The 256022-nt window shown below is 42.0% G+C and overlaps 14 protein-coding genes across 22 annotated transcripts in view; 5 read left to right on the top strand and 9 right to left on the bottom strand.

The window, feature by feature from the left end:
- adamtsl4 (ADAMTS-like 4) overlaps positions 1-16952 on the bottom strand; it is a 41088-nt gene extending 24136 nt beyond the window's left edge. Inside the window, exons 1-4 of the mRNA XM_080038953.1 lie at positions 16685-16952; positions 15004-15067; positions 11742-12313; positions 6835-7534 (exon numbers count right to left, since the gene is read on the bottom strand). Coding sequence (XP_079895079.1) covers positions 6835-7534; positions 11742-12313; positions 15004-15067; positions 16685-16707 — 1359 coding nt within the window. The 5' untranslated portion in view covers positions 16708-16952. The remainder of the gene's footprint in view (positions 1-6834; positions 7535-11741; positions 12314-15003; positions 15068-16684) is intronic.
- A 12059-nt stretch (positions 16953-29011) lies between these two features.
- On the bottom strand, positions 29012-70566 carry LOC307259437 (threonine--tRNA ligase 1, cytoplasmic-like; the record flags this gene model as incomplete). 3 transcript variants are annotated; one of them, XM_080039276.1, is made up of 18 exons in its annotated part: positions 29012-29266; positions 29412-29526; positions 29637-29709; positions 29803-29904; positions 30551-30651; positions 31682-31759; positions 32352-32489; positions 33037-33199; positions 33296-33465; positions 34765-34863; positions 35406-35552; positions 37502-37580; positions 37780-37844; positions 39741-39849; positions 40368-40489; positions 40868-40982; positions 41076-41248; positions 42134-42303. In XM_080039276.1, the coding sequence occupies 18 exons, from the start codon at positions 42215-42217 to the stop codon at positions 29124-29126; spliced, it is 2076 nt and encodes a 691-aa protein (XP_079895402.1). In that variant the 3' UTR covers positions 29012-29123. The 3 variants fall into 3 exon arrangements, 2 of the variants coding, with proteins under 2 accessions (XP_079895402.1, XP_079895401.1); XR_013845159.1 differs by lacking the exons at positions 29012-29266; positions 29412-29526; positions 29637-29709; ... (12 more) ...; positions 40868-40982; positions 42134-42303 and adding exons at positions 46889-48944; positions 49034-49198; positions 50249-50515; ... (5 more) ...; positions 55416-55545; positions 70371-70566 and having other exon boundaries at positions 41111-41248; XM_080039275.1 differs by lacking the exons at positions 29012-29266; positions 29412-29526; positions 29637-29709; ... (13 more) ...; positions 41076-41248; positions 42134-42303 and adding exons at positions 45861-48944; positions 49034-49198; positions 50249-50515; ... (5 more) ...; positions 55416-55545; positions 70371-70566.
- A 220-nt stretch (positions 70567-70786) lies between these two features.
- Positions 70787-81692, bottom strand: prpf3 (PRP3 pre-mRNA processing factor 3 homolog (yeast)). 2 transcript variants are annotated; one of them, XM_080040213.1, is made up of 17 exons: positions 81554-81692; positions 80955-81108; positions 80225-80355; positions 78904-79071; positions 75965-76054; positions 75568-75848; positions 75343-75461; positions 75065-75252; positions 74761-74927; positions 74488-74570; positions 74160-74303; positions 73966-74065; positions 73764-73877; positions 73553-73671; positions 71723-71800; positions 71573-71628; positions 70787-71458 (listed from the first exon to the last, which is right to left on the bottom strand). In XM_080040213.1, the coding sequence occupies exons 2-17, from the start codon at positions 81097-81099 to the stop codon at positions 71309-71311; spliced, it is 2133 nt and encodes a 710-aa protein (XP_079896339.1). In that variant the 5' UTR covers positions 81100-81108; positions 81554-81692; the 3' UTR covers positions 70787-71308. The 2 variants fall into 2 exon arrangements, with proteins under 2 accessions (XP_079896339.1, XP_079896340.1); XM_080040214.1 differs by lacking the exon at positions 81554-81692 and adding an exon at positions 81362-81450.
- A 9360-nt stretch (positions 81693-91052) lies between these two features.
- Positions 91053-95728, bottom strand: LOC307259643 (uncharacterized protein; the record flags this gene model as incomplete). Its single annotated transcript, XM_080039585.1, has 6 exons — positions 95591-95728; positions 93551-93888; positions 92837-92912; positions 92389-92467; positions 91798-91972; positions 91053-91679 (listed from the first exon to the last, which is right to left on the bottom strand). Exons 2-6 carry the CDS (start codon positions 93884-93886, stop codon positions 91053-91055), a joined length of 1293 nt encoding a protein of 430 aa, XP_079895711.1. The 5' UTR covers positions 93887-93888; positions 95591-95728.
- An 8322-nt stretch (positions 95729-104050) lies between these two features.
- Positions 104051-118846, top strand: ca14 (carbonic anhydrase XIV; the record flags this gene model as incomplete). The annotated part of the gene is made up of 13 exons (XM_080040105.1): positions 104051-104147; positions 104539-104562; positions 108007-108186; positions 108466-108611; positions 112741-112836; positions 112968-113034; positions 113160-113317; positions 114115-114241; positions 115096-115119; positions 115261-115345; positions 115860-115901; positions 118188-118241; positions 118735-118846. The coding sequence occupies exons 1-13, from the start codon at positions 104078-104080 to the stop codon at positions 118844-118846; spliced, it is 1185 nt and encodes a 394-aa protein (XP_079896231.1). The 5' UTR covers positions 104051-104077.
- Positions 118847-129111: 10265 nt separating this feature from the next.
- On the top strand, positions 129112-137269 carry crabp2a (cellular retinoic acid binding protein 2, a). The gene is made up of 4 exons (XM_080040003.1): positions 129112-129450; positions 132960-133138; positions 133692-133808; positions 136465-137269. Exons 1-4 carry the CDS (start codon positions 129369-129371, stop codon positions 136513-136515), a joined length of 429 nt encoding a protein of 142 aa, XP_079896129.1. The 5' UTR covers positions 129112-129368; the 3' UTR covers positions 136516-137269.
- A 19033-nt stretch (positions 137270-156302) lies between these two features.
- Positions 156303-182809, top strand: itga10 (integrin, alpha 10). The gene is made up of 30 exons (XM_080040092.1): positions 156303-157071; positions 165460-165571; positions 165664-165773; positions 165870-165955; positions 168015-168129; positions 168222-168349; positions 168924-169072; positions 173629-173779; positions 175689-175854; positions 176440-176513; positions 176601-176745; positions 177989-178137; positions 178287-178430; positions 178615-178821; positions 178928-179058; positions 179266-179432; positions 179598-179740; positions 179842-179952; positions 180047-180132; positions 180245-180386; positions 180524-180616; positions 180738-180814; positions 180937-181026; positions 181134-181218; positions 181369-181482; positions 181560-181667; positions 181774-181887; positions 181986-182081; positions 182174-182287; positions 182379-182809. The coding sequence occupies exons 1-30, from the start codon at positions 157020-157022 to the stop codon at positions 182436-182438; spliced, it is 3519 nt and encodes a 1172-aa protein (XP_079896218.1). The 5' UTR covers positions 156303-157019; the 3' UTR covers positions 182439-182809.
- A 72-nt stretch (positions 182810-182881) lies between these two features.
- polr3c (polymerase (RNA) III (DNA directed) polypeptide C) lies at positions 182882-189006 on the bottom strand. Its single transcript, XM_080040093.1, has 13 exons — positions 188859-189006; positions 187747-187893; positions 187005-187269; positions 186543-186844; positions 186281-186385; positions 184976-185149; positions 184834-184885; positions 184678-184738; positions 184432-184582; positions 183658-183759; positions 183504-183553; positions 183191-183340; positions 182882-183087 (listed from the first exon to the last, which is right to left on the bottom strand). The coding sequence occupies exons 2-13, from the start codon at positions 187891-187893 to the stop codon at positions 183003-183005; spliced, it is 1644 nt and encodes a 547-aa protein (XP_079896219.1). The 5' UTR covers positions 188859-189006; the 3' UTR covers positions 182882-183002.
- Positions 189007-189066: 60 nt separating this feature from the next.
- On the top strand, positions 189067-195021 carry rnf115a (ring finger protein 115a). The gene is made up of 9 exons (XM_080040347.1): positions 189067-189192; positions 191434-191492; positions 191725-191779; positions 191970-192253; positions 192420-192488; positions 192845-192917; positions 193012-193105; positions 194269-194384; positions 194832-195021. The coding sequence occupies exons 1-9, from the start codon at positions 189115-189117 to the stop codon at positions 194949-194951; spliced, it is 948 nt and encodes a 315-aa protein (XP_079896473.1). The 5' UTR covers positions 189067-189114; the 3' UTR covers positions 194952-195021.
- A 152-nt stretch (positions 195022-195173) lies between these two features.
- gba1 (glucosylceramidase beta 1) lies at positions 195174-201606 on the bottom strand. The gene is made up of 12 exons (XM_080040346.1): positions 201464-201606; positions 201193-201270; positions 200916-201107; positions 200669-200818; positions 200011-200144; positions 199339-199511; positions 199144-199233; positions 198901-199048; positions 197837-198061; positions 196881-197044; positions 196654-196770; positions 195174-196575 (listed from the first exon to the last, which is right to left on the bottom strand). Exons 2-12 carry the CDS (start codon positions 201263-201265, stop codon positions 196470-196472), a joined length of 1572 nt encoding a protein of 523 aa, XP_079896472.1. The 5' UTR covers positions 201266-201270; positions 201464-201606; the 3' UTR covers positions 195174-196469.
- Positions 201607-202226: 620 nt separating this feature from the next.
- dap3 (death associated protein 3) lies at positions 202227-208715 on the bottom strand. The gene is made up of 13 exons (XM_080039809.1): positions 208573-208715; positions 208356-208397; positions 207043-207156; positions 206833-206934; positions 206586-206694; positions 206390-206482; positions 206180-206310; positions 205543-205623; positions 204670-204834; positions 204516-204575; positions 203230-203319; positions 202527-202644; positions 202227-202437 (listed from the first exon to the last, which is right to left on the bottom strand). The coding sequence occupies exons 2-13, from the start codon at positions 208392-208394 to the stop codon at positions 202352-202354; spliced, it is 1188 nt and encodes a 395-aa protein (XP_079895935.1). The 5' UTR covers positions 208395-208397; positions 208573-208715; the 3' UTR covers positions 202227-202351.
- Positions 208716-210953: 2238 nt separating this feature from the next.
- LOC307259915 (uncharacterized protein) lies at positions 210954-226266 on the top strand. Of its 6 annotated transcripts, none has more exons than XM_080039993.1 (14): positions 210954-211332; positions 214023-214913; positions 215854-219997; positions 221560-221908; positions 222115-222291; positions 222386-222480; positions 222564-222637; positions 222746-222791; positions 222900-222940; positions 223053-223123; positions 223240-223415; positions 224847-224938; positions 225034-225176; positions 225265-226266. In XM_080039993.1, exons 2-13 carry the CDS (start codon positions 214242-214244, stop codon positions 225157-225159), a joined length of 6063 nt encoding a protein of 2020 aa, XP_079896119.1. In that variant the 5' UTR covers positions 210954-211332; positions 214023-214241; the 3' UTR covers positions 225160-225176; positions 225265-226266. The 6 variants fall into 6 exon arrangements, 4 of the variants coding, with proteins under 4 accessions (XP_079896119.1, XP_079896121.1, XP_079896122.1 ...); XM_080039994.1 differs by lacking the exon at positions 210954-211332 and adding an exon at positions 213663-213733; XR_013845169.1 differs by lacking the exon at positions 225265-226266 and having other exon boundaries at positions 223240-223428; positions 225034-225064.
- Positions 226267-227925: 1659 nt separating this feature from the next.
- rusc1 (RUN and SH3 domain containing 1) lies at positions 227926-238161 on the bottom strand. The gene is made up of 11 exons (XM_080039846.1): positions 238125-238161; positions 235126-235248; positions 234945-235021; positions 234726-234743; positions 234255-234429; positions 233719-233824; positions 233493-233539; positions 232908-233410; positions 232598-232818; positions 231970-232137; positions 227926-230584 (listed from the first exon to the last, which is right to left on the bottom strand). Exons 2-11 carry the CDS (start codon positions 235193-235195, stop codon positions 230419-230421), a joined length of 1551 nt encoding a protein of 516 aa, XP_079895972.1. The 5' UTR covers positions 235196-235248; positions 238125-238161; the 3' UTR covers positions 227926-230418.
- Positions 238162-245565: 7404 nt separating this feature from the next.
- fdps (farnesyl diphosphate synthase (farnesyl pyrophosphate synthetase, dimethylallyltranstransferase, geranyltranstransferase)) lies at positions 245566-254281 on the bottom strand. Its single transcript, XM_080039808.1, has 10 exons — positions 254160-254281; positions 253561-253713; positions 253341-253481; positions 249559-249639; positions 249311-249433; positions 249132-249220; positions 248965-249037; positions 248733-248810; positions 248505-248639; positions 245566-246518 (listed from the first exon to the last, which is right to left on the bottom strand). Exons 1-10 carry the CDS (start codon positions 254160-254162, stop codon positions 246318-246320), a joined length of 1077 nt encoding a protein of 358 aa, XP_079895934.1. The 5' UTR covers positions 254163-254281; the 3' UTR covers positions 245566-246317.
- Positions 254282-256022: the final 1741 nt, after the last annotated feature.

Below are 256022 nucleotides of genomic sequence, written 5' to 3'. Positions count from 1 at the left end.
TTCTCAGTTGCCGCTCCTAAATTGTGGAACGAGCTCCCCCTCCATATTAGACAGGCCCCCTCACTGCCCATTTTTAAAACACGTCTTAAAACCCATTTTTACTCCTTGGCTTTCAACCCAGCATGAGACCTTAATTTTGTTTTAGTGTCCTATGGTGTATTTTATTCATTGTGCTTATTAGTTTTATTTGTTTAAATAGTTTTTTCTGAATTTTAAATTGTTGTTTTGTTTTTAAATTGTTTTATCTGCATTATGTACAGCACTTTGTTTCGGCTGTGGTTGTTTTAAAGGGCTTTATAAATAAAGTTGAGTTGAGTTGAGTTGAGAATAAAATGCAAGGACCTGAGAGAAAAGGATAACAAGTGTGAACAGCTATACACTCTTCGTTCCCACGGCTCACTTTTCATAACAGTTCCCAAAGTCTGCACTGAACTACGTGAAAGAGCTTTACTGATAGAGTTCAACACCTGTCAGCTAGCAACTTTAGTCTGGTAGTATACTCTGGTGCTCTGGAGTCTTGTTGTCACCATTTTAAGACTTTGGTTCCAGTAGGGAGGAAACAAAACAAGATATTACGTATCTAGAAGTGAGCTTTGGATGAAACAAGCTATTTCTCCAAGTGCTGTGGTGGCAGATATTGAATGTTGGAATGCCTATTAAAGCTCCCATATTATACACTTTTCGGTACTATTATACACCATATTATATGGTCATAGTGGTCCCTAATACTTTTTTCTTTAATTGTTTGCTGTAAAAAACTTTCAGATAATGTATTGTACTATGCTGAAGTTCAGCTAATCTCACAATGGCCTATTTTTCAAAAAGAGCTGCAGCTCCCCTCGTAAATATACAATCTTTGAGCTGCCCCCGCCCCCTGTCCGGAAGCGAAGCCAGATACGCCTCGCCCTCTGTCTGTCAGGGCCGTGGACCAATAAGAAATAGGGGTGTGGGCTGCACAGTGGAAGCTTCTGGCTTTCCAGTTTGTGAGGTCAGAAAAGGGGAAAATTCTGACTGGAGTATATTGGGGGGGAGGGGTGGGGGTTTCAGAAAGGGGGAGAGTGAGAACAGGAGAGATTGTTATTTTTTAAAATATTTTGGCAGTCTCTAGGCACACCGTGGACCCATGGATATGTTAGAACACATTTAAAAAGTGCATTTAGCATAATATGTGACCTTTAATGTAATAGGAAACATTGTATTTATCTTGTATTACTCCTGTATGTCTAAAGGTTAAAATCCTCAAAAGTGTATTACAGAGTACTCTCAGACTGTACCTCTCCAACCCCCCTCCCTTGGATACCCCCCCTGCAACAGTAAACAGTCTGTCACTGAGCTCTCCCCCACCCCCTCCCCCTCACCTGACTGCCAATTGAAACACACAACACTATTCTTGATGCTGATCTGACTTGTATTTAAGATGTGACTTGCCATCTGATCGGGGCCATTCTGCTCAGAAAGTCATCGCGGGGCTTGCTGGGTCGAATGGACCTCCATGTTCAGAACATGAAGCCTCTGTTGTTTGATTGAATACTCCTTGCTTGATTATTAAATACACTTTGTTTGATTATTACAGTCTTAAGATCTCACTTTTCTCACTACAGTGCTCTTTCAGTTCTAACCTAACCAAACCAGCAACTGACTGTAGCGTCATACTCAACCACAAAGACATGAGATTGGGATTAATTCTTTCATCTCACTCAAGAGAGCAAAGCATAAGAATATTTCCCCCCAAAAATGGCGAGCTATTCCTTTAACTAAAGATTACATTTACAAAAACAAAGTGTAAAAAAATTACAGAAGGGGATGGAAAGTGACTGTGAGGAAAGCCAGAAAGTGAAGAAAGGAACATGAAAGAATGAGGTTAGGGAAACTCAGAGCGCACAGGAGCTGATATGAACATACTTTAACAAGCAGAGGTACCTGTTCTTTGTAGAAGCTGATTGGGAAATGTACAGAAGCAAAGACAGATCAGTCTGAACGGGTCAATGCGGTTGCGTGTTTGCATGTGTGTGTGTGTGTGTGTGTGTGTGTGTGTGTGTGTGTGTGTGTGTGTGTGTTTGTGCTTGAGTCCCATAAACCAACACATCTGCGCCTGTTTGCCACTTGATGAGAACAGCAGTGAAGTGGCAGGGTCTGCACCATGGTTTGCACTCAGTCATTAGAGTGGAGCAGAGTGGCTCGTGTTTTGATATTCCCCTAATAATACACTGTATTTACTTTGTAATGACAGATTGATCAGACCTTCTGACTCTCGCTACAGGGCACGGTGAAGTCAGATGATATGTCAATGCTATGTTGCATTTATACATGTTAAAGTCAATGTGGAAAATAACAAATTACCCTTACCCAAAGTCCTTTTTCCGGCCCTGAGTAGTTTTTCCAAGGAAAAATAGTGAATAAAATTATAATTTTCTGGTTACATTCTTTCCAATATATGGATGTTCTGCTATATGGATGTTTCATGAATTGTCGAGAATTCATGAAAATTGATTGATGTAGGAAAAAACGGGACATTTAGAGAGGTCACCAAAATGAAATAAAAACATCTGAATATGAAAATAAATCTTTTGTTGCAGCCTTAAACTGTATGTTTCCTGTGAATCCACAGCAAAAAAGTCAGCCAAGTACAGCTTAATGCTGTCTATGATAATCGAAGGTGATTCACATGACTACATATCAACTTCTTTTTTCCAAACTCATAGCTTTTTCTTTTATATGTTTGGCAGCTAGACAGTTTGAAAATGGCTTTCGAAAGGACGGACAGATCTATGAAGAGAGACAGTATTGGAGTAACGTCACTTTGTAAGTCTGATTATCAGGTCTGGAGCAATAAACAATGTTTCAATCATGCCATAAGGTTTTACCAATTTCCTCTACTTGTGGTGCACAGGCCGGTATATTAAACTGAGACTATAAAAATTGGACCCAGGGTAGAAATGCCTTTGATTGTTGGCTGTGTGTGGACTACTACCTACATGCTTCTCACCTCACTTGCTGTTGCAGAGGCATCCTGTGTAAGTGCCTCCTGGTAAATATTTACTTTGTAGAGGATATAAAGGAGCCAAGGGCGAGAGAGAGGATGGTCGAAATTAGGGGTAAGGGACTAGAGAAAGTAAAGGGCAGGAAGGAAAGAGTGCCTCAGTGTGTCTTCCTGTGCAATGTCTGTTTCTAGCTGGTGTGTCTCTTCGTTTTCTTTTCTTCTCCAATTGCACCTTTTGCTAAAACCCCCTCTCCCTCCGAAAGAATAACTTCTCCTCTTGTTACACTCTGCGCTCTCTCTGTCTCTCTTTCACACAGACACACACACACGCACGCACGCACGCACGCACGCACGCACGCACGCACGCACGCACGCACGCACACACACACACACACACACACACACACACACACACACACACACACACACACACACACACACACACACACACACACACTTTTCCATGAAATCTCTCTCTCTCTTCCTCTGACACAAACTTCCTCTCGTCTTTTCAGAAGAATCTTCTTTCCTCATCCCATTCTCTGATGCAGCAGACCGCCACAAACAGGCAAGTCCACGTCCATCCACACATAAAGCTCACTCTCCACAGCCTTCATCTCCATTTCTTCCTCATCTCACTCCCTCCCCACCTTTTTCTCCCCCCTTGCCCTTTAGCTCACCCTCCCACCACTGTGTGCAGGTCTTTCTAAAAACAGTACTCTCTTTCACTACTACTTAACTGCGTCACTTCCTTTACCACCCTCCCTTTATGCCCACACCTAACGTGCACATACACACTTCCCCTTTTGCCCCCTTCTCGTTTCCTCTGTCGCCCCTCTTGCTTCTACGCAACAGTGAAAACACACACGTACACACAGCCAATCACACTTGTGGTGGGCCTCAGTCTCGGTGTGTTATTATGACAAACACACCTAATAGATAATAGGATGTGTCACACTCAGTCTGGCTCACCCCCTCAATCACACACGCACACGCACACGCGCACACACACACACACACACACACACACACACACACACACACACACACACACACACACACACACACACACACACACACACACACACACACACACAGTACAAGCCTGGGCAAAGTTCTGCATTCACCAGCACTTAAACCTTTTTTCAAGCAATGAAAAGACTGAATGTGTAAACAAAAATGTGGACCGATACTTCCACTGCAGCAGAACATTGGGTAAATATGTAACCCAATGAGTCAGGCTCAGCCATCACAGGACTGCTATTAGCGCTGCTGCTGGCACGCACAGGCAACGTACTGTGCCAGCTACTAAATCTGTTTTAACATGGGGACTATCACACTCAGCTGGGCAGAAGCAGAAAGAAAGACAGAGAGGGGGTGAAAGAGCAAAGTCAAGTGCCCAAGATTGCCAACATGGGCCTGAATTCAAGTGTCTTCCACTTCCACTTGACGCGAGCGGCCGGGCAATAACGCGTGACAATGGAAATGCATAAGTGTGTGTGTGTGTGTGTGTGTGTGTGTGTGTGTGTGTGTGTGTGTGTGTGTGTGTGTGTGTGTGTGTGTGAGTGAGTGTGAGTGTGTGTGTGTGTGTGTGTGTGGTAGTTGTTACCCTTAATCTTATCATCTCGCCCTACGCACTCACTTGAGATGGACTTGCTACAAGTGGTCTGCTGGCATAAATAACCCTGGTCACATGTCGCTCCGGGTATTTTTGTCCCCATGATCAAATCTTATAGATCAGATTCCTTCTGTTTATTTCATTGGTCCATGCATCCAACCAATCCAGTGCGATTTCTCACACACGGTTGATGGATTTCTGTGGAACACGAACAGGAATGAAACTTTCTCATTAGACTTTTTTTTCTTTCTTTATAGCACTCTGATAAGCACAAGCGACTTGTTACTTCATGACAACTTGAAATAAGAAAGTAAGAAAAAATCAAATCAAAGAGTAAATTAACAGGGCAAGGAATTTTTTGAACATCCAGAACAGGACAGTTTTTTATACTTTGTGCTACACACACATTTCAGAGACTAACAAAAGAGTACTTAAGTGCAATTCTCAGCCCTGTAGTAATCAGGCATAAAATCCACAAATCAGTAATGTACTTTTGTTTTCAAAAAACCTCACTGTCATATGCTAAACTTCACCCTTATCGACGCCACCACAGCAGGTGTTAACAGTTGTGTGCCGGGGATTGAAAACTGTAAAACATTCAAGCTGAAATCTGTGACTCAAAACATTCTCAATCAAAAAGTTGATTGCCCGTAGCGGCCAAAAAAGTGCCAAGAACACACCGAGCCGACTATTGACTTTCCGTACGCTCTGTGCTTGCGCGGGACGTAATGTCTCCATAACAGCAGGCGGCGCTAATCTGTATTGTGGCCCAAAAAAATACGGAAACCGGAAATAATGAGACAGCTGTCTAGTCCATAAAAATAGATATAAATACGTATAAGAGCACCATTTTTAGCAGAGAGTGTCGAGCATGGTGTCGAGCAGTCAAGAAGGGTTGATGCATGTGAGTACTCGCTGAACGAAACAAACAAACACATTAAAACAATGGCTAGCAATGCGATACTGTTGTCAGCCGTTTGTGCTACCCGCCTCACTTCCGGGCTTCACTGATTCGCTGGCCCTCCACCAATCAAATTGCTCCGACTGAAAGACTGCCAGACGCCGATTGAACATGTTCAATCGGCTGAAAAGAAGCCCGACGACATCTACGACGGCCGACGTCACCGAACACACCAAACAGATTTGTGTCCCCGCCCCCTCTAGACTCTCCGACCATGTCCGATGGCCGATTATCGGGCCGGTGTGTCCTGGCCTTAAAACAGCCATTGCAATAGGTGGAAAATGTTGCAGGCTAACCATGTGTAATAGAGCCCGGCTGGTGCAGCTGATTTTGTTTAACATTTGTGAAAATATGCCACACGTGTTTGCCAAGACAGGTGCAGCCTAAAGATGTATACTTTTTTCAAGATAACAAGATATACAGAATATGTATCAATTTCAATATATAAATTTAAATAAATTGGGGATATGATCTAATCACTAAATACTCCCTATGTAGTTGTAAAACTCCTTACTATAAACCTCAATCTCACATTCATTTGAGTGAAAACAAGCATGGCATTCCTGCCTCACTGAAACCTCAGTTACTGCGAGGTAGACCTCAGCTTTTCACCTATGTGTCCAGGGAGAGTCGGCCCAATTGGACACGGCTGTCCCGTCTAAGTCTCCGGCTACTCTTCTTGGCAGCAGCACGTACTCACACTTTGCTAGAAATAATGCTCGCAGTGAGCTCTACTGAGAGGTACTAAGCAGGTCGCAACCCCAATCACCACTGCAGGCCCCGAGCAAGACATTACATCAATTCACATTGTACTACTGACACACACACACACACACACACACACACACACACACACACACACAATTCCCACAATAATTCACAATAGATATTGAATGCATGCACAAGCATAGAGGAACGTGTATGGCTTCACAGTGGAGGTGTGCATTGTGTTTGTATCCAACGTTTTGGAGTAGTGGAGGCACCATCCGTCATTTTCCATCAGATTACCCGTAGACAACCAACTAGAGTTATGGGGAATGATTTACCCACCAAATACACTTTTCTGACCTTCAGCTCCACAGTTTAAAGCCGACTAACTGCCCCCTTTCAACACATGGCATGCATATAAATCAAGCATGACTGCGGGCTATATACAGATACGGGCTAAATAAAGCAGGGGGGCACACTGAGGAGCTGGTATGAAATGATATGACCCGATAATTAAAAAGGCGTGATGCCAGTGATTCAAGTGGAATTTTTATTTTGTTTTCTTACCTGTGAGAAGCACCTGCGGTACTCCTTCTCTGGCCCAGAGCACCGGTAGACCTGCGGAACTTCTCTTCCTCCTCCATCGCTGCCTGATTCCACAGCGAGGTGCGGGTTGTGGGGGTGCTGCAGTGGGTAGATGTTGTCTGATGATGGGACCTGTGGGCTGTAGCCTTGGTGCAGCTGCTCCCTGTCTCTGTGCACAGGGCTGCTGGGACGGTGGAGAGGAGAGGAAAACAGTGAAGCGTCAGCGGGGGAGTTTGGCCGGGATAGAGGCGAGATGGGAGGAGGCGGCGCGGTGACGGACTGCCAGTCGAACCGGTGGCGTCCGGATTGAAAAGGTGGCGAATAGGAGCGCGAGAAGGGGTGAGAGGGTGGGACTCGCTCTCTGGCCCTCCCATGCTGTGTGTTGGTTTGCGAGGGCCGTTCAACGTGACGGTGCATGTTGACAGTGGAGCTGGTTGCTGTGGGAACGTCCTCGACAGCAGGTGTATCTGTGATCTCCTCATCATCATCATCATCTTCACTCCGCCCTGCCTGCCTGTTCTCTCTGTTACTCCTGCCGTCTTCTTCCACAGCTAGTCCAGGTGCTGGGGTATCAGAGTCAGTACCGTTAACAGTGTGGCGAGCCTGCCGGTTGGGACGATGTAAAGGGAGGGAGAACGGCACCCTGCCGTAACCAAACTGACCTGGACGGATGTTTGAGGACCTGTGAGACAAAGAGAAACCGACAAAAAAATAAACAGTTTATATAAGAAAATAAGTAGAAACAGGATAATTGCAGGAGAAAGATTCACAGATGGACAGAAGGAGCCAGGGGCAGAGAAAGAGCTGAAGAAAACATACTGTAGGTTTCAGATGTAACCAACATGGAGCCAGCAGGCTGCAGTGAGCTGCCAGGCAGAGTAATGAGGTTTGTATGTTTGATTTTTGTGTGGCCTGTTTATATGACAAAAAACAGAATGAATTACACTCAACAAAAATATAAACGCAACACTTTTGTTTTTGCTCCCATTTTTCATGAGATGGACTTAAAGATCAAAAATTCATTCCAGATACACAATATTACCATTTCTCTCAAACATTGTTCACAAATCTGTCTAAATGTGTGATAGTGAGCACTTCTGCTTTGCTGAGATAATCCATCCCACCTCACAGGTGTGCCACAAGATGCTGATCTGACATTATGATTAGTGCACAGGTGTGCCTTAGACTGTCCACAATAAAAGGCCACTCTGAAATGTGCATTTTTTTGCTTTATTGGGGGTCTGGGGACTCAGAACCAGTCAGTATCTGGTGTGACCACCATTTGCCTCATGCAGTGCAACACATCTTCTTCGCATAGAGTTTATCAGATTGTCAATTGTGGCCTGTGGAATGTTGGTCCACTCCTCTTCAATGGCTGTGCGAAGTTGCTGGATATTAGTGGGAAGTGGTGCACGCTGTCGTATACGCCGGTCAAGCACATCCCAAACATGCTCAATGGGTGACATGTCCGGTGAGTATGCTGGCCATGCAAGAACTGGGACATTTTCAGCTTCCAAGAATTGTGTACAGATCCTTGCAACATGGGGCCGTGCATTATCTTGCTGAAACGTGAGGTGATGTTCATGGATGTATGGCACAACAATGGGCCTCAGGATCTCATCACGGTATCTCTGTGCATTCAAAATGCCATCAATAAAATGCACCTGTGTTCTTCGTCCATAACAGATGCCTGCCCATACCATAACCCCACCACCACCATGGGCCACTCGATCCACAACATTGACATCAGCAAAGCGCTCACCCACACGACGCCACACACGCTGTCTGCCATCTGCCCTGAACAATGTAAACCGAGATTCATCCGTGAAGAGAACACCTCTCCAACGTGCCAGACGCCATCGAATGTGAGCATTTGCCCACTCAAGTCTGTTACGGCGACGAGCTGGAGTCAGGTCAAGACCCCGATGAGGACGACGAGCATGCAGTTGAGCTTCCCTGAGACGGTTTCTGACAGTTTGTGCAGAAATTGTTTGGTTATGCAAACCAATTGTTTCAGCAGCTGTCTCAGTGGCTGGTCTCAGACGATCTTGGAGGTGAACCTGCTGGATGTGGAGGTCCTGGGCTGGTGTGGTTACACGTGGTCTGCGGTTGTGAGGCCGGTTGGATGTACTGCCATATTCTCTGAAACGCCTTTGGAGACGGCTTATGGTGGAGAAATGAACATTCAATGCACGAGCAACAGATCTGGTTGACATTCCTGCTGTCAGCAAACCAATTGCACGCTCCCTCAATGCTTGTGGCATCTGTGGCATTTTGCTGTGAGACAAAACTGCACATTTCAGGGTGGCCTTTTAGGGCCCACTCACACTAGTGCCGTTGGCCTGTTCCGTGCTGCAGGAAGATTCAGCACGATTCCCCCCTCCTCACTCCCCCCTGCAGGCCCGTGCTCACACTGCTTGTGGCCTGGGCACGATTGCACCTTGCCAACGTCACCGTGCGCGTTTAGGATTTGGAGCATAGTCTACTTGTAGGCTATACGACTGTTTGTGAATATTTTCATCCGGCCAAATTTGCATCATATATTCCACTTCCACATTAGAGCAACGAGAATCCTTAAGCTATTGTTTTTTTTTTAAAATGTAGCCTTGACGTAATAGGTCGCGGTGGACAGTCTCATATTTGTGCAGCACGCAGTTTATTATTAATATAACGACCCGTCATCAGACCATACGTACCGGATGGTTTTATACACATCGATCGCTCCATCAAATCCAAGTCAGAACTTTTTGTATGGGCAGAGATCGTTTTTTTAATTGTCTTTATAAAGTTTCTTGTTAAACCTTAGTGTAGGCTACTGTTTCCTTATCACCGGGCCGCAGAGTCCCGTTGTGTGTTGTTTTGTGTTCGTCTCCACCGCCATGCGTAAAGGCAGTATTATGACAGCTGACGGGAGGAAAAAGAAAAAAATCATCTGACGAACGTGAGTAAACACGAAAACCTTTTTGCTTTGCTTTCTGCGCTCACCTATTTAGCTCTCTCCCTCTTTTATTAGCCCACACCTAAAGCCCCTATCTCACTGGGCTGCGACTGTTTGCGACAAGTTGGAGACTGCAGTCGCGAGGGAGTCTCTAAACTGTCTCCAAACGTTCGCGGAGGTCTCAATTTCCTCGCATGAGTCGCAGAGCCGCGCAGTCCTGTCACATGAATTTTGAACATGTTCAAAAAAGTGTGCGACAAATCTAGTCTCAAAATAGTCTCAGAGTGGTCGCATGTGTCTCAAACGCGTCGCAAACCCTTCTCAATTTAGTCTCCGCGAGTCAGAAAGTGCGAGCAATGTCAGACAACTTTGCGAGGGTTTGGCGATATATGAAACTAAATTGTGACTGATTTGAAACAAAAATGAGACTGACATTCCGTTCGTGCGACACTCGCCAGACGTTCGCGAGACATAAATGCGACCTCCTGGCAAGTGTTGGCCAGGACATTCGCAAACGTGTCGTGAGGAACCAACTCAGTGAGACTGCAAGTGAAAATTGTCGCTAATTCGCATATTTTGTCGCAATTTTGTGTCTCCAACTTGTCACACACTGTCGCAGCCCAGTGAGATAGGGGCTTAAGCCTACACACACGTTAATTCTCACACATTTTATGTAGCTATAAGTCCAAGTGGTGGGCAATTCTGGTGCCGACTAGTAAGGCAGCGGGCGTTAAAGGACTATGCGCATCCTTAATAAATTCACGTCAGGAACTCCGCCTGTGCGCTTGCTTGTGCGCTTGCTTGTGCGCGTGTCATCTCATTAGCATCTGTACTTTGGCCACGGCACACCTCTCCCAGGTGTGCCGTGGCCAAGGAGCTGTTCCGTGCTGGAATACGGATGGCGTGGTCACACTAGCCAAACGTTCTAGACTTTAGTATGCTAATGAGCTTTGGCACGGGGCCGCGGCCCTAGTGTGAGTGGCCCCTTATTGTGGACAGTCTAAGGCACACCTGTGCACTAATCATGATGTCAGATCAGCATCTTGATGTGGCACACCTGTGAGGTGGGATGGATTATCTCAGCAAAGCAGAAGTGCTCACTATCACACATTTAGACAGATTTGTGAACAATGTTTGAGAGAAATGGTAATATTGTGTATCTGGAATGAATTTTAGATCTTTAAGTCCATCTCATGAAAAATGGGAGCAAAAACAAAAGTGTTGCGTTTATATTTTTGTTGAGTGTGTGTAATAACACAGCAGATACCACAGGCACAGGTGGGCACCACTCCAACTTTCAATACTCAAAACACGAACCCTCTCTAATGCCAAAACAATGTCAACACTTTAACTAATGGCACCAGAATGAATCCCAAGCACGCATGTCAAATGGTCCTGTGAAGTATCACCTTGAACATTGTGATGATTACAACTCTTTTCTCTGTCTACTCGGATGTGGTGCCGTTTTCTGCTCATCCTAACAACTGAGTTCTTCTATTTATTCCAAACAAGCCACTGTTGCTACTGACAGCAACGCAAATCTCATTTCCTGTTTGCTGGAGTCATATTCCTGGAAAACACCAACTCGAGATGCTTAGCAAAGCACATGAAAAGGCTTTGATTTGAGTGTTTCTGTATTAACTGACTTCAAACAAATTCCCTACATGAGAAAATGTGGACAATTATTGCTTTTGGAGCACTACTGAACATGGAAATTCTCAACCATGTTCGTTTAAAAGTTTTAAAAGTGGCTGGGGAAAAAATGGGAATTTGCACATCTATATTTTCTGTGACAACTAGTTAACTTTATCTGCTTTGGAAGATTGTGTGATATGATTGAAAGCTGCTTCATTGACATTTCTGTATCGAAATTCCTTGTTATTTTTCATATTAATACATCTGTGATACTAGATAATTGGTCAGTTTTCTTCCAACGTCCAATCTCACTCACCTCCTCGCCGGCAAACCCTCCCGATTGGGGGCAATCGACCTTCTGCTCCCGCCTCCTCCAGCCCTCGTTGCCCCCGGATTGGTCGGCTTCCTGACGACGCGCGCTGGCTGGTAGCCGTGAGAGGGAGCGTGGTAGGGTGATCGGTAAACAGATACGCGGTCTTGATTGGTTGGGGAGAATTCTGGCTGGTAAAAAGAAGGGGACGGATTGGCTTGTCCCGGCACAGGCTCTCCTCCTCCCCCGTCGCCGTTAGTATTCCGATACAGCGACAATCCAGGGTTGTGATTGGTGGGGATCGAGGGGGAGTGATAAGGTTGGTGTTGCCCGGGGTAACGAGGGGGATAGTACGGGTGCACAGGACCCCCGATGCCCCCTGGGAAATATCCTGCCCAGTTGGGAGAGTGGGAAAGGGCCGGGTTCTGGGGAGGTGGAGGAGGCAGACACTTTCTGATCCTCTCTGAGACACCCACGCCACAGGTCTGAGTGCATCCAGACCACTCCCCCCAGTCAGACCACACCCCCTGCACAGGCTCCGCTTCAAACACCTGTCTGGACCGTCTGCCTGCCACCACCTAACACAAACAAAACCCAAAGATATTCAGTTTACGATGATACACAACAATAAGCAGCAAAAGAAGTTAAAACTAGACTTGTTCATATTATTTATAATATTTCTTCACGATGTTTGCTTGAAATATGACTGAAGTGATTAAAATATTATCAAAATAGTTTCATTTAAGATTATTTTCATTCTCTAAGCTCTACTTATGATTATTTTCATGTACAACAGTTTGTGTACAAACTGTCACAAGTTCCCAGAGCCTATGGTGACGTCTTAAAATGACTTGTTTTGTCCAGCACAAAGATATTCCGTTTACGAGCATATACAACTAAGAAAACCAGAGGATATTCACACTTGAGAAACTGGAACCAGTGTTTTTTTTTGCTTAAGAATGCTTTTAATGGCCTTAATTAAATAATCAACCATAAGCTTTAAAATGCTAAACTAAAACAGCTGGGAGTCCTTGGTTCAATGCAGCAGCTGTATCAGCTTTCGTTCTACTTCTGAATGGAAAAAGGAAAAAAGTTGCTGATTTTGTTTAGCGTTTTGTGAAAATTTCACAAAACAAATTTAGCTTGTTAAGAAAGAACTTTAACTTTAATGTCCAAGTGCACTATAACTGACCTCAACCTAAACTCAAAAAAAAAAAATGTTAAAAACTGCGACTCTTGGCAATATTTCAAAGAAGTAACTTAACTAAGCAAAAATGTTGCCATTGCAAAATCGAAAATCTCTGGAAGGACTTATTTCTTCACAGTTCATTGATGAGCCGCCGTCCTGTGAGTTTCCTTCCTCTAAGGCCAACATTTAAATCCTGAACTCTTCATAGTTCACACAGGCTTAGAAGTCACCTGGTCACCTGCCAACAGCTAATGAGCAGATAAATAAATTCACTGGGGTTGTTGTCAAATACATGTGTCATTAAGCTTTTAATGTGTGTTTGTAAATCAGAGCCAGGTTGATGTCTTCCTCTTGTGGCTGCAGATAAATGTTTCTCCTCCTCATCACATCACCGCAGCACTGTGCAGGTTGGCACAACAGCAAAACAGCAAAACACGAGAGCTGAACAAAAGTTTCCATTCAGAAAGAACCACAACATAAATCTGCGCCCAACTTCTTTCCCCTCTCTCTCTCTCTCTCTCTCTCTCTCTCTCTCTCTCTCTCTCTCTCTCTCTCTCTCTCTCTCTCTCTCTCTCTCTCTCTCTCTCTCTCTCTCTCTTTGAGTGTGTAAATGTGTGTGTGCACGGGCAGAAATGTGAAAGTTATCCCTTCGGACGATAACACAAAGTAATATGTATGAATATGCAATGAGAAAATTATGTATTGTGTGTAATTGTCTGGAAGAATAATAATAAATAAATAAATACTGTACATGCTGTTTTTGGGTTAAGGGAGAGAGAGGACAGGTGGATGCAGCATTCCTGTGCATTTCTATGCTCTGGTACTAAATATAGATAATAATATAGATTTAAAGTGTTCCAGAGTTTCTAAAGGGGAAAATGGCAGGAGGGTAAGAGAAAGGGAAAGAAGGGGAGTGAGAATGTGGGGGAGGGGCGGGCAATGACTGTGTGTGTGTGTGTGTGTGTGTGTGTGTGTGTGTGTGTGTGTGTGTGTGTGTGTGAGTGAGGTGTGGTCTGGTCTGGTCTGTCGTAATTAGTGACATCAAATACACAGCTGCCACATAACTGGGACCATTAATGAGCTCCGTGCAGTGACCCTGCAGCCGCCACCACTGACCTCTGAAGCTACTGGATAAACTCCTGCAACACTGTACTACCAGACCCTGACAGGGGGGCAGCTGTGAATTCTGCTTTCACTGTGATTAGCTTCTGTTTAAACAGATTATCATACTGTTCATAATGTGGGCCCCTTTCCAGCCATTTAAAGGATAGGTTCACATTTTCTAAATTATCTTAAAACAATACTGATTTCCTCATGTATATACATTATACAACTCATTTTGATACGTTTACTGTATTGACAGTTTGTGCATGTACAAAAAAGTCAAACCCAAAGGTTGACCGACAAGCAACACTGAATGATTGACAGAAGTATAGAAACTATAGAAAGTATAGAACAGTGTCCCGAAAAAAACAATACAAGAGCGGCTTGAGTGAACCAAAACAGGAAAAGTTGCGACCTGGTCATCTAAAGATGAGTTGAGAATCACTTCAAATATCAGTGACGCTGAGGTAAGCTGACTCCTTCCAAATTGTCACATTGTTTTCAATGCGACAATTGCTAATCTGATGTATTGTATTATAAAAGTATACATTTTAGAGGATTTATGATAAATAAACCATTGTAAAACTGAAAGGATTATCAGAAAAATGCAAAAAAAATCTCTGTTTTTGTTAATAGTAGCTCATAAAAAGATGGTGCATCTATAGCAAAAGAAGCTTTCCAAAAGTGCAGCTGGAGTATGAGGTTTGGGCTGTGTCAGAAATCAAGTGGCTGTGTTTCAAATGAACAGTCTTTTTGGTGTGAAATTCCCTTGTTGTGTTTTCTTAGAACAGTCTTTCTTAAACAATGTGAACAAGAAAAACATTTGCAGTGTCCAATAACTCCTTCAGTCTAAACATGGGCCTGTCGGAAATGTTTTAGGACACTCTTGAAAAATGTTAATTGTCATCACCTTCAACCCCTCTATAGTGATGCTGTTGTCTGTGGAGCCCCCTTTACAATGAGCTAATGACTCACCTTCCTCTTGGCTGCCTTGGTCACGGAGGTCGTGAGCACGACAAAGCCCCACAGCACATAGAGCCTGAGGGATGAAGAGCAGGAGGTGAAAGATGTGGCAAATGTGCAGCATTTTAAACATCAGCAGGTTGAAAAAGGTATGTTATAAGAATATAGTTGTCCCATGACCTAAACATTAAACTGGTATATCCTCTGCACACTCAGAGACTTCCATTATTTATTTATTTTCCAATGTGCATCAAATCTCTCGAGCCTTTGCCCTTTAAATGTGCATTATGTCCACAAAGTGATGTTGAGTGAACACCCTATCAAATGTTCCAGTGACCTAACTGTGCTTAAGCAACCACTTATGCCACTTTGTTCCCCACTACAGGTGGCGTGCGGTCTCAGGCTGGGAGGTGAACACAAGTTTCTTTTTCCCTTCAGGCAAACATCTCAATCAATCTGGGCAAACCTGGCAGACACTAACAAACTAATGGGTTTAGTTGGTAAAGTATGTTTTCCCTCCACATTCCTCTATGTGGGACTAAACACACCCTGAGAATGTGGTTTTCCCTTTCTCACACACACACACACACACACACACACACACAAAGGAAGCAATCAGTCACAACATCCAAAATCACCACATACAGTGAGGTACTTTTTATTTGATGGTCTGATGTCTAAAGGACATGGTTTATGGTGTGTGATGGTGTAGAATGCCACCTTTAATTTGGGGGTGGTTTCCCTAAATTTGACATAGACTCCATCAGGAGGCATGATCCAGAGAAGCAGAGGGTGCAGTGCAGAATATGTCCATCTGAAAAAGTAATCAAACCTAGAACTGAGCCTTTATGGTCTTATTTTCCTCCTTTAAGATGAAAAGTAGCCTAAGAATGCACTTGTTTTAAAGCCAATCATAATTGTCTTGAATAGGTTGTTAAATTAGTGATTCAACACAAGAATCTCCATGAAACTGCCGAGACAAGTGTATTTGAAACAAGTGGAGAATACCCTCACTACATCTGCCAAGAAAATAGCTCCAACATAATACTAAAACGACTTGCTAAAATGGACATTTCAGCGCTCACCACTAGAACCAAACCATCACCACAATCACCATCCCGCAGGCCACATTTAGTCAGTGTAATCGGTCTCTTCTTCCCACTGTGGTGCACCGCCGTGGTCTCTCTGGAAGCTTCCCCACACCAGACTGCATAACTACCCCGAAAAACACAGACAAAGGTCCCGCACAGACCGACACAACAGAGCCGCTCAGGCTGAAGTAACGACCCCCTACCCGGGTCCACGTTTCCCTGGCCGCTACAGTGGCACATTGTAGAATAAACTCAGAGGCTCGGGGACATGGGGATAGAGAGGGAGATATTCAACAGAAGGTGGGAAACACACAACAAAAATCCGCCCTGAGGTAGGTGGAAGAGGGAATGACCTAAACCCAGATGCAGCGCCCAGTGCGCAACAAGAAAGCGTTATGCGTAAAAGCCCAAAATGTTCGCCACAAAACTGAACAACTTTTTCAAAACTCTTTTCAAAGTCAGACTTTTTCCAAATCTCTTCCACAGTCAAAGTAACCACCGTGCAGTCTTAAGAGGAGGATGCAAAGACCCGCACATGTGCTGTTGTGTACAAGCAGACTGAGAGGCAGCAGGTTGCCGCTGTATATAGTCAAAATGTTTACCTGAATAGTAAAGTGAGCCGCATGCTCTCCCCCAAAGGTCTTCCAAAGCAGATCTCACTCCTCTGTTAATCACCGGTATTGATCACCACCAGTCCACCTAGGTGATTAGTTAGTGGTACGTGCGGTTCCGTGCACTCCTGAAATAATTGTGATGAAGTCCTGCGAAGGCTTCTCCAGCTCCCTCTCTTTCTCTTTCTCTCTCTCTCCCTGTCCCCTTCCTCCTGTCACAGTCACTCCCCGTGATTTTTGGAGGGTGGGAAGGGTTCCGTTTTTTTTCTCCGCTCTCTCAATTCGTTCACTCGAACACTTTTTTTTGGGTCCTTATTATAAACTGGTGTGACGCCCGGCAGCCAGGGGGCCAGGGGGAGAGAGAGAGAGAGAGAAAGACAGAGAGAAAGAGAGGGGGAGGCATGAGACAGAAAATGGACAGATTACACAACTGTCGCTATTTTTTCTCACACACACATTCACACGCACGCAGAACTATGGGCCCTGACTAAGCTATAATAACTCTCTCAGAGCCTCTTTTCTTAGTTGCACAATCCAACATGAGAATGCGCCATTGTACTAGGTCACACTGATCAGTAGTAATGATCTACTCGTTTTCGGAAACAGTCGTGAGCTGGCAGCAGCATCTGCAGGGGAGACACTTTGTTAGGGAAGTACAAAGCTCTCTGGAATGGCTCACTATTGTACCAATATAAACAATAATTGTTCCGTAACAAAGTGGAAAATTGTAACTTTTTATTTTGAACGGATCAACTCTGGCTGCTGACTTAGGCTATACTGGCATGGAATGCAGTTGCTTTGAAAGAAGATTTGTTTGGAATGACATAAACATGGCTGTCTTTTCTCAGAACCGTTGCAGACATGCTCCACTGATTTGGGGCTCAGCTAAGTACACCCAAGATAGGCTACCTCTGAGCAGTCACTCTGTGGTTGTGGATTTGTTTAGGTGTATGGGCGCTGTCAACTCCTCTGGGTCGTGGTCTGAAGCAGATGCCAACTTGTTTACACAATAGTTATTTGGTTGTATCCATTAACCCAATCAAACAGAGCATTACCACCAGGCGTATCCCACCAGGGACAGTGGGGTTTAAGGAGTGACACAGAGAGGAAAAACTGAGATCTATATGTGATGAAGAGCTTTAATTAAATTTTAAAGATGCTTACATGTTGTGTATCTACTGGAAAGACTTTTGGCATACAGTTAAGAAAGCTTTGAAGAAGAATGGTTTAAAATATTAACCAAAAAAAAACAGACGTCTGAGATGTTTATTGAAGACACGCTTGTGGGTGAAGAAAGAGGGAACAGACAGGAAAGCAATGCATTAGAGTGAAAGAGTTGGATGCAATATGGATCGATGAGTGGAACGAGGGAAAAGAGAGCGAAAGTTATACTAGTGTGGTACTATAAAAACATTGTGTACTACTGATCCTGATGGTGGAAATGTGAGAGATATACATGGGTGGGAGGGATGGTGGGTATGCATTTAGTGTTGGTCCATCACATATTAACACACCAAGGGCTTTTAAGGTGTCCCACAACCAGACTGCTGCTTTTCTTGGAAGGGAATGCTACAACATGGACGCAGCGATGGTGACAGAGATTAGTGACTTCAAAGACCGCTGGCAGCCAACAACTGAAGGCTTAAACCACATTACAGAGTGGGACTAAGATATGATCTATCAAAATAGGAGAAGTTAATGTTAGAGGCGTACCAAGAATGACGCGGGTAGATTCCAGTTTAGTGCAAATGCATAAACATAAATGCAGAAGCTTTGAGTGTGGGGTTCTTTTGTGTTTGATTAGCAACATGGATATCTCTGTAGTTCCAAGCAGCATGTCTATCAGTAACTACAATTAGCCAGAGGTCATTGCCATGGCCACCAGTAGTCCGTAACCACTTTTAGCCCTCTGCGCCCCTCATACCTCCCTCTATCTAATTTTCTTCTCCCTTATTCCTTATCTCTCTTTCTCTGGATCCCCAAGAGCAAAAAGTTACACTTTGGCACCACACAACCCTGATAAGTAAAATGTCTGTATCCAAGAGTCACCACAACACACAATGTGGCGGTGGTCGAAGGGGTTCCGCAAGGAGCAGCAGATCTGTTATTTTGTCTCGGATGGCAGATCTGAGTAATGGCACTGCAGATCAGAGTAGCCGGGGCCATGTGGGAGTGATAGATCACTGGAAAAACTTCTTGCATGTACACACACCCTGCCTCCAGAAAACACACACACACACCCCAGCCCCGGGCCCAGTCACAGTAGGACAGCAACCCTTTTACTGTAAAAGTTAATGGGGCCTCAAGGCTTCTTCAGAACAGTAGAGGGTCAGTGATCAGGGGGGATTTGCTCCTCTACAGGCTGCCTTTCTGATGGTTATCAGGAACTATTTTCAGACCACAGGACCCAGTAATCACTGTTAATGTAACACTGTTCCATTAAAGGCAACAAATAGCTCACTTCAAACTCATAGTCTGAAAGAGGCGTCCGGGCTCGAACATGCTTGAACAAAGATGCATGTAATTGTCTTTTTGCAGAAGGAAGGAGAAGGTGTTGCCATCTACGTAGTTCTGCCAGACAGTTTGTCTATCTGTCAGTCCAACACTGTGGTCCAGACTGAAATATCTCAACAACTCTAGGATGACTCTCAATGAAATTAAAACATTTATGTTCTCCAGAGGATGACGCTGACTACTATGGTGATCCCAGGCTGTTTTCTCTAGCTCAACCAACAGGGTCGACATAAGAATTTATTAGTGAATAGTCTTGACATTAGTTTTTTAGTCTTATTGTGAATTTTGGCACGTGTTCATGGTAACAAGAAGATAGATCTTTGGTAATTCCATGAATTTTCCTCTTGTGCTACCAGCAGGTCAAAGTTTAGAGTCAAGTAAAATATCTCAGTATCTGCTGAATGGATTTGCGAAAACTTTGGACACATTTGTGGTTCCAAGAGGACAAAGCCATAATAACTTTGGAGACTCCTGGCTTTTTATCTAGAGCCATCACCTGGTCAACATTTTTATTTGTCCAATAATTAGGACACTTTTGAACAGTTTGGTTGGCCCCCTTCTCTCCGGGCTGCATGGAGGCCAACAAGAACAGGGTTCAGCCGGAGACATTCACATTGATGTTAATTTTATAACAGTGATTGAAACTACAACATAAGTTGTTTTTTTTCCTCTGCTTTGAACCTTGGATTAACCATTGAGCTTGCTTGATGCCAAAGTCTGCACAACGCATTGTTGGGATTTGGCAGGACTGTGCGTCAAAACCTCTATGAGCCTCTTCAATCTGTAGTTATAAAATTACCCATAACACCATTCTCTGCGTAGGTGTAAAGAAACATTTCCGTCCATCGTTGCAGAAGCTTAACTCCAGTTAAATTCTTAATATGAAACCAAAGCTCACATCAGAGCAAACCTGTTTAATCTCAACTATGCACAGTCCATATCTGTGGTCCGTTGCATCAACCATAAAAAGTGAATGTACAATAAAGGATAATTTCTACATTTCAGTTTCCATTTCCAGATTGTCTTTTCTGCTTGTGTGCAGTCTACTTTTGTAAATGTGGCACCTGGCTGCAGAACATATGAATGTTATATATCAAAGTATGTTAGCCCATAACTTCGTGAATGTGTTCACACTTTGCCTGCGCATGTTTAAAGACTCACAGATGCAAAGGTGTGTTCCAGGCGCAAGGCAGTAGCATGTAGTTCAACATACAGCACATGAAGGTGACAGTTTAATCTCGACAATGTCCGATCCAAACTAGCTTCACATTAAAAAAGAGAAAGCCAAGGATTGATCCCTTTGAAGGCACCGTACTCAACTGAGGAGAGTCCTGACCCGACAGGACAGACAGCCTGAGAAGCCTAGAGTCGATAAGAAGAGAAGGAGAGTGACAGACGGGAGCACAAAGGGGGCGAAAAGAAAGGCAGCAGCAGAAAGGGGATGAAAGAGAATGTGAAAGAAAGAGGTAATGGCAGATTAGACGGGAACTGAGCAAGTGCAAAAGAGAGGCAAAGAGAAAGAAAGCAGGAAGGGGGAGCGATTTGTCTGGCTCAGATGGAGTCAATATTTGCTCCATTCCCCCAATCTTGTGCCAGGGTCCAGATCAAAGCAGCGTGTATTTGTGTTCTGAGAGAGCCAGAGGAGAAAACCGCAGACATCTTTACAGTCTGCTGTGGATGTTGGTGGATGAGGGATACTTTTTCAAAGCATTCTAGTTTGAAGTTAACGTCTGCAAAAATGTAAGAAGAAGTTTTTGATGAAACTCAGGTGGGAAAATCATTATGGAGGAGAATAAAAAGAAAGAGTAAGCCTTGGGCTAAAAAAGTTTGTAAAAGAGGGAGATAAGAGGCCGATGGGTGGAGCGCTCTAATGAGGAGTTACAGTCGTCACTGGCGAGACGAGGACTTGACGGGGAGCGAGAGAGGTCGGAGCTCAGTTGGACCCTAATTGGCTGACGAAACTGCTGAAATAACCTTGTTCCAATTATTCACACAAAGAGCAATTGTTGCCCATTCAGAGAAGCCACTGGGCCACATATGTACAACAACAACAAACTACAGCATTTATGTCAGTGTGAACAGGCATGTATGGTATGGTATGGCTTGGCATAGCTATGTTTGGCACAGGAGATAGAGCGGAACGACACAGCTGGGTTAGAAGTGCATCAGTATGTTGATGGTTGATCGCCTAATGGCTACTGTGTTGTGTCACAGCCTTTGTCTCAATTCACTGCTGATGAGGAATTCCTGTCCCATTCATTCATGGAGATATTGGTCAGTGACGAAAGATTTGACAGCCATCACTAATGTATTTATTACTGTTAGATTGCTGTGTTAGATTTGAGGCATAAAATCCCTACAAAACTATGGTGTGTACAGCCATTCTGTCGGCTCTGTGAGGCTGCGTTTCTTACTGTTAAGAAAAACAACCTGGTAGTTCCTGGTATTGGAATTATGTACGTAATAATTATTAGTATTATGAAATCAATGGAGGGCCCCAGTAACAAGTGCCTTTATTCCGTCTTTATAATCATTAGTTAACAGTCAACGACAAACCTAAAGTAAATATATAGCTCCTTTATATCCATTTAGCTCTGCAAATAAAAAACCTTGCAGGATAAGTCCTCTGCGGAAAAATACCACAAGCCCTTACCAACTGTTGTGTGAAGGGGCCCAAAGTGACGCAAGGCTGGATAATAATGCAGGGCTCTGAGAGAGGCCCCTATCGCTGCAGTTTATACAGTGTCTGAATGGTGCATATTCCCACACAAATTTGCATTTAATCAAATTACTGAATAACAAATGAAACAAGGTAAATCCTGGGAGTAAAGGGGCCCTGGGTATTTGGGGCCCTGTGGCTGTGGACTGTCTTGCTTGAATTGTAATACAACCTCAAAAGGAACAATTCACCCTAAAAATAAGTTGAGGTCTGATCACTATGTAAAACCTATTAAACTCTCTGGAGCAATAAGAAAAAATATCCCAGGGAATCTACTTTGAGTGCGCGTACAGGAAAAAATTTTTTTTTAAAGGATTAATTAAACATTTTGGGAAAAACGCCTCTTTGCTTTCTCGACAGTAGTTAGATGGGAGGTTTGATACCACTCTCACTTTTAACCCACATAACTCACAGTGAAACCACAAATAGTTTTTTGGAAGGATTCATCAAATGAGAAACGTCTTAATAACGAAGGTACAGAGGACAGAGCCAGGCTAGCGGTTTCCCTCTGTTCCCAGTCTTTATGATAACCATCCGCTGGCTGTAGGCTTCTATTCAAATGACAGATATGAAAGTCTATCCTCGGATCTAGTCTCAGCCAAAAAGTTAATGAGAAATCAAATTTCCTGAAATGTTGAACTATTCCTTTAGATAAGAAGCCATTGTATTTAGTTGTATTACATTAAATGAAAATAAGAAATCTTGGTGTTTTTTCTTTTTCTTTTATCTCTCTGCCTGATGAATGAGGTATTCTGTTGAGAATTATTCTCCATGCAAGGGTTATGCAAACTCCAAATGAACTTTCTGCCACTTTTTTTTTAAGTCAAAGATATCCCCCCAAAAATGATACATCATGCATATACACACAGAGAAATAAATATGAAATAGCTAGTGTTTTGTTATAATCCCCCTGCAGCATTTCAATCCACGTCACCACCTCCCCTTCTTGAGCCACGTACAAACTGACTGGTCGGCCTCTCTCCTTCCCTCGGCCAGGTTCAAGTTACAGTTCTCTCCAAAAGCAGGAATCCTGAAAACAACCTGGGGTCAAAGTCTGAGGTCAGGATCTCCTCCTCTTACTCCCCCAAAGGCTTCATTAGTTTCTGCCCACCATAAGAAAAAGGAGGTTTACAAAGTGGCTTTAATTACAGCTAAAACATAGCCAGAACATAAAGCTTCTTTATTACTTATGAACAACTTAAAATTACATTTCTACAATAAATATTAACTTTTATTGTATCAGGTTTGCAAATAATGCCATATTTATTCCATGATTGTGCAGAGATAGATGGTCATACCTTCCACTTTCTTTCTTAGTTGGCACTTGTTAACAGTTAACTTGGATCTTGGTAGTGTTTAAGTCTGAAAGCATGTCCCACCCTCAGGTTCTCTGTCAGATTTTTACATAACTACCCCTTGATTCGCTGCAGTCTGCCTTGTTTTTCTCCATCCTGAAAGATTTAAACAACCAAGGCAGCAGTATGGGATATCAGAGCATGGGCGTAGTCCACATGGGTTGGCACAACTCACGCAAGCAAATTCAAAACTGATGCTTGCCTGCCGAGCCTTCCTTTCTTCACTCTTCATAAAAATAAACACTAAGAATTTACAGTGAGTTGCAGTGTGAGGAAAATGGCACAAGCAAATATTTGTAAATTTACAAAGGGGCTGATTTATTGTCCTCCTTGACTAAACTGGCCTGAGGGTCAACATGACCTCTGACTTTTCCCTGAACTCATAAAGTCCTGCCTGAGAGCGATTCAACAAGTTGGCTAGAACAATAAACCGAAAGCCAAACCGAATGTCACACTGAGGCCCTTGATTGGAGAAAACGCTCTCTCTGGCCTATGTCTGCTCTCTCCTCTCTTTAGGTATCCCGCTCTGATGAGAGCAGGATAGGAAATCAGGTCAGCAGAGTGTTGAGCATAGCAGACATACTTGGGACCAGACTGAGGCCAGGCAGAGACTGTACACTACTGTGCTCCAGTTTGGAGTTATCTGTATGTCTTTGTGAGTGTGACTTCCCCATGCATGGCGCAGCCACCTGCTCAGTGTGAGTGTGCGCATGCTGGAGCATCCAATACTTTTGAATTCATCTGGAGCCAAGTGAGAGCACACGTCCAAATCAAGGGTGTTAAAGTGCACACCGGTGGATTAAAAGTGGAGACGGTCTGGCGGGTTGAGAGAGCAGCCAGATCAAACAAGGAGCAGCATACCCCAAAAGAACTCTTTGCATAAACTGAGACTAGTGTGGCTGAGCTGAGCAGAATTACTGGACTCAGAAGAGTGAGGTAAAAAGGGAAGGAGAGACGGAGAGGGAGTTGGCGAGAGGGCCAGGCAGTGCGGGTGGGCTGGGGTTTTGGGGTTCGAAGAAGAAAGCTTTCAGACAACTTTATTCCGCAGTTAGACATTAACAAGTTTTTTGTTTGATTGTTGCCTGGCTGTAAACAAGCAAATGAGGCCCCCCCCTCCCAAACCCCCAGCTGCATAGACCCGTGCTATGTGTTCTTATGTGTGCGTTATTGCTGCCCTGCTGTCATATATTTGCATGAAAAACATTTACCCCCGGCACACCTGCTGAACAGAGTAAACAGTTCAAATGATCCAGTGATATTCCCCCAGGTGGTAATTAACAAGCCCCCGAGAAAACATTACAGTCTTAAACACACAAAGGCATGGGCGCACACACAGAGGAGTTGGAATCATTTAGCCTGAATAGTGCCTGAGAGAGAGCGAAAGAGTCCAAATCAGTGTGTGTGTGTGTTCAGAGGTCAGCAGAGGGTCTTGACCACTGGGACGCTGTCACCGTTTGGCTCTGAGCTGCACAGACCTCCTGTTATTGTTTTCAGTGGCTTCACTTTCTAAGGGCGCCTTGGCAGTGATCACATTTCTGTCTCTCTCCCTGCTCACACACTGTCTTTGGTTCTTGCCCCTACTCTTAATCACACACACACCACTATGCATGAACAGAAGGGCAAACACACACAAGGGGTTATTTATAACAGGGTGGAAGGGACAGGCAGCCCGGCCTCACAGTGCCTATTTTGGGAGGTTCGGCCTTCAATCAGTCAGGCTGACAGTTGATACCGGGAGAACAATGCAGAGCAGCCTGTTTATCTTCCTCCGGCCACCAGGAAGGCTCTGCCCCCCTGCCTGGGTCACCGTCACCCTGCCTCCCTCCAGGGAAATCTTGACTTCCAGGACAACCATTATCTCACAATCTGTCACTTTTGCGACCGCTGTAGAGTTCCCAGAATGCTTTACTTTCTAGGAAATACTTTCAAGCAAAAATACCAGTTCGATTTGAATTTGATGCTCTTCTTTGTCCTAAACTATATTAAACTGAACATGATTAGATTTTGGACTATTGATTCTTTCAAAATGTGGCTGCGTAAAGCATAAAGGGCATTTCTGACATTGTACAGGTAAAAATATGTCTCAAGAAAATAAATTTATTAAGAAAATATTTTTTTCTTGCAGCCCAGACAGAAAGCGACCAATGTGGCATCGCCTTTTCCAAAATACATAAAAACCATGAGAAGACCAAAGAGAAAAAAAAGGAAATACAGACATTTTCAAATATAATGAACAATAACCAGAACTGTTGCAGGAAACCGGTTGCCTGTGAACCCCATCAATCACAAGAAGCAGCTTGAGAAGATATATTTTCAGGGTCTTCAACTTTTAAATGATGGACAGTTCTTTATGGTTTTCCCATGAGAACTCCTCACTAAGATATCCATCTGTAATAAATTCTCTTTACTGTCTCACTAAATACACTGTAATAAACTGCCCCCAACAGCAGCCTTTTTCTTTTTCGGTAAACCCCTTTAGCTAAAAATAATTTCCTATGAACTCTGTGCGACTCCACCAGTCGAATGAAGGATGGCTTTGTCTGTGTGTGTTGATGTAAGCTAAAGAAAAGATATTAGAGGTACAGGGTGGGAGCAGTGGTGAAGTGAAGAGGGCATGGCCAGCTAGATATCGTTATCTATTATGTAAAGATTTCAGTATTTACTGGAGCTAATGGTCTATGTCATCACTACGTAACTACTGTGCAATGCTGGCTGGTCGCTGTGCTGTCTGGGCCTTATGTTATCATCTCACAAGGCAGAGAGAAAGAGCGCACTAGGCTCACAACGAGGAGTCCTCTCTTTTCTCAAGGAAGAGTGTGGTCCAAAAACGTTTTGTTTTTTTCTTCCAATTGTAGCCACGCAGTCAGATACAGTAGGTTTGGATTTGCCTGCATGTGCTTCTTTTTACAGTCAAGGTGAGCAGAATTTTGTTTGAGGAGGTCATATACAGGTGAAACTCGAAAAATTAGAATATCGTGCAAAAGTTCATTTATTTCAGTAATTCTACTTCATAGGTGAAAATAATATCTTATACAGACTCATTACATGCAAAGTGAGATATGTGAAGCCTTTATTTTTTATAATTGTGATTATTATGGCTTACAGTTTATAAAAACCCCAAATTCAAAATCTCAGAAAATTAGAATATTACATAAAATCAATAAAAAAAGGATTTTAAATACAGAAATGTCGGCCCTCTAGAAAGTATAATCATGCATATGTACTAAGTACTTGGTTTGGGCCCCTTTTGCATGAATTATTGCCTAAATGCGGCGTGGCATGGATGCTATCAGCCTGTGGCACTGCTGAGGTGTTATGGAAGCCCAGGTTGCTTTGATGTGGCCTTCAGCTCCTCTGTATTGTTAGGTCTGGTGTGTATCATCTTCCTCTTGACAATAGTCCATAGTTTCTCTATGGAGTTCAGGTCAGGGGAGTTGTCTGGCCATTCATGCAGAGTAATACCATGGTCAGTCAACCAGTTACCAGTGGTTTATGGTACCGTGGGCAGGTGCCAAGTCTAGCTGGAAATGGAAATTGTCATCTCCATAAAGCTTGTCAACAGACAGAAGCATGTAGTGCTCTAAAATCTTCTGGTAGATGGCTGTGGTGACTTTGGACTTGATAACACAGTGGACCAACAGCAGCAGATGACATGATACCTCAAATCATCACTGATCCAAATTAAATGTTGCGTTCATTTGGAAATCAAGGTTCCACAGTCTAGAGGAAGAGTGGAGGGGCACAAAATCCAAGGGGCTTGAAGACCACTGTCAAGTTTCAACAGTCAGTGATGATTTGAGGCACCATGTCATCTGATGGTGTTGGTCCACTGTGTTATCAAGTCCAAAGTCACCACAGCTGTCTACCAGGAGATTTTAGAGCACTTCATGCTCCTGTCTGTTGACAAGCTTTATGGAGATGCTGAATTACTTTTTCCAGCAAGACTTGACACCTGTCCACAGTGCCAAAACCACAAGTAACTGGTTGACTGACCATGGTATTACTGTGTTGATTGGCCAGACAACTCTCCTGACCTGAACCCAATAGAGAAACTATGGACTATTGTCAAGAGGAAGATGATACACACCAGACCCAACAATACAGACGAGCTGAAGGCCACTATCAAAGCAACCTGGGCTTCCATAACACCTCAGCAGTGCCACAGACTGATAGCATCCATGCCACACCGCATTTAGGCAATCATTTGTGCAAAAGGGGCCAAAACCAAGTACTTAGTACATATGCATGATTATACTTTCTAGAGGGCCGACATTTATGTATTTAAAATCCTTTTTTTATTGATTTTATGTAATATTCTAATTTTCTGAGATTTTGAATTTGGGGTTTTCATGAGCTGTAAGCCATAATAATCAAAATTATAACAAATAAAGGCTTGAAATATCTCACTTTGAATGTAATGAGTCTATATAATATATTAGTTTCACCATTTAGGTTTAATTACTGAAATAAATGAACTTTTGCACAATATTCTAATTTTTCGAGTTTCACCTGTACATTTGATAATTACATTTAGAAGATTAAAACTGTAACATCCTTTTTCCAATTCTCTGGTAACATTACTCTGGGAATTGCAAATGTATCATTTTGAACAGTATCATTAACCAAGCTAAACATAGATGAAATGACATTCAAATGACGTGTGTAAAAACATCGGACAACAATCTAAGATATCTGCATTCCTGAATAAGCAACAATAAAGGAATGTATCAAATTGTTGCAAACTGACCCTTTAGCAACAGAGACAAATACTATTCCTATGTTTTATTATTTTGTTTCTTTTTGCTGGGAGTTTTTCCTCAGTCGAGCTTAGGGTCTGAGGGCAGAGGTTTTCTGATTGTGTACGGACCGTGAGGCCCACTGAGGCAACTGGCTATTTGTGATTTTGGGCTATAATAATAATAACTACGTGCAGCTACATCCCGTAAAGAAATAGAGGATTCAGTGGCATTTCTTTATAAACCAACAGCACCCCTCTTGGGAGGACCAACATGTGTTAACTATTACATCTGTGGGTTTGAAACATGGACGTCACTGACTGTGTTAAAGACAATTTAGAGCTTGATCAACACGTTTTCTTTCACTCTGTGCTTAGAGCAGACTTCATAGTGAACCCTCTTCACCTTTCCTCTAAGGACACACTCAAGGCGCTCCAGAAGAACTAAACACACAATCCACTCCACCTGTTTCACAACCAGCTTTGTTGCTTTTGTCCAGTTGACTCGGTTTACTCCCCGAGAGCTGAAATCTCTCTCACTCTCTCCATTTGCCCTCTCCGTCACTGTTTTGACTCATATTTTCCATACTCCTGCCCTCTCTCAATTAAAAAGGAAAAACTTCCAATCCTTTTGACCTGTACCTTGACTTCGATGTTTCCCCTAAACACACATGAAAACACACAGCCCTGACAGTGAGGCTCCCTCTCCTATTTTAGTCAAATCCCCCCTCTGTGTCCTCCCTTTCTTCCAGTCTTTTAAAGGTATGTCTGGTTATTCTATTCTGATATCATGACAGAGGCTTACGTAAGGGGGGAGGTTCACATATTTAATGGCTTTTAGTGAACAAACTACAACTATGGCTGAGTAATGCTGATATAACTCCGGCAGTGGTCTAAAAATACCCTGGAAACACATTCTCTGTGCTTTTTAGGACAAAGCCTTATCAGCAAAATGCCATTGATGAACAAATTAACAAAGAAAGGACATTTTTTAAATAAAGTTTATTACAAAGATTAGCATCCACCTCTTTAGACAAAGACAAGGTTTGAACATGTAAAATAAACATTTATAACATGAGTGACTCATTATTTCTGTGATTTTTTTCGTTAAAACTCATCTAGGTTGCTCCTGGTGTCTCGTAGATTTGTGAGGGATGTCAGCACCTCCTCAGTGGGCCTCCTGCCCAGCTGTTTACCCCCTCTGCTCCTCACATTCACTGTTCCACTCTCACTCTCCTTGTCCCCCACCACTGTACAAAGACACAAAAACAAGATGTTCAATAGTCGGATTCAGTTATATTGATAGCAATGGAGTCTGAACTTGCATGGTAAACTTTAAAAAGAGGCTCAAGTATATGGGGTATCCACAGATTTCATCCAATTATCCATCTTTACCAAATGTGTAGTTGTACTGGGCCAGCTGAGCAGAGCGAATCTTCTTATTTAAGGTTGCTCCCTGATCGTCATTCAAATCAGCCATGAAGCCAGCTTCACAGAACTGCTGGACCACCTTCACAGAAAAGAGGCACTTCCTTTAAGATTATATCTGGACTGAGCCTCTCACATTAAAGGGAAAGTTAATAACGTCAGAAAGAAAGTAAATCTGCATCACAGACTGACCTGTTTGCCATATGTCTCAGTGTTGCCCCCTACAGGGATGACCATCACCTGCGCTGGAGACAACCACAGTGGCCTAGAGCGGGTCAAGAGAGAATTGATGGGTTAAGGTTATGCAACTGTATCGTCAGCTTTAAAATCTGCAGTCAAATCCTCGCAATTATCTCACCATTTCCCGCCAAAGTTTTCGGCCAATATAGCGATCATTCTCTCCAGAGATCCCAACACCGCTCTATGAATCATCACCGGCCTGTGCAACTGTCCGTCTCGACTGAGAAAGGTAACAATAGAGCGAGGGGTTATGACAATATATAATATAAGAATTTGTATTATCTGAATCCCATCTGAGTTTTTTTCCACAATAATTATATCTTTGCAGCTTTCCTGTCTTTTTTTATGATTTTCACATCAATGTTATCAAGGACTTGTGCCCTGGTGTTGCTGAGATCAACTAACAGACGACATTACCGTTTGATTATTTAATGCATGAAAGTTTTCTAGGAAATGTCCTATATCATCATGACAAATATTCATGTTGCAATATAAAATGACATACATTACGATATAAATGGTAAACGTTTATTTGCTTGTCATTCATTCTTAAATCGAAAAGCACTTTGATAACATGAGACCGTAGGGGAAGTAGGGCAGACTAATGAGAGCCAAAAACAGGTTTAAGGCAGAAACACAGAGCATGCTCGCCTGAACTTATAAATTCAATAAAGGACTAATTGTTTGTGATCAAATTGGGTCCTAATGAAGTTAGACTTTCCTGCCGTTTTGCAATTCAAGGACAACATATACTTGACTGCGAGGGTTTAACAGACAACAATATGCTAGAAAAGTCCCAATGTGCCGATTTAAATCACTACAGATGTAGGAATGTTTAAGACAATGGAGAGAAATTTACGACTCACCCGACATACTGAAGGTCAAATCTGATTGGCAGCTGGAAATCCAACTGGATTGTTGCACACTGGTGTTGCCTGCCAATGGCATCTTTGATCTGGATGTCAATCTGAAAGATGAAGGAGTGCATTAGCATAGGGCCTCACTTCTCTATTCCAGCCAATATCTCAAAATCTGACTTTAGAGCTGTTAACCACACAGAAGCTGCTGGGGGAAAAAAAATCATTTTTGGTAACAAATGGGTTTCGAAGAGAAGCCAATCTAGCCAATTGTGGCTTACACGCCGTAGCTAGATAGCTAGGAGGAATGTTTGTTTGTTTGATGGAGCGTGGTGTGTTTGTAACCCCACCCTGACTTGACCTACCTCCACTCTCTGTGCCTCCACATGAGCTTGATCATGTAACGTCTGCCCTGCAGCTGACTTCCACTTGATGCTTCCTGACTTCTTGCGCGAGTGAAAGTGAAAATGAATTTGCCCTCAAAGAAAACTAAGGTCATCCTCAAGTTAAGCCACTTTGTAGTGGTACAAAAACCACCATTTTTATTGCTGTTCGCGTGGTGTAGGTCAGTGTGCACTGAACCAAAAGTGATCTCTGCAGACTCACAAGGAAAACAAAGACGTCTGTATCACACCCTAATCTGTGACGAACCGCCAATAAACTGGTCCTACAAGAGCTTGTGAATCCTTAAATGTACACACTATTTTTGATAGTTGCACAAATTGGGTAATACTCTTATTTGCTTTCTTCAGGAGTGTAAGATGAGAGGATTGAAACCACCTTTTATGTCTGTCCATTATATATGAAGCTATAGCCAGCAGCAATTAGCTTAGCATTGAGACTGGAAATGGGGGGGGGAAAACTAGCATTGACATGTCCAAAGACAACAAAATCAACACACAGACTTGAGAGTGGTATTGATCTGTTATCCAACTCCAGCCCATGAAGTGAGTAAGTGCATTTCCCAAAATGTGGATCTATTCATCTAAAGTGGCTTTTAGAATAAATGACAGTGCTAAAAAAAAGTGAATGAAGTGAGTTGAGCAAATGTTTTGGCTGCTGTTAGCCGATACTATGATGGACAATATTGACACGTGTGGATATCAGTTTCGATCACTGCATGTTGCCCTTCACACTGACCTTTGGTCCATAGAAGGCTCCATCTCCTGGGTTCAATTCCCAACGTTCACCAAATTTCTGCAGACCCCTCTCCAACTGCTGTTCTCACACACACACACACACACACACACACACACACACACACACACACACACACACACACACACACACACACACACACACACACACACACACACACACACACACACACACACACACACACACACACACACACACACACACACACACACACACACACACACACACACACACACACAGTCAGTAAGTGGGCGTAGTAAATAATCTAAGTGCACATTATGACCCTCATGTTAGACTTTCTGTGTGTTTAAGGGAACTGCGGAAGATTGGAACCTAATTGTTCAATTACACTTATTCGAATCAACTTAAAATGCCACTGTGCCTTCTTAAAAAGGCATCTACGGGGATTTAGAGATATACATCTCCCCAGCAGCCCGAAACGGAGCATATCTCCATTGGAAAGTACCCTTCGTAACCGGCTGGTTAAGTAGATATCATTACACCATGTCATGTTGTCTAGAAGATTTATTTTTTAATAGAGCGTGATTAACTTGGTCCAGTTGGTACTTGAACAGCTGGGCCCGGCTGTCCAGGACTACGTCTGAGTTTGGCATACCACAATATGATAAAGTGTGTGTGAATGTGTGTTTACCTGCTCAGCATTATCCCACTGTTCAGGCTCGCCTAGGCATGGTGTAGGGCGTGTAGACAGGAGACAGTGGAAGGAAAACCCAAACACTTGATACACACTCCTCACAAAGTCCAAACATGCTACAATCTCTTCTTCCAGCTGGAAAGAAAGAATGAAACAAAGTTGGCAACGAGGGCAACAAGAGGACAGATTAATGTAAATAATTGAGAGTAAAACAAGGGCGTTTAAATTCCAACCGGGTGGGAAAAGAAAGAGATATCTGCCAATGGATTGACTGAAAGCCCCAGAAACCTCCAGAGATTGAATTGGTATTCCAGAAGCTAACATACTGATGATTATAATATGTCTATCATTTCTGTATTAACAGGATATCAACAGAAGATCTTGATGAGTGCAATCAGAATCGTGGGAAGGTTCCAAGGGCACTATGTACAAGATCTGGATTACACAGCCCCAGAGATGCACATATGGAAGTGTAATGTTTGAACAGGACAAAGACCTTCATTCATCCAGGCTGAGGCCTCCAGGAATGTCTCAGGAGTTATTTGCACAGCCCATTTCATCACTGTAATAAGCTTCCACGTGTGTCCCATTCTGTTTCTACCCCGCTTACAGCAACTTCAGAAGTATGCAGGGGTCTAGAAAAGGAAATTCTGACTAAACGTGTTCAATGCGTTTTGTGTACCTGATCAGGTGTGCAGAAGATGTGAGCATCGTCCTGGCAGAACCTTCGGACACGAGTGAGACCTCCGAGCGCTCCAGAGAGCTCATTGCGATGCAGCGCCCCGAAGTCAGCCCATCGCAAAGGAAGCTCCCTCCACGAGCGGACACGCTGCTCAAACATTAGACTAAACACCAGAGAGAAAGAGTTAGGTGATTCTTGGTCACTCACTATACGGACACGAGTACAAGGAATGTGTGTGTGTGTGTGTGTGTGTGTTCACCAGTGCGCAGGACAGTTCATGGGTTTGAGTGCGTAGGTCTGAGCGCCCTCTGATGTCACAGTGAACATGTTCTCGCTGTAGTGCTCCCAGTGGCCAGAGCGCTCCCATAATGCAGTGCTGTACAGAGTTGGGGTCACAACCTCGCTGAAGCCCCTCTTTCTGTATTCATTCTACAAGACGTCAGGAAGGAAGGATGTGTGTGGCAATGAGTGCAGGACAAGGTCAGACTGTCACAGCAAGTGTAATAATTAAGAGCTAGCGAGCAATATCCTGATGGCTGATATGGACATGTATTCCCCCGGGGTACTATCAACCCAGCACATACATTTTATATTAATGTATGTACGTGTGGGGGTAACATGTCAACATTGACAAAATTACATTTTAAACCCTTTGAAGGAAACAAAGTTTTTTCTGATTACATAAACTTAGGGTATAGTCGTAGCTTGGATAATCAAATTAATTAGTTCATCTAGTTGCATAATCAGTGCTGAATAGGGTTCAAAGTTACAGCTCATTTCAAGCTATTTTATGAAAATCTATCACAGTGGAATTTGAGTCTGAAATCCATTTAAACTAAAGCTAATCAATTGGAGACAGTGTTACACTCAAGTTAGGAGGAGAGGCAGATGACACATGTTGAACCATTGACACTGGCAGCATGTGCACTGGGCCCATTACAATACTTCCATTTTTAGGTTCCAAGTGTTTTGTATATCTTTATCAAGCCCCAACCACAGCGAGTTCTACCAGAATCCAATGCGAAGTGACAAAAAATGTTATTCACTGAGTGGCCACTAAGAGGCGGTACCAAAACACAGAATTTCTAATTGGCTCCTGTGTTAAATAGCCTGTTTTCACAGCATTATTATTCCTATTTACGGCCTGGTCCAAAAAAACATTCTAGTCTGTATGTTTAAGTCATATCTCCATGAAAACACTGAGGGGGGTGAATTTTTTGGGATTACGCTAGTTTTTAAACTATTGGAGGTTAAAATTTACGAATAATGAGGGGCGCGGTCCCTTGAGTGACAGCTAGCCGGCCGCTGGCCCTCACTTAGCCTCGGAGGTATACGTCAGCTAGATGGGCCCATCTCCCTCCCCCCAAAGTCATATCAATGCCATTTTACTGTAAGAGTAAATGAAGCGGAGTCAAACTCTGACAAGATGGCGACGTGCATAGGCCAGGACGATTGGATGCAGATGGAATAACTGAGGTCAGCCCGGATGCTACATCCATTTTATTTACTATCTATGATCCTAATCCATTCTGTATAACAAAGAAATTAACAACAAAAAGAAACGTGTGCACCTATCTTTTTTTTCTCTGCAAAAATGCACACATTTGCAGAACGTCACAAGTTTACCACTTTGATAACATTTTCCTAAATAGAAAAAGGTCTACAGTGAGATTATTGCAGGCAAATCACAAGTAGCAGTCAGTGGCTGTGCAAAGAGTATATGTTCACCTTAATAAAGTCAGTGAGGGTGTTGTAGATGTAGGCTCCTTTGGGCAGGAAAAAGCAACTGCCTGGACTCACATCGTTAAAGAAGAACAGCTCCTGGTCCTATGAAAATATGTACAGGAGGCATTTATGAAAAGAAACACTCCCTTAACCATAGGGCTCAACAGTGACCGGACTCTTTTTTGGCGGCATTTTAACAATTACTTATATCAAACTATTAACCATGGAACCAAGCCCACCAGCTCTAGCCCCAAATAAGCATTAGCACGCTTATTTCAAAATGTACACAGACCTTCATTCTAAATTTATCATTTATGATCTGTTGTTTCTCTAACAAAAACAATACAACCTCTAACTACAGTTTTAGCCGATGATAGCCATTTCTCGCCATCGGTACCAGAAGTCGCTTGGACACTATAGCATCATGGGTAGTGTTTTTATTCTCCCCAAGATCGCTAATAAACTAGGTTGATGTCATGCAAACTTGTATCAATTACAGGAGTATATACCATCGTTTTACACTCGGTAGCTTGCAGTAAGTCTTCCTTCCAGAACCGCACTGTTGAGCCCTTTTTGCTTTTAATCTTTTGTTTCTTTCGTTGATCTAATGTGTTTGTTCTCCACTCATTTATATTCTGTCTTACCGTCCCGATGCGTCTGTGGTCCCTCCTCCTCGCCTCCTCCTGCTCCCTCTGCCACTCCTCCTTATCCTTCTCTCCTGGAAAGGCCACAGCTAGAAGACGCATCAATCCTGAGGACTCCGTCTGATTGGCCAGGGTCACAGGCGACAGCTGTGATGTTACAGATGGTGTGAGGAGAGGTTGGGAAGAAGAAAATATAAAGTGAAACAAACAGGTGGCAACAGAGAAAGGGAGAGTTAGAGTCAGCTAGTAGGAGGAAGGGGTAACAACACATCTAATGGATGGCACTGTGTTTAAAAGGGCCAAAAAACAGGAAACTGGCCTCTGACAAACACAACATCCTGCTGCTGATATTTCCAGCCTGGCTGCCATGGAATCCCAATCTGCCCAGTATGGAAACTCCTCCCTCTCCCTGGATCAATAAAGATGAGGGAAATTCCATTCACCCGGCATGTGTCCAACAGTGCAGAGGTGCAAAAAAATTAAATAAAATCAAGTGGATACTCGTTGATTGTGGATTATTTTCTCATTATTGTCATAGCAGCAAAAAAAAGGCATGTGGCTATGACAGATGAAACTGTGTTTGGCTTCAAGGGACTGGCCGTCAATGTATAAGCTGAAATTGGATACAAGTTGTCTAATAAAAAGTTTAAAAAAAACAAGATGGAAGACGGAACAGAAATGGTACATGATTGCAAAAAGAGGCAAGAAGAGGGCATGACAAATAAACAAAAGCCCCTTTTACACAGCCAGTGAAAGCCGGGAATATGCCGGCCTTTCGGCCCTCCGCCCTGCTGTATAAATGCGACAGTTGCGGAACGAGGGAAGAAAGGTGCGAGTGATCGTTCCGGGAATTTTACTACCTCGGGGGGTAGTAAGATTCCCGACACAATCAGTTCCGCCTCTCTGTTTAAATGCTCGAGCTTGTTGTTGCGGAACAGGGGGGCGTTTGACGTTCCATAGTCTACGTTCTAAACATGCGACCATGTTAGCAGTTGAAGGACGTGTGTTTAACATTAGCCACGGCGGCCTGATGTCCCGTAAAAATCACCAAATAAAAGGAACGGTGTATAATCTAGCTGATCATAAGGTCCGTTGCTCAATCCAAACCCCCGCGCTTCATTTTGCAGAGTGTATGAGTCTATTTCTGCCCAGGAGAAGTTGTACAATGGGAAAGCTAGGCTAGGCTAAGTAAGGGATAAAGTATAGCGAACGGGTCACTTGCTAGAAATAAAGACCGACAAGCTGAAGCAGGAGCCCGACGCGCAGCGGAGGGCTCTTGTTCAGCTTGAAGGTCGACCTAGTAACGGGGGAATAGTCTGCTCGCCCCGCTAGACTGTCTGCTTCAGCTGACTGAAGGCTCCGGCTCAGCTGTTAGCCAGAGTTAACACTGTTTTGCTAACACATTCCGCCGCCGCTATTATTATCCTAAGTCTGAGCGTATATCCACACTTTATTTCTGTCTACAGTAACGTGACTTCACACACTGTGACTGTGTGTATGTGTATGTTTATGTCTGATTGGCAGATCGCTGCCCTCACAAAGAGACTCGCTTACAACCAACCTGTCACACACACACACACACACACACACACACACACACACACACACACACACACACACACACACACACACACACACACACACACACACACACACACACACACACACACACACACACACACACACACACACACACACACACAGGTGAAGCGGTCGGATTGATTTAGTCAGTTTGGTTAACTGTCCCAGTGATGTTGGACTCAGCGCGTAGCGAGATCAACTGGCACATCGTGTGGACAGTAAAATACGGCCCTCTTACTGCAAGCTCCAGCACTTTTGCTCTCAATTCACCGGCCAGTGTTGTTGTAAAGCAGCTGACCGGCGCGGCGCTAAATGTTTACGTCACACCTGACGCTGTTTACATGCACCTCTTTCATTCCGGAGTGCTGTGTAAAAGGAGCTACTGATGCGCCAGCAGGCCGGCGTTGCTTGGTTCTGTGTAAATAACACAGAAGCAAGCAAAGCCGGCATATTGGAGTGATGTTGTTCCGTCAATATGCCGCAATCTCTGTGTAAAAGGGGCTAAACACACGTACCTGGAGCATCTTGAAGACCTTGAGGAGGCCGGTGTGTGGGAGGAGGGGGCCATTGCAGACCCCTATTGTGTCCCCACACCTGTGTCACACATTGAAGATAAAAGAGGTTTTAACTTTTGGTTCAAGAATAGAAAACACTGGTGTGTGTGTGTGTGTGTGTGTGTGTGTGTGTGTGTGTGTGTGTGTGTGTGTGTGTGTGTGTGTGTGTGTGTGTGTGTGTGTGTGTGTGTGTGTGTGTGTGTGTGTGTGTGTGTGTTTGTGTGTGTATAAATACATGCCTGTACACTGTAGCAGTGGGGCCATTTAACTGCTCCTCAACAAGCTGCAGTCTCAGCTTACTGTTCTATAACAAGAACACCCACAAAACACACCCATGAAAATTCATGTATATGTCAGAGTTAAATAAGGACAGCAGAACAAAGGAGCCTGACTTCAGTCAGTAAAACACACCATAAACAAAAGCCACTCCTACACAGTGAGTTTTATCACTGCTACTTTATCAAAGGAAACATATATTGTGTCGTGCGAAAGTTTGTGAACCCCTTGAGCCTTTTGGAATTTTATTTATTTGAACCATTATTAATAAAAAAAAATTCAATACCAGTATTTTTTATATGAAATAACAGATGTTTGTTTATCAATTCAACATTTTTCTTTTCCAGAAATCAATTGTTAAAATAGATAAAAAATTATTTGACAAATGTTGTATGTGCAAAAGTTTGTGAACCCTAAGCTGCATTGCTTAAATCGAGCAAGGTAAACACAATCAGGTGGGCCAAACTGATTGATGAAATAGACCAATGTAGTGAGAGATCTTTAGGGAAGAAATTGGGCGCCACTAGATAAAACAAAGATAAAACCAGGTCAGTTTAGGCTCACCAAACTGAACCCATACAGGTCAGACATGCTCAAAGGGGAAACAATCTCAGAGGATCTCAGGAATAGAGTTTTGATGTTGCACATTTGTCTGGGGACAGCTATACATTCGTATAAAAAAGTTTGAGCTCCATCGGCCCACCGTGAGGCAAATCATCTACAAATGGAGAGCTTTAAGAGTGACTTAACATCTGCCTAGAAGTGGACTTCCTTCAAAAATATCTTCAAGCACCACAAGAAAAGGGATTTTTCAGGTAAAAGCCAACCCACACATTACATCTGGGGATTTGCAGACCATTTGCCATCACCATTCTTCACTTGGGAGAAGGTTCTGTTGGTGGTAGGCAGAGTTGCGTTTTTGCCCAAACATGGCGGTTTTGGTTATGACCAAACAGATCAATTTTGGACTAATCTGTCCACAGAATAAGACTTCAGGTATCTCCAGGTGCTCTCTGGCAAAGCTGTGACAAGCAGTTTTGTTCTTTTTTGAGAGCAGAGGCTTCTTCAGCAACCCTCCCCTGAAAGCCATGTTGACTGAGTTTTCTTCTTATTGTGGAACCATGCACATCTGTCCCAGATGTTGCAAGAGAGGTCTGCAAATCACTAGATGTAATGTGTGGGTTGGCTTTTAACTAAAAAAATACTTTTCTTGTGGCGCTTGAAGATATTTTTGAAGGAAGTCCACTTCTAGGCAGATGTTCAGTCACTCTTAAAGCTCTCCATTTGTAGATGATTTGCCTCACGGTGGACCGATGGAGCTCAAACTTTTTTTGAATTAATTTATAGCTGTCCCCAGACAAATGTGCAGCATCACAACTCTATTCCTGAGATCTTCTGAGATTTTTTTCCCTTTTAGCATGTCTGACCTGTATGGGTTCAGTTTGGTGGGCCTAAACTGACCTGGTTTTATCCGTGTTTTATCTAGTGGCGCCCAATTTCTTCCCTAAAGATCTCTCATTACATTGGTCTATTTCATCAATCAATTTGGCCCACCTGATTGTGTTTACCTTGCTCGATTTAAGCAATGCAGCTTAGGGTTCACAAACTTTTGCACATACAACATTTGTCAAATAATTTGTTTTATCTATTTTAACAATTGATTTCTGGAAAAGAAAAATGTTGAATTGATAAATAAACATCTGTTATTTCATATAAAAAATACTGGTATTGAAAAAAATTAATTAATAATAGGTTAACATAAATAAAATTCCAAAAGGCTCAAGGGGTTCACAAACTTTCGCACGACACTGTATGAACACTCAGTTACACATGCTGCTACAGTGCAGATTCAACAGTGCAGTGCTTCTCCTGCTATGACAAGTCCTGGTGTTTTTGTTATCACAGAGACGTTGGTATTACTGACCTGGAACAGTTCCCGGACCTCTTCTGTATTCAGCTCCAGTCTGGACAGAGGAAGTTTGAGGGCTGCAGCCTTTTTACATCTGTCCTCCACATCGCTCAGAGACAGGGCACTGTGTTGGAAGGACAGATTCAGCTAAAACATTAAAAAAGCTGAAAAAAGAACATGGCCAAAAGGGTTTAAGATGATTAAAGGAAGGAAAAGAGGTCAAGGATTGTTTGAATAATTCCTGTAAGGGAAAATGGGTCATTATATCATCACTGAACAATCTAGTGAGAATAATGTAAAATAAAACTGCTGATTAGACATGTGTATAAGGTTAAAAAAAGAAATGTTCTAATGATACCTGGGTGGAATAGAAAGAATAATAAAATAAATTCAAGATAGGAAGGAATGCATAGCAAAAAAAACAAAGATGAATTCAATACGTCTTCAAATACTGTACAAGTGCTAGTAGTCAAAAGAAAAACAGATGAACTTTTTTTTTTTTTTTTTTTTTTTTTTTTTTTTTAACAGATTTTGCATTCTACATTGTTGTGGCTAAAAAAAATCCAAGACACTCCTGAATTTGTTCCCAGAACAGATTGCACATGGAGTGCTGTAACAGAATCAGTCACATGAATATCTCACCCGTTATCAAGCAGGTGGTCACAGTAAAGCCCAAGCTCCGATACTCCTTCTCTGCACACCTCGGCACCAAATGCTGTCTCCAACACGTCGCCCAGGACACACGCTCCTGTCCTCCATGCGGCCTGGGAAAGGGAGGATGATACTGAGGTGAATGGGTGCAGAGATCTAGGCTGTGTTTGGATCAGGAAGGTCTCTACATGGACTGACTGCCCTGGAGACATCTCAGAACAGAAACTGAAATTGTCTAAAACGTAGGAAAAGCTCCTCAGTGCCTCGTAACTCTGTTATGTCGCTTTGTAAGTTTATTTGTAATGTATTGAAGCACATTTTTTGTCTTTTACCGACTTATGTTTCAGTCATTAAACCGCTTCCTTTCTTGGCTTCAGGATGTTTTCTGCTTAAGTCAAGAACCGGTGAGTGGCAGCACAAAATAATGACTAATTGAAAGTATTTAACTATTCCTTAAAGGTATTGTGAGAAGGTAAAAAGGGTGTGATTACCTGTCTTCCCTCAACTGAGTCAAACCCTAGAAGTTGTAGTTCACAGTCTGCCTCTAGGGGACGTCCAAGCTCCCACAACTCTCCATTCACCGTACTGACCAGTGCTCCTTTCACACTGCAAGCACAGATGCAATTGACCCAGTTACATCCCTTGAGTAAGATGAAAACACAAGTAGAGAATACATTTCTGTATGCATTGTAAACTTACCGGATACTCTGGGCAACAAAGAGCGGCGTGGTGACACCTGCTGTTGCCTTTACTGTCCGGCCATCAGGCAGTCGAATACTAAGGGTTCCTGTGGCTTCTACTCTCTTCTTAGTGGAATGTTTCTCCCTGAGGGATTCAAAGAGCTGCAGTTGCACGGATAAAGCCGGGCACACCTGGAGAAGGATGAAGATAAGGTTTAAAATGGGTGAAAAGATGAGGGTCACCACACACACAAAGTTAAATCAAAATGCCTCTCTGAACAAGTTTCAACAAAACTGAGCATAATGTCCTTAATGAAAGGAGTTACCGCTGAGCTGTTATATTAAACTGCACTAGTTTTGAAAAAGGTGGTCCTAATAAACTCGTAATTGAGTGAATATTGATATGCCAATACCAATATTGTGATAAAAGAACGTGATAAAGTTTCTGTGTTTTATTTTCCTCAGCTTAATGGTGGCTCTATGATACCACATTTCTAAGTTAATTTACTCTTATACTCAAATACAAGTAAACAGTACTAGTGAATAAATAAATGTCCCAACATTAGATTGATGAATTTCTTCTCACTGATTGTATTACTCTCCTAAAGTTGTATATGAAATAATGAAAGTGTGAGCCTAGGTTATAAAAATGCTTAAGCTGCTGTACTTTATTTTTTGTACCCACACATAACCAAATGAGTATGAGAGTGTTCGTGTGTGTGTATGTGAGTGAGTGAGTGAGTGTGTGTGTGTGTGTGAGAGAGAGAGGGGGGGGCGTCATTTATGTAAAACACTGCACTATGTTCACTGAATAGCAAAAATATACTGCTGTCTGTTTAAAAAACAAGTGAAATACGTATTGTGCCATTTAACTAAACATGAGAGACACTAAAACTAGAAAGAGATCAGGTTTAACTGGACGGGAAGGTATCACATTACAAAAATAATTTAAAAATAGATTCCCACATGTGACAAGCAACAAGAACAGCTGCAGCTCTAAACACTCATAGAGCTCACAGCACTGCAGGCTAACGCTAGCTGTAGCTACTGTACTTGACAAATAACACGCCTGCGCACCTTGCTGTACCTCCTGTGCAACCGAAGTGTCGCACGAGCTGCCGACCGACAGACAACCAGCCGAAACAGCTGCGTCACCGCCATCCTCAACACATCTGCCTAATTACACAGGGTAATTTCCAAATAGCCCACATTAATTTCAACCCTTTTGACTGCGAGCGGCCATTACAACCGGAAGCACAGATTAGGACAGAAGCCTTGACGGAGTGACGCTGGCATTAAGCACAGTGCGTGCGCGCGCCCGGACATCTGCTACACATGAGGACGTCTGCAGTTGTTAGAGAACTGATGAGTAATATCCCGACGTAAACACTTTAAGCCATGCACAGTCAAGTTAGTTACTTATCGAGACAGGATATATAAATATATAGATATATGTATTTAAAAAAAGATGGGTTTAAAAAGGGGAACAGTTCATACTTTGGGAGTTGACAAGTGAACACAAGGAGAACCGCTACACTGTGATCCACTTGTGTGCAACCCCTAAATATTTTTAACACACCGACTTACAACAAACTAGGCTACAGCCAACAAGGCTGAGCAGCAGAGTCGATGTCCTGCTTACTTAAATTTAAATTAAACAGCATCAATACCGAAGCATTAGTGCCTTTTCAGAATTGAGAAAAAGATTATAGTTAAAATATTTCAAATTAAACCGTCAACAAAACCATCTTCATTGTTCCTACTGTTCGATTGTAGGTTAAAAGTTCTGAAATACTAAACTTTAAATGCAATGATCACTGAATAATAGCATATCCTGCTTTTTTTATAGGCCTATTGCTTTTCACATGGACTGTGAAGCTAATGAAAAACTCAGAATTTTTACAATGGTCGTGATTACATTTCGTATTTCACAATTTTCATTAGAAGTAGTTAAAAATAAAACTGTTGTGATAGTAATACATAATGGAGACTTGAATGTGTTCGAGCTCAGGTCTGAAGTACCACTGAACTGCCGCCTGAGGGAGCTACTGCACCTTAGGAAAGAATATGGTCCTTCTACAGGCCTCCTAGGAATAACATCCATTTTCAAAACATTTTAAGCATTGTGTGCATTGTGTGAATATTGCTCACGCAGATAGCTTTAAAGACGTTTTTGTGTCACTAATTGATTATCACTGAATACATCTGGACTATTTCAACTACAATTGGACACAATTCTTGATTAAACCTCACTGTGTGGATTTTAAAATATGGAACAACCTTCAGTGTCCACAATGATGCAAATTGATGGAAAGTACACACATCCTAGAAGCTGTGTACAAAAAAACTACATGTTTACAAGCAAGATTTCTTGATGGCCTTTTAAAGATAACGGTCGAACTTGAAGAGGTACTAGTTTTGCCTGGCAGTGCAGAATCAGTTTTTGACATCAAGAACCTGACATTCACTGTACAATGACTCAATAAAACAACTTCAGAATAATATGGCAGAAGCTGAATGACAAATTTCCTTTTGAATTTCCAGCCGACATTTAGTCCATTCATCTGTACATTGTTTGAACTAAATACAACTATGTAAGAAACGGGTTATTATATATTGAACAGTACAGCTAATACTTGTGTTATTCTGTTAGTGTTGTGACTGAAGTTATGGTTGTTCCAACAGTCTATCTCAAAATATATAAAGTCTATCTCAAATCTCAAAATATATTAAATTAACTCTGCAAGTGCTGTCCATGTAATGCTCAATACATAAGTGTAAAGCAAAAGTACAACACATTTTTCAAATTGCATTTCATAGATGTGTCTTTCCAACAACAGTGTGCATTGTAGTGTGATTATGTTCAGCAATAAAAAAATAAGCAGTCCTTTCAAGGAAGTAATGGGAGAAGAGTTTTTGCAAGAGGAATATACTAATGGATATCAGCAAAATCCCCTCCCTTATTAAAATGAGACAGAGCACCGACTGCTTACAGTGAATGGTGCAACCACAAACTGACAACCGTAATAAATATGAAGAAAATGGATGAGCCACTGCATGAACGCAATGGAAAAAAGGTCTTCTGCATGAATCTGCTAAATACTAAATCTCTAAACAAGTAAATAATTAAAAAAATATTATGTATTGACCTTTCAAAGTATGCATCTGTTGTGGGCTAGTCAGTGACAGTCAGAGTATGTGTGCATGTTCATCACACCAGAAAGGATTGGACACTCAAAGACCAGTGATATAGCATCATTGATGAGAACAGCAGTGAGAGCATTTAACTTGAAAATACACACAGAGCATCAGCTTCGTCACAAGTTCAATTTTCAAACTCAATTTTCCAAAGTAGAGGTAAAAACACGGGGAGAGGTTATTTACAGCAACAATTAAAATAGTGAACTTGGTAGGTGCTTCGTTAGCAAGAAGTTTATAGCAATGAATCTAGCTTTCTCTCTGTGCAATGTGAACACACCAAACTGATATTTAGCGTTTTTCTTTTGTTGCAGATATGAAAAACAGTTTACAGAGGATGGTAACAGACTTATAATATTCAGTAAAACATCAGAACTATGATGATGTACTAACACTGTTGTGGCTAATATGCTCTCTGGTTACATTTTTACAATGTATCTATTTATTAACTTAATGCAGTAACGTTTGCAGGTGCTTTGTATATCTATGTTAACTCATAGATGGGCGCAAGAAACAACACACACTTCATGATCAAACACAGGAGGCTTTGAGCAGCAACACAGGACATGCACCTCTCACTGTGTGGGTCAAACAGAGGGAAGCATCGTGGCAATAATCCCTGCAGGAAGCACATCACTGCCATTGTACTGACCCTTTTTACCCTCAGAAGTGTTAAGAAGTGCAAAAGTGTTTCTGGACAAAGCCATGTGAGCACAAGGTAAGCATGGGGTGGGGGCCCAAGCATGAAATTAGCAAAGAAACAAAAACAGGGGAAGGGGCCAAAACAGCTGGAGTATTGAAATAAACCACTTTTAAACAATCCTAAATTGGCTCGAATGTTTTCGCCCTCTTGATACCATCTGCCAGTGCCGCTGAAATGGAAAGATGCCAATTCTATAAAGTAGGAAAAAACATCACAAAAAAAAGAAAAAAAAATTGAAAAAGGAGTTAATATGAAATATGGAAATGGAAACAGCTGTGTAAATATGAAAATGTATCTGAAAAAAAAAACTGAACAGCGCAAAAAGAAAAATTAAAACAGCGCAATTCAAGTGATAAATAGTGACCAAATAAAATACCTCCCCCCCAGTTGATTGAAACTCTGGATTTTATTCAAGTCAGTACATGTTTAAGCCTAGCAAAAGCTGTTATACCTCCCCCCACCCGCCATCCACTACCAAGCTTCTTCATGACTCAGTCTAACTCAACTTGAAGTGCGTAGAGGTCAACATGAATGTTGGAAATTAAAACATAATTATCTTCACCCTCCTCTTCTGCGTGGTGGCTTTCAAAAAGTAGGACAGAAAGGTGCAACAGACACTGCAGAGAAATTCTTCCGGAGCTAAAGCTTATCCAAGGCCTCAATCACAGTAAAGACGGGGTGTGTGAGTGACGATCATTGTCCTCATTAACAGAAATAAGAGCTTGAAGAGAAAAAGCTGCATCATCTATTTTTTATATATATTTACAAGCTTTACAGTGGGAGAGAAGAAAGGGTGAAAAAAGGTTGAGCTACAGAAGAATATTATTTACAGCAGGTACTTCCGGAAATGGTAACAAATGTTAACCTCAGATGCAAAATAAATCTCCTCACTGCCAATGAGAAATGCACACACACACACACACACACACACACACACACACACACACACACACACACACACACACACACACACACACACACACACACACACACACACACACACACACACACACACACACACACACACACACACACACACACACACACACACACACACACACACACACACACGAGCCTTCTTTCATCACCTCAATCAAACACTTTTAAATGAATAGTTTTGTTTTATAGGAAGTACAATTATTGGATTTCTGTCAAATTAGATGGCATATCTCTCTGTTAAATAGAGTAAGGCTAATCCTAACCCTCAAGATGGGGACAGGATACTGTAAGATTAGCTTAGTTTAGCATCAAGACTGGAAACGGGCATTGAGCTAGCCTGGTTCTGTCTAAAAGGTAAAAAATAAATAAAATATTTCTTGTGACGGAGCATTGACACACCAGTTTTTTATGTATTAAACAAACAAGATCAAATGTTTTATTTATTGAGTTCGAGAGGTGGTAATAGGGGGAATTCTTAATAGTTTACCTTCTGACAATTTCCAGTCATGTTAAGCTAAGCTAATCAGTACTAACTGTAGCTTCATATTTAACAGCGTGAAAGCACTATTGATATTCTCATCGAACTATTACTGAGAGAGCAAGTATTTTTTTCTAAAATTAATGTTTTAAGTTATTTTTCTTATGTATCACATGAGACCCATGTCTGTCTCCTTCACACCTGCTCGCTCTTAGGGTAAATAATCCAAATGATCACACAGGTAGGCAAACCCTAAAAAATAAAATGTAAAAAAAATAGTTGTGACCTAACGCAACTTTTATCTAATGTGTAGTTATGGAAAAAGGATGTTTGAGGGTTGTTACACAATACTGCACTATGTCACTGATAACCTCATAGCTGTACTGTACAGTGTAAGATGACTGGCTGGCTACCTAGTTCTCAAGCATAAAGAGATTAAATCAGCTATTTACACACAACTTAAGGTACTTTTAATTCAAGCTAATTAACAGAGTAAAGATATCTGGGCTCATACCAGCAGGGCTAACACACACTCTGCACTTCAGCGCAGCGTGCTTGCACTTCTCGTTCAGCATGTCATGGACGACCACTTCAGTAGCGTGGGGGGAGGAAGGGTCTCTTCTGCGAATGGAAGGGACCACCTGTGAATGGAGGACCGGGACGCTTGCCCCCACGAAACCCCCTCATGTGGTGATCTTGGTGGTGGTGGTGGTGCTGCTGCTGATGATGAGAAGGGGCTCTGCCTCGCAGCAGAGGCCTCTGTGGGATGGGGACTGAGATGAACGGGGGTCGAGTATTGGGCAAGTCGAGGAGGGGAACAGGGTTAGAGGTCTGGTTGCGTGGCTGAGCTGGAGGACTGGCAGGAGGCTTGTGGACAAGCGGGGCAGCAGACTGCGCAGGGGAATTAGGTGTGGAGGGAGAGGTTGAAGAGGATGTGGGAGAGAGTGAAGGGGATGGAAGAGGTAGATGCAGAGGCTCCTTCACCCTGCCCAGTAAGGGCATAGGAACACCTGGGCGGAGGAGGGGGGGTACATGGCGGTGGACAAAAGATTCTTTAACTGTGCCAGGACGGGGCATCTTAGGGGGCTCACCTAGCAACGACTGCATGAGGGGCGGAGGGCCTATTTTGTTTCCTCTGGGCCCCAACCTGCCACGCTCTGCACCTTCAGGTCTGATTTGGTGAGGAAGAGAAAGAGGACGGTCAACAGGGACCAATACTCCTCCCACCATGACGGCGGAGGGCACAGTGGGGTGGGGAGATGCAGGGGAATGGCGCTGAGTCATGGGAGGCGGAGGGGGTCGAGGGATCGGCGGAGGAGCGCCGAAGAAGGGAGACGCAGGATGAAGATGCTGGTGGAGGAGTGACGGGGGAAGAGTCTGCATGTTGTCTGTGTGGTAGGGCATTTGGAAGTGAGGAGGATGTGAGTGAGGATGAGATGGCGGAGGGGGGAGATGTTGGAGGAGGAGATGTAGGGGAGGAGGAGGCATGGACGGTGCCTCTGTGCCACCCTGGCCTATGTTAAGAGGAGGGGGGACGGCATGGGGTGACGGAGGTGGAGCTTCCATGTATTCCTCCTCTTCGTACCACAACCCAGCTCCCGGCCGGCCACCGGCCCCTTCCCCTCGCCGTGAACCTTGGCCGATCACTCGAATGCTCTCTACCGTCTTGATGCGCTCTCCAGCCAGGGGACGGTTAGAGTAGCCTAGGGTTTGGATTGGTGCCCCTTCAGTGCAGGGCGACACTAGTGTCTCAATACGATGGTACTTGCCCTCCTTCCCACCCACACCCGGAGACTCTTCACCTTTCACTCTGTCATCTCTTTTCCCACTAAGACTGCCATCATCTGAGCCAGTGCTGGCCTTACGGGAGCCTGCAGAGAGTCTCCTCTCTCCCATCCCTCTGTTTCCTATCATCCTTGACTGGTTGTGCTGTCCATCTTTCTTGACCTTCATGTCATTACCAGGGGAAGAGAATGCCTGCTTCCTCACGTCATCTTCTTTTAATTTTGCGCAGCTCTTTTTCCCTGTTCCGTACTGGGAAGATGTAGGGGAGCCCAGGAAGTCTCCATTGCTGTTGCTTCCTGACGGGGTGATCACAGCATCCCAAGGTTCGCTGCGGTAGGCTGTGGGTGAGAGGTTATGGCCCCCAGATGACCCTAGAGATTCTGGCACACTGCCAGGTGTGTCCATGATCTCGTCCTGGGTGGGGGTGCCAGCAGTCTCATCTCTCACCGGGGTGCCATCCACCCCTTCGGGACTGACATCACCTAGAGCAAGACTAAAGCCTGGATTACCCTGCAAGAAACTGTTGATTTTTGATTCTAAGCTAGGGGGAGACACAGAGGGAGCTGAGGAACGAGGAGGGGGCGGAGGGGGAGGGGACAGCTGACTCCCTTTGTCCCAGTCTCGGCTTCTTCCAGGTGTGTCTCTTTTGAAGCTGTTGCCCAGACTGGGTTTTGTTTTTGAGGTGGTTGGGGAGAGTAGGGTTTTTACTGCAGAGGATTCCGGTGAGGTTCGGGTGGGAGGGGCAGAGCCGGCGTTGGTCACACTTTGCAGGAGAGAAGACAAACCTGCACCAAGACAGAAAGGCATAGTCAAATGTCAGAAGAAAAAAAAAGATTTAGACATAGGAACATTGTGTATCACATATGCATCCTACCTTGTGTGTTTGTTTTAGACAGAGCATTGAGGATGCCTTCAGGTGTGATGTCAACCCGTGACAGGATGCTGGCCAGGGCCGGGCTTGAAGGGGTCGCTTTGGAGGTTACTGATTGGCCAGAGGGAGTGGTGGGTGTTTTTGGTGATGGACGAGCAGGGCTAGCTGCTGAGAAAAAAAAATCCAAAGACGGATAAGGATGATTTTCAAGGGAGACAAAAAAAAACTTTTTTGGTGAATGCTTTAATATACAGTACAATGTAAATCCTCAAGTCTGTCAAATCTCTATTTGAAAGTCACATTTTTCATCTGATGATAAATGACCTGTAGGAGCAAACGAGAAGTGATCATCAGTGAAAACAATGCTATTTGTATATAGTTATTATTAATGCCTTTGCACAGGTCCAATCTCCCTGGAACTTAAACAAAACGATGTACAGCAGGTATATCGGAAATTCCTGTGTTTCAGAACAGTGCTAAATTAACGCTCAATTTGATTCACAATTGTCATATGGCCTTTATTAATCTTACATAGAAACATAGAATTAAATTATCTCATCACAATGCATCCTGCGGTCTCTTCTCGCTTTATAAACAAATACACATGCTGCCAGGCGGCACAAACTACTCAAGATATTTAAGATAGCAGGCGTAGGCGTCGTCAAAACAATATCGCTTTTATCCAAAATGGCGCTAGAATCAGCAAAAACTGAAAGTTCATCTAGCCACTTTATGGCTTACACTTTTCTTATTTATTAGACTGATCTAAAATATTATAGTGACTCTACCAAGATATAATCAATTAACAACTTAAATGACTTAGACCACTATTTTCCACAGAGGTCATAATTACCTTAAAAAACTTTAAAACTGACATTTATTGAAAATTAACCTAAAAAAGCCTAGAACTCCTTTAAGCTAAAAGAGAATCAAAGCTTATGAAACATATGCCTTAAGTGTGTCTTAAGTAATGAGTCATGCTAGTAGCCACAGTTACAATTTCATACATTATGATCAAAATTACAAACCTCTAAACACTACACTGGGAGAATGCTGGTAAACACAGCTGTCCTTTGTTACTCAAACAAAGTGAAAATATCATCATTGATCAATGATCATTTGTCAGAGAATGGCCATGTGTTAAATTTGTCTCACAATGATTTCTTATTCATTATTTTTCTGATCGACACTCATCTTCCCCCAAGCCACTGAACACACCTGTATTTTTCATGGCAGATGTGAGCGAGCTGAGAATGGAGCTGATCTTTCCCAGGTCCACCTTCTCTAGGTTGACCCCCAGAGGGGTTGCTGCCACACTTTGAGCAGTAGCAGAGGTGGGAGTCAATGGAGTGGCCGTGACAGCAGTAGCAGCAGCAGCAGCAGCATTGGTCTTAGGAGCTTTCATTGGTGTTGTGAGAAGCTTTGACGCTGCGTCTGACTTTGTAGTCTTGGCAACAGCAGTGGTTGCTTTGTCTTTCTTGTTATCTGTTAGTAAAATAATTCAAAGAGGTGAAGCATTTTCAAACCTGAATCACAACATTACAACTGAAACAGACATTTATCAAACCAATACAACACTCTAGCCACTAACCCCCTGTGGTGGCAGCGTCCGTCTCTTCGTCAGACATATCCATGTCCTCCATGTCTCTGACTTCACTGGGTATCTCTCCTTCATCCATGGCCTTGCCGTCCAGCTCTGGATCCAGCTGGGCTCTGCTATTGTTCAATCCCAGGAAGGGTGAGTCAGAGCCAGTGGGAGAGGGGGCGTCTTCAGACGGTGAGGGGATGGGAGAGTCCTCAGGTCCAGGTAGGGTCGACTTGAGGGAATCCAATTTTCTTTTAAGGCTGGCCACACGGTTGGCAAAGGCGTTGTATGCCTGAGCAGATTGGCAGAAAGAAACAATTAAATTAGAGATATGAGTTAGATAAAAACAGACTGTTCAGCTAACTTATATACATTTCTAAGAATCCACATAGCAACAAATGTCTTGGTCACCATTTTGTTCATGAATCTGGCATTGAATAGAGAAACCAATGAACAGACATGAACAAACAAATAATTCCAATTTCTCTCCACAAAAACAAAATCTAATGATCTTATGTCCACAAAGCAGCAGGTTAAACCATCACACTCACATTGGCCACAATCTTAACCTCCTTGTATTGCATCTCGTAGAAAATGTCTGCATTTCCCAAAGCTTCCAGCAGAGGAGGCCCTGTTTTCAACTCATCATCCAGGAAGCCAACAAACTCCTGCAGCTTAAGACTGCCATCCTCAAAGTCCGTAGCAAACTTGTTTCCCCCGGCTTTGTCTAGTAGACAACAATTGATAAACAAGCAAAAAATGTTATACAAAAGATTTTTCCAAGGTTCATGTGGTTGAATATAAGACATTGTTAATGGCTTTACTAATTATAGATTACATTGTATTAGCATTTTGTAAGTTAAATAAACAAATATATATACAAACATAATTTTCAATTGTTGCTAAAAAAAACCTTGTCAGAACTTTAACTGAACAGAGAAGAAAATTGTCTTTTTAATCTACTCATAAAATCACTCCCTTTCATTTCTGTAACTTCATATTGTCCATACTTCATTCTTTCCTGCAGATCATTCAGTAAAACGCCTATTTTGTCATTGGTCCCCTACAACCACTGATGTGTCTGAAAGGACATATACAGTCATACATAGTCACGTTATAACCACACATGTACATTTATTTCATTGGGATTTTATGTGATAGACCAACACAAGGTGGCGCATAGTTGTGAAGTAGAATGAAAATGAAACGTGTTTTTAAATTTTTTTTATAAATAAAAAACTGAAAAGTGTGGCGTGCAAAAGTATTCAGCCCCCTGAGTCAATGCTTTGTAGAACTACCCATCGCTGCAATTACAGCTGCAAATCTATTTGGATATGTCTCTACCAGCTTTGCCCATCTACAGACTGACATTTTTGCCCATTCTTCTTTAAAAAATAGCTTGAGCTTCAGATTTAGCATCAGATTGGATGTAGAGCATCTGTGAACAGCAATTTTCAAGTCTTTCCAGAGATTCTCAATTGTATTTAGGTCTGGACTTTGACTGGGCCACATGACTATGCTTTGATTTAAACCATTCCATAGTAGATCTGGCTGTATTTTTAGGCTAGTTGTCCCTCTGGAAGGTGAACCTCCACCCCAGTCTCAAGTCTTTTGCCGACTCTAACAGGTTTTCTGTCCTGTATTTGGCTCCATCCATCTTCCCATCAACTCTAACCAGCTTCCCTGTCCCTGCTGAAGAACAGGACCCCCAAAGCATGATGCTGCCACCACCAGTGTTGGGAAAGTTCTTTTTCTACGTGAACTAGTTCAAAGTTCAGTTCACACACTTTAAAATGAACTAGTTCAGTTCATAGTTCTTAATTCAAAATTCTGAACTAAGTTCACAGTTCAAAAATGAACTAGTTCATAGTGATTTTTTTTCAATATGTTGCTGCAGGCTATTATTTTTCTAAATAATTGCCACATACCATATAGAACCACAGACAGAAATTATTTCAATAACATTCAATCCACACTAGAAGCCAGCTGCAACTTTTAACCCTACAGTATATTCTCAAAAACATGAGGAAAAAGTTGCTGTTTGAATGGTCTTTTTAATGAGGAATTATTCAAACAAAAACGGTTAAGGTGCAAATGTTTTTCCATTTTTATAATTTTCCAAACCTGGAAACAATTCACATGAAATTTCATTCAAAGAAAGCAATACTGGAAAAATATAACTGGCAGGTTCTACAAACAAATTAGCCAACAACTTAAAATAGTAAAACCCTCAAGGAGACCATTCTAAACTGCAGTATACTGTTAACAACAAAGTCCAGAAGATGTGTTGACATAATTATTAACACAAACACAATTTGAGGTAGGAAACAATCATACGAAGAAGAGGTAGAGCCTAGGTCCATGGTCTGAGTAAGCGCTGCTGCATTCATTTGTTTTTGTTTTTTGCTGCGGTGTTTCGCATTTTGATGACGCAGCGGCGGTGTGACGCTGTGGTGGCAGTTGTTTTTCCGCTTCATATTAAGGGCTGTTTACTCTGTCTTTTAGCAAGGTTTTCTATGGAAATCTGGCACTCGATGAACGATTGAACGACTGTAAGAGCACGGTTCACAAACACCAGAATGAACGCGTTCGCAATAACGTTCATCAGGCAGAAATACATACGTTCAGTTCACGTTCGCACGAGTTCATGAACGATCGTTAATTGAACGCGTTCATGCACAACACTGGCCACCACCATGTTTCACGGTGAGGATGGTGTGTATAGGGTGATGTGCAGTGTTAGTTTCCACCACACATTGCATTTTGCATTCAAGCCAACAACTTCGAGTTTGGTCTAATTTGAATATGCTGTGTCCCCCGCATGGTTTGTGGAGGAAGGTGCAAAGTGCAATGTGTGGCGGAAAACTAACACTGCACATCACCCTGAACACACCATCCCTAACGTGAAACATGGTGGTGGCAGCATCATGCTGTGGGGGTTCTTTTCTTCAGCAGGGACAGGGAAGCTGGTTAGAGTTGATGGAAGAAGGATGGAGCCAAATACAGGGCAGAAAAACCTGTTAGAGTCTGTAAAAGACTTGAGACTGGGTGGAGGTTCACCTTCCAGAAGGTTAAATACCCTAAACATACAGCCAGATCTACTATGGAATGGTTCAAATCAAAGCATAGGCATGTGTTAGAATGGCCCAGTCAAAGTCCAGACCTCAAAACAATTGAGAATATCTGGAAAGACTTGAAAATTGCTGTTGACAGACACTCTCCATCCAATCTGAAGCTATTTTGCAAAGAAGAATCGGAAAAAATATCAGTATCTAGATGGGCAAAGCTGGCGGAGACATACCCCAATAGACTTGCAGCTGTTATTGCAGCGATAGGTGGTTCTACAAAGTAGTGACTCAGGGGGGCTGAATACTTATGCACGCCACGCTTTTCAGTTTTTTATATTTCTAAAAAAAAATTAAAACCATATTTCATTTTCATTCCACTTCACAATGATGCACCAATGTGTGTTGGTCTATCACATGAAATCCCAGTAAAATAAATGCACGTGTGTGGTTTTAATGTGACCAAATGTGGAAAATTCCAAGGGGTATGAATACTTTTGCAAGGCACTGTACTTGTAGGTTGTAATTCTGGTAAAGAGAATAATCAATGTTCCTTCTGTTTTAAATGTAAAGCAGAATATGTATTGAACATTTAAAAAGGGTCTGTACTAAGGTGCATTAATCAACAAAACCCAGCAGCAACATCTCAATTTGGATAATCCACAGACCTTACTGTGGCCATTCTGTTTCAGGACTACTGAAAGACATATTAGCAGAAATAGTTTGGCTACACCTCCAATAGCGGTGTTTAAACCTTTGTGTTTTGACATGGCATAAAGAGAACAAATATGTAGAATATGTTTGTGGCTTTAGACATAAAAGTACAAAGAACAATAGGTGTGTGACGATGCAGAAATAAGCTCAGTGACATCATACCTTTAAGTCTCTTAAGAGCCTCTGTGCTGCAGACGTCCACCCTTAGAGCGGCCAGCTGCTTCTCCCTGAACTCCTCTTCTGCGACTGCTCGCTTGTAGCTCGACAGCTGGTCAATGAGGGAGTGGGGCTGGGAAAGAAACAGAGTGCGAATTAGTTGATAATGTTATAGACACATTTTCCCACAAGACATATTAGACTAAGTAATGCAAGACAACATTATTACACAAGACTTACTGTGAACTCTGCAACAATCTTGGACTTAAGGGCAGCCTTGGTGTTGGTTGGTGCTGTAGAATAAAATGTAATTAACTTAATCAAAAACAATTGTAAATGATTGGAGAGAAGTTATTATGCAATTTAAACTTTGGGAAGATATTTTGTTTTTAAATGCAGTTGGCTACTTCAGGGTGCAGAGTGAAACATGCCAAACTGACCATTTGCTGCTGGAGTCTCCTTTTCTTTCTCCTTTTCCTTCTTCTTTTCTTTCTGTTTTTCTTTCTCCTCTTCCTTTTTTCTTTCCTTCTCTTTTTCTTTTTCCTTCTGCTTCTCCCGCTCCTTTTCCTTTTTGTTCAAGCCAGTCCTGAACTGAGTAATGACCTCCTCAGGATACACACTCCTTTCCTCCCAAATCACAAAAATCCTTTCCACTGACTTGCGGACCTTTGGATCTCTAAAAAAATTAATTAAAAATCATGCAAAATGGAGACACAACATGGTACACCTCAAGAATAGCAGAAAGGGAAGACAGGCATATAATTGCATACCTATAGACCAGACATTTACCAGTATTAACTATGTAGATTAAAAACATTGCACATATTAAATGTTAGTTAAATATTACAGCTGAATAAAAACTCACTTGATAAGCTGAGCAGCATTAGGGAGGACATCTGCGAATGAAGAGCGATAGACAATGGCATTCTTCCTTTTGCAGTTCTGTATCACGTCATTGGCAACGTAGAAAAGATTCAAGCGGTGATTGTTGTCAGCTGAAGAAAAGTAGACAATGAAATGATAATATTACAGAAGGTTAGAATTGGGTACACAGATGTGAGAAATGGTTATGCCTTAGGCATTTAGTCTCACTGCTAAAATTCTTACAGACTATTAAAAATATATAACCTGTATTGGCAATTTGGCATTGTGTATATTATTATTATTTTTATATTATTATAAGATATATTGGGAAAAAACATTTAAATAATTGACCTCCAACTTTAATGCATATTTGAGCAACAGTTTAAATAATACATATTTAATAATGAGAATATTTTATAGGTGCACAACAAATAAAGATTTTATGATTGGGTCCATTAGGTGCGCATAGGTAATGCATGGTTTTAGCTCCTCATAAATATTAGGGCCCGACCGATATTGATTTTTGAGTGCCGATGCCGATTATTTTCAGAGAAATTATGATTACGATTAAATCGGCCGATAAAAAAAATAAATAAATACCCAAAATATATATTGAAAAAAAATTACTTTTTTGAACCCTTAAATATATATATTTAAGGGTTCAAAAAAGTAATTTTTTGTACAGTAAAAGGTATATTATATACCTTTTACTGTTGAAAATATGTACAGGAACTTTTTCTTGTCTAAATTCAGACATTATGCATTTTATCTTACTGCACCCAACACTCTGGAACTCCCTCCCCCCAAACATCAGCATCTCAGACTCAATAAACTCATTCAAAAGTCACCTCTTTAAGGAAGCATAATGACACCTGACTCAAATTCAAACCTTATTTAAATCTTTTCTGTATTTTCTTTTCTTTTTCTACATGTATGATTCTCTATGATGTAAAGTGTCTTTGAATGACCTCCAAAAAAGCACCATATAAATTCTATCAATTATTATTATTAACTGTCAAGTGATGACCAATGCCTCTGCTATTGGTTGCAGGGGGAACTGTCAAGTGTAAATGAATCCAATGTATTACAACACACCTGCTGCTGCTGTAAATAGGCTATAGCATTAATGCTATTCATTTAGGCTACCTCCAGGGCAGCAAAACATTTCCAGGGTTTTTCCTGGCTCAGAATGGGCCTTTGGGGGGTCAGTACGCGACCGACTTATTTTGGGGTTGCGACAGTAAAGGCAAAGGCAAACGGTTTGTGTATTTTAAGAGGGGTGTTGGGTTGGGAGAGGGGAGTTTCTGTCCAGCTCAAGAGCATTTCAGTCAGCCTGTCAATCACTGCGTTACCATGGAGCTCACTGACGCTTATGAAATCACAATAAACAACCTGTAGATAATATGAAGTCAAAATACTAATAATGACTAGGCCTAACTGTTTAATACTTTAATTGTTTCTAATTTATCTAAACCATGGAAGAAGGTAGGGCTGCTCAATTATGAAAAAATCATAATCATGATTATTTTGAGTAATCACATTGTGTTATCACGATTATTAAAGACAGTTAATCATTGATTTAAGAACATTATGCGTCTATTTTACTTTTAACAAGGTTTTTTTCTAAAAACACCATGACTTTGGACTTTAAACAAAGGCCTAATTGAACTGAAAACAGGGAGAATAGAAATAGGCTAAATAAGTGAAACATATTTTTAATAATTTAATAAAAATATGTCAAAATAAAAATAACCAGTTGTAAATGGTGTTGATAGGGCACGTCTTTTGCTAGCATTAAATGTAAGGGCATGATTTATTTATGTCATGGAGCTGGCTGGATAGGCAGTTGCATTGTAGTGTTGACAGTTGTGGTGGCAGGAGTTAAGGAGCTTTAAACTTCCTGTGTTTTTATTCATTGATTGCTTGGTCATAGACCACTATGACTCGACTTAAAGTGAATAAACAAATTGGTCGGGATGTTTAAAGGTGCAGATCAGGTCGTATATCACTTTTCTTTCTCTCTCTCTCTGTCTCTCGGTCGCGTATGTCATGTTACTCGCGTGTCCGCGCGTGACAAATCTTGCACATTATTTTAGTTTGTTGTGAGTCTGAAGTGTTTTCAGACAACACAATTAGTTTTACCTTTATTCTCGTCATCTAGAAGTTTTTCAAAACACCCGGCAATGCGCAACATCTCCCTCGCTACTCTCTGGACTAGCCGTTAGCGAAACTATCAGGTGAGGGAGGGGCCGAGCGGAGCTCACGGCTGAAAGGGTTTGCTGCATTAATAAGCCTGCATGCCCCGGCGAGCGGAACAATGATAGTTTAATAACGATTATCCCCGACCTAATTTCTTATTTTACAACTGAGATTGCAAGTAATATGACTGGAATGGCGCGGAAATGGAAACACATTTGGAGCCGTTTTAAGTAGATTTTTATTTATTTATTTATATATATATATATAAAAAAAAACACTTTGGCGCTGAGGATTTTCCTTTGGCGGGCGCTAAAATTCCTTTGGCGGGCGCCAACATTTTTTGAATGCAGGAAAAACCCTGCATTTCACACATGATTGCCTGAAAAAAATAAAAACGGCCGATGCCGATAATTCCGAAATATGCGATAATCGGTCGGGCCCTAATAAATATATTGTTAATAGAGCTGCAACGATTAATCGACGAATCGATTATTAATCGATTATTAAAATAATCGCCAACTATTTTGATAATCGATTAATCGTTTCGAGTAATTTTTTAATAAAACATTTCCAAATTCTCTGATTTCAGCTTCTCAAATGTGAATATTTTCTGGTTTCTTTAATCCTATTATGACAGTAAACTGAAATATCTGTGTGTTTTGGACATAACAATACATTTGAGGAAGTCAACATGAGCTTTGGAAAATATATCAACATTTTTTTACCATTTTCTGACATTTTACGACCAAAACACTAAACGATTAATAATCGATTAATCGAGAAAATAATCGACAGATTAATCGATTATCAAAATAATCGTTAGTTGCAGCCCTAATTGTTAATAGCATATATTTGTTGGAGGTAACAAGACTTTGCAATACAGAAATGCAAAATACTGTTTGAGATCATTTCAGAAACAATGCCATCCCATTAACTGTAGAATGTTGTAGTCAGTAAATAACTCTTGTGTCATTGATTTATAACCCATTTTTACCGATAGTTCCCAAAACACGTTCTTTATTTCAGTAAATTGAAAAAATAAAAAGCTAAAATATTAACATTAATGTAATCCAGATAACACATCTGTCATTTAAGTTAATATTATCCAATAATAATCAGCGCTTCGATGTAAGCTTGGCTCCTTGCAAAAGCCTTTCAGGCATCCTGATCTATAAACTTACTGACAGTGAACAGATACAGCTTTGATTATAAAAACTGACAGGCTGCACACTGCGCCTGCTGGTATGATTAGTTCAGTCACAGGCCCGTAAATCTGTTTCCATCATCATCTAACTCGATTATTAGACATACATTTCTAAAAGAAATACAATATTGGCACGGACACAGTGATTCTACTGCTTCCTAGAACAGATTATTCAGTATCCGGTTTTCACCATGGAAGAATTCATTCACAGCAGCCAGTGAGCAGGATTTAAAGCTAATCTTCTATGACTGCCTTATAAATAAAACAGTCTAAATCTCTATGTCACATTTTGTTACATTTCAGCAGAAGTTTGTATCACTGTGTTTTTAGTTTACAAGACTCAGTCTAGACTAAAAAAAAAAAAATTGTTTGTTCAGTAAAAAGAAGAGCTAATATCATTATCTAAGGAAGTTCTGCATTATGCTAGTAGTATGCTTTGCGCCTTTGATTATTAGTAACAGCATTAAACTCAAAAAGGTCAGAATTTTTAAAAGCTTTAAAAACAAAATAAAAAAAACACTGTTTTAACCCACAATAATTGGGAAACAATGAGAGTTTTTATTTTCAACAAACTCACATAAATGCTACAAATAATGAGGGTGAAATTAGTAATGTACAACCCCTTTACTATATACAGGTGAAACTCGAAAAATTAGAATATCGTGCAAAAGTTAATTTATTTCAGTAATTTAACTTTAAAGGTGAAAATAATATCTTATACAGACTCATTACATGCAAAGTGAGATATGTGAAGCCTTTATTGGTTATAATTGTGATTTTTATGGCTTACAGTTTATAAAAACCCCAAATTCAAAATCTCAGAAAATTAGAATATTACATAAAATCAATAAAAAAAAAGGTTTTTAAATACAGAAATGTCGGCCCTCTAGAAAGTATAATCATGCATATGTACTAAGTACTTCGTTTGGGCCCCTTTTGCATGAATTCTTGCCTCAATGCGGCGTGGCACGGATGCTATCAGTCTGTGGCACTGCTGAGGTGTTATGGAAGCCCAGGTTGCTTTGATAGTGGTCTTCAGTTCGTCTGTATTGTTGGGTCTGGTGTGTCTCATCTGCCTCTTGACAATACTCCATAGTTTCTCTACGGAGTTCAGGTCAGGAGAGTTGTATGGCCATTCCAGCACAGTAATACCATGGTCAGTCAACCAGTTACCAGTGGTTTATGGTACTGTGGGCAGGTGCCAAGCCTAGCTGGAAATGGAAATTGTCATCACCATAAAGCTTGTCAACAGACAGAAGCATGAAGTGCTCCAAAATCTTCTGGTAGATGGCTGTGGTGACTTTGGACTTGATAACACAGTGGACTAACAGCAGCAGATGACATGATACCTCAAATCATCACTGATCCAAATTAAATGTTGCGTTTCATTTGGAAATCAAGGTCCCACAGTCTAGAGGAAGAGTGGAGGGGCACAAAATCCAAGGGGCTTGAAGACCATTGTCAGTGATGATTTGAGGCACCATGTCACCTGCTGGTGTTGGTCCACTGTGTTATCAGGTCCAAAGTCACCACAGCCATCTACCAGGAGATTTTAGAGCACTTCATGCTCCTGTCTGTTGACAAGCTTTATGGAGATGATGAATTACTTTTTCCAGCAAGACTTGACACCTGTCCACAGTGCCAAAACCACAAGTAACTGGTTGACTGACAATGGTATTACTGTGTTGATTGGCCAGACAACTCTCCTGACCTGAACCCAATAGAGAAACTATGGAGTATTGTCAAGAGGCAGATGAGACACACCAGACCCAACAATACAAACGAGCTGAAGGCCTCTATCAAAGCAACCTGGGCTTCCATAACACCTCAGCAGTGCCACAGGCTGATAGCATCCATGCTACGCCGCATTTAGGCAATAATTCGTGCAAAAGGGGCCCAAACCAAGTACATATGCATTAGGGTTGCCGCGGTAGTGGGTGTTACCGGTGTTACTCGGTGTTGAGGCCAACACCGATTACGTCACGTGCACACCGGCAACACCGAGTTTTTTCAGTTGCTGCACAGACGTTCATTAAATAATATAAATATAAGAAAGAAAATAAATGTGTGTAAAATAGGCCGCAGTTCTGTTCTGTGCAGAAGATCATAGACACAATGACCGAGCATTCGATTATGAGGAGGAGAGTTTGCAGCCGAGAGATTAAAGGCATGCTGCCATGGAACGTTATGCTGTCACCGAGCAATCCAAGGCGCACTGCCATGGAACGTTACCCCGTCACCGAGAATTGGCGCGCTGCCAGACGCTGTCATCGAGTGTTTTAATCGCGTGAGGAAGAGAGGACAGTTGATGGAGAATATGATGGCAGTTGATTTAGTTTCGAAGTTTAAGGCAAAGGCGCCTATTTGGAAGTATTTTGGATTCAAACCCAACGCAAATCGGGAACCGGAGAACACGAGCGAGGCAATATGCAGACTTTGCAACATGAAGGTGTCAGCAACTGGAGGTAACACTTCAAATTTACACACACACCTCAAGGTGCACCACAAGAGTGAGGCTGTGAAGATGGGGCCTGCAGCAGCGAAGCCTCTACCGGAGAGTTCACAGCGGCCGACACAGCCATCCATTTTTGGAGCGTTTGCGAAATGTACAAAGTACAAAAAGGACAGTGTTAGGTGGACTGCATGTACCGATGCAGTCACCAAATATCTATGCAAGGAGATGGTGTCCTTCAACACGGTGGAAAAAAAGTCCTTCATTGAGCTTTTGGCGACACTCGACCACCAGTATGACGTTCCAGGGCGGACATATTTCTCGTCCACTGCCATACCGCGCGCTTACACCAGTGTCAGGAGTGAGCTACAACGGACCCTCTTATTGGTAGAAGAGTTTTCCCTCACAACGGACTTGTGGTCGAGCGCAACGATGGCACCGTACATGTCACTGACAGTGCATTTTATTGACCAGGATTGGAAGCTGGTGTCAAAATGCCTCCAGACGACCTTCTTGCCTGAGGACCACACCGCCGTTAATTTGGCTGATGCGCTGCAGGAGGCTCTGCGGGAGTGGGCATTGAGCGCGGATAAAGTCTCCTGTCTCACCACCGACAGTGGAGCAAACATAAAAGCAGCTGTGCGGAACCTAGGATGGCCCTGGTTGAGCTGCTTCGGGCACAACCTGAACCTCGCTGTGTCAAACACTATAGAGAAGACGGAGAAAGTGCGCACAGACCGGGCCCTTGCAGTCTGTCGCACTATCAACGGCATGTTCTCTCACAGCTGGAGGAGGAGACGGGAGCTGCAGAAAGCCCAGGTCGAGCTTGGCCTCCCACAGCACTCGCTGGTGACGGTAAGTTAACTAAGCCTCATATTCTTTTTGGGAAAAAATTTAAAATATAAATAAAATTGAATAAGCCTATATTAAGCATTACTTTTTTTTTCACCCAGGATTGTGCAACACGCTGGGGGTCAAAGCAGAAGATGGTCAACAGAATGCTAGAGCAGAGGCTGGCCATAAACAGAGTGCTGTCAGAGGATCGTAAGAGCAACTTGAACCTCACTTGGTAAGATGAGGATGTGCTAATGGCAATGAACGAAGCGCTGAAGCCGGTGAGCGACTTCACTGACATTCTCTCCGGGGAGAATTACGTCACTGCCTCCTCTCTACTCCCCGTGCTGCAGTTGGTAAAAGAGGGAACGTTAGCCCCTTCTGCTGAAGACAGACGTTTAACTGCAGACCTGAAGGCTGGCATCATCAATGTCCTTTGCGAAAAATACAGAGCACTGCCGCAGGCAAGCCAGGAGCTAATGCGTAAGGCAACATTCCTGGACCCGCGGTACCGGGCTGAATACGACTCGAATGTAAACGAGCTCAAACAGATGGTGGAGGAAGAAGCAGTCATCCTCGGGCGAGCAGCGCAGCCAGTGAGAGCGGAAAATGAAGAGGAGGAGGGAGCCGCTGCCGAGCCCCAGCCAAAGAAAATAACTTTGGCAAGTTTGCTGAAGAGGAACAATTGCGCACCTGCCTCAGCCACATTAACGCTCCCCGAAAAGGCAGCCGCAGAGATTGCCAAGTATTGTCAAGAGGCCGGCATCGATGCTGATGAGGATCCTCTTGGCTGGTGGAAATCCAACCAGATGAGGCTTCCCCTTCTGGCAAAGGTCGCCAGAAAATTCCTCTGCGTGTGTGCTACTAGCTGCGCATCCGAGCGGGTGTTCAGCACGGCAGGGAACATCGTCACCCCCACAAGATCCCTTCTCAAACCGGCGAAGGTTAACATGTTGGTTTTCTTGGCAAAAAACATGTAGCCTATATATTGAGTACATTTTTTTACTGTTCGCTTAGCCCTATAAAACTGTTTTAATATTTAATATTGCGGGCGGCAGCACGGACAGGATAAGCCGGCCCGTCATCTGTCGGCTTGTTCGTTTATTTTACATATTTTATTTTTTATAAAAGTTTTTTGAGAGTTTGAAAATAAGTAGCTGAATATTGTTTCTTTGTTTTTTAGTAAACCAAGCAAAATAGTAATAATAAATGAGCCTGTTGCCTTTCAACGGTTTAACTGTAGCGATGTTTTTTGTTACTTTTTATTTTGTTCCATAGGCCTTGTGTTTTGCTTAGCCTATTTAATTGTAGCCCATTCGTTTATTAATTTGGTTAAATAGTGTTTGATTTTGTTATCTTGTTTTACCCTTTGTGTTTAAAAAAAAATGTAAATAGGCTAGTTGTGGCAATTGGGCTTGCAGCCTGCGGCCCGAGGCACAAGACGAGCATACAAGTCGCCGTCATAATTTGTTTAAAAAAAAGGTTCTGCAGTTTGTCTTTGCACTGTTTTATTGTTGATGTGTTTTTTCATAAAAAAAATATATACAAAACCTTCTAAGCATTCGTTTTGTTCAAAACGTAAGGCGGATCTACAGAAACAGAAAGAGGGAAAGCCGCACTACAGAGCCTACCCGTGTCTTTTCTTGAATGTGCGGTGTCGCCTTTTAGTTTTTTTTCCGTTGCAATTTAGCCTACAGTTGGTGTACTCGGTAATACCGGTGTTGACGCGAGTGTATTACTCGGTGTGAAAAGGTCCACACCGCGGCAACCCTAATATGCATGATTATACTTTCTAGAGGGCGGACATTTCTGTATTTAAAATGCTTTTTTTAATTGATTCTATGTAATATTCTAATTTTCTGAGATTTTGAATTTGGGGTTTTCATAAGCTTTAATAGCATAATAATCACAATTATAACAAATAAAGGCTTGACATATCTCACTTTGAATGTAATGAGTCTATATAATATATTAGTTTCACCATTTAGGTTGAATTACTGAAATAAATGAATGCACGATATTCTAATTTTTCGAGTTACACCTGTATGTAGACATTCAGAACGACAGATGCTAATTTTTTACTCACTCATGCCAAACACACAAAATTTGAAAAAAAGACATAAAGTTTATGAAACCCAAACAGAAAAGCTAAATGTATAATATCACAGTATCTTAGAAGATTTCTCTTAAATCAAAGTCCATTTCCCCATCCATGTATGTTAATATGAAACTATTATAAATTGGATTAGAATTATTAATACAACTCTCTAGGAGAGTTCTGACAACAAGAGACATCTTTGTATGACCAAAATTAAAGGTGAAGTAAGAGGTTTATTTATATTAATATAAGTGTTAAATCGCTTCTTATTCATACAGTAATCACTTACACGATGTGCGCGTTTCATAAAGCCAATTTCTTAGTCAGCTGCTCTGCATATAATAAGCAATCAAACTTTATGTAGTATCCCGAAATGTTATCCAATCACAAGAGAGAACGCTACAAACCGACACCCGTCCGCACCCGTCTCACTCATGGTCTCACTGCCGGTGCACGCCAGAGCGACACATGGGTTTAGGCGCCTACAATGGCAGAGCAGGTAAAAATCCTTCCCAATGTCTGTTTTGATGGTTTTTAATCATGTTTTATCACACATATGGATCTGAGATGATGCTAGGTAACTTGCTGCTCGAAGACTGCAGTGCATTAATGTGGTGACGTAGAGACGAGCGAGGGGACTGCTAACTGCAGTAACTGACAGGAAGTTAGCTAAAAGAACCATTCCGCTTACAGCACCTTTAACATTACAACTTTTTACATCCACTGACTGAACTAACACGTGATGAAAACAAAATAGCTCATTTTTATTTTATGGAGAAAACCTGTCCTCCATGCCAAAGCAGGGAAAAAGTAAGGAGGGCCATTTACTTCATAAAAACTACAACAACACAGTACTCTGAGATTATATCAGCATTTTTCAGTCAGCTCCATTAAAAAGGAACAAAGATTTCACCCAAAGCTGTCAAAGCACAAATCAATACATTATTTATTTAGTTAAGTTTAATATATATTCAAAGCTTTTCATTGAGGCAATTAAATGCATAAACACAGAACAATAGTGGTTCAGACCCATAACAACCACAAACTAAATAAAACAAATCATCTGATGCCAAGAATCAATTTGGGTAGAAAATTATTCTGTATTAATTTTCCATTAGTTTTAGAGGATGTGGTATACATGCATTTTTGGATTTTCAGGATCGCCGTCTATGCTCGTGATTGAGCGCATGACAGCTCATTAGCATCTGTACCATGCCTGAGTACACCCCTCCCAATTGGCGTGGCCGAGGAAGTGTTCCTGCTTGAGAACAGAACGGCACACTCACACTGGTCAAACTAACTAGACTTAAGGGGGCAAACGTACTTGGGCACAGTACAGATGGTCTTGTGTGAGTGCGCCCTAAGAGTCCTAACACACATTTTTCATTCTCAACACTGGAACATGTCATCAATACATGTTGTCAGCATAAGCTTTGTCATGTGTTGCTCTGTGGGGAGTCATGTTTGGGGTGAATTAAAAATGCCTACGCTACATGATGATTTGCCTGAGATACTGGCTATTTACAAGAAACTCCCCAATACATAATTCACATCAAAATGTTAGGAAAGAGGCGGGCGCCCGTGGCGCAGTGGGCAAGGGCGTCCCCCCGGGCCCAGGCCTCGCAGCAGACCTGCCCAGACCGAATCCCGCCCAGGTCAGTTCTTTGCATGTATTCCTTTGCCCCATTTCAACTATGTCTCTCCAAATCTATCTAATAAAGCAAAAATGCAACAACAACAAAAAAATTTATGAAAGAGGCAAGAGCTGGTAGTTTTGTTGGTAACAAAATGTATTTTCTGACGTTTCAGCAGCACCACATTTAAGAAAAACAGATTTCCCTGAGCTTATTTCAGTTATTCTTCCTATTGGAAAGCTGATTGGGTGAAAATGATTCCTTTCATCTAGTCAAGATTCAAGATTATATCTCCCTATATGCTCAGAAACTTTTACACGCGCACACAGACAACCACACACACTATCATCATGAAACAAAATTCAAGTGAATGCAATCCAATAGAATCTGTCAAATCCTGCTTCAAAAATGTTTTAACAACAAGTATTTGATTTGGTAAAGATCATGATAACAGGGCTTCAATTCTCCCACAATTTAAACTATGTACCAAGTGGCATTTGTTTCCAATATTTACTTTATACTTATGAAACTGTTGATAAGTCTTAGCCTAAGTAATTACCAGTAATACATTCCCACAGAATAGAAAAAAATAATACTCTGATTAACAAAGTCAGCAACCAATACAAACCAAATAATTATATTAAAGCTTGAATAAAAACATATGCCTCCATCAAGCACTAGCAACATCTGAACCATCTTCCTGCATTAACAAGCACCAAGGCCAAAAGCACAAAATTTGGTCGCTTTCTTGTTTTTTTCGAGAACAGCCGAGAGGCCTGTTACAATCTTTACATTTAGACTGGAGAGTTCAATGGTTCAGTAGGTTTTAGAAACCAGTCAGTTTACTAATTCCCCTGGCCAACATAAATTCAGAAAAGCAACATCAGAAATATAACTCATCATGAGTGGGAACGTCTTAAAACAAAGCGTGGAATAATTTCACAGAACACAAATAAGTGAAGACATAGCCAATAAACTCATGATATTGTAATCTAAGCGCACAAGCAAACACACTGTGTTACCTTATAACAGGGGTGGCCAACCCGCGGCTCGCGAGCTGCATGCGGCTCTTTGCCCAGCTTCGTGCGGCTCTTCAGTTCATATCAAATTATGTGATTATAATTATTATTATTATTTTTTTATAGGGGAAGGTGGGGTGATTTGTGCAACTTTTTACTCAAAGTGATTTTAAAGTGAGGCCTTGACAGTTATGTCTCCAACTCAAATATGTATATATATTTCAGGATGTTGTGCATCCCTGGCAATAAAAACTTTGGATCTGGAATAAACTGTTTAAGAAATATAGCTTTCGGAAAAAAAGTTGTCTTGTCGCACAAATCACCCCACGTAGTGGGGTGATTTGTGCGTCATTGTGTCACAATGACAAAGTCACCATCATCATCTTTCTGGCCATCTGAACTCTCATCAGTGGTGTCGTTAAGTGGAATTGAGATGTCACTCTCTTCTGAGCTACTGTAGACAATCACTTTCTTTTGGTGACCAGCGTATACAGCCATGCCACTGGCACAACTCTCAGAAATGTACTTTGCACTAGTTGCTCCGTGCTTGTGGAACCAACTGCCACCTGACAAATGTGATTCCCCCTACATTTCTGCCTTTAAATCAAGGCTCAAAACCCATATGTACACCCTGGTGTTTCCTCCCCATTAACCTCTGCACTACTTACTTACCTCTGCACTACTATCTGTGTTTATGTGGATGTATGGGCTTTACGTCTTTTATTTTGGTTATTGTTATTTTACCTTCATTGTAAAACCTACTGAATGCACTATGTACAGCACTTTGGACAGTGCAAACTGTCATAAATGTGCTTTTATAAATACATTTTACTTACTTACTTACTTATAACTCACCCAGGCCCTTGCGCACAAATCACCCCATCCCCAGAATTTTGGATAATAGGCATGATGCAGCAATTTAGGGTTGACATTGTGCTAACTATATAGACTCAAAGTGTAGCATACCAAAGCACTAAAACATGTGTCAAATGTTTTCAAACGTGTCTATAATTGTTCAGACACAATAATCAAAAAACCTTGATCATGGAAATTTTACTTTGAAAGGCAAAACACAGTTTTTTGAGCTTAAATGTGCTTATATCTTATTCCTTGTGTCTCCCTTCTTTACAGGATGAGTCAAATGGATGGCTCTTCTTAAATATGTGGTCACATTTCCAATTTCTTCCACGGTTTTCTAGAAACAAGGGGTTTTGCAACTTCCAAAATGCACAAATCACCCCACCTTCCCCTATATACTTTTTTTTTGTGTGGGCCTATGTGTGTGCATGTTCGCAAACGTTTCATGCGGCTCTTACGTTCGTTTTACATGCTGTCTATTATTTAATTTTTTATTTTATTAATGTGTAGGCCCTATGTGTATGCCTGTTCGCAAATGTTTAATTGAGGACGCAACATAACGTTCGCAAACGTTTGGTGCGGACGCAACATAAAACTGCCCGCTCAGCTTGGAGGGAGGTTTTCCGTGAGTAAACTATTTGTGTCAAGTTCGCTCCGAAACAGAGTGGGAGAGTTCATATTTTTTGTTGAACGTTATGCCAAGCCATTGTGCCTTATATGCCAGGTGTCATTTGCGCATTTCAAGGCTTCAAATCTTCAGCGCCACTTCAGCTCTCTCCATGCTAAAAGTAAGTCCCACAAAGCAACATGCATAATAAGAGAAAAACGCTATTTTAAATTGTTATATTTTTGTTTGTGGACTTGGTTGAACTGAGAGTTTGTGTGTGAGGCAGTGCACACAATGTTCATTGTTGAAAATGACTGCCCTGTCGTCTTTAGTCCAGTCCTGTCATTATCACAGGGGCGGCCTTAACGATCTGGGGGCCCGTTTCAAGTCCTAGTGTGGGGGCCCGTTTTTTTTTTTTTTTTTTAAATAAATAAAAGTCTCTGACTGGTTGGCCACCCCTGCCCTATAATGTCATTAATTTGTCTACAGGACCTGTACTTGACAATGGCAACCATAGGTACTACCTAGGATCACATCTAATCCCAGGAGTAAAGTTGGACTTCTTAACACCATTGCAGTATTTCAAGTTTGTACCCAGAACTCACAATTCACGTGTAAACCAGAGCTATATGGAGGCCTAATTTTACTGCAGTAAAATTAGGCCTGGGTGCTGTGTTGTACTGTCTTAATTACATTACAGCTATCCTAACACCGGACTGGTGCCATGTAGCTAAAAGGTTATTTATATACAGGCAAACTGTCAAATGTAACATATAACAGAATAATATAGTCTGGTCTGGACAAATGCACAATGAATTTGAATTAAAAATATGGCCCAAAACTTCATTACTTGATTCACTTGATAGTTGCAACTAGGTGACTATTAAAACACATTTTGAATGAAAACAAGTTTTTAAAGTAGAGACAAATAAGTTTACGAAAAGTTTGTGGAAATATTTAGAGGATGTTAGTGTAAACAATGATTTACTATTCGACACCGACATATAGCCGTTTTTAACTTGGTGTGTTCGCCTCACTGGCACCTTGTTCTACTGGTGTCCTGCTTAATAAAAGAACAGTATATAAAAAAGGAAAAATATAAATTATATGATGGTAGCTTGGCCCTCTACCGTTACCGTATCCAACCAACCAATTCTACATAAAATCATAGCCACTGCATCACTATATCACAATATAAGAACAATTTTTGAATGACCACCACAACCTCAGAGAAAAAAAACTCAAACTGCTTTGGGTTAGAGACAATTTTGCATTAAAATTTGGTCCATTTGAAGAAACTAAGATGTAGGCCTGCTTCATTGTTTTGGCATGTCATCAAATCATATTTCAGGTCATTCAAAATACACACCAAAATGCCATTATCATTATTAACATTTTTCACTTGCATACATTTAAGTTCATGCAATGATGATCTGCGTGATGTTAATGAGGCATTTGTAAATTATAAAAAAAAAATTTAATTATTTATTTTTCGAATTGCAACGTCAGAACATTTTTTATTTTTAGTCTTAGCATGTGTAATTTTTTTGCCGGATTCATTTAAGTTATTTAATAGCCTACCAAATAGGGCATTATTTTAGACTCGTTTATGTGATAAACTTTTTTAACGAGCTTTAGGAACACTGCACACAAATTTAAGCCCCGACTTAAGTGGACATGAACTAACATCTAGCTTAACATATTTTAACTAACCTTTATCACAAGAGTTCATTTTTAGAGATAAGAAGGGAAGTGTATGGCGTATCTTCGACAGTGAACCCCGGGAGGCCTAACTGTAAACACTGCTAACGGTGAGTTTAGCATAGCATTAGCGGCTAATTTCAAGTGGCGATAACAACGCCATCATTTCAAACATGCAGTCGATAAATTACAAAATTACAAAAATACAATTCACTGTTAATCAACACTGTTTTGGTAGCATTGCACTTCGCAGAAATGTACCACAATTTGAGTCACCAGTTTGAGTTTTGCCGAAGCAGAAATGGATTTGAATTAGCTAAAATGAGCTAGACGGCGGGTTAGCTACTCACATTTCTTGAGCCACTTCATCCAGTAGCGAACGACAAGGCCGTGGTGCTTTTTATTTTCAATGCACCAGGTCGAGAGTCCCTGTATTGCCTCCATAGTGTTGGATACTCCTTGAAACCGGCGGTCCAAAGAGGCTTCCAGAGCAGCGTTGGAGCTTCGTGCTCCGTGGCCGACTGCAGCCCCAGACCCGGCGGCCATGTTTCTGCTGATCACTGTACTGCTGCTGCAGCGGATCAAGAAACTAATGCAATGAGGACTACCGGGGAAACACGCCCCCGTGCTTTACTATAAGACATAGCTTTATTTAAACATGAAAGTCACTGCACAAAACCCAGCTTTAAACCGCGTAATGTCTTGCGTTAAAGAAATTTAGATGTAAGTGAGCTCAATTTACGGAAGAAAACAGGAAACAAGGCGGTTACATTTTGAAGTTTATTTAAGGCTGTGACTGTAACGAACTTTCCCTTCTGCGGAATTTATCTGTAATGACTACAATTAAGTCTCATAACCATAGTAGTGCAGCCATTCACTGATGTGATGTGTATTTTACTCAAACGGGGAATAATATCATTGTACATTGAGGGGTTTCATCACCAAAGTCATGTCAGACATTTTTCATCATCGCATTAAGCTCTTGGGTAAATTAATTTAGATCACACAGTGTAATCTGTCAGATTGTATTCAATAACATAACACAATACCTTGAGAGAATAGCCTACAACCAAAGGGATGAACACTGACTGACACACACACACACTCTTGCAAAAACATCCTCACAGGTTTATATTTCCTCTTTGTCTTTATTCAAGTCTCTTGATTATGTCCTTCCATCTGTATATCCCCAGTTGAAGCCAGCCAGTCGGTAATGAGGGCTGACTGGCTGTGAGGCTGTGTAGAAGTGGGTTGCTGACTAAAACACTACATGCTCTCCGGGTAGGTTTCAGTCATCTGTGCCGTCCAACACACTCTTGCTGAGAGCTAGATCCCAGTACTGTTCTGTGCCGTGCTTCTTGAAGTGTTCTCTGGCCATGTTCTCCGTTGGGCACTGCTTGAACTTCATGTCCCCAAAACTACGATCTTTAGCTGTGCCCTGGAGAACAAAGAGGAAATATCAGACTTGTAATGAGATGAAAAACAAAACAAAATAAAGCAAATTAATTATACAGGGTTCCACATCAGTCTGTAGTAGAATATGAGCACTCACCTCCCATATCAACCAGCACTTGTTGTTCCTTTTTGTGTCATCATCAGCATCTGGGTCTAATTCAGATTTAAAGATAAAAATGTCAGTACACCTGAAATGAGTAAAATGCTTTATGACTATCACAAGCCTCAAAAGTCAAGCCACTCTTACCATCTCTTTTGCTGTTATGTTCTTCCCATTTGATCCGGCTTAACATCAGCTTCTTGAACTTTTTCTGTGATTTAGGACCTAAAACGAATGAGAATTTAGATTCAATGTGACTTTATTATCCCACCTCTTTAATTTCTCAAGGATAACAGAATATAAAACCTTGTAGAACCTCACAAAAAAGCCTTGTAGGATTGCAGATATACATTTTTTTACAAGAACAATAAGCATGTAGTTTTTCATGAAGAAAATGAAAAGAACTATGAATTACACAAGTATCTTCATCATACACTTATTGTTACATAACACACCCAAAGATACCCCATACCCCACTCATGCATCCATAGCTTTCTCTCTTCTGCAACCCCACAGTGAAAACCCAACAAAGTGACATAACATTATAATATGCAGTTATTGTTGTCTATAAATCATTTGTTTGATACAGCTTTCTGTACTTTTAATGTTTTAATTCAATACAGACATTTTTTTATTTTGAGAGCAAACAGCAAAGTGTTGATCAGTTGTCATTAAATAATTACATGTCAATGTTTTTCAAAACATTTGGGAGAATAAACCAAATAGCAGATATGTGGATTTAAATAGTATAAAGTTTAAATAAAGTTATGACACCTGTATTAAGCACACACAGACAACATTCCTGATGAAAAAGATTCAAATAGTTATTGACCAACCCAAAAGGAAGTTTATAGTTGATCATCAAAATCTCTCAATTTCATAATGAAGAATATTGATTAGTGTTAAATGTCAGAACTTCAGACATCAGAAAGATTCAAAAAAGACAAATTGAACTGGGCTTTGACAGGTTTGATTTTGGTGCTTCTTACGCGCCCCACACACATCCTGCGTCTACCTCTGGAGCGCGTCGCGTTACCTTACTGCTGCCTCTCTCGGACTTTTCTCGGACACACATGCAACGTCTCAGCAGCTGCTGCTGCAGCGCTGCTTCTAAAAGCCCTATCTTTCTACATAGAGTTTTCATAGATAATTCCCATTAAAAATGAAGTTCTTTCATGTCATCTATGATGCATATGATTTATATTGAGTCTGGACAGTAATCCGTGCGCCCCATTGCCATTTTTTTTCTTTTTTTTGCCATATTTTCGCTTGTTGGAAGTTTTATTTTGAAGGGGACACACCAGGAAATGGTGAAACTACAGCGAAAGCTGCCAGTATGAAGTCAATATGACTCTCAGCAGAGTATTTCAAAAATCACTTTACTGATTTATACGGGAGAGAGAGAGGGGGGTGTGGTCGGGGAAGAAGAAGGCCGTAGACACAGATAGAGCAACGGAAAACTGTTGCGCTCATCATGATCTTTTTTATTTCTTCACTATATTGGATCTCTATATGTGTCATTTATCCAAAAATGAAATGCCAGAACTAATTGAAAATTAGGTTATAAATCCCTCGGATTTTGATTGCACAATTAAATCGTGAAATAAAGGGATTATTCGCGTATACGACTGAGGGATGTTTTATTTTGAAATAAACACACCGGGTAAACGTGTAACTAGAGTGAATGCTGCTGGTATGACTGTCAGCAGAGTATTTCTCTATCAGTTAAAGCACAGAGACGCGAGAGAGACGCGCTGCTCTCAGAAAAAAATAGGCGAGCCTCCTGAGGTGAAGGGGAGCGTCGCTGCAGACGTGCCTCCGACGCGCCTCCGACGCGCCTCAGCAGTGCGTCTGAGGTTGGATGTGTGCTCGCTCTACGTTGATTTCACAGTCTGTGACCAAAAGTCAGACGCAGACGCGAGGTAGACGCGCAGTAGAGGTAGGATGTGTGTGGGGCGCGTTAGAGTTGTCCCTTACCTCCCTCCACCACAACAAGGTTGATGTCTCTGTGCAGAACTACTGTACCCGTCAGGTACAGCTGGTTGGCATTGGCCTCCACTTTAAACTTCTTGGCAGGATTATGCAGGTTGCGGATCCTGAACAGAAAAGGTAAGGTGCCTAAATTAAGACCTGCTTCAATGTTGCGACAAAAACACTCAGCATGCACTCTCTCCCTACATATGCACACCTGTACACTGCAATGTGAACACCATTTGTGAGGTCTTCTTTTAACTTCTTGACCTTCTTCTCTTTCCTCTGCTCTGTTGTGAGTTTGCGGGCTGCGTTGGCCTCCTCATGAACCCTGCAAAGAGGGAAGCACAGAAAAGCTTAAAACTCAAAAAATATTCATAGTAATGCAAGAAATGAGGTGAGGTTGATGTGTTACTTACTTCTGTCTTTTGGCCATCTGTGCTCTGACGTGGGCCTCTACCTTCGTGGGGTCCTGAACAGCCTCAGTCCCCAGCACTCTCATCAGGTTGGAGATGCGTACTTAGAAAAATTAAAAAAAAAAAAAACCCTCAGTGACATTCCCTATAGAACGTATTTTTTTTGTAGTAGTAGTAATATTAATGTGTGTTGGTACCTTTGGGCTCTGGTGGAGGCATCAGTCCCAGACGAACCTTCTCTTGAACTTCTTTTTGACCCTCTCTTCGTGTCTGTCTTCTCAGTTTCTTCTGTTCTTTCTTTGTTAGATATACGCCCAGAGTTACTGCCTTATCTGTGTCGACTGAGTAAGAAAACAGACATTATAAATATTACAACCATTCCAGCAAATTGTTATGGTAGTAAGGAAATAAATACCATTAAGAGAGTTTATAGAGTGTAATGGCTTGTAGACAGGGTAAAGATGTATAATGAATTCCAAATATAGAGCAAGCACATACAAAATACTGCTCACTTAATACACTTACCTGGAGGGCTAATTTGGGCAGGGTGTTCTACCAGGTTGGTCACACCAAAGAGCTCAAACTCTTCAAAATTGGTGTCGGATGATCTTTATACGATAAGGAGGAAATACATGACAGTTAACTACAGTGGGTTGATAGTACAAACTGCATTATTTGTTATACAAAACAAAAAAAATCTAGGTATTCTACAGCTTCACCATGATGGTTGTAATGTATGAAGGATGGTTTTGACAGTGTTTTAAGTGTTCAGTTCCTGGGTGAGCTGTAGTTTCTTACATATCCACGTTGGAGGGCAGGATGAATGAGTCCCACCACTCAATGTTAGGCACCTCTCCATCTCCAATCTCTTTTCTTGGGGCAAACAGTGCCAGCTTGGTGGACGCCTGGATTCCTGTCTTCTTTGCTGCCTGGGCAATCTCATTCTGCAACCTTTCCAGCTGGGCCTGTTTGGGGGCAAGATCAAACACAGGAGGGACAAAACAAACCGAGTTAATTTAACCATGTTTAAATTGTTTGTCTATTCCAAATATCTAGGCTGAGATAACAGCTGATGACCACCAGTTTAGAAGTTAATTCCAACCTTAGTTCTAATTCTCTGGGCAATCTTCTCAAAGCGCCCCTGCTCGTGAAATTTGAAGGCTTTGCGAGGTCGTAGTGCTGGTGTAATAAACACACGTTGGTCGAAGTAAGACGTAGACTCCAAGTCTTCACCAGGCTTCTCCTTCAGCTGCTGACGGAACTGCTCCCGCTTCACCGCCCGAATGTTCGCTTCAGAGACAGACGAAAATGTATTGGAGAACACCAAAGCGAAAAAATTAAGATTGTGTGTGAACAAGTATAAGACCACTGTACACATACCTTTCAGTGTGGGCATGCGATGTGTGAGTTCAACCTCTTTGCCACTGGCATCTACAGTCCTTCCCAGGTCATCCAGAATAAGAGGCGTTGGCTTGTTCACCTCCTTGATTTCTACTTTCCTATAAAAAGCCAATCAAAAAGCAATGCATTTTTGCCACATCAACAAATACAAATTACTCTCCAAGTTTTTCCCTTTCATTTTTGATATACTGTAATTTAACTCACGGTGGGGCAATTCCCATTGCATGTAAATTAGCTAGTGCCACTAGGTTGTGAGGCCCAGTGTTCCCCAAGGCTCCGAGGATACCGGGTTTCATTGCTAACTGGGACTGAATGCGGGCCTGGAGATCAGCAGCCTTGCGGGCCTTCTCGATAGCATCATTCATAAAGCTGGCAGCCTGGGAGGGGGCGATAGATGAGCCACCACCTGAAGATGCTGAATTGCCAAGAAGCCGGGAGACTGGAGGGCTTTCCATTTGTGACTGTGACATGGGAAGGGACATCCGCTAAAGTCAGAGCGAAATAAGAATGGTGTTATATTGAATGCAATGCCTGAAATTATTGATGCATGTCTTTCAGCATACTAAGTCTTGAAATAATAAAAGTATTATTAATGTCTTACTGTTGAAGCAGGAGTAGGAGGAGAAGTGATTGTTAGTTGTTTCTTCCGTTCTTCTATTTGTTTTGTGGCTGCCTCCATCATCTGTTTGATCTAATAATACAGAGAACAGGTTAGTGAATGGAGGAAGTTTATCATAAACTCAAAACAACTTATGTAGGGCCCTATGATTTCCGCGATAACGAAAACACGGACGGAATCAAGGAATCGGGCAATAAAAACGGAATCTGCTTGTTAACACGGAATGTCACGGAATTCGCCATTATTTTGGTGAAATTCAATTTCCAAGGCAAAGGGAAAAAACACGGTTGAAATTAAAGCAGAACTAGGGAGGAATTTTGGTTTGGCGACATCTAAAGACCAAACTACTGCCGTGAAAAGTAGAGCCTGGCTGCAGGTAATGTAACACACGGCGCCAAACCCCTTTCACAAATATGTCTATTAAATGTTTACTTATGAATGTATCCATGTACGTAACTCTGACATGTACATAACTTAATTTATTGTTAATGATATGGTCTGTTTATAAATTCGGCATATGATTAAAGTATCTAAAAGCACGTCATCATGTTAAACCTTTACTGTTTTGAAGTTATTAATGCCACTCGCCAGGGTTCGACATAACGTATAGCCCGATGGCCCGGGGCCAGTAAAATCATATGCAGGGCAAGTTGATTGGCCAGTCACTGTCCCGCCCGGGCCAGTGACTGGCCAATCACAGTTCAGTATCTTTTTGTAGACTACCTTTTTTGTAGACTATCATGGTTCATTGAAATGCGCGTTGAGAGTCGTAATGAAAGCAGTGTTTATTTAAGACTCAATATAATAAACCTAATATTAAATATATTTTTTAATGGACAACCGATGCGTGGGCGTTTTGACAGGTGGAGCAAGAAGCGGGTGCACTCTCGCTCCGTTGGCAGAGCTGCCTACCGTCCGCCTGCGAGTCGACAAATCAATCGACTTGCTTTGCCCCCTTTCTTTCTTCCCACAGCAGAGGTTGAGGTGCAGAAAGTGATAACTGCGCTTTTCCTTTATCTGCCACCGTAATGTTACAGTATTTGCATACAAGCCCCAATGGTAATACAAATGAGAGGCGTTATTTAAACGCTGTGAATGCGTCTCCGGTGATTGTGTCGGTTGTAGACAGAAACGAACGGAGGGACTCCGCTCACTGTACAGTTCCTATAGTCGCGCAGTTTGGCACTGTGTTTTCAGGCTCGAGACATTCAATCAAATCGCGGAAGTCTTTCCCATTGAAATCGCTAACGGGGAGAATATCCCCGGTTATTATTTTAGCCACAAACCACAGTTCATCTGCGCGGCGGCTCACTCGCTGGCGAGATCACACGGTGAAACGCTGCTGTGATCGGACGAACGCATTGTGTGTTTCTAAGGTGATTTAACGTCATAGTCTCAGACGAGCGTTTAACTTATGCTGCATATTTTGCACTGCATTGTTTTTTATCAATAGTTTGAAAAAATGGTCCCACACCGGACTCTTATGTGAAGCTGACACTTCATGGAGAAGTGACACTCCTGCAGCGCGCTCACGACCAGACGTGAACTCACATACACGGTGAAATATCCCATTAAAAAAACGGCATAACCCCCTGATTTTCGTATTTCTATTCTATTTTTAAAGTCAACTTGAGCGCAAGTGGAAAACCGGTCATTCGGTCGACACATTCACATCCCTAATGCATATAGAGAAAGTAAAAAACAGCCTACCACACCACAAAGAATGATCAGACCTTCATCTCTTATTTTTTTTTTATGTTTGAACATGACTTCTGCAGGTGAACTATTCATTAAACTGCCCAAATTCAAGAATAAAAACAATCAAAAATCATAAAATCAAACTACTGGACTTTAAAATACTGGCCGACTCTTTCAACATACTTTCAGTTGTAGGCTTCTAATTCAATATGTTTGCCTGGTTTTATATTATGTGTATGAGCAATATCAACATTTCATATAATTAACTAAAATAAAAATAACCAAATCTAAAGGGAATATCTATACTGTTACAGTATAGATATTCCCTTTAGATCTGGTTATCTTTCTTTATTTTTCTAATACAGGTATTATAATTATTGACACTAAATTATGAAGAAAAAAAAAGTGTGTGCAGGGCCAGTGAAAATATACAAGGGGCCAGTAAAACTCAGATCCACTGGCCCGGCGGGCCAGTAGGAAAAAAAAGTTATGTTGAACCCTGCTCGCTCCCGCAGATACACAGCACAGGGAGGTCTTATATTCAGCCATTGCTAAAGGGAGTGTTGTATTATGGAACGGCCGCTGTGGTACGAAATTCCAGTCTCAACAAGTTTCCTACACGCAATTATAACTCTAGCGTCTACAACAGCCCGTTGTTTTCATGTAGTGTAACTTGTGTAATGTGTTACATTATTCAGCTGTTGCCGTGATGTCGGCTAACGCTGATGCTAATGATAACTAGCTCTCCGTCGCACAATAGACTGTAGGTTGGTGTTGCAGCCCGCTGTTAGAAAGCCTGTCCAATATTCACTCTAGTCCAGCTTCTTGCAAGGTTAATAAGGACTTTATTATTTATGTAAAAATAATATTTAATGTTTCACTTGAAGCACAAAATGAATGGCTTTATCTTCTGTTATAGCCTATACCCAACAAATTTGTTTTTTCGCTTTTTTTAAGCACTAAAAACAGTGCAATGTTGTGATGTATTTTAAATTTAGCCTTATATCTGATTAAATTGTTAGAATATTATTTGTTCGCAATAATTAGACACTCGTTCTGATGACGAAATGAGTGTTACTTGTAAAAAAACGGAAATCATGAGATTAAAACGGAAAAAACGGAATTTGTGAAAAAATAAAACGGAATTTGGAAAAAAATAAAACGGATTTCATAGGGCCCTACTTATGGTGGAAATTTCTGTCGCATAGAAAATCATCTCATACCTGCATTTTGGTGAGCATGCCGGGGCTCTCGGTTGGAGGAGCAGGTATGACCTCTGGCTCTTCCACCTCCTGGAAGCGAGGGACACGTTTCCGCTTTGGGGCCGCAACTTCTCCTGGGTCCGGAGATACTCGCACGGCACCAGGCTCAGACTCGTCACCAAACACATCCTACAAACAAACCAGCAAGTATCACATGTCAGCATTAAGCCAAAAATAAATGTTTTTAAACATTAGAATTATCCAAAATAATGTTATGCTTGTCAATAACCCACAGAAAATGTTGTACATGTTTCTTTAGAGTAATCGGACTAAGCAGTTGTTATGGACATTAGGGCTTTAACTCTTGCCCAGAAATCATATTTGAAGTTAGTTTGTTTATTAATATTCAAATATCTTTTAATAATATTTTGACCATTAAATGCCTTCAGTAAGTAAATTTGTTGCGCCTCTCTGTTTAAATGCGTCTGCTTGTTGTTGCGGAACTGGGGCGAGTGTGACGTTCCATAGCCTAAGTTCTAAACATGCGACCATGGTAGCAGTAATGTAAACATTAACCACGGCGGCCTGATGTCCCTTAAAAATCGCCAAAGAAAAGGAACGGCGTATAATCTAGCTGGTTATAAAGTCCGCTGCTCAATCCAAACCCCCACACTTCATTTTCCAGAGTTTATGAGTTCATTTCTACACGGGGGAAATTATTCAATTAATTGGAAAATCTATAGGCTAGGCTAAGCTAGGCTGCGACCGGATCACCGCCGGTATTATTTTCCTGAAGTCTGAGCGTATTTATTTCTGTCTACAGTAACATGACTTCACATACTGTGTGTGTTTGTTTGTGTGCGTGTGGCAGAGGGCTGCCCTCACAAAGAGACTCGCTCACAGCCAACCAGTCACACAGGTGAGGCTCGTAAGTGAGCCGAGTGATTTGTCAGTTCGGCCCCAGTGATGTTGGACTCAGCGTGTAGCGAGATCAACCGACACATCACAGGGACAGTATAGGACGGCCCCCTTACTGCAAGCCCAAGCACTTCTGCTGTCAATTCAACGGCCAGGTTAATTGTAAAATTGTATAATAATGCCCATACCAGGTTCGAATATTAAGGGCTGCCTAATATTCGTTCGAATATTGATCTATTTTTTGATATTGGAATTATATTCGAATAACGAAGTTCGGAGTCAAAGCCCTAATGGACATACTGATTTTCTGACTTCACTTTTGTAACAGCGCATTTCTATTTAGTCACTGTACTATATTGGCAAACTTATGGTAATGATTTAGCTATGCAGTGGCAATACAAAAATGGTGAGGGTGTTTGCTTACCTTAAGGTCTCTTTTGCGGCTCCTGTCTGCTCCTCCTTTATTGCCACGGGCACTGCGGCTTTCCTCCAAAGCTTCAAAGAGGCGTTCCACAAAACCTCCAGCAGAGTCATCAAGAAAGGGACGCAGCTGGTCTAAGGTGGAAATAATTAGAACAAAGCCAGTAGTCCTTTGATCAGTGCCACAATTAAATAATAATCACTTCACCACAGAGCAAAATTACTTGCATGGAAAAAACATGATCTCTGCAACAGGGTTCATACAGCTTAATGCCACTCAGAATGAAATGAAAGTCATTTGGGTATAAATCGTTATTAAAATAGCAAAGTCAGAAAAAAGTGATTTAAAAAGCCTTCCTCCCCATGTTTTGGCATTTTGACGACATTGGTTTAAGACATTTCAATCCAAATTAAGGTCTAATTTTTAGATTCATTTATTCAATTTAAACCTTTTTATGGATCTGTAGGTAGTGGTACCATAGTAAAATAAAATGTGGCAATCTTTTCCTTTGACACTGATGCTAAAGCAAACACTAGTTTTAATTCGGTTAACCTATGGCTGCATTTGCAATGTAAATACGATAAATTACAGTCATGAAAGCTCACAAATCAGAAGGGAGTTACATGTGATCCTCGATTTGTGGTATTGTTGGGTGCAAAACGCATCTAGTCTCAATTAGAATCTTGATTGCAATTGTAATGTATGTGGACAAACAAATGTAAGTTACAGTTACCTATGGTCTTCCTCTTGTCAAGACCCTTTCCAACACAGTGCAAAGCCGCAGTGACCACTGTGGGCTCTGAGAAACCAAGAACCTTCTTCACAGTGCGCTCCACCCATGGCCTCAGCTCCTCCACCTCCTTTTTAGGAAGAGACATCCTCCGATCCTGCAGAACATCATGAGATATACAGCACTTTCAGCATCATCATTCAGTCACACTGAGGAACCATAGTATCACACGCACCTATCCATGAACTGTAGCCCCCCGTCTGGGACTGTGTCAAGACAATCATGTGAAAGTCCCAAATATTGACTACATGAGGGCAACCCCTCCCACACACACTTTGTTTACATGTGCACAAACACATACGTGCAAGAATGTACTCTTAGAAACCAATTAAGTCAGCCCAACAACTTACTTTTGTTTGTCAACTGATAGCTTTAATGTTAGATTGTCTGACATGTGTTAACAAGCAGTAAAACACAAGCTTAACAAGCTAACAACAATTGAATCCGCCAAAACTCTCCGGCTACATGCTAGTTAACGTTAGCACACTGCTCTCTACGAGCTGCCAACATCGCCGAATACGTGCTTTACCGAACTCACAAACCTTTCAATTTCTCCTTTGACTTTTATCAGACCGCTTGCGTTGCAAATGTCAAACTGAAACGAACAAGTTTAAGAAGTGTAACGCACTCAAACCACCAAGTTTTGTGTGAAAACTTTCTGTTTGGTCGCGCCGTTCACACGACGTTTCTAATACAAGACCCGGAACCGGAAATGGACGGTGCTGCTTCTTCGTGACCGGTGCGCGGTTGTTTCCATCAAATGCTCAATGTTTCCACCTAGCAGCGCTTGAGAGAAGCTGTCCCATTTGTCCCTCAAGGTAACACTGGTTTCTTTTAAATACAATTGGATAGCACTGCAGCAGTTTAACCTTCTTTATTATGTCCATGAGTTTAAGCATAAATAGGATATTAAAGGAAGGTAGGGAAGACCGGGTTTGGTTGGCTCACAGCTATTTTCTGATCCCTAAGTTTGTAGGTCACTGAAACGAAAATGTAACATCATTAGGTTTGCTTTCTGGGTCTTCCACTCATCCTGCAGCTTTGGTTAATTTATGAAGGTGTTGAATTTTGTTAACGTGGGACAAACGACCAAATGTATTTAGGGAGTTAATGTGGAACAATATATTTTTTATAATTGTTTTCTAAATATTAATTGCAAGTGATCGTCCTTCATTAAAAGTAATGTGAAGAAAAGTTGATATATTAAATGCATTTGATTTCAACGTAAAAGGCCACATAGCCTATCCCAGAAAATAAATTGATTAACTGAAGTTAACTTTGGTTTAAAAGTTGCATTTCCAGTTGCCTCCCCAAAGGTTATTGCTCAGGTCATGGTTTACATGATACAAGTGAACAAGTCCAAACTATCAACTGTCTGCTTTTATCACTACTCTGAAATTGAAAGATTGCCTAACTGTTGCCTAACTAACAGACTGGTCATGAAAGCAGTTCACTGCTAAAACATGAGGTGATCAGTAGATCTCCATTTTCTTCCACAGCAGTCCCAGTCCCAGCCCCTCCTTTTTTCTTTATCTCTGCATGATGTGGGTCAACTGAGTGCAGTTGTAGTAGTGTGAGCGTGAATGCAGTAGTGAGCTTGAGGCTACATGCGTATGCCAGACCCACCCCACTACCCCTCCACCCACACTGCCCTCTGTTTTACAACAATCTATGGCCATACCTCCTTCCCAGTCCTATTGTTATGAGTAACCAAATGTTATAGTTTGGCAGACATGCTCGTTGTGCAGAGTTATAACAATCATCAGCATGTCAGCCATTCATTTTAGCACATTGAATTACTCCGACTGAACGGCACAGCCACATCATCACGCTGATTCATCAGAGACAACACCGTACGGCTCACCCACTAACTACCGGTAAACAGTTTGGTTTACATGCACACTACAGGCCATTTATGTTAATCACCAGACTTAGCTTTTACTAAGTTTGCAGCACTTTGGTAGCTTTAGGGAAACCTCTCATTAGCGCCACAGAATAAAAGGAGGACATATGAGACACTTTCATTGTATGTTTTGTTTTTTTAAATGTGGTTTTCCTCCACCTCAAGCTCTTTTGTGGATTGAAACAACATTTTGGATCCAGTTCTGTGACCTTTCTGGTTTAGGAACAGAATCAAAACAGCATGTGGTGCCCAAGGTGGCCTCTAGAGCTGAAACAATTAGTTGATTGATTGTCAAGTCTAACTACAGAAGAGTTACAAACAACTATTTTGATGATCGATTACTTATGACTTATCTTTTGAGAATTATTGTTGTATTTCTTCTACTGTAGTATCATGGAAGACATGAAAAGTATACAATGAGATAACTGAAGAGAAATGAAGCAAATTGTCACTCATGAAAATATGTAACCAGACTTTGTTGGTAACCCCCCCCCCCCCCCCACACACACACACACACATGCACTCCCCAGCCAACTCTATTATGTAATGACACCTCAGCACATTTTATGACAACACCACCGATATTTCTATACAAGTACTCACTGAAAAACAAAGAACACACACAGAAGCGCTTACCCACACTGGCAAACAGTGATTTCCACTTGTCTGTGCAGTCAAAACAAATGAGGGCAATGCGGTGAGAGCTGTATGAACTAATCTATTATATTTCTGGAATGCCAGGCATTTAGTCTGCAGTTAATCACATGCCAATTTCGGCAAAGCACTAATTGTTGAGTCTCTCACAATTGTTTCCTTTCATTTCCCCAGCACTGTCCCCAACTAAATCACAATGTGACGTAAGCTGAGCGTATTAATGTGCCTTATTGTGCTCACATAAATATAACATGAGCACATCATTTAAGGCTTGATTTCAAGTGCTACCTACATTCCGTCACAGCTTTTTGATTCATCAAGTGTGCGGCTGATATATTTCATCACACTGACCCATTTTATTTCATTGTATCTGACAGGGGCTGTAAATCATCGCGGAAGATGCAGTCTCATGGGACTCCGCTGTCTTCACTTTACACACGAGCTGCTTGGACCTCAGTGTGATCCACGTGCGTGTGCTAAATCCAAACGGTCCACTAAGAATGCAAGCTTTAATGTCCAACTTTTAGTTACAATCATATGAAAAAGTTTGGGAACCCCTCTCAGCCGGCATTATAATTGACTCTGCTTTCACAAAAAAAATATAAAAGTGGTATGTCTTTAATTTACCAGGAACAGCTAAGTACTGGGATGTTTTCCAAACAAAGATTTTTTGAAAAGCAGTATTTGGTTGTATGAAATAAAATAAAATGTGAAAAACTGGCTGTGCAAAAATATGGGTACCCTTGTGGTTTTGTTGATTTTAATGCCTGTAACAGCATGTAAAACTGATGATTTTAAACACAAAGTTGGTTGGATTATGTTGTTAAGCCTTGAACCTCATAGAATTGTCTGTTTAATCATGAGAAAATGTATTTTAGGTGCCTAAATGCAAGTTGCACTTCTCTTTGACTCTCTGCTGAAGTGAGACAGAATGGGATCATCAAAACAGCTCCCAAAAGATCTTAAAAACAAAGACTATTCATTGTCATGGTTTAGGGGAAGGCTACAAGAAGCTTTCCCAAAGGTTTCAATTGTCAATTTCTACTGTAAGGAACGTTGTCAGGGAATGGAAGGACACAGGCACAGTTGCAGTTAAACCCAGGTCTAGCAGACCAAGAAAAGTACAAGAGCGGCATATGCGGCGGATTGTGAGAATGGTTGCACACAACCCAAAGATCACCTCCAAAGACCTGCAAGAACATCTGGCTGCAGATTGTGTATCTGTACATGGTTCTACAATTCAGTGCAATTTGCACCAAAACATCTGTATGGCCGGGTGATGAGAAGGAAGCCCTTTCTGCGCCCACGCCACAGATACAGTTGCATGGAGTATGCAAAAGCTCATTTAGACAAGCCAGCTTCATATTGGAAGAAAATGCTTTGGACTGATGAGACAAAAATTAAGTTATTTGGTCTTTATAAAAAGCAGATGTTTTGGTGCAAATTGCGCTGAATTGTTGAACGATGTACAGATGCACCATCTGCAGCCAGATGTTCTTGCAGGCCTTTGGAGGTGATCTGTGGGTTGTGTGCAACCATTCTCACAATCCTCCACCTATGCCGCTCCTGTTTTTTTCTTGGTCTGCCATGCCTGGGTTTAACTGCCACTATGCCTGTGTCCTTCCATTTCCTGACAACGTTCCCTACAGTCGAAATTGACAATTCAAACCTTTGGGAAAGCTTCTTGTAGCCTTCCCCTAAACCATGACAATGAACAATCTTTGTTTTTCAGATCTTTTGGGAGCTGTTTTGATGATCCCATTCTGTCTCACTTCAGCAGAGAGTCAAAGAGAAGTGCAACTTGCATTTAGGCACCTAAAATACATTTTCTCATGATTAAACAGACAATTATATGAGGTTCAAGGCTTAACAACATAATCCAACCAACTTTTGTTTAAAGTCATCAGTTTTACATGCTGTTACAGGCATTACAATCAACAAAACCACAAGGGTACCCATATTTTTGCACAGCCAGTTTTTCACATTTTATTTTATTTCATACAACCAAATACTGCTTTTCAAAAAATCTTTGTTTGGAAAACATCCCAGTACTTAGCTGTTCCTGGTAAATTAAAGACATACCACTTTTATATTTTTTTTGTGAAAGCAGAGTCAATTATAATGCCGGCTGAGAGGGGTTCCCAAACTTTTTCATATGACTGTATCATTCATAACACCCTCCCTTTGCCAACTATGTCTTCTCTACGAACATTTATTTTTTTCTGTGGTCAGTATATAATGTAGTCTAGTCTCTAGAGAATCTAGTGATTCCCTTTTACTCGCTGCACTTGAATAATTGAGCAGTTGTGTCAGATTGTGACATCACAAGCAGGCTCCCGGTAACACATTCAGGCCAAAGAAAATGATGAGGACGTTATTTGCCTGTAGCTTAGCCTTAGCCCAAATATAACAAACAAAATGTCATAAGATACACGTGTGTCCTTGAAAACAGAGTCCTGGTGTCTCCGTCTTTACCGGATCCCCGTGGTGATTAGAACCACAGATGTCGGGGCAGAGCAGCCTCTTCAACCCCACTCAGCAAGTCAGGTCAAATATGGGAACTCGAACAAGGCAGAAATAACATTGAAGTGACTCAGATTTCCATAGCAGGGCTGGTCATTCTGCGATTTTTAATGAGCATTAAGCTAGTTCTGGGACTATCGTCACTAAAATCCCTGAGGAATTGGGGTGAGCATGTGCTACTACTATGTCTTTGCATCCTGTGGGTGTGTGTCTGTGTGTGTAGTTGTAAAGTCACAGAGAGTGTGTCCTCACCTTGCGTGAGTTTTACTAGGAGTGCAGTGAGGGCATTATGGGGGAGGGAGGGTTTAGAGTAAGTGAATAAGCACCTCGTTGTGTCATCCCCTTCCTTACACACTAAGCACACACAGCAGATCTGGAAAGACACCCTTAAATCATTAACTTGTTAAAACCAATAAGGAGATGTGGAGCTACAATTGAAACCTACTCAACAGGGGATAAGAGGGCCAGTAAGTACATTATGAGCAATCCTATTGATGCACAGACACACACACACACACACACACACACACACACACACACACACACACACACACACACACACACGTGCTTAATTAATCCAAAACATGCTTGTTGGATACTCGGGGAAGTGAAGTTCCAAACACATTTAAGATGGAATAACAGTAACTGCATAACCTCTTATTTTATATTGCATTGTTGAAGGGAGCCTGAGCTCAAGAATTTCATTGCACGACTGCTGTTGTTATTGTTGTGCATATAAGCAAATAAGCAATCTTGAATCTTGGAGTGTGAAACTTCTCTCGAAATAAAATGGTCAAGTGAAAAACACATCAACCATAAATACATAGGTGGAGCTTGGGAGAAAAATAATCATTATTTTTCAAAACAAATGGAGAAACATAGCAAAACATGCTTCCAAAAACAAAGTAAGGGTCAAGTCTCCTCCATGTGCCCTCCACGAATACTCTTCCTGTCCTTTTCCTCTTGCCCCTGGTTTCCATCCTCCAGAAGAGAAAGAGGGGGAGTAGTAGCAGAAGGGGGAGATGGAGGGGCAATGGCTTCTCTGCTAAAAACTGCATGGATACAAGGGGGGGCCAAGTGGGAGGGATGGAGGGAAGGCGGTCTCTGTTATTGTAACGTAGCACAGTCAGTGTGTCAGAGACAGGCCCATCACAAAATCAGCCAGTAAGTGTGTCAGAGCGTGCAGAGGGGAGTGGCGCACGCATGTGCATCTGTTTTTGTGACTATGTGTGTGTGTGAGTGCAGCATGGCTGATTTCATCCCGTCTGAGCAGGGTGAAATCTAACCACACCCTCCCTAAAATGTGCCACTATCGTGCCCATGTGCACGCAGTGCTCGAGCCGAGAGAAAATGGAATTTTACTAAAATGTTATCTAGTGTTATTCTATATAATGTGAATTTCTTAGAGACAAAATTCTTTGTGTGTGTGTATATATATATATATATATATATATATATATATATATATATATACATATATTATTATATATATCTATATATATATATATATATATATCTATATATATACATTATTATATATATCTATATATATATTATATATAGTTAATGTATATATATATATATATATATATATATATACATTATTTAAAGCAGCCCATCTTTACATTGGTGAAGCTGCAACCAGAAAATATTATGTTTACAGCTTCCACCATTGACTTACAGTATACTGTTATGTGAAAAATCACATTAAAGACATTGTGTTACATAATAACTAGCAGTGTTTTGAGTTGTCTATTGATCATGTAGCGGAGAGATAAAATCCCCATTTGTGTTTTGTATAAAAAAATGACATCACTGGTAAGTTGTATGAGCTTTAACTGGAGCACAGGACACTGGTGAGATCAGTGAGGTTAACCTATAACTCTCGCTCCTTGAGACCCTGATTTTTTTTAGAGGGACTGAAATTTGCATTCCTCGTTGCAGAGATCAGCCTTGATCCAGTTTGGCTGCTCGGTTACGGTGTCAGCAGTGCACAGCAGACACAACCTGGCAAGGCTCTTCTCTACTTCCCATACCAAGTATTTATTCATTGTGATCTCACGGGGAAAAAAAACCCACGTGAACACAAGCACACATATACTAGAGTAATGTTTGTGCTCCTTATAAACAGCTGGTTGGTAAAATCAACTACCGCCCCCCCCCCCCAGTACTGCCAGTGAGATTACCGAGACTGTAGGCTCACACCCTGCTGCCACCCCTCCTATTACTACCCTTTATCCCCCGGCCCCCACACACAAGCTTCAAAATGTACAGTCTCTAAGTCTGCACCCCATTGAGTCTCACATCTGTTCAGTGAGAGCTGCTTTCCAAAACAAGTCTTATTTAACATTGTTGCTTTTTATATCAAAAATAAAATATAAAGTATAAAAATACTTAAAATTGTACAGGCACACAGTTTAAATTTTCAAAAATGTGTTGTTTATTAAAAGATTTTTTTTCCTTTTCGTCATTATTGAAAAAGTAGACAGAATAGTAATACCATGTAAAGATGGTGTGAGAGAAACGACAGAGTTAAGTTTAGAAAGAAAACATACTAACAGGATTGAGAGGAGAGGGGAAGGGCAGGCGAATGCTGCAGAGTGGGGGGAGGGAAGGGTGGGGGGTTAGGGGGGCTAGTCAGCTTTTACAATTTCAAAAGAATAAGAAAAAGGCAGCCAAAATAAACAAGACAAGTCTGACCAATCAGCAGTGGTCGATGCAGTAGAAAATGTACATGAAAAAAAGAAACATGAACAATGAAAAATAAGTGCAATTGGTTTCTCTGTCAAACCATAAACTGTATAAAAACAGGAGTAGGTTGGAGGACAGCCCCTGGCCCCTGGTGGAGAGTCAGCGTCTGGCATATCACATGTTGGCAATTCAAGACGGTCTGATAGTCTATGACCGGGTTTGTGCACTCCTTATTCCGCAAACTTAGGCAGTAACATGGAGGCTGCCGGTGGCTCTGTGTTCACATGTGGTGCTTTTTTCCTAGGAGTCTGGTATACAGATTTTCCTCCTCTATATTTATGTAAATAGCATATTAACCACCCATACCAATTCAGAAATACCTGTCTTATATATATTATATTTACAATACTTTTGCAATATGCGTAAATCCAATCATGTCGCTAAAACTCCCTTTCTACATTAAGAGGAATATTCTGAGCAGATTTCCAAATAAAGAGAGAGGGCTTTTATCAAACATCTAATCTAAATTACAACTGGAATTAGAATAACAATAGCAGCAGTAGAGGGTGGCGCAAATAAGGATTTCCTCCCTCACATTTATATTTTCATTTTTTTTCAAGTTTTCAAGAGCACCAGTTTTAAATGCAGTTCAGTGTGTTCCTCTGTTGGTCAGAACCAAAAGAAAAGCCCCAAAAGGAAGGCTTCACTTCACGACTACATGACAAATAGTAGCCACTGCTGTTGGTGTGTGTAAACAATGGAAATGTGCACAGTTTGGATGAGCTGTGCCGATGTCGGTGTAGAACTAGATCTGGACTCCAGTTTTTAAGCAGTAGATAAAAGTTTGATGATACTGTTGGTTTGGACACTGTAACTTTGGAAGCAGAATGAAAATGACTACATGTAGACTTTCATGATTGAATGTGTGTACTGGTTTTGTGAAACAAAAACCAAACAATCAAAATGCAGTACCAATGCACTGACAGCACCAAATGCTTTTTTGTTTTGAACACATCTTATTTGGTAAAAGGCACAGTAGTCCAATCATAAGATATCACACCCTTGTTTCCCCCCCTCATTATAGCAAAAAAACAAAATACACCAGCTGTCAACAGCATCTTCCCAATCGCCTCAAACAAACTGTAGGCCAAACTATGCTAGCGCACAGCAGGTTACTGTATATTCAGCTGCCCAATAAATAAAAATAAATAAATAAATGCAGTGTCTGTTCTACACATGAATAAATTAACGGTGGGACTCAGGAGTCACATGTCTTTGAGTGGTCCTTGTTTTGTTTGTTTTTTTGCCTCCGTCTGACACTGATTGCCTGTCAGTTTTGTTTTTGTTGCAGTGGAAGTCCGGGCATCTGATCCACAGGATCACTTCTGATCGCTGTGATGTCAAATGCAGATCTGCCAGCCTGGTGCACACTTCTTGGATTACAATTGTGAGTTGATGACATCATTTTTCCCCCCACAGTCTCCGATGACTCCTAACACACCACACGTACAGTATATATTGCTGTGTTCCGTACACTGTATTTCTCACATAACTAGTTACAAGATTTCCAATGACTTCAGTGTAATTTTTCCTCTTTTAAGCCAAGTGCTTCAATTCTATCTACAAGTGAATGGAAGATCAAATGTCCCTCTGCCACCATAAGAATGGAATCAAATTCTGCTCACACTGCCTAGCTCAATCTGAATTGAATCCTAACTAGTTACCTCATCATAATACACCTCGGAAGCTTTTGTTCTGAATATTGACATAGGCTTTTCTAAAAACAGATTGAGCGTATCCTTCAAGTTGGATGTCTGCAGAATGTCTCTGAATGTATTGATTGCGTTCAGCCTGAGGAGAAACTATGATTTGCTCCTTGAACATTCTTCAAAATCTCTATCGATCATTACTCCGTAGGCTGCAAATAACCTTTGAGCATTAGGTGTTCTTTCCTATAACCCCTCATCCACAATTGCTTTTGTGCACATGTATATATTATTATGTATCTGTGATTATCTACCCTGATAGATGTGATTTATTAAAAAAACACATTATGTCCTGTTGTTTGAAATAACTGTCTTGATGAGGGGTTGTGTATGATCCGTCATTGTCTTTAACGTGTATCACCTCCAATTCTTTTCCTCCACTTCCTCTCTTTAATAAGTTTATAAATCACAGGCCTTCAGCCTCTTCCCTTCTTCCTCACACAGCAGCTTCTTGCCCGCTGGCGGATCAAAGCAACGCTGCCAGATCTTAGATTGTTCAGTGCATCAGGTCTCTGAGGGCAGAGGCTTGAGCGTGACAAGAGGGGACTGATTTTGAACCCTACAGGTCTCGTTGTTCTCGCCCTCACTCTGTTGTCTAGCAACAGGCTCGCTTGGGCACAGGATGGCTGGCTTATTCAAATAATTTTTGGGGTGCTTGCGAGTTGTGGTAGAAGAGATAGAGCAGTCTTGCATGGCTGGACGGCCCCTTCTTCTGGACTGGGGGACGGCAGGGACGGCAGCGACTACCACGACGTGCTGGTTTTCATTGTTCAGCGCTCCTGTTGGGCCCTCATGTGAGGGACAGGCCTTACGCGGGGACGGGATGGGGGCAACGTGGACCCAGGTCAGGCTGGGCTCAGAGCTGTGACCTGCTTTGTATTTGGATAGCTCGCCCGGTTCCTCAGTGTCACAGTCCTTTCCCTTTGTGTCCTCATTGGGCTGGCTGCTACTGGCCCCATCAGGGGGATCTGGGTTTGCATCAGATGCCGTTGACGGAGGAGGAGGGGGGCTGTCCCTTTTAGCGCCATCTTGCTTCTCTGCCCTCTTCTCCTCTCCGCTGATACGAGGGCACTTGACTATCACCGGGGAAGGCGTGGAGGAGTTTGTACCTGTCCAGCTGAGTCTGCGCTTCTGCAAAATGAGCAGGAGAACAGTTCGAAAGTGAATATATAGAACTTAATTTATTAGGTGGTGTTGGCGGAAGGAAGAGTGTGTCTGTGTGTGTGTGTGTGTGTGTGTGTGTGCTCACCTTGACGGGAATATGTGACTGATCCTTGTGCTTGTGCGACAGGCCGGAGCTGGAAGTGTCTGGGAGGGAGCGAGCGGGGGAGGTGGCGATGCTGGAGGCTGGCTGAGCGCTGATCTGAGGAAACCAAAGCTTCAGCATCATCTCCACCTGGAGCAGAGTGTTCAGGTATTTCTCTCTACAAATAGAAATAGAGAAAGGTTAAAAAAAAGAACAAATATTTTATAGTAAGGAGCAGCTCACAATACAACTGTTTTTCTGCGTACGAAAACATCTGGACGGCTATAGTCCTGCACATTTGGCACATGGATCTCTAGACAAATGTTCTTCAGCAGTTTTGGTGTTCCATCATCTGCACTGCTGGTGAATGCTGTAACTCTACCTACCCCAAGGGCTGTTCAATAAAACATGAAACGGGGCATGAGGCTTGAAATGGAAGAATACCTCACTCTGGTCTCTTCTCGTTATAACTTGATTTGATAACAATTTACACGCTAGAAAAATGAACTAAGATGTATTGTCTAGTGGTGCAGGGGCAGCATGAGAATGAGTAACAGTTACAAACATTTAAGGGATATATGAATGACATCTTACCCACTGTGAGGTCGTTGTAATACCCCCACAATCCTCCGGATTCGATCCATGGCAATGCTCTGCTGGAAACTACTCAGACCTATCAATCAAATAAATAATCCCCCTGTCAGAATTTGCACTCTTAAGACTCCATAGTAACAAAAAATGCATGCACATGTAGATATGCACTGTCTCTGACAATAACACATGTCACTTTCATTTTGTGATATCGGTAAACTAGCGAGCTGATGACTCAGCCCTAAGACTGCCGCTTCGCACAGGCTGCACTTTGGACTACATCAATAGGCTGCGTCAATACAGGCTGCTACATTAAACAATTTTTTTTTTAAAGTACACACACTAATACAATGGACTGATCAGATCGTATAAACCAGTGTTCAGCATCTACAACGTCAGCTGCCAGTCACCACACATGCTTATCTGCTAGCAGTGCTGTTGGTATGCTTACCACGGTCGAAACGTCCGTTCTTCAGTCCATTCAGCAGCTCCAGCAGGGGCCTGACAAAACCCTGTAGCTCAGCACACTGACAGAGGAAGAGAGAGAGAATATAGATTACTACAGAGTTTGGGGGGTTATGCCTCAAATTAATCTGCTGGGCTTTCCCCTGCACACACACTCAGGGTTACAACACATTTTACATTTCAAAATTCCAGACTTTTCCATACTGTTATTTCCAGACTTCTTGGCTAGATTTTTCAGTCCATATTTGGCATGTGAATACATAAAGTATAAATAAAGAGTTCTGAAGCATCGACCCAAGTCAATCTCTTTGCGCAGACTCAAGACCAAGTTTAAAAAACTAAAAGGTTCATTTGGAAATTAAAGAGTCACCAGACGTTTTCGGCGAAAGGTTTCAGTTGTCTCCATGGGAACCAGACACCATCCTCCAGTCAGCTTGTTTAGTTGCATATCATCCGACCGATACAAAGCGTTAACCAGCTTGTTTTGATTTGTATTTTTATCTACTATATTTTAGAGAGTAGGGAGGGACTAAAGTCTGGAAACACAAATACTCTTTTCTTTTTTCCCATACTTATCCAGACCTGGAAATAACGCATACGCATTAAATTCCATATTTTCCCATACTGTGCAGGAACTCTTTCCCGTCATCCCATCTTCGCATCACTGTGTTTTTTCTGGGCCCTCTACTCGGTCCGTTACCTTTTGAGCAAACAGCAGGTCTCCGTGCGATTTTGGGATCTGGCTGGCGGGCTCCAAGCTGATGACGCAAGCCGCCTTGCTGCCGCTCTCCGACTCGGACTCTTCCTCTTTATCCGTGAAGCCGTCGCACGTCCACTGTGACCCGGGACTGTCTGAGCCTCTGTCTCCTGCGGGCGCCGCCACGGCCCCTTTGCCCATGACGACGGAGGAGGAGCCGTCCATTAGGAAGACCTCAGTGTCATCCTCCGCCTGCTCCGAGTCGCTGCACAAGAGGCTGTCGCCGGAGCTCATGGAATCGAACGAGGGCTGAGAGGAAGTGCTGCCCTGGGACTGCATTGCTGTTTGGGCAGTAGAAGTTTTGGGTTATTATGAGTCAAGTCAATTCCACTTAGAAAAAGAGACAAACAAAATGGCTTGGCTGAACACTCAAAACCAGCATGAACACTCAAAACCAGCATGATTTAAGTTTTAAGAGAGTCATCATGGCAAATGGTGACATACAATAAGTGGGAGGCACGTCAACAAAATCATCATCTCTGAGAACTGCTTCCGTTGGGAAATGCTCCAATATTTTCTCTCCCAAAAATAATAACCCCAATTACTCAAAATGGTGGTGGGTGGGTATACCATTGCCCTAGTTTTAACATGGTGCAGAGTGGGACTGGGGGTAGGCAGCAGTAGGCACACAATGGTAGTGCATGTCTGGCTCCCATTGAGGAGATTGGAGACTGGAAAGGAGAGTAAAATCGTGAGGGGGATGGGAGCTTGTAGAGTAGTGAAATCAGAATAGGCAGTCTCTCTCTCTCTCTCTGCCTCTGGTACTCGCTCTAGCCCCTCCTCTCTGTCTCGGGCTTGCTCTCCATCCCCCCTGCTTGGATTCTCTCTCTCTCACTCAAACACACACAAACCTCTCTCTCTCTCTCTGCGCTCTCCCTTCAGCTCATCCTGTTCGTTATGCACAGAAGCCCGTTGCTCCTCTTCTACAGACCAGCCCTCCACCACCACCATCTCCTCCTCTACTTCCTCTCTTCTTACTCACATTTAACATTCTTTATCTCAGGCCATGTGCCTCTATCTTTCCCTTTTTTTGATCTCTTTCTCTTGGAGTAATCTCTAAGTGCCGGCTGGTCTCTCTGATTCCACAACACATTTGGGCAAATTAGAGGGGTCAGAGGAATGCACACACACACACACACACACACACACACACACACACACACACACACACACACACACACACACACACACACACACACACACACACACACACACACACACACACACACACACACACACACACACACACACACACACACACACACACACACACACACACACAGAGATTTTAACAGCACATGAAATCAAGTCTTAATCTCGCCCACAGACAAAGGAGAGGGAGACAGTGCACACAGTGTTTAGAACAATCCCATCAAGCCTTTTTTAGTTTGTATAGGTGGCTTCCATTTAGGCTAGCTGTTTCCTTTTAAAACTAAATTGTCACGTTGTTTACATTCAGGCTGCATGAGTAGCGGAAGAAGAACACAATGGTTATATTGGCACAACCTATGGTGGCTGGGGGTGAAGTGGGTGGGGAGGTGATGGTGCATGTGTCGGGTAGGCTACAGTCTGCAAAGGTAGGCACGGACCATGAGGCTGCGTCTCAGGTGTTGGCTGCCTGTACGTGTCTGCGCACCACAACACTAACTAACACACTGCATGTTTTGAGAATAACCTAGGCCTACATGTTCCGTAATTGTTGTAACAATGTTTCATGGTTTTAAATGACACGAAAACACAATATCAGATACAAAACTAATGTGGCAATATTAAGCCCTCGAAACCGCAAATTACATGCATAATCAAACTAAATAGCGCAAAACCGCATAATAATAATATAAATATGATTTGGGCTAAATTAACAGAGTGTACCGGGAGGAGCACATAGGATAGTGGGACAGGAAATTCCTCTAGGCTAGCCACTAGCCGGATAACTTCGGGAAACTATAGCCATTTAACAAAAAAGCCTTTGGAGACACTCACCTTCAGTAATATGAGATTAAGTCAGCAGCTGCCAGAAACTGTCGCAAATAGCTCTATCTCCGGCCTCCTTGATAAGACGGATCCGTCAGTACGCACTCCGTAGCTGGAGCTGCATCGGGGCGCCCTGCATCAGCTCTCTGTACCACACACACCTCCCTGCCGTTCATCGGTTAGTGTCTCTTCTAGCTCTTTCTCGATGCAGTTTACGAGCGTCAACATGTGCACGCATCCACGTGCCCACGTTTTGTGCGCATCCTATTGGCTGCCGTCCCGGCGGAGGGGTTCGCGATTGGGCAGTCGTTCCAGCCAGTGATTGCTTTACTAGCCGCTGATTGGAAGGCGGCCCGGGGCATCTACGGTCCTGCCCACTCATGTTTAGCCCGTGTGTGTGTGACGGGCACGGCTGCTATACTACAGCGAGCGAGAGACTGAAGCAATGTGGTGTAAACCATGGTGTGCCCGAGAGACGCACATATGTTTTATGCACCCAATGCACAGTATTTATGGCCCCGCCTCCTCACATTCAATCCCATAACACAATATCACGTGACTTCTGAACGAGCCAGAAAATTAAAAAACCTTGTGAGACCCAACTCCCCCGATTAAAGGCTACTGATTTGTTTTGATCTATCTATCTATCTATCTATCTATCTATCTATCTATCTATCTATCTATCTATCTATCTATCTATCTATCTATCTATCTATCTATCTATCTATCTATCTATCTATCTATCTATCTATCTATCTATCTATCTATCTATCTAGGCCTATCTATCCATTTCTTATTAAGGCCTAATAGATATGGATGCATGTCGAGACTATGATCTAAATTTATTCTACCTTACTACATTTAAAGCCTGACATTTTTTCTTAAATAACAGGGACCAGCCACACCTCACCACACATGGCATTATCACCATTTGATAGTTATAGTAGAACAGAGCACACATGTTACTTTTTACAGAATCAGTCTTCAGGCAATAACAATAACACTCTAATTGATTTAATTACTTGGTTGTCAACTCTGACAACCAAGTAATGATAATTTTGACCTCCATGGCTCCCTCAACCTTTCTTCAGCATTTCTATATGGCTCTTTCCAAGTTAAGTGACTCATCCATTGACCTAAAGCTAATTTGAAAATCTTTTAAGGGAAAATACCTACAAGATGAAACATGTCCAATAATGGGTCACAAATATCACATTCTAAATGGGTGTCAGTAGGCCATATTGTCAGAAATAGGTAAAACTTTTTTATTCAGACATGACTCAATCAAATCTGAGATATCTTTGCAATAGTACCTTTTTATTTTCAAAGTTTTTTTTTAATTGAAAATGTTTTTAATTCGAACAAGTAAATAATAAAAAAAAGCAATAATAAACAATAAAATAAATGAAACAAGTGGACAGTTACAATAAAGTAATATTTACACACAATGAAAATAAACTGTCTTACACTTGCTTTACCTGTTCGAAAAGGGGTGAGAAGAAGAAAACTTATTTAATCTCACCCCCTCTCCCTGATTTATATATCTATAATGACTATTGGCTTCCTTATTAATGATATAATAATAATCAAAAAATAATAATATATATTAATATATATTAGGGTTATCGTTATATTGTTTAAGTTTCGTATTCCTCACTGCTGTTGTGACATTTTCTGTATTTTCTTTTCCTGTCTTGAACGTTAAATTGCACAAACAGGCGCCACGACTCAAATATTTATTGTCACGCACATCCCCAGCATATCATTCTTTTACAAAACGATTTGTCATTTCTCAGGTACTATAACTAAACATATAGGAGTTTAAAGATGAACAATGAAATGGTAATAAAGTTGAAATTTATTTTCTTTAATCAGAAATGTGATGGTTTATTCTATTTTATGTCATTGTAGCTCTATTGTTAAATTATTATCGTTATTACATCAAAATGGAAGTTCTGGGGTTTTAACCACAATGTGGCAAGTAAATTTCCACGTCGATATATGACCTACCCCCTAAGCTTCCTACAAAGTCAACTCACTGACCCACTCTTGCAACATGCAATGCAGTATAGCAGCATACCCTACAAACACACACAAACCATACGCAATTAGTCTTAGACTCGTCATATGCATTTCCTCTCCTTGATACACTTTTTTATTTTATTTTAATCTCAAGACAGTTATGCTGGCTTTACTGGTATTTTTAGTTATGAAATTCCAGGTTTAAGCATGAGGTCTGGTGGATGCCTTTAAGCGCCTTGTATGTTGCCACCAGGGATGAAGGGGCTTCCCTTCCCCCATCTATACATACAACATACTCAGGAACTCACTGACCCAGCTCCTCAACTCACGCACAACAGGCTTGGTGTCCTTGGGTGATTGACACTGCCCTATTTTGACTATTGTGACTCCACAGTGTCACTCAGTAACCTTAGCACCAGGTGAGCATATGCACCAACCCCCTCCCCCTATTGTGAAAACTCAACAGTTAAGGTTAACCTTGGGTAATGGTAAACCTGGGGAAAGGCTCTTGTTTGTATATACATAGCACGGGACCAGGTCGATAGAAAAAGATGTCCATCCCCCATAGCATTCCACTGCAGCATGTGAACTCAAAGAACCTCCTCTGAGTTCATGGGTGTTGGAGACCACCCCCATCATTTCCATCAACCTTCTCCCTTACGTCCCATCCCCCAACTGGTTTCAGTGTGTTTTTCTCCCCAGTCCCTTCTCATTACCGTCGCTTGTGTTAACATGCTCGAGAATTCAATAAGTGATAATGTTAAGAAGCCCAAACCCATGGATATTGCTTTTGTCACTGGAGTGGGTCAAAGTTTGGGACGTCAAATTGGCCCTCAATATTTAAAATACAGACTTTCTCTTTTAGGTCACTCATATCAGTAATCGTGTGATGCATTAACATCAATAATATCACCTCTGAAGTGATTCGTAGCTCCACGGATGAGGCGTGTGTCCTCGGGTGACCTGTAGGCACGCAGAGCAGGCAAAGCTTTGTTTTATGTCAGGATAGCCTGATACATTCACCCTTAATAGAATATATTATTGTTGTGGTTCCGCATAGGACATTTTAGTTGAAGGCTTGCTCATAGTGAAAGCATGCAGGAGTTCCTTTCGGGTCAAATGCACAAGTAGCTGTGGTGAGAGCTAGACACCACAGCAGGAATCTGACCTGCCTGAGGGAAGGCAGTGGCCTGAAGCGACACTCAACTTTAAACTGTTTCTACTCTGGGTGTTGATGTTAAACAAAGCAACATATTGTATTTCAACTGGAAGCCAGGCCAGTCTTCTTCTTCCCTCCTATTCTCAAATAGAGGAATTGTAATACTTTCTGGTATATTACACTTTAATCAAATGAACACCTTTCTTGTGTTTATGCTAATAGCTGTATATTGCCCAGACATAACTGACAAGCTGGAACAGTACTGTCAAATTACTGTTTCAAATTTTAATAACAAAGGCAGTCGCCTACTTATTTGGTTAAAGCAACTCAATAAATAGTGATTATTCTCTTTAGCAATAGTATTGTTTGATTGATTAAAAGCTTGAAAGAAATGGTCATACAGAAAATAATGATATTACACTAAATAGAAAGCTATACATGCATGACACACCATTGAAGATTGGGATTACATGGGCACACATTGGGATTCCATGTCCGAAAAGGGGAATGAGTTCACATTTGATTAACCCCACCCCTTCTCCGTAAATCATTGTTAAAGGTGCAGTGTGTGATATCTGAATATTTAGTGGCATCTAGTGGTGAAAGTTGTAGAATGCAACTTTGTAACCCCTAATTTTAGAAAAATTATAGAAGCTACAGTGGCCTGCTCGGGCAAGTAACGAGTTACTAAAGATGGCATTATGCACCACTGCCTCAAGTCTTTCCATAATATCAATAGATGGTTTTAGTTATTTATTCTATAGTACTTCATAAAACCCATTTTAAAAATGCACATGGCCATTAAGTTGGTCCATTCTTTGCTACTGTAGAACCATTGCAGTGCAAAATGTCAGCCTCCGTGTAGGGTGACCCGCTCATGTAGATATATAAAAGGCTCATTCTAAGGAAATAATGGAAAAACTTTACTTTTATTTTCAAGCAATTACACTAAATAAAACATACCTATGATAGTATATAGGCCTACCATTTCTACCAAGTCTTTTCTGCAAAATGCCAATGAATTCTATACACTGCTCCTGTAAGCTTCCTCAGTCATAATATTTTTTATATTATTGACAACTCTATCTCCATCACAAACTGGTCCTTTTGAGATAGTTATTGGTCTATTGGTTCTGCATTGACATGGGCCTTCATTTTCATGCACTAAAATAGTCGTATAGCCTTACGATCATTTCTAGGCCTAGCCTACTAATTGACCACAAATTACTACAATTATTAAGATCGATGGAGAAAAGCTCCTCTTCCTGCCGAGGCTGCAGCGTTTCGCCTCCTACGCTCACGTTTACGGTGAAGGTGTTGCGCCGAAAGCTGTGACCTGCCAGAATGTGTGACCCTAGAGGGCGCTGTTCTTATTTCTTAACTGATAACGAGCCAGTCTCACAGTGAAATGTTTTAATAATTATGTTGGTCCACAGCTCAAACATAGTAGTTTTACAAAAACAGCCCTGCAATGAGAGATTATTAAATTGTTTGCTTCCAATTTAAATGATTGAACAGTGGAAAAAGTAGGCCTAACCTACACATTTCACTGTGATGGGTAACTGGGTTGGTTATTCACCTTTAAAAAAACAAAACAACAATCTTACCATTTCAGTGCCAATTGTGAGAAACTTCTACAATTTGCGCAATGAACCAACGTTTTTACATAGCCTATATTTCACTATGAGACTGGGTCACACATTCTGGCAGGTCACAGCTTTCGGCCGAACACCGGGACTTGTCTGTTGATCACTACAACAGAGGGGATGATCACATGTCGGGAAAATACTCTGGTAGATTTGTGAATGAAGTCAGCCGACACGCCCCGCTGCGAAGACGCGGCCAATGGTGTGTGAAAACATTGTAACCACGCCCCCTCCATGGAACGCTGAGCGACCAATACTGGGGTCGACAACGGTTATCGCTGTTGCATAATTTCGACTGAAGCGCTTCAGGTTTGAGCGAGCCGGTACCTGTGTGAAAAGATGGACTGCAGCGACAGACAGAGTAGCTGGAGAACCAATGAAACAGCAGCTTTAGAGCTTGCGTTCAGGTGAGAAATATATTCATCATCGCTCAAAAGTTAGGCTCCAGATCTGTTTTGAGTTAGGCGAACCTATTGGGCCTATAATAATAAAGTCGAGATCGCCTTCTGATTTAAGTTTTCTCACAAGGATAGGCTACTTAGGCCTACAGAAAAAAGAAATCCAGATGGACTAGGCTACTAATGAGAACTGTAGGCTAACAATAAAATAAAATAAAATAGCCAAAGTTATTGTAGGCCTAATTTAAATAGGCCTATCCATCTATCTATCTCTATAGGGTAATTTATTAATTTTTAACAAGTTTATTCTTGAGACCAGCATGTGATGTAGGCTAATTTAGATCAGAGACTCTCGGCTGGATTGCCGTTGAGATGTAAATGGAACATCCACCATAAAACACAATTTCGATATTCCAGTGATTTATATAGGCTATAGCCTAGGCCTAGGCATTGTTAAATAGCTAGCTTAAATAAATAAATAGGAAGAATTTCCACAAAACTTAATTTGACGAGGCAGTTACGTGGCATTTAGCAGTTGTTCCATCCACAAGGAAAGGACTCGTGTGGGTTTAAGGCTATAGCCTAATTTGTAAAATGTATCTGTGAATCATTATTCCCCCTTAAAATTGCCACCGTGGCACCGCTAGGCCTAGCCTACTTACTTTCATGAAGCAGTACTAGGATTATAACCAATCTTTACATTACAGTGTTATATGAAGGAATGACACATTGAATATTATGATTCAGGGTGGATTTTTCCGAAGAAACCACCTTAAAATGTGTCACGTGGAGAGGGCTCCCCCTCGTGTTCAAAGCCGAACAAGTCCAATAATATCTTCTGTAGCCTACAATATGTTCAGTTGATAGTTTATGTAACCTTTTTAATATACATGCTATCACAAATCAGAAATGGAACATATTTTAACACAATTCTCAGCAATTGTTCAGACTACAAAAACCTGAAATATTTGGCTAGTAGGCCTATACAAAATGACAGGATGGGCTGTGCAGAGAATTAAAGATGAAAATAAAAACATGCTTTTTTTCACAGCAGACATTTTGGAGAAGCAGATGTTACTAATGATATTGTATAATGGTGCTTAAGTGTCCCCGTAAGCCATGGCAATGTGACACCCTGAAACTGTGACAACTCATATAGGCCTATTTAAAGATGCTGTAAGCGGAATGGTTCTTTTAGCTAACTTCCTGTCAGTAAGTCACTACATTAATGCACTGCGGTCTTCAAGCAGCTAGTTATCTAGCATCATCTCAGATCCATATGTGTGATAAAACATGATAAAAACCATCAAAACAGACATTGGGAAGGATTTTCACCTGCCCATTGTGGGCGCATAAACATTCACCCATCTGTTGCTCTGGCGTGCACCGGCAGTGAGACCATGAGTGAGACGGGTCTCGATTTGTAGCGATGTCTCTTATGATTGGATAAAAGTTTCGGGATCCTCCAATAAGTTTATTTGCCGATTACATGCAGAGCAGCTTACTGAGAGATCGGCTTTATGAAACGCGCACATTATGTACGTGATCACTGTATGAATAAAGAGTGATTTAACACTTATAGTAACATAAATAAACCGCTTACTTCACCTTTAACATACACATTCACCTTTATTGTGTGTTCAATTCTGACTGTTGTAATACATTTTTCATACTTTCAAATAATAAAATAAAAGTTTTGTATTCCCACATACAGGCTAGGCCTACTCATACAATCTATAGCCTACATGAAGTTGCACTTGAAATACAGAGCATTTCAGATACAAAATTGAGTGGATTATATGAGTCATAGAGTGCAGGGAAAAATAAGTGACTACCTAAAGTGATCAGTGTGTCTTGTTTTACCATTGTAGCTATGTGTATAAGTACAATGACAATTTTAGTTTTCTCCTATTAACAACTTCAAACATTTTCTCCCATTTTTAATATAAATATTTGTTTTCAGAGCATTTCCATTAAAGGTGGAGTCAGCAATTCTTGAGAATTGCTTGTTTTTGTCAAAATCAGTGAATATCCCCTTAATATGCTTCCGTCAGTCTGCAAGGCAGCTGTGGCTACTTTCGTAGTTTACCACCAACTGTGTGTGAATGAATGGAACCTGGAACCCTGTAAAGTGCTTTGAGTGAAAGTTTTTTTGACGACAAGCGTTCTCCTGAATGGCTGACTCCAATTAATTAATTAATTTAGAGATGACGATCTAGGAAAAATGTATATGATATGAATAAAGTATGATCTTATTATTCAATAAAATGATTTGTCCTGAAAGTACCCTATGTAAAAACAGAGACTAGCTTACATTAGATTACACAATTTTAGCAATTAACTTTTAATTGTCTTTTGCCAACCAGAGGGATGTGACCCCACAACAAACAATAATTCAAGGGGCCGTAAGATGGTACGTGGATAACTGAGGTAAGAAAAATTATATTTGCTACATTACATTTGTGTTGACATGTTTATGTCTTTTCAAGCTTTTTTTCTCTCAAACCCTCAAAAAATTCAAATCAAACAAGAGGGCAGAAGGTTAATCGTGCTTGATCTAACAAATTATAGATGTCTAAAGTATATATTGTTCTGTACTGCAGGGTCAAGCAAAAAACAGCTTGGGAACCACTCTCCTTGCCAGTGTTGAATGCCCTAATTTTTCACACTATTTCTGCTGATGTCCTGTGTTAACTATAAAACGAGTAATACTGACAAATGAGTTCATATAAAGTTTGTTGTCAAAAACTTTCACTCAGCGAAAATTCAGAAACTTGTCCATTTAACAAAGTTTTGAAAAGTCAGACGCTTCCTTTCTGATTGACAGATTTTTATTTCTCCCCTGTGATCAGTGCATTTTTGCATCATGGACCACTCTTTTCCTCTTTTCTTCACTCCTTTACTTGCATTGTTCCCATGATGAAACCTCCATCCAATCCATCTCACACTCCTTTTCTCAGGAACAAACATTAATTCATTCTCACTCACTGGTCCCTTACGGTCTGGTCTCGCCACCTCAGCCCACTCTTCCTCTTTTCCTGTCAAACTTTCTCTCCATCTTTCACTTGTTCTGGTGGCCTGTGCCCTTTGCCTTTGTCCTTTGCATCCACACTCTGGCTGTGATACAGAGCTGTGGCAGGTGGAAATCGCAGCCCCCCTTTCCCCTTCCCTCTCTATCTCTCTCCCCCTCTCTCCCTCACTCTCTCGCACTTGCTCCTCATCTCTCCGTACGACTTTAATTCATTTCTGTGTATGGGCAAGGAGGGCTAACATGGACTCTTTGGGATTTTTTTTCCTTCTAATGCTTCTGGATTATCAAGGGACGGCTGCCCCTGCTGATGGTAAGGTCCTTAATTAACAAAAGAATCTGCGCTATGTGAGATTTGGTTGGCTTTGCTCTTGTTGATTGTTTGGGTGTTTCACTGTGAGCTGTTTTAGCGAGAGCAGTAGTAAAAAAGGATTTGAGAAAAAAAAACTTGAGCACTACGATACCACCGTAGTTAGGTAGAAATCGAAATGGATCTTTATTAGAAGCAGCAGAGGGTGTAGATTAAAAGTGATGAAAAAAAAATTATATTGAGGTAAGTGAAATATGTGATATTTAATCTCACAGATAGAATGTTTGTAACATGGTGAATGTTTGTTGAATCTAACAAATGTGCAGCCCTTTAAACTTTAAAAAACTATAGTTAAACTGAGTTTAAAGAAAGTTTTTCTCTTGTTCCTTTTCAGACGATATAACATGGACCTACACTGGTAAGTTATAGTTCAACATTATTTGTAGAGCATAATAGAAATAAAAAGTAGAAGAACAAGAGAGATAGAGAAATAAAAGACAACATGCACACAGGGTTGATACCATCTGGAGATGTCGTGCATATGCCAGGTGTAATGTATAATATGTGGCTATTAAGAGCTTTATAGACCTGAAGCCAAATCCTGAAGTCAAATCCACAATTAATAAGGGGCAATGATATGATTGATACTCTGCTTATAAGTAAGGCATGGACATGAAGGCATTTTCCTGAAAAAAAGAACAACAATCAGACTGAACCTTCTCATACCTCAGTCTTTTGACCATGACTCTACACAAGTTAAACACTTTTCTATAAAACATTTTGAGTCTCATAAATGCTTCGGTAAATTGTGCAGGATTGGTGCTTTTCTCTCTCTCCCCCCTGATATCTTCCAACCCCTCTCCCTCTGCTTTCCTCTCAGTCTGTATTAGTTACAGTTCACCAAGCTGGCATGAGCGCAGCAGTCACACAGAGATGATAGAGGGGTGGAGGGAGAGAGAGAGAGAGGAAGAAAGCAAGAAAAAGACAGATAGAAAGGCAGGGAGAGGGAGGCAGGTGCACAAGGATGAGGGTGTTGTACGGAGAGAGAGGGAGATGGGACGGGACGAAGCAAAGCATACCAAATCATGCCCCGTATTGTTGCAGCGCACAATAACCTATGTGTTTATTGTGTTGTGGACACACACTGGACGCCTATGCAGTGTGGACAATGACATTGTGGTAATGAATGGGGCACAGAGACCACCACTCTGTGCATGTATTCAGGAGAGCAACACCAATATACAGTTTACATACAAAATGCACAGCAAACTGAAGATGCTGGGCCTGGAGCAAACTGGTATATATACATACAGTTGCCTATAGTATGGACAGGGACAACATTATAGTAGATGTGGAGGCAAGTGTATGGTGCAGAAATATGTAGTGTAATATCTCTCTAAAAAATAGAAGAAGGGTAGGCAATATGTTGAATGATACATGTATTGCATACAGATTAATTTAATTTGTTTTTGTTTATTTGTCAAGAATTTTCCAAAATCAAAGTCACTGGGATTCATCTACAGTCCCTAGAGTGCTTGAATAAGGGACAATGTGTGTGAGGCATGTTGTGGGAAACAACATTGCATGATGTGGCCATTAATTGCCGAGCTGTTAACTAACAAGGGGAATAGGCAACATTTCATCACACGAAAGGATTACACCGAGACCCGTCTTTCCACGAGATATTAGAGACGGAGAGTTATGTAAAGTAACCGAGGAGAAAGACAGTCTCACATTCTTTATTTTCTTCATCATGCTCTGAATGAGTGAATCTGCATATATGAGTTAGTGAGAATGTTGGTTTGTCCCTGGCTGTATTCAGGACAGGGATAACATGCTAGAGGTGGAGCACACACAGAGGGGTCAGAATTTTCGGACTCTGGTTACCATAGAGACCTCCATGACGACCAATAGCAGGGTTGACTAGATTCACTTTCAAGTTGGGTTCGTGGGTCAGGGATTTTGCTGTGGAGAGTAGCGTAGGGTAGGGGGCAAAGAACGGATTAGCGTGAGGTGGGGGTTGCAGGGAGCAGATATGTGGTATGTGTTTACATCATTAATGTTGAGTCCCCTCCTGACATTGTGTGTGCGAAGACTTGGCCTCTATTGTAATTGCATATGAAGAAGTTTGAAAATGCTACAACCAAACCATGATCCATGGCTTTCAAAGGTGGTACACCACAATCTATAGGCTATAGTCTGTACACATGTTTTAACATTGGTAAAACCTGCAACTTCAAATATTTAATTGGATACTTTTTATGTTTTTTTTTTGCACACTGCCGACACATTTTTCCCAGTGGCGTGCCTGAGTTCTAAAGCATTCCTCTCCTTGCAATTGAAATTCAGATTCTTTGACTAACATGTCACACTCTTTTTCTTCCAGACTTTTTATTCTTACCTTCTTTTATTATGCAATTGGGGAGTCCATTTTCTTTTTACTCAGTGAACTTGAACCGAGACTCAATCACTCCTTTCTCCCTCCTTTACTTCCTCGATATTTCCATCTTTTAATTAAAAACATTTTTAATTTCAAAGGCTTTCAAAGTTTGTGTTTGTGTTTCAAACAGTTGGAATTATAGTACATATTTGACTATATAAGTGTACATTATACAAATAGGTACATGAGCATATTTAAGTGTGATGGAGGAGAGCAGTTGTTTCCAGTAACTGTAACCATTCAATATGTGTACTGATTCATATAAAAATGTTATTTCAACTATAATCTTATGTTGTCATTATAGTCATTTTATTACTAGCAAGTGTTTAATTATATTAACATAACAAATGTACCATTTACAATTTAAAGTTGTCATTTTACAGTTTCTCTGATTTAGCTACTTTTTAATGTTTGATTGAACATAATATACCATTTTTAAGGTGAATCCTCTATGTTATGAACAGAAAAACGTTTCTAAAAAATGTCAATGTTTTTGCATATTGCGAAGAAAAGACATTTCAATAGGTTTTAATTAATTGCAGATCCTAGAAATCTTGCTTTGTGATACAACAGTACCAATAGTTTGCAATGTCTGAGGAAATTTGATCTAAAGACTCATGTATAGATGTCATAAACCATTCTACTTGCATCAAGGAAGAATTATCTCAGAACATTTATATAGGAAATAATTCTTATTATCTTGTGTCAATGTCAGGCAAAACAATTCTAAAAATTAAACTACAATGACAAAAAAAAATATCAGGACATCTGGATAAAACAGAAAATCCGATGCATAAAGAGGTAATACAGGATAAGGTGCATGGAATTCTTTATTGATTATATTGTAGTTATCAGCATTCATTTAGCATCCATTCAGCAGAACAAAAGTTCATAAAGAGATGGTGTTCACCAGTGCTGACTTATAAAATGCACACATATTGCTCATTTATAAAACTAAAATGTTGGCCAGAAAAGACATAACCTCGGTTTATCCAGATAGTGGAATCTAAATTAACTGAACATTTTCAAAATGTGCTTTCAATAATATATCATGTTTAGAATGCAGTTTCAGTGTTAAGTATTCAAATTAGTCATGTATTTCCAATAGTAATGATAGTATTGTTTCTCTTTTGCAATCCTTATGGTTCAAACATTAAAATGCCTCGTGTAGTCACAGATATGTTGTGTATAAAAGGCTTTCATTGCCTATTGTGCAACCCTCAATATTTTAACCATCCAGACTTGTCTGTTGTGTATGTTTTCATATTCCTTTTTTATAAGTTTAATCAGATTCACTCACACAAGGCCGTGAATGTGGCATAATTAGGGACTGATCAATGGAGGCGTTTCACTGGATGACTGTGAACCAGTGGGCTGTGTGATTGGATGACATCATTGTTTCTGTCTTTTCTCCTGTCAAAGGCTTGGTGGGTCAGTCTCATTGGCCGCAGTATTTCCCTGACTGCGGAGGTACTTCTCAATCCCCCGTGGATGTGGTAACCACCCAGACTAAATATGACCCCAGCCTGGTCCATTTGACCCCACTAGGCTACAGTCAGCATGGCAACAAGCCCTTCACTCTGTACAATAATGGACACACAGGTAACTATAGCAGCCGGACCATTTCCAACTTCTAATATGAGCCTCTCACCGAGCAGCTTTACGCTTCATCTGTTTATACTGCACCTTCTTTAGCCGTAACCTGGCAGCAAACATTTTACTGCCCATTAATAAATTAGAGACTAATTCAAAGGTTAATATGTTTTATGTATTTACTTTTTAATCATCCTCATATCCCCTCTTAGTAATCCCCCTTCAGTTATCTTTCTCCTGTCTGTCGAACTCAGAGAGTCAACTTGTTTATGCTCTTCTCTCCTTAAGCGGTGATCGAACTGCCAGAATGGATGGGACTGGGGGGTCTACCCTGGCTCTACACAGCTGTTCAAATGCACCTCCACTGGGGCAGTGGCGGCCCGCATCACCCGGGCAGCGAACACACCATCAACGGACTAAGTGCGGATGCTGAGGTGAGTTTAAACACAACTCTATTTAACCATAGAACCAGGCTTAGTCGTGGTGTAAAAAGTTCAAGTTGTGCTATAAAAGTAGTCTTTCAAGGACTGGAAGATTTTATATGAACGGTTAATAGTCCAAATGTCAATTGATCACAATGAAGGGACAAGTACATTAAGTGAAACTATGCTGTGAGTGTATACGATGAGGATGCCAATTATGTTTTTACTATTACAGTTTTTTTCGATTGTTAAACCACAGTGGGCAAAACTGGAGCGACATGTGCAAAACTCTAACAACACTATGCACAGCAGCAGTTCATGTGGACCTAACATTATCTAATTTTTCATTGCTTAAACACAATTTTCAAAACTCTACACACTTATCTCATGGCTTATATCACAACCTGCACAACACTGTTGATTACCAGCACTTCAAATGCTAACACACTGCAGTCACATCTGTAAACCACACATTCAAAACAGAATGGATTTAATCCTGGTGCATTTTAAACACTGCGGATTGCAATTTCAACTGAAACACTAAGAAGGTGTCTTGTTTTAGACTTGTTAGTGAACATATATACAGTATATAGGGAAAGCTCAAAAATACTTTCTTTTGGAAATGGACCAATGAAGACAGGTTGTTGGAGGGAGAAGAGTGGCAGTGAGAGTGTGGAAGAAGACCTAGAAGAAATAGAGCTGTAATTTCTGATGAAATACAGTAAGGCAGGTGTGTCAAACTCATTTTGGTCTGGGGGTCACGTACAGCCCCTCTGATCTCAAGTGGGCCGGACCAGTAAAATAATGGCAAAGTAAAGTATGTATGTCAACTCCAAATCTTTAGCTTTGTTTTCAGTAATTTGCTTTATCATTCAGCCAACATTTGCAGCCTACATTATCACGGGTCACAAGGGATTTAGTGTTTCAGTGTTCCCCAAAGGAACTGTCTTAGTAAAGGTGGCCGCTACCAAGGGGAACAGGAGGCGCGGTGGAAAATTTGGGGGTATTTTGCTCAAAGATTTATAATAATTCCAATTTTGTTTGCTATGTGCAGATACACATTTTGTGGAAACATGCAGACAGTACAAATACAATTTAAGAAAAGTGCAACTTCTACTGTTTTGATTTATTTTTAAATACAGAGGTTATTTATTTTATTGGAATATGAATTTCCCAATTTAAAACATAAAAATAAAGACTGCAGATTTGAGTATGAAAACAATTCTACAGGATAAACAAGCTTGAGGAAAAGTGTCTGCAAAGTAAACCAGTCATCAGCAACACATTATTGTGACCAAAGTATGAGGTCAAATAAATACGCTCAAACTTGCATACTGTAGATAACGCAGCTGAAAATAGTTTTCAGAAAACACGTTGTTTACTCTTGTTTAGGTAATGTCTGCTAAAAGCTACTGTCATGACGTGACTCGTGGGGCCATGGCAAAACAAACACAGGCATGGATGAAAACCCAAATTACCAGTTAACCCCTGTGAGCATGGAACAATGCACCTGCCCCAACACCTTTACCGTTGCCTGTAGTCCCAAGCCTGTGAGTGCCAGACACAGTATCCAAAATAGGATTTGTCAAACCCCGGGCATCCTCTCTACCATGATTTGCCACAGCATGTGCCCTGGTGTCTGACCCGACACCTACCAAATTAACAGTACTAGTGGACGGAACGGCGTAGCAGAAACCACTGGAGGCGCTTGCACCTCATCTGGCAAAAGTTTGCTACCAGCCAGATCATTACCAAGGATTAAACTCAGCTCTTTAACAGGCACCCCTATACTAACCTCTGCTATCCTCCCCCTGAACCAACTTAATATCAAGCCACAATTTATGAACTGGTAAAGGCAACACGCACATTCCAATCCCTCTCACCAAAAATGTGTCCCATGTGGGGAAACAAAATGTGTATCGGACTCTGGGGAAAATGACAAAGCAAATTGTAACACAAAAGAATGGTAAGAACCTGTTTCACACACGATTTTAATCTGCATCTTCTCAGGGCGGCCACACATCCACACAAACCCCTCAGTGATAAAATGTTGGAGGTCACGCAGGCAGCAGAACACCAACGATTGAAGTGGCACAACAAATCCGGAGCAACTTCAACATTAGTCTGCTTATCTCCTTGTTTCCATGACGGAAGATGCTGGTGGTATGGTTCAGGGACCAACAGCAGTTTAGACTTTCAGATAACTCCAGCTGTCAGATGCACTCGCAGAATAAGCGGCCAGGGCCTTAGCAGTTAGCATGCACTGAAGCAACATAACAAGATGTGCTCTGAATGGGGCGACCTCTCACATCAGCCACACGTCAAATGTCAGGATCTCTCTCATTAAACACAGGCATGAGACAAAAACAACTGCTGAGATCAAACTTACAGTGACCAGACTGCTTCTGAGAAGACACACCCTCTGAAACACCCTCTTTTAGCAACTCAAAAACTATTTTTGCTGCTCAAGATCTAATTTAAACTTTTCAGTTCCCATTTTTTCCCTCTCAGTTTCATATTCTTGCCTCTAACGTTCTAAAGCAATCTGTTCACTTTTCTCATTCTCCAAAAGCAACAGAGGTAATTCTCTCTGCTGTTCAAAAGTAAGCCCTGCAGTCCTTCCAGGAGTCACAACTGGAACTGAACCCAAGCAAGGTTCCTCATTAGAAATGGATTAAATGACCAAACCTGTCGCCAAAATAGCTTTAAATATCAACTTTACGGTTACGGCCACCAACGTCAATCCCATTACGTTAGCCTATTTTCACCAGCTGTCCCTTGGTGCACTTATCAAATTCCCCCGACGAAGAAGCATTAAGGTGCATACAAATTGAGACAAACAAGGAGTTTTCCCACTACTTACCTTACCAAATATCTAATTTACAACTCAACCTTAGCTCAACCCTTCATGCAGCTTGTGGTGGATTTTTATGCACTGTAAACCAACAGGTTGGAAAGGCCACCTGCAAGCAGGCAACCCCACAAGGTACTTTGGACGAGCCCCTGAGACAATTGTCCGAAAACAATTGACACTAACCACATTGCCAGAACACTACCAAAAGCATAAAGAAACACATACAACAGAAACACTCGTGCAGGCTAAATGGGAAATGTAACAGAAGCCTAACATGGAACACTCTGAAACACAACTCTCTCTAAGGACCACAACAAATAACCACCTCAAAAGAGTGCTTCAACCAACATTATCTGGTGCATCTCCCAACATCCAAGAACTAACTAAACAAATCCTAACCTGGCCAAACAAGCACCAGGAACAAAGCAACTGAGGAGCTACTCAAATGCATCAAACAAATTAAATTGGACAAGCCCCCAATTAGTTATGACCCGCGTTGTGAGGCCATGGCAAACAATGGGAGACACACCATATTTTACTTCACACTTTCTCTCTCTCACAGACACAGATCTGTCATAACTCGGTCAGTGTGGATTCCTGTTCGTGTTCAGTGTACCATAGGGATGGAAACTGCTCACTGAACTCACATCCAGAGAAGGCTGAGAGAGGGCTGCAGAGACATAAGAGCAACACAGTAAAAGGATTTGATATGGAAACAAAAGCAAAATCCCAAAACAAGTAGATATAAGTTGTAAGTGAATTAAGAGGAATCTGCAGATGATGGAGAAAGGGTGGAGTAACTATGTAAGAGAAAGGAGAGAAGTTATGCTTTCTCCGTGCCCCAGTTCCTGTCCATTTGTCACTGTCCAGGTATATGCCAACTTCATGCACGAGTGAATTTCAGCTGATAAAAAAATAAATAAATCATGCAGTCGATGAAATGGTGGGGAGGAGAAACTCAAACCAAATTGAAGTGGTGGAAGAATATCAGTCAATAAAAAATGGATCCTGTCATGCATGATGGGTGTTATTACATAATGAGACAATTAAGCTCTTTCTCATTCACATCAGTCTCCTTGACGCTCTTTATTCTCCTTCGCTCATACTCTCAGTGGGGTGACCGAGTTTGCACGCAGCTTCCCCTCTCCTAGTCTCTCCCTCTTTTTGTCTCTCTTTAACCCTCGGCTGTCACAAGGAGAAACCAGGACGTCTCTCTTGCTCTCCGTCTCTTTTCGACCTCAGCCTGAATTGAACTAAACAACTAACAGTTATTTATCTTCTCTCCAGCTGCATGTGGTGCACTACAACTCGGAGCTCTACCCCAACATGTCCACAGCCATGACGCAGAGTGACGGCTTGGCTGTCTTAGGAATTCTTATTGTGGTAAAAAAACAACAACAACTCATAAACAGTAGAAATATACAAAGCTATTTAACAATAAGAGAAGTGAATGCTTAAGCTGGAGTATTTTGATCTATGTAATAAAAATGTAAGCCTCAGTTTTGGTTTCCCAGACAGGTGAGGAGACCAATCATGCATTTAACAACATCCTCAACTACCTGAGCCGCATCAGACACGCTGGTAAGTCTGCTAAACTGCTACAACTAAAATATATTTGGTTAAAGCATTGGTAAAAAGACGAAAAGACCTAACATACCCCCCCCCCACCCCCCCCGCACTCCCTCCCTCCATACGCCCACTGGCAGACCAGAAGGTATTCATCCCGGCCTTTGACGTCCAGTCCCTGCTCCCAGAGGATCTTGGACGCTACTATCGCTACAATGGCTCCTTAACAACGCCGCCCTGCCACCAGAGTGTGACCTGGACACTGTTCCATGAGAGGGTTGAAATCTCAAAAGCGCAGGTGACACAGAGATACCGAGACTCATTGAGGTGTGTAAGTAGATCTTACACACCTCAACTTAATGTTAACCTTTCAAGCAGACATTGACTACACTTTGAACCACGGTGATATAAGACAAAAGGATCCAACTTGCATTAAAAGGAGTCTGGATGCACTTTACTTTGTATTAGCTGTATACAGACTGATGATATGCATATTTGTAAGGAGTGCTGCTTAAATGAGTACTTTAAAAAACCCATACACAAGTTATAATCATTCAATGACTTCTCCGTCTCTTATTAGTTATATTCTTGAGTTCTGCCCTCTATAATCAAACCACTAATATGCATATCCCTTTCTCTAAATTGAGTAATTTATTAAAACGGGAAACTACTTGTTTCATCAGTCATTACCTATGGCAGTACAGCACATTAATGTGCAATTTTTCTTCTTCATTCCCTTCCACTTCCAGCATTGGGGAATATGCTCCAATGTCTTCTGCCGATATTTACAAAATCCAGAAATGTCTGCCTTTTAATGGTAGATTTCAAGTCACAAAAAATGTGTAGTAGGCATTTGAGGAGACTGAGAAAAAAATGTGAAATCATATCACATGTACGACTATTTATGATTTAAATTATTGATGTCCACTGTGAAAAAAAAATCTTATAACGTGATTTAATATATTTGAGCTATTGATAAACAACAATTCAGTTTAAGACGGTCTGTTGAGTTTTTGCTTCTTTTTTATTTAAGTTTAGTGCCTCAGGACTATTCTAGTCTTCTTCACCACTCTCCCCTCCACCTCTCCCCTGCAGCTGCTGAAGATGGAGACTATACTTTACTCCAGTAAAGCTGAAGATCCAGACAAGATGCTGCTGCAGGACAACTACCGCACAACACAGCCACTCAACCACAGGGTCATATTCACCTCCTTCACTGCAGGTTAGACAAAAAGAGCATTATCATTATAAATTCGGTGTCAGGTATCAGACATTTCACCTGTAAATGACATAAAATAGTTTTAAATTTTTTATTATATCAAATATAATCTGATAAGTCTAATGTTTGTTAGAGTTATGAGAGATTTTCATGCAGATTGAAGTTGTAGCAGCAGAAGGTCACAAACAAACCACTGTGAACTCATTTCAACCCGAAAGCACTTCTACATTGTTGGATTATAATGCCAGCATGTTGCTGCTAATGCAATCCACAATAACAAGCCAGTGGGTGGCCAAGTAGACCAATGCTAGCGATTAGCACAGCCCCTGCAGATATAGAGGGAAGAGGAATGTGTAAAGAAATGTGGGGATATTAAGCATTGCTGGTGACTTTGTCAGAGGGACTGAGCCTTTTGGAAAGGCAAGTAAGGAGAGAGAGAAATAGGGAAGGGGAAGTTTCGGAAAAGCATGCTGGAGTAGTGTTTGTTTGGGAGCTGATTAGAGAAAAAGGATTTGCAAAAGCTAAACACTGTCTGCATTGTTATCATGCGAGTCTAACTGAGAAAAAGAGGAGTGGAAAAAAGAGACACAGAAAATGGAAAGAGGGAGACGGAGTGGTAGACAAAGACAAAGGAGAAAGAATTTGTGTAAAGTGCCCATTGTAGTGAGTGACTGAACTGGAAGGCCTGTAATATCAGCACTGCCGTCAAACTGACTGGACTTAACATTTTCAAACAGCTGAACACCAGATTCTGCTGAGATAAAGCAACAGATCGATGTGTATGAACTGTGAGACGTAAAAGATACAAAACTACTTTGATTTCTCTAATGATTTGTTCAATCTTTTATTTGTTGTAGAATCAGGGAAGGAGCTCTCTTCTGGTAAGACTTCATGCATTAACTGTGCGGCCCACGCTACTGATGATGACATCAGTTCATTCAATTATTTAACAGCTCTGATTCATCTCTTTATTTTAGTTAGTTATCCTTCATCCGCCATCTTTGTGTTATTTTCTTCTGCAGGTGAAGTCACCGCTATAGTAATAGGAGTGATGTGTGGCTGTGTTGGTCTGGCAGTGATCATTCGCTTCATCGTGAAGACAATACGGTAAGGAGCATTGCTGTGTTGCTGGCATCATGCCCGCGGCCTGTTTGCCACTCCGTTTCTTTTCTTAGTTATCTACATTCAGGGATTCTGGAGAACACTTGTTGTCAAAATCACTTTTTGTCAAAATCAGTGAGTAACTCCTCACGATTGGCTACCTGTCCGTACTGTGTGTGTGCGCTGAAAGAAATCTGGTGATAGTACATAGCCTAGGCTCTGTACACTGGTATGTAAATAAAGGGTATGTTAACAAAGGGAGCCCACCGTATGTCACAACATGCTCATTTACTGAGCCTAGGCTGTGTATTAACACTTGATTTTGTAAACTCACAGTGTGTACAGGTAGCAGATTCTGAGGAGATATTCACTGATTTTGACATCAAGGGATTTTGACAACAAGCATTAACCAGAATTGCTGACTCCACCTTTAACTGTGCGACCTGCAGAAACTGTGAGAGCGACGTCACTGCGGAAGTACCCGGTCTCCTCTCATTCTCCGTCTTCTATCTCTTGGCAGATTTTTTACACTCCTCCACCGTGAAACAGTCGTGGTAAACAGGTGGTTTACCTGATCTCATTACTGACATGGCTGCCCGACTAGAACTGACAGTGTTGTTTGGGACCTCTTTTTCGGGCTTCAAAGATATCCTTAAGCATAGATCTTGGGTTGAATACAATGATAAAAAGAAAAGGATCACTGAAGTAAAACTCAAGTTGAAAAGAGCGATGTGCTCAGTCACGTGCAGGGAGATTTATGTTGAAAAGCTGATAGAAATTAGAGTCTGACCAACACCCTGCCATGGCTGATGTCTGATGGCTTGTTTTGGCATATATTTCAACCAAAGACTGAAAAGAAAAAGCCAAAGACTGTATCTTTGATATAATATAAAAAGAGTGTATGCATTATGTCATGTGACCACCAGAGTGCATTGACACTGTATCCAATGGTTTAGTTTAATATCCTCTCTGATAAAAAGGGAGTGGACTAAAACAAAACACTTCTTCGCCTTCAGCAAAGACTGGCCACGGTAACCATCTTAAGCTGCTATTGGCGACCAGTTGGAGACACAAAATTGCGACAAAATATGCCAATTTGCGACAATTTTCACTTGCAGTCTCACTGAGTTGCTACTTACGACACGTTTGCGAAAGGGAGGTCGCATTTATGTCTCACGAATGTCTGGCGAGTGTCGCACGAACGGAATGTCAGTCTCATTTTTGTCTCAAAGCAGTCGCAATTTAGTTTCATATGTCGCCAAACCCTCGCAAAGTTGTCTCACACTTCTGGCACTTTCTGACTCGCGGAGACTAAATTGAGAAGGGTTTGCGACGCGTGCGACACACCTGCGACGACTGTGAGACTATTTTGAGACCGATTAGTCGCACACTTGTTTTGAACATGTTCAAAATTCATGCGACAAGACTGCGCGGCTCTGCGACTCATGCGAGGAAATTGAGACCTCCGCAAACGTTTGGAGACAGTTTAGAGACTCGTTTGCGAATGCAGTCTCCAACTTGTCGCAAACAGTCGCAGCCCAGTGAGATAGGGGCTTTAGACATGTTAGAATGTCACTGCTCAGCCAGTAAAGCCCCTATCTCACTGGGCTGCGACTGTTTGCGACAAGTTGGAGACTGCATTCGCAAACGAGTCTCTAAACTGTCTCCAAACGTTTGCGGAGGTCTCAATTTCCTCGCATGAGTCGCAGAGCCGCGCAGTCTTGTCGCATGAATTTTGAACATGTTCAAAACAAGTGTGCGACTAATCGGTCTCAAAATAGTCTCACAGTCGTCGCAGGTGTGTCGCACGCGTCGCAAACCCTTCTCAATTTAGTCTCCGCGAGTCAGAAAGTGCCAGAAGTGTGAGACAACTTTGCGAGGGTTTGGCGACATATGAAACTAAATTGCGACTGCTTTGAGACAAAAATGAGACTGACATTCCGTTCGTGCGACACTCGCCAGACATTCATGAGACATAAATGCGACCTCCCATTCGCAAACGTGTCGTAAGTAGCAACTCAGTGAGACTGCAAGTGAAAATTGTCGCAAATTGGCATATTTTGTCGCAATTTTGTGTCTCCAACTGGTCGCCAACAGTCACAGCCCAGTGAGATAGGGGCTTAAGGGCTTGTTGGGGATCTAGAACAAGTGAGTACAACAATGTAAACGTATAAGATCACTCGATCAGTATCAAATCACTTCATTGGTACTATTTTCCATGAAACAGTGTTGGTTGGGCTCTAATGAAAAATCTCAGTAAATGCATAATCCTCTTTGTAAAGTTTCACCATAACAGTTTAAAAGAACCCTAAGATCAGCGCTCAGGATAATCTATTCGCAATAACATGGCAGTTTCCCAATATACTCTTGGTATTTTCTCTCATAATTGCCAATGATTAATAATCGTATGTGTTGTGCTTCTAATGAACCCGGCCGGTCAGAAATGTAACCTTTCCACTGCTTTAATCAGGGGTTCCCAATGTTCCCATACATGTCCTCATCTGTGTGTGTGTTATTGCAAAGCATCTAGTATAAAGAACAAAAATATGATTTTTCATTGTTGGATATGTCGTCATGTAGAACTGAATTAGCTGCAGATTGGAATTTAGCTGTGAGGAGAGTGAGACTTTTTTTAAAGTTTGTTTGCCAGCCTGCAGGGGACCTTTACATTCACTTTGGGAACCACTGGCTTTCATAACGTCAATCAGCTGTGTGCAACCAATTTTAACATTTCCCCCCCAATCCTTCTATCGAATGAGAGCGGAGGAGGAAGAGGAAATGAGATTTTCTTTTCTTAATGTTCAATCTTTGTTTTGGTCATGTGATTCTGTCTTTTGATCTGTGACAGCTCTACCTCTAGCTGGGACGTCCTACCCAGTAACCGACCTGCTCCCATGCCAAGGTTACCGTTCAAAATCATAACCTTTGACCATCAAACCTTAACTTTTGAGTCCTTTGAGTTACATTCCTGACAACATCTCTTTTGCTTTAACCACCCATAAACAGTGCCTTGTCTTCTTATGGCTAGACTTTTAACACCCCTCTTACTGTATAGCACTTAGAGGAATTCCACAAAACTACATTGGAGTAGTGACTGCTGAAGAGGGGATGCTCCACTTTATAAATGCCCTCAGTGAACATCCATGTTAACACACTTCTATCTTCTTTGTTTATTATAACATCATATAACACAATCCCCATCTTTTAATTTAACATTTAGGGCTCCAATAGTAATTTCATAGTATACCACAACCCTAAACATATGCACAACCTTCAGTGTATCTTTAACAAATAGGGACCTCTGCTGGATAATGTAACAAACTACACTGACAAAACACCTGCAGCTACAGTATGAGATGATTCAGTAGGAATGACTCTTCCCTCTCATGTTTCAGGACGAAGGAGCCAGAGAAAGCTAAGGAGAAAAAGCAAGACGTGGCTCTGAACTCCACTTCTGTAGGAGAAAGGAAAGAAGAGCCCTCACCGTCTCCTCAGACTGAGCCTTAGCACACAGACACTCCCAAGGCTTTTGCCCAGACACTGGAAAAACACTCCCTTCTTATCACTGATCAACGTGTCCTCTGGGGACAGAGAGCAAACGTTTTTTCTTTTAAACTGGACACATCACCTGCTGCAGCTGGTCACGTAACTGTATACAGCATATTCTTTCCCACCCAGATTCAGTGACGTTGGCAGTCTCGCTATCAGCCACTTCCTTCAGTTTGCACGGGAAGCACATGGATTGAGTGTGTCAGTTTGCTGGCTCTTAGACGTTTGTTTGCTCTCGTTTGTTTGCAGTGCTTGAGGGCGCATGATTGGTTCATGTAAATACTCTGTAAAATATATTTTGTTGTCTTTTTTTTCTTGTTTCACGTTGGTCCATTTAATTTTATGCATCCTTCCTCCAAACACAAGTACACTGCACTGTAAAGTAATGTAATAGACTTCTGAAATGTTTACCTCTGACTTCCTACCCAGTGTTATATTTTTATTTACCTTGCCCCACTTGAGCCTCAGCACAAATTAGATCATTTGTTGTTAGAAGACACAGGAGGACGTATCAAATGAATGAAAACTCTATGATGACGGTCTTAAGGGATTTAAAGTGTCCAAACTATACTCTTTTTAAGCACACTGTATTTTAAATCAAGTCATATTGATGTCAATGTGTCCATTCTATTGGAAGAAAATTATTGTCGGTGCCATATCATCTCTGTCCGATTGATTTTTTTTGCTGTATATAACTCGTCAACATGGGCACCTTATTAAAATACTTGAATTGCAGCCTGCTTTGAATTTTTTTCTATTGTGAAAGACATTATCTCAAATCACGTTACATGCAGATATCCCTGCCCGATGGAATTTCCATCTATAGCTGTAACTGGATCTTGTCTCACTATTTCCTCTGCTCTAAAGCACTGCTGTGTGGACGGATTGAAGCAGTGCAGTTGCTTAAGGCTTAAGCCACTCCCGCCCATGCTTACAGGAAGTGAAACTGGCAACCACAACTGAAGGGCAGCAGATAAAGATCTCGCAGCTGGAAATCTTTAGCGCTTATAGAAACTTCCACTATTGCCAACGACAAGGTAGGGAAGTTGTGTGATCGAGCAGCTGTACTCTATATACTTTCTTTGGTTTCAGACGGACAGCTGTGGCTTCGTCAAACACTGCTCTTAAACAGTTTACTTTACTGTGTGTCATGTGTACTATTTGGCAAAACGGGAAGAGGCTGAGGTGAAGAGCTGTAAAGTTCAGCGTTTGTTCTGTTGTGATTCATATACTTTAGTTTTTTTCATTCTAGGATTGGGTGATGGCTGCTCTCAGGGCTTTTCTCACTCTTGCTGTCTGTCTCCTGCTGGGACATCAGGCATTGGCTAGAAATGATGCTCCCTGCCAGCGCTCCACATGGAACAACGGCCACAACACTTTCATCAGTCGGCACATTCGTGAGGGCACTCCCACATCTCTCGACCAGAATGAATGGGAGAAGTACATCAGAACCCACGGGGGCTGTGACAGACCCACACAGTCCTTCCTCCAACCGAAGGACCTGGACAGGGTCAAGGATGTGTGCAAGGACAAAGGGGGGAAGATGCACAAGGACAACCTGTGCATCAGCCGGCAGACTTTCGAGTTTTTCACAGTGAGGAGTGAGAAGGGGACGTGTGGCATCAGGAATGTCCGAAAGGAAAGAAAATATCTGATCCTGGCATGTGAGGTGCTGGGGAACCAGTGCGTACCGGTCCACTTTGAGGGAAACCCCGACGATAAAGGACCAAGTAAAAACGCCAAAGGGTGCCAGGGTGGGGCACCTGACAATCATGCTCCCAGCCTTAAAATGACGTGGCTGTGGGTGTTATCTTCTCTTCTTGTCATTATTTGTACCTCTTTTTGATTCAAGAAGAAGAAAATCAAAAGGACATTTTGCTCTTTGGAGTCTTCTGAACCTATTTGAGGAAAACCTTTTTTTAAGTCTTACCATTTCAATTTGAAATTTTGGTTTAAAAAACTAAATGTCATTATAAAACACCAATATACAGTATCGATCATATTTTTTTATATGTATGTTATATACTTGTTCCTGTGTAGCAATATCTGAGCAATAATGACAGGGCTGGTGCTCTGATGGCATTTCACTATTTTATTTAAAGGTGCTCCAAGTAACTTTCAGTTTGTGTTCATTCTTGCACCCCCTTTGGACAAAAGCAGTAGTGATTTTACTACGGCAGCTGTAGTTTCCTGGGTGAGCATACCCATGACAAAGGCGTTAAAAACAACTATATAAAAATAGCATTCTTTGCACTGAGGGTCTCGTTTGTTGTTAGATGTCATTTATGATCATCAGAGGAAAATGAGACCGTTTCAGAAATATTTAAAATATCCTCGTAGCACCTTTAAAGTTACGCTTTGTGCTTTCATGGCATGGTTTTGGGGCTGAATATCAGTATTTACAGTTTTGTGTTTACATTAAAAGGGAATACATTCAATTACCAAAACTGATTTAATTGTATATTTTTATGGCATGATTGAATAAAAAGAATAAGACAAGCATTTATAGTAAGATTTGGATTTCATCTACAGTCATTTCCACACATTTGTATCGGTTGTGTTATTGTTGTATAACAACTTAAGCCTGACATTGAAGCACAGTAAGTACCGTTAAAATCCGAAACAGACAATATTCTACGAATGTGTGTAGAGATAAAACTCTCAAACTTACTGGCCTTATCAGTATCTTACATAGCTTATTCACCACAACTGATCATTTAATTTTTAAAGATATCTCTCTCCCTCACACACACACACACTCACACACAGTACAGACAGGTAGCAGATCGTGACAACAAGTGTTATCAAGAATAGCTTTGGTCCAAGTCAACCCCCCATTTCCCCCCTATTCTCAGTACATTGTTTATCTATTAGAGTTTACTTTGCGGTAAGTTGAATGCAACATGTAAGCACAATATGTGATGGAGTAATGAAGGCCTAACAACTAGGTTTTCATTCAGTGCCCCTAAACAAGAGTATGTAATTATGCAGGATGTGTCTGTAGGGCACGGAATTGGTCAAGCTAAAAGTGAATGTTTTAAATTGTTATTTTAGAGCTACCTCTGCTGGACCAAGATTCAAGATTTTTATATACACAACAGCAGCAGTCATTGGCAATTCAATTATTGAGCCTCAGGCCCCTTTGGACAATGCAAATGAAGCAGAATAAAAACACACAAGTGAAGAGAGCAACACCTGAGACACAAATAAGCACAAAAGCAGTGCAGATAAAAAGTGTAGAGACGATATTGTCAAACAGGTCATTAAAGATTGAAAAAAGGATGTCAAAAGTGACAGCCCTGGAATGCCTTAACAAAATATTCAAATAGAAAAATAAAAAAGAGTCCTTATACAACTGGAGGCATTGACTCTGAAAACCTGTTGTTGATCTCGCTCTCACAGAAACACACACAGACATATGATATAATTACCTTTATTATACTATATATGATAATTACACACACAGACAGCTTCTCAACAGTTTTCTGGACAAACTTGTGTTTCTTCCAACTGCACCTGTCCCTGCAGGGATCTGAATGGTTCTCTGTGTGCAGTAATGCAAAGCGTGCTCCAAACACAAATCAACATAACAATAGTTTCATCAGTTACAGTGGGTAACCTTAGCTGCACATGCCCAGACATCTCCCAAATAACCGAGCCAAAAGGTTCCAGATCGGAGTCAGAAGCCTAATCAATCCCTCACTTTCATCACTAGGTGGCAGAATTGTTACTCATTTAACACAGGAGTCCCAATTCAAGAGCCAAGCCGGAGTAAACTGATTCTTGACAAACTTGTCGATCTCTCCAACAGCTTTTTTTGCATTCAATCCGTGGTCTGCAAACTTTGCATCAGAATGTTATGAATCATTTGTTATAACACTTCCCTGACAGAGCATGAGGTAATATGCAGAAACCCGATCTGTTCTGAAAATGCTTTTTCTGAAGCATTGAACCTGCCTGTCTTTGCTTCCAAAGCTGCTTATACTATTAGGGCTCAATGAAAATGACTCCTTACACTGTAAACATTGGGTTAGATTAGTTGATACAAAACTTTTTCAAAAAAAGTTACTGTCACTATAAAGATGCTGAGAGATGAAGCTTTAGTATACAATTCACCAACACGCTGTTATTTTGCCTGCAGCATATTAGAGTGCAGTCACGTCAAAAGAAGGCAAAGAAAAAGAGCCTTAAAGTAGAAATGTGTTATATATGTGTCTGAGCTGGCAGTATAGGTAATTTACATTAACAGTGATCAGAAGTTGACCTCCAGTGAAGTATTGAACTGAGTGAGACCATTCCTCGTCTATGACATCATCATAGGGTCTCACAAACACACACATACAGTCACTTAACAGGCACAAACACACACACACACACACACACACACACACACACACACACACACACACACACACACACACACACACACACACACAGGCAAATGCATGCTGACTGCTGACACACAATCATGGCTGAGGAAAAAGCAAAGGCGAACAACAATCGTTGACTCGGGTCAAAGAGGAAAGGCTATATGAGAATAAAAGAATGAGTGCAGAGTGAGAGGCGGTGTAAGGGTGGAGGGGCACTGAAGTAGGATACAAGTAGAAGGAGGAGTAACAGGATAAAAAAAAAACGGCTGCACTTAATTTGAACTTTTAGGACGTAAAATAAGGTGAAAAGCTGTGAAAGTATGGGAACCAGCACTTGTTTTCCTTCTCAGCTTTGCCTTCATTCTACCTCTTGTCCAGTCCACTCTGGCTCACTGTATTTTTCACAGCCGTCTCCATTCCCCACACTTCCTTTCTTTACATATCTGACCTCCCTCCCCTACTCTCTTCTCTTCTTTGCGATCCTTACCTCCCTCCTGTTGTCCTCCTCTGTCTTTCTGTTTAGAGTAAAGCAATTCAGCATAAATTGGCAAATAGATTATATAATTTACATTGTTATAGTGCTGTTGTCACGTAGCCCCTCAGAGGGACCCATGGGCTTGTTAAACTGGACAAATTGTAAAAACAGAAGGGGGAGTTTGGTGGAGAGACGGACGCCGCGGGACCAAATTGTAAATAACCTAAAGAAAATAAACATTCTTTATATTTGGTTTTGATTTAACTCTCTTCCTTCCTAATATAACCGCTCTCAGCTCTCGCTACCCCCCCACGCCCCCCCCCCCCTTGTAAAGACCAACTCATAACAAATGGGCGCAATAATTACAACCACAAAGACTTAATGGGGATTTTAGAGGGGGGTGTGGGGGGCAAAGGACAAAGGGACTAGAGTGTGAGTAATACAGGCGTCTGGGTGCAACTGCCCAGGCATCTGGAGGTCTGGTCTCAAGTACACAAGGAGACTCAGCTTGACTTGACTCATACGCATGCAAGCACCAACACACACTGTCTGGCTCTCTTCCTTCGATTCCCGTAAGATAAGATTTTTTCTCTGAAATAATCATTAATGTGTAACAAATGTCCAGAGGAAGATTTCAATACACACATAATTGTACACAAACACACACACTTACATAGACAAAGCAGAGGATTCTCAAAAGGCTGGCCTCATTTTGCCTTGAAACAAAGAACTTTTGCCCCTGTTTTTTTAGTCAGGATTCTGGCAAGCTGCGGTCACACACATTTACCGCACATGCATAATATAACAAACCCACATGGACATTCGACTTTCAGTCTCCCTTCTCTTTCCCAGTTCCTCTACTCTTATCTTTGCCCACTCTGCTCTTTGGCCTCCCTCATTCTCTGCCTCTCATTTCCACGTAGGTAGTTAAATGCGGCCATCTCCTCTGCATTAATCAAAACCACATGGTTTGGTGGGTCGGGGTAACAGGAGCCCACAGTGCAGTACACATGTTTGGCTGCGAACGTGTGAGTCGCTGTAGCTGTTTGTTGGGCAACTGTTGAGCAAGTCACACCAAGCGTTTTCTCCTGAACTTTTATGGCTTGTGCTTACACTATAAACGAAACAGCAGTGATTAAAGAAAAGGACGCCACTTTGTGTCACAGAACAGTCTTCTTTTCTTTCCTGTCCACTTTATCTTCTCGTAAGCCTTCGGATTTATTTGACGACCCCTTAGGGAGGTCCTGATCCCCCCCCCCCCCCCCCCTCTGACACAGAAGTAAATCATAAGAAAGGGATACTGTAATCCGGCGCATTTTGTCTGCATGCATGTCCACAGTGCCTTCTTTCGGAGGGTAAAGGCCAGTGATAATGACTTCCAGGAGTTTGGCAGTGGGGAAGGCCAGGGTCAAGTTCACATCTGGGATTACTGGGGTTACTGGAATGAGCAGATTTTACTGGAAGGTCACCTGGATGATAAAGTGGAGAATGCCACTTAAGTGTGACTTTACTACAGGCTGATCACACAGAGTGCACACGCACAGGCCTCCAACCTGTGCAGACAAGTCGCTCCTTCCCAAAAAATTGTGATTGCAACATGAATGTGACAAGGGCCACAGAACTGTAATACGACACCACTAAAGTGAACACACAGCAAACCAAGTGTAATATTAGGGCTTCACACCCGGATAGGCATTCTTTGGGACAATAAGTTGTCTGTTGACAGTACCACTGATAGCGTTCAAATCTGTGTTATTTGAATACAGAGAGGAAAGAGGAAACAATACGCAGAGCAAGAGGAAGCGAGCACAGAGATATCGTACAGTTTGCCCTGGTGAAAGTGTTGATACAAGACTCTGCCTGATTTGAATGGGACAGAGGCCCCACAAAACCAAAGAGAGACAGAGAGGGGAATTCAGCTGATAAGTCTGTCTACCAGTGCTGTACAATGCTTTTTCTTTTTCTACACCACCAATTGTACTTGACCGTTGAAGACAGAAAAACATCAAGATAAAACCGTTAAATTTGATAAATTATTATTATTTTCACCGTTGATAAATCTGTTGACCGTTTTCTTTTGATTGGTTTATCAATTAACCATAACCTCTAGCTTGTTTTATTCAACCAACAGTTTAAAACTAAAAGGAATCCATTAAAATAATATAACACAGAACAAAGCAGAACACCCCCTCGGTGAAGAAACTGGAAACAGAAAATGCTGTTTCCTGAATCAGACCCTTCTGCTGCACTAATACATATACTATAGCACTGTTTATCTCTTACTCCAGATTTGAGATCTTGAATCTTAAACACAGTATTATCATGTGTTTTTTTTTGCTGTGAACTCGGGCTCAAACATTTATGTAAACATTGAGTCACAATACACTTTGTCTTGTTTGCGCGTGCAAAAGCCTGTGAATCCCTGCATTGGGGTGTTTGGCGATATCATTTACAGACAAGGTTCTTGGCATGAGAGTGAACACGGAAAGATGACAAAAGAACAAAAGAGGTGAACAGTATACGGCCGGGTGATAGCTGGAGGGGAAAATAAAGAAATTAAGATGAGTGAAATAAAGTTGGCTGCGGAGGAGCAAACTAATACTTCTCACAAAGACAGAGCAGTCTCTATCTGTCGCCTTGAGTTTTTTTCCTTCTTCTTCACTGTTTCTCAACCTCTCCATCTCTGTCACTCTCTGTTTGCCTTTGATCTCTCCTTGCTGACTCACTCTCCCTATCCCTTTCTCCACAACAATGAGATAAAAAATGACCTGCACTCGAATCCCCAACTTTCTCACTAACCCCCCCCCCCCTATTCTTTCTTCTCCTTTCCATCCTCTCCCTCTCTTCAACGCGCTGGAGGAATGTGTCAGAGCAGCACAAAAGAACAAAAGCTTGACAGGCGGAGGAGGAGGAAGAGGAGGAGGAAGAAAGGATGGAGGGGGGTAAGTTGCATGAGGTAAAGGAAAGGAGGAACAGAAAATGGGGAATGGAAGGAAGGAATGAGCAGAGAGAAAAAAGGTTGAGAAGAGCCGGGCACGGTTGAGTGGCTCTGAATGAGCGGTGCTTTGTCATCACGTGCTGACATGCAGCACCACACACATTTCAGAGCTCTTTATCGAGCCCCCACTCTGAACGGCACGCACACAAGATGGGTGAGGCTGTCGCTGGGCTATACTGCACGGCTGCCTGTTGGATTCAGGGGCCTTTGATGCATTTCTCGTTGTGTCATGGTAATATGCTAATGGCCCCGCGGTGAGCCCGAAGATGAATTTTCCCCATCTCTAGCTCTCCATTGTAACCTTTGTGTTTGCATCAGTCACTTTCAAACTAGGGGACATGATCAGTTCCCTCTTTCTGAACAGGCCGTGCTCGACAGACAACCATAGCAGCGACGAGGTGTTATAGGGTTGTTTTATTCTAGTATTGTCAAAGCAAAACCTTAAAATTGTGTACCGGTAATAACATGTTTTTTGGTGAAATGTACAGATGGTACAGCGTCATTCACAGACAAAAAGCTATAGTTACTAAAGATTACATCATACCACTGCCTCAAGCCTTTCTTCAATATCAAGTGATGAGGTGAAGATGTATTTAGTTCATTTTTCTGTAGTCCTTATTCTTTATCTTCCAACAGGTGCATTATGTAAATGGCCTTAAGTTTGGCCATTCTGTGCTACTAGAAACATGGCGGTGCAACATGGCGGCCTACTTGTTGATATCAAAAGCTCAAGAAGGTTATAAAGGAAACAACTTTTATTTTCAAGCAATTATACACTAATTAAAACATACTGATTTATATACATTCCATTTCTACCAAGTCTGTTCTGAAAAAAAATCGCCAATTCTCTTTACACACCACACCTTTAAGAAGTGAACAGCAGGTCACATGCAAACAACTAACTAAGGAAGGAAAGAAAGCGACGATGGGAAATTGGAGAGTAAATTACAGTTCTCATAGGGCTGACTGATGGCTCACCTCTGTTATTTGGACCAGGAGCAACTTGTGAAGACATGCTGTGATTGTGGCATGGTGTGTGGCCAAAGAGGAGCGTGTGTGTGCTGATTAAGGAAACAATGAGAGCAGCTTTGTTCTCATCAAACAGAGCCGTAGGGCCCGGTGCAAGACGCTGGATTTGGTCGCAGAGTCTGTGCGTAAAGGCGCATATCACGTTACCAAATATCAATCTGAGGCTGTTATTCACCTTTGTTAGTCAGTGCGTCTTTGTTAAAAGTCTGACACTGAGCCTTGTATTCTCGGGGTGTGTACTTGTAACCTATGCCGCCCCCCCAAATCGCCCGGTTTAACTGGCGCTAATTCGCCATGCAGTATAGCGGATGGGATCATCCATCAAGAGTCAATAGTTAACGTCGGCTTTGTCCCGTTGCCATTCATCATCCTCACGTACGTGCGTGCGCGCATACACAGGCCTACGGTTTGCGTGTCTCAGTGTGAGCGTGCTCTTTATAGGGAATGCTTACCCTGACACTGCCCCACAGGCCCGTCTGACGCGTCTCCTCCTCCTCTCCCCCTTTCTTCCGTCCGAGCAGCGGGGGGTGAACCGCTGACCTGCGCCAATCCCACCTCTTATTTTAATCTCTGCCTCTCTCTCTCTCTGCCTCCCACATGGGGTCGGGCTGGTTTTCCCTCTGACGCAGGCCCCGTTAAATGGATAGCCCACCGGTCTAGGCCAGAAACTGTATCCCATTACTACCGCTTTTATTTTTATGACACAGAGCCCTGGAGGCTGGGGGTGAACTTGGCCTCTCTCTCTTTAGCGCCCCCAACACACACACACACACACACACACACACACACACACACACACACACACACACACACACACACACACACACACACACACACACACACACACACACACACACACACACACACACACACACACACACACACACACACACACACACACAGCTCTGCCATCCAGTCAGTCCTCCGCCCTGCCAAGACGACATGTCCTGTCAACAGACTGGCCTAGCAGACATCCTCCATTTTCTGCACTAAGATTATTCACTGCATTTAAGTCATTCCTTCAACCGTGCAATCACTGGTTCCATGCGCCACACGTGGACAAACAAATCATACACCTAAACATTTAGAAAAAATATCAGATCCAATTCAAAAAGCTTCCTCCGGAGCGCACAGGACGCGGGCACTTTGGCTTATTCAAGATACGCGCGTAGCTGGGAGGCATCTCCAAACGCAGGCTGCAGTGGGCAGCGCTGATGGGCACATATTGCCCACAGGGGCGTGGTCGGGTTGAGGCACTGCGGACCTTTGCCTGTAATCTGTTGGCGTGCGGGGTGTGTCCGTATATAAAGGGGCGTGTGCATCCCTACCCAAGTATCTGTGCTTCCCGTGCCATTCATATCGAGCAAAGCAGCTTATAAAGTGCACCGGCTTATAGGTAGGCCTAAAATAAAAGCTGTGACAGCCAGTCGCTTATCCCGGGAAGAGGAGAGACGCAACTGGACAGGCGGTCAAAGCATCCGGCGCTCCCAAACACTCAGACCAGACTGAGGGACAGTTGGAGCATTTTGACCAAGACGCACCGGCACAGAAGCGCACTTGGACCTGACAGTTCCCCTACATTACTCCTCAACCTACCCGCAGCTTAATATGGAGCACAAAATCCCCGATTTCAGTGGCACCTGGAATATGAAGAACTCCGAAAACTTCGAGGACCTCTTGAAAAAGTTGGGTAAGTGATATAAATGGTCAAAAAATCAAAACTCACAATGTAGCAGCTTCACTTTTTGTTTGCGCGAGACTGGTTTTCTTATGGAGCTTTTATTGACATGCTCGATGACACAGATCCGATGTGTCAGCTCAAACTGTAACTTTCTCAGCACATTATAGGTCAATTATTCCTCTGTGGACTATCCGTGCACCATGCGATGACCACCCTCTGTAACGCATAGATGGGGGGTCTTTGTCATTCTGCAGAACCCCAAATTAAGTTTTTGGCTCCCGGCCAGCATTACCCCTCATCCTTTCCTCTCCCCCTTTGGCCTCCCCTGCTCACACAATGGAGACAAACGGCGACACATCTGTCTGTGTCACGGCCGCAGATTGTGTGAGTGTGTGTGTGTGTGTGTGTGTGTGTGTGTGTGTGTGTGTGTGTGTGTGTGTGTGTGTGTGTGTGTGTGTGTGTGTACGTTGAAGAGGACCGTTATGGCACGATATAGTCCAGGACAGTCACAACATTATCTGAAGTGACAGTCGGGGAAAAGGAAAAACACCTGCTGCTGAGTTTCACACTGTTTTTTGTGCGTCTGAACCGGCGTCGTTGCGTTAGCCTGGGTGCGTGCGCGCGTGATTGCATGTGCGCGTGCAGAGCCATCTGTCGTTACTAGCCAATTTCCATTAGACTTCCAAGTGAACACCTGGAACTCATATCATCACGTAAGAGATGTCTGTAAAAGATTAATGCACCAAACAACGCCTTCTTTTACCTCCCTTTTTCTTTCTCTCTGTCTACTGTATATGAAGGTTATTACATGGCTGTCAAATCGCACTCTTGTTCTGAATGCAGAGACATAAGTATTGGGCGGGAGCAAGAATTCCAACTTTCCTGTTAGACTGACTCACCAGTTAACATTTAATGTGCCTCTAACTGTCTATTTATCTCCACCTCCATCTGTCTCTTATTGGTTGTATGTGTGTGTGTGTGTGTGTGTGTGTGTGTGTGTGTGTGTGTGTGGGGGGGGGGGGGGTGTTGGGGGGGGGGGGGGCTATCACAAAGGGGAAGATTGCAATATGATGATATGGCAATAACAAGGGTGTAGGGTCACTTGTTTCCATTTGTGCATGTTTTTGCATGTATTATACTGTATAGACACTGGTATGCTTGTGTGGGCTTTTTCAATGTCTTTGTGAAGTGTGTGCAAGCGTGCCGTAGAGGGAGGTATAAGACAATTACAATGGACTACCCAACTTAATCGGTGGAACTGCAACAGCTAAATCCACACAGTTGTAGAGAACACACACACACAAACACACACACACACACACACACACACACACACACACACACACACACACACACACACACACACACACACACACACACACACACACACACACACACATACACACTCACTCCTATAAAGTCCCTCTGCGTTGGCATGACTGACAGAGAGGAATGGCCCTTGGTTTCATTGGGGGGCAAAGCGCAGCTGGAGGCAGCCTGTCAGCACCCTCCTCCTCCTCCCTTCCATCTTCTCTTCCTTTCCTCACTCCTGCTCTCCTCCCCTCTTCCCTCATCTCTAGAGTCCCAAATGCTTCCTCTGCCCTCTGCTCTTTGACCTCTGATGCTGACACTGACCGTCTGTCTATCTGTCTGTGTGTGTCCTCGCGCGGGCCACGTCTGTGTGAATTTAAGCATTTTGGTCACAGGTTTGCAAGAGTCTGTTCAGGTAATTTCTAACTTCTAACAACTGGCGGTTACTTGAGAAGCTTCAGCCCCCTCCGAGGCTCCCAAATGGTCCACAGGCCAGACTGAATAGATCAGTTAGGTCGACTTGTTGCTTGAAGTAATCCAAACGTTTAGGAAGTGGGGGGAAAAAAAATCTTGAGCACAGTTACAATTTCAAAAAAGGTTCCAGCAGCTTTATAGCCTTTGCAGTGATATGCTGTGTAAAATGTAAACGTTCCCCAGTAAGGTTATTATCTTCATGATATGAAGTCAAAATATGCATATAAGATAGCATGTGCTGCCAAAATGTTTTTGGTTTATTTAAGATGATTTGTTTTAGGCTAAATCCATACATACGTAAATTGATTTTGGATAATTTTTGGTTATTTCCTAACAGTTTACAATCTGTATCTTAATATTTGTCAATTATATTTAACAACAAAAATTCAAAAAATGTATATCCTTTGTTTATATCATTTAGTTAAATAATGAAGTATAAAAACTCCATTATAAGAAAAGGCTTAAAGTACTGTCTCATTATTTTCCCCTTAAAAGGGAGTTGTATACATAAAACAGAAATACTGAGTACAGCAAACATTGTGCCTGAGTACTGTACTCAGGCACAATGTTTAAAGTGTTTAAAGTGCATGAGCATCCTCTCTAATCCTTTATTGCATGTCTGTATGGTATCACATATAGGAAAATACAAATTGTCTAAAGATATTAGACAAGGCCTTGGGTACAATGAACAGTCCAAAGCAACAAGTTCAATAATGGTTAAAGATAATTATTTTTATTTTTCAAACACATGCAAAGGGTGAAAATGATTCCCACATAGTTCCTTACACCGAGTTTTGCACAGTACAACTTCCACTGCACACACTGACAGTGCACATGCACACTGCACCATGTGTGTGCGGTACAGTGCATACAGTGGAAAGCCTGGACATCCCGGTGCATGCCGAATGACGGTGCATTTCTGAGTGAGTATATATTTACCCTCACTGACAGGTGGGAATGTGTGAGAGGTGAGGGGTGCGAAACCCAACGCAATGGCAGATACACACGGAACGACGTACACACATTTCCCCTCACACTTGGACACCGGTCTTCACACATAGAACACTGCCCCTCGTCTGTCTGCCCCCCTCCCCCCCCCGTCTATCTCCTCTCACCCTCCACACCAGTCTGCTCCTGGTTCCCTCTCGCTTCCCACGCCGTTCCATCAGTTTCAAGACAACACAGTACGCACTATCGGTGTGTCAGAATATGAGCGTCAATGAATGTATATAGAAAACATTTGCGAGAATTGAAAATCAACAAATGAATCGGTATGTTTGAGTTTGTGCGTGTGTGCAAAGATGATGTGTGATGAAGTGTGGGGGGAATGCTAATGTGCTGGGCAATGGGCATGCTTTGTCATATGACCTCATTGTTTCCTCTGTCATCATTATTGGCTGTGCAATGCCAGGCTAGGCTGCTCCTTTTACACTGAGTGTGCAGGAGAGTAAGCAGCACACACACACGCACGCACGCACGCACACACACACACACACACACACACACACACAGTTGTGATTTTCTGGCGTGTTCCTTAGGGGTGTATCTTAGTTTAAACCAACACTGTAAAACAAAAAAGATCTGTCCTCATGAACTGAATTTACCAATTGTGGGTGTGTACTTGCGTGGGAATATTTTATCAAATTAACCACAACAGTTTGTGCAAGAGGAATTGTTTTCTTGTGTCGACATGTGTTGTCCTATTTGACATTTTCTAACATGTTTTTTCTTAGGTGTCAACGTGATGCTGCGTAAGATTGCAGTGAAGGCAGCTTCTAGGCCACTGGTGGAGATTACGCAGGACAGGGAGACCATGTCCATTAAAACCTCCACCACGGCCCGCACAACCAACATCACATTCACTGTGGGCCAGGAGTTCACCGAGGCCACGGTGGACGGACGTCCCTGCACGGTACACAACTCATGGACACAGAAATGTATTCCCTAAATGCCCCTTTGGGCGTATGGGGAGGGAGTCCAGATTACATCAATCTGTTTCATTTGGCTTTTCATCATATTTGGACTGATAGCATATCTTTACCCCTCCCTTGGTCTCTGAAGGCCTATCATGCTACTCGGTGCTCCCTAACACTCTTTACGACCCCTTTCAACTTCCCGTCCTCCCTCCGTTCCCCCTTGTTGCCCTTTCCTGCCCCCCGTCCCTCCCTCATTCTCCCCGTTGCGTCCCCGTTTTACCATAGATGGCCTCTGTTTGGCCGTATCCAAAGCAAACACATGCATCCAGCCAGCGCATCGCTCTAGTAACGATGAGCGCATCACAAGTTATCACCTCTCAGTGATGGCCCTGCTCCATCTTGCTTGTTTTCTCTCTCCATTAGCCACTCTCTCATTATCTCCGTTTGCCTCTGAATGACATTGTATATGACTGTGCATCCATTAATCTAGACATCCAGCAATTCAGATGATGAGTCTTGTTTTATGCTTTTTTCTTAATCTGTCATCAGAGTTTTCCATGTTGGGAGACCGACAGTAAGATCAGCTGTGAGCAGACCCTGCTGAAAGGGGAGGGGCCTAAGACGTCCTGGACCCGAGAGATCACCAATGACGGCAAGCTGATCCTGGTAAAACACAATAAGTATCCACAAAGTCAAAGTTTAGATTTAGAAACCAACCAGGCTAATGGTTTACAGTATTACAGAGCACAAATTACAGTCCAAATGTGTTGTGTGTACATATGGGGCATTTACTGCATCGACCAAAAGTGTTGTGGACTTGATTCAGAGTCAGACTATACAAATCAACTTGACTTTGACTGTATCTACTGATGATGATGAACTTGCATTTGACTTGAGATTACTCGACTATTCTCAAAGGCAAAAGACTGAATGGATAAATCTACTCTTTAGCTATTTACCATCCTACATCATATTTAAAAAGTGCAATGGTTATTTTAAGATCCTGGTAATTGGGTCTCCTCTTTGTACTGGTAGACACTGGTATCTAACCCTATGTATTTTATTTGCAACCTATTTGTACAACATCATTTAACTGTAATTTTCAGGCTATTATCTTAAATTACCTAATTACCTTCAGATTAGAAATCCTACAATACATACAATTTTCTCCTGGCAAAGGACGAAGGAGCTTTTGCCAATATATTACAAATGCAAGTCCAGGCATTAGTTTGAAGTCATTAAAAGAAAGCGTGCGAACAAGATGAAAACCGAACAGAGCCAGAGCTGTAAGCATTGACTGATCAAGAAACACAATTATTTTGACTTACGAGTACCAGTAAACCAGTCCAACCGGAGATGACACGTGCATTCATTGGAGTCTATTCTTTTTTAATCTAACAAACTGACAAGTATTTATGGGGCAAAGGTTGCACGAGGTTTGGCATTAAGTTAAAAATGTTATTTATTTAAACCTTTATTTTTCCAGATAAAACATTAAGAACAGTTTCTTATTTACAATATTGATAAATCCAAGACTCCTTTTTTTCTTTTTCAAGCCAAGAGTAATATAGCTGTGTGAGTGTTTTGCACAGAGTGTTGGAGCTGAGCCTGTTGGTTTTTTAACAACTTTGCGTAAAATAATGTTATTTTTTTACCAGTTTCGCGCAGTGAGACTATATTGGTTTTAATTGCTGGAGACATAAAACATATAAAACAATAAAATAGCTTGAGAGATTCAACATTGATGGCTTGTTCTACGAAATACTTTGTTTTTACAGTTTTTGCCGAATGCTTACACACATGTTGCAGACTTTGGCCCACTGTGTCAAAACTTAACACACAGGCCGAATAGGACAAAGCACATGGAGATAAACTTCTAACTTATACGGCAAAATGAAACTCTTGAAACAAAACCTAACAATCCCATTTCAAAACTGTTTTTAGCATCAAAACATTACACACATGCACTTTTGAATTACTCTTTCCTAGCAGCAACAACACACAGATGTGCTTTATGCAAAACACAGCTGTATTCAGTACTTTGGATGGTTTTTGACTTTAAAAGTTTCATACAGAATTTTTTTTGTGAAAGATTGATCCACTACAGTTGATCTAGACACATGAAAACAAAATGTAAACGCTTCAGATTTTTTATTTTATTTTGCCATTTCAGGTTTTTGCTAAAGTAAAAAAAGAAATGGTACAACTAGAATATTCTACAAAACATAGTGTTCTAAGGGAATGATTGGAAGACATTTAGGCTATGAATCCTGTCTCCTGTTGGCATCTGGCCACATCTCCTCATCCACGTCACAGGCAATGTCCTCCCTTGCCAAGCAACGGGGGAAATATCCGTTTGCAGAATTTTTTGGAAAGATTGATCCACTATATTTTCAATTAGAAAAGAAAACAAGTTTATATTGCAATTTCATGGTTTTCGCTAACAAAAGAAAAAAACACAACAAATAGGTAGGATCGCAGTTCAACAAGCAATTCAGTGTGTCACTATGAACTCTGAAACAATTACAGTAAAAAAAAGATGTGTTGTAAGGAATGGGGCGAGTGGATTATGAATCCTTTGGATACCGCCTCCCGTTTGTGTCTGGCTACATCGCCTCATCGACATCACATGCAATGTCATCCTTTCAGAAGCAACAGCAAAAATATTCCTGATATCCAGTCTAAATGTCCTAATTATGGAGCTATTGTGTTGTTGGGCTGGAATCTCAGACCAGCCTCCTATATTGTTAGGCCATGATCTATAACATGGTCCACTAGTGGCCCTGTCTCTGTCTGTTGTCTCCTTTGTCATCGTCCTCCTGCCGCTCTCTTTTGTCCTCTTCCCCTGACTCTTACTGTCTCACAAAGGAGCTGAGCTCACCTGAGGTCTATTTGTAATGCTAAGGCTCACACTGATTGGTATTATATTAGCTTTATTTTTTATTTTTCACGTGTGTGAATCTGTGTGCTTTTCCAATTTTAGTTGTGTTTTGTATTTTAAATAGATGTGTTTTCCAAAGGATTGCAGGTGATTTCCTTTTTGACCAATGTGTCTTATGTAAAACACTGTGTGTAGTGTTTTGCAAAAAGTGTGTTGGAGAATTTCAAACACAGTGCAAAGCACTTATTGTGTTTGTAGGGTTGGTGCTTGTGTTTAGGGCATGGTCACCAAAGTTAGAGGTTGTGATGCTTTGGGCCTAGCAACCACTATTAGTGTGTAAGCATTAGGCAAAAACTGTAATACAAATTCACATTGATCTGTAGATAACTGTGCCAGTATTTTTGTCATTGTTAAAAGATCCACATTCTCCTCTCTTTTCAGACCATGAGAGCGGACGACGTGGTATGCACCAGAGTCTATGAACGACAATGAACAAGAGCACTTCTCACCTTGTGTCCTCCTAGACCCCCGCCACCCCTCTCCTGAATCACCACTTGCATCGCTAGTCCCCTTTGTTAAGGCAGCACTGGGAGATAGCAGTCCATAGTTTTATTCCAGTATCTCTGATAGCTTCACTATGTAATATGTGTGGTAACTGTATCTAGTATGACTCATATCTTCACAATGGTCTTAGCCGTCTGTCTCAAATGTGGCTAGCTGGGTTTTAAAAATGAAAATGTATGTTGGATTTGCAGTGACAGCTCATTTATTTGGCATTGTGTGTGTGTGTGTGTGTGTGTGTGTGTGTGTGTGTGTGTGTGTGTGTGTGTGTGTTTGTGTGTGTGTGTGTGTGTGTGCGTGTGTGTGTGTGCGTGTGTGTGTGTGCGTGTGTGTGTGTGTGTGTGTGTGTGTGTGTGTGTGTGTGTGTGTGGGTGTGTGTGTGTGTATCTGTGTGTGCCTGTGTATGTGTGTGCAGAAAAGGTGTTAGACTATATTTGTAGATGTGTAAACCGATCTATCTTCCAGTTTCTGGTCAGTTTTGTTGTGTCCTTCCTCTCTATTCCCTTAGCTCTGCCCCACATGTTTGACCCTCTTCTATCTCTCAGTGACCTTTTATATTTATTACTACACTAGAGTCTGATACAGTACTGCTAAGGTTTTTACTTTTTGTCTCTTTTATATATGAAATGTGATCATAGTAAACTACTCTTTTTATGGAAAAACAATAAAGCACGATATTAACTCAGCTTGACTTCGACTCTTGGCCTTCCTGTACTGAAAACCATTAGGAGTGTAAAAGCATTTAACTATGGTTGCGGAATATGTGCACATTAGACGGCTCCATCTTATTTTAGGCTTTCTGTCAGCTGTTTGCAACTAGAATAACTTGTCTGTCCCCTCCCTCCCTTCCAGTCCGTCTTGCTCTCCTCTCGTTTTTTTTGTCTTGGCGTCCCTCTCGTCCTTCTCTCTCTCTTTCTCTCTCTCTCTCTCTCTCTTTCTCTCTCTCTCTGTCAATCATCTCTCTGCCACATGCCCTCGTTATTCCTCCCTCACTACACGTCAAGGTGGAAAATGTTTCCATCCGCTTTCTTTCTCCGTCTGCTTACTTTTATCACACATTCATGTGGATCTGCTCATCCTGCAGCAAAGTACAGCTTCACAGACAAGGAATTTTCCTTGGTACAATGGTGCATACAATAACTATAGAAAAGATCAGAACAATAAACAAGAGAGAATAGGAGGTAGAAATCAGGCACTGAGCAAGTGTACAATACAAATATAAATACAAATAAAAAGTGTTATTCACTTTCTTGATAAGAGTTAGTTAATAACAATGCCATCCTGACCTTTGCATCTGTGTAACTGAAGAAGAAAAAATACCCATAAAAAGCTAAAAGGCAGGAATTATGTATTTATTCACAGAACTAACATGAAAAGCGTATCAGATTTCTTCATGTGCCATCTGTGCATCTCAAACTGACAAAAGGGGAAATCCGTTAACACCTGCATGTTATAAAATATCGAAATGTGGCTCTGATGTATTGTTAATGTGTCGCAAGAGAAATTACGAAGGTGTGACGCAATATCGATTTTTTTGGCATAGTTTGTAGGTTTCCACAGAGTGAGCTTTTTCCTCCTATTCCAGTCTTTAGGCTAAGCTAAACTAAGCGGCTGTTGGTTATAGCTACATATTCATCGTAGTGTCAGACTTGTATTTCAAAATTGTTGAGCTCCTTTAAACGTTGTAATTTATCTGTTGTGACCTTTTTAAGGTCGGACAATGAACTACATGACCAATCATCATTTGGTCATGTAGTTCAATAGTGAGGGTCATTGGGCATGTCTCCAAATGCAGGAAATGCCAATTGGATCACAGGGTACAACTGATTGACAGCAGATGGGCTTAACAAGGAGTGAGTTGTTAAGGGACATGAAAATTAAAAAGGGATTGGGCAGAACTAAGGTTGGATGGATGCCCCCGGTGTTCTCTCTCTCTCTCTCTCTCTCTCTCACACACACACACACACCCACACACACACACACACACACACACACACACACACACACACACACACACACACACACACACACACACACACACACACACACACACACACACACAAACACAAACTTGACAAACTATCTCTTTATTCCTCTTCTTCACTGCCCTGCAGCTGTGTGTAGTTACAGTGTGACTTCTATAAAGTCCCTTCCTCTAATAAAAGGGGTAAATAACTACCCCTCCCTCACTGTTTATTACCCCCTAGGGCAGTAAAAGGCAGCTGTCTGTCCCCCTTCAAAACACCTGACCTGCACTGGACCCCAGTGAAAACGCACATGCACACAAACACACACACACTCATACACACACAAACACACATGTTCACATACCAAACTAAAAACACACATTCAGGGAACTCTTCACACATACCATCAAACACTCACACTGTACACGCAACTCATAAAACGCCGCTGTGGCGCGGCCTTGCCCACAAAAGCCGTAGCAAAGTCGTAGCACCACAAGAAATTCTGAGAAACAAGAAAGAACTGAACGCATCATCCCTGCAACTGCTGACTTCCAGCCTGGCTGCATCGTGATCCCTGCAGGTTGTTGGCTTGGCAGAGCAAGTAACAAGCAACAGGAGAGGCTTTGGCACCATCGCGACAAACATACCTCACTCCTACACTACCTGTAAGTCAAGAAATAAATAGGGACATACCGCAGACACAGTAAATGAACAAACCCGCACACGCATGCATACGCACAAAATAAAAAACACCTGTATGAAGAATGAACACGCCTTCACATAACTGATGCACTTCATCCATCAAACTTAAGTGGAAATAGGATACCCTTTTAACATCCCTAACAAGGTAAGCATATGGCAATTTGAATAGAAAACAAATGTGTATGCTATCAGCAGTTGTGTGAGAGCAGGTAAGTTTAGGTGCCCAGGGGCCACGGCTGGGTCAGGTTGCCGTTTGACAGATGACTTATGTGCAAGGAGGAGTGGAGTGTGTGTGTGTACTTGCCTGCATACTTCGGAGTGTGTCACAAAACTCAAGATGGGTGATTTGTGATCTGGTAGAAGCAACTATGACCATGCGGGTCAAGTGCATCTGGGTCAGATAGTAAAGAAAGTGGGAGGACTGGGAGAAAAATGTCCCCGCAGGTGGCTGAGCAGGAGAGCCTGTTGGCTGAAGACAAAAAATAAGTACAAGCCCCCAATTATTTCCGAAAGTCTCCACACACAAATTCATAGAAAGAGCATGCATGTGACAGCATGTTGACAGATGATGGCCGTTAAACGCCCCTTGCATACTCTACAGTCACTGTCCAACATATTGATTTACACACACACACACACACACACACACACACACACACACACACACACACACACACACACACACACACACACACACACACACACACACACACACACACACACACCTGAAAACTGATACACGTCTAACAGTCACACACTGTGGTTAAAGTGCACCATTCTCCTGTGCCAAACGCAATTAGACCACCCAAGGAACCTTTCAGGCCTCTTGTAAACCATTGGTCATTAATAGTACACATGCGGTCACACACACACTGCTGCTGTTTTCTTCTAACGTTTGAGTCACAAGAACCACACTGGCCCTCATAGAGCTAAACGCACAATTTTACATAAATCCATATGTTTAAACAAATGCACATACAGAAGTTACGAAGGTTTTAATTCTATTATACCTCGATGCAGAGTGAATAAGCCTTGGGGAAGGAATACAGTCACGGCCATGAGAAGATATCTGGAAATCAAGAGTATATGGTTGGCACCTTGGCCCACTGAGCCACACGGGACACTCAAACCTGCCTAGTTAATTCTTGTTAAAGTCTGTGAAGCAGAGAATTCTTACATTGGGGGAAATATAATTCAAGAGGAGTGGAATGGAGACAAATGGAGACATTGAGTCAGAGACTATACAGGAGGGGGTGAGGTCAGGACGTAAGCTTCCTTTTATCTTCCCCGCCCGTTCAATTTTATAAAAGATGGTTCATTTTATTACAGAATAATTCTCAAAATGATATCACAGGTCTTCCACAAGCACCGTCCTCCAAGACAATGGTCTTATAGTTTACCAGACAAAGGCTGAATGAACTCTCTGTACACATGAAGACTGTAATGAGAAATCTGATTAGAGACTCGGGCGGTGACCTCTGGATAGACAGAGACGGAGAAGATGGAAGAGACAACAAAAATGAGTCCTAAATTATGTGGACCAAAAACACTGCAAAAGACAGGGGATAAAGTCCACTTTCAAACCCAGTTTTGTACATACAAAGGCAGAATACAAAAGGAAAATCATACATACTCCAATACATCAATTCTGCTAAAATGTCTTATTTATGAAGACCATATTGTTCAGACTCAGTTCTAATCTGACCCATGGCCAATTCTCTGCATGTCATTCCCCTCTCAGCCCCATTTCATCTCTGTCTCTCTGCACTATAAATAAAGCATTGAAAATGCCCCCCCAAAAAAGAGAAGCTACATGTTAACATTTTGATTTTCTCAATAATGCATTAGACTGTGTCGGCCCACTAGTTTAAAAAAACATAAAAGCCTGCTATGTCTGCGCATGCACACTCTCCAGGACATACACAGCAGGCTGCTGCTGGTGGGCACATCTGAGACCAAGCATAGCGCGTAACCAAGGTTTTTTTAGGCATAGCCGCTGAAAGAAAAAGCTCTAGTCACGAGTCACATCCATTTCATAACGTTATTTACCTAACCAAGAATAATAATGTTACTCTTGCATATTTGTTTCAACATCAGAAGGCAGCAAGAGGATTAACACATATGCCCTCGTACGTCACCGGCATACTGACCACTGACTTAGCCTACCTTCAATAAAAACAGTAATGTTTACACCAAACCAATTTTAATACGCTCACTTGGTCATATTAATGAAAATCAGGATCCAATTTTTTAAACTGAATCGGAAAGATGTGGGCTACTGTAGCACACTCATTTTGATTGATTATATGTAACAAATTATTCAATAAAAATTAATAACTTTTCCTTCAATAGCATCCACATTATGTGACCCAGTATCTCCAAATTATTCCAGAAAAGGGTGTTGAATAGGGGTTGAGGTCAGGGCTCTGTGCAAGCCAAGTTCTTTCACGCCAAACTCAGAAGGACCTTCCCCAAACTTTTGTCTAAACGGTTGGAAGAATACTGTTGTCTGTAATATGTGGACAGTTATCTCCACATGTACATGTCGCATGTACACACGTAGCCGTAAACAATCATGTGTAGAGAGCGAGCAAAAAGGGGTTGTAAAGTGAGATGCCCGGGCTTTACAGGGTGATCAACTGTCAGATATCCATGACTCATTTATTTTTTTATAGGATCAGCTCACTGGGGAGACGTACCGCACACACACACACACACACACACACACACACACACACACACACACACACACACACACACACACACACACACACATACACACACACGTTTTAAATGCATTAAGCACCGATGAAGAGAACCTAAAAGGTCTAACGAGGAGAACGGAAAATAGTAGCAGTTGCAGGAGTATTGTAAGTGGTACAAAAGGGCCTGCATGTGATTACTGCATACATGAGGTTCAAGTTATCACCTCTTTCTTTTCCTCCTTTTATTTCTCTCCCTTCCTCACTCTCTCCATCTCTCTCCTCTTTTGAGCGGCTCAAGGCGGTGGCCAGGCCAAAGGAGGCCAGCATGTCATAGCTGGACACACACTGTGTGATGCTGGTTGAGGTGTGCTATGGTGTCATGTGAGTGGTTGCAGAGGACCGTGAGTTGGGAAAAGGGTGGAGGAAGCAAACCTTGTAAAATAATACAGGGGCCTGTTTCAGGTAGCTGGTTTTGAGGCAACCCAGAGTTTGTTCGCTCTGAGGTAGTGGAAACTCTGGGTTTCCCGTTTCAGGTAGCAGGTTCAGCGCGACCGAGAGTCAGTTACTGCGGCAACATACGCCGTGGGTCTAACCTGCTGGATAGGTGGTTAGACCTACCCTGAGTTTGTTTTCACTTTACGCTGCAGCTCCGACTGAAGAAGGAGTGTCACTGTCACACGCGTCCCTGTACAGTTTGAAGCAAAATCACTCCACAGAAATCTCCATCGGGATGTTTTTATCATTTCCTGATGATTTTACGTTTGACCGATCATTTATCTGATCAGTAGCCTTGTTCTCAGCCCTCGGTCCGTTCATATAGGCGGCCACCTTACACATCGTGACATGCTCTACATTCAGATTAATAAACCTATTTGTATTGTATGCTTTTTAACGTCTGTGCCACTGAACAGATTTATGTCAGGTGGATTCGTGTAACGCTGCGGCTGCACGCGATTGTTACTGTTCACTTGTGCGATCCTAAAGTCACAGACGAGCCCTTTTATATTCATATTATAGCCTAATATGAATATAAAAATTACATAAATAATTATAGCCTATAATAATTTAAACTGTGATCACTTGAGGAAAATGGATCTGATAATAAATCAATCAGGCTCTTCAATGGAAACTGTCACCTTATGTGTCAGACGTTAATGTCTTTCACTCCCCATTTAAAAGAAGTGACAGTCTGTTTACTGCACAGTGGGCTATTAGGCTACAGCTTCCCAAATACAGCGAATATAAAACACTGTCAGAAATGCTGTGCCGCGCCAGCTTTATTACTTTACTGCTGATATGCGTAACTTTTTAAAATGGACTATGTACTATATATTTTTTCTGAATTGCCGAGGAGATTAGATCAGAGTTATGTGACAATATACCCGTTAATTCTTCTCCATAGGCTACCATAAACTCATTCGTTAATATTTCTAACTCCAGTGGGAGGAGCGGAGAAGTTTTTTTTTGTTTTTTTGAGAAGTGGAGAAGTGGGAGGATCACGCATTTGTTTCTTCTGTTTCCATGGTGAATCATGTTATCAGCGATCCATTGACGATGGCTTTTATGCACACGCTCCACCCAGAGTGAACACGCTCAGAGTTGATTAACCCAACGCTGATCCACTGTTCTGAAACCGAAAACCCAGAGTTGCTTATCAACCCTGCGCTCTGAGTTAACCAACTCAGAGCGTATGATTAAACCCAGAGTATGTAAAACCAGCTACCTGAAACAGGCCCCAGGGCTGCAGCACATGCACCAAGCAACACACACAAACTGAAACGTACGCCTACGCCTAATGTGTGAAACAGCAATGTTTTCTTAAACAGAAAAGGTGCGCACTCTTCATAGGAACAGATAAAGATGCACTTTGCTCTGACAAAGTGATAATGATAATTACAGTGCATAATATTGGCACCGCTCCTGCCAAAGCAAACAGGAGTGATGCTTCAGGAGCACCTGGTGACAGATATAAAACAGGCTTGTCTACTAACACTACACTGTCACTATCGTCGAACTTCACAAATCACAGCTACTGAACCGCGCGGCCATACTATGCAACACACTGGTGCTATGGTCTCCTGCTGCCCTCCGTCTATCCATCCACACAGCCAAGCTCCATGTCTGACGTTGATTTACCCATCATCCAAAGAGACAAAAATATCCCATGGACACGCCAACTAATGTAATACGCCCAGTGGACATTCCTTTTGCTCCTCATCCTAAAATGTGCTTTTGTTTCGTGTTGGACCTCAAAATCCAATCTCTGCTGCTCTTGCTGATGCTCACTCTGTTTGAAGGTTGGTGTCTCTGCAGAAAGCCCAGAGATACTAGGACACCTATTAAATGTTTAGTCAATGTCAAATTTCCTATATTAACTCTATTGAGCAGCAGTGTTAAGTGAAATCCGAAAAAATGTATCTGCTCAGCATTGATTCAAATTGTGTTGTTACAGCGGCATGACCCTGCAGAGTTCGATTTTATGCCTGACGTTAATGGGCACCTTCAAAGCTCGGCACGGAGAGAGAGAGAGAGAGAGAGAGAGAGAGAGAGAGAGAGAGAGAGAGAGAGAGAGAGAGTGTGTGTGTGTGTGTGTGTGTGTGTGTGTGTGTGTGTGTGTGTGTGTGTGTGTGTGTTTTGGCTCTCACTCCAGCTCCACCTCTGTGCAGGAATCTGTGGTTGTGTACAGTGAGGGCTTGGTTTCATGTGAGCTAGAGTGTCTGACTTTACATACAGCTGCCAGACAATATGACTCTGCTGCCAGTCCAGTAGTTGTAACTGCCAATACCAAAACAAAAAAATAGTATTTGTGTGTTTGAGTATTTGTCTTAAAGGTGAAGTAAGCGATTTATTTATGTTACAGTTTTTTCCGATTGCTAAAGCACAGTGGGCACAACTAAAACCTCATGTGCAAAACACTTAACACAGTGTGCACTACAGAAGTCCATGGGTTCCAAACTGTGTTTCATTTTTCATTCATTTCACGCAAAATGCATTCAGTAACATCATTGACCAAAACTCAAGAACTCTTCTCCCATTCATAAACAACAACCTGCAAAACACTGTGTATTTCTGGCAAGATGTTCAATTGCTAAGACACTGTGCTCAAAACTCTTAGGAACTCATACAAAACAAAATATGGGATTCTGCATTTACCTTATCGAAATGTGTTGAAATCGTAGGAGAATATTACCAAGAATATTACCGATATGTAAAGTAAAAAAGCTTATTGAATTTCAGCTAAAAGCACAAAACTTGAAAATAAAGTAGGCCTATTACAATTATTTTTTTTTACAGTTTTTGCCAAATGCTTACACACATGTTGCAGAATTTGTCTCATTGTATTCAAAACTCATAGGAGCACATTCAAAACAGAGTGATGGCTTCTGGCATTAGCCATATTGAAATGTATTGCAAATCTTAGTAGAATATTACCAATATATAAAATAAAATACACAGCTGATAACAATTTCTAGTTACTGTTGGACCTATAAAAAGGGACAGGTTCACAATTTAGATCTCTTGGGGAAAAATGGATCCAGAAAGACAGGTCGGTGTTCAGAGAAGGGTGCCCGGGAGAGTCATGATGCGAGGAGGACCAGGAAGAGAAAGAGGGAGAGGTAGAGGAAGAGGGAGAGGTAGAGGAAGAGGACAAGGAAGAGCAAGAGCTGCTGTCTCTGATGAGATCAGGGCCACCATTATTGACCATGTGGTCAACCATGGTCTCTCAATGACTGAGGCAGGTTTACGGGTCCAACCAAATCTCACACGATCAACAGTGGCATCAATTGTTCGAATTTTCCGGGAAACCAACAGGTAAGATCTGCATTCCTATAGTACAGTAAATGATGAACTGAATTCCTGTAACTAGGCCTAGGCCTATGTAAAGAGTCATTTTTAGTTGTTCTTTCTAAATGTGTTTTATAATATTGATATTTTTCTATTACTGTATATACAATAGGATCCAAAGATTGCCTCCCACTGGAGGAAGAGGCAGAATATTTACTGATGCGCAGGAAATAGCAATTGTTGACATGGTTGTTGCCAACAATGCTATAAAACTGCGGGAAATTAAAGAGAGAGTGCTGGCAGACGATGATATCTTTGTAGATATCAATTCAGTCAGCACTAATACAATTGCCAGAATCCTAAAGAAACATCAGGTACGAATGAAGCAGCTGTACAAAGTGCCCTTTGAGCGAAACAGTGACCGGGTGAAATTGCTCAGGTACCAATATGTCCAGGTAAGATGTCTAAATGGTACATATGCAGCTATGAACTGTACTGTAATGTGAATACAGGTAAATCTAACTGTACAATACTGTAACTGTAAAATTGTGTATTTACTGTATTTCAGAGTGCAATGGAGATTGACGCCAGGCAGACAGCCCATTCATTCATTTTTGTGGATGAGGCTGGTTTCAACCTAGCAAAAACGCGCCGCAGGGGAAGAAACGTCATTGGGCGAAGAGCAACGGTGAATGTCCCTGGCCAGCGAGGGGCCAACATCACAATGTGCGCAGCTATTTCCACCGAGGGTGTGCTGCTCCACAAACCCCTGATTGGCCCCTATAATACAGCCAGGCTCATTGCCTTCCTAGATGAGCTACACGATCAGCTTGTGCCAGCAGGCAGAAGAAGGAATGCTCCTGTTTTTGTTGTGGTATGGGACAATGTAGCTTTCCACCACACTATCGCAGTGAGAGAGTGGTTTGCTGCACATCCAAGGATGACAAACCTCTACCTGCCCCCATACTCCCCTTTCCTCAACCCCATAGAGGAATTCTTCTCTGCTTGGAGGTGGAAGGTCTATGACCACCTGCCACACGACCAAATGACCTTGCTAGAGGCCATGAATGCCGCCTGTGGGCAAACGTCTCCCGAGGACTGCCAGGGGTGGATAAGGCATGCCCGTCGATATTTCCCTCGGTGTCTTGCAAGGGAGAATATACGCTGCGACGTCGATGAAAATATGTGGCCCAATGAGGAAGATAGGCAGGATTAGATACTTTGAAAGTGCATGACACAATTTAAGTTGTTTTGTTTGATTTTTACAGCCCTGAAACTACAGGAGTTTTTGTTGCAAAGTTTTATTTTTTGAGTAAAAAATAAAAGATACTGTATAGCACCAAATTGCTGTGTTTGTCAATCATTCTTGTCATATGGTACACTACAGTCATCAAATTTCATCTTATTTTCTAATGAAATATTGTTTTACATGTGTATGTGAAATCACTCGGATCATTTAAACTTCAAAGATTTGACTTTAAATATCAAAAGTTCATCTTTTATATTTTGCTGCTTGTTGTTAGTGTTTTTTAGGTCTGTGTGTTGTGTGTGTCAATGTGTGTTTTTCATTGTAACATGTTGCCAGTGTTTTGCACCAGTGAGCTTGTTTTGAGACATGTATGAAGAGTTTTGTTGCTGTGAGTGATTTTTGGAGGTGAAATGAACTGAATTGCACAGATGGGTTTTAGTGATGAACACTGTGTTAAGAGTTTTGCACATGTGGTTTCAGTTGTGCCCACTGTGCTTTAGCGATCGGAAAAAACTGTAATATAAGTGTAAAATCGCTCTTTATTCATACAGTGATCACTTATACTGTATATTGTGTGTGTTTCATAAAGTCGATCTCTCAGTCACTTGCTCTGTATGTAATCGGCAAAATAAACTTTTCGGGGATCCCACTACTGATATCCAATCAGGAGAGAGATTGCTACAATCCGGCACCCATCTGACTGCCGGTGCACATGCAGAGCGACAGATGGTGAATGTGTATGCACCTACAATGGAGCAGGTAAAAATCCTTCCCAATGTCTTTATTTGATGGTTTTTATCATGTTGTATCACACTTATGGATCTGACATGATGCTAGATAACTCGCTGCTTGAAGACCGCAGTGCATTGTGGTGACGTGGGGACGAGGGAGGGGACTGCTAACTGCAGTCACTGACAGGAAGTTAGCTAAACTGACCATTCCACTTACTGAACCTTTAAAATCATTGTATATTGTCATCCTTGGACTAGTATGATATCAGAACAATGCTTCTATGGGGATATAAGACATAAACTTGAACAAATAATATCCAAGTGGAGGAAGACAAGAGGTGGAGAAAGGCAATGAAATAGACGAAGAAGAGGAAAGCAATAATGGCAAGGACACTGATGGAGAACAATGTCAATAGGGCAGTAACGGTATAGGAGCAATGTTGGAGAGGCCAAGATCAATAATAATTACCTTTCCGCTCACTGGATTCATAAATCAAAAGCTAATGAAGTTTTTCTAATTTCAAGACGTGTGCTGTCCACTTAGGAGGTTTACTCTCCGAACCCATTGCACTCTCTGGCTTAGTCCTGGCATAAGTGACTTAGTCCGTCACCACATGATGAGCCTCGACTGGGAAATGTTGTGAAAGACAGAGGAAGACATTCAGCCGCATTCTATGAATGTGAAAGGGGGAATTCAGCACAAATGAGAATCCATCATCAGCCGATCTTCATGCGTCACAGCCTGGACAATCCAAAGGCAAAACTGGCATTCGAGTGATCTCTGCCATTGGCTGTATAAGAAAACCCACCAATTCTGACCAGCTGTTACAGTATCCAAGCACACCATGAGGCTGTTAAGTTAGGTCTGGAAAATGCATTTATTGAAAAAGAGTGGCACCAAGTGGTGATAAGGGTAAATTGTTTAAGCCGCAGCCATGGCACATTTGTTATCAATGTTTTTTTAATCAAAAGGTAGCCTATTTTGACAAAACTCTTGAGTGAGTATGGCTCATGTTTTAGGAACAGACTTTGTGTTTGTTTTATTTGCAAACACAGGTGAAATAATTTGCCTTATGGGTGAAAACAGGCAACATTATGTAGGCCTATATTGTAGGTAGAAAGTATTTTTTGGCAAAGGGGACAATACTTTCCTAATTAACAATATAATAGGCTACCTTTCCGAAAGCACTCCAACTTTATCTCATTTCGCCATAATTTAATACAAATTCAGTCCAGAATAAATTATCCTTTACTAAATGAGTTCATTCCCAAAGCAACAAACACAGTATGCAAGCACAATTGGGGCAGAAATTCAAAATAATACAACACAGTTTGAAGGCTTTAATACCACTGTTATCTCATTTAACAGTTAATACCTGCTACAGTGATTCTTGGTCACTAGGGGTCAGAAAAGACTCACTATAGCACCCTACATTTTGCTTTTAGTTATAAGCAACAACTAAAAAAGAAGCCTACTCACACATCCAGCAGAAACAAGGAAATAAAGTCGACATCCTGAAGTCGTTCCTGTCCCTGTCCACCTGAGGAATGTAAGTCCAAATACTATTAGATGATTAGATGTGATAAAAAATCCTATAAACGTTCACCTGTCGCTCACCATGGTGCAGGGAAATAAGCACCCAGTCAGCTTGCCAACAGTCGGAGGGCTATGGTGGGAAAGTGAGCGTAAGTCGTTTGGTTGATAATAACGTGAGGTCACCGAAATGAACACCAACTTCTTGACAACTTATTAGGGGGAATACGTCGACGAGAGGTGGGGGTAAAGTAAAACATCACGATAATGAAAGGGGAACATTTATTGAAAGTTGAAACAACGTTAAAACAAAGATTGCGCAGTAGGTCTATTTCTTCCTCGCTGCCAGGTTCATGTCGCTCACGGACCGCAGCATGATAGCGCTGCTGCTGATGGAAGGACAGTAGGCCAGAGACTCAGGTCTCCCTTGGCCATATTGTGGCCCGTAGCGTAGGCTATTCATGAGCGTATTTTTTCTGTCAATGTTATTATGTGTGAAAACTCACAATACCTTGCCAAAATAATGTCTATTTACCATCATAAAATCAATATAGTCTAAATTAGCGAGCAAAACATTCACCATTTTGTTTTAAGATTCTTGTTTTATCTCCATAACTACTGATAACCTTTTGAGGCTATAATGGCCACACATGGGGTAATACCCTGGGCCTCTATGAATAGTCAAATCTCCTATCCTTTAAGCCTCCTTTACTAGGCCTATACTTTAACCCTAAACTTCATCGGGGTCAAGGAGAGATAAAAAGGTGCTTCCTTTCGAACATATAGGAAAAGACAGCGGTTGTGTTATGAAAGCCATACTAACGTCCACCCTCCTATAGGCATAGATGTTGCCTAATAATTGAATCAGTTCATCTGGGAGGTCATCTGAGGTTAACTGATCACACCAAGTTCACGTCCATGCACAGTGTGTATTGAGTTTATTTAAAAACATTTGGAAATGGGACTGTTCCAGTTGCCCATGCACTGTGTATAGTCTATATAGCCTATTTCAGCCTTGTCTGTGGAAAAAAAGATAGCTGGACAACAGAGTTCTTCTGCTTCATTGCTCTCACTGCATTTAAATGCATTCATTATATAACAGAGAATTATGTCCCATAAAAGAAAAAGAGCACCAAGCCCATCCCAGAGGACCCTGCATAATATTTTATTTTGAATGAATATTTTTATGGAAAATCCAGTCTTTCTTCAATAGCTTCTAATTCATTCGACCCAGTGTCTCCAAATTATTTGTTCACACAAAATTCCTCAGATTTCTTATTTTTCCTCTCAAAGTGCAGCAGATGCATACCCCTAGGAGGGTCGGGGTTTCGGCTGGGTACTATTTTCACCCAGCAGGACATTCGAGGCAATAGCAGAAAACACTCGTTGTGTGAATGGTGTTTAACAAAAGTAAATAATTTGGACAGCGCAAACACCCGACTCCCTCCCCCCCTAGAGGGGACGGGTGTTTGGCACCTTTTTCACCTCCCATGAGTTTGCAGGTCTGAGCCTAGCTCCTGGCGGTCGTGCTAATGTTGCTAATTCGGGGTACGTTATGGTACGTCAGCTAGATGGGAGTATCTCCCTCCCCCCAACGTCACATCAGTGCCCTTTTTGGTACGAGGAAATGAGGCGGAGTCTAACTTTGACAAGATGGCGAGGCGCATGGATTGGATGCAGTTGAAATAACTGAGATCCGCCCGGATGCTACATCCATTTTATATACTATCTATGATACCAACCCCACCATCATGGTAGAAGAGCGTTTCCTTTAGAAACAAGATCGTACTAAGGTAAATGCACAAAAGCATCTTGTGAAATATATGTGTCAAAAGTAAAAATGCTTAATGTAAAAGGGTTTCTTTATGTGTTATTCTATAACTGATGCATCAAGGTATAGGCAGTATTAAATGTGGTAACTGGATGAGGTGGAGCTACTTAACTGGCTTAATTAACTGTTGTGTACTGTGTATGTTTCAGTTTATCATGTGTCTAATACAATCTTTACATGCAGATAAGTAAGTAAAAAACAATAAATGCCTCTGATATCCAGTGTATTACACTTAAACACAATTAGACATTACACAAAATGGAAGCACTCAAAGTAGCACAATGTTTGGGTAAATTGTGCACTTATAAATTACTTTTGACATCTGATTAGGCAGAAATCGTGTGCCACTGTGGACAAATAGAGGAGAAGCTGTAGATTCCTGAGGGTGGCGCCCAAGAGATTTACAAGAATATGGACAGGGGTATGAGGTGCAATTCATGCATGTGTAACATTATCAATTTCAGTTTAACTTAAACTTTGTTGGTAACCTTCCTCCATCACTTTAAAAGGAAAACTGCAAACCCAGAAGAAGAAAAACCTAACCCAGACGTACAACATTTAGGATCTCAAACATTTGACTGAGCGGCAGAACTCATGGCTTTAGGATGGAGATAATGCCTGGGAGTTCTGGTCTGGTGAAAAATATATTTTAAATCCCACTTGACTTGTGAATCAATGAAAGGCTCATAGTATACAACACGTGATTCATGAATTATGCCTACAGTAAAAGTGTGCATAGTTACTTTCATGGTTTTCTCATACATAGCGTTTCACTTTCAGTTTGGATCAATGATGCTATTCTAAGGGGAGGTTAAATTGAAGGATTTCAGCAACATATTCATTTTGTTGTGTTCCAACAACACAGCCAAATCATTGAACAAAAGTGAGCAAAGGATGGAATGAATTCCAAGAATGTATACCAACTATTTGTAAAACAAAAATGCAGTTTTCAGCTCAGCTGTGGAATTTTCAGATTTCCGAGGGTGTATGGTACCCTATGGGATGGCAGCTTATGTTTTTATCCCCTTGTTTATATGAAGCTAATTTTAAAATAATGGAGAGAAGCAGAGGAGCCTACATTAAAGAGCTGGAAAGAACTAATGAAATATTACGTGACCATAGAAAATACATTGTCTGAGGATAACAATAAAACAAAACAATTTAATGAAGTATGGAAATACATCTATTAGCGCTATGAGAAATAAAGCTTGTGGCATTGCTAAGAAGGGGTGGGGGGGACTACGGTGGAGATCACAGAACATAGAAATAATTTGTGTGTATCCTTGAATGTTATATGTCTCAGGTGTGTGTATGCAGGGGGTATACAGTCATATGAAAAAGTTTGGGAACCCCTCTCAGCCGGCATTATAATTGACTCTGCTTTCACAAAAAAAATATAAAAGTGGTATGTCTTTAATTTACCAGGAACAGCTAAGTACTGGGATGTTTTCCATACAAAGATTTTTTGAAAAGCAGTATTTGGTTGTATGAAATGAAATAAAATGTGAAAAACTGGCTGTGCAAAAATGTGGGTACCCTTGTGGTTTTGTTGATTTTAATGCCTGTAACAGCATGTACAACTGATGACTTTAAACACAAAGTTGGTTGGATTATGTTGTTAAGCCTTGAACCTCATAGAAATGTCTGTTTAATCATGAGAAAATGTATTTTAGGTGCCTAAATGCAAGTTGCACTTCTCTTTGACTCTCTGCTGAAGTGAGACAGAATGGGATCATCAAAACAGCTCCCAAAAGATCTGAAAAACAAAGATTGTTTATTGTCATGGTTTAGGGGAAGGCTACAAGAAGCTTTCCCAAAGGTTTCAATTGTCAATTTCGACTGTAGGGAACGTTGTCAGGAAATGGAAGGACACAGGCACAGTGGTAGTTAAACCCAGGCATGGCATACCAAGAAAAAAACAGGAGCGGCATAGGTGGAGGATTGTGAGAATGGTTGCACACAACCCACATATCACCTCCAAAGACCTGCAAGAACATCTGGCTGCAGATTGTGTATCTGTACATCGTTCAACAATTCAGCGCAATTTGCACCAAAACATCTGCTTTTTATAAAGACCAAATAACTTAATTTTTGTCTCATCAGTCCAAAGCATTTTCTTCCAATATGAATCTGGCTTGTCTAAATGATCTTTTGCATACTCCATGCAACTGTATCTGTGGCGTGGGCGCAGAAAGGGCTTCCTTCTCATCACCCGGCCATACAGATGTTTTGGTGCAAATTGCACTGAATTGTTGAACCATGTACAGATACACAATCTGCAGCCAGATGTTCTTGCAGGTCTTTGGAGGTGATCTTTGGGTTGTGTGCAACCATTCTCACAATCCGCCGCATATGCCGCTCTTGTACTTTTCTTGGTCTGCTAGACCTGGGTTTAACTGCAACTGTGCCTGTGTCCTTCCATTCCCTGACAACGTTCCTTACAGTAGAAATTGACAATTGAAACCTTTGGGAAAGCTTCTTGTAGCCTTCCCCTAAACCATGATAATGAATAATCTTTGTTTTTAAGATCTTTTGGGAGCAGTTGTGATGATCCCATTCTGTCTCACTTCAGCAGAGAGTCAAAGAGAAGTGCAACTTGCATTTAGGCACCTAAAATACATTTTCTCATGATTAAACAGACATTTATATGAGGTTCAAGGCTTAACAACATAATCCAACCAACTTTGTGTTTAAATTCATCAGTTTTACATGCTGTTACAGGCATTAAAATCAACAAAACCACAAGGGTACCCATATTTTTGCACAGCCAGTTTTTCACATTTTATTTTATTTCATACAACCAAATACTGCTTTTCAAAAAATCTTTGTTTGGAAAACATCCCAGTACTTAGCTGTTCCTGGTAAATTAAAGACATACCACTTTTATTTTTTTTTTTTGTGAAAGCAGAGTCAATTATAATGCCGGCTGAGAGGGGTTCCCAAACTTTTTCATATGATTGTATGTGTCTGGGGTGTGTATACAGTATGTGTGTGTGGGTGGGTAGGATGAGAAGCACATGTGGTATATGAAGAAGTGAGAATAAGGCCATGTGTACACGACACTGGTCTCGCTAAAACAAAAATAAAAGGTTTATCCTTTACGTTTTCAAAAAATTCCGCATTCAGACACAATTGTTTTGAAAACTTTCCTTCTGCACACGGTTTTGGAAAAATGGGCCGAAATTGCTGTAGTACGCATGCCAAGCCAGTAGATAGTAGGGCTGCACGCGATTATGGCCAAAATTATTATCACGATTATTTTGATCAATATTGAGATCACGATTTTTTATCACAATTATTCATTGATTGTAGTGACAGCAATATTTTTATTGGGCTTTCATGTAAACATAACACTGATTTCATATCCATGTGATCGACTATGCAATATTCCTTCTAATGTACATATCTTTCCAATAAAAAATGTATCCTCATTATTAACCTGAATTCAATGCATTTCCAAGAAGAAAAATATAAATGAAAATATTGTACTAAAACTTAACACAAAATCAATTCAACAGAGCACCGCTTTAACTTTTCATTGTGCTAAATTTCTGTTTAATAACACATCTTTGCAGACAAATAAGGTGTTTAGTCACCTGACCTCATTGCATCTCCTAGAAGCACAATATAAAATATTTTACTCCATTTTACAATGAATTGACCTGCATGATGGATGTGGATAAAACTTGATTTTGAACTAAATGAAATTGTGCTCAAAATGGATAACAAAGTGGATAACTCGCGCAATAAGCAGTTTCCATTGCCCGCTCGTGGAGTGCTTTTTTATGCGGGCGGATAGTAATTCACACTTTGGGGACGAAGCCACTGGAGTTTGATTGACAGCTCTCCCTACCCCTTTCACACCTACAGGAACCAAGAGCCAGTTCCGGGCTGGTGCTGGGGCCAGTTCAAAACTGGTTACATCCTAATACCAGTTATGAACCAGTTGGTTTCACACCAACCAGAGCCGGCAAGTGAGCAACGTCATGATGTCACTGTAAACGCCTGTACATCGCCCGACATTGCTGCTCTTGTGGCTAACACTAAAGCCAGCGCTAGCTTTAAGCACAACAACACAGGCAAATACATCTTATAAGTGTTGCCTCTTGCTTTGCTTTGTTAACCAAACAGGACCCATAAAGCGTATTTTCACCGGTTGATTTGATCGCTACGTTTGGTAATTATGTTGTGTTTACGTCTCAGAGTAGCTGTGTTTTTAAATATGGCGGGCATGAGGTTTGAGTTGGTCTGGTTGGTCAGGATAATCCCTCCGCCGGCCCCTGACGTAGGTGGTTCACATTTTCTAGCCCAGATCAAACCTGGAGCGGGGCTGGCACCCGTTTTTCCAGCCCGGAGCCGGCTCTCTGGCGGTGCGAAACCAAAAAACTTGACTCTAACTGGGCTCTAGCTCTGAACCAGCCCCGATTTTGCGTCGGTGGGAAAGGGGTAACATTGATGGTGCAGCGGAGACACCGTGCATATTGCCTTCTAACTTCTAAATAGCGTGTGGCTATTTGACAGCAAATGTAATAGGCCTACGCATGTGTGGAGTTGAGCCGTGATGTCATCCATATCTCAGGAAACGGCAATGCTATTCACACGGTGAAGCTGGAGTTGCGTTTAGAAAATATTCCACTCTTGAACCTGGTTTCAAAAGTTTACATTTTCAAGACCACAAACACTGTAATCATGTAAATGAACGGCCCCTACTGTAAAAATACTGCTGCGTTTGTGTTGAAATATTTACAGTGTAAACAGGTCTTAAATGTATGGTACACTTGTCCTTTTTTTGTTTATTTGCTTGTTGTTGTTTTTCTGTTTTCGTTTTTATATGTTTTAGGTTTTGGGATATTGGTTTTGATGTTTTATTTGAAATGTGGGCTTGACACCATGCGGGAATAGTTAACATCAAGGTATTACTGTTAGTTATGTAATTGATTGAAATATATTATAAAATGGTATATATGTCAATTCATGGTGGAAGCATGAACAAATGTAATAAAAATAATTATACAAAAAAAGAGAGAGACCGAGACAGACAGCTGATCTGTCAAGTGCAGCTCCATGGCAGAATAAGTCAGACTCAGAGGTGAGCAAACTGAAAGAGTGAGACGTTGTTTTTAAAAAGGGAAAGAGAGAGAGAGAGATGTGGGTTTGAGGTTTGTCAATGCGAACCAGTTGCTCAGAATCTGGTGGATGGAGGAGGACGGATGAAGGGAGGGGAGCTCTGGGGATAAATGCCTCTTTCATTTCAAAGTGAGAGAAACCCGTTAGGCTACTGGCACAAATTTACATCGACAGAAACTCACTTGAAACAACCATTTTGGACTGTTTAAATCAAAGAAAATCAGCGGAGAGGATCATGGATAATATATTTTCAGAGCAACCGCGTGCAGCACCTTAAACTCTTGGCTTGGTGAGCAGAGTTCCTGTGCGCAGGAGAGCTTCATCTTCAAAGACGCGCTCCGGAGGTCGGAAGAATATAGCGCGGTGCTTACCTACTGTTTGCGAAGGTGTTACACATTAGTAATGCTTTAATGACTCTGACTGGCTGCCTCTTGTTGGATGGCACATATGCAAGATTTTCACGGCCAGAACATGGGTCTTCCTTTATTCTGAAGACCTTTTCGTGTAGGCTAACGCTAAAAAGAGCAGAGAAGATAAGACCCATTTCATTTGAATTTGTATCTCAAAATTCCTGACTGCTTTTGTAGACGTCCTGAAGTGAGCCCTCACCCTCGCAAATGCAGAAATGCCGCTGCAGGACCGTTTAAGTGGATTTTACGCATCTCTTGAGGAAAGAGAGAGCTGAAGCGCGCGTGTGTTTGTGTGTGGTAGCCGCCGATGCACCTCCGGGGAGACCACTTTGTAAACATAGAAAAGAAGGAAGAAAAAAACAGACAAGAGACTGCTTTTTTTCGGTTTTATAAATGGAGCTGCATAAATACCTGTTGTGCTTGATGAACTTCATCCTCCTTAAAGGTAAGACATAGGCTACTTTCTAGTGGGTTAAGAAGTCAACTTTAAATGTATTTTTTAAGTAGCCCTTTTTGCTGTTTTTAAAATGAGATGACATTTTTTAACAGAAGTGGACATTATTCAATGACTGCTCAATGCTCAACTTTTGAGAAGTCAACCCATATGACTACATGATTGATGCCTCTTCACTGGCCAGTTGCTCTCCTGTCCTCCAGCACTGTCTCAATGGGTGATATGATCATTAACCCCCTCAACTTTGGCACTTTAACAGACAACATCTGTGAGTAATTGTGTCACACGTGCCTCACTGAGTCCCATAGGGCTTTGTTCTGTGTGACAGTAAGTGACTGACCATGAACACATTCCTAACGTGATAGTGTGCAGCAGTCTTGAGGAGCGGGCACATTAAAACACATTTGGCCACACTCCATTTGCAAAACAGATCAAAGGTATAGGAAGTTGTGCATGAGTCCAGCAAAGTTATGGTTCCTGGTCCTGTAGTAAATCTTCAGTTTAGTCAGTACTGAGGAAATATTTCATTCTCATTGGAGGCCTTTAGCATGTGGAAGATGTCAATCAGATTGCCTATATTAGCATGTATCCTCTTCCGAAAGGTTAGTGGTTCATCTCCTCTTACAGCTGACACCCTCCGACCCTGGCAGCTGTGTAACCCGGCCATATCAGCCATTCCCATCACTTAAACCTGTCGTCTTAAGTTCCCTTAAATAGGCGTCTTTGCCATGTGCGTTTGGTCCATGTTGCATGAAAGTCAGCGCCCCTCCAGTACTCATGTTTGCTGTGGCAGAGCGGCCTCACACACCTCATTGAGCTATTCCCGCTCGCCAGCAAGAAACCAAAGAAACAGACCATTGTTTTCTGCCAAAACTAAGTGTTTATGCAGCCGATAAGCAGTTGTTGAACTGCTGCATTATAGGAAACAGCCGTGAAGCAAGATGAGATCAACAAAGATACTATGTTGTGCAAGGCATGCTCATTTTGTACCTGCTTTGAATCACACACATTCAATCTTTGATGTGAATGAGATTTTGTCATTTGTTCCAAATTTGAACATGTCGACTGAAGAATGATTATGCATGCAGCCAGTTTTCATGCTATGCAAAATGCATCTCATTCAGAAGCTTAGGAATGAGACCACATACTTATACACAAACATGAACACCTATTTACACATGCCAGCCCGGCAGCCAAATGTTGCCTGTGGTTAGGTTTTACACATTGCCCCTCATTATCCGTTTGAATCAAGCATGTACAGAGTAATTTCTCTGTACATGAGCCCCCCCCCCACCCCCTTGTTTTACTGTTTAATCTCTAATTGAATTACGGTAGCTTGTGTGATCTGAGTGCAAGAGTTCCTGCACGCGTGCGAGTTCCCTAACATGTGCATGTGTCATCCATGTGAGCATGGAGGTGAGTGAGTGTGTGTAATGTTAATGGTTTCAGCAGAGCTTGCCTGATGCAGGCAGCAGGCATCCCATGTCTGTTACACTCTGTTAGGCTTTACTGAGATGTTGAACACAGGTGTGGTTGACTCAGTTTCACCCGTCATTCATGTATTTATGCTATAATTCCAGCTCCCAGCTATCTTTTTGTGTTTTTTTACTCTCCCATCATTCACCGACTATCATTCCTTCTCCTCCTCTTCTTTCTTCCACCCCCAATCCCCACGAGAGGGTTACAGAGATGAGAACAGAACACGATGGAGAGAAAATCTGTGAAAAAGGGTGAGAAGAAGTGAAGGGAGGGGGATTGCGTGGGAAACATTATGAGTCAGTTTAATAAAGATGATAGAAACAGACAGTGGAGCAGACATCTCTACTGCTGGACATGTAACAGAGGTGTTTTTAAAGGTATATTTAGTAGGATTATCCTAAAAATACTAAAAGTATAGTGTTGTGTTTATCAGCGGAGTCCCCTCTCTGGCTATATAATGCTTTGTTTTGAATTTATTTTGCTCCAGTGGGGCGTTTCCGGGAGTCAGCTTTTGGGCTGTGCGGGTGGGGTGGGAGTTGGGATGGGGTGGGGTGGGGAGGTGTGGTGTGGAGTAGTGTTTAACCCTCACCCAATAACAGAGCAAAGTGCTGTGCGGCCTGCTGTGACGGGGAGTTGGCTTGATTTCTGTTTGATACGTAAGCTGCTTATCAACAGGGGGATAGCTTTCGGCGATAGCTAGCTGGCTCTAGCTATCGCAATTCAGAGTTAACATACTCAGAGTTGACTGACGCAACGCTGATCAGCCATTCTGAAACCAATATGGTCATCTCAGAGTTGGTGAACTCAGAGTGGAGGCTTGAACTCAGAGTTTGTTAACCCTGCTTCCTGAAACAGGCCCCTGGTCTTATTTCCATGTGTTACTACTCTGATAACGCTGGGGGGAGGATGTCTGAGGCCATGTTTACACAACACTGGTCTCGCTAAAAACGGAAATGTTTTTCCTTTACATTTTCAAAAACGTCCATGTTCAGACACAAAAAACTTGAAAACTTTCTTCATGCACACGGTGTCAGAAAAACGGGCCAAAATCGCTGTTGTAAACATGCCAAGCCAGTTGGCGGTGACACTTAGTAGATAGCCCTTCAGGTGCAATTTCCATACATAAACAATCCGTTTAGCGTAACTGAAAATGAATGCCACTTACGTTCATGAAGCTTTAGGTGTGAGTGCAGCGTTACAAGCGTTCTGTCCTCTTTTTACACTGCGTAGAACTTGTGAAAACGGAAGACATGCTGCCAGTGACTGGAGCACTGCTGGGCTGTGAAGGGGCTGTGTCAGCGCTACCTTGCTGTTTCTTTCTGCCTCAAAATAAAAGTAAATTCACATTTGGCCAGTTAAATGCTTTTAATGTGAAGCCGCAGCCTTAGGAACGGCTCTGTTTGTGATAACAGTAACTTAATTGCTTTGCGCTATGGTGTATTTTAATGTAAAAAGCAGCGAAAGTTTACGTTTTCAAGACTGCAAACACTGTTATCATGTAGACGAACGGCCTCAAATGTAAAAAATACTTTTGTGTTTCTGTTGAAATCGTAACAGTGTAAACAGGCCCTGAATCTTGTGTTTTCAAAAAACAAACGACAAATCCTATTGAGTTTACCTTTAAGTCAGAGATTTAAATTAAAGAGACGGTGTAACAGACAAGTTGAGATAAATGTAGGATCCAAAACATACATCATTTTCTCTGTATACTGCTGCAACTACTGGCTTCCCTCTCTAGCATCCGAAAAATTGTATTGTCAATTTCAGTTTGCACACACACACAAACACATACATATTCAATCACATACGCATCCAGCAGCAGTTAGTGCCCGGAGACGAACATGTGGTTGAGAGAATCCGGACTCAGTTTCGCTTTGATATACTTTATGTTTGCAGCCAGTTGTCATGGCAATTGGGTGGTCAGACAGGCTGCGGTACAGTGTCATATATATATATATACCCCAATGAAAATGGAACCAGGAGGGAGGACAGGACAAAAAACAGAACGATGGTACAGTTTTGTGGGAGTATGTGGGGTTTGGAAGGGAGAGGGGCCTTGTGGTAAGTTGCTGTGTGTGTGTGTGTGTGTGTGTGTGTGTGTGCGCGCGCGTGCATGCGTGCATGTGTGTGTGTTATATTACATAGAAAAGGGGGTAAAAAAGGAGCAGTTTATGAGAGAATGAGTGAAATGGGAGGATGACGGAGTAAATCAGTGGCAGGGGTTGTTATCAGAGGCCTGGCCTGTTGCGGGAAGAAATTTGGAATTGGAGAGGGTGGTTGAAGTTGCCACAAGAAAAGACAGAAACTTTTACTACACTGTGTTTAAGAGTGGTGGTGGGAGCAATATGAGAGAATAACTTTTTGCAACAAGTCTGAATAGAAAGATTTCTGTTGACTCTTGCCTTGAAAATGTAGTATTAAGGAATGACTATCCTTGCTTACGCATATTTCAAATTGGTGAAGTGTATTAAACATCTGTGTAGAATCAGTTATATGGCTGAATCCCATTGAAGACATTGGAGGTTTGGATGTTTAAATGTTGGAAGCTCACACAGATCTGCAAGATGAGCAGAAACAAGACATACTGTATGAGTCCTACAGCCTCATTGGCAGCTCTGAGTGGCTCTACAGTGGTGCTTTAAGTCAAATGCAAACATACCGATGCTAAGTAAGTAAAATGGTGTTTACCATTAATTTGGTCATAAAGCAGAGTGTTGGACTAATTCAAATTTTGACGTGATCATAGCGCTAAATAAAAGGTAATGCAACTCATCCCGCAGGGAAGGGTAATGTGTTTACCAGATTTCATGGCAATTATTCCAGTGGTTGTTGAGACATTGAACTAAAAACAAATGTGAATCTCATTGTGGCGTAAGACAGAAATCCAGGGGAACTCCACAGTAAGTAGGCTTCTTCCTCTGGGACCATACATTTTATGTCAATCCATCGACTAGATGTTGAGATATTTCACAGGACAACAGGAAACTTTGACCTGCTGGTGGCCTTAGTAGAAAAGTCATGGGATGACCAACGTCAGCAGGAATCAGCCTTTAGGAAGCATAGAAGTCTGTACAAAATCACAGTAATCCATAAAAAAGTTGGTGTGATATTTCAGCCTGGACCGAAATGGTGGAACGACTGATACAATCACATTGCCATTCCTAGCAAAGCCGCTAGCCTGTCTATAAAACCCCACATCTGCATAGCTGTCAATGTCCAATGAGTAAATGTGAGTACAAGAAAATGATGAAACGTCTGTTCAAAAGATAAATTGGAAAAGCAGGTAGAAGGAACAACTGTACTGTATGTGAGAAAGGCAGGAGCACAGATAGAAGAAAACATATCTTGTTTCCCTCTCTATTCCAAGGAATCCCCCTTTGATTGGCCTGGCCGAGGTAAATGTCTTTGTGTCAGTGTGTATTTGTGGGGAAATGTCTGTATTGAAGTGAGAGTGTACATAAGTGTAGAGTGTTATGGTCTTGTTCCCTACTCTGGACTACTTTTCTGCGGTGGAATCACCAAGTTATGTACAGTAGTTACTGTAGATGCCCCCGTATGCTGCATAATTGCATCCAACACAGCCTGCTACAAAGTCTGTCCGTCACGCACCAAGTCTGTCTGGTTTGTCCAGGTGATCACAGTTTTCTACAGAATCCAAAAGTTCACACTCTGCACTGCACTCCCCATGGTCCTTAGCAGTAGCCTAAGTAGTTAAGTGGGAAGTAGACTGGATTACACATAAAAGATGCCTTCCTTTATAGTTAGACTAGTTCCGTGCCCATTCAGGAATTGACCGCGCCAACACTTGGATTTTGTGTCTCTTCACACTATTACAGTTGCGGCACAATCTGCACTGCACTCCCTTGGGTCCTGAATAACACAGACACACACACAAGTGTGATGGGTTTTCTTTTTCACGTGACCGAGTACTGTCTACTCATGCTGTAAGAGTAGCAGAGCACTCTTGCAAACAAAGTTAAAGTCCAGCTAGCTTGACCAGGTTTTCACAATTTACTAGGCTTCAGAACCACTAATCCAAAGAGCTTTACACTTAGCATTGCACTCCCTTGATTCCTCAGCTATAGACCCGGCAAGTGTGAAGTAGACCACATGAACGGTTGGCGAGATATTTAAAGGACAAACAGACATACACAGTGATGTCTCTGTTATGTGATGGTGGTTGTACATTTGTTTTTGGTGGAAAAGGCAAGGACCTTGTGATTACCCCAAACAGTAGCAAGGACTCTGCTGTGTGAACGTATCCCTTACATGATATGTAAATCAACGATAGAATATACAAAAGGTTTACACATAGAAGGATGTTGGGATTGGGGAGGAAGCTGCAGCAGCAAATGGCATTGGTATGAGCGCTTTATCACAGTAATAGTAAGAAGTGTCACGTTATAATGCATAACACCTGTTTAGGTTGGTCTGATCGCCAAACATTGTTTTAATAATTTATAAAATTGTATTGTAGGGGAGAGTGGCCTAAGTTGTGCAACTTTTCACTCAAAGCGACTTTAAAGTAAGGCCTTTACAGTAAAGTCTCCAACTCAAATATGTACATATAGTTCAGGGTGTTGTGCATCCCTGGCAATAAAAACTTTGGATCTGGAATAAACTGTTGAAGAAATATAGCTTTCGGGAAAAAAGTTGTCTTGATGCACAACTTGCCCCCGGTGTGGTGTAAGTTGTGCGGTTGGGGAGAATACCATGGGGTGAATTGTGCCATTGATATATATCTCATAAACTGTAATGCAAGACCAATCCATTAGACAATCACTTATTTAAGGTGTATTTAAAGTAAATAAAGTAAATAGTTGACAAAGATTGAAGGACAATTTTCTTAAACAAGGCCTAGCAGATCTAATGGTTTTACCTGCAAAGCTCACAATGACAAAGTCACCATCATCACCTTTCTGACCATTCTGAACTCTCATCAGTGGTGTCGTTAAGTGGAATTGAGATGTCACTCTCTTCTGAGCTACTGTAGACAATCACTTTCTTTTGGTGACCAGCGTATACATGCCACTGGCACAACTCTCAGAAATTTACTTTGCACTAGTTGCTCCGTGCTTGTGGAACCAACTGCCACCTGACAAATGTGATCCCCTACATTTCTGCCTTTAAATCAAGGCTCAAAACCCATATGTACACCCTGGTGTTTCCTCCCCATTAACTATCTTACCTCTGCACTACTATCTGTGTTTATGTGGATGTATGGGCTTTACGTCTTTTATTTTGGTTATTATTATTTTACCTTCATTGTTTACCTACTGAATGCACTATGTACAGCACTTTGGACAGTGCAAACTGTCATAAATGTGCTTTTATAAATACATTTTACTTATTTACTTACTTATAACTCACCCAGGCCCTTTGGCACAAATCACCCCAATCCCAGAAATTTGGATAATAAGCATGATGCAGCAATTTAGGGCTGACATCGTGCTAACTGTATAGACTCAAAATGTAGCATACCGAAGCACTAAAACATGTGTCAAATGTTTTCAAACTTGTCTATAATTGTTCAGACACAATAATCAAAAAACGTTGATCATGGAAATTTTACTTTGAAAGGCAAAACACAGTTTTTTTTAGCTTAAATGTGCTTATATCTTATTCCATGTTTCTCCCTTCTTTACAGGATGAGTCAAATGGATGGCTCTTCTTAAATATGTGGTCACATTTCCAATTTCTTCCACGGTTTTCTAGAAACAAGGGGTGTCACAACTTCCAAAATGCACAACTTAGGCCACTCTCCCCTATATGTAATTGTATCTGCAGTGAGTTATATGTTTCCTTAAAAAATAGCATCTCTAATTCATGGCTTAAATGTATAAAAAAATGATTTATATATATATAAACATTTTTATAAGAAAAGAGAGTTTCATTTTTAAATTGCATAAAAGTAGTAGTGTGGAGATTCGCAGTGTTGGAGATCAGTGTCCAATCTTATTTATTCTGAATTTTAAAGGTAAACCTTTGTTTAATTTGTTCACTCAGTTTCACTCTTAGCATAGCAGGAAACTGATCTATGTATGTAGGTGTGTATTAATCTTACCTTTTTTATATTTTTCCTGGGGTTGAAAAAACATATTTGGACCTCCTATAACAATTTACATGTTGCCAGTAGGAACATGTTTATGCTTCAGTTTACACCTAAATGTCCAACTTAGTGAACTGTCTGACTACCATCTTGTTGCTGCCTGTCTTCTCTGTCTCACTCACCGCTCTCTCTTGTTTTATGAAGGGCAGGCTTGTGTGTCTTAACAGGGGGCTTACTATACTCCGTAGTTTTTCTAACCCACACCCTTCCCTGCCTTGCCTCTTCTCTCCCTCTTTCCCCTCAAACTGAACTCCCTTTTTCCTCAGAGGTTGCCTTTGGTCACTCTGTTTATCCGTCTTTTTCAGAATGCTTCCCCCAATGCGCTCTCCCAAGGCCAAGAGAGAAAATAATTACAATAATCCGATTATTTTTCATTTTCATTTTCCAGCTCTGTGTTTTCCATGTTGTCTTTCTCAAATTTTAATGACTAATGAGTATTTTTTTGGGTCAATTCTTTGTCTTAACACCTTAAAGCATACGTTTATATTTTGGGAAATATGCTTACTCACTTTCTTACTGAGAGTTAGTTTGATTTGATACTACACTCATGTTTTTACAATACAAGTTACAAAAAGGTAGTCATTTCCTGACGACAATGATTTATCGTGTTACAATTTGTACAGATTGATTTAAGTGCTGGTAGGTAGAGCTGGTAGAGCAAGGCTAACTCTACATTGCCTTCTTATGTAGGCTGCACAGCGGGAGTTTGTGATGATTGACCCACCAGCAACCAGCCTTGTGTTTTCTGACTTTTTCATCTATTTAACAATCTCTTCTGCTTTGTTTTTCAGAGTTGTGTCAGTGTTTCAACATAGATGTAACGCACCCGCGCATTTTCACCGGTCCAGAGGACGCTCTGTTTGGCTTCTCTGTATTGCAACATGAGGCAAACGGAGAGAAATCGTAAGTGTGTGTTGAAAGACGGACAAATACAAAATGTCATACTTACAAAAGTAGAATGATGATAAATAACTGGCCGTCTCCTTATGTGGAAGGATGCTGGTTGGTGCTCCCTGGGACGGGCCGCCCAACAACAGGAAAGGAGATGTTTACAAGTGCATGGTGGGACAGGAGAGGAACTCAAACTGCAGCAAAGTGAATCTAGGTGAGAAACACAGATATTCTCTCCCTCAAAAAAGTTATCATCAAGTTTACATCTGCTACCCAATATGCTACAGTACACTGTCTCTCTCTGTCTCAGACACTGCTCTCCAGAACGTCACTAAAAACTTGAAGAACTCACACCTGGGAATGACGCTCACTCCAGAGTCACCTGATGGCTTCCTGGTATGTGGTTTCAACACTGACCAACAAGCTCTTGTTTTTTAGCTTCATTTCTGCTGTGTCTACTTTTTTGGGTGTGGGAGCTGGAAGGGATGTGGTGAAACCAGGCTATCTTTGTTTTTATTTGAATTAAGATGTGACAATGCGTTTACTGATCCCTCATTTCTTGGATACCTTTGTGGAGATTCATATGCACATTTACAAAGTCAACACAGACTGATTAATCATGTGCTTATAGAATCGACATTTATTTATTTATTTATTCGTACAGTGTATTATATATGCATATTGTTAGAAAGTCAAAATTCTATTTTATCGGGTCTTAATTCAAATAAAATTGGACATTTTCCCTTTCTTTTCTTTGTTACTTTACTGACTACCGTTGTCACTGCATCATACAGTAAACCCAATGCACCTTTTTCATTACGTCTTTGATTTAGCTGACTCTTCTCAACGCACTCTTTTCCTGCCATGCCTGTTGCTCACGTGAATGCAATACCGTATATCTTGCTGCTACTGCTGATGTAACTCGTGATTATTATAACCAATGTACAGTATATTTGTGCAATGTATAGACATAATACTGTAATCAATGTATATATGCATATGGGGCTATGCTAAGCCATCTTTTCTCTGCATAATTCTGATTAAATAATTTTTTTTTAGGTAGTTAACTCTTAAGCAAGTCAAATCTCAGAGCAGTCAAGTCAAAGTTGTCCAATTTCTGTAACTTGCGTCGAGTCTGATACACACATTGCACTCTAATCCTGATCTCTCCAGTTTTGAGGCTTCTGTCTTGCAGAAGAAAACACACACTACTGGCTGGGCCAGCAAGCAATAGTGTGTGTTTTGCATGCGTGTTGGTATTTTAGTTACTGTGTATTTTAATTTTTTGTGTGTGTGTGTGTGTGTGTGTGTGTGTGTGTGTGTGTGTGTGTGTGTGTGTGTGTGTGTGTGTGTGTTAAGAAAGTGTGCTTGTCTGTTTTGGTGTCCGCCAGGTTTTTAGTGCTGCTTCGGGTGTAGAGTCGTGTACAGTTCATGAACACCATCCAGCTAACGTGTGTTCCTGTGTGTGTGCGTGTGTGCGCGTGTGCCTCTGTGTGTGTGTGTGTGTGTGTGTGTGTGTGTGTGTGTGTGTGTGTGTGTGTGTGTGTATGTGTGTGTGTGTGTGTGTGTGTGTGTGTGTGTGTGTGTGTGTGTGTGTGTGTGTGTGTGTGTGTGTGTTTATCCTAACCCCAGTGGTCAGGTCTATAACAGGATCGGAATGCGTCTCTGGCCCTTTGTTAATGACAGACCTACCAAAAGCCATAGCACCTCTTTTGCTTTTCTCAGTCCTCTCCTTCCTCTCCTCCCTCTCTCCATGTCTTCTTTCTGCCTGTCCGTGTGCTTTAGAAGGAACCCGTTCATAATGACAGGGCACTCAAAACCAGGATGTTTCTCTTTCTCTCATTCTACCCCCATTTCACTCCACTTTCCGTCTCTCCCTTTCTCTCTTTTGTCTCTATTCTGTATGCATGAATTTCTCGTTTATTTTCTCTTTCCGCACTCTCCCCCTTTATTGCTCCCTCTTGGTATGAAAGCCAAATAAATGCTTGCTTGAAGGGATGCTTTGAAGACAGAAATATTTTTATAAGATGCCCTCCCACCCCACACGCAACCCCCCTACATTTAGCACAATCAAATTTAAATTGCTTTACTGGTCTGGTGTTCCAGCTCTGTTAAACCACTCATGACAACAGTGACTGCCAACATGTCAACAATAGTCTCCCTCTCTCTGCCTCTCCCTCTTTTTTCAAACCCCCAAACCACACTATTGTAGTTTTTCCATTACATATTCCCTCTCATGACTTGGTTTTCTTTTTGTTCCTCGTCTGCCCTCATTTGGTCTTCTTTCTGTGTTTGTTTGTGGGTTACTCGACCACAGTTTCAATCCTTTGATAATGACATAAAAAACACCTATGCATCTTGTGAGCTGAACACAAATACTGAAAAAATATGTACAGCTGAAATTGACTGTAGATGCTTCAGAAATGTCATATATGCTGATGTGTTTGTTTGGCAGGCATGTGCCCCTTTGTGGTCTCAGGAGTGTGGTACATCTATGTTCAGCACTGGCATCTGTGCCTCCGTCAGCGACGACTTAGAACCAAGAGAGACCATCGCTCCAACGGCGCAAAGTAACCACACATTTGCACACACATGCATTGTGGCTATGCTGCACAGGCCTGCTTTAGCTAAGCAAATATTTTTCAAACTCCACATGTGGTAGGGTGCTCCACTTACATGGACATCGTGATCGTGCTGGATGGCTCCAACAGTATTTACCCCTGGTACGAGGTCCAGAACTTCCTCAGCAACATCCTCAGCAAGTTCCACATCAGCCCGGATCAGATGCAGGTACAAGTGCAAGTCGATGTGCATTTGCACGGCCTTTAAATATTATTTACATTGGTAATGGAAACTTGTGAGTTTGAATTTGAGTGAGTCTCCCACTTAAACCTCTTCCCTTAGCTGATGCCCAGAACAGTAACTCAAGCTAGTCTCTTGAGTAAAAACATGCACAGAGTGACACATATAAAGAACCATTTTGGCAAATATGCCCAGAATGAATTGCTTTTCTAATGTAAAGGGACGTGAACAGAACTAGCTTGAGGTTGGGCAGGAATGAAAGTCAGAGGGGGTCGGGGGGAGGATCTGGGGACATTATTCTGAGCTTAACAACAAGAGGAGTGAACGGAGGTTTGGGTAAAGGGTAGCAGTCAATGTGAGGTTAAGAGGAAATACTTCTGGTTTTCCAATGAATTCACAAATTACCCAAGTGCACTGTTTGCTTTAAGAATGTGAGCGGTACTTAAAGAGATAGAATCAGCCCAGAAGTCTCAGATGTTGCTTTCCACAACTATGTACCAGCACAAGCATGACTGGCGTTTTTTAAATACTTGTATGTTTGCATGTGTGTGTGTACATTCAGGTTGGTATACTGCAGTATGGCGAGGTAGCAGTCCATGAGTGGTCTCTGAAGGACTACCAGACCACACAGGAGGTGGTGGAGGCTGCGAAGAACATCAGCAGACAGGAGGGAAGAGAGACGCGCACTGCATACGCCATCCACATGGCCTGGTATGACCTGTCAATCAGTTTCCACACTCTTCCTTTGTAAAGTACATTTGGCTGGCTAACTGGAAACTGTTTGGAGTTTAGTAAAGCATTCTTAGGAGTTTTCTCTAAATACATTACTGTATAATTTTAGATGTAATGAACAGGTCTATTTTCTTCTAGTCTGGTCTTATTTCTAATGACATGCTCCATTAATATCCCATTAGGCTGCTTTTGATTTATGATTGATATGAGGATTTACCAAGTTATCGGACAGGGTTTAGATTAACATGAGCTACTCAAAGCTGCTTTTTGGGCTTTGGCCAGGAGAACATAAACACAGCTAATTAATGTTATTCTGTGACTGACGGATAAGTTAATAATCGACAGTTTGAGAACACTTTTGCCGTTACAACTTTATGAGAAGATAGTACATGAATGTTGTGTTTACAGCTTGTTGTGCCGCCTTCAAGTGGGCAAAAACAAGTCTGTTAAAGCCGTTATACAAGTTCAAATGAAAGAATGTTGTGTCAGTTACAATAATTTTTATGTTCATAATAGTTTCATTGAATGTATGTGCTGAACAGAGATATAAATGTTAAAATCCTGGCAAAATATGTACACCTTTTAAAACATCATGGCTTTTCTTCGTAGAAGTATGTTGGGGGTATTTAAGAAGGTAACCCAAGTCTAAAGAAACAGCTCTATAGGTTGGGGGGTTAGTGGCTAAGTCCTAAAATATCTGCCTTTTCAAAATAAAATTCCTGCTTTATTAAAGTCATACCCACATGGAGCACCACACCCAGACCTGATGTGAAGCCACCACTTCCATTTTGGGATGTGTATCTTGGAGAGGGGTGGTACTTCTATGTCTTCTACACACACACACACACACACACACACACACACACACACACACACACACACACACACACACACACACACACACACACACACACACACACACACACACACACACACATACACACACACACACACATATACACACACACACACACACACACACACACACAGGTAATTGGAGAGTTCCTGTTTTCTGGGACATTTGAAGATAAAAGTTCGAGAAGTTTAGGAGTAACATTTAAAGGTTGTTTATATCTGTGACTAGAAACTGGAACCAGTGAAATAGTTTAACACTCCGATCTAAACCTAACACTATTAATAAACTCATCAGCGCTATTGACAAAATAAAATAATGTGTTATTCACACACACACACACACACAGTACAGATGGACAAATATAGCAGCGCTGGCACAAGGCAGGAAAGTGAAGGGGTAGAAAAACAGCAAGATTAGCTGAGCTGGACTAGTTGGCTGCTGGCTCAGCATGGCTGCAGGTGTGGCACAGACTGACCCTGCCCGGTCAGCCAAGTAGTGCTCCTGCAGCTGTAAAAATACACACACAGACACTTGCAGTACACACGCAAAGATGAACACTGACACACACATTAAGAGACTGAAATTCCCACGCACACATTGTATTAATATACCTGAGGGGTGACATTGACTGCATTCACTTCTTGGCCCCCATCTAACCTCAACTTTAACTTTAACCTCAACTACTCCCTGCATGATTGACCAATGATCTTTACCCTAACCTTGTCCCTATTTTAAACTTAACACTAAGCCCGAGCACTTAGCTAACATAGCTCTTTAAAGAACAGAAGACATGCAATCCTTCCCAGTCCAACCCCCTTCTCTCTTTGTCTCTTTACTGAGCTTTTTATGATTTAATTTTCACACAGAGGTGTAGACTTAAGACACACATTTAAGTCTTCCCTGCGCTTATGGGAAGAGGGATGAAAGCACAGTTCTTCAATTGTTAGCTTATCCAAGTCAGTAGAAATAGACCCACCAAATCTTCTGTGTCTAACTGGATATACAAATGCTATTAAAGTGGTTGGCGCTGGGGAAATCAAAGGAATTGGAAAAAACAATAAAAAACTAAATAAACTCAAGAACAGTTTGCAATGGAAGGGGCCTCCAAACACAATAAAAGTTAAGCTATAGTATTTGATATGCAAGAGGGTACAAAGCAAAAACATTCAAGCCTCAGGTTTTGAGCGGGTAAAATCCCTCAGCAAAAAAAAAGCAAGAAATTATATGAGAGGAACAAAAAATAAAACACATACAGTAGCCTGAATATACAGTCTTTTAACACATAATATGTCATATTTCAGGACCGGAAGTCTTGTTCCAAGACCAATGAAATGCTCATGTCTAAGAAATAGTCCGATACATAACCCCAAGTAACGGATTTAAAAAAACTAAGTGGGCTGTCAAAGTGTTGGTATAGGCAGATTTGGTTACCCTTGGTCAGAGCTAAGCTAGTTGTCTCTGCCTGTTTCCAGTCTTTATGCTTAGCTAGGCTAACGACCTATCTCCCAAATGGCTCAGTTGAGAAGTCAAATGTAATATGCAAAATATCACCAAAGTACTTCGAGTTGGAGCTACCACGTATGAACAAAGCATACAAGTGCAGCTAATCAGGCAGATGCTAACGAGTACAGTTTCGGAGTGCGCAGATCGTGAAACACTGGTAACATTGTTAAAATGGACTTAAACAACTATTGTAAAATGCTAAATAATAGAATTTTAAACATGCAATGAAAAAATCAATTAACCTGGATTAACTATGGAAATTGTGCGATTAATCAGGATAAAAAAAAAAAATCTTTTGACAGCACCACTCTTTTCAGCTTGGGCAACACAATGACCCTCAAAGTGCTCCCAATATGTGACTGTGTTTGGAGGGACAAGGTGTAAATTGGATCTGCACACAGTTGACATGTACATTACTGTATATGGAGAGTGCAGGGGACGGTTTAAAAGTGAAGAGTAGATGACAGACTTATTCATGAACATCAAACATCCCTCTACAATTGAATTGGTACGTGATTTTTTATATTGCTCCACCCGTCTGAGACGCTCTCACTCACCCGCACACACAAAAGTACACTCACAGACCGCCGTGCCGTGTCATTACCACACTGCTGTGACTCCATAAAATGGTCTGTAAATACAGCCAGGCCTCCGAATTAGCTCCCCTCACTTTCTCTCCTCTTTCATCTCCCTTTGCCTCTACTTAAAGGCCTACTTCACCGGTTTGAACATGAAGGTGTATTGAATTCTGAGATCCTATGTAGTATAAATGTGCGAAAAAAATTGAAATCGGTTCATCCTAGCCTGAGAAAAGGCAGAAAGAGTGTTTTTTTTAACCCTATATTTTAAAAAAAAACACTCTTTCTGCCTTTTCTCAGGCTGAACCGATTTAATTTTTTTTTGCACATTTATACTACATAGGATCTCAGAATTCAATACACCTTCATATTCAAACCGGTGAAGTAGGCCTTTAATCTCCTTGTTTCTGTCATGCTAATTCTTCCTAGCTTTACCTTCCTCCTTTTTGTATTATTCCTTCTCTTTTTACCAGTTGATGTCTGTCTTTTGTCATAATTTCTCTCTCTACGATGCTCCCTCCTTTTTTATAAACTGTATCTCTCTTCCCCCCCCCCAGTTTTATTTCCCTGTTTAAACCAACAATAACAATACAACATCAGAGCAGGATTGACAGCTCTCAGTTTTAATATTTGTTTTAATCTAACCGTCTTTTATCATTATTTTACTTTCTCTTCCTTCTATTAACCTTGCGTATGCTTTTCTGTTTCTTTCACTTTTCTGGCTATTTGTTTATATATTCATTCTTATTATTTACCTGTTTAGTCTTTCTTTTCTCACCGTCTTCAGATTTGACTTGTTCCTCTCTGTTTCTCTTCCCCTTCTCCTTCTCAGCACCCTATGTAATTTGCAGACTGCATAGGGGAAACGGTTGTTTTTAACTCTGAGTTTCTTGCGGCTGACCACAATGTTATATTTAGGCCAGGGCTGGAGGCCTGAAAATTACTGAGTTCACTAGCAGTGACTACTTTCCACAATTCACTGTGTGTTTGTGTGTTTGTGTGTGTGTGTGTGTGTGTGTGTGTGTGTGTGTGTGTGTGTGTGTGTGTGTGTGTGTGTGTGTGTGTGTGTGTGTGTGTGTGTTGCACGTCTGAGGCTAACCAACCATATTCAACGCTTGGAGCAGGTCCCACTGAGAACAGGTTTCCTGCAGACAAACAGGGTGCGGCTTGGGTCTGTTCGTGTTTGTCATTTAGGTTTCCTCTGTGTATCATGGCACAACCGGATGGGAATGCACAGATGCGGTCACTAGTTGCAATGACACATGCGGGGCTGCGTGCATGACCAATTGGAGTCATAGCAGCAGCTAATGTATGTGTTTCAAATAAGACTAATGCAGTTACAGAAAGGTCAAGGTGTGATACGGACCATTTATGTCTGCCTTGATGGGAAGGAACTTTAAATTCAGTGCCTTAGTGTCTTACTTGTCATCCATTTTCTCAATGTTCGCACTCCCATGTTATCCTCTCTCCCCCTTAAGCTCTTTCACTCCACACTTTCTTGTGCTTACTTTCTGTCTTGATTCAAGTTCATTCGGCTGGATGTTGGAGGGGATTGGCATGCCATTGTTTCTCTCAGTCTGTCATTTCTTTCTTCGTAGCACGGAGGCGTTTAGTGCTGAGCGTGGAGCGAGGGATGGCGCAACCAAGGTGATGATCGTAGTGACGGACGGAGAGTCACATGATGGCGAGGAGCTGCCAGATGCTCTGATAGAGTGTGAGAACAGGAACATCACCAGATACGCCATCGCTGTGAGTACATCTCATCAAGTCTCAATAGCTCATTCTGCTTTTATTTGAGAGAGGTTTTTTTTTGGTCTCGTGATTCTCAAAGTGAGGATTCAGAACCTTTTTGTACCATGACATGAGTGACACTATTGTGGGAAACAATCAAAAAACTAGCATGACATTATCAATGGGGTGTGTAGTAGATTATCCCCGACATTCCTTGCACTATGTGTGAAATTGATATAGTGACCATCTACACACCCTCAAGCAACCACACAAATACCACCTCCACTCCTTCAAAAATAACATCTCTAAACTACCAAATGAGCCACTTGGTTCTACCAAAATAGCCAAGTGGGAACAAAAGCTCTCCCTTTCCAGCCCCACCCGACCCCTTCAACACACAGAGACACACTGAGTGATGGCATGGTTTTAGTGTCAGAGGGGGCAGGCAGACCTTAGTGGTAGGACTGGTTAAAGACCCCTCCCTTGCCCACAAGAGAAGCTCAGGGACCTCCAGACTCCACTGGGACCACAGAATAGGAGAACACAAGCCAACACGGGGGAGTGGCACAATGCCACTATAGAAATATGAGCAGACGGTGAAGATCAGATTTATGCTACCTAGTAATCTACGGATGGAGAAGTTTAGTAAGAAGTCCCACTCGCTCACACTCTGTTTGGATAGTGGGTAATGGGTAGAGCAGAAATTGTATAGGGAACCTTCAATGCAAAGACAACCACACACAAAATATATGAAGGATAAACAAAAGAGAATGAGGAGGATTTTGTGGTCAAATGTTTGCCTAAAATGTCGAAGTGATGACAGGTACTGCTTGTCACAACAGCCATGTTTTGATGATACTCTCTGTGCTGCTGCCTGTGTGTTTGTGTGGGGGTGCAGTGAAAATGGCTCACATGGGAGGGCAGAGCTTTCAAAACAAGAGCGTGGTCCTCACAAACTGTTTTATACATCAGTGCAAGTCGAGGGCTGGAGGCGTGTGATTGATAGGGGGAGCAGTTCATGCTGAGCAGTGCAATGCATTAATGTACAGTACACACATTCATATATTTAAATGCCATTTTGATTCCAAATCCCTTAAATCTGAAAATGTGCTTTATATGTTAGCAAGAGTTTCTTATTTTGTGTTCTTCTTTATTCCTGTCTTTCTCTGATTATGACTATTTAAAAGCCAGCAGCAGTTGGAAGCCTGAATGGAATTTCCATAAGCTCTTTTTAATGTACATATTTAGATGTAGGCCCTCTTCGCGTCGCACACAGCACCCCTCTCCGCCCCTTACCCTTTTCAAAACAGAGGATTTCCTTCGTTTGCTTGGCAGCTGGAGTCACAGGGGGAGATTCTTGGGTTCGGTTTCTCTTATGGAATTTTCTAATTTGTACTTCAGGCGTTAAGCCACAGGCCACTGCTGCTATAGTATGTCTTCTGCATCAGTCATCTCTCTACCTCACTGCTACACCTGTGCTCCTCATTTACAAATCTCTGGTGGCTACCATTTCCTCCGTTGTTATGTTTTCCAGTCAATTTGTTGCCTTTAGGTATTGCTTAATTGCTTGTGAATTACTCAGGCTAGGATATGTGTTTGTGTTCAACTTTAATCATAGTTAAATGCTGCAGTTCCATGTAACTTCTGTGGTACGTCAGCGTACTTAGTTTTCCGTGCGCGAGACTGAGAGGCAACTGATTCAGCTGCATACCGCTGGAAGATGCAAGGTGAACCCCGTTTCTTCACAGTCCCTTTGGAAACATGGAGAAGAAATTGTACCGATACATGCCAAAAAGTCTGTTTATGCTCTCTTGTTTCTCTCGCTTCCAGCTTAATCTCTCTATGTTTTATTGAGCTTGTGTTATCTGCTTATTCATTTACCGTATTCTCTCATTTACTTTCCTCTTTCTCTCACGCATGGCTCCAGGTTCTGGGCCACTACATCCGCCGGCAGCAGGACCCCGAGACGTTCATTAGTGAGATCAAGTACATTGCCAGCGACCCTGACGAAAAGTACTTTTTCAATGTGACGGATGAAGCCGCACTCAATGACATTGTGGATGCCCTGGGAGATCGCATCTTCACTCTGGAAGGTTTGTCATACAGGGATGAAAGGCTTTGGATGAATAAGATATGATATGTTTAGAAAGAAATATGAAGAAGGAAAGCAGAAATGTGGCAGCTATAGTAAAAAAAATATTTTTGTTCCCTGCTAACATGGTCACAATTTGTAACATACCAAGTTAGAAATTTGATTTTCAATAGTCAATGACAAACATGGAAACACAAAACTGAAAGCGGAGTCTGAGAAAGAAGAGGAAAAATGAAAAGGAGGTGGAGGAAGAATATTTAAGAAGGGTGGAAGAAAGCGAAAGGGGATTAGATTCATGTGAGAAAATAAACAGTAGTCCTGCAGAGAGGGCAAGAAAAAGGAAAGGAAGGTAGAGGCAGTGCACAGCTATCACAATAGTGGTGGTAACATGAGAGGGAGGCTGATGAAAAGCAATGCCAACCTTAAATGGTGAGGGAAATCCAGGGAAGGAAAGGGTGAGGTATGTCTGTCACCTGTGGTCCAACCTTGCTAATGATGAAGAAGGAGAAGGACAGGAAGGAAGGGAGGATACGTGAAAAGAAGCAGGACAACAGGGGAATACTGACTTGATGTGTCTGTCTTGCAGGCACGCTGGGCTACAATGAGAGCTCATTCCACATGGAGATGTCTCAGATCGGCTTCTCCACACACATCCTGGATGTAAGTCTGGCAACTGTTTATCTCTTGTGCAAAGTGAATGTGTGTTTTACCAGTGTGCTTCATCTGTGCCCTTCTGCGTTCCCTCAGGACGGCATCTTGTTTGGGATGGTGGGCGCCTACGACTGGGACGGTGGTGTGTTGAAGGAAGGGACAAATGGACGCATCATGCCGCCCAGAGAGGCCTTTGAAAGCGAGTTTCCCCTGGAGCTCAAAAATCATGCTGCTTATTTAGGTACAAACATATCACACCACTGAACATGGGTCTTACAGTTTTTTTCGATTGCTAAACCACAGTGGGCACAACTGGAGCGACAAGTGCAAAACTCTAACAACAGTATGCAGAGCAGCGGTTCATTCGGGCCAAACTCTAGCTCATTTTTCATTGATAAAACACAATTTTCAAAACTCTACACACCTATCTCATGGCTTAACCACAACCTGCACAACACTGTGGATTTCCAGCACTTTTTTTCAAACGCTAACACACTACTGCCACAACTGTAAACCACACATTCAAAACAGAATGAATGCCTAGTGCATTTCAAACACTGCAGATTGCAATTTCAACTGAAACACTAAGAAGGTGTCTTGTTTTAGACTTGTTAGTGAACATATACAGTATAAAGGGAAAACTCAAAAATACATATTTTTTTGTAAATGGACCAATGAAGACAGGTTGTTGGAGGGAGAAGAGTGGCAGTGAGAGTGTGGATGTGTGGAGGAAGACCTAGAAGACCTGAAATACAGTAAGGGCAACACTGATAGACCCTGTTGTGAATCATGGTCTCTCATTGAGAGAGGCAGGGTTGAGAGTGCAACCCAATCTGCAAAAATCTAAAGTTGCATCTGTAATACGAATTTTCCAGCAAACAAACAGCTTAGAGTTGCATCCTTACAGTAAATGACAACATTACAGGATAGATTTCTGTATTACAATTATAGAATATTTACACAGATAAATACTACATTTGGAAATGTTTTCAATAAAATATACAAAATTTGTATCTATTGAAGCAAACTTCTGATTTTAATTTCTTTTTGTTTTTCTAAAAAAAAAATTGTATGTTATAAAATAAACAATTTCATGTGAAAGAATTTCACCCTTTCATCAAAGAAAATATTACGTAATGTGTGTGAAATAACTCAAATTATTCAAACTGTAAAGATTATAAGTTTGTAATTTATGTATTGGGGTTTGATGCTAGTGTTTGTACTCTGAGCATATTCTGAGTGACAGTGTGTGTTATCTCAGTGAGGACAATTCATAGTGTTTGCTGCACTGAGCCTATTTTGCAGGTGAAGTGAACTGTTCAGCTCCAGTGACTGTTGGTAGTGCAGACTGTAGTTAGAGTTTTGCACATTGAGCTACAGTTGTGCCCACTGTGGGTTAGCAATCGAAAAAAACTGTAATTAGATTAGGTTGAAATTAGATTAAGTTGATGTGTTGGATTATATGTGTTTATATGTATCTCCAGGTTACACAGTGTCTTCTGTGATCGTCGGTGACTGGAAGAGGCTGTATGTCGCTGGTGCCCCTCGATTCAAACACAAAGGCAAGGTCATCCTGTTTGAACTCAGTGACGAAGGCGATGTCAACATTGTACAGGCCCTCAATGGTGAACAGGTAAAGCTCTATTGGTGGGTCACTTTAGTTGCTTTACATTTGTGTTATCATCCTTGGAGAAAATTGGTAGGAGACTTGTATAGACCGATATTAAAGCAAGGGCTCCACCTGCTGGCAGTAAATTGAAAGAGCCTGTTTTCTGTGTGTAGATCGGATCTTACTATGGCAGTGAGGTGTGTGGACTGGATATCGACAAGGATGGCATCACTGATGTCCTTCTGGTTGCAGCTCCAATGTACCTCGGCACAGGAAACAAGGAGGCTGGTAAAGTCTACATCTACACCGTCAGCGGGGTAAGGAGCAGTGGAACGATCATTTTGTGTATACACAAAATCTTTACAATTTTTGTGGTATTTCCATTGCAATTTTTGTTACAATAATATAATTTGTTGTTTTTGTTGTTTTCCCCTCAACTCCAACTCCTCCATCTTTCTTTCTTCTTCACCCCCCTCCTCCCCCCCCCCCCCCCCCCATCAGGAGGAGGTGTTTGTATCGAATGGCACTCTGAAGTCAGAGGAAAAGTCCCAGGATGCCAGGTTTGGTTATGCACTTGCAGCCGCTCCGGATCTCAACCACGACGGCTTCACCGACCTGCTGGTGGGAGCCCCGCTGGAGGATGAACACAGGGGGGCCATCTATGTCTACCATGGAGACGGTATTTACATCAACCACAATTATAAGCAGGTACTTACTCATTTACCTACGATTAAATTCCCACTAGTGTATTTCAGGCCTCATTAGTCAAACTGATTATTCTTGCTCTTGTTTTCTGCCTCTCCAATCCTCTCAGCGTATTTCAGGTGCATCAATCTCCCCCTCCCTGCTGTACTTTGGCCGAAGTGTGAGTGCTCGTTTGGACTTGGATGGAGATGAGCTAATAGACTTGGCAGTGGGAGCCCAGGGCAACGCTGTGCTGCTCAGGTGGGTAGTAGAGGCAGAAGCTAGGAGGAGGCATGGCTAGGACACATTTTTTTCACTGCACTGGGAGATAATGAAGCTAGGTAGCTTATTTCTAAATATGAAAACATAAATCATAAAAATAAAGATTCATTTTCCAATGTCATGGTGGTCACATGGCTGAACATTAAATCCTGTTTTCTATCATTAACTGTTCCGTCCTGTGCCCAGCTCTCGAAGCATAGTCCAGATCAATGTGAGTCTGTCCTTTGAGCCTCACTCCATCAACGTCATTCAGAAGACCTGCCAGAGGGGAGGCAGAGAGTCAGCCTGTCTCAATGCCACCGCCTGCTTCACAACTGTCTCCCGCTCCCCTGGACAACACAGCAACAGCTTTGGTACACCACTTTTTATATTTATTTAATATGCCCCCTTATCCTAAGAACAAGTACTTGCAAGAGTTGTGAATTGGCCCGGAGGCACACAAATAATTAGAATGGGGAATTTTCCAACACTCACCATCTGTCCCTATTTTTCTAATTACCTGCCCCCCTGTCCTCCAGATCTGTGGGTGTCGGCCATGTTGGATGACAGGAAGTTGTCTGCGCGGGCTCTGTTTGATGACAGCTCCCACCGACAAACGCAGCTGTCAGTCCGTGCTCACACAGGACAAACCCTCTGCTACAAACTGCCCTTCCATGTCTATGTGAGCCCAAGCACGAGTTTGACATTGAAGACCTCTTCATACAAGTGCGGCAGGACAAAACTTATTTATTTCTTCTTGTTTGTTTTCTTTCTTTACTGTAGGACACCGCAGATTACATCCGTCCCATTAGCTTCTCACTGCGGTTTAAGATCAACAATACAGAGAGTGGTCCAGTGTTGGATGAAGGCTGGCCGACAACTATCAAGAAATCTGTGAGTGCATCATTGACCTATTAATCACATAACATTAACGCCCTATTTTTTTCCTTCAAACATCCCGTCATCTCTCTACATTTATCGCTCCCAGATCCAGTTTTTTAAAGACTGCGGCGAGGACGACGTGTGCACCACAGACCTGGTGCTGCAGGCTCATATGGACGTCTCTGGGACAAGGTATGGATTTCAGATATTCCCCTTTTCTTAACCGCAAACAAGAGTTTGACAAGATCAGATATCCTACTCAGTTGTTACGTTTTGGCGAGTTCTCATTGTGTTATCTCTACAGACAGAAGCCCTATGTGATTCGTAGCCCCCGTAGGCGTTTGGCGGTTGAGGTGCAGCTCCAGAACAGACTGGAAAACGCCTACAACACCAGCCTGACGCTGCACTATTCACGCAACCTGCACTTCTCCAGCCTCAGCATTAGGGTAAACTCCACACAAACAGTACACTTCTATCACATGCAGCGCCTTGTGTAAACTCACCAAACATGTTTACACAGATCCACATAGACAAACCAAACAGACAATTTCTGTGACCCTCACTTTCTTTCCTTTTCACGTAGGAGGATGCCCACTTAAAGATTGAGTGTACTGCACTTGGTGCCAACAGCCACTCGTGTAACGTCAGCTATCCAGTGTTTCGCTCCCAGTCAAAAGTATGTCTGTTCCTGAGGAAGTAGCTCCACTCCCCGTCCCCACTCAGCCCACTCATACTTCACTCCCTCCATGTTGGATTGTGTCACTGCAGCAGCCTGTTCTCTCTCTTTTTGTCTGCAGGTTAACTTCATGTTGGAGTTTGAGTTCAGCTGCACATCTCTGCATAGTCGAGTGCAGATGAAGCTTAATGCTGTCAGGTAGCTCACTCACATTGGGTTTTTTGATATTGTTTGCAAATCAACAGATTAAAGGCTTTGAAAAATACTTGCCTACGTGCTTATGTAACCCCCCCCCCCCCCCCCCCTTGGTTATTTTACAGTGACAGTGTGGAGAGAGAGGATACTCTGGGAGACAACAGTGTTCAGCTGCAGAGTTTTGTTCAGTATGAGGCAGACTTGTTTGTCAGCAGGTGTGTGTGTGCAGCATGCTGTATTCAACAATCTGATATTTAAGCTATTTTCAATAAATGTTTGTATCTAAGGGGGGTTTCTTTATCATTCTTTTCTTTCTGTGCAGTGACTCTAATTTGAACCGATATGAGGTCCACCCCACTCGGACAATGTCAGAGGCTATGGGACCAGAGTTTCACACACACCTCAGGGTAAAGCCATCTCTCACGTGCACTTTAAAAAAAAATCGCAATGCATGGGTTACATTTATTGTGAAACTCCCAGTAAATAACATAAATGAGTCACCATTATCCTAAAAGGAAGATAAGGTTAAATTAGCGCATCTTTCGTTTCTCTTATAGCTGCAGAACCTCGGCTGTTACTCAGTGAGTAATATGGAGCTCAGGCTGCATCTGCCCTCTGTGGCTGCGGGAGACAGAGTCTTTATGACCGTCACGGATGTCTTCTCATACAATGTGAGTATAGCGCTGCTGTGTGACAGTTTGCGTCTCTCTGTTGGGGCATGTCTGACATATTTTTAATTGCCCTGTAGGCCACAGGGGTGAACTGCAGCGTGCTGAGTGATCTGGCCCAGCTCAAGGCCAGACAAAGAGATGTACGCGCCCTTCATCCTGAGGACATGATGCAGAATGACGTACTGGTGAGGTTCATAAGTAGCACAGCGGCTACGGAACACTGCAACATCAGCATACATGTTGACATTGTCTCTGCTTTTTCTTTCTTCTTTTTTTTGTTGGTATGTTTAGAACTGCAGCAGATCATGGTGCACTGAGGTCGTATGCCAAGTCCAGCAGCTTCAAAAAGGCCAGGCTGCCGTCATTCGCCTCAGCCGCAGAGTTAATGATGATTTCTTCAGAAAAGTGAGTCACACAACAGCACGCAGATGCTCAGTTCAGCCCAAATTCTTCTGTCCCATGACGCAAACATTTTATCACAACCTCTGTGTCTCTTCTTGTAGGCCAAATATAAGTCAGTGAGGATAATCAGTACCTACGGCCTGGAAGCTCAGGAGACTAACCTCATTACTCTGGGTACAGGAACAATCTGGGGGGAGGTAAGAACAAACTGAAGCAGGATTTCGAGTGGCAGAATTGTACTGGCCTTTACTTTCTCTTAATTTTCCTCGCTTCCTTTATTTTTCTGTAGACTGTACTGGAGGTGCTAAAGGGTCGAGCTATTCCCATCTCGCTTTGGATTCTGATTGGTAGCATCATTGGAGGTCTGCTGCTACTGGCCCTCATCATCTTCGTACTATGGAAGGTATTTTCATTTTACATTTATCCTCAGAATTTCTTAAGTAAAGTGAATGTGTTGTGGACGGAATATCAATCTCTATCCCATGTCTCGTCAGATGGGATTCTTCGCACGCAAACAAATAGCAGAGGAGGAGGAAGAGAACCATGAGGACTGAGCTCAACTTCTTGCCGTCATAACAACAGTCATTTGCCATGACGACTACCAGGAGTCCACCTCTTTTGCAAGGAACAAAGATGGACCTGAGATTGGACTTGATACACAGACCCAAAAGGGAAATCCAGGACCAAAGACAAAAATCACTAGGGTCCAACAGAAAAATGCACTACCCACTATTTCCAGGGTCGGGACACTTATGTACATAGTCTTTTTCTAATTCTAAAGAAAATCCAAAGTGTATTAAACCACAATTCTTCTATTTAATATACAGAAATCCTTATGGTTTTACATTTCAAAGAATCACTCTGTCCTATGTTTGTCTTACAGTTTGTGTTTGTTCTTTAATGAAATTAAAACAGTTAAAAAAAGAATTATCATGCTCCGTTTATTCATTTGCTATGTATGCAATTAAAATGTATGCAATTTAAAACAACCAAAATAATCCATTCAGATTTTATTCACTCCAACCTGAAACAATCCAGTCATATAAACTATAAAACATGTAATACATGACAGCACTGATGAACAAAAAGAAACGGCAAAAGTACTGTGCTCTATGCTCTCAACTTGGGGGTGTGGAAGTGGAGTTGATGTAGGACTCTAGAAGAAACATGGTTTCATCGACCTGGTTTTCTGCTGAATCCAACCTGCAAGGGACAAGAACATAAGCAAAATCAACAAATCAAAGAGGTTATTCAACAAAGTCACCTGGAAACAAAAGGTTAATGCAGTTTGTTCTTGTGCTCCTACTTGTTGATGTGAAGCCGTAACGCCTCCAGCTGTTGCTTTTCAGGAGCAGTGATCATCTCTTCCACCTCCGTCAGCTGTTCAGGCTCCGCCCCGCTGGCCTGAAGAGACGCCAGAATGGCTTCGATTCGCTGGGACTTCTCCAGCAAACGCCTGTCAGTCAAGTAGAAAAAAGCGATGAACCATATACTGTAATGTGTGACATAGTGTTTGAGCGAGACAACTTATACATTTGGTCAATTGAAGTGATGTGGCTTTTAAAGGCAGGGGAGAGACAGAAAAAAAACATGGGGTTACACTGTTATGATAAACTCACTTGCTGTCTTTGGTCTCAAACAGGCGTCTCTCTATGAGGTTGGCAACTGTCTGCACAGAGAAAAAATTCCCAGAGACAAGGCATTACTGAAGGCCCCCTAAAAAAGCATGCTATTATGAACACTCTGAAAGTTACAGTATGCTCATTGTTTTACCTTGTAGCAGTTCTGAAGAAGCATTCTTGCAGTGGGGAGTTGGTTGACGGTGTAAAGATAGAAGGTACGAGAGGGAGCGTAGTCGGGGGTCTTGGGAATTTCCTGAAGATTAAAAATATATTGGGGCTGGTCAGAGAGAATTAGTAGGTAGATTAAAGATTGAGAGCTAGAGCTGCTCCATCAAATCTGATGATTTAAATCATGTAAGTGTCCAACTAAAACTGTCAATTGCCAAATGGTCCCTTTTGTTGAATTCCCCCTACGTCAGGAAGAATCATAATTTAAGATTAGGCTACAGTGCTTTACAGTACTACTAGTTTTAAAAAAATCTTATTAACTTATTGCACATTCACAGAGTGTGCCAAATAATTCTCAAAGTAGGTTTTTGGATCAGGTTGCTGCTACTTTTTCCCCTGGCAGTCACTCTGGCATACACTAAGAAGATAATTGGCTTCAACAGTAATGGAACTTACTTTGTATAAGTCAATTCATCACAGTGATCAGATATAGCTTATTATTTATACTGACATCTAGTTATGGAAACTCTTCTCAATGTGTTTAAGTGTTTGTGAGAATAAAGGAAAAAAGTATTTTCATCAATCAAAAACCTATAGTGTGCTTTGGAAACCACTCACAATTCATCAGCCTTACTCATATTGCCCTGTTAAACAAGATTAGAGTTTAAAGTTCTGCATTGAGTAATAGTAAAGAAGCCTATAATATAAAAATTATAGTCAATAAGAACACATAAATGCAAAGAGAGATGTTATGTACCTGTAGCTGAACCAGGTTCTGTGAAAGCAGCGTGTAGAGCATGTCTTTGGCCTCTTTGGCTGGAACCATGGCAAAATCCTCCACCTGCTTCTGCTCCAGATGACGTTTCCTTAGCAACAAACGGAAGATGCGTGCGGATCGGGAGCCAAATCTGAAGACAGATTAACATGAATCACTTAATAATGAGCCGCTGGTGATAGGAAAATCGCATGTATACACAATTAAATAAGACGCACGCACACTTACCTCTCCTGCACTACGGACTCAAGTGTGGCCCGAGCCAGATTGGCCAGTGCTCGGTGCAGATCTGAGAGGTGAGTTAAGAAAAGCATCCATGCCTGGCGTTTCTTGAATTAAATTGCACATGCTCAGGACCGTTCTAAATAATTTTAAAAAGGATACTGACAACATACATGCCTCCTCCACTTTCACCAGCTTTCCCCACAAACTCCATCTAGGAAATGAAAAACACATGTAGATCTAGGAAAAAAAACCTTCACTCTTAAAATGAAATGATGTGACATGTGTCTTGCGGAGATCATACCGGGTCATCGACCAGCAGCGTGAGGTACTGATCTAAGATTGGTCTGGCGATATTGTAACTATTTGGGAGGGACCGGAATATCTCGTTGGCTGAGAGGGGTTTGGTGCAGGTAGCTGTGGGCGAGGTCGTCACCTCACTCATCCTCAGCATGGTCCTCACTATCTCACTGCTGGTCTGAGTTATCAAGAAAATAAAAAGGGATTAAGAAGGGTAATCATCTCTTACAACCAATAATAATAAAAATTTGGTAATTTGCTGTGCCAAAATCTCTTCTTGTCTGTTTTCTAAAACAAACGTAAAGATTTTGGCACAACAGTACTTTATCTTACTAGCTCAACCTAAATTCTACTTATTGAAGGAAAACAAGCCACACTTTTAAAATAACCCTTATAGGAAACATTTGAATTTCTGGGATATGCATTTATTAGCTTTCTTGTCAAAGTTGATTAGAAGATCAATACCACTCCTGTATAGCTAATATAAAACTACAGCCATTTAGCTTAGCATTAATACTGGAAACGGGGAAAACAGCTTATCTGGCTCTATCCAGAGATAACACAATTCACTTACTAGCACCTCTAAAACGCCCATATTAACACGTCATAGCTTGTTTGTTTAATATGTATAAAAGTTAAAAATTAGTTTGAACAGAGTTTGTGTATTTTCTGCCAGGTCAATTGACCTTTTGGAATCCTGTCATTAACATGCCAGGGCTCGGCAAAGAGTGGACGAGATAGAACATGAATCTGTGACTTATAAATGTGCTGGTGGGCAGATTATGTTATTATGGCACAGACCCAGGCTAACCATTTAATTGTTTTTCTAGTCAATTATACAATAAAACAGAAAGACAGAGTGTTTTCAATCATATCTAACGTTTGAAGACAATCAAATAAACGTATTTCCTCAAATTACTATTCCTTAAAGCTATATTGCGTAACTTTTTCATATAAATGAATGTTGATGTTACATTCAAGCCATTGCCAAATGAGTTGAAACAAAGTTGATTAAGCCCATCAGCTCCACAAAACTTTCGCTGTATTGCTCTGTATGGTGTTGACAAACTGGTGTCTCTCCCCCCCCCCCCCCCCGGACAAATCCCAAAAAGCGCCCTAGGACATTTCTTCAGTTGTGGATTTTACTGCTTAGAAAAAAGCTTAACGTACAGCAGAAGGTTTAAAATCAATTATCACTGAAGTTATTCATGTAGATGCACAGAAAATGGTTGTTGTAATTATTCAGAATTCCTCATGGGGGCAAAATAAGTTACACACTTTGGCTTTAAATAACCTGTGTAAACCTGACCTGGTCCAGTTTGTTAGCTACAGCACTGATGATGGCCTGGTCTCTGAAGTGGAGATGGAACCTCTCAAAATTCACCTGCCAGTAAATCCCCTCATCACCATGTTTCTGAGCAGAAGAGACGGGAGACAGACGCAGAGATAGAGAGACGGAAGATCACACAAAAGATAAGCAGTACATTTTATGTAGGGTACAGGGAAATTAAGAGGTAATTGGGAATTTTGAATGGTCAGCAAATGTGTAAAAAGTATAACTAACTACTCACATCCGAGTCCATTTTAGCCCTCTTTGCATTTCTTTGCTCTTCTCCATCCTCACTGGAAAGTTGGCGTTTGCCTCGCCCGATGAGTGTCAGGTGAGGCACCCTGTAACAGTCGGGGAAGCTCTCTGCGGTGGGCGGAGCGGTTTTAACAGGGGCAGCAGGAGTACCAGGGATTGCAGGGGTAGCTGGAGTAGCACTCGCTGTTGTTCCTGCTGCCACCATTGGAGGGCAGCGCTGAAGAAAATGGGTCTCCACCAGTTTGGCGAAGGCATTAGACACTTCACTGTATTCCATACTGCGACCCTCTAGAACAGCGGCCAAAAAAACAAAGAGAAAAATTTGCTGTTGTAGTTTGAATTTTGGAAAATGTTTGCTTGTCCTGCCTGGTTTCCACTAAGGCTCCCTCTCCCCCTTCTACCAATTTAGGAATTTCCAAATCAAGGCTACTAACAACAAGATACTGACCCTCCATGTTCTGCGTTAGACGGTCGGCCACGGTCTTCACCGTGCTGCTCATGGTCATATCCCCTCTCTGTAGTAACTCCTCTATGATTAGTTCTCCAGTGTCACCGTACAGGGTTTTGGCAGTGTATATGTAGCGTGGGTATCGCAGGATTCTCAGAATTTGTTCGCAGCTGGTCCGATACTCTGTGGGGCTACCAGGTCCTTTACGGCCTGCGCTGAACAAACAGGCCCCATGCTGCATGAGCACACATATGGACTTCTTTACCTAAAGGGAGACAGAAAAGGGGAGGGAAGAGGCATTTGTATATTTTACTAATGTGTGAGCATCTATCCTGCTATCACTTATTCCTCTTATTAGCCCATCTAACAGCAGTGTTTATAGTGTAATAAAAAAAATCTGTACAGCAGAATCTGACATTCATCTTCATTGCACTTCTGCAATGAAACATTGCTGCAATTACAGCTGCAGCTATATATGTCAATGTAATCAGGGTTCTGGAGCAGAAATCTACGGACCTGTCATGTAAAGGGATACCAGTTTTTGCATTTTAACAGTTGAATGACTGTACTAAGTGTTGTAATAATCATTGTTGTATAAATGCCCTGCATATTACGGCAACAAAAGCTTGACCGTCCACCAATGTAACACAAACAAAGGTTAGACTTTCAGTATATACTGTGTATGGTGTAATCATGTTTCCATGTTGTTGTGAAGTAAAAGCAGTGAGTGTAGGAGTTGTACCAGGTCTAGGGACATGCCGGTCTCGTTAACAATGGTTCTTAAATTCTGCACTCCCCCTCTGAGTAAGTGTGTTCCCACTTTCGCCACCACCTCTCCAAAGTGCTCCCGCAGTAGGAGGCCACACAGACGCACTTCCTGGGCAGTCATCTGCACAGACAAACACACAGGATCACAGATGAAGAGAGGTTAAGATAGTTTTCCCAAAAACCTACATTTAGCACCCTTATCAAAACAACAATCAATTAACACCTTCTGTGTGCTTTAAACGTACAGTAAACACTGTAGGATTAGCTTGACCAACCTTGAAGAAATAAGACAGTTTTACAGGGGAATACATGTATTTTACATTAGTGTGAAATGCATTAAGTATGCTTCTATTGCACAGAACATTTGCATTTTCTTTTGATAGTTGCTACCATAAAATGAGGGAATATCTTTTGGAGCCATAGGTTTTTAAAACCCAGTGCAGAGGTGTTACTAATAATAATAATAATTGATTGCTGTGTGGTGTATTCAAGTGTCCCAGTGAGCCGTAGTGATCTTGCATGAGTTGAAACAATATCAGGACCCTGAAACTAAAGCTGCTAAAGATGGAAATTGTCATTAATGCAGTATATTATAATAGCAACACACAGACTTATAATAATGTTATTTAGAATACCTGTGCCTTACTGGAAGGTAGAGTTTCATAAAACACCCACAACCTAAGGAACTTGAATGGAACTGTCCATTGTAAGATGCTAGATGTAGGTTGAAGTTATCAACATTACAGATTTTAATTAAGCCTATTGATTACTATTTACATGTTCTTTATTTAGAGTATGCATGAAGAGCATTTCCAAAATGCTGATTGATACTGTACAGAAACATCTACTTAACAACGTGTTTGGCTAATTGTCAGAGCTTGTCATATACACTGACATAGACACCAAACACACACACAGTGACCAATTTCAAAAGTATACTATATAGTTTGAGGAGTTCATAAAAATAAAGACAGTAAGTAACTGTGACAAGTCTACAAGTGCTCGTCAAATAAACGTAGCGTGCTGCGTTTTCACCTGAACATTAAATCTCTACGTCTACTACTTCACTATTTTTCATCCACAAACCTCTCCGACGGACAATTTTATTGACAGACTCGATCCTTGCTTTGGTGCATCCCACACAAAGTTGACGACCAAAACTATAGACTGTTAGGACCAAACCGTAGATAGTATATGAAAAAAAAACACATGCGGCTTCTTGTTGTCAACACATAAACACTTCCGGCGTTTGGGCTTTGCCCGTCGGTGTCGCGGTGCATGCCGGGCTGCAGTCTTCAGTCAGTGGAGGACCGACGTCAGTGTTTGTGCGGGTCTGGGGAAGATGGCGGAGGCTGCGGCTGTTCCACCGCATCGGTTTTTCTGTCACTGCTGTAAGGGAGAAGTGAACCCCAAACTCCCGGTAAGGCCGAGGCTTTTCTTTCCTAATCCGTCGTACTCTCTTGTATAAAATGTGCCGCTGACATGTCAGCATTTGTCCACATTACCGTTTGTTTCGCCACAGCTAAACACTTAGCTCGCCTGTTAGCAGTTAGCGGCGTTTGTTGTTTTTAACTCGCTAAATAAACTCGCGATACCCGCAAATGTCTCCTGGGTAAATTAGGCATCAAAAGAAAACCTCGACAGTTTTATAGGCTTGCATGTTAAATCCAGTTTTGTTAAACCACTGTGTTTGTACGTCTCGCTTTGACGCTTTGCCCCAAACAACAAACAGCTGAGAGAAGGGGTCTCTGTTATTATCTAGCTATTTAATTGTATGTAGTGTAAACACTTGCCTCGTCGAATGGTATGGGGAAATGTTCGTTTTCAGTTTTTGCTTCTGATAAAAACACTCCTTGTCAGGACGAGTCGGGGAATTTTCGGGATCCTAAACATTTCGTTTTTAGTTTCAGTTTCAAAGTCAAAGGGTAGAGTACGCGGACCTGTCCCACATCACGCCAGACCTTTACTGACCTCAGTCTGTAATACAACATATTTTATACATCATAGACAGCTGTAAGGGTTCCCTGTTTACACCCAGTTAGCCAGTTTATTAGGGAACACCTAGTAAAACGTAATCCAGTCCAACATCACAGCCCAGTAGTTAATCCCAGGTCCATAAAGGTTATAATGGCTTTGTTGAAACTGCTTTGTAAAGTTGTTAATTCAACGTATTGGTAATTTTGGAAGCTGTTTGTAGAGCATGTGATTTATATTGCCTTGAAATGACCAGAGCTGAAATAATAAGTTGATTGACAGATAATTAATCGTAGCTACTAATTTTGATAAACAACTAACTGTGTAAATTAAATTTTTCTTGTTTCAGCATCTGAAATATGAAGTATTCCTTGTTGTCCATACTTTTAAATGATAGTAAATCAAACCAAAACATGGTTAACCTAAAATGAAAGTAAGCATTGTTGCAATAATGGTAAGAGGTTTTATATTTAGTCGTTTTTTTGATATATCAGGTGGACAAAGTATTTATTGTCGATGTGACAAGCAGTCGTTGTGTCAGTAAGTCAGTCTACTTGATGATTATCGCCAGCTGAATCCCTATTTTTATTGTATGGTTGAGGGTAATTCCAGCCTGACCTGTCACTCACTCTAAATTGGCCTGCTTGTCTGTCTCAGACACAGTCAATCCTGTGGTATGTCTTCTTCACTGATTCCAACTGATTGAAACACCCGCACTCATCATCGTACATGCATATCCCAATCTCCCAGTCATGTGTCATTTATACCACAGACATGATAACCTTTTTATAAGGAAACGGAACACAACTCACTTAAAAAGTTTTTTCTTACTGCAGGTTTTTTCTACCAATTCTTACTATGACCCTGGTGTGGTATTATTGACATGTTAGTTAGAACATGCTATTCATTGTATTGTAATATTCAAGGAACTCCAAATTTGATATAAGTAAATAAAAAGAGGATCTTTTTGTGACTAACCTTGTTCATTAAATGTTAGAAAATAATCAGTTCTGATCTGTCATTGGCCCAATCTGTATTCCCAACTGCAATCCTCTGTCCATGGTTGAGAAACCCTTGCTTTCCCTGTGGGGACAACATATGAGCCAGCTATATTAAACTGGCAATAGTGTCTTCCTCATTCTGCTATACTGATTTCTAAAACACTGCACACAATAGGTGTGGTCGGCAGACCAGCTATACCTCCTGGGCTACATTCATACAGCACTGGCCGACACATCTAAATGATATCATCCTTGCAAAGACAAATTCTTGCTTTTGTGACCAAGCCAGTCAGCTTCATTTCTGTAATGTTTTTGTGATTCCCTTCAAGTGCTATGTGATGGAATATAAAATAATACTGTTGCGATTATAATACAACAGTACATATAGTATGATTACTCATGTTGTTCAATGCAATTAACATATTTTTTTATGCTTTACATTAGACAAAAATTTTTTAAATGTGTATTATTTTTGGATACATATTACAATTCGAAGATATCACCACTACTAAATTAGAGCTGAAAGAATTGGTCCATCAGCTTATCAACGATGGCCAGCAAATGAAACTGCGGAAACATTATTGATCCTTTTTTAACAGGATACCAAACTTTTTTTTCTTCCTGCTTTTCCTTTGTTGTTAGAAATATTAATGACCATTTGTCCAAACATGTGTGACTCTTTCCAGGAGTACATCTGTCCAAGATGTGATTCTGGGTTCATAGAAGAAGTAACAGAAGACTCCAGGTAAGAGACACTTCCGTTGTTCTATCATCTACCTCCTGTCTCCACACAACATGAGCCGGTATCAGTGTTAACCTGGAACAAACATGTTTTTTCTCCACAAGTTGCACTGTAGCGTGAAGGCTCACTATGCAGTTTTGTCCCAGGCTTTCACTGAACCTGAACACGTGTATAACTCTTCAGTGACTGTTGCTGATAATGTGGCTTTTGTCCCCTTGTGCGCTGTTTCCCTCAGTCTCCTAGAGGGTGGCGGTAACGGGATAGATGATACAGCCACACAGTTTGCAGAGGTATGAGCTGCTCTGAGAGACTTGGGGAAGAATAGAGTGGGGGGCAAGCATTTGATGTGTTTTGATTAACTTGTGTTGTCTTCTCTCTCTCTGTCTGTCTTCCCCGTGTCCTATTTTAATTTGCTTCTTTCCTGTCGTCATAACCTTCATTTTCTTTGTCGGTAAAATCCCTTTTCCAACATGGCTGTAGCTATGGCACCTGTTGTTACTGGAGCGGCCGTGGACCACAGACCCAGACACACCCGACTCAGAACCTCGGCTCCCTGGAGGACGCTTGGGGAGTCTCAGCGACCTAGGTGGCTTGGGAGGGGGACCAATCGGGGGCTCAGTCCCTGCAGGCCTAGGGGGACCTATGGGGGGTCTATTAGGAGCCGGGGACCACTGGGGACCGGGGCGCCCCCCTCGGCTGCACAGCCAGAGGAGATACCGCTCCAGAGGCAGCAGTAGGCCGGACCGCTCGCCCGCTGTGGAAGGGTGAGTGATGACCAATGAAGCCTTCCACGTATTCTGTCTCCCTTTTACTAGCCTCTCTCCTCCGCTTTACATACTACCACTTATAGTAATGACTGTGCTATTTATGCTGTTCCTATTTTTTGGCGATGGCATAAAGTGTTTTTTTTTTTTTATCTCTGTGTCGCAGGATTGTACAACAGTTTCTTGCCGGCCTGTTTGCCAACTCTGGAGTCCCTGGCTCACCTCCCCTCTCATGGTAAGATGACAGTACAGTTAGTGTCATATAGGGCTGCACAAAATATTGAAAATGTATTGTTATTGAGATATCAACATTTTAGGTATATGTATAGCAACGACTGCCTGAACTGTAATTATTCTATGTGCTATGCATTCACGCTCTGCATATCAGAGGCCAATCAGATTAAAACTACCAGAACATGTTGAACTGGTGCCCACCAAGGAAGCAAACTATAAGGTGTGAACACTGCCTTACTGTCTGGGGCCTATGTTGGCGGTGAACTCAAAGAAAAAAGTCTTAACACAATATCTTGCAGCCCTAGCGTTCCAGTGCAAGTGCTATATCTTATCAACTTGTGTCTGTGTCTCTCTCAGGACGGGGATGCTGCACTCTAACCCAGGGGATTACGCCTGGGGACAGGGCGGTTTAGACGCTGTGATAACACAGGTAAACCAACATCAACTTCCCTCCAACTTCATAACACTGTCACCTTTTTAATGTCTCTGCAGCTCTGACTATGGGTTTGTCTATGTATGTGTAGTTACTAGGTCAGTTGGAGAACACCGGACCTCCTCCAGCAGAGAAAGAGAAGATCTCTTCTCTCCCAACTGTCAATATTTCTCAGGAACAAGCAGGTCAGTAAGCCTTCCTTTCACATTTGTCTCACACTTAATCTCACTTTGTAATGTTTTCTCCTTTCAGGTCCCTAAAGTAAAAAATGCAATATTGCTCATAGGGCATGGCTTGCGTTGTCACTCTGATCCTGTGTATAGTGTGTTTAGACTACTGTATATGCTAAGTACACACCGTGTAAGGGACCAGCTGTTTATGGATTCTAATTATGCAACTTGTGTGTAAAAGCATGTTCTTAGTAACTATGCTTATAGTGATTTACGTCAAGTTGCACCATTCAAACATGTCCTACAGATATGGGCCTGTGGTGTAGTGGTTAGAGCGTCCCCATAAGAGGCTCCGTCCTCATCGAAGCAGGCGCGTTTTGAATCCGACCTGTGGTCGATTCTCTACATTTCTTCCTCTTTTTGACACATTTAAACTCTGTCTCTCCAAATCTGTCAAATAAAGCGAAAAACGGCAAAAAAAATATATATAAAAAAATTGATAAAATGCCAATAATCGGCCTATCTTTAGTTCTTATATAATAGGACTCATATAGTTATATCACATCCTTAATAATGTGCCAGTACATGTACATGCTTATATGTTAAGAGGTATTCAAGCACTTGGATACAGCCTGGAAAGACACTTTTGTTTATATGTTGTAGCTTCTGCTGCTTGCCAAGAGAAGCCACTAAAACTGTGTCTGTGTGGGACGAAAGGACCATTAGCCTTGAGAGTATCAACAGTTTGTTCCATAAATTACTTTAAGATGACGTATTTTCCCACTTGCTTCCTCCGAGTGCTCTTTTGGATCCGTTCTTCTTGACTTCCTCTTCTGTGTGTGCGGTCTCAGCTGTAACTGTGTGGTTAGTTATGCAGCCCAGCTTTTGGAGGGTTGCTGATCTTGTGGATGAATTATAATACATATAGATTTTTCATTCCCTTATTTTTGTTGTTTCAATATTTTGCATGATTAATAAAAATCATGCTTGGTACAGTAAAAATAGTTTTTCTAGCATGCTGAGGATCTCTTGTGCATAATGGTTTAGGTACCAATGATCCAATGCATGTCCCCGACAAGTGTAGCATGTATTTAACAAATTCTGATAAACACTAGTAAACACAATGACGTTGATAGCGACTGAATAGTAATAACACATTTCTATCCGCCCTCCTATAGACTGCTGTATGGAATGTCCGGTGTGCAAAGAGGACTTCGCAGTGGGAGAGCCAGTCAGACAGCTACCCTGTAACCACTTCTTTCATTCAGACTGTATAGTACCATGGCTGGAAATGGTGAGTCACAACAAATAAAGGTCAGATAAATTCATGAAATAGATTCTTAATGTTAAACTGTATATGAGATACCCTTACAGCACTCATGTCGGTATTAAGACTTTGGCTTCTTTGGTAAGCAACATAGAAACATCAGGGCAATTTTAAAGGATAAGGCTGGGGATAATCTACATTTTAGTTCTGGTCAAAACCGACATTAAATTATTCCAACATTTGTGACACTTGAAGACATAAACTCATTTGAAATATGTAATGTAGTCTGTGGTAAGCAGGGAAATTACGGTAGTTTACCCATTGTGAATTCCAACAGTCATTTAACATTATAACGTATAGCTGCTCGAATAGACCGATGGTGGCATTCAAAATTTGAAGACCGGCCTGAGCATCATTTAAAACAAGGAGTCCACTTCAATGTTATCTATATTCTGTTTTCTGTTGTCCAAACAGCATGACACATGTCCAGTGTGTAGGAAGAGTTTGAATGGAGAGGACAGCAGCAGCCAGCCCCCATCAGAGTCCCCCTCCCTGTCCATGGACCCCCGCACACAAGAGAGATGGTCCTTCTGAGACACCCATCCCCGTCTCATCCCTCAGTTCTTCTCTCCCCCACCAATCCCAACAAAACGCCCAGAAGACACACTGCTTCTCACTTTCCTTCTGTTGCAGTCATAATCATCTCATTCTGACATTTTTTTTTGTATTTTTGTTTTCTATTTTTAATGCCTTTCACCTCAACCATGTATGCAGATACCCGTACAGTCTTAACAGTCACTTGAGGTCTGCTAGGTCTCTTTCTTTTCTTTTTTTTTGCCTAATGACCAACCAGCCTAGATTGATGATGATCAAGCCCGTTTTCACCTACTCATGCAACCTCCTTTTTTCCATCTTCCTTGAAATGAACTGCTGCAATACACTATTGTGAGGAAACGCCAGACTTTATATCACACACCATGCCCTCTTTGATCATCGGAGAAAGAATTAGCTAATTCCTGCAACTGAGCCCTGTACGGCATATTGGAATACTGCAGGGGTTACGTTCACTCTTGGTTTATACAAGGACTGGACCTGAAGATATGGACACCTTGAGCCCTGCAATAAATGTTCTGTTTGGAAAGGGTATAATGATAAATTTTTGTTGAGGTTGTGTCACGAAGATGTTGAAGAGTGAATTTGTGACACAGGTAGTTGCCATTGTTTGGCCACAAATGAAAGCTGTGACATCGAATGAAAGCAAAGGGATTCCTTTCCACCTTTCAGGAAAATAAATTTACTTCATACCAGTAAGGGAATGAAATTCAAAAACACTTATCTAATGCTAGATGTATACATACTCCTCCTGGTGTATATATTATTAACAGATGGCATCCCTCTTGTCATTTTATGTCTCTTGTTTCACATTTTTATCACTTCTTGTTCTGTTGTAAATACTTTTAGACCAACAATTTGTTTGCAAAGAAAAAAACATTGAGAATGGAGACACAAATGTGAAATACTTGTTATCAAACTGTATATTATATATATGAAAAAATGTCTATGATGTATTAATAAATTGACAAAAAAAACTGTCAGTTTAAATGTCATTGTTCACAACCTCCAATGTAAAACAGGTGTCATTTTATATCCTCTGAAACCATATAAATACTTAAAACATTAGATTTGACATTGAATATCTTGAAAAAATGTTTGCTTTATTTAAAAAGATTAAATAAACAGCAGTCATTACAAATTCTGTACATTACTTATACAATTTCTTGAGATGCAAAATGGTGAGAACACTTTAAGCATATTATTAGCAGCGAATCAAGGCACCAGTTAATGCTTCATTACAGTTTGTTCTGGTAAATTGATACATTCATTATCTTCAGGCAACATTCCTGATCAGATCCGATGCATAAAAATAAGCAATTTAGGACTTTGAATAAGAATCAAATCAGTCAGGGTTATTCTTGTTTCCCCGAGGTTAAAAACAATCCCAACTGCTTGGTGATGAGAAGATTCTGATGTGAAAAGCTTTGTGGCATATTGAGATGCGCATGTAAGTAGTTGTAATGAGGTTCAACTTTTTTTTTGTGCACTTTTATTAAATCATTGTGAGTTCCAAGCAAGTGTGAGCAATGAATGGGCCGGAGCAGTGGAGGTGATGTAGCCCACGGTGGGATCCCACACTTCGAACTTGATCACTGACGATGACCTACAAAACACAAACACACCAGTTCAGAAAACAAGTCATTCCCTGTCATTTGCACAAAAAAAAAGAAAAGGAAAAAACCTGTTGAGAATGATGAGCACTGCAGATCCATCTGGTCTGATGAAGGCAGAGTATTCCAGGTTGGTTTCCTGACTGGCAGATACACCCACCCTCTGAGACCCCTCCAACAGGAACTTACTGTAAGAAGGTGATTTTTTTATTGACTTCATTAGTATATTATAGTAATAATGTCCTGGATAAATGCCATTCAGTGTGAACGGAGATCATGCGACACTCAGTTTGTTTACCTGAAGTGGGCCATGCTATAGAACGATGGCTGCTTGTAGAATACATCTTGCTGTGCGTCCACTATAACAGGGCTGTCTACAAAGTTTTTAACCCAGTTTGGTCCGCCGGTCTGGTCCAGCGCAAGGTTCCAGTCTGTCCAACCCTCCACATAATGATTCAAGTCCTGCCGTTGAGAAAAACATATCCACAGTTAGGCATCTTTAGTCTGTGCTTTGCAACTTTGTAGTAAGATGTGTTGCTTTCCAATATACAAGAAGCCTTTGGACTGGTGGCTGTCTGTTTTATTTAAACGTCATAATACATTAACATAAACAGATGACTCACAAGATGTCTCAAGTATTGAACGCACCCATGCAAAATGGATTGAACGGAGGGAGTCCAATTTCCTTTGAGAGACAATGTAAACAGAAGAAACAAAACACCAGTACCAGCATGCTTTGAATGACCTGCAGGCAGTTCCTGAAGAGTTTGTGCAGCCGAGTGCAACCTGTAAACGGGCAACTGCAGCATCGAGGGAGATAATTCAACCTTAAGCAGCCGCTTACATTCTGCCACAGCTCACATCTGTTACAGTGGATGTGACTGAACAGGCTTTTTTTTCTCCACAAAAACAAACTGAAAAAAATACATGACAATTTAGGGCTAACCGTCAATTAGCAATCCAACATCCAGCAGAGATAAAAATCAAATTGAACAAAAAAAATTATTTTATTATTATTATTATTAAGGTATTATATAAAATTATGTTATTTTATATAATACCTTAAAAGAAAATGTGTGTCCATGGTATAGGGCAGTCAAAAGTATTCTCAATTTTTTTTTTTTAAGGTGCTATATGGAATAATTTAAAAAAAAATTAGCCTAAATAAAAAATGTTAATACATTTGGTTTAACTTAATACCTTTGGTGTGACTAAACAGGCTTTACTCTCATGCAGAACTCTTGGGGATCTTACCTGTATGATGTCATGAGCGTACTGTTCGGCCCTGTCCCAGCTACCCAGCTTCACCCCTCTGTCTAGTGAGTTCCAGCCGGAGCACGCCTCTGTGGCAAACAGGTAATACTCTGGGTAGAGATGATGTGTGACTCCCAGGCTGATCTCAGCTGGCACCAGACCGTCCATGTACCAGTGAACTGCCACGCCATGAATGTACCTTCCAGCATGAATATCACTTAAGACCTAAAGGGTCAAGGGCGAAAAAAAAAGAACTAAGTTATAAGTGAGTTTGTTTCCATATAAAATGCTCGCTAAAGGAGACACCAATGTCGTTTTGTTATGGTTATCTACAGGAAGTGTAAAGTCTTCAAAACATTTAATATAGTTTACTCATAGACAATCATGTTTGATATTAAACTATGAAATATAAGTGTTATCGGTGCGACAGTGGGATTGTCCTACCGGAAGCTGTTAAATCATCACTATCTGACCAACAGCAAACACAGTCTGTCAATTTAAAAAAAAAGTTTAAATAATTAAACATTTTAATTAGTTAAGCCATCCATCCATTTCATGCCGCTCATCTGGGTCCAGGTCACATTGTTATAATTGATTATATCATTATGAATTATTGCTTTATGCAGCTAGGAAGTACTGAAAAAAACTAAACTAACACACAAAACAAATGCCTTCCTTCAGGTTTATTCATCTCTAAAATATTGGTAGTTTTAAACCCTTTCCTCCTGGGAACAATTTGGAGCCAAGAGAATGTGAGACTAAAAAAAGAAAAAAGCCTTTATTCTGCAGCTGCCTGGCCACAGAGTTAATGGTAGCTACCACTTACACTTACTGTAGCCTTCCCCAAGCATCTAAACCCTTTTCAGTCTAACTTATGTTGTCTTTATTGTATTGATTTGAACTTGTTTTATATATTATAATCTTAAGTTATCATGTTCATATTTAAATATTGATTTAGCTATTTTCTTTTCTTCGTACAGATTTATTTTGAAATACCAGATTGAAGCTATAACAAAAAGGTATAACAAAGTTTACCTCGACCTTTTCCCCATCCTTGGACTCACCACTTTAGCCCAGTAAGGCAGCAGCAGGCGGTTGTCATCCAGGATGAGGATGTGTGTTTGTGGCTGTGACGAAGCGTGCAGGGCAGGGCCAAGGTCCAGAGCCACCCAGTCCCTCTGCTCCTCAGGAGTGAAGCCCAGAGCCTGGAAACTGTGGTGAAACAAAGATACTTTCTCAGTCTGCTGGGAAATGTATTAGCTATGATGACCAGGGTTAACACTATGTAATAGATTTGTGAGGGAGACCTGTAGTTTGTCATCTGTCCTGCAGAGGGCTCATTCCCTGTCGTCAATGCCCAGAAAGTCAAGTTGTATTTAGCATACTCCTCAAGGAACCTGAGACGAAAAAATAAAAAAAAGCAAACGCCGGAATAAGTTTCCCTTGAGGAAAAAGCATTTTTAGCATGTAATGTCTCATTCAGGTGAAGCTCCACACGTCACCTGATATAGTACTGAGCCCAGGTTTTATGCTCTTTGCCCCCAGGTTGGCCCTTCAGGGAACCCTTTCCTATGAGTGCACCGTTGGTTTTCATCCAGGCGGGGGCGCTCCAGGCACTGGCCAGCAGAGACAGGGGGTGAGGAGACAAGGCCTGAGCACGCTGCAGGAGAGGGATCTGAGAAGAAGAGTAGGAGGAGGATTAGAGGGAGGCCGAGATAAACATAAGTCTGTCCCTGCGTTCCAATACCCATACTTTCTGCTATTAAGTATGGTAGAAAAAAAGATTAAGGATGTCCCAATTCCTCTGGTTAGATTTAGTAGGTTTAAAAATACCCAAACGTCTACTACATCCGGATGATATTTTTAGTGCTGAAAACAGCATGCGATTTGGGCGATTCTGACCCACAATCCAGGGCGCACCGGAAGTGGCGTCACATGGACAAGCCTCCATATGGAAACGACCGGGGATGCGACGGATAAAAAAGCAAGAGGCAAGATAAAGGCGCAATTTTATGATTAAATTAGTAAAAGTATGTCCCAATTGTATGCCTACTTCAAGCGAACTAGATTATTTTCATGGTCAGATGTAGTCGCTAGAATAGAAAAAATAAAGAGTATGATCTGGAACGCAGGGCCTGTGAGCCTAGAAGGAAGAAGAAGAAGACTAGAGAGACCTTCATGTTGATGTCCTCAGGAGCCAGTGTGAAATTGACAAGATTGTAGTCTCCAGGTGTGTCAGCGTACGTGTACTGACGGGTGGAGAAGTCACAGCTGGCCATGGGCACACGCACAACGCTGTAGCCGATACCTGCAAGAGACGCAGCATCAGTGAGCAACAAAAGCTTGCCTGATAATCCAAAGTTATCATTAAGCAACTTTAAAGAAAATATGTTGATCATGTACGTTGGAACCCTCTACATTCAAATCCCTCAAACCCATGGGTTAAAACCTTTGAGCATCATTAGAAAGAGGATATGATGGTGAGTCTGTGATTGTATCTGGGTTTAAATCTGTAGGTGGGGACTGGGGAGATCACCAACTAACCTGCACAAGGAGACACTTCTAACATGATGTAAAGCATTAACCATGATTTATGCCATGGTAAATGTTTCACTGTGATGAAATGGTGGGTTAGTAGCTTAGTGAAAAACACTGGTTGCCATGTGTTTTCTGCATGACGAATAAGCAAACAAGGATGAAAAATGTACCATCTTGTTATTCCTGGGATTTGTGGTCACATTATTCTCCTCTGATGTATTATCCGCACAACTGCACGGAAAGTAGGACAACTTCTTTTGATGGTGGCAACTGGTGGCTACTTGTAGTGTATACCTTCAGGGGCAAAATACTGTCGTAGCAGCTGGTCCTGTGCCGCAGCAGACAAGGAGAGGATGTTTATGGCTGCTGCGTCGGTCATGGCTCCACCGAACCCCCTGATCTTCTGGTACTTCTGGTAGGGAACAATGGTCAACCTGAGAGAGCCTGAAAGAGGCACAGGAAGAAATTCTCTGAACTTGCTCCTACACCAGACACCTCTGTAAACAATATAGTAAAAAAAGATGAAGTCCTCATTACTCACCTACTACGGTGCTGTTTACCTGGACTTGACCCCGGCCTGCATGCAGTCTGCTGCCTGCCATGCTGCTCAGGTAGGAGGAGAACTGGCCCAGTGGAGGCAAGGTGACCGACCCAACACTGTCACAGTAAGTCGAGTTACACACACACACCACAGAGTCGTGTCCAAAGTTTCTGGCAACACATGTATTGCTTCCTAGGAGGGTGGAGAAGTCATTAACACAAGATTCCGTCTGACATTTGCATCTAAAAACTTACTTTTTTGAGGTTTGTCGTGTTACCTGTAGGGAGGGTCACACCTGATGTGAGGAAACCGTGGATCCAAAGTAACAATGCTGGCAACAATAACGCCATTTTATCTAGGATTAAAGCATATCCCAATCAGGCCACAGATTTGCTTAGTTCCACTTTGAGAAGGCACGTTTTAATCCAGTGTCAGGCAGCACTTTAAACGAAAAAAGGTTACCAACAACGACCCCACTCCTTTCATTTAGCTGACACACACATTGTATTGTCATGTCATTCAAAGCACATCAAAGAAGTTCGTCTCACCTCAGAGGATCCACACAAAAACTGTTACATGTCCTGAACATGGACCTATTAGGTCCTGAAGGTTCATTCATATACAAACGACCGTCACCTTAACTTCTTCCAATCTGCTTTAAGAGCTACTTTTGATTTGGCGATCGACTCAAACAGTGCCAGTCATGTGACTTATTTTGAACTATCACGTGAACAACCCGAAACAACTATGCAGTACTCTGACCCACAGCCATATGGCGCTGTACCACAAACAAGGATACAAAATAAAGGAATGACCTCATGTTTGCTCATAGGCCTGTTTCAGGTAGCAGGGTTTACAAACGCTGAGTTTAATCCTGCGTTCTGAGTTGGTCAACTCAGAGATGAGCAACTCTGGGTTATCGGTTTCAGAAAAGTGGATCAGCGTTGGGTCAATCCACGAGCATGTTCACTCTGGGTTGAGCGCGTGCATAAAAGCCATCGTCAATCGATCGGTGATATCATGATTCACCATGGAAACAGGAGAAACAATGCTTGATCCTGCCACTTATCCACTTTTTAAAAAAAAAGTATTTGACACAAATAAACAGTGGGTCTATTCATAAAACATGCTTTCCAGAGTTTTTAAATAGGACTGGGTTTTTTATATGTTACGCTTAAATACTAGTGTAAAGTGTAAACTACTTGCAATGAAAATATTGCATGTTAAAATAAATTCAAAAAATCCTTGCAGTGGACTGACCTCACTGTGGATTTTCATAAAAGACAAAATACACTTTTTTTTGTACATAATTCAAAATTTTATTATCAAAGTAACACACATGCATAATAATTTACAGAGAGACATAATTTAGACATGGACATGTGTATGTTTATGCATTTTGTGTGTATGTGTGAGATTTAAGTCTTTTTGCAACCTCATAGGAAGGCAGAAAGTCTGTCCAGCATTGATGGATTTCTGTTGCTCAAAAAGACTAGCTCCTTCTTTCCTTCCTCTGTTTTACCTGATGAAAAGGGGGAAACAAAACGTTACTTATAGCAGCATCAATAAAAGCTTTTAACAAAGCAAAGCATCCTCAGTCTCATCACTTACTCTGCGGATGCTGCAGCCATTGGCGGTCCATGTAATACATGTAACAGCTCTCAAACTCCTTCTCGCTGTAGTTGGGCACTGACACCGGGATGAACGGGTCCATGTTGTCAAACCCCCTCTGATGATCAAAACAGAGACACCAAGTCAACACGCTGGACTTCCAACGTTTCTTTATAAAGCAAGTCAATTAAATATCACAAAATTGATTAACATTTAGATGCATTAATAAATTAATATACAGGCATTCATATGATCAAATATAATGCATCTCAGGACCTGTTACAATGGTCAAACGTGTATAGATATTAATGTTTACGTAATCTAAATACACAGAGGGGGCAACTCATACATAACAATGCACATTTGTTATATGGATCAACCTATTCTATTAAAAGGGCAAGTTGAAGTCAAGTCCATGGGGTCAGTGGTGAAGAACAGAAGTGATTAATATTATGCAATTATAAACTCAACATTTTTTGATTAGGTGAGACGATAATGTTTTATGACCCTACTTTTACAGTTTCAATCATTATCCAGCATTAATGGAAAAGGTGGGTGACAATGAATACATACAAACACAATAAATAATATCGAAGGCCTATTGCTCATAAAAGAGAAAAAGTTGACATCTCAAGACTAATCTGGTGTCAGAGCTCAAGGGCAACTGGTACACATTGTGAATTAAAATAAAATGAGCGCTGACCTCTCCCAGCAGCTCTTGAGGCAGGTAGGCAGATTTTGGCGTGTAGAGAGAGCCCGTCTGGGAAAGAGTGGTGATGATGGCACCTCCAGCCTGAGTTAAAGAGAGTGGAGGTTAAATGTGCACAAAGTAACTTTAGGTGTGTCAAATAAGTTAACATTTTCTAAGGTATATTCTCATAACCAAATAAACAATCTTTCCTCAAAGGTAAATTGGAGCATTGGAACACTGTCTGAAGTAGGGGTGTGAACGTTTACAAAAATGCCTAACCGTGTACACGACAATTTTTTTTTCGTGTACACGGTTAACCGTGACGTCATTGTCCTCGTGCCCCCGCCGTCTTGTAGGCGCGCGCGCGCACACACACACACACACACACACACACATACGCGTTCGTTCGCCTGTAAACACACAATTGACATGAACTACGCTCGTTTACACACCTCTTATAATAGGTCCATGGTACACACACACACACACACACACACACACACACGTTCGCCGTCATAATAGCGCTTCATTCATTTCCTGATTATCGCTTTCTACATGTCCACGTTAAATGCATGTTGAACAGGTGTTAGAAAGTTCGGGCTACTTACGAGCGTAGTTCACGTCAACCGGGTAACTTTAATCTTTAGGTTATCTTTCATCACTCTTCCGTGGCTGTGAGTCGAGCACCAGCACAGCGACTCCCCGAGTGTGTGTGTGTGTGTGCCGATACACACACTCACTCACACACACTCGCCGAGGGACAGACAGATTCTCGGCAGACTAGCTTTTATCCTCCCCAATTAGTTTATTAGTGATGTAAAATCAATAAACGCGTGTCTCCAGAACATATTTAAAAACTTTGAAATTTGAAAAAAAAAAAAACGGTTTTCGTTTATTGATTTTTCCTAAACGGTTATGATTTACTAAACGGTTACACGTGTACACGTGTACACGTGCACACCCCTAGTCTGAAGTAAGAAAGCTTCCTAAAAAGTTACCGTTTCACTATTGTTTTTTTTTTTTTTTTTACAGCAGCAGGGCCCACAGTTTAGTTTACAAACATATTTAGTCTGGCATTTGGTTCCAGGTGCCTAAAAGTAATGTAGTTTTGATTTATGATGATATAATCATTAAATAAAAATAATTACATGTGGAGAAAATGTGTTTTGTAAACTATTCGTAGGCTCTGCAAATGTAAACAAATCCCCTTCCCTGAAACTGCATAGGGCACCTTTAATGTGACAACATTGAAATCTGAAAAATAATAATCTCTCTTTCAACATCAGTCATCTTCTCACCCAGTCGTTCTTCATCAGCTTCCTCAGGTTGTAAACCAAAGTGAGCTCCTCTGGATCCACCTAAAGGACAATAAGAGAGAGAGAAACATAAGAAGAAGCGGGAAGCATTATGGTGAGCATGAGACTAACAGGGTTGTGAATGTGTGTTCCTCACAGCGCTCCTATCCTCCTTCTTGATGGTGGATCTGCCCCACAGGGCGTTGACACCGTCCACAGCCACGGCCAGGCGGAAGGCAGACTCCGGCTGCCCGCTCTGCAGCCTCAGCTCCTTCATCACCGCGCCAACCACGTCGCTGCTGCTCTTCACTCGAGAGATTCCCTATGGGCAAAGCAAAGAACAGACAGAAGCATGATGACAATGTCTTAACGAGGGAAATTACAAGCAAAGTAAAGAGGAATCCTTTCTACAGATTTTACACATCAATATCAGTTCACCGGTCCTGGAAAGTAAAACCGCATATGTGAAATAAGTTGCAGAGTCTATTTTGGCTCCAGTTGGCAAATATCTAAGCAACTGAGTTTTGGTCAAAAGTTGGAGAATTTATTTTTAGCATGAAAACATTGAAATGTTTAGAAAAGCTGCTTCAACAGGAGCTTACAAAGTGATTTGATTTGTCAAATTATTTGCTTGTCAGAATGCTGGCTATTAGTATCAGTATTTTTCTTATTATAGAGCAAATTATACTGTCAACAATAGCAGAGCAAGATGGCTGGATATAAGAGATGAAAAAAAAAATCGAAGGTTGAATATAAGTCTACTGCTCTTTTCCGCCTTTGTCAGTGTGTGTTGTACAAAAATATTGTGCTGATCCATCACAATGCTCGGGTCCATTGGCTATTGATCACCACTAAGCACAGGCAAGGAGAAAGATGAAGCTTTAATTAGCCCAGTTGGTAGATTGGGTAGGACTGAAGGAAATAATATAAAAAGTACAACAAACTGGTTGAAAGACGGCAAGATAAACCACAGCTCTAATGAACACGATGAGGGAAAACTCCCACTTATTTTCCCTGAGAAAGCTCTCACCTGATCCACTAGCTCTCCTAGTGCACTTCCCTCCTCTGTGAACTCTCGCTTTGTCCACACGTAGCGCTGCTTTATCTTTATCTGGGGGAGAAACAGCAAAGTTTCAAAGACGGATTCCCTGGACATGTTTGGCCTGGGTTCCATACTTAATTTATGCACCAAATTTCTGTAGTTTTTTCTGATAAAGCTACATATATCTTAGTTTTTTCAATAACACAGATTGCATTTATTGACAGAATGAGCCGTGTAATGTCAGTTTCTATTTACATCCATAGCATGTGCATCGATATGTTGAGGCCTCACTTCGAAAAAGCCAATTTAATTTATTTTCCATTTGAGTCCATAAAATAAAATAGATACTCCATAAAATAAACATAGTTAAAATACTCTATAAATGTAATACCATGTTTTATATAAGACAGTATTTTAATGAAGATATTACTTTTTCACTTGCATTTTTTTACATGCTATTATTCAAAAATTCAATAATGTGACAAATTTTACAACACTCTGCAAGCCTTAATTTGACCAAGTAAAGCCAATCATCACGTTGATACTGAAAATGGCAGCCCATGTCAATATCATCTAATGTTCTAAACTAAATTTCATAAAAGGCACACTGTGTAAAAATCATTACCTTTGAAAGGAAGGGCTCATTGGTTATTCTGAAGTTGCGTAGCCATTCAGTGGCTTGTAACGGCTGATCGAGGCGAGAGGTGTTATAGGACGAGGGCAGCAGCTCCTTACAGTTCTTCACCCAGAGGTGAGCTGTTGTAAAAATAAAAAAATGTAATAAATGAAGATGTTGAAACTTTCTGTACTGTTTTTGTGATGGTGTTTGTCTCACCATCAGGAATATGAAGCACCAGCCATCCCTGTGTGTAGCAGAAGTGGACTGTGTGACAAAGAGACATCGTCTTCCCGCTGCCCTTCAACCCATCTGAACAACTTGATAAGGTTAACAACAGGTTTATGTAGTTACATCAAGAGAACAAAAGTTTGTATATATCTGTGTGAGTGGCGCCGTGTATTTCAAAGGATACAGAATACGTATCGCATGGCAGGTTTGCTGTTTTCTGTTTTTTTCAGGCAGGAGATGACCTCTAGAGCTGGCTGCCTCACCATAACACATGCTTCATTGAAAGTCTTCACCTGAAACCATACATGACCATTTTTCTTCATAGTGGACATTTTACTGATACAAAAAAATAACAAACCAAGTCACCAAAATGATTTATGAGCCAGTAAGTGTGAATTTATATGCATGCAGTCATAGACATGAGCACATACCTGTTGTTGATAGCGCCATGGTAGGCCGTGAGGGAACAGGCTTCGGATGTGTGCAGAGGGCAGTGTGTAATACTGCCCGATGTGTTTCCCAGACTGAAATGTCTGGAAAGAGACAAAAAAAAACATTCAAATGTACAAACAATTGCTGCTGCAAACTCAAACCTGCTACAGCTAACCCCCAACCCTCAAACCCCATCTCCAACTGCTTACCGGATCATTCTCCTGTGTTCTGAAAACTGAGAAGGGCTCAGGTTCTGACTCCACATCCACAGCCACCTGTTGCTGCCCACAACCACTGGTGTGAAGGGACCTTACACCTGTAACCTGCAAAAGTGGATTAGAATTATTACTTTTATTCCAGTGTCATGTAAATCCAAAATTGCAAGACAAACATGGGTTTCCGAGATAGTATTTTCAGTACACAGAGGGCAAAGAAAACCGCAAAACATATGCTACTGTCTATTATAACAGCACAACTTATAAATGCACAACTCTCGCTCTTAATACACTGATGGAAACATGTATTATAACCAACATTCATCCGTCATATTACTCAGACTTAGCTGTCTTGTCGGCATTTTCGGGAAAAGCTTGACTCTGAGATTATGATAAATAGAATAGAATATAAAATGTATTTCGACACAAATCACACAGGTGACTCTCTCTGTCCTCCTCTTGGATGGACAAGACTCTAGTGTCGACAGCCAAAGTCTGAATATTAAATGGAAACAGATAACTTTGTGCTATTGTCACATTGAAATACAGTATTGCTCTGTTGTACATGTACTTAATAATACAGTATGTTCTTAATTTTTCATATTAAGGTAGTTTTTTTATGATATATATATATATATATATATATCAGGCCTATATGTTGTAAACAACTTTGAACACAACTATGTAAGCTTCTTTACACATAATAATTATAAGGGTATTTAGTACAGCACCTAATAAGAGACAACACATAAAATGAGATGAAGGCCAATTAGAAAAGATGGGCCTTCAGTTGCTTTTTAAAAGCTTCATCAGAGACCACAGACCATAAGGAAGAGACTTCCATAGTGTTGGAATCACTACTTCAAAAGGCATGATCCCCCTTTGTTTTTAATAAGAGAGCAGGGAAAAGCCAGTAATATTGGTCAGAAAAAGTGACCTACTGGCCATATTGAGATGGAGAAGATAACAGATGTCTGATGATGCAGAGCTGTATGCATGGAAACAAGAGGCTTAAAATGAAACCTCAACCTTATGGGTAAAAGGATACAATGGGTATGATGTCCTGCCGGACCTTGTTAACAGCCTTGCAGCAGCATTTGGTTCAGTTATGACTTGCTGAGGCAGGTGATGGGGGAATTGCAGTAGTCTAGGGATAAACTCAAATTTGTTATACCACAGACCAGAGGTGGGTAGCTATTCGAAAAAAGGTCAAAATGATCTAAAAAGGGATTATTTTTTGTATAATGTCGAGTTCATTTGTCAGCAGCTATTCAAACAGCACTTAATCCTGCTAACAGTTATCTCACCGTATACCGTAATCTGAAGGACAGTCTGTGGAGCGCCATGACCTGCAAAATGTAGACGAGATGAATTAAAGTTACATTTCAGAAATGGAGCGTCCTGTATGTAACCCGTAACCTTGCGTATACACTTAGCTTGCAGCTAGCTGCAGTAAATAGCAGGATCGAAATGTACAGGCAACATTAGCAACGCGGAGCTATTAGAGCAACGAAACACATTTACCTGCGGTTCACTTCATTAAAAATTCAGTGACGAGGTTCTCGGTTAATTTCGCCTCCTGACAAATGTCCCTGGAGTCGTTTGAAGAGAGGCTAAACTGCACAGCAGAAGTCAACGTGCCTGATCTGTCACGGACACCGCCATCATGCAACAAGGCGTAGGAAGTGACGTCACTCCATCACAATTCTTTGTTGGCCAATGAGGCAGCGGGACGAGCCAGGGGACAACAACTAAGGAAAATGTCACGTTTCACCTGAAACAGTAATTAATGCGGTGAGACTTATGGCAGCTGTAAACTAAACAACACACTTTGAGGGTGTTTTATACATTAGCTGTTTGTTAGACGGAGCGGGCTCTTTCAAAGCATTTTGACAGACTTCCTGGGAGTGTGCCCACTTTAAACCAAAAGCAATGCAATTGGAGTAGCCTATTTTCAACATTTGTAGCCTATAATATTAGTTAACAATAGATAGCCTACTACGGCTGCATGTAGATAGGAACAATATACAAACTTTTATTATTATTATTTACAATGTATCCATAATGACAAACAAATCGTATGTGGCCTTCCAACTTCATCCTCTGCTTTACAACACTTAAATCGTCAAGTTTTAAAATAAAATGTGCCTCAGTTTCTTACTTATTGTCATGTTACATATTGTTCCTTACAGATAGGCTAGGGGTCTGGGTACCTATTAGCACTTGCTTGACTGCTTATTTGTCGATTTGCCCTATGCTCCCAGCTGAAAATACTTTATTTCGATTTTAATCTTTTGAATGTTGTCTATTTTGCACCCTCGTGGAGATGGTGAGTAGGCCTATAAGCATTTCACTTTTTTTCTTTTCTTTTTTAAGAATCCAACTAACAATTGTCAACTTTTCAAACCTCACATACAGTACCAGAAACAGGAACAATTTAGCCTACAGGGAATAGCTTTTAAATAGTGTACTGTATGTGAAATATACAGTCAGAGTAAGAGATGTATAACTAGAGCCCCAAAAAGGCCCAGATTGAGTCTATGAGTCAATTATATTTAGGTAATTAACGGCATAGAAAAAAGTAAGCCACAATATTTAAAAATAAATGTGGTCCTTCATTATAACCTCATAATTCTAAAATTCTACTTGATAAAGAAAGGCTCTTTACTATTTTGTCTAAATCCTTAAACTTGTTTTATGTTAATGTAAAACGGGATATGTGTTTAGGCAATAATGGCTCTATAACCAGCCAGGCAAAGCTGGCAACAACTCCAGGGCCTTGGACCCGGGTTTAATATAAGTAATTTGATTTGTAGCTATCTATTATTTGATACATTGCACTCCAATTGAGATACCAGCCCTATGACAAGTGCTGAATAATTCCCTAATCCTGAGGCTAAGGGGATTGTCTCGCAAACCCTGCAAATCCAAAAGTTCTTGGTTTTTACTGGATATACCTCTAGGTGAAATTCATGTAGTATGTGGAACATAATGCATATTTGGGGGTTACATTGTAACCTAGGCCTACTCGATGCACAGAGCATTGGGACAAGGGGGCAATAGACCCCAAGAGATTTTTCCCAGGGCCCAATCATTTGTATAGACACAACAAATAATAACAACCAATAATGATGGTGTCACAAGCTAAATATCGCTATTAGATAGCCTTAATAACAATATAGATTATAGATAACAAAAAAAAGAACAATAATAATTCTGTTTATTACTAGGCTACTTTTTTGTATCATCATCATCATCATCATCATCTAATTTGTTATTCAATATTATGGTTAGTTATATTACTTTATCTTCATGTTCAAAACAAATAGGCCTTAAGTCTAGGCCTATTTAAAATGTGTGTAGGCCTATTATAGCTTATTGGCGTATTGAGCAAGTTATATTGTTGTTGTATATTCCTACTGTTTAGTTCATTGGGGGGTATTACACCGCGTTTGCAGTTTTGGATCAATATTATACCGATGCATCAGGCCACTCAACAACTCTCAAATAGGCCTACCTTATTTACTTTTTTAATAAGTGCGTAGCCCAACCTGCCTTTCTTTCCTACCCCCACCAGTGTGGACCTTCGCTGAATCCCCATATTTCATTATTCGATACAACTTTTGAATTGCGTCTCAAATCCTACCAGCAGCAAGCCAGATACTTTTTGGCCAAGTCGTCGCCATTTTATTAAGCGTCTAAATAGCCCTCCCCAATCGCGCTGAGATCCTGTGCTGTATACGCCGTTTTATCTTCTCCTCTCCGCTTTGGACACATGAAAATGGCCACGAAATTGCATTCCCGCACATCCTCCTCCAACCAACCCTTCTGCGCTGTCAGCCCAGTTAACCACGCACACACGCCGCTGCAGACTATAGCCTACAAGCCCGACGCACTGACACGTTTAACAGCTTGTATGCATAGTCTGAGCCATTATTACTGGCGGGAGAGATGTAACTTTCCCCGAGAGGAGTGGGCAAAATAAAATCCAGCGTAACCAGTCCGCCACCTAGCTGCAGAGACGCGCCGACGGAGATCTGACTGTCGACTGTACGATTATGAAAACACCCGCGCCAATGTTGTTGCACAGTAGGCTCCGCGCTCCGATGAGACTGAAACTCGGTTTTAAGGAGGTGTATTAACCTCCGCTGGCCTTAGTTATGTAATCAAAGCGCCATCCAATGCGCCAAAAGCTCCGGATTGCTGTTGGTGCTAAGGGGAGAGCAGGACAGCAACACCTTAACCTCATGCCTAAACGCAGTTGGCTCCGGGACGCGCTCTCGGGTAAGTAGCCTACGTAGCCTTATTACAGATTTTCATGGCAGTCTGTATTAATGTGCACAGGCCTGTCATCATCAGCGAGCTCATAGCCTTGAACAAGCAAGTCAGGGAAAATGTTTTTTGATGTGCATCCGCTTTGCTCTAATTGGATCCCTTGTTGCTGAGTATGTTTCTTTCAACGTTCCCCGCGCATGGTGATATTTCTTATTTCGATGTTGCTGACACTACCAGAAGGGCTGGCAGAGGACAGATAGAAGAGAGGAAAAAAGGTGGCTCGCGACTATTCCACATCACAAACACGAGTAGCAAGCACATTTTTGACGCTACGTAGCAGCCCACTTCCATGTCGAGTTTCCATTTTCGACTGTTTTAAGACGCTTTAATGTTTTTATATTTTTTATTTATTATGGAGATAGGACTGAAGACAACAACAACACGTGCAAGTGTGTGTATCATAAGTGCGACAGCATCAGGCGGATAGTGATTTTCAGGTGCGCAAAGTCATAATGGTGAAGGGAGCCCCTAACGTCCTCAGTAAACCAGTGATAGGTTGCTCCAGTGCGGTAACACCCCCACTGCCCATACTGTACTACAGTAGCAACATCAGTCAGCCTACGCAGCTGCGACCCCGGGTACACAATGTACGACCAACACACTTCTGATACACTTAACCGGGGCGAAAGTACGTGTGTGTGGAGGAGGGAGACTCACGTGAGAAACTTCCCCGTGCATGTGGAGTTCACGGTTCAATATTTTGAGATGCCTTCACAGCAGCTCCCTAATTTAAAGCTGGGCTGCCGTGCTCATGCTGTTGTCAGGCAGATGATAATGGGGTTGTAGTTATTGATGATAATACCGTCATGGCGTGGTGATGATGGCTGGAAATAGGGTGGGCCATTATCATGATTTAATCGTCGCCTTAGCGCTTCCGAGGAACCACACGACTACAGCGTCAAGTCCACCCATCATCCTGTCACTGCAAATAGCTTCTGGTCTAATGTTGGAATAATTCTGAGTTATGTTTGAGATGTATTGCTCTTGAGAATATAAAGAGCTATACATATGCACTTTGACTGACTTCAATGGGCTCGTCCTTATATGTTAGGGTACAAACCTGTCACTCTTTTACTCTTCTTGGAGTTTGCACATAATGCACAATGGGATTGAAACCCATACTACTCAGGCTTCTCCAGGTTGCTCTTTTTCAGTTAGCTAGGTCATGCTTCTGTAGAGCAGAGGTCATAATAGAAGTGGCTGCAGTAATTCAGGAGCACCACTTTCCTTCTCTCTATGCTCAATCTATTTTATTGTAAGGAGGTTTGGCCTTGGAAATGCGTTACGTAACAGCAGTTACTGGAACAGATGTTGATTTGAGCTTGGTATGATTCAAGGAAAGAGTTTGGGTGTGGAGGGACCGAGAGGCAGGAGAGATAGCCCACTGAGCTCCTAAATGAAAACATTATCTGAGATGCTCTTCTAAGTTTAAGGGGGCAGTTCAGAGCGTCGAGAGACAGAAGGCTCTCAGGAGATAGCTGCAAGAATGCTTTGCAGGGTGTGATTTATTAGAAAATAGATGAGTGTCTCTTAATGAGAGAGCATAACGAAGGAAGCATGACAGACAATGCTGCTTCCCTTCGAGCGCAGTGTGAGTGAGAGTGAAAGCTTTTTTTTTCTTCTGGTGAGGAGAACGTTATTTTAGGGTGTGTTACTTGCAGTAATGTTACATTAAAAGTCCATTTACAATGGGGTCAATGAAAAGCTTACTTGACTTAGAGGAAGCAATGGGAGGAGAAGGAATTTGCACTCCTTTCCAAAAATAAGTTTTACCCTTTCCTACGGATTTGTGTTACCACTACTGAAAGGGGAGGAGGGGAATAGTCAGACGGTGAATGGAGGGATTTAGGTTGGAGAGGAGGAAAAGAACGAAGTGGTGGAGGAAATATGGTTCTGATTAACATGGATTCAGTGTATGAGTTGACTATTTTACTGTGTGCTCTACAGAGAGAGAGAGAGAGAGTGTGTGAGAGAGAGAGAGAGAGAGAGAGAGAGGGTGGATGGGACTAATAGAGAATGCATGCAAAAGCTTTCTGCCAAACATGAAAAGGGGAGTTTCGGAGAGAAAAGAAAGTACAGCAGAGGGAAGGGTGGGAGGAGAAGTGCTTGTGGGAGTAGCTGAGAACAGAAGGCGCAAAGACAGCGGGGAGAGGAGGGGAGGAGACTGGATCAAGTGTTTGAATCAGTCAGGAGCTGAGTGATTGATATATTGATTTTAGGGAGAGGAGGCAGAGTGGGGATTAGAACGTAAGTAAAAGCGCAGGGGTTCAGGGAGTGTTTGCTGTCGTTCGCTGCTGCCGTTATTTACAGATTGTTGGAGGAAAAAAATAGCTGAAGCTGTTTTTTTGAGGTATGTGAATAGGTCTTTATTCCAGTTAGCGGCGACATTCTGGGAATCGGCCACATTGATTGGCCCCCTGGGTTTTCTGTATGATGAGATCATCTCTCAGACTTTAGCACCTCTCTAGTACAGCTGCCTTCAGGAAGGGGACTTTCCCCTCAATTCCTGTACTGCTGCTACTCCACATCTGAGCTCACTGAAATGACTAATCCCTGGCTTCTCTATCTTTCTGTGTCTGTCTGTCTTTTCTCCCCCCCCCCCCTCTCTCTTTCTCTGTCTTAAACTTACTCCATCTCAGTGCAAGCCTAACGGACAACAGAGAGAGACCTTGCTTAGCTGGATGAAGCAGCTGTTCCTGAACTGTTTGTAGGATATTCTTTTTGGAAATCACCAGACCCACACACACACCTGGTTTCTTCTCTATGCCCGTTGAGCCCAACGACCCACCGGGTTCTTGTAAATTTGTTATACTGGAAACCCCACAGCAGCATCCGACTTCTCCCCCCGGACTTCTCTGATGGACCAGAGAGTGAAGGGGGGAATCCCTCCAACCTCCAACTCCACTCTGGACCCCACCCACGCACCTGAAGACCTTGACCAAGGAGTCGCGCAAAAGAGGAGAGTTGAGGAGGACAATGGAGATGTAGGGGAGAATGAGGAGGAGAAGAGAGGAGCAGGGAAGAAGAGAGAGGGAGACAAGGGGGCAGTGCTGGAGCTGCTCATCGAGGGGCGCTGTGGAAGCGCCGGGCAGCAGCAGCTTCAGATCTCTGGCAGAGAGAGCAGCTGCCCCGACGGGAATGTACGGCTCAGGATCGGACTGCAGGCCAAGCGCACCAAGAAGCCGCCCAAGATCTTGGAGAGCTACGTTTGCAAGCCCACCATCAGGACCTATCAGAGACAAGGCAGGGGGGCACCGCTGAGGGGGGACGGAGACGGGGGCTCGGGCCAGCAGAGCAAACGCAGCCCCACTGCAGACAGGGCGACCAGAGATCAACGCTCAGGCTTGGATGCTGTCCAGACCACATCCCAAAAAACAGCATCTGCTGCTTTGCCACCGCTTGCATCATCCTTGTTGACCTCATCACCGGCATCGTCGCAGCCACCGTCATTATCAACAACAATTACTACGACTTCCAGCCCGGGCTCAGTCCCTTCCGTTACCAGCCAAGGGACCAAGTCTGCCAAACAGGTAAGTTAACAACAAAGGCAACGTGCCTCACACACACACACACTGATTCCCTATGTAAACCACAGATAATAAACCTACTAAAAGTTAAAATTAGCTTAAAATACACACAAAAAACCTATGACTGAATGGAATTCATACATTATTAATGGCACATGTGCTGCTGTTGCTATGTTTTGGTTTATCACAGTTTAACACCAGACGGGCTTACATGGTGCAAAATTGCCCTGCTTTCTGTTCAGTTGTAATAAGGTCAAATTAGCTATTGTCTCAATACTGAAACCTAAGCAGCCCATTTAAATAAACAGACCTATAAATAGGAGGAGAGCACGGCAACCACTCGGAGCTATTACAGACATTGGTCCATCAGTTCCTATGACAATCACCCAAGGGGAAGCTTATTGCTTTAGCTGCACAAACGCCACTCAAGCAGCAGCATACCAAAATTACAGGACAAGTACGAAATGTCAAGCCTTCTCATTTCTATTAGTGGCAATTTATAGCTACCAATAGAACAGCTTTCTCTCTCTCTCTCTCTCTCTCACCCTCTCTTTCTCAGCTTTCTGCCCGGCTCTCTATATCCGTCCCTCTCTTCTATTTTTACATCCCCTCTTTTCTCTACCTGCTCTCATTTATCTTTCACTCCCCCCTGTCCCTGTCCCACTCCCTTCCTCTCTGTTTCTCTGCCTTTGTGTTTCTCCTTTCTGTGTCACCCCCGTTCCTGTTTCCATCACTTCACCCTCTCTTTCTCCTCAGTATTGCCCTCTTTTTCTCTGCCTGATTGAGTAATTTTCTACTCACTCTCTTTTAATGGGCGGACAGAAACAAAAGCATTTCAGTTATTGACTGTTCCACGATTGTCCTTCACCCTTGTCAACAGCAAACTAATGGATGTCCCAGCCATTGTTGTCTATGACAATGATCCGTGTTTGCATTCCCCCAGGTTCCTATCAAGCTGGCCGATAAGACAGAGGTGAATTGGAATGGCTCATCCGAGAGAGTGAAGAAAGAGAAGCTTCCTAGTGTCAATGGACAGCCGGTCCCTGCAGCACACAAACCCTGCTCGCCCACAAAAGACCAGACTGCTTTAGCTGCTCCTTCCTCCCCATGCATCCAAGCCCTGTCTACATCGGAAGCTAGGAATGAAGGAAAGACCTCCAAGAAACACAATGGTTTGGTGCAGACAACAAAACAGAAGGAGCTATCAAATGGGAAAGGCTCTGGCGACATCCATCGCACTTCCACCTCTTCGAAAATCAAAGTCGGAAAACACAGCAGCTTCTCCTCTGTTTCTTCCACAGACTCCACAACAAGACCTCCAGTGCCCACCAGCTGCCATCAAGAACAAAGCCTGTCCAATAAGAGTTGGCCGGACTCCCCTTCTTCTTCTTCCTCTCCCTCAGTCACCCCCAAACCACACTCTGCCCCCGCTGTGGCTCTCTCCCCTGCCCAGTCCCAAGACCAGGATCCCTCTCTGCATCTCTCGCTAGAGAAAAAGAAAGAGAAAGAGAGGAAAGCAAAGAAAGAGAAACGGAAAGACAGAAAGTCAAAGCGAGATAATAAATTGGAGGCGGAAAGAGCTAAGGGTGAGGGGAGCAAGGAGGAAAGCAAGAAAAAGAAAAAGGAGAAAGCAAAGGATGTAAAATCACGGCACGGTAAAGAAAAGGATGAAAGACGCAAGACTGATGATGATACGTGGAGGGAAGAACTAAAGAATGAAAGGGGAAAGGTGGAGAAAAAGGACACGCTTAGCCCAGAGAGGGAGAAAAGAGAGGATAATAATAATGGAAAATGTGGGGAAATAGTGGTTGACAGTGGTAAACTAGATCAATCCTGTAAAGCAGTGAGTCAAGGCAGGCCAGATGAGATAGACAAGACGGATGACAATTGCAAGCCAGTTAAACAAGCTGAGCCAGCGACGGCAACAGGTGACGCCAGTAAATCAAAAGAGCAAGACGTCTCGAGGCATTCAACTGTGCCTCCAAGCCACCCCTCTAATTCTGCTCCTCCTTCCCTCCTGCCCACTCCCTCTGCCCATGCCCCCGTCTCTCCCCCGTCCTCACCCCGAGAGCAGGACAGCCGGCCGTTCAAGAAACGCAAAGCACGTCGGCCCAGCTGGACCAAGCTGGTGCAGCGCGCTCTGAGGGAGAATGAGAATCAGGAGGCCCGTTCAGATTCCCAACACAACGGCATATCACTCAGCCATTTCCCCCTGAACCCCAAGACGTCCCTTCCTGCTAAGGCCAGCGTTCAACAGACTGACGAGTCACACCCAGCTCCCTCTTGCGTCTCAACCGGCAGCTCCTCCCCTCTCTCCTCTGCAACCAAACCTCCATCCCTGAAACAGAGTCACCCCACCACATCAGACCCTAGTAGCCCCCCTGCTTCTCGCTACCCCATGGTCACCCCTGCCCAAAAAAGGGGCCGCCCTAAATCCTACAGCTCGAGCCTAGACGAACCTCCCCCTAGACTTTCACCAAGCACTCTCCCGACCGAGGTGCCTCCTCTGGGCAGTGACGGAATTCAGAAAGCCCCTGCGCCGGAGCCAAGCCTGCCGCCACCGCAGCAGTGTGCCGCTCAGTCTAAATCCAGCCCCAAGAAGCGCGGCCGTCCTCCCAAACGGCAACTCTCCGACGAGCAGAGCGGAGATGCACTGAATTGCGCCGAGCAGAGGAGTGAAGATTTTCACCCTCCTGACAACGGGAACAGGCAGCTAAAGATCAGGAGGCTGATTAACGAGATGAAGAAGAGAAAGAAGAGGAGGCTCCACAAGGTAATGCTGTCTGGGTATGGAGAGAAGGAGGGAAGGGGATGCGGGGCGGCAGACGGCGAGAGCTCTCTGAGAATGTGTAAATCGATAGAGGCTACAACAGTACAAACACTCTCAGCCCTGTCCTCCTCCTTCGGGAGTAAGCTTGGCCCGCAGATTAACGTGAGCAAGAGAGGGACCATCTACATGGGCAAGAGGCGAGGACGCAAGCCCAAAGCCCAAAACAACTCCCAGAGCTCCATTCAGTCGTCTCTGTTTACCAATCCGTCCGAAACGTCCCTCTTCTCTAGCCAACCTCAGCCTCACTCTCACCCGTTTCCCTCCCCGTCCCTGACCCACTCCAGTGGGGCCCAGAGCCCTTACAGCGAGGGCAGCCTCACAGAACCCACCACCTCGCTGTTGTTCCCTCACTCCTTCACCCTCCCATCCCCGTCCTCCTCCTGCACGTCCCCCCGTCCTCCCTCCTCCTCCTCAGCCCTCTCTCCCTTCGTGAAGAAGAGCTGTCCATGTCAGGGCAGGCACCACTTCCCCTTCCACCAGTCGTCGTGTAAGCTCTCCTGCCCTACCCCTCCGCTGCATCACACACCTGGCTCTCCTGGCCACTTGAAGGAGGCCACCCCCTCCCCCAGGAGCGAATCGCACAGTGAGGAGACTCAGCCCAGCGACAGCGGCATCGGAACGGATAACAACAGTGTTTCAGAGCGAGTGGATATGAGAGGCGCTCGAGGCATACTCAGGTTGGGTCAGGGGTCGGGAGTGATTCTGGGCAGTCAAAGGCACCCCTCTTCTCTCACCGATCGTCCCTCTCCGGTGTCTTCACCCCTCTCTCACATGCCCAGACACAAAAACCCCGTCGCCAACCCAGCTACTGTGGAGCGCCACAGACACAGAAACAGGCGGAGGGAGTACGACTGTTCCCCCTCCTGCACTTGCTTGTGCCCAAGACACAACAATTGCACTCATTCTGACTATTACCCTTGCCTTGGGCACAATGCACTGAAGAGACAGAAAAATAAACATAAGAAGAAGCACCAGCAGCTGCACATGCAGGATCCAGAGTTTCTTGCTGAGCTAGAGGATCTCATCGGTCAGTTCAGCGAGGTCCATATTGGACGTCGTAGTTGGGCGAGGGCCGGACTGGGACAGGGCTTCGATGGGAGCGCGGCCGGAGGAAGGCGCCATCACTCCTCCTCCTCCCATTCTCTGCGCTCCAACATCTTCAGGATCAACCTGAACGGCTTCTACTCACCTCACCCTTCACCTTACTCTGCTAATCCGTCCTTCTCCCATCAACCGTTCTACCCCTGCCAGCCTGTGCAGCACTGTAACAGGAAGCCGGACCGCAGGCAATGCGGTTGCCCGTCTAAGTTCCAGGAGACCATTGAAAATATGGGCTTTTACAGCAGCTATCCACCTGCCACCACGCTCTACCACCACCTGCCCAGCTCCTACCCGCTTCCCTCGCCCCACCAGTACGCCCCCCATCAGCCCCATCATGCCCACTTCCTCCTCAACCCCGCCCGCTTCCACAGGCGGAGGAGCAGGCTGCTGAGGGAGGGAGCCTTAGGAGGGGAAGTGGAGGGAGAGATAGGGGGAGGCAGCGGGGGAGGCCCACACCTCAGCTCAGGGTTCACATCCAGCCTCTCCTGTGGCTGTGGGAGGAGCGAACACAAACACAAGCATAAGCACCGCCACAGGCACTGCGACCTGGATGACGAGGAGGAGTTACACGAGGACGAGGAAGAAGATGTCTTGGAGAGAGAGGGCTTGGCCAGTTCAAAGCCGAGGTCAGGGTTAATTTTGGGGCAAAGAGAAGGAGGACGGAAAGGGGCGAGAGGAATGGAGGGCATGCTGTATAAAGAATCGCCTTGGTTGCGCGAGAACGGAAATGATTCCTTCTCCTCTGCTGCTGCCAAATCCTCATCTTCTTCCTCAGAGAGGTTCCACCACACGTCACTGGGAATGGGTTCCTCTCACTTGTCCTCGTTTGGAGGAGGCTGGGGCGGCCTCAGCCAGAGCTGGACCAAGTTCGGGGGCCTGGGTGGGACAGGTTTTGGAAAGTCTAACCCCAGCTGGAGAGGTTTTACTGGGGAGCAACACACAGGCAGACCGATCGCATCCGATGGGGAGGACGAAGACGGCGAGGACATTGAGGAGTCATACAGGACGTCCCCCTCACCGACACACACCAACCTGTTCGCCACCATGGCGACGGGGTCAAGGGGTCTGCGGAGCGGATTGGCTGCTAGGAATCCAGGAGGTGGAGACAGGTCATGGAGGAGAGATGAGCCAGCGTGGACAGAGAGGAGAGAAGCAGGTGAGGATGCATTCATGATTTAATGATTTGATCAATTGCTGTGTGAATGAGTATAGCACAATGGATTTGCCTCTGTTTGATGCCTCAATATGAGGTTATGTTAGCATTAATGCTACAAAGTTGGTGCTAATTAACATGTATGTTACTATTTTTGGATTTTAAGAAATTGGAAACTGTTGTTAAATGCTACAATTCAAAGATAAATTATTTATATTATTTCATTGGCAGGACTAACTGACTGTCATTTAGATAATATGGGAAATCTAACATCAACTGTGCTCATAGATAGATAGATAGATAGATAGATAGATAGATAGATAGATAGATAGATAGATAGATAGATAGATAGATAGATAGATAGATAGATAGATAGATAGATAGATAGATAGATAGATAGATAGATAGATAGATAGATAGATAGATAGATAGATAGATAGATAGATAGATACAATGTGGAAATGAGATGTGTGGCACTGATAGTTTGCCCGAAATAGTGTCAGGTGTTGTTGAGACTCACATCAAAGCCTGGAGGGTGTTTGAGAGGAAATTAGACTCCGTTCTTTTTATAGCGTATTTCAGTCTCCCTCTGCTGTAAGAGGGAACATGCATAACTCACACGCACGCACACACACACACACACACACACACACACACACACACACACACATCACAAATGCAACCACTGTGTTGCAATTTTTAAAAACTGTTTATAGGAGAAGGCCAATTTCTTAATGAGAATCTTCCAGAAAATCATGAAATCTTCCCGTTCTGCATACGAACCGCATGCTGTAGCAGGCCGGGGCTATCCAGTGAACACAGTCATTAGTTAACCACCAGATTGGCTATTTAAAGCCTGGCCGATCCCTCAATGCTGGCCAACAGGGCTTATTTGACTTGGAAAAATTCAATAAGGAAAGAGTGGTCAGTCTTGTCAGGCACTGTGGAAAATGGAACAAAAAGATAGATGACCTCAGGAGTGATTAATGAAGGAATGGCAGGGAGGTCAGAATTGGGGCAAAAAAGAGCTTGTGAGGGGGAAATGTTGTTTTTGTAAGAGGTGGAATACATTTGACATCAGTTCATCATCTAACTGAACACACATGTGTTTTAAAGTGAGGCACGCTAGCACGGGCACAGTCACACTCTATTTTCCCCTCTCTTTTTCTTTGCTCAGCCTTTTGAGATTAAGTGAATGTGCAAAAACAATTTTGTGTGCAAGAGTGCATACGTGTGCATGATCATAGTAACAACTTTGCATTCTGCACAGTGTCGGTGTCCATTCTTGTGTGTTTTTTTCCCCGCCGTCTGCGTGTGTACATAAATCACGTCTTAATGCATTTCCCAGAAGTGATCTGGTCAGAGGAAATGTTGTGACTCAACCTAATCTGTGGCCCATCCGCATGACTCAGCCTAGACTGGCCTCACCTCTCACACCTCCTGCCGGCTCGATCACTGATCCACATCTGTTTCATTTCCTCTCCACCACTTAAACCCCACCCTTCCCCTTCTGCCCCCCCCCCCCCTCCCTCCCCCTCCCCCATTTTCTGTTTCAATGACTGAAGGTTTACAAGGTGACTCGAGAAGCCGGGGGCAGCAGAAAAGCATGCCAACACCAGACAGTGTGGCAGGGAAAAACAAGAGGAGACCAGGACGGCCCAGAAAGCACCCGCCGCCCTCCTCCGTAACCTCCCCCACCAACTCATCTGTGTTCACCTCCATGTCCGCGCCTGACCTGTTGCCAAGACACAACCACAACAGAGATGGGAGACAAGTGGGAGGGAGGAGAGAAGGAAGAGGGCCAGATAGAGAGCGAGGTGGCAGTATGGTGCAGGAGCTGACAGACTTAGAGCTACAGGCCAGGAGGAAAAGAGGACGGAAGAGAAAACACGGTGACTCTCCTTGTCATCAGAGGTAAAAAACAAACAAAAAAAAATAAAAAAATAAAAATTGGATTTAAAAGTACCTGAGCTGGTTGACTTGAAAATGCAATACAACCACTCACTACTGCTATTATTAACCCATCGTTTTCAGCACTGTGTGCTAAACCAGTGCCTTTTCTCTCTTTCTCTTTTTCCTCTCTATCGTTCTATCTCTCTCTCTTCATGCTTTCCTTTTAGTGTCGCGGAGGATAAACCGAAGTGTGACACCCCCCCTGAATGTTGTAGCCAATCAGATGTTGTGGACCAGGCTCCATTCCAACCAGTAACCATCCAAACAGAGGAGAGAGCAGACGGTCCTCCCTGGAAGAAGTTTCTGAGGGCAGGTCTTTACTCTGATGATTACAAAACTACAGAGTGAGTTGACCGAAATCATAAACAAACTATTATAACTTTGTTTCCTTTATGAGGGTTCTTGTTTATCTAACTATTTAATGTGTCTCTTTGCTAGTCCTCCCTCCCAAGGCCAGCAGTCGTGCAGAGAAAGTATGGAATTCACACCAGAGGAACGTGAATACAGCCTTTTACCTGCTCCGATACATGTTGGTGAGTGCATAATAACATGCTACCACTGATGTAGTTTGTTGCAGCTGCAATAGTTCATCTAAACTCCCATTTGTTTCCTTCAGGGAAGTACCTTAGGCTGAAGCGGATTCATTTCCAGTTACCTTATGATGTTATGTGGCTGTGGCAGAACGATCAGGTACAGTAGAGCCCCATAACACAGAATCAGAATGTATGAAAAGGTCAAGCTTTCGAGCTGAAAGAGTGTTACAAGGAGGATTTATTTTTTCATGTTGTGTTGTTGCAGCTTCAAAAGCAGCCTGCTGTGCCCCTGAAGAGGAAGCGGCGTTACTGTAAGTAGCCAGTGTTGGATGTGTTATCTTAAGGTGTTAGTTGATGGATCAGATCTATACTATCATTCAGCGTCTTACAGTCTTTCTCTCTGTCTCCTTTCTGCTCAGGCCGGATGAGGGAGAGGACCGTATCCTCTCAGCAGACTGTGGTGAGTTCATGTGGCTTGAGGTTGTTTCATTCCAGTGAGGAACGCAACTTCAGTAGCTGTTTCAAAACTCACAGTTGTCCCTCCATTTTCTTTTTCTTTTCTTTTTTAACAGGAGGAGGGCTCCGGTGACCTTACCAGCCTTTTCCCTCACCTCGACATGGAGCCTTTGACCAGCATTGAGAGGTATTAAAAGACACACACAGCGAAACACCTTTTCAAGATAAACTACCTGATGCGTTGTTACTGAGCTAATGTCAGCAAGAATGGCTTATGTTTCTCCCCCCGTGTGCCCGGGCCAGGAGCTTTGTGGTGAAACAGCACGTGTTCCTTGTGAGGAACTGGGAGCTCGTGAGAGACAGACAGATCCAACTGAGGATAGAGAGGGAGAGGGAGAGAGACGCAGAGGGAGAGGAGAGGGAGTCACCGCGTCAATCTTGCGATGGAGCCAATGGGGACGACAGCCACATCAAGTCAGGTCCATGAAGCAAGTGTGTGTGTTAGTTTTTGTTTCTGTAGGTGTTCGTGTATGCATACGTGTATGCGGTTGAGCTCCATCAAGTCTTTTTTTTTTACTATACATCTGAATGGATTTTTCCTAGTGTCTTGTGTCGTGTCTTACCTACTGCGTGTGCATGTATGTATGTATGTATGTGTATGTGTGTGCTTTACTCACAGCCGGTTGTTCTCATATTTGGCTTGTCTCTCCATTTCATACTCAGCAGCACAAACTAAGTGGTTTTCCAACCACAGAATTTCAGGCCGCAGAAATGTTTCCCCATTTCAGTCATCCACTGTTGGTGTCCAAGAACCCAGCAGACATCGACTTTCCCCATTAACAGTGAAACCACACTGTTTCCATCAAAGACTCCCTGACTGATTGCAGATAGGAATCAAGGGAAAATGAGGACACTCACATAATTACAATTTGATCTGTAAAAAATCTATTTATATCTCTATACACTCACCGGCCACTTTATTAGGTACAGCGGTTCATTTTCTTGTTAACACATATAACTAATCAGCCAATCACATGTCAGCAACTCAATGCATTTTGGCATGTAGACCTGGATGGGACAACTTATTGAGGTTGAAACCGAGCAACATAATGGGGAAGAAAGGGGTTTTAAGTGACTTTGAACATGGCAATGTTGAGGGTGCCAGGAGGGCTGGTATGAGTATCTCAGAAACTGCTGATCTACTGGGATCCGTCCAAACCATCTCTAGGGTTTACAGAGAATGGTCCGAAAAAGAAAAAATATCCAGTGAGCGGCATTAGTGCGGATGTAAAATGCCTTGTTGAAGTCAGAGGTCAGTGGAGGATGGGCATACTGGTTTGAGATGATAGAAAGGCAACAGTAACTCAAATAACCACTCGTTACAACCAGGGTATGCAGAACACCATCTCTGAACGAAAAACACGACCAACCTTGAAGCAGATGGGCTACAGCAACAGAAGACCCCACTGGGTGCCACTCCTGTCAGCTAAAACAATTCTCACAGGATCACCAATATTGGACAATAGAAGATTGAAAAATCATGCCTGGTCTGATGAGTCTCGATTTCAGTTGCGACATTCAAATGGCAGGTTCAGAATTTGGCGTAAACAACATAAAAGTATGGATCCATCCTGCCGTGCACCATCAACCACGCCATGTTCAAAGTCACCTAAACCCCTTTCTTCCCCATTCTGATGCTCGGTTTGACTTTGTACATTGTCTTGACCACGTCTAAATGCATAAATGCATTACATTGCTGCCATGTGATTGGCTGATTAGCTTTTTGTTTTTATAAGCCATTGAACAGGTGTACCTAATAAAGTGGCCGGTGAGTGTATATAGATGGTTTAATTCCCACCCTGCAACACCTACACTAACATACAAAATGCTGTTTGACCTCTAACCATCAGATCAGCAAGTGGGGGTGGAGGTGACGGTTATCAGCAGTGACCCCTGCCATCAGAGTCAGGACACCTCCGGATCACTCACTGCCAGCCCCCGTGTGAGTGAACCAATGCAGCATTACCCATGATGGAAATAAATCAATAAAAATAATGAAAATGTGCACAAGGTTAAAAATCTGATTTTGCACCACAGCCCACCACAACCCAGAACAGACAAGAGGAGAAGGTAGAGGAGGAAAAACGAGGGGAAGAAGAGGTCTGTAGCAGAGAACAGAGGAGGAAACGGCTGAATGATTTCCTTTTGACCCTGCAGCATTGATAAGCTAACAGAGAGCGGTAAGTAGATTATCAGATAGAGAAAGAAGAAGGACTTGGAGAGAGGTATAGATATGCTTTTATTGATACTATCTTCCCCTTTATGTAGGTGGGACCACTCTGGAGAAAAGGGACCAGGCCCACCACTTGACAGATGGACACCAAACGGATGTGGCAACACTGCTCTTAACAATAGCAGTGCCACGGAGAACTAATGCGGCGAGGATAAGAGAGCTGGAGAATTATAGAGGCTGAAAATGCAAGAAAGACATCTCACACACTGACAGATTAGTGTGTTGAACCCTAGCGCTCTGAAGGGCATCACACCAAGGATGAAACCATGGCAACACATCTTTTGTCCAGGCGGCGAGGGGATGAAATAGAGACTGTCCTGAATGAAAGGCAGAAACAGACCAGCTGAAATGAATTTGCACTAGTGCTGGATGAACAAGCACACTAAAGATTGTATGTACGCTGAGTGGACACACTATAAACACGTATGCTTTGATCGCGCTCACTTCTGCACCTTAAGCAAACCGGGAAAGAAAGACATTGCTCGGAGACTGAAAGTGGACATAGATGGGACTCAGCATTTCGGTTCCGACGTTTCCAAGAGACGAGGAGTTTACAAACTGCCCGGGGGGAACAAAGCTGTAGCCCGGGCCCTAAGTAGGTCAAAATTGAACCCCCAATTTGAATCGTTTGGCTTTCAAAGTCACATTGCACCTTTGGGAAATGACACCAGGAGAAGTGAACCAGTTAAAAGCTGTTGAGACAGTGTTAGGGTTTTTTTTTTTTCTTTCACTTTACCAAGACAGTGTCTGCTATGTACCAGTGAATAGGCAGGGGAGGGGGTGGGCTTAGTGATAGGAATTTTGGCATCGCTGCAAGAGAATTTCTAATGAGGTTTTAAGAAAGAAGTTATTTTTGAGAAAAAGAAGAGGACAGCTTGAATACTGTCTGTTACAGAAATGGACAAATTATATTCATAATAGGAATGTTTATTGTTGACTATTTTCAGTATTGCTTCCTAGGGAAGGGAGTGAGAGGGGTAAAACGTGTTTTGTTTACTTCAGACTGCCTTTGAGAATGTTTGCTCTTTGCTCCAGAGCATTGACAATCAGAATGTCCTGGGGAGGGTAAGGGGTGGGGGACAAAGGGGGGAGGAAGGGAATGAAAACTAGAATTGATTTACTCCAAATGCTCTGTAGAAGTGCCATGTTGTCTTGTGTACGTACCTAAGCGAACTCTTGCAGTCTTTAAAAAGCAATATATCCTCCTTTAAGGATTTCCTTTGTTACGTTTTTTTTGCTGTTGTTTTTAAATCGTGAATAATCCAGGATTGGAGGTAGTTTCTTTCTGTACAGTTGCATAGTAGATTGTTCTCATCTTAAAGAGCATTGGGCTAATCCACTTAGTGGAAGTAACCACAAGCATTTAGCTTCATGTGAATGTACATAGAGAGAGACCTGTTTTCCTCCTATCAGCAGTAGTGTGTACAATTAGTGTCATAACTGACAATACTATTGGGATTATAAATGGAACTCAATAATCAAATTTTTCATTTTACTAACATGTTTTTACCAGGTTATACAGCTGACCAATATATCAGTAATTTCTCCTTAATGTTGACTATGATTGTAATGTTTTTTTTATTTAGAACTACATAATTTGTCTTTTGTTTTTTAGCTTAGTGTACTTTTTGTTTTGTTTTTTATTGGTCAGACAATCAGTGACAGTGAATTAGTTTTTTCCAGTGTTAAATTTATGCTCTCTTTCAGTAGTGTGGCTTCGAATAACAAGCCAAGAAAGTGCAATTTCTTTGACTGTTTACATATTGTATGTATATTTTTCCTCTTTCCTTTTTTTAACTAAGAGCACTACATTATTGCCAGTGGATGATTAACTTTATAGCAAAGGTACACATAAAGAGTTATTTATCTAGTTTGCATGACATGTAACCTTTGCCTGTTGCCTCCGATAATGTGCATCTGAAAACATAAAAAAAGTTATATTAATGCTATAGAATGTCAGCTCAGACTTTTTGCCTCTACTATAACCATAATAATAAAAGCATTTTATGTCTACTAGTACAGACTCTTGGTGTCAGCGAATAAGGCCCTCTTCTTGTTTTGTTTTGTGTGTGTGTGTGTGTGTGCGCGTGCGTGCGTGCGTGTGTGTGCTGGGAGGTTACTGCAGTGATTTTTATCAGCCTGAGCTAACAGTGCTATCTAGTGGTGTTACATTGTATATCTCTCACTTTGTGTTGTCCTTTATAATGACCCACAATAGAGGACGCTATCAAAGGAACACGGTTACAAGATGGGGGAGGGTTTTTTGCAGCTTGCTCAGGAGATTTATTCTCCTCTTTCTGCCCTTCACAAATCCTGAGGGCATTCTGTGATCCCTAGATCTGAGCAGACGAGTGAGAGAAGAACTTCCCTATTTACTTAAAGGGGATAAAGTGTGTAGTTTGATATCGACTGTGATATAGGCCCAATCAGTCTCTACTTCCTTTGCAATCTGACACACGCAGGTAGTTTCCTGTCACATTTAAGATAGAAACAATTGCAGTATGTGTTTTTTTTATGTTGAACATTTTCTGAGTGAGGTATCTACTAAATTTTTTGAATGGAGAAACTCTTGATTGATAAGGCGTTATACATGAACTTAAGTGCAAAAATACGACTCTTGACAGCTGCACAGGTTTGGTTTATACTGATCATTTTATTTGGTGTATTTACAAACAAGCACATGCATGCAGGAGGTGGACAGTGACTGACACTAGAGGGTCACTGAACTATATGCAATAGTAGGACACAGGGATGTCTACAAGCTACATGACACTAGAGAGAAAGAGAGGATGAGGAAGTATAGAACTTGTTGTTTTACACATACACACACACACATACACAAAGGTGAAAGTGCAGGATGTGCAGACACACAGATGTGCTCACACTCATCTCTGCTTTCACTGCCACATACACATCCATGTGCACACACACACACACACACACACACACACACACACACACACACACACACACACACACACACACACACACACACACACACACACACACACACACACACACACACACACACACACACACACACACACACACACACACACACACACACACACACACACACACACACACACACACACACACACACACACACACACACACACACAGAACCCAGATAGATAGAGAGACACTTGATGGGCCAGATAGAGCTATTCCTTTCACAAACTTCAAGATCAATAAATAGTACATCCGACAAATTAAATGCATTAAGATCCGTTACTTCACATATGGATAAATAAATGCACACAAAAAAACAATTTAATGTGTCAACTGATATTTTATCTTGATCTAGACATTACTTCTCGTAAACACCTATTTATTATCCATAGGATGGCATTTTATTGTGATCATAAGATACTAGTTATGAGCACTGGCTTAACTTAACAAAACTTGGACAGCTGCCATAGTGACAGTGATGGCACCCTACATGGCACTGACTCAAAAACACGAGGAAACTTTGAAGAATTGAGCTTTCCCTGATTGATCAATAGCAATGAAATATTGCCGCCAAATCAAATGGAGATACTTTAGTGGCAGCCTTTCCCTGACCAGTTCTAACCAGGCTCTTGTTTTTTTATTAACTTGTTTTAGGCTTCAGAAGTCAACTTGCATGAATACTTCAAATCTAAACCATGACTTTTTAGCACAAACCAAAAGGCTTCTAGAATGTCTATTATTTAACCATGTGCATATTCATCAATACACAGTACTTTTCCTATGAGCAACATTAAAATCAACATCACTTCCACCACTACCACTTCCACTATCATTAATATCAATGATTATGATGAGCAAACTTGGCGGCAGGCGCTTATATAAATACATACGCTGAGGTATGAGATGAGGACCAGCCACCAAAAACCTACAAACTTTACACTTACATTTATGAGATACATACATCTGGGAATTTGTTTCTATATGCAATAAACTGAAGGTCAAATAGTGCTGAACAAGAAATGAGCATAGTTTTGTGAGGCGTTTGCTCCGACACGTGTCGGCCCTGTGAGGTCTTGGAGTGGAGAGATTAGCTACAGATTGCTGTTCTATAACCTTGTGGGATAGTTAAGATATTTGTCAAGCATTCCTTTAAAGCATTCATGGCACATTACGATGCATACAATGTTTAAGGTATGAGGCTGAATCTAATAATTTTCATGAATATTATGATGTCAAGACAATGGCGGTACATAAAGCACACAGAAGGGAAGATACTTGATTTCATACTTAAGACGAACACGTACACCTTTTCTTTTTTTGTCATCGTTGAATGTATGATACCGCTTAATTGTGTGCGTAAAGTTGCAGATGTAAAGTTGAATAATGAATCCATTAATGTTCTCGATATGGCCACAGTATTAAGCTGCATCATGTGTTTTACAAATTTGCTTTCTCTTGTTCATCCATCTTTCTATCTATCTTGGTAATATCAATCTCAATATCTTATATACCTATATATAGATTTTTTATGTATATTTATACAGTCAAATATAGTAGCAGAAACATGTCACACACATGAACCAGGCGATAAAGGTGAGAGGTCAATAGGGATGGAAGGTCAATAGAACACAGGTCTACACAGCTACAATTCACTACATTACTACGCAGTATGCAACAGGAGCTACGGCCCAATACTCTAAACGCACCTACTCCACGCCTGTTTCACTCCTTGTAATCGGGCAGCCACTGATCTGAAAGCACTTGCATCTGCTATAGATCGATTGCACAGAAACATCCCCCTGTGATCAATTTCAGATTAGTGGCTGACGAGGGGAGCAGAAATTGAGAAAGGGGACATTTAAAGGGATACTTCACTCAAAGATCAAAGTTCTTCCAGCTTGAGATGATCTTAATTTGACGTGAGTCATTATTTCACACCATCTGCCGCATTCCTGCTGCTAAAATCCATTAGTTTAATGCTACCAAACTTAATTGATTATGATGGGCTAAAAAAGCCTCCCATATGTTCATAAAGGGAGAGTTTTGCATTCTGCTCCTGATGCACGTAAAGCAGAACAGATGGTGTTATGCACTCAACTCTAACTGTAAACCGAGCAGGCGTGAAATATCCCTTTCAGAGTAGTGGAGCCTCACCATAACTTCTCAACCACTCGCCTAAAATATATATGTTTTTGTTTATTTTGTATTGATTGAGTGCAGCAGTTACGGTGCCGAAGTCACATGATGAGGGAGGTGTAGCCAATAGGTACCAGCCCCTCTCGGTCTCCCTGACGACAGCGAATCCAGTCCTGATCCACTCCTCCTAACACCACTAGTTCCTCCCCTTTGCAGAAGGTGAGCTCCGAACCTATTCCAGCATGGTCACACAGCGTCCGTACTGACCTGAGGACAGACGGCAGAGATAGTCTCTACACCAACAACAAACAATGACATCATCCCCAACAATATGTAATGCTAACCAACATTAGATGACTCACAATGCCGGATCGGAAATTTGGGGACTCGGACTGGTGAGTCACCAATTATAGCCCAGGTTCAAAGACAAAAATGATCACACACTATAACCCACAATGCTATTGGAGGTGTAAACAAGTATTTCAAAACGAGAAAAATAAACATCCAAATTAAACACCCTGAGGAAGACAAAATATACCATTAAGTGTAACTGTAAATATTCAAATATATATCATATTTATTGGTGTTTCTACGTATCTTTCACCTTCCACCCGAAATTGGCCTTTTAAAGTTTTTTTTTTAAGTACATTTTTTCCCCCTTTTTCTAAATAATAGTTTTAGTTAAATGGTAAAAGTTACTCAAAAACAACACCTGCAATGGACATGAGTGGTGTGCCCCAGTTTTGTTTATTTTATTTTTTTCTCTCTTTTTGTTTATGTGTGTGTATGTGTTTTTTTTTTTTTTTACATTTCTTGTCTGTTTGTGTGAGGGAGGGGGGTGGGGGGTGGTTGTGTGTGTACTGTATGTGTGTACTTATTTTGTCTTTTTTGTCTGTATAAAAAATGAAAAACCCATTAAAATATAAGTTTAAAAAAAAGGTTACTCAAAATATAGCTTTCCATTCAGGTTTAAGTATTTTAGGAAAATACTGATTTTTAAAAAATTATCGTGCATTCCCTTCGTCTCTAGATTGGGGCAATAAATTGGTCTTGACCTCAGATTAAAGCGCCACCATGTGGTTATGTCAAAATAAGGATAGTGGGAACAAAGAGATAGCCCCCAGTTTTGACTTCTGGCTCATAGAGTTCTTCAGCAGAGAAAGCAAAGGAGTTTAAACAAATTTGGCAGCCTTTTCTTGACTATATAGCAGTACTGAAGGCTCCTACATGACACCTCATTGACTTTTTATTTTCTGTTTAACATTTGACATAGAAACCTGTATAGTATAGTACGCCATGTTTGTTGTTAATTTTATTTTATCTTTTATTTTTGTATTCCCCTTTTCAGTGTTTTTTCAGTGTGTATGTTCATAAAAGAAAAATCTATAAATAATGGGGTAGTGTAGTCTGAGAGTTCAGGTTTGGTTCCATACACTTTTCCATATCTTTATACACTCTTTAGGGCAACTTGAGTTACTTTTACAACTTGTAAAAAATATACCATCCTTACAAGTTCAATCAACACTGAATCAGGTGTATGAAATATTAACAGTGAGATAACAATTAGACTCTTATTGCATCTGATATGACACAAAGCTAAAATCCCACCTCCACATCACCATCACCATCACTTTATGGTACGTCTGCTGTACCTGAGTGGTCTGGGTTTTTCCTTCATCTCCACTGCATCAACCTCCTTCACCGACTCCGGCTCACTTTCTCCCTGGGGCTCCGGGGCCCTCCTTATTATCGGGGTGGAGCTGCTGCTCACCATTCGGGTCAGTGCATTGACACCGGGACCCAGCCACTGAGAGGGCCGCCTGCAGAGACGGACAGAGGACAAGAAGAATTTTCTCTCCAATTAAATATATAATAATCAGAAGATTTGTTAAAGGTGCACTATGTAACATTCAGTGTGTCAAATAAATGAACATTTTCAAGATATATTCTCATAACTGAATAAAAAAAAACTTTCCTCACAGGAACATTGGATCCCTGGAACACTGTTTGAAGTTAGAAAGCTACCTGAAAAGTTACTGTTTCACTGTTGTTGTTTATAGCATCAGGGCCCACAGTTTGGTTTTTACAACAATATTCTAGTCTTACATTTGGTTCCCGGTGCCACATTATAATTTAGTTTTTATTTATGATAGAATTATTTAATTCTAAGAGTTACATGTAGAGAAAATCTGTTTTGTGAACTAACTGCAGGCTCTGCAAATGTAAAAAAAAATCCCCCTCCTGAAACTGCATAGGGCACTTTTAAAGTTATTTTCTAACCTGGTTGGTGGTGTGAGACCTGGTGGGCTGTTGGGGCTTTTAGAGGCTCCAAAGAGCCGCCCCAGACCCCAGGGAACCTGAGTACCACTGCTGACCGGAGCAAAGTCACTCCCTGCCTGGGTCTGGATATCAGCCAGATCCATCCCCATGTCCTCCTTCTTCAGGTTGTGGCTCAGTCTGCCTCCCCAACGCACCACAGCCCCCCATCCCTGCTGGATCACCTAAGATTAGAGAAATGTCAGCCCTGCAGGGTCACACAAACATTTCTGACTACAAACACTGAGCAGCCAAACATACTGTATATGAGTACCTGTCCTGCTTGCTGAGCAAGGCTGTCCTCGTCAATATTAGGAAGAGGTAGTGCTCCAATTTCCTTCTCCTGCACCCACAGCAGCTGAGGACTCGTCTGGCAGAGAGTGACCGAAGCCTTAACGGGCGCATCGCTGTTCTGCGTCGACTCCCCCGATCCTCCATTCTCTTGATAAGCCAACTGTGATGCCTTTTCTTTGTTCAAGTGACGATCTGGGCTTCCAAAGTCTACTTCTGACAGGCTTTCAATGTATTTGCAGCCTGCAATGTTGGATTGGGAGCCCTCTGTTGAGAGTCGGAATCCAACATCTTGACAAGGTGGACTGGGGATCTCTGGACCATGGCCGGCTGCTTCTAGATGGTGGTGCTGGAAGAGCAGGTCCAGGTTGAAGGTGAGCAGGCTGAGAGGCTGCAGCACAAGGAGCAGCTCCTCAAACAGAGGCCGGCAGGCGCTCAGCGACAGACGCATGAAGGAGGTGGGACGGTAATATGTCTCCAGCACATCTGGGAGGAGGACAGATCACTGTCACATAAATGTGTGACCACAAAAACACAGGGAAAGGAAAAGAAGGCGAAGGAAACTTACCGCTGCAAAACTGAAGGTGAGACAGCCATACATCAAGAAGTTTGGTGCTAGAGTTAAAAAAATATATATATTTATTTAGAGAAAGAAGAGGAAAATTGAGGCCATGTGCAAGGACATTTAAACAGCGTACCAGTACAAAAATGTATTCATATTTCTAAAAAATACTGATTTGAGCACTTTTCATACCATCACTGGAGACAAGAGAGGATAAGGAGTCAGTACTTACTTCAGTAGACCAAGAAGGAATGCGTTGAACCTATGTTTGCTCTGTCTGAGCTGGGGCAGCTCTCTAACTCGAACTTGAAGGTTGAACAAAGCCTGTGTTTTTGGACCTTAAGAAATAGGTTGAGAGGAAAGGAAGGAAAATATAAATAGAGGTAGAGAGAGACAGAGAGAGAGAAAGAGAGAGAGAGAGAGAGGGATCAACAGAGGAACTTACAGTATGGGAAAAAATTACAGTGAAACTTGGCACTCACAGACCAATCAATAACTGCATCCCGTTGATGTCTTGATACAGCATTTTAGACACTCAAATCAACAAGTATTGACTGATTAACTGCATCCCGTTGATGTCTTGATACAGCATTTTAGACACTCAAATCAACAAGTATTGACTGATGTGTATGGGAAAATAAGGTACGAACTAAGACTTTAAAAAAGCCTTCTTATAATTAACCAGGAAACAATCCCCACAGTAATAATAGTCTATCAAACCCCTAATAGACAAGTCTATAAATGCAAATATGACGCCCTGAGAGCTACCTGGCCTGGTCGAGGCCTGGACTAGACCCCAGGCGGAGTTTGGCCTCCTGCCTGCGATCAGGTCACTCTGGTGGGGTTTTAAGCCGTCCGTCAGCAAACTGTGCAGTGCAGGGCAGAGGCACTGCAGCACCAGACGGCCAAGAGATGGATTTATAGCGCCGTCCCCTGATAAGGCCTGAGAGAGGAGAGGAAAAGAAGAGGAGAGGAAAATGAGATGGAGTGAGAAAGAGGATGTGCGGAAAATTGGGAGAGACAGTGGAATAGATCAGAAAGGATGATTCAAGAAAGAGGCAAGGACAGAGAAATGGGACACATATAAATGTAGGTTGGAGCGTAACAGGGAGCGAAGAGGAGTCATGATTTCATGATGTAATGAGAGATGAGTGTGGGGGGAAGGGAGGGGTCGGAGTTAGTTTACAAAAAGAAATTCTTAATGCTACAGGATTGGGTTATCCAAAGATAGTCTAGTACCTTGTTAACTGAGACAGACTGAGGAGAGATGGAACAAGATATGTAGAGTCAGAACAAGAGGTAAGGGAGCATTGGAAAAAAGATAAACAATAACTGCATTATAATTTGACATCTGGTTTCTTGATACAAAGATTCATTACCAACGCCTTTTTGATGGCGAGGCAAACAAAGGAAAGCAAATGAAATCCCGCTAATGATGTCAATTTGGCAGGGACTCACCTTCTGAACTACAGTCCGAGAAGAGCTAAACTGGGCTAAGATGGCTTCCACTGCCACACTGACTGCACTGACCAGAGCTGGAGGGAAGAACAATGGTTTACAGTTAAACTTCAAGCGCTGCAGACATCTAAAGGCAAATATAGACAGCCAGACAGGTGAACATGAACACGCACACACACACCTTTTTTCTCCTGCAGGCACAGAGAGGACAGGCCAAGACCTCTCATTGGAAGCGTCACATCTTCACCCATCCAGGACGTCTCTGACCTCTGTACAGAGCCAGCGAACGAGACACTACGAACAGCTGAATGTGGCAGAAAAAGAGCTATTATTTTTTTATTATGTTTTTTAATCAACAGAAGCAAAAGGAATAACCACAGATGGGAAATATCAAAACTAAAATCTCTGTGTTATTATTAGCGGGAGCAATTAAGCGATGGGAAGCATTGGAGTAGGCAGATAGAAGCAGATGGTACCACAACACAACAGACATTTTTTGAGGACATCTTGTAAATATTGTTTTGCCGTGGTGAGCTTTCAACATCTGTATCTGAAAACAACATCTGGGATAAGCAGGATCCCATGCATTAATACTGACTCAAACGCACAAATACACTCATACATACTTACTATAAGGGAAAGCATTCATTAGAGAAACTGCAGAGCTAGGTAAAGGGACAATTGTATAAGCTACCAGTCAGGTCAGGTCAGATATAATTACTCACATGCGCAAAGGGCAGGTGTATAGTGTGACGTTTATAAAGAATGGATTTATATAAGCTAGTTATATAAATACCAACATTCTTGTAATGAACAGGATGCAGTGGACCATAATTACTTATTATATTATACTATTATAACTTATTACACATTAATTACAACATCATTAACAAGCTACCTGGGTTGTGCCTGGCATGAAATGCATGTGTCCGTTTTAACATCATGCAAAAAACAGGGAGACAGACAAGACCGACACAAAGACAAGGAAAGATAGAGGAAGACAAACAGAGAGAGTGATGGGAGTGACTCTGGTCACCCTCTGACAGGCACAGCTGTTGCCCTTCTGATGGCCCTTTGCAGATTTGAAAGGACAGTATACATAAGAAGTATCAGATGACCTGCAGGGAGCTGCCATCTGATAAATAAAACAGCTTCAGTTAACCAGTTCTTTCAAATCTGCAAAATCCCTCGGGTTGTCAAAGTGACAAAAGTGTGAGGGCCACCATATCCATGGCAGAGAGCAAAGACAGAATACAGATAGTGAGACAGACAGACATGCACACAGGCAAGATGTCAGACAAAGAGAGAGTGAGTGTGTGTAAGATATAGGGAGAGAGAGAAATCTTACTCGCCACGCGCGACTGCTGAGGAACCTGGTGGAGTTTTGGGGGTAGGGGGGGTGCCCTGGGCGGTATCGCAGGGTAGAGGTTTGGATAGTAGAGGGGTGCAGCGAGGGCAGGCAAGGTGTGAGAGCGGGGGAAAAGCGGGGAGCTGAGGCAATAGCCTGCTGCGCCTGGAGGGGGCGCTCCTGAGCGCTGGGGAGGGGAGAGCGCACCTATAGGGGATAGGCGCGGAGGGGCTCCCCTGTGCAGAGGGCAGTTTTTGGGGTGGTACAGGTAGTATGTGGGGAGAGGAGGAAGCTCTTTAGATGTCCTGGTCTTGTTGCTATTGTGGTCTGCGTGTGAGTGAGAGCGCTTTTCTGAATACAGCGAATCCAGAGTACTGATGCTGTTTGAATACGTCATCATGACTTCAATGTTCTTATATGGGGTGGTGCAACCTTGAGCTTCTGCGGTGCCGCTAACAGGTGTGTCTGACTGAGTGTGCGTGCGGTTCTGCTTCTCTGAGTTACTGCAGTAGAGAGAGTCTGACGCAAAGTCCCTGTGTGTGTTGAAGAAATTCCCATGATCGCATGGAGAGTCTACATCAAAATCCGCAAGGGATTCATAGATAAACCCAGAGCTTATATCAGTGCTGGAATCATCTTTGTGGATACAAGCTGAGCTGGCAGGAGGGGCCCGCTGTGTGTTGCAGTGTTGGTCTGTGGACTCCCTGCCAACATGGCTGCTGGGTCTGGGATCTGCAAAGGGCTTGGAGTTACAGTAGCCCGGGCGATAGGGAGGGAGGGCAGTGTTAAGGAAGTAGGGTTGGGAGGACTGGGCAAGGGACAGTGGGGGGGAGGAAACTGCTCATTGGAAAAGGTAAAAAGACCAATTGTTATGTGCAGGAGTCAGGATGGAGAGGGTGGGTGCATAAGCAAAGTGATACAAGGGAGCAAAGCGGAGCCGTGGACAAAGAATGGAACCAACAGATGGATAGGTGAGAAAAACAAGGAAGGTTAAAGTAAAAAAGAAAATGTAAATGGAGCAAAGAAATGGGAAGGAGAGATAGATGCAAAAATTGTTAGTGTCTGTCGAGAGAGAAAAATGCACATTCATGAGCAGAAATCATCATCATGTAACATCATGCAGTAATGCAATATTCAAACAAGTGAAACAGTTGATAGACAAGTACACATTAACAGTGCATGAGAGTCAATGGAGTTGATTTATGAAGAGCAACAACCACACCGTCTTTCGTTTGTCTGGGTTTGGAAACAACAGGAAACAACATCCTGGCCATGAAAGAATAACTGTGCCTTCTCACAGCTGTCAATGAGCCACTCATTTACCAGTAACACCCTAATTAAAATGCCACCATCAATCATAAAGATTCATCATGATAGGATCTAAGTTTTCTTTATGGCATCTGGTTTCACTTTCTTTTCATACTTGTCCTGAGATATATGACTTATTAATAAGTAGAGGAGAGCACAGTTTGTGCCAATCTTTTGGCTCCCTGTTTTGTACTTTACTGCAGTGCGTGACACCATACGTTCTGGATCACCTTTTCTCTCTCTCTCTCCCCCTCTCTCTCTCTCCCCCTCTTTCTCTCTCTTATTTTGCTAGCTCTCTCTACCTCCTTCCCCACCAGCCCTCCCCTTCCCTCTCCACCACTACAGCATACAGTGTAATGCTGAGTCAGTCAACAGATAGCAGAGTTCTGTGCGTTCCTGCTCGATCACTGTGTCCTTCTATGGGACGATTTAGAGACAGTGGCAACACACATTTTAATTACACATTTTCAGTGACAGACTTGCTTGGCTATGGGCTACAAAATGAGCAAGAAAAGCAACCATACCTGGGTTAGACTTGAGCTGTCTTTGAACTGTAACCAACACATGATACTTCCTATTTTTCTGGCACTAGCTCTCAGCAATTGGTCCATGTACTAAGATCCACCCATAGGATTCTTAAAGGTGTACACACCTAGTGCTGGCTTGTTCACCCCCAGGTTCTTTCAGGGATTTTAAGGATATTCCAGCAACATATAACTTATCATATATATATAGTACATATATATATATATATATATATATATATATATATATATATATATATATATTGTAACTTTACAACAACAAAACACGTTTATAGTCTTAAAGCAAATTCAGAAATAAAGCCAAAAAATAAAATAAAAAATAGAGAACTACCCCGTAGTTGACATGAGCCATGAATTTGGAGCAATTTAAATTGAACACTGTATGTATACAAATAACTTGATCTTCTCTGTCTGTGCAACTCTAAAGAGCAAGGGTGGTGGGAAGCAGGATAGACAGCAAGGGAAAAGCATACAAACATCCCATGTTGACGGGATTTAAAACCAGTAAAGAGGCAGAAATAAAAGAAAGGACACACATATAGACAGCAAGAAGAAAACAGTAGTAAACAGTGGTAGCAAGAAGGAAGAGAAATGTAGGGATCTCTGTGGGCACTACATTATCCCCCTCCCCTCGGTCTGAAGAGTGGATGAATAATTGAATAAGGCAGTGATGACATCACACTCTGATAACCATTGCAGGAAATACTGGCTGGAAAGTTTCCAATGTCTACTCTCTCCTCATATTACTTTCACTCCCTTCCCTGTCTTTATCCCTCCATCTCTCACTGCTGTTGTTCATGTCCCCTCTCCAGCTTCCACTGTCTTGTTTGCATTCACATCAGTTAATCCCCCATCCTCACTTCATCATACCACACATCATCCTTTTCTATGACTCATGCTTGTCCTCCATAAATGAGTCAACCTCATTGTTTTTATTCTCGTCCATTCTATTGTACCGTCCCAAGGATATTATTTGTGCATCAAATAGAAAGGAAAAAAGGTGACTGTAAATGTGTCTTTTCCTCGTCCGTCTCTCTCCAGCACCTGCCCACCCCCAATGTGTCTTATTGTCCAAATGACCCTTTACTGTGTTTTTTGTCACCCCTAGACACACACAAATGCACATTAACACAATGAATCCTTCCCCTACGTTTTCTAATTCCTCCGTCATTATAATTAGCATCATTGCACAAATTCATGCTCACCTGTAGTTCTTGATTCAATAGTCCTTCCTCCATCGGCTCGTCCTCTCACCTCCACCTCCACCTCTGCCTCCTCTGTCTCATCTTCTTCTTCTTTCCCTTCCTTTTCCTCCCTCTTAACTTCTTCACACTCCCACTCTCTGCCCGTGGTCCACAGGCTGCTGTCACTCAATGAGCAGCCAATCTTCTGTGATGGGCACAGCTCCAGTTGCCCACCTTCCTTGTCAGCTCTCTGGAGCATCTCCTTCAGAGCGGCCATTGAGGTCAGTGCTGGTGGGGGCTGCATGAAGAAGGCCTGAGCCTGAGAGGTGTACTCCCACTGGTTGCCATCGCCACCTGCCTTCTCTCTTCTCCACCTCAGGTTGTACAGTATGTCTGGGTCTGGAGTAATAATGTTTGGGTCAGGATCTGGGTCTGTGAACACCTTGGTTGTGAGGAAGGCCCCTTTGTTGCGGTTGCGCATCTCTTTGAAAGTCGTGACCTTTGGAGCAGACCCTAGAGACAACCCTGACGAGCTTAGCTTCTTTGGAGCTTCCACATGGGATTTTCTCATTTCTATGGATGGAAGCTGTGGTGCGGCTTCACTATCGGGCGTGAATGCTATGAGCCAATCAAATCGCTCGGGTCGCGCAGAGTTGGCAGAGAGAGTGCTGACTTTTGGGGGTGGCAAAGATGGCGGGATTGGGGGTAAGGGACGAGGAGGAGGGGGAGGGGGAGGTGAATCTAGTACATCAGCAGGATACTGGAAAGACTCAAAGCTCTTTGTTTTAGTTTCATGTGTATTGCTTGTAGTGCTGAAGTAAGGGTCGGAGGTCAGACCGCCATTCTTCTTCCTTCTCCGCGCCATCTCAGTGAATGAGGTGGTTCTCTGTGGGTCTTTGCTCTCCCCCGTTTTTTCTCCTTCTTCGCCTATGTCTCCTCTTCGATCTTCATCCAACTTGACTCTGCTGCTCCAGGTGTCTCTGGCCATCCACTTGGCGTCGCATTCCTTCTCCTCTTCCTCCATTTCTTTTAGTCTGAACTTGCATGGCTCTACAGACCTTGACGATTTAACGATATCTTCATCTCCCTCGTCCTCCAACCCTCCGACACAAACGCCAAGCTCTGGGCTCAGCTTGAGGAGCTCAGCGTGGGTCAATCCGGCAAGCATCAGCAGCTTCCGAATCTCTACGTCCAGTGCATGGAAGGAGGGGGGAGGAGGCAGGGCGGGTGGGGGTGGTATGGCAGGGGGCGATGAGGAGGATATGGATATAACTGGCGGAGGAGGCAGAGGTGGGGGATGCATGGTAGGGGGAGGAAAGGACAGGGGGGTCTTCTCCTGCTCGGCCTGCAGAGCAGCCAGCCGCTGGGCCTCCTTCCTGGCAAGATGGCGCCACCGAGGGGGAGGGATGGGAGGAGTCGGGGTGGGGATAGACGGAGGCGGAGAAGAAGTGGTGTACAGGGTGAGGTAAGGAACCGGCTTAGAGGTGGGGAGAGGAGGGATGGATGGTGGAGACAGAGGTAGTGGTTTCTCACACCTAAAAGTGGTGAATGTGGGGGATGAGGAGTTGGGGGAGAAAGTAGTCAAGGTGGGAGAAGTGGAGACGGCCATGGAGGTGGTCTCCCTGCTGATGTTGATGTAGGTGTGGAGGTCAGAGCTAACACTGGCGTGGCGTGCTGGAGGTTTGGGGGGTCTGGGCGGCGGCTCTACAGGAGAGGGGGTGAGGGAATCAGGGGCGAGATGGTCCTCGCAGTCTGACGGAGCGGTGAGGTCGACCCCTGCATCTGAAAACTCCTGAGAGTCTCCCATTGATCCCCCACGGCCTTTGTACAACTTGGAGGGAATGTCAATGTTGCCCATTTCGTCCATGACATCCGAGAGATCCTGCTCCTCCAGATCTCCCAGATCAAATCCCTTCTCGTGGAGTCTGGCGATGTGGGCGAGTTTGACCTCCCTGTTCACCTTCTCCAATCGATCCAGGTGATCCAGCCGATCCCTCAGAACGTCCCAGTGCTGTTCCCCCTCCAGATCCCAGCGAGCCACTTGGATCACCTGGCTGAAGCGCTCCATTTTCCCAAACTCCCCTACCGACTCGAGAAAGTCAAGCAAGCCTAGTTTGGTGACCTCAGAATCACCTTTGACTCCTAAGTATTCAGGAGAAGGGGAGTCCAGGGCGGAGGGGTAGCCCTCGTCGGGGGAGCAAGGGGGACTTGGGGAATGTGACATTAAGGTGAAGGGATTTCGGCTTACAGGGAGAGATCTGGGTGAACGCGCAGGAGACTGCAATTCAAGGGTCTGTGGAACAGAGTGGTCTTTGGGGGACAGGGCCATTGACAGAGTTTCTTGGTCGAGGGAAGAGCAGAGGGAGGTGGACTGATCGGCACAGTCGGACTCCAGATCGGAGCAGGAGCTGATGGACGTGGAGGATGAGGAGGTAGAAGAGGAGAGCGAGAACTCCAGGAGTGAGGGGGGACAGTCACAGCACGATGGAACCAGGGTGTCATCATCGTCATCATCATCATCAGCATCCTCTTCATCGTCGTCAATATCAATATCCCCACTGCTCTCTTCCTCGTCGTCGTCTTCCTCTACTTTTACACTATTCTTGTTGTCCAGGGTGGCGCTTTTATCTGCATTGTTGCCTACATTTTCCAGACTGGCAGCTGGGCAGGCAGAAGGCTCCAGTTGGGCCTGTGCTTGAGCGGAAGGCTCAGGCTGCTCCTTGGCCCCTGACCCATCCAGCCTCTGGGGCAACGGGGCCGGAGGAGGCGGTAGCTTCAGTTGCTGTCTGATAGAGACAGTGTTGTTGTTGTTGTGGTTATGGTTAAACATACTGTTGTTGTCCTGCGGGGAGCGGCCATCGCAGCATAGACACGGGAGGCTTGGTTCGTTGCAATTTGGGTCAAGAGGGAGAACAGAAGGAAGCAGAGGCGGAGGGGGAGTGGCGGCAGGGGAAATTTTCGCTGCCGCCAATGCACGAACGCTCTTGGGTTTGGGCTTCACAGATTTGGAGATGGTGGACACCTGTTTCTGTGAGCCAAACCTGGGCTGGCTTAGGGGTGCTCGAGGCTGCACACCCATCCTGGCCCTGGTGGGCGGAGTAGGGCCTTTAGTAGGCCGGCGTTGGGAGGGCGTGGTGATCATGTTCATGTTCTTATCCTCCCTCTGAGAAGCAGGGCCATAAGACTTTGTTCCAGCTATGGCATTGGTCCGTCTGCTGCCGTCAAAGCGCCGTGGCTTCGGAGGCTGAGAGGAGCAGCTAGTAGACTGCATTCTGGCAATGGGACTTTTTCAAAAACTCTGATATTTCTGTTGCTATAGAAACAAGTGCTGCAAATGCTGGGATTATCCAAACTACGACTATCCGTGACGGTCACATCTTGGCTGGACTCCCAAGATCCTGTAACATCAAAGGAGACACAGAGTGAATAACAACTTCAAGCAAATTCTGATCTTCAATTAATATTTTCTTGCCCTACACACATTTTCATATTGACTAAATCTTTGAAGTTAAACCCATAATCTGGACGACTCAAATAAACTCTTTTGCTTTCGGCTTTCTGTTTTCTAATTGTCACAAACCCAGGAGCACACTGACACAGCACTTTATCAAACATCACCACATGATTAGAGCACAATTAGTCCATTAATAAATGGTCAGAAAATGAATCAGCAACTATTCAATCAATAGTAAACAAGCTGCTTAAAATGCTTAATCGAGTAAGCAAAAAGAAGAATAGGCAGATCAGTTGATAATGCTAGTTGCAGTCCTTAAATAATGTTGCATCTTTTTTAGAGCTATTTGGTAGCTTCACTACAAAAAAAACAATAATAGAATTTTAATTAAAAATAAATAAAGAAACATTGAGATGCCACAATAATTTAGACTCCATTTCAGTTCAACAAATACTTCTCTCATCTCTTCAGGGGTTTGCTGCAAGGTGCATATTTACCTTGTTTCATCTGGTTTCCAGATTTTCTTATTTATTCTAATTCAAACATGCACCACACGAATATCACATGGAATGACCCTGTGATAATAATTGTCAGGTCAATTATAGCTTAATAGCTGTCACTCATCATCTTTATCATGTGCATGTTCAGCTTCACTGAGCACTGGTATTCATGAGTGTACAGAATGCAAGCTGCCTCCATCTTTGCCAGTCCATCCTTACAAGCTGACAATAATGAGCAGATCCAGATCAAAATAAATTTTGTTTCCTCGAGCTATAACTGAACATTTAACTGGAGCATGACAAATCAGGCAGCAGCTCTAAACAAACAGCACAGACACTGCCTTTTTTCAAGCCACCGAAAGCAACTGCTCATATATTCCTCCACAGTGCCCTTCACATCAGCTGAAGAATATAAATCACTGAAGTGCTTGCTTACACAGGGCCTTTCGTTGGAATACCCATTAAAAGACCAAAAAAAGCCTTGGAATAAAAAGAGCATGTGATCATATGTAATGTAACCCATCCTGTGCACAGTATTTACCCCAGCATATATTGATCCCACAGAGCTGATGGAGACAGGGAGGTTGGGAGGAGGAGAGGGATGGGGGAGGGAGGGAGGAGGGGGTAGCCTAGGCCTACCTCCAACCGCAACGCTCTGATATACAGGCCCATCCGCCCCTATTATAACTCATGTAACATACTGCATATTTAGATAATAATCAAAACGGATACTAAAATCAATGTATTTTAATCAAAAAACGATTCTAGAATGATCACTGTTAATAGCGATATTGGATGTTTCTTGATCTAGGCTACGCAGGTTCCGTGTGGGAATAGGGGTTTTTGCACCCGACTAGTCAAATGCATTTACATGAGAGAAAAAAACAACCATAAAAAAATATATATATACGGTAAGAGCAAAATAACGATTTGACTCACGCTGAGATTCAGGTAAAGATGGATGAAGGTCTCCATCTCGTTCGGGCTCTCACATCCCTAGACCGTGTGAATGTGAATCTACGTCCGACGAGAACAGCCTCAGCATCTGTATTCTCGCGAGCATCCAACCAAGTACCCCCCCCCCCCCCCCCATCTTAACCAACCTACCAACCCAACCTAACCACTCCCATTATTTATATCGTCTCATCCTATTGTACTTGAGTCATTTTTAAGCATAATCTAATCTCCGTTCAAATAATAAGACAAAGAGTCTAGATTAATATGAAATCCTCCTATCAACCTCAAATTCAGCCGTCTGTGCTTCAGTACAATGTTGAGGTACTTTACTTATACTCCTATTCATGAGTGGGAGAACTATTGCATTTCCTGTTACACAACTTAATTTATGGGACAGCTGTAGTAACTAATAACTTAAAATATTAAGATTGTTTGCCTAAAAATACATTTGAAGACTTTACAAATTATGATGTCTTGTTATAATTAAACTACCCAACAGTAGGCCTATATCAAAGTACAGCTGAAACCACCAATTGATTATTTCATTGATTAACCAGGTGTTATGAAGGTGTTACTAGCTCTGGGCAAAATGTACAGCATTTCTAACTCACAAACCCATCATGTAGCCGATGAAGGAAACAATCATCAGATGAACCCATAATGAATATAATCATCGTCCTATATAAAATTGTTAAAAGCAAGCTCCACCTGAACCAACAGTAAAATCTTGCTTTAACATAAATGACCCGATACAAATATTCTAATAATAAAATGTGTAATAGTATAACAGTGATAGGAGAAAAATTATATATCTAGTACATTTGTATACAAAGTTCAATTTTCAATTAAATTTGACTTGTATGTAGAAGATTATTTTTACAGTATGGTGACCGTGGCTCAGGTGGTTAAGCGGGTTGGCCAATGATCCAAGGGTTGGCGGTTCGATCCCCGCTCTGCCACCAGTGTCATGGTTGTTGTGTCCTTGGGCAAGACACTTCACCCACCTTGCCTCGTGTGAATGTGTATGACTGCTGTATGTTTGAGGTGGTGGTCGGAGGGGCCGTAGGCGCTGAATGGCAGCCACGCTTCCGTCAGTCTGCCCCAGGGCAGCTGTGGCTACTATGGTAGTTTCCCACCACCAGTATGACTGTGTGTGAATGAATGGAACCTGGAACCCTGTAAAGCGTCTTTGAGTGCCTTGAAAAGCGCTATATAAATCCAATCCATTATTATTATTACTTTTATCAATTAAAAAATATGAATACTTCTTCCAACCAGTTTATTGTTTAGTGTAAAAGATATCAGAAAAAAGGGAAACAAAAGCATAGAATCCTCAATTTTTTATTTGGCATATTTGCTTGATGAATGACTGAAAAGATTAATCAATTATTAAAATAGATGCAAATACATTTTATTTTATTTGAACCAACTGATTGTTTCGGGTCTACAGCAAACAGAAACAATTATTTTGTTTTCTAAACAGCCTTAACATTCGGGCAAGTACAGATTGAACAGCAGCAATAACAAAAAAATATATGGAATTAGAAAGCTGATAACGTTTGACCTTCTGTCCTCATTCAGGATATACTGTCACGTACAGTATGCACTGTCCTTTTAGTCCCTAATCAATTAATAAATCCATTCCTACAAAATAAAAATTCTGATTTGCTTTGCGTCTTCATCCTGCCAGGCATTTCTCAAGGCAGACAATTATTAGAACTAGATCCAGTGCATGCATGATTCCTTTCAGTGTATTTATCTTAACCACACAACTCCTCAGTGGATAAATTACAGAAGACACTGTACACTATGGACTAGGTTCAATAAATACATAACATGGAGCCAGAGAGAGTGTTGGATGACATAAACAACCAAATATCTACAAAGCCTTGCAAAGTTAAGAAAGTGCCTACAATATTTCTAAATGTCACAGTCCTGTTCGGGTCCTGCTGGTGGGAGTCCGAGCCTTGTCGCTCAGAGAAAGGAGAGAAGTTGATCCGTGCTTCATGATGAAAGTCACTAAAGGAACCAGGCTGATTCAGCCGACACTGCAGTGTTTGTCGACCACGGTTTTCACTCACTTGTCCCTCTTGTAGATTTTCTTGGCAAAGTTGAGGAAGACTGAGTGAGGAAGGTTTTGAGCGTGACAGGCGATGAGTTTCTGTAGCCGCTGGTAGCTCTCATCTTCGTATCTGTGGTACAGCGTTGGCATTTGCAGGGTCTTGTACAGCGTTTTGACCTTTTCCACACTAGCATCGTCATGGCGCGCGTAACATGCCTGAGGAGTAGATATGGTGGAATTAAGTAGGGATCGGTGGCCAAAATCCTTGCCCTACATACACTTCATCTATTTTTTGAAAGTTTACTTTATGGCTTTCATTTTTTTTTACTCTAGCTACGCCTTTGGACTCAAAGCGTCTTTGAGTGACCTCCAAAAAAGCGCTATATAAATCCTATACATTATTATAAGCGGTAGTGTTTTTAAGAAACCAGCTACCAAGCTGCCTGTGAATTTGTTAAGGAAAAGAGTGAAAGACACAGGATGCATAGCGATGAGATAATGTATTTATAACTGCCTATGTACAATTAATAATGGTAATATGCCAATGGTGAAGCAAAGCAAACTTTGATGTAGTACCATTCGGGAAACACAGGATGTTACAGTCTGCCTGGTGTAAATCGTTTGTCTACATTCCTGGGAAATAATAACTATTATAAAATTGTGTTTTGTTTGATGATCTTTTTTGCTATTACAGGTCATTTATAAACTTTGAAAACATTTGAGAAATGTGACTGTTTCATAAACATTGTAGAAGGTTTAGGCTTCAGAATCTGTCAGCAGGTGCTGGTTCAAATTCAAATGTACAGAACAGAAATGTGGTACAGTATACACATGCATTGTATTTATTCTGTTGCATGTACTCACCAATGATCATTTAATATTAATGCATTCTCGCTAATGTTTGTGTGAAATGAAAGGAAATAAAACCGGAAAAGTAAATTTACATACATCCCGTCTTTTGTGTGATCCGACAGTGTGAGCAATGCAAGATCCATGCATACTACCAGGGGAGATTTTACCCTCATTTTAGGGGAGCCTCAGCACTATAGTTTTATCCTGGCACCCATAAAAATGTTTTGTACAAAAATTAATTTGAAAGGGTCTGTGTTTGACAAGCAATCTGAAAATGCATATCCAGTCAAACAAGATAACGTAAATTAAATGTTGAATACATTTTTTCCCCTTATTTTACAAAAAAATATGTAATGTGAACTAAGATGTATTTTGGGAGATCAATCAATGAAAAAAACTGACATTTTCAATATGCAGTATCAATATGTTTTGAAAATTAGAGATTTGTGTAATTTTTTCCTTGTGAATTACAAGCCCTATTTTATGAAAATGGCTCAGAATGAATTTCTGAATGAATCTAGATCTCTTGATTTTAGGTCTACAGTTTCATGAGGCTGTGATTAACATGGTTCCTCAGCTCACAATAGATTAGCCCAGGATTAGCCGTGTTTGACGAGCTCCACCAATTTCAGTTTTTGAGCCATAGCAGAGATCCTGGTATGACTTAAAATGCATATCCAGTCAAACAGGTAGTTGTCAATCCTGTTATGCTAGAGTTACCACCACTAACAGGATTGACTAACATCAAAGCTCTGGTCGTAGAATCACCCCTGCATACTAGGCAAGGCAAGGCAAGGCAAGTTTATTTATATAGCACAATTCAGACACAAGGCCACTCAAAGTGCTTTACAGGGGCAAGATTAGAATACATAAAACACATTATAAAACATTTAAAAGCGAATAAAAGAAACAAATAACAAAAAATGAAAACTCGATTTAAAAACATTTAAAAGCAAATAAAAGAAGCAAATAAAATGAAAATTGCAGGTTAAAATGGAAACAAAAAAGTCTTCAGACTCGATTTAAAAGAACTGAGAGTTGCAGCAGACCTCAAGTTCTCTGGGAGTTTGTTCCAGATTGTTGGTGCATAATAACTAAAAGCTGCTTCTCCTTGTTTAGTCCTAACTCTAGGGACTGTAAGTAGACCTGTCCCAGACGACCTAAGGGCTCTGGACGGTTCATAACTTATCAGCATATCAGTAATGTATTTTGGCCCTAAACCATTTAGTGCTTTATAAACCAACATCAGTATTTTGAAATCACTACTCTGAATATTGCAACAAAGTAATACCAGCACACATTTTAAGTGTTCACAATGAAAAGAAACAGTGTTGTGATCTGATGTCTCACCTCCAGCTCCGCTCTCTGTTCAGGAGTCATAATTTCCAGTGCCGTCACTACTAGCCAGCTGCATTTGTTGTCCTGGATGTCTGTACCAATCTTTCCTGTCACATTGGGGTCTCCGTAACAGTCTAAGTAGTCATCCTGCAATCAAAACACAATGGAGTGGTTATAAACTCTCTCTGTATATCATTCAATAGGTGACGGGAAAACAGGCTGACGTGCAAAAGTAATTACCTGTATTTGAAAGAACTCTCCCATCTCCAGTAAGATGTGTTTGGCGTTATTGTGTTCCTCTTCACTCTCAATTCCAGCCTATAGTAAGTAAGTAAGATATTGACATCACTGTTACTTTTCTTGTCCACACTTGTTCTGTAACCTTTATATTTGTTTCCGCCCTTTAAACTCATCCCCATAACGCCTGTGAGTTCCATCTTTAAAGTGTGTGAATGAAATGAAACACACTTACCATGTACATTGCAGCTGCCACTGGGAGGTAAAACGAGTAAAAGGCCGTCTTGTATTTCACAATAGCTTTGTACCTGAAAGATAAAGAGAGAATAGGTTAACTAACATTTGCTTTTGTCAGCAACATCCATTTCTGCAAATGTACTTAACAGATTGATCTTCACCTACCTATCCATGGTGAATCTGTTGAGGTCAATCTGACCGGGGGGAGCCGTCATTAGGTCAAGAGCTTGGCCGAGCTCTGTCTGGAAAGTTGTCTGAAACAAACAAGAGTTGCACTAAGAATCCTGTGTTAATGTGTGTGTGTGTGTGTGTGTGCCTGTGTAATCAATCAGGACGTAGAGTACCTCAGTAAATAGCTCCAGGAGATGAACGTAGTAGGGCTGATCCCTACAATGTCTGCGGAGTAGTCTGTAGATTGACGCCTCTAAGAGATATGAATCATTGATAGCATCCATACCTATCCCATCCTTAAAGAAACAAACAGACAGGATTGGACTGAGACACTACGTAAGAACACGTTGTTGATAGTGAAACATAATTTAATTAACACAACACTATTTTAGCATTTTTTTTAAAATGCATAAAGGCTCACCTTCTTGTACCAGCAGGGCTGCCCTCTCCGAGTCACAGATCCATCCATGATATCATCCGCCACAAGGAAGAATGCCTGAAGCTGCAAGCAAGAGACACAGTTCCAACACTTGAGACTTGAAAGAACGCAACACCTATGCATAGTGTCACTTCAACAGTCAGCCTGTGTGTGAGGGCTGAAGTTTTATTGACACACTGGGTGGCAGAAAAAAATAAGCCAAAACTTAATATAGTGGAGTTAAGACAATTAATATGTTTAGGATAAGTATATGTGAATATTATGTGACTTTAAAGGTTATAAATAACCAATGTGCTGCTCTGTTCACATCACGCTTTGTGCCAGAATGCTTTAAATATATTTTTGTTGGCATTTTAAAGCTTTATTGATAGTGTAGAGACAGACTTGAAATGGGGCAGAGAGGGGAGTGAAATGCAGAGAACAACCCCGGGCTGGAATCGAACCTGCGTCCACTGCTGGCCGAGGCCCATGGGGGGGACGCCCTAACAACTGAGCAAAGGGCTCCCCTTGTGCCATAACTCTTGGTGCGAACACACTGCACACCGCCGCGCGGCGAGTTTACATGGAAAGTCAATGTATTTTGCGCGTCGCCGCACGACTAGGGCGGCCGCCGCAGAAGTTGAAAATATTGAACTTTTTGCCGCCGGCCGCGCCGCGATAGCCAATCAGCGTTGAGCTCCTCCCGACGTCACTCGCTTCAGGGCGACTGACAGAGGAAATTAAGATGGATGAAAACATAATAGTCACAGTTTGCTCCCATAAGTTCTGTGAATAGCCTCTGTGTCTGTTGCCTGCTGTGTACAGCTATCAGTTTTGCTTTATGACCCAAGTTAGCACCAGTTAGCTTGGGTAAAGCACCATCAGCACAGCAGACTGGTGCTCTCAGCACCGGTTAGCACCAGCGCCAGCATATCCCCAGAACCCCAGAGTAGGAGAAGGCTACTCTGGTCGGGCGGTGGACACAATATGACCCAATATGATCACACGGCGCGGAACCTGCAATTCGTGCTGTGTAGCTCAACAAGATGCAGATCCGATCGTGAATTATCACACAAAAGCCCACAGATAGTACAGTAGCTCAGGCTCAATTTTATCATCATCCTGTCCTGTCTGTGGCATTTGGTCCCAATTAGAGCTGCAACGATTAATCGACGAATCGATTATTAATCGATTACTAAAATAATCGCCAACTATTCTGATAATCGATTAATCGTTTCGAGTAATTTTTTAACAAAAAAATTCCAAATTCTCTGATTTCAGCTTCTCAAATGTGAATATTTTCTGGTTTCTTTAATCCTCTTATGACAATAAACTGAAATATCTGTTTGTTTTGGACATAACAATACATTTGAGGACGTCAACCTGGGCTTTGGAAAATTGATCAACATTTTTCACAATTTTCTGACATTTTACGGACCAAAACACTAATCGATTAATAATCGATTAATCGAAAAAATAATCGACAGATTAATCGATTATCAAAATAATCGTTAGTTGCAGCCCTAGTCCCAATCCCATTTGTATTTTCTGCTGAAGATTAACATTTAACTTTTTTTTAAAAACATACAGGTAACACATATATCATTTATCTTTCAAAAAGTTATTATTTTCCTTACAATGCTAATGCCTGCAGTCTTTAGTAAATTGTCTTAAACAGAAAATACATTTCTTGTATAGGGAAATTGTAAGTGTTCACTATAGAGCATCAGGATGCTGCTGGAGGATTAATACAAAAGGTGTGGATTGGACAACAGTGCAGATCTATGACACAGAAATATAAGCAACATCACACTTTGACCTTCCTGGCAACACCGGTTATGGTGTTTTAAATGGATGTGTTCACAATAAGAAAGATCTGAGATACTGTCACACTGATCCAGGGCCGCCGCTCCCTATACGCAGAGTACGCAGACTGCGTAGGGCACCAAGTTCCTGGGGGAGGCACCCCAAAAAAAAAAAATTATAATTATAATTTTTTTTTTTTTTTTTTTTTTATTAAAAAGGAAAAAGAGATGGTCTGGGGGCCCCCCAAAATAGTTTATTTTTTTTAAAGTTCATGATAATCATTACATTACAAAAAATAAATAAATTAGTTATGAACAGGCCCATCGTTGTTTTTTCTTAATTGTGTAACCTATCCAGGGGTGGATTACTGCACAGGCACACCGGGCACAGGCCCAGGGGCCCAAGGGCTCAGGGGGGCCCTTAGCCAGAGATACTGATAGTAACTTTTCATGTTGCATAGTCAAAGAGCTCAGTCACTGATGTCAATAACAGGGTCCAAAAAGGAATAGCCTAAATATAAGTACTCATTAAAATGTAACAAGATAGAAATCATCATGGGCCCCTCAACTAGTAGGGGAGAAATACAAAAGCAAGTTAAAAACAACAGCATTAGTAGCTCTGTCTAAGGGGGTTGAAGGCCCCCTCACACATACACAAATAAACTTTATATGTGTGAATTCTAAATTGTTCATATCCACCCTTTATCTGTTGAAATGGGCCTCTCCATCATAGAACATGGGTCTGCAGACCAATCTACTGTTTTTACAGTTGCAGAGTAAAGAGTGCTGCCTGTTTAAGAAAAATCTGAAAAATAATGTTCCTTCTGCATCTCAGGATTTGATATCTCTCTAGTCTCTAAAATTTCCTCACAAAGTGCACCAGATTGATAGCCTGGCATTCCCAGACCTGCCACTAGGCGCTGGCAAATTAAATTTGCTGCGCGTGTTGGTCTGGAGACGCTCCGTTGAAGCTTATCAAGACTACCAGAAATCTGGTATAACGTTTCAATTGGTTCTATCTAATATGGGCGCGCCAGAGCCCTTTATATGGTGCTCTGGGGAGGACGTAACCGGATGACGACAGTGACGTGCATGCGACGTCGAAGCTGTGATAGTAAACATCAAAGATGGCTGCGGATATGTTGTGTGAGTTTGAGACTGCTTTGGCCTCGACCCTTAACGAATTGGAAGACGGGACTCATAGCTTTCACTAGCAAGTAAGTGGAATGTTCTGTTTTGCCGACCGACAACGGCAAACGTTTAATTGAACAGTTTAACAGCTGTTCGCTAAACGAACGGGGCTTACGTCACTTGTGCATCGCTCTGATTGGTTGTAGTGCTATCCAACTGCGTGCAGTGGCATTTGAAATGCACGAGTAGGAGCCGCCCCTAGAGTTGGAAATTACTATTGATCGTCGCCAGACCCTCTATCGTTCAAGATATCAGGGTCAGGATTTCCAGGCTACCAGATTGATGCATTTTACTTTAAAAAGGTAAAAAAAATTCCACCCACCCCCCAACAAGGTACAGGGTCCCTCCAACAATACCCCAAGATCCTGTGGGAAACACTGACTTCCTTAATATGTTTTTGCCATTAATTGTATGTATCCGTGTAGAAAATTCAGTGTACCTGACTGGATAGGGACAAGTGGGGGGCCCTTTAAGAGTGTAAGCCCAGGGGCCCATTATCTCATAATCAGTCTATGATCCTATCACTCAATTCCTTTGCAAAGGCAGTTTTTTCACAAGTTAAGCTGTTCTTTCTGTTAGTAAATGCTGGCAAATGTGCCAAAAAGCAGTCGCAGAGATCTTGCAATGGCAAAAAAAATTCGCCCGCGCCCTGCGGACGCGACCTTCTCGGTGTTTTCTTTTTGGGGGGGGGGGGGGGGGGCATCACTGACAATTTCTGCTTAGGGCACCCAAAAGCATAGCAGCGCCCCTGCACTGATCCATTATTAACATATCAAATCATGTCCTTACCAGCTCAATGCACCAGCCAACCAACATAGCCCGCTGCACCATGTCCTGCGAGAGCTTGGTGGGTGGGAGAAGTTCCCTCAGCGAGCCAATCACAGACAGGCCACGGTTCCTCTTGCCTCCAGGCGAATTGTAAACCAAAACCTTTCAGGAAAAAAAAAAAAGATTTAAGATAGAGGCACTGCGTTAACTACGAGTGAAGCCAGCCATAAACTCAATTTACCTCTCTCAGCCTTTTTAGAGCATCAGCCAGCGCCGGATCGGTAAAGTCCTTCTCTGAGAGCTCTGCCACGAGTTCCTCAAACTGGGCTTCAAACATCTGAGGGTCAGACAAAAACGCCTTCTTGCTGTGCGTCCCATTGCAAATGCTGTCCCCCTGGAAAGATGAAGTGCACAGCAGAAGAGTTGAGGTGTTGTTTTTCTTAAACGGGGGGCATGTCGGCCACATGATCCGGATTAATTTAGGGGCTTTAATGGCCCAGGTTAGCAGACGCCTCATTCTCAAAACCAGCCGTCAAAATGCTCACACACCATAAACGTGTCAGACTGAAGAGGTTACTAGCAAAACACACAACGTCGGTAACTTGGTCCGGTTGAGAAAAAATAGCTAGTGAGCGACATGGTATAATACTTTAGCACACTCAACTCAGTAAACAAGAGTAAGGCATAGGTAAAGACAATAAGAGTTATCAGCTAGCAGATTCCCTTGTACTGAAAAGAAGCGTTGGCTGACGTTAGCTTACACTGTGGGCTTCCAGTCTGTAAACAAGGCTAGCATATAGTACTATGATTTTTTTTGTTCATACACATGCCAATACATACCATAATAACGCTGTCTTATTATCCCCAAAATGTCCGGTATGATACAACCAAATAGTTTATCTTCTGTTTATTCGTCTTCTTGCTATGAAACAGAAGTCTGTGAACGTCTCGTAAAACAGGATGTGTAGATTGTAGTTCACTCTCTCGCTACCGTCCGTTTTATTTCGAAGCTTCAGAACTAAATTTCACAACATGCATTGCGAGTGGCGCGTGTGGGCGTGGACTGATCTCGAAGGCCTCATTTGACATTGGACGTTTTGATTGGCTTGTAGCATCGAACCAGGATGGGCTTTCACAACGGCTGACAAATAGGATTTAAGAAGAGGCGGAGTCAAGGTGGAGCGGGGAGTAGCGTGGGACAAACCCAAACCTCTATAATTGTAGTCCTACTGACAGCAATGGACAAAATAGACAGAAAAAAGTAAAAGAATATTTACCACAGTAAAGTATTGGAGCTTGCCCTTCATAATATTAATACAAAAACATCAACATAGCTGTTTATTTTATTATTTTATGTCATTTATTTCATATTTTGAAATACATAACTTGCATTGAAAGTTTTGCCATTGACACTGCATTTTAAATCTGGAATAGGTGTCATATTTAGATACATGTATTATTCAGGTTCCAAGGCTCTATCCTGCTAAGCCTGCAATCAATACATATATACATTTCTTCAAATAAATAATGTTTTATGCAAGACAGGAGGTAGAAATACAGCTCAGTGCCTTAATAATGGGGTGTCTGTATCTGTGTGCAGGCTAAGTGTGTATGCGTGACCATTTTTAAAATCAGTTACAATATATGAGTGGAGTCTATCCAAAATGTGCCTTCTCTTGGAGTCGATATCATCACTTAGTGAGCACACCAAAAATAGTCTATACTTTCCAAAGAAGAAAATAAAATCCAACTAGACACAACTATTGATACCCCCCATTTAACCATTAATAACCCCTGCAAGTCCAAAGAAGACTGTGCCAACACATAGCCTAGTGTGAAGACCTACCTCGTAATAAATTTGTCTGTACATTTATTGCAAGAGACCCTTCATGTAATCAGAGTCAGAATGCAATTTACACCTCTTTATCTTACAGAAATAGGCTGCATTAGCCAGTGTCACACATAGGATTGTGTACTTGTAACATTTTCAAACCCGATCAAAGTCAAATTAGAATGCAGAAGCATGTTTTGTGCCATCTGGCAGAACATTTTGGGATCACTGCACATCCTTGACTCTGACCTTCCCATTCAGCTATCTATTAACACACACAAACACACATTTCAAATGGCTACTATCATAGGTCTTGGGTGCAATAGGAAGAAAAGTAAGAAGCATTTTCAAAACATGCAGATAAAGACATTCTGAGGACATGTTACTTTAGTTACACAGACTGTTGGGTTTGAATGCACAAGGATCCTGTTGTATTTGGGAGGCTGTAGTGAAAACATGCACATATGCAAATCAAACACTCCTGTCCAGGGGCCAACCACAGAGAGACTGAGCATATGTCTGTGGTGTGCATTCATTTAAATTTAAAAACGCTAGCTTACTTATTTATTTTTGTTTTTCTGAAGGTGGAAAAGCATGGGGACAAACTGTTTTGCTAAATGAAAAAAGACAAAATAAGCAACTCAATAAAGGGTTCCCCATGTGAGCGCCTTTGTCCTGATGTGCAGCCTCACCTGTATATCTTACATTGTTCTCTAACGATATGTTTATTGAGATGATTTTTTAAAATCAATGGAAGACATCACTTCACCTGAGCGATGCTGTGGATTAATAGCAATGTACAAGACGGCCAGAAGCACATTGCCACCCATAGTTATGTAACAGACTGAATGTTATTATGAGTAAGTTGTTGT

The sequence above is a fragment of the Ammodytes marinus genome (genome assembly GCF_949987685.1).
Source record: "Ammodytes marinus genome assembly, chromosome: 13".
Taxonomy (NCBI): Eukaryota; Metazoa; Chordata; class Actinopteri; order Uranoscopiformes; family Ammodytidae; genus Ammodytes; species Ammodytes marinus.
Note: the sequence above shows the minus strand (reverse complement) of the source record. Positions and strands in the feature narration are given on the sequence as shown.

What these genes read in the sequence shown, in the direction of transcription:
- prpf3 (XM_080040213.1), bottom strand. Translation starts at nt 81,099, where the DNA reads ATGTCTCTTCCTAAAAAGGAGGTGGAGGAGCTGAGGCCATGGGTGGAG. An exon ending in GCATGCTCACCAAAATGCAG is followed by an intron (nt 76,055 to 78,903) that starts GTATGAGATGAT and finishes CTGTATTATTAG; the next exon opens with ATCAAACAGATGATGGAGGC. An exon ending in CCCAGAGAATTAGAACTAAG is followed by an intron (nt 74,928 to 75,064) that starts GTTGGAATTAAC and finishes GCCCCCAAACAG; the next exon opens with GCCCAGCTGGAAAGGTTGCA.
- crabp2a (XM_080040003.1), top strand. Translation starts at nt 129,369, where the DNA reads ATGGAGCACAAAATCCCCGATTTCAGTGGCACCTGGAATATGAAGAAC. An exon ending in TGGACGGACGTCCCTGCACG is followed by an intron (nt 133,139 to 133,691) that starts GTACACAACTCA and finishes ATCTGTCATCAG; the next exon opens with AGTTTTCCATGTTGGGAGAC. An exon ending in ATGACGGCAAGCTGATCCTG is followed by an intron (nt 133,809 to 136,464) that starts GTAAAACACAAT and finishes CTCTCTTTTCAG; the next exon opens with ACCATGAGAGCGGACGACGT.
- itga10 (XM_080040092.1), top strand. Translation starts at nt 157,020, where the DNA reads ATGGAGCTGCATAAATACCTGTTGTGCTTGATGAACTTCATCCTCCTT. An exon ending in GGCAACGCTGTGCTGCTCAG is followed by an intron (nt 179,059 to 179,265) that starts GTGGGTAGTAGA and finishes TCCTGTGCCCAG; the next exon opens with CTCTCGAAGCATAGTCCAGA. An exon ending in CGGATGTCTTCTCATACAAT is followed by an intron (nt 181,483 to 181,559) that starts GTGAGTATAGCG and finishes ATTGCCCTGTAG; the next exon opens with GCCACAGGGGTGAACTGCAG.
- polr3c (XM_080040093.1), bottom strand. Translation starts at nt 187,893, where the DNA reads ATGACTGCCCAGGAAGTGCGTCTGTGTGGCCTCCTACTGCGGGAGCAC. An exon ending in TAGCTAACAAACTGGACCAG is followed by an intron (nt 185,150 to 186,280) that starts GTCAGGTTTACA and finishes TTGATAACTCAG; the next exon opens with ACCAGCAGTGAGATAGTGAG. An exon ending in TTACGGCTTCACATCAACAA is followed by an intron (nt 183,088 to 183,190) that starts GTAGGAGCACAA and finishes TGTCCCTTGCAG; the next exon opens with GTTGGATTCAGCAGAAAACC.
- rnf115a (XM_080040347.1), top strand. Translation starts at nt 189,115, where the DNA reads ATGGCGGAGGCTGCGGCTGTTCCACCGCATCGGTTTTTCTGTCACTGC. An exon ending in CAGCCACACAGTTTGCAGAG is followed by an intron (nt 191,780 to 191,969) that starts GTATGAGCTGCT and finishes ACATGGCTGTAG; the next exon opens with CTATGGCACCTGTTGTTACT. An exon ending in TAGTACCATGGCTGGAAATG is followed by an intron (nt 194,385 to 194,831) that starts GTGAGTCACAAC and finishes TTGTCCAAACAG; the next exon opens with CATGACACATGTCCAGTGTG.
- gba1 (XM_080040346.1), bottom strand. Translation starts at nt 201,265, where the DNA reads ATGGCGTTATTGTTGCCAGCATTGTTACTTTGGATCCACGGTTTCCTC. An exon ending in GGTAAACAGCACCGTAGTAG is followed by an intron (nt 200,819 to 200,915) that starts GTGAGTAATGAG and finishes TGCCTCTTTCAG; the next exon opens with GCTCTCTCAGGTTGACCATT. An exon ending in ACGCTCATGACATCATACAG is followed by an intron (nt 197,045 to 197,836) that starts GTAAGATCCCCA and finishes TCTCAACGGCAG; the next exon opens with GACTTGAATCATTATGTGGA.
- dap3 (XM_080039809.1), bottom strand. Translation starts at nt 208,394, where the DNA reads ATGGCGCTCCACAGACTGTCCTTCAGATTACGGTATACG. An exon ending in CCTTCAGATTACGGTATACG is followed by an intron (nt 207,157 to 208,355) that starts GTGAGATAACTG and finishes CCACTTTTGCAG; the next exon opens with GTTACAGGTGTAAGGTCCCT. An exon ending in ATGGCTGCAGCATCCGCAGA is followed by an intron (nt 202,438 to 202,526) that starts GTAAGTGATGAG and finishes CCTTTTCATCAG; the next exon opens with GTAAAACAGAGGAAGGAAAG.
- LOC307259915 (XM_080039993.1), top strand. Translation starts at nt 214,242, where the DNA reads ATGGACCAGAGAGTGAAGGGGGGAATCCCTCCAACCTCCAACTCCACT. An exon ending in TATCCTCTCAGCAGACTGTG is followed by an intron (nt 222,941 to 223,052) that starts GTGAGTTCATGT and finishes CTTTTTTAACAG; the next exon opens with GAGGAGGGCTCCGGTGACCT. An exon ending in CGACAGCCACATCAAGTCAG is followed by an intron (nt 223,416 to 224,846) that starts GTCCATGAAGCA and finishes TCTAACCATCAG; the next exon opens with ATCAGCAAGTGGGGGTGGAG.
- rusc1 (XM_080039846.1), bottom strand. Translation starts at nt 235,195, where the DNA reads ATGGGTGAAGATGTGACGCTTCCAATGAGAGGTCTTGGCCTGTCCTCT. An exon ending in GTGCCTGCAGGAGAAAAAAG is followed by an intron (nt 235,022 to 235,125) that starts GTGTGTGTGTGC and finishes TCTTCCCTCCAG; the next exon opens with CTCTGGTCAGTGCAGTCAGT. An exon ending in TCACCTTCAGTTTTGCAGCG is followed by an intron (nt 233,411 to 233,492) that starts GTAAGTTTCCTT and finishes TCCTCCTCCCAG; the next exon opens with ATGTGCTGGAGACATATTAC.
- fdps (XM_080039808.1), bottom strand. An exon ending in CTCTAAAAAGGCTGAGAGAG is followed by an intron (nt 253,482 to 253,560) that starts GTAAATTGAGTT and finishes TTTTCCTGAAAG; the next exon opens with GTTTTGGTTTACAATTCGCC. An exon ending in GAGAGTTCTTTCAAATACAG is followed by an intron (nt 248,640 to 248,732) that starts GTAATTACTTTT and finishes TTTTGATTGCAG; the next exon opens with GATGACTACTTAGACTGTTA.